Source organism: Ciconia boyciana, chromosome 10 (assembly GCF_034638445.1).
Source record: "Ciconia boyciana chromosome 10, ASM3463844v1, whole genome shotgun sequence".
NCBI lineage: Eukaryota > Metazoa > Chordata > Aves > Ciconiiformes > Ciconiidae > Ciconia > Ciconia boyciana.
In genome coordinates this window covers 35,373,101-35,660,027 of record NC_132943.1, presented here as the reverse complement: position 1 = coordinate 35,660,027, position 286,927 = coordinate 35,373,101, and the positions used below count along the sequence as shown (strand labels likewise).

The 286,927-nt window shown below is 43.0% G+C and overlaps 5 protein-coding genes and 1 long non-coding RNA gene across 21 annotated transcripts in view; 4 read left to right on the top strand and 2 right to left on the bottom strand.

Moving 5' to 3' along the window:
• Nucleotides 1-8,619: 8,619 nt before the first annotated feature.
• On the top strand, nt 8,620-36,552 carry NAB1 (NGFI-A binding protein 1). Of its 5 annotated transcripts, XM_072874308.1 has the most exons (9): nt 9,431-9,726; nt 14,871-15,039; nt 15,272-16,105; nt 21,943-22,076; nt 23,103-23,154; nt 28,769-28,879; nt 31,199-31,340; nt 32,582-32,731; nt 33,868-36,552. In XM_072874308.1, the coding sequence occupies exons 3-9, from the start codon at nt 15,287-15,289 to the stop codon at nt 33,957-33,959; spliced, it is 1,500 nt and encodes a 499-aa protein (XP_072730409.1). In that variant the 5' UTR covers nt 9,431-9,726; nt 14,871-15,039; nt 15,272-15,286; the 3' UTR covers nt 33,960-36,552. The 5 variants fall into 5 exon arrangements, with proteins under 5 accessions (XP_072730410.1, XP_072730409.1, XP_072730408.1 ...); XM_072874309.1 differs by lacking the exons at nt 9,431-9,726; nt 14,871-15,039 and adding an exon at nt 8,620-8,733; XM_072874307.1 differs by lacking the exon at nt 14,871-15,039.
• Nucleotides 36,553-88,162: 51,610 nt separating this feature from the next.
• Nucleotides 88,163-159,381, top strand: GLS (glutaminase). 2 transcript variants are annotated; one of them, XM_072873889.1, is made up of 18 exons: nt 88,163-88,534; nt 96,569-96,665; nt 97,175-97,296; nt 103,492-103,621; nt 104,349-104,428; nt 106,410-106,573; nt 112,863-112,921; nt 120,592-120,624; nt 120,894-120,952; nt 122,091-122,157; nt 122,731-122,781; nt 125,228-125,404; nt 126,550-126,681; nt 128,423-128,515; nt 154,347-154,408; nt 155,358-155,434; nt 155,607-155,670; nt 156,029-159,381. In XM_072873889.1, exons 1-18 carry the CDS (start codon nt 88,203-88,205, stop codon nt 156,183-156,185), a joined length of 1,956 nt encoding a protein of 651 aa, XP_072729990.1. In that variant the 5' UTR covers nt 88,163-88,202; the 3' UTR covers nt 156,186-159,381. The 2 variants fall into 2 exon arrangements, with proteins under 2 accessions (XP_072729990.1, XP_072729991.1); XM_072873890.1 differs by lacking the exons at nt 154,347-154,408; nt 155,358-155,434; nt 155,607-155,670; nt 156,029-159,381 and adding an exon at nt 129,353-132,587 and having other exon boundaries at nt 88,170-88,534.
• On the bottom strand, nt 155,677-188,783 carry STAT1 (signal transducer and activator of transcription 1). 4 transcript variants are annotated; one of them, XM_072873886.1, is made up of 24 exons: nt 188,635-188,783; nt 185,659-185,787; nt 184,874-185,018; nt 183,505-183,603; nt 180,900-180,995; nt 180,082-180,160; nt 178,281-178,372; nt 177,488-177,639; nt 177,072-177,230; nt 175,602-175,694; nt 175,038-175,097; nt 174,157-174,186; nt 173,981-174,074; nt 173,028-173,069; nt 172,446-172,529; nt 171,807-171,905; nt 171,175-171,310; nt 169,212-169,267; nt 168,003-168,097; nt 165,535-165,674; nt 164,049-164,234; nt 163,377-163,452; nt 162,807-162,909; nt 155,677-155,817 (listed from the first exon to the last, which is right to left on the bottom strand). In XM_072873886.1, the coding sequence occupies exons 2-24, from the start codon at nt 185,784-185,786 to the stop codon at nt 155,743-155,745; spliced, it is 2,319 nt and encodes a 772-aa protein (XP_072729987.1). In that variant the 5' UTR covers nt 185,787; nt 188,635-188,783; the 3' UTR covers nt 155,677-155,742. The 4 variants fall into 4 exon arrangements, with proteins under 4 accessions (XP_072729987.1, XP_072729986.1, XP_072729984.1 ...); XM_072873885.1 differs by having other exon boundaries at nt 188,625-188,771; XM_072873883.1 differs by lacking the exon at nt 188,635-188,783 and adding an exon at nt 187,697-187,820.
• Nucleotides 187,891-192,157, top strand: LOC140657213 (uncharacterized). 4 transcript variants are annotated; one of them, XR_012044243.1, is made up of 4 exons: nt 187,891-188,111; nt 189,524-189,730; nt 191,727-191,890; nt 192,026-192,150. It is a non-coding gene; the product is annotated as an uncharacterized lncRNA (long non-coding RNA). The 4 variants fall into 4 exon arrangements; XR_012044241.1 differs by lacking the exon at nt 191,727-191,890 and having other exon boundaries at nt 192,026-192,157; XR_012044242.1 differs by lacking the exon at nt 191,727-191,890 and having other exon boundaries at nt 187,891-188,497; nt 192,026-192,157.
• Nucleotides 192,158-192,227: 70 nt separating this feature from the next.
• On the bottom strand, nt 192,228-233,817 carry STAT4 (signal transducer and activator of transcription 4). 2 transcript variants are annotated; one of them, XM_072873888.1, is made up of 24 exons: nt 233,775-233,817; nt 231,021-231,149; nt 229,327-229,471; nt 215,699-215,797; nt 214,814-214,906; nt 212,773-212,851; nt 211,064-211,149; nt 210,009-210,160; nt 208,645-208,803; nt 207,643-207,735; nt 206,719-206,778; nt 205,893-205,910; nt 205,720-205,813; nt 204,832-204,876; nt 201,411-201,494; nt 201,043-201,141; nt 199,669-199,804; nt 198,490-198,542; nt 197,577-197,671; nt 196,995-197,131; nt 196,393-196,584; nt 195,147-195,213; nt 194,524-194,632; nt 192,228-192,367 (listed from the first exon to the last, which is right to left on the bottom strand). In XM_072873888.1, the coding sequence occupies exons 2-24, from the start codon at nt 231,146-231,148 to the stop codon at nt 192,341-192,343; spliced, it is 2,250 nt and encodes a 749-aa protein (XP_072729989.1). In that variant the 5' UTR covers nt 231,149; nt 233,775-233,817; the 3' UTR covers nt 192,228-192,340. The 2 variants fall into 2 exon arrangements, with proteins under 2 accessions (XP_072729989.1, XP_072729988.1); XM_072873887.1 differs by lacking the exon at nt 233,775-233,817 and adding an exon at nt 232,033-232,066.
• A 37,171-nt stretch (nt 233,818-270,988) lies between these two features.
• MYO1B (myosin IB) overlaps nt 270,989-286,927 on the top strand; it is a 117,326-nt gene continuing 101,387 nt past the window's right edge. For 3 of the 4 annotated variants that reach the window (XM_072875296.1, XM_072875294.1, XM_072875295.1), the window contains exon 1: nt 271,013-271,146. The gene's annotated coding sequence lies outside the window, so the exon portion shown is untranslated. Of the gene's footprint in view, nt 271,147-286,927 lie in introns of all 4 variants that reach the window. The other variant, XM_072875297.1, reaches the window with a different exon arrangement.

Here is a 286,927-nt window from a genome sequence, read left to right as displayed (position 1 = left end):
TCCAGATTAACTGGAAATGCAGGCATTTAGTAAATCTGAAAATCAGTGCCTCTCGGCCCTGCATGCTCCACAGGAGCCAACCTAAGTTTTGTGAGTAGACCAGAGCAGGAACACAGTATATGCCACACAAGCGACACATATCTGGACAAATTAAGACACCCAGGATGAATGCCAGCTCATAAGGTGATGGCCTCTGTTCTTTTTGTCCAGACTATCTCACCCACGGAAGCCAGGGCAGCCCTGCTGTTGGTTACGCCGATGGGAACAGCAAGACTTCCCTCTCTGGTATTAGTTTTGGCTGACCAGAGGTGTAATTCTTACAAATTTCTCTAAGTTAAAATCACCTCAGGTTTCTAGTTCCTGAAGTAACAGAGTTCCGTTCAAGGTCTGGAGTAGATTAAAGCAGTGACCGCTAACGCAGAACTGGTTCTTGAGATGCTCCACGAGCGGGGAGATGGCTTCAGCCGCGACGACGTGAAAGGCCAGGGCGGACCTGGCAGTCAAAAACCAGCGCAGGGGACAAAGGGATAACACCAGTGAGGTGCGTGTATGTACATCCTCCCGTACACACATCTGTGTCTCAATTGTACTGAAACGTTCCCGGCCTTGCCAGCAGTTACTAACTCGCTGTTTTCCTTCCAGAAAGAAAATCCTTGACAGACTTGAAGTGGTGAGTAACAACTCCGCTTTCTTCCATTCCAGCTGCCACACAGGCACGTACGTTGGTCCCTCGTTGGCCCAGCAAACTTGAACGTCTTAACCTTTTCCTGTCGTCCCACATCTGCCCTATCACTTATCTGGTGCGGTATGGCGGGGTCGTCTTCTCTCAGCAGACACTGCAGTTGTTTTTACGAGAAGAAAGAAAACGCTGAAACTGTGGTACACGTCTAGGGAAAATGTCAGCGCTTAAACCCGAGTCTTGCTTTTCCCTCTGAGTTGTCAGTGCTGGATCCTCTGCCCTTCCTTACAAGTGGGTTTGAGGAGGTGGTTGTTTTGGCTGGAATTGGAGAGGCACAGGTGGTACCACCAGCTGTAAATTGGAGGAGGCACTTCCTGATTATGACCACTGCCTACACGCAGATCATTGCCAAGAGAGGAGCTGGAAGGCGCAGAAGCCTTCTCCTTACTTGGAAAAAGGGCCCGCAGGATAATCATCGCTCCCCTCTCCCGCAGGCTTTCACCTGTAGGCTTCGGGCTTCTTCGCAAGCGCTCGGCTTCCCAAAATGCCGTGCTGTGAATAACCCTCAGCCGTCATTGAGAGAGGGATAAAGTGAAGCACTGAGTCTTCAAATTCACGCGTCTCGCATTGAGGCACCCGGGCCCGTATAAAGGCTCTGGGAGCTCAGGAGATGCAAGCGCACGGCGCATTTGAAAGCCAGCTTACTTTTTTAAGGGACTTCAGCGTGGATTCAGATGTCTGAAAATAAGTGGCGAATAACTCCTTGATCTCTGCAAGGTCGAGATTTTGCCCTCCAGCTTTAAATGTCAGTGGGCGAGAGGCTTGTACCAAGCTGCAGAGCAAGCATGCACCGGGCTCTCCTGTGAGGAGTGTGGGATGTTGCTCCGGGGGGGGGTGGTTTTGGCGGGCACTGCTGGCTACCTGTGTAGGCAGGACCATCCTGGTCTCAACTGCAAGCACCCACCACCATTTGCAGTTACATATTTTTATTGCCAGGTTACCATTTTTTAATTATTGTCTGGTGCTCGTGTCTCCACCTTCTCATAATGGAGACCTCTGCTGCTGGGCCTGACTTGCCTTGTCTTCAGGAAATTTAGGGTGCCTTGTCTCCTTGTTTGCTGAAAGCTTTCCCTGGGATGATCCCTTGGCCTGGTGCCACCTCATGGTCTTGGTTTTCATCTTGTGTCCTAAACGTGGGTCCACTGCACGGCACGCAGCAAGCGAGGACGAGGCGTCGGAGGATTAACCCACCACCGCGTGCTCCTCGCCCACGCACACGAGGAGAGTGCCAGATTAAAAGATTAAAGTTACAAACTGAAAACCCCCTCGGGCTACTGATGAGATCTGAGCGCCTGGCTGCGAAGCCAAACTCCCACTCCGGAGGTGCAGTGCCGCGCGCGCTGTCGCTCATGCCGGAGCTGCTGGCTCCCGGCATCCCCTCCTGCTGCCGGCTCCAGCTATTTTTACAGACGGAGAATTAAATAATAAAGCAGTTTTGCCCTGAAGGAGGGCCCTGAGCAATGCCTCGGCAATACCCGGGGACTGAGGGGGATGCTTTTGCGCTCCCCCTCGTTGCACTCCTGAGCTTTTGGGGTGTTTGCAGCCTCCACTGGTGCCTCGTTTGCTCGTGTTGTGGCCGCCGGATTGCTTCGGCTGGGATGAGGGCCAGGGTTGGCACAGGAGAGGTGGCAATCGGTAGCCACTGATGGTGGTAACCACACAGGGGGGGTTGTGAGTCCTTTGATGCTTTCCTGTCCCTTCATAGAGGTCTCATACAAGCCTCGCCCTAGCAAACCTGCTGCTAGGTATGCTTGCAGTTGGTGTATTTTCTCGCCTTTTTTCCCCCCCATGTGTCTTCATGAGGACTGGGCAAAGAATGGCCTTTTTGGTTTTATGTCTGAAAGGCAGGCAAGTAAAACTGTGTCCCAAACCACAAGCACTATTGCCGTGCCTGTGTCTGTATTTTTTTATTTGACCAAAGTAGTGAGTTTGAGCCAAGATGATTATTCCATCATCATCACAATACTTGGCATACTGAGCTCTCAAAAGGAATTTTTCCCTGATTTTTTTTTTATTTATTTTTTGTTGTTGTTGCTGCTGTTTTTACGGTTTGGGGTGCTTTTTATCAGAAACAGGCCGTTTCAAAGCAAAAAGTTCATCCCTGCTATTTTGAAAACATTGAAATGGTGTATTTTGACATCTCAGCAGTTGCTCCTCTTCCTCCTCCCTGTGCTTTTCAGCTGCAGGCTGAACCTGGAAGATGTTCACTTCCTCCAGGGCTCCACGTCTCATCACATTTCCCAGCTATCGGATGTTTTGCCCAGCTCTTCCCAAGCACTTAGGTGACACCGGCGTGGAGCGAGCACCAGTACCTCCTCGCCCTGGCAAGGAACGGTGTGGTGGTGCGTGAGGTGGCCAGGCAAGCCGTCGCTGGTTTGGCTATCAGCTGCCCGTCGTGCAGCCCTTCCCCGCCTTCGGCTGTAGACGTGTGCATCGCTTGGGCCTGTGCCTCAAGGGAGGACAGCAGCAGGACCTGTGTTTCCCAAGGGACAGCTAAATACGGGGCACGGCTAAAATACCGTGCAGGCACAACTCTAAAATGGAGTAATTTCCAGGTTCGTGCCTGTTTTGATGAAGACTAAATTAGAAGTTTTAGCAAAGTCTTGTTTTATGACCCGTATGCTTGCACCTGTCTTTGGGATGAATCTGTATCCTCTAACTGATTATAATTAGCACACTATTTTATTTACATAGGATTAATCTAATTCAAATGACTAGATGAAATTCTTTGATCTTCAGGGTACAAGAGGTGAGATTATGGTGATTTTAAACAGTTGCTCCTGGCCATAAAATCTATTCATTTGAAAATCAATAGAAAGATATCACTTGCAGCGTTGATGAGATAATTTCCTCCGCTACTCAGCCCTGACCCTGTTCTCCTGGTTGTCACCCTCCTGTCAAGTTTAAATGCCTTTTTTTCTGGAAGCTCCGCTCCACTCGATCCTGCACAGCCTCCGGGGGGGGGATACTGTCCTTTTCATTTGAAGCCGCTTTCTGATTTACGTGCACTCTTCTTCAAAACTCTTTTCCCAACCATGTATTCAGTCAGGTGGTGTAGCTGCCAAAAATACATCCCACTCCATATTTGTTCTTTGTTGCATTGGATGAATCTGTATGTATAGTGTTTTGCAGACTGTAAACTTTCTGGGGCATGGTCTCTAACAAGTGTTGTCATCTGTTCAGCAAGTCCTGCCCCTTGCACAACTGTATGAATATTTATGACGCTGAATAATAATCCTTGCTTCTGACCCAGCACTTTTCATCAGCAGATCTAGAATTGCTTCACTGAGGAAGCAGACAAATCATTATCCTCATTTCCCGATGGGGAAACTGAGGTGCTGCAAGGTGAAATAACTTGTCCGACATCAGCAGAGGAGAGCTAGAAAGGGAGTGCAGCCGTCTCTGGCCCCGGCTGCACGGTCCAGCCACTAGACCCTGCAGCCTCCTCAATGACAGCTAATAAAATTTGTGTTTATGCAATGCATTTTCCTCTTCTCCATTAACAGTGAACAATTCGAGAGTTTTCTTCACGGGCATTAATAGCCTCCCTGAAAAATGTGTTTCAACATGCATCTTCAGCAGTACTTCTGCGTGTGGTGCGCCCCAGCTAGCAGCTGTGACCTCCTAGAAGGAGGCAGGCTGGGGCAAGGGGGAGAGGTGGCACCTACACCCCTGCGCTCCGCTCCTCCTCCTCCTCCGCTCCTCCATGGCAGTCGGGGAGGCTGGGGACCGACCACGGAGCCGTTCTGCGTGGAGCTCCTCGGGGAGCTGTACCAGCTGCTGTGTTGGCAGCCTTGGAGTTGCCTCTGGGTCTGACTTGCCGTCTTGTCTCCGTGAATATAATTGCTCGCTGCTGATGTATTTTTTTTCTTTCCCTTTGATTCTGTGGCACTCGTATCCTACTCAGATTCCTCATCAATCTTGCAATCTGGGGAGTCTGAGGAAATAGAGAACTGATCATCTGCAGATTTCTTCTGTATATTATGAAAGTGTCCCTATGCCATGTGTGATTCCAGTCTTTTTTTGTTTAATCAGACAGAACATCAGAGAGCCAGACTGTACCGGCGAGGTCTGTGCGCTGAGCGGGGAAGGAAGGAGCCGCTCCTGCAGGGACGCTCCCGGCTCTGTAGAGGTGACAGCACATCTATCGCTTCCCCCTTTCTAACCCCGTGCTTTACCTCCCCACGCCCCGCGCTGCTCAGCCGTGCTAGTTTTCTGTGGCAGAGCACGTTCTCTCTCTCGCAGAGCCTGCTGGGGCAGGGCTGCTTGAATAGCGATGGCTACGGGGAGTCCTTGAGGAGCGGCAGAACATGTCTGCCTGGAAGTCTGCACGTGCTGCGGACGAGCCCGTTTCTCGTTCTTTGGAGGTCTTGAGGAACCAAATCACTTCATGGAATTGGCCAGACTTTTAATGATAGCCACCCAGGTACCTTAGCACGGTGGTAGAGAAAGCATGTGAAGAAGGTTGGGTGGGTTTATTTGGGAGCAAGGGTGTGTTTGCTCTTTGTGCATTACATTGAATGTTCACCACAAGCTTTTCAGGACTCTGTAGGGCCTGTGTCATGAAGAAGATCAGACCAGATAGCCCTCGCACTAGGTAAGGGTCTTAAAATTGGGCATTTATTCCCTCGCTTGCAAGCATTTCAGGAAAGAAAGGAGGTCTGAAATAGAGGTGGTTTTCTGAGTTGAAGTTCTGCTACCTCCGCCACTGGATCCACCTGATTTATTTACTTCCTTACCATTACAATTTCTTGCTTTCACCTACCCACTCGCAGTACACTACAACCATTTCAAAATCAAAATATAAAAGCATGAAAACAGCTATAAAATTACCAGAACTCTTTCCATCCCTCCCTTCCCATTTGTGCAGGGCAGACATCTTCTGAAGGAGACTCTTACCTCCGGATGTCAGGACGTTTGGGAGAAGGATCAGACTCGGCGCTGGTTTGTCTTCTGTCGGATGTAAGCGAAAGCAGTACCTGGGCATTTGAATTTTAATGATAGGACAATGCTAAAAAACACTATAAAAACACTTCCTTGCTTTTTGCTGGGGAAGTCTCAATTTGTCTCATCAGCTGCCTCTGGCTTTTTGCCCGGCGTTCTCAGACCTACTGGTGAAGGGAGACAGCAGAGCACGTTTGTCCTATTCCTATTTCCCAGCGCGAGATGCCAGACTGGAGCAGATACGCTACCGTTCCTGGTCTAAGCATGCCACAGAGGGGGCTACAAGGGCTTCTCGGCCCTCTCCTGCATCTGCCCTGATACATTCAGTAGCCCAGGACAGGGCTGAGTTACACCTCATTCGCTGGCAGCCGTCAGAAGCACAGGTAAGCGCTGTGAGCGTCTCTGCAAATCCGTTGGAACGCTCCCGAAGCAGTGATGTGAGTCTCTCGAGGGTAGGCACGCACAGTTCCAGGTGTGCAGGATCTCTGCCCCAGTCCCAGCACAGGATTGCACTGGGTGGACTTCAGAGGTGTCCTGGGAACATCTTGCAGAAGGGGTTTGCATCGAGCATCCCTGGTGAAAATTTGACGCCCCACCTCAACGTGCACCGTTCCTGCTCCTTTTCCCCGTACAAGTGGCTGCATTTCTGTTGCACTGTATGCATGGCATACAAAGCATTTAGGATGAAAAGTCTATAGAAGTGTGATACTAATAATATTTTACAGCTTTAATTACCATGATTGTAGTGCCTAAAGGCGTATGCAAAACCATTTTGAGTGGGAGGAGAGAAGGCAGCGCTGTGAACATTTTTGTGGTTTTGCTGGGCAATGCGCAATTGAGTTTTCTCATGGGAACCACAGCGTGCCAGGGAGAAAAGCTGCCTCTGCCTCCTCATCTGCTCCGTCGGGATACTGGATCGCACCCCGAAGTCAAGGAGACAACCACAGTCACTCTGGTTTCAGGCAAAAGCTGGCCTGACCGTGCCTCTGCTTTGCAGAGGGGGGCTCCAGGTGCAGGTGCTGCCCGTTTCTGCAGGCAACAGGTATTTTTCCTCCGGCAACATCCCTTCTGTACAATCAGCGGCAGTTTCGCCTGCGGGATGATTTTAGGATTGGGTAATTGCTGATTTGTGGCATGGATTTGCCAGCAGCCTCAAGAGCAGCGTGCCCGTTTCTCGGTCAGGGTATGCAATGCAGACAGAGTCCTCGCTCCTGCCGGCCGCCCACCCGTCCGTGCCATGCGTACGTGGGCAGGGGGAGAGGCGAGGGGACGGACAGAGGGGCCTTGTGTGACTGGGCGAGCCCTCCAGCGCCCGCCTCACAGCACCCTTCCCCACGGGAGGCTGCACGGCACTGCCAGCAGGCCTAGCGCAAAGCGACTAGCTCGATGGTCACGACTAATTGAGACATAGGAAAATAGCCCATGCAGGAATGCAGGTTTTTAGAGTTTAGGTGTTGCAAAATCAAAACGATGTGAAAGAAAGAAGCTTGCATTTGCCTAGATTCAGAACGCAGTCCTGCATCTTTAGAAGACTTTTTTTAAACTCTGCTCCTAGATCATCTATTAATCTCTAGAGGGATTTATGTAGTTTCTGTGACAGTGATTTGCCACGGGTTCATTATTAAGAAGGCCGGTAGCCTTCTATTTGAAAAACTGCCCGAGAAATTCAATTTTTATCTGGACGTGGTTACCAAAGAGTCAGTCCGTGACTCAGCTTCCCGGCTGGCCGGTCCCTGCTCAGACGAACAGCCACGAGTTATAACGAAGCCTTCCGATAGCCAAGGTATTGATGGGAAGGCAACGAAAGCTGAAAGGAAACCCTGTGTGAAGGGTATTCCCGGCTATGGGAAGAGTCACACACTGCCTACGCAACAAGCATATTTTATTAAGGCTTTTTTTTCCCTTGCTCTCTAATTCCCCCCATCCCCCCCCCCATTTAATCCGTTTTCTATAGTTATCTGCACTAAATATGATTTACCTTATTAAAAGCTCATATTTTAATAAACTCTCCATCAGTTAAATAAATACATGGTGTCATTTCTCCTCACTTGATTTGACACTTGGTAGTTGGTACCGATTTTTGTACGTCTGTATTTTGCACAGACTTAAAAACCTAAAATAAGAAAGTCCCAGCCTAAGTCTAAAATCCCAGTCTCTTAAAACAGGGACCAAGTTTTGACCCTCGCCTCACCAGGACTCCCGCGAGGAGCACGAATGCGATCTCCCATCGTTGTATTACGTGTTGTACATCAAGTTTTTGCAAAGAAGAAAAATCCCCCGCTGGGTAATTGAACGGCAGTGGAGACTGGCTCATGAGGCTGTAGCCGGAGAGCCTCGCCACCGCCGCCCGAAGCACCCCGAGCTGTCGCCGTGGGCTGGTATCGCTGCTACACCCCAGCAGAATGGAAGGCAGCTTACTGAGTACGGGTTCGGGCGGGCAAAAAGGAAGATCGACACCGTTTCTGCCCGGTATTTTGAGTTCTGCCTCAAAATACCGAGCAGAAAGGCGCCCCGCAGGCTGCGGTGCGCTGTCGTCTCACCTACCGCCCTTCCTCGCCAGCTGTGAGGATGTCCTTCCTTCTGGGGGCGCTCCCCGGAGCGCCGGAGCGGGGCCGCGCTCGGAGGGGCGGCGGGGGCAGGGGTGGGCAGCTCCCCGCGCGGGCCGGCTCCGAGTGTCAGGGGGGGACACCGGGCTGCGGCCGCGGAGCCCCCTTCCCCGTGCACCGCCCGCTGCATCAGCGGCTGGACCGATTCCCAGGGCCGGGGCGTTTGGGGCGTGCGGGGCAGGGGGGAGGGGGAGGAGGGGGAGGAGGAGGAGGAGGTGATGTGCGCTGCCCCGCAACCTGGGTGACGGGCGACTCGGGCCGGCCAGTCTTCCTCGGGGCACGCAGGCCGGGCGGTAGCCGGCCGGAAGGTGCCACCCTCCCGGCGGAGCCCGGCCCGGGGCAGCGGTGTCGCTGGGGCCGCCCCGCGCCCCGCGGGGAGGGCGAGATCCCGCTGCCTCTGCCTGCGGCGTTATCCGCTCCTTTACCGGATCGTTGTTCGACGGAGTACGTGTTTTGCCGGGACTGCCTTAACTACGCGCGGGGCTCACCGCGCTGCTCGCTTTCCCGTGCTGCCGCCGCCGCGTCCCCGCTTGCCACCTCCCTCACCGCTCCGTCCCCGGGCTTGTGCCCGGCGCCGGCAGGGGCCCAGCCGTTGGATTGTCCCGGGCCGGCCGGCCCCGCAGGGCTGTGGCGCACCGGCGGGAGCACCGGCGGGAGCACGGGCCGCGCTCGGCCGTGCGCCTGCCCCCGCCCGGCACGCACCTCCGCACGCCCCCCGGAGCGGCCGCGGCCCCGGCCCCGGCCCCGGCCCCGGGAGAGGCGGCAGCTCCCGCCGCTGCGAGCGGAAAGTTTGGAACGGCGTTTTCCCGCGGGGCCGCCCGGGCGGGGGCGGGGGCGGGGGCGGCGGGGGCTCCCGGAGCCCGGCGGGGCGCGGGGCGGTGGCGCGCGAGCGGTGCGGGGCGGCGCGGGGCGGCGGGGCCGGCCGCGGCGGGGCGCGCTGCCGGGCGGCGGGTGCCGGTGCTGGTCCCGCCCCCGCGCGGCGGCGGCCCCCGCCAGGCGCTGCGTCACGCGGCGGCCGCGCGTGGGCGGGCGGCGGAGCGCGCGCGGGATCTCCCCATGTGACCGCGCGGGAGGGGGCGGCGTGTGTGGGGCGGGGGCCGGCGGCGGCGGCGGCGGGGCCGGGGCCCGGGGGGCGGGGGCGGCGCAGGCCGCTCCCTCCCGCCGCCCGCTCGGCCTCCGCGCACGGCAGGCGCGGCCGCGACGAGGCGAGCTGCGCGGGGCGGCGGCGGGGCGGCCGCGCGGCCCCCCGGCGGCAGCGAGGCGGTGGCGGGGACCGGCTCGCCCACCCGCCCCGTCGATGGGAAAGGAGGAGCCTGGGCCGGCGGCGCGCAGGCGGGGGGGGCGCTGGCAGGAACTTCGGCGGGGCTGAGTCTGCGGCGCCGGGACGGCATCGAGGGAAGCCCCGGGCAGCCGGCGGCGGCGGCAGCCTACTGCAGAGTACGTGCGGGACGGCCGGGGGGCGCGGGGCCGGGGAGCTGGGGGCCGCCCGGGCAGCCCGGTCCCGGTCCCGGTCCCGCGGGGGACGGCCGGAAGGAGCGGGCGGGTCGTGCGTGGGTGATTCCCGGAGAAATCCGGCGCGGGGAGGGGGGGGAGGACGCGGCAGTGGGCGGAAAGTACAGGAACGTCCCTGCCGTCTCCGCTGCCGCGGGCGGGGGCGCCGGGCGGCGGCGGCGGGGCGGGACGGACGAGACGGGACGGGACGGGACGGGCGGGGGCGGCGCCCCGGCAGCGGGCTGCCGGCCCCGCGCGGGGGTACCGGCGGGGGGGGGCGGCGCTGTGGTACCGGCCGTCCCCCTTCCCCCGGCATTGTAGCGCCGTGCCCCTCCGCGGCCTCTCTCCCCCGCCGTCCCCCGCGCAGTGGTTCACCCCCTCCTCCCGCCCGCGGCCGTTGGTGGGACGTGACGGGTGTCCGGGCCCGCCGGCTCCAGGCGCCGGGCCGGGCCGGGGGGAGACCGCCCCGCCTGTCCGCCGCCCGGGCACCCGCGCCCCTCGGTGTAGTCTTTACGGAGAAGCGGCCGCGGGGAGGCTTCCCGCGGGCGGCCGCCGCCTCCCGAGGGGTGCCGGGCCGCGGCCCGGGGGTGTTCCTGTCAGCGGGCTCGGCGGCTGCGAGCTTGGTGTCGGCGGCGTGTCGGGACCGCAGCCCGCCCGTGCCCGCTGTGTCGGTGTCCTTCGCGTCGGCTCCCTCCCGCGGCCTGCCCGGGGCCGGCGCGGCGGGTCGTGGCTGGCATGCCGGGGCGGTAGGTAGCCCTCCCCGGGCCGGGCTCGGGTGGGACGCTCGCACCGAGCGGGTGGGAATCGTGAAGCATTTGGACTCTTTTTTTTTTTTTTTTTTTAATCCTTACGCGATTTTTTTTGCATGTTTCAAGTTTCTGGTTAGTTGCGGCGAGATACGCATCTGTATTTGAACGTGAAACTCACTTAATAGGTTGTATTTTGGCACATCTCAGAGCTAGACAAGACTATTTAATTTGCTAAGTCTCGCTTCTGCAGCTACATGTAATTTTCTTCTCCTGCTAAAAGTCCTTTGGAAACGCTGCAAAAATGCAATGAATATGCAAAGCAGCCAGCTCTCACATCCAAATCCGGTTTGTCTTCAGAGACTTTTCAAAACGCCTAAAGTGATCAAGATATATTATGAAATAATCACTTTTGCCTAAAATACGGGAATGCGATGTTTCGCACTTTCTCCTTGTGCGTATTCCTAATTTAATTGGTGACAGCTCAAATATAATTCACCTGAAATGAAAATCTCTGAAAATCAATTAGGGTTGCTCAGTTGCTCTTACTTCTAGTGCAGCCTTAAAAAGCAGGAAAACTGCTAGCGAAGTGCTTGCCCCGTGCTTACATCCCACAACTCCCGAGTTTTCCTTCTCCCAGTACTTCACCCACATCCACCACCTGCTTACTGCAGCCGCGTATCTTCCTGCCACCTCCGGGAAATGTGCGGCTTTGAACTCGGACCAGGCAGAACGGGAAGAAACGGGTGTTTTCCCGTAGTTAAAGATGTTGAGCTGGGCTGCTGCCACCGCTGGTTCTCTTGATAGAGGGAGCCGGTTGCAGGAATAGGTTGTGATTCCTGCACTGATTGTTTACAAATATTTAGTGGTGCTGTGTGGTGTCTCTGTGGTTTTTGTTTTCCTTTTTCCTAGGAGTTATGTTTGTGGTCAGAGTTAAGGTGACATCCAGCATTTGGAGAGGAGGGCATGGCGTATGGTGTGATAGGCTGTGGATGTGAATGAGGTAATGTGGAAAATGAGAATGCATGGTTGTGGGTTGCAAAGGCCGAGTGAAAATCTAACTTGTGATTTCCTGGTTCTTCTGTGGCTATACCAGTATGCAACCTTGCATGTATTTTAACCAGCTTTTTCTGTTACGGGGAATTTCCTAGCTTCTTTGTTTGTTCTATATGTGCAAAATGTAGAAGACAGCTGCTCTTCCCTCTGTGTTCCCACACTCCTTACTGGCACGGACGATGAGCAAAGAAGGGGGAGAAGTAGGAGCTCAACTGCCATCGCTGCGTTCGTTTGTTCCTGCAGACCTTCCCGTGCCAGCTTCGTGTTCCCGCCTTTTGCCGTAAAAGGGTTTGCACTTGGCCATACCTTAGAAGATCTACTTGCTTGCTGCTTGCTGAGGCAGCAGATCATTCTGGTTACCTTCTTAGGGTTTGCCAGAGGACATTACCAGGCTGTTATCCTGAACGAGGTTTGTTTGGGATCACAGATTAGAAAGCCTAAGACTTACTGAGCAGGCTGTGGCAGAGGTGGAATGCGCACCGTGCCCCAGGTCTTACCCGAGGTGCTCTCCCTGGTGAGGAGCGTACACGGGTGTCCCGGCCGTGAGCTTGCCCGTGTCTTCTCGTTGCGTAACGTCTTCTCATGCTTGTCCTTTGCCCCAAAAGCGTGGTCCCTGCTGCACTAAGAAATGAGAACAACAGTGGTGGAAAGCAGTACTTTACATCTCTTAGGTGCAATTTAAAGGTCACCTGAAAGATGTGCGGCACTGAGACTTGAGTGGGTGTGCCAAGGCTTTGCCGTAGCCGGATAGGTAAGCAGAGCCGGGCAGCAACAGCAAGCCGTGTGTCCTTTGGGTTAACGGTCTCTTCTGATTTTAGCAGTGCCGTGCTGCTTTCTCAGCAAACCTTGTTTGTTGCTTCTCCTCCTCCTAAGCCTCGTCTTGGTCCTCCAGGTCGACTAGCTTACCTGCTTTCCTGGCTTTGTAGGCTGTGAGCTGAGCTGAACCAGTGGAGTGGACCGGTAATGTCTGGAAAAGCAGCGTAGCTGGCGGTGTGGTGAGGCTGTCTCGGAAAGGGGAGGGAGCCTTCCCCTTGTAAAAGTTTAGAAGTACTTGGGATGTCGTTGAGGTGAGTGCAGAAGGAACTCAGTTTAACGAGAGGAGAAAAGAGGTCAAAAGGAGGAGTGTTTGAAAATGTCTTCTCTGCAGAAATTGGTAGCAATCTTCAATGGAAAATTTGGAAAATGAAAAAAACTCCTCTCAGGAGTTACTGTACTAAATTTGGAAAACAGAATTGGTCTTCAAAGTACAAAACAAGGATTTCAGTCTTGCTTTAAATGCAAATCTCAACGCAGTCTGAACTGCGGACTCACTACTGACGCCTCCATAGTACATATTAATCCAGTTTTACCTGTCATGAGGAGATTTGTTGATTAGAAGCCTCTAGGTGAAGGCTGCTCGTGGACTGTTGCTGCTCTTCCAGCCTGTGGGCTGGAAAAATGAGCTCCATGCCTTGCCTGGAGCTCTTGGGCTGTGTGCAATTTCACTGCCACCGTCCTCCCAGGATTCAATTTAGCTCTCTGCACAAAGTCCGTTTATGTAGATTTATGTAGATTTTGTGCTAAGATAGATGACTTTCAGAGCAAACGGGTATTCTTGTAACAGTTATATAAGTTAATTTGTGGTACTGATGGTAGAAAGTCAACATCATGTGAAATGAGAGGGTAGGAACAGTTTACTGAAATGCCACTAAACCATAAGCTGTTAGTTTTGTTTGTCTTGTCAAAGTTTGTATGGAATGGGAGGATTTTTCTAAGAACTTCTGTGAAGTAATGACAATTTTAAAAATACTGAATTATGTACCATTCAAAGGATTACCTGAAGTGATTTTCCTCATTTTCCTTGTTGCTGCTCACATCTTGGGGTGTAGACAGTGCTTGTTTTTCTGCAATTAACTATTATTTTTGAAAGCCAAACTCTGTTTCTAAAATATGTAGCTCTTAAATGTTTCCAGTTTCACCCTGAGTTCCAAAGTGTGCAGTTTATTAGCTCTTGAGCTCACCCGCAGTTCCTTGAGGTGGCTGCTCAGATCTAAATGGCTATTGCTGTCCATTCTGTTTTACAAGTACCAGTGTGCAAAGAATGATATGTGCAGCTGGTGGTTTTGGTTTTTTGTATTTTTTGTTTTTTTTCCAGGGCTTTTTCTTGCTGAAGAGATTGTTTGTAGGTATTCTGTTGCTGCTACGTGCACGTTTGTAGAGTTTCTGTTGGCCTCCTAGTTTTATTTTTCTCTAGCGGAGTTTAATCAAAGTTTTGTAGCAAAAGCCTGATCTTTCAGATGCCTCCTGCATAGAAGTTGAGTTCCATTTGTTACATCTGTAAATTTATTTTGAGTTTCTGAAGAACAAGTGCATATTGTAAAAAAACAATATGCAAAAGTGCATATTGTAACAATAATTTCTGCCTTAGTTTTACTTTTGATTCCTAGTCTTCCAGTGCCCCAAAGCATACGTATATTCTTGCATCGGAGTTTTGTGGGGAGGGGGGTTGCACGTTATGAAAATAGTTTCCCCCCAGTGTGTGCAAATAGTGCTGATTTTTAGGTTACTACTGTGTGTTTTTTAAAGTCCAATGTGATAGTAGAGCCAGAGTAATGTTAGCAGACCAGCTCCATGTTTTAGTTCTGTTACTTTCCCAACCAACTATAAATTACATGCTTTAGACCTTATTGATTGGTGGTTTAGCTTAATACAGTAATATGGGAAATTATCCGCTTGTAGTTGTGAAAGCCATTGTAGAGTGCAGAGGTGTGTGTGTGAGATCTTAGAATTCTCTGAAGAGTTTATTATTTGTGGGTTAACTGTGGCTAACGGGTTTTATGAAGTTGAAACTCGTGCAAATGGTTTTTCTGCAGCCGTAAGGGTAGAATACTGCTGCATTTTGTCTGTTGGGAGCCCTTGGAGCGCAATTGCTGTATTGCCGAATGGTATTTCATGTCGTAAGTATCAATGACATGCAGGCCTGTTAGCAAATGGAACGGGCAGGTGAATTCAAAATAACATCTTTAAACTATATGTGTTGGAATCCATCGGTATTTTTGCTTTGTCTGCAGATGTTGCTGCCATAATTAAGATCAGCAGAGGCATTAGATCCTTTTTATGTGAAATGGGGAAAACTGTAGAAGTACTTGGTTCTGAAACAGCTGTTTACTGATCCAGCTTCATTAATCCTCTGGGGTTCTGTGAAGCACTTTTTTTCTTTGCTTTCCCTTTACAGTCCTCCACACTGCTATGGGGGGAAATGATTTGAGAATTAAGGAGAATCAAAACTGATGAGCTTTTTTTCTTCAGGGGATCAAGTATGCAGTAATTCTTTGGAGTGTTTTGTGATCATTTTGATCTGAAGATATAAAAGAGAGTCAAGTAGAAGCAGTGAGCAATATTGAATGACATTCTTGGGAACAAACATGAAGTGGGAATGCTGAAAACAAGCTGGCTTCGTGTTTGAATCATCTTTTTTGTAGGTGCATTGCAACTATCTGCTGATTTGTTTTTTCACAAATGTTTCCATTAAGTTAGCTAGTCAAAAAATAGAGCTACCCCTTTTTTTGTTTCCATACGTGTTCTTATAATGAGAGAAAGAAATCCTGTCTTCTGAGTTGACAGCCTTACAGAAGGATGGGCGGTGGGGGGACTGTGTCTGGACATTGGTGTTCTGGTGCTCATCATCTCTCTGTTTTTGCTGTTTGCAGGTTCTGTCATCCGTGATGGCATCAGCTCTACCCAGAACCCTTGGGGAATTGCAGCTGTATCGAATACTACAGAAAGCGAACCTCTTATTCTACTTCGATGCCTTCATTCAACAGGGTGGCGATGATGTCCAGCAGCTCTGTGAAGCAGGTGAAGAGGAGTTTTTGGAGATAATGGCTCTCGTAGGCATGGCTAGCAAGCCGCTTCATGTCCGAAGACTGCAGAAGGCTTTGAGGGACTGGGTCACAAACCCTGGTCTTTTTAACCAGCCTCTCACCTCCTTACCGGTCAGCAGCATTCCAATATATAAGCTGCCGGAAGGGTCTCCTGCGTGGCTGGGGATATCCTGCAGCAGTTACGAAAGGAACAGCAGCACCAGAGAGCCTCACCTGAAGATTCCAAAATGTGCTGCCACGACCTGCGTGCAAAGTGTGGGCGCAAGCAAGTCCGATGTGGTGGGGAACTTATCGCTGCAGAGCGGCAGTGAACCAAGACTCTGGCAAGGACACCACACCACAGAGAGCGAACATAGTCTTTCCCCAGCTGACCTTGGCTCTCCAGCTTCACCAAAGGAAAACAGTGAGACCCTGGATGCCGCCGCTGCTCTGTCAGTTGCTGAATGCGTAGAACGTATGGTTCCCTCCCTGCCCAAAAGTGACTCAAATGAAGTCAAGGAGTTACTGAAAACAAATAAGAAACTGGCAAAGATGATTGGTCATATCTTTGAGATGAGTGATGAGGACCCTCACAAAGAGGAGGAGATCAGGAAGTACAGTGCAATATATGGCAGATTTGACTCGAAAAGAAAGGATGGCAAGCATCTCACCCTCCACGAGGTAAAATAAATGGCGCGATAGTGGGCTTCCTCCCCTGTTCCTACGCCTTTTATGAGATGCTGTTCACAGGGTATGCTTTTTGAACGGGCACTTCTCACCGGATGACGAGAGTTGTGTGTCTTACAGGAGCCGTAGGCAGTCCTGCCCTGGGATAGAAATCTCCGGTGCAGTAGAAGTACCCTTTCTTGGGTGGGTGTGTGCATGTGTGCACTGGTGACTTCAACTTGGTGTCATCAGTCTGCTTGGGCACTGGTGCGGCCTGTCAGACAGAGGGTTTAAACAGTTTGTCACTGAAATAGCAAACCAGTATTGCACTGAATGTGGCCCTTGGGATTCTAGGCATTTGGCACATTTTTAAAGCAGTCCTGTCTTGATATTCCTTTGCAGCTTTGAGAGTAGACTTGTGTGGAAGACTAGTAACTAAAATTGCTTGTGTCTGGTAACAGGATCACCTGGCTTGGTTACTACCCTCTGGCTGTCTTCCCTCACCTCGAGACCCTACTATGTAGCTTGTGCCCTTGAGGTAAAAGGGATTCTACTGGTGAGGTCTCTAAAGCCGGTGGGGTGGGATTTTTTGTGTTTGAATTGGGGTGAAGCTTAGTTATACAGCCTGTGGGGTTTTTTGAGCACAGTGGTCTTGAGCCGGTCAAGTGAAGTGTAGACTTTGTGAGGAGGAAGGGAAAGGACCGTATCCAGTATTGATGGGTGGCTGTAATTTGAAGGTTTGTCCTTTAATACCTGCATAGCATCTGTTCCCTCTTGTCCTTGGAAGTCCATGCCGGCCTCCTTCGCTTCTCTTCTGGCACTCTTGAGGCTCACACTGCATATGTTGTAATGCAATAGGTGTGTCTGTGTGGGGAATAGTTCCCTAGTGCCAAAGTACAGTACAGGAGGAGAACAAACATTAATTCAAAGCAGTGCCAAAACGCTGTTGATATGAATGCTGCATCAGCATTTTCACAGTTAACAGTGATTGCAAAATTTCAGTTGGATTTAAAATTTGGCATGTAAGGCTTAGCTCCCAAAAGGCAATATTTATGTTACAGGAGTGCCAAAAAAACTGTACTGGCTTTAGCCTTTTTTCACTTCAAGAAGAAGTTTTGTAGGTGTGTGATCTGCAGTGTAAGACTAGGTTCTCTTTATGCTTCTGAGTAGAAGGGCAGAAGGAAACAAGGCGTATTTCTTTACATTTTTGTTTATGTATTTACATTTATAAGGCAACTGCACATCACCAGCAGTGACTTCACTAGGGCTTTTGCTACAGACTGGGGAGACGCTTCCAAGGGAACTTGTCAGTAGTCAGCCGCGTTTCTACCACACAGTTTTAGTTGTGCATCTTTCACTTACATGCTTTGTGGCTTTATGTTGAAAACTTATAATCTATGAATTCATTCAGTGTGCAAGAACAGATCTCGTCTTACTCCCCTGACCTTGTGGCAGTCTCTCCAGAACAAGTCGTGTATGAGATGGAGGCAGGATTTGAAAGGATTAATTGTGTAGATGCTCTGTGTATGTTGCTGCAGTCAGGATTCGGAGAAAGGGAGTTCTCCCCACCTGAGGATGGAGGCAGTCAAGGTGTACAACGTGTGAAGCTCTGTGCTTTCGCACTCTCTCTCTGGGGTAGCGGCTGCAGAAAATACTCTGAAGTCTGGGCAGGCTTCTCGTAGGGTCATTTCCTGGCATCCAGCAATGTAATGGGAGGTGGGCGCTGGGGGCAGCTTTTGTGCCAGGCGTGTGGTAGGCTCAGGAGTGGCTCTGCAAAGCTGGAGGAGTGAATAGTGGGGTGGTAGTTTGAAGGAGCAGGGTAGCAAAGAACTGGAAGAAAGGACGACTGCTCTGCCTTGTTAATTTTTTTTTAGTACGGCAGTACAGATCTTTACTACATCATTGTCAAACCATGTTTAAAAATGGAATGAGAGCATGGTTTGGCTTTAGGAAATATTTCTATCGCTATTATGATTAAGGGCACAAGATCAAAGGAGTATGTGGTTGACTTATGCCTCACTTACGCATGTGGGGCCTCGCTGAACTTGATGGGAACTGCACACATGCAAGCAAGAAGAATTTGCTCATAATTGGTTTACTGTTTGCTTAAAGAGGCCGGATTTCACAAAGTTTTGCCTTGAACAGTTTTCTCTCTATTTCAGTTTTAAAGCAGAAAATATACAAATAGTAGCAATGAGACCATTTTTTTGTTTAAAATCTGCAAAACCAGAGTTTGCCTTTCGTAAACTCAACTTCGGTGGATTTTTGGTTTTGGCTTAAACAATTTGCTGCTCAGAAGGAAGGACCTTAAACAACCAGGGAGGTAAGTTTCTGCTTGTCCAGAGACTGTGTTTCTGCACGTGTTGATACATTCCAAGGCTGTCATTCTGCCTTGCAGTTCAAGGTTTCTCCTTGCAGCTGGCAATGAACAGCTGAATAAACTTCACTATGAATTTAAAAAGCTTAAGTAGTGATTAGCTTCTTAATGTAAAGATCAGGGTATCTCTGGCTCCTCAAGCAGAGTGGAGTTGCGTGCAAATTAAACTCAAACTTGATGGAATTATCAGTGGTGAATTAGAATATTCTCTGTTTCAGTATGAACACTGGAGTGTCTCAGAGGGCTTGGGCAGCCATTAGAGGCCAGTGAGAGCTGCAGATACTGAGCTGGTTTGGAAGTGTGTGCTATTTTCATCAGTGTTGTATTAATCTTTTATTTTTGTATCTTTTTTTTCCCCTGTGTTTCTTCTGAAAAGATAGACATTGTAGAATGACTGTTCCTGTCTAAGGGGTAATAGTTTGTTATTTTAGTAGGTTGTATTGTAGGAACATAGTAACCTAGAGATGTTTCACAGATTAAACCTAAACTTCCCTAAACTTCCTAAATTGGTAGGATTATCTGCATAAGGCACTGATCTAGCATAAAATCTGATGCAGAATCTTTCAAAGACATTTCAAAACTAATAAACATACTGTCCTTAATCCATCCCATTGTCTCGGTATTACACAGCTTTTCAAGCACAGAGAGCACTTTATGTTTAAAGTTGGACTGGAGGAGGGATGAGTCGGAGGCATGCCCTTGAACTTGGTGACCTGTGCAGTGTTTGAGTCAGATTGGTAATTTGCGTGTTAATATTTCAGTGCTTGTCTAGGTACCTATAAAACCGAAAAAAATCCTATTTAATAGTGTGAGAAACAGAAATAAGAGATGCAAGTAACAAATTTTGTCTAGCTCGGTCTCTTCCTTTTGCTGACTCACCAAAACAGTAGGGCTTGGTATTTAATTATGTGTTTTTTAGTGGGGGAATCTATGAACCCCATCAGATGGGAATATACCCATCCCTCTCCATAGAGGGTTATGTGTTGCTCCGTATCATTAAGGCTTCCAGCAAATGAATCTTTATTTTTAGGCATGCAACACTTTCTATCTGCAGTATTATGCCTCCTGAAAAGGCAGGGAGCCATGATGCACTTCAATTCAGTACGTCTGCATGTGACCTGAAAGAAGAAACCAGGAAAAACAAACAAACAAACATTTGGCTTTTCTCATATATTAGGAGAAACATCATTTGCCTACAACTACCCAAAGCGTTTTCAGTCATTTCAGCTCTTTGCAACCTTTCAACACTTCACTGAGGGATAAAAAACATCTCGAATTATTTTGTAAGCATTAGCCATGTTATTCATCCTCGGCAAAGTAATAGCTATCACTGTTACAGAAATCAATGCCTGCTTTGGATGGTAATTATTTTCATCAGTGTTGTATTAATCTTTTATTTTTGTATCTTTTTTTTCCCCTGTGTTTCTTCTGAAAAGATAGACATTGTAGAACGACTGTTCCTGTCTAAGGGGTAATAGTTTGTTATTTTAGTAGGTTGTATTGTAGGAACATAGTAACCTAGAGATGTTTCACAGGTTAAACCTAAACTTCCCACCCTTGTACATCTGATCTGTGAGATTTTTTTTTTTGTCTGTACAGAGACTAAAGGATCAGGCAGTGTGTCTAATTCACCTGTTAAAGACATGTTTGCACTCTGATTAGCATTCAGGTACCGCAGGAAATGCCCTACTCAGATCAGAGGCTTTTATGCTAAACCCCGGAAAAAATGCTTATGAAATACTAGGAAGAGCAGTTCTGTGTAAGGTTTTACTAGAAATACTGCATGGGCACAGGCCGCTGAGAGAATCTTGGCTCTTCTGGTACACGTTTTTGTTTTTTCAGCCTCACTGGAGAACAAGTGTCGCATTAGGCAAAATATATTTTTTCTAATTTGGATGACACCAAGCACTGCAGTGAAGGACAGCATGGTTGTGTGTTGTTCGTGTCTTATGACAGCTTCCATCCTTCAGGGATGGAGCGTGCGGTGTTTCAGGTGAGTTGCTGGTTCCTGTGATTTAATTCACTAGTAATGTTCTGCAGTGTGGTAGAACAAGTGGGGTAAAGGAGCGAGTTTCTTAGCCTTCTCCCAGGATACACCATTTAACTGCAGACCTGCTGGTCTGTCCTCAGCTTCACCTTCTGTCCGCTTCCATGAAGAGCGCTTCTTGTATGAGCAGTGTTTTTGGTGTCTGAGGTCACACGTGTGCGGTCCTGCCTGCCCTCAGCCACATAGCCCTGTGCGCTGGACTGCAGCTGTTCTTTGCACTGCCAGATCAAGGGTCGGGGATGGCACATCTCAGTCCGTCATGAATATGCTGACTGTGCTGTGGAAAACCTAGCTGCTTTGTAATATTCACTAGCCTGAGACAGAGACAGAACATACTGTTGACAGTAGCAGCAAAGCAGCTGTGCTCATTTGTGAGAAGCGAAGCCCGTTCAAAGCAGCTTAATTTCTAGAAATAAAGAGCAGAAGAGTTGTGGGCACTTTGGAAAAAACACCTGCAGTATTCTGTTGGCCTCTCGCTGTTACACCTCATTACAAGTGCTGGCTGTTCTTCAGCTGAGGAAGAAGTGAAAATGTCTCTTCAGCCCCTGCTTACTGTGGAAGGAGCAGGGAGTCTCCTCTCCAGCATCTCAGTTTCAGTGTCTCTTGTATTAATAATTTTGTTGTTTGTCTATACTGTTGGCCATAGGCTTTTCAGACAGCAGTGTTGTTAAGCTGGTATAATTCATGACAGCATCACCACTTCCTAAAGGCTTCTAAAGAGCATTGCGAAACCATTTTGAGCCTTAACTTAAGGCGCTTTTTTTTTCCCCCTTTTTTATGGAACTATTGCCAGCAGCAGAGGCACTAGAAATGTGTCCCGGCAGGCTCAGGAAAACATCCTTGAAACAAGTTACATTTGATTCATGTCTGAAGATAGTCTTCACAAACACGAGGGTGAGAAACATAGCTAAAAAAAGTTTAATCGTTTCTTAAACCATCACCTTCTACAGAATTTATGCTGTATTCACCAGGGAAAGCCATCTGTACCCACACTGTCAGGGCTTTTTTTTTTTTTTTCCTTCCCCCAAGTCCTGGGCATATTGCGTTTATAAAAATAGTATTCCCTGTAAACCAGGCTTTGGGAGCCAAACACTGTGAACGTTCAGAGCTACTGTTTTATACTGAGATTTAATTAATGCTGGGATGAGGCACAAGCAGCGCACATTGAGAGAGTCTTACAATAACGTTTTACTTAAAGGACATTAAATATACCAACTACATTTATATCTTTTCTCTTCCCAGAAGCTTACCTGGCTTAGTCAGGGTATAAATAAACTGAAGAAACCCTCCAAGGTTTAGTATACAATTATAGGTAATTTTACTTGCAATTGAAATTTTTTATTATTTCAGAAGAACAGATACTTTTACGAGCACAATGAGTGAAAGTATGCAAAATCATGAATCCCTGTTTTTGTGTTTAATTTTCAGCTAACAGTTAATGAAGCAGCCGCTCAGCTGTGTGTAAAAGATAACGCGTTGTTGACCAGGAGAGATGAACTCTTCGCACTAGCTCGGCAAATCTCTCGAGAAGTTACATACAAGTACACTTACAGGACCACCAAGTAAGGTTTTAATTAACTGAAAAGGACCTTTACTTTCAGGGAACTAATCAGTCTGATAGCATTTCTTTTGAAGCACTAGAGACACTTTCTTCTTGCTCTTTAGCTAGCAAAGTGCTCTTCTGAGGAGGGTAGGAAAATGCTATTTAAGTCATGAAGCTTTCAAACTGCTAAGATTTAGCAGTCTTGAATTACCTTTTTATTTGCTCTCCAGTTTTCCAGATTTTGCGATGATAGTGCATGTTGAGAGGCATCTGAGAGGCTGGCATTTCAAGTGTTTGAGGCATTTGTGTATTTCAAGGTTAATGTAAATAGGCAGACTAGCCAAAGCTGTTTAATGTATCAATTATTTTTTTTCCATACAGATTTGGCTTGTTAGTTTCCAGGAAATGAAAAAGATAAGGTCATAGGGAGTGGCTTACAAACTTGCTTTAAAGGAACCGAAGCCGAGTCCTAATTTCAGTTGTTACTGTTCTGTTAAATGAACTGCTGTTATTAAACAGTAACAAAGGCTTAACAGCTTTTAAATACAACTAAAACTGTAGAATTAATAAATGTGATTGAAAGTCTTGACACTTTCTATATATTGTTTTTAAATGTTAACTCCCTCATGTGTACTCCCTCAATATCCTTTCAAGATACATTTTCCTACACTTCTAGGAGCTTTTTATGGTTTTCCTTTGCTCCCCTTTCTGCCATAGTGATTAATGTAAATATACATCCATTCTGGGTAAGCAATGCCAAAGGCATTTCTGTAATTCTCTGTGCTCAGGTCGCTTTTCTTTCTGTTTGGAAGAAGAGTGCATGAGTCTCTTGACACTTTTGAAAACAACACAAGGCGCTTGTATTCCTCTATACTTGAGTGACATTTACTGCCACGTCCAAGTGAATTGGAGGCTTTTTCTGTACATCTCACTTGTTCTTGCCTGATTTTTTTTTTCTTTTTCCTTGACTCTGTTCTTCATTATTATTTCTGATGGTCAGGGTTAATGTGCTGTTTACTGATAGCGTATGTGTCTTCTTTTCTAGATCTAAATGTGGAGAAAGGGATGAGCTGTCACCAAAGAGAATCAAGATAGAGGTACAGTATTGTGACTCCTGTATTTTGACCTATGCATGCTAAAATTCATTTTTGTTTTGAAGGGATCTGTCTTGAGGAAATTTGTCAGAAAAACATTTGACAGACAGTTGATGGGTGTGAGAGAGAGAGGGGGAGAACTTAACCACTGTCTCTGCAAATGTAAATGCTTGATGGAGAAACCTGTAGGAGCAGGGGTAAAGAGTAGGATTTGCTTAATGGTAAAGTTACTCTCAGTGTTTTGCACTCTGAATGAGTAGGAGGGGGAGGAATGGGACTGACTGGCTTCCTGTGGTGGAATAAGCTCAAGTGCTGTAGGAAATATCTTCCCATAAGGCCTCCTGCTTTTAAGTCAGTGTGAGGTGGGGTTTGCTTAATTCACTTGAGTCAACTTTGGATCATGCCCAGAATCTAGAGTTCTGGATAAGGATTGATGGTGGAATACTAGCCATCTCTGACTATGCTATAAATTATAAAACTGATCATATTGAAAAGTCAAAAGCTAACTAAAAGCTATATATGTCAACACAAATGGTTGTGCCTGTAGATATTAATTTACAGGGGTTTTTGTAATTAGTTTTGTGTAACAAAGCACATGTATACATGGCTAATGTATACACCTGCACAAGATGTTGCTTAGGGAGATGCTGGGACTTTCTTGTTAGAAGTGCAGGAGCAACGTATGTGTAGTTTACCTTTTTCTTCAGTTGTCACTGCTGGAAAGTAAATTTGAGGCCTTTTTAAAAGTCACTTTTAATAGAAAAATAAAAAAAGAATTGTACGTATGTATACCTATGTACCTCATAAGAATAGCAGATCTTCCTTTTTAATTTATTTTTTAAACGAATTACAGTTTCACTGTTAGGTGGGTAACTAATTCATCCTTAGTGGTGTCGGGTTTTTTTAATTGTATAGTCTACTCCAAAAGGTGTAGGTTAAACGTGCATTAGAACGTAAGCTAGCCCTGAGCTAGATTTCTCTGTGACGCAGATATGCGATATATTCTTTAACTGTAAAGGAAAGTTGTAGCATATTCTGGAATGTGTTTCTCATATGTAACTCATTCTGTGATACATGATGCACCAAATGTAAGGCTTTAATTTTTTTCTGTAGTGTGATGCTTTGTTACCTGTGCAAAGGCTTTTCCTGTGACGAAAACCCTGGTGAGGGCAGTTAGTTTTGAAAAGGCAGTTATGAATAGGTATAGAGGAGTTAATCTGATTTATTTATTTATTAAGTTCCATCAGTCTGTGTACAGTTGTAGTTTGAGTTTATATAATACAAAATATACATGTGCATTGAGGATTTACTGGTAGCTTTGATAAATCAGTAATGTCATTTACATGTGTTAGGATTTGCTTTGACCTCTACATGCTCTTTGATCAACAAAAAAGAGCAGGGAAAAGCTTCGTTAAATGATTTTATTCACCTTCACCATTATCTGGCTTGACCAACACGTTACAGGATGGTTGCTTGAGTCTCCACTCTTTTGTCCAGTCTAGTCCTAATTTATAAGAGCTGGGGGGGGACCTGCCACTCCTCTGCTTGAAATAGTATTTTACTAACTATTAGATTTCAGCATTAGGAGGCTTTTCCTTCATTCAGTAATAATTGATTATGAGCAAGTATCTAAAATGACACACTGCAAGGGAGGTGCTTTTTTCTACAGGATCTTCATTGAAAGAAAAAGTAAAATTAAACTTCTGAAAAATACAGGCTGAAACTTTAGGTTTTTTGGAGAGCAGGAAATTTGGACAGCCTTAGGGGATGTGCCTTCTCTATTTTCTGCGTGGTAAGATCTTAAGAGTCTGGAAGGCCTCTAGACACTTTTTAGTTCAGTAATTCTGAGAAAGGATGTTTACTTGGTTTTCTTTTTATCTAAAATGACCACTCATATTTTAAAATGCTTGTGAAAATTTCATGTCCTAACTGTACAAACGACTATTTCAGAAATGAGACTTTTTTCCAAAATAAGAAATTGAAAATTAAACTAAGTGAAATAATCTTTCATTTGATAGCATAGCACTATTAATTATGAAATTACCAGTGTTGTTATCATCATAAATGTCTCTTTCCTTACAAGTTTGGGAGTCTTCGAAGGAGTAAACCATTACTTCAGTGCATTATAATTCTGAGGTACACTGCAAATCATGGACTTTTCTTCAGAGAAAGTAAAAAAAGATGCAGTATTACACAGATCACTTTTACATGTTGTGTTTTGGGTTCTTGGGGCTTGCATTTTGCAAAAAAAAAAAAGGTCCTTTTTTTAGTAGTCTGTTTGGGGATTTTGTGGGGTTTGTTTGTTTGTTTCCTTCTGTTCTGGATAAGAACGCCTTATCCTGTTTTTAAAGTTGTCATGCTTCATTGTGGCTCTGTTAGCTCACTATCATGCTAAAATCATGCAGAGGAACTGAACATGGGTGACTGTCCTGGTTTCGGCTGGGATAGAGTTAATTTTCTTCCCAGTAGCTAGGAAGCTTTTGTTGTTGTTGTTGTAACTAGCTCTGTCTTTTTTTTTTTTTTTTGGTTTGTTTTGGGTAAAGGTCATTTTGCCTTTCTGTTTTAAGGCTGAACTCTGTATTTTGATTCACCATTCCTTTACCCATTAGTCATTAATGTCTCTGCAAAGCGTGGTCTAAAATACTATTGCTTGAATTTGGAAAGACTTCACACCCTGTTTGCATAGTGTAAAAGATTACTTGAAAAAAAGATGAGTTAATTTCCTGAAATATAATAACACTTAAAAAAACCTCCAGAGACTCTGAAGGTCATCCTTGAGCAGAGCTAGCAGAGCTGTGTATGCAAGCTGCAGCATTTTGCCGGGTTACAGCCACCATTGTAAATTTATCCTCTTCGTGAATATGAAACTCACACAAGCATTACAAAGAAACAATATGCCATGAATTACATCAAATTACCTGTAAAAGCCTTTCTCTTCCCCTGCGAGCTCTCCCCCTCTTATTCGTAGAGTGGGTGGGCGAGCTGTGGGAGTGAAGTGTAGAGAGGAGAAGGGAAAAAATTCCAGGCAAATGATAGACTAAAGGTGTGGAGGGAGTGAAAAAGGGAATGGAGTGAATTGGGATTTGGAAGCAGATTATAAAAAAGGGGTTGTGGTTCCTAAATCTGCTCTGGACAAAGAGCAGGACAGGCGAGTAGGGATGGAAACAGTGCATCCTCCTGGAGAGCAAGGATCTTTCCTGCATAGGTGTTGCGGGGCGGGGGCACCCCTTATTTTTGTCATCTTCCGTGACTCAGTACCAGCACCGCTCAAAGCGATGAGCTGTTGTGGCACCAGTTTAGAAAGCAAAACAAGTCACAGGTATATCACGCTGAAGTCATGGAGGGGGAGACTACTCGTCGCTGCTGCTGCTTTGCGTTGGGGTTGACGAGGTTCCCCTTCAGAGTCAGTGCGAACAGCCAAGAGGGCAAAGAGAGTTTTAAAAATATTCTTGCTGTCTGTGGTATAAAGGAATTGTTCTGTGTGTCGGTGTCTCCATTCAGCTGAATGAGAGAGGTGGGGAGGGCTTGCAAAAGCTGATTTCCCAAAGCTCAGTGGGAGTCAGGGGGCACAGGCAGGAAGACCTGAGCGGAGGCTGTGAGGAAGCGTCTTCCCTTGGTGCTGGTAGGGGTGGAGGGAGAGGAGAGAAAAGGCCCACCTCCACCGTTGCTGAGAAGGTTGAAAAGAAAACCAGTCGAAGTGTGGGATTTGTGTTTTTCACAAAAACAGCAAAAGCAGTAGAAGCTACTGTTTGCATAGGAAAAATGTCATTAGAGGGAGCGAAAAAGCACATGTGGGACTGAGAACATCTGCTGCACGAAGCCGCTTGAAAAACAACTGAGCAGCAGCATGGCAAAACAGAAATGCTGTACTGCATGCAGCAGGCCCTCCTGACCGCAGAGGGGAAGGAACCACCAGGCAAAGGTGGTGCGGAGCAGGTCGTCGTCTGGGCCAGCCCTTACCGATGGGGCCACGAGGAGCACAGCCAGCAGTGGGGAAGGGCTCCGGGAAGGCGATCCAGAACTGCATCGTCATCCGAGAGTTATCTGTGTGACTGATGGGTGACAGTCATGGCAACAGGCAGCAATGGGCAGCTGGCCCAGCTTTTAGGAAGTAGCCTTTGGTTTTGTATTGGCAAGTGATCATGGATACGTTATAAAGAGCCGCGTTACCTGTTTTGTTGCTAAAATAGGATCCTGAGTGATAGGTTTTTGTGTATTCAGTTTCTCATCTTCCTACACATAATCATTCTCCTCTCCCAAACAAATTCAGGTCTAACTATGAAAATGGTCAGTGCTCATGAAAATGCGCTCCAAAGCCTTTGTTTCTAGAGGATGAGGTTTTGTGGCAATTTACCTGGTTATGAAACTTTGCATACCTATCATGTTTATTTTTTCCCTGAGGGAGTATGTTGGGTGGATAAAAGCAATATGCAGTGTTCAGACAGATTTTATTTTTTTTCCTGAGTATAAAGAATAGCTTTATTGGCATTATGTTGCCCTGAGGGTCTGGCCGCCTGGCGTGGGTCTGACCACCGCTCTGCAGGTCAGTGGGCAGCCTGCCAATGGCATGGGTCTTGTAGTCCTTCTCCCGTGTTTTCTCTGAAAGATCACTTTTCTTGTTCTTGGGCTGTAACCCATTTATCCTGCTATTGTCAAAAATGTTAGTATTGACATGCATGTGCCTCTAGAATCCACAAGGAAAATACACCTAATTTGGCGTACTTTTGATACCTGGGTCTACGGATCCTCAGTGACAGATGTCACTGTCTTCAGGCTTGGGTCTGTCTTAAGATCTTTAGCTTCCTCTCACATTTTAACAGAGCCACCTCTACTGTGCTTTTGTAAACATTTCTCTATTTCCCCTATTGTACATGAGCTTTCCTTTTATAATGCTGAGCAGGATAAATTTCTCATCTTGAACTTTTGCTTCGATGATTAATTTATTTTAATGGAGTCTGGCAGGCTTTCACAGGAACTTTATTTGCTTTATTGGTACATATGCAAGCTGCAAAAGAGATTTGCATGTCATAAGCATTTGAGACTGAAAGAATTATTGAATCATGATTTTCTATAGTATATATAGTCTTTTAAAATGGTGATGCTTCATTTTGTGATACTAGTATAGGTTCTGTGTGAAATATATTGAATTTCAGGAGGCTTTGCTCAGTTTTTCAAGGTTAGTATATCCAGCTTCTGTGCCTTATTCTTGACTGCATATACACTTGATTTCTTAAGAATCTCCAAAGCTGCTGTATGTAACGAGTGACAGAAACCATAGGCCTAAATCTGCCTGGCAAGGCTGAATGTAAACTAGTTTAATGTCAGTGACAACAGTAGTCTGGATTCACCTGAAACTGTGAGAGATGAGATATGATTGTCTGTGTATGCCATTTTAGATATATAGCAGTTGTTGTAGAGGGGCTGTGTGTGTTTTATGCACAAACTTCAATGAAGTGGATAGCACGAACATGTGCATTGCAGTCCAGAATTTTCACAGAAATTCAGGAATGTGGGTTGTTTTTCTTCTTTTTTTTTTTTCTTTTGAGTGTACAGAGAGGATGAAGAAAAATCAATAATGTGTCCCTCTTGATGTTTGGTTTCTTTTTCTGCTCAATAGGATGGTTATCCTGATTTCCAGGACACAGTCCAGACACTCTACCAGCAAGACAAAATGCCACTTGCTTTGGCTAAAGGAAAGAGTGAAGACTCAACAGCTCTTAATTCCCAGGTAAACCAACTACACTACACTGTGAGTAATACAGGCCATGTCTTTGTACATCGGTTTTGATGACTAAAGTAATTACTGTCAATTTTCAAAGACTACCTAGCTTAGCCGTGATTGCATCACTCTTAATTTGGGTTTACCTTCTGAAAGTGTTCTGACACAGTGCTACAGCTTTACCCTTGTTAGTTCCAAGGAGGTAAGATCTAGTGTAGTAGGCTTGAAAATACGTGATTGCCTGTTGGGAGCAAGTCGAGTACTATTGGTACAGTATGTGCTGTGTTACTTGCGTTATTAGCTATAAATGGAAAGTTCAAGTTACTGTCTAGAGGAATAGAGTAGGCGATCTTGGAGTCCTCAGTTCTGACACTTCTTGTAAGAAGAAAGGCCAATATATTTAGAAATAGTGAACCTCTGGATCTGAGAGGATAAATTGCCTTTCTAAAGAACATCTAGCCTGGTGGAAGTGCAGTGTTTTAGAGTATCCAGAAAGCTTTTTATAAATGAAGACAGGTTTCCGATTCTTTCTTTGTCTTTTCTGTAGTGTATCCCAGCCTTGAGGCAAAATACGCATCTCCTACTGCCAGTTGTTGCCAAGGAGGGATTTCATGCTAAGTTGCAACAAATTTATTTTGTATAGCTGATTTGGGCAAATGTAATCACCGAATTTTCACGTAAGATTACATTTAGGAGTTACACTCCTGTTTTCTGAGACTAGGTGTGTTACCCTGTCTTTTACCTTCTTCTATTGCAAAGTAGTGTACAGTCATACAAATCTGTTCATTCTGATACATCAAAAAGCAATTATGCTACATGTTCTGATGTCACATAATGATTAAATGAACTTGATTTTTGCAAGCTTATTTTCATCTTGTATATGCTTTAACATTTTCATTGGTCTCTGCTACATAACAATAGACTAGAGATTTATTTTAAGCTTAAATGTATCTTCAACTCTACAGGTTTTTCTGTGGTGATCAGAAGCATCATTGCAGTTTAAAATTCTGGGTTTATCCCAATTAAACAACAAAGATGGCATGAGTGAGAAATGTTTTACTATTTAAAAAAATTTTTTTACAGTTCAAAAGTTGTAACAGTGAGTGACAGAATAGCAAAGTTAAAGCCCACTTGAAACTAAACTATTTGAAAATAGTTTCTTTTTTTACCTACCTCCGAAGACCAAGCTTGAGCTATCAGTGTTCTTCTGCAGAACCTGATGAGCTCTAAGCCAGAGTCAGTAAATATCGGTCATGTCGTTACCTTGCTGTCAGGGTCATCGCTGTGCTGGAGAAGCTCAGGTTTTGCTGATCTGTTATGCTGTCATTGTATTTGTAAATTGTGGAACTATGCTGAGTAAGCAGACTTTTGTGGGAAGTCAGGGCTTTCGTCATCTCCCAAGAGAAGTTAAGCGCTCTGCAATTAATAGGCCTCTGTACTAGTTGAAACAATTACGGCATTACCTGAAAGAGAAATGAATTTTTTCCTATCAATTGTAGATGTTAAGTTTGTACACTTTCTGTTCTTATGTTCATTGTGGCTCTTCTAAATCAACTTTCTTGACTTGTGATTTTCCTTTTATTTTTGCAAGATGCTTATTTACATTCTCAAGAACAAGATTATATTGAAAGTTAGAATTCTCTTGGCATTAAAGTCAATGACAAACATTCAGACACCATTTCCTCCCACGTTGCACTGCATTGTTTAGTTTCACTCTCTAGAGGTGTATAGGTCTTGTTCTTCTTCTAGACAGACATTTCACACCTTTATCCCCCACAAACATACTGTCATCCTACACTTTCAGAATGGCAGATTTTTAAGCTTGTGTAGTGCTGTTTCCTAAAATAAAGATTCCAAGATGTCTGGTGAAATCTTGGCATAAGTTTTTAGCAGATGTTGCCATTGCTCTTGGAATACTTTGTGAAGACATATATTTGAACAGAGCGAACTGGATAATTAAGACATTATTTTTTGCTTTTCTAGAGATTCTCTTCACATAACCTGCAGTCCTAAAGTGCAGAAAGTGATTTTTGTGTGTTTTCGAAGAACAGAATTTAATGTTGCATTTCTGTGTGGATGAACTACAGCAGCTTGCATTTGAAGTATTCTTGAGTGACTCAGATGTACAGTATGAAAGTCTTTATGGGTGCAAAAATATTTTGTTTGCTTGATAGTTTTGAAGAAACTGTAAAGCACACATCTGTACATATGAGTCAACAAAAACCTTTATCTAGGCTGTTAGTCTTATCTGATATTGTTTTTTTCCCCTGTGTTTTGACTCGCTATATGTATGTATATAGAGAGAAATTTTTTTTGCTTTATTTGCAGTCGGAAAAGGTGATGGCAAAACAGATGGAGTTTCTTTGCAACCAGGCTGCATTAGAGAGACGTCTTTCCACAGGGTGTTACAGACAAAACTCAGAAGAGCACAGCCCCAATGGCATGTCATTAGATAATGCTGATGGACAAGGTATGGTAGCTTTCAGGCATGGCGTTGCTGCCAGCAAATACATTTGATATTATACAACCTTTGTCAGTGGTGTTGTTTATCTGGTATAGAACACTGAGCACTGAATGGACAAGACAAGATCTCTGCCCTGAAGTGCTTACAGTCTAAATAATGCAATCGGATGTACAGTCAGATTCTGCTCTGTTACTCTAATGTATCTGGGCAAACTGCTTTCCCTATGGATAACGTGGGGAGGGAACAAGGTAGGGTGCACTACTATTATTGAGGGAAGAACTTGGCTCTAGCTTTATCCTAAGTTTTGAAAATAGAGCAGAATGTTGCATTTCATTTGTGTTCTTGCTTTGTGGAAGTTGAAAGTAAAGCAGATAATGTAGTTGGTACCCCTTTTTGTTTACCTGTTTGTGCAGTCTAGGAACAAAACCTGAGGAGCTGGATATGTAAATTACTTAGAACAAAGCAGATTCTAATGATGTTCTTAGTAGCTTGTTATTTTTCAAAAAGCTTACAGTTTTGTGGTTATCTCTTTGATTTACCAACTGGCTATTCCTTAGCTTGAATTAATTTTAGGAGTGTTTGTTTTGTTCAAGTGCTTTCTGTTTGGATTTCTTTTTTTACTGTTGTGAAATGAGACAAAATGTTACAAACACAAGAAATACAACCAGAAGTTCTTGTATCTGTTTTTTGAAAGCTAGTTTGTTTAAGGGGGGTGGGGGGGGGAGAAGCAATAGAGGGAGAAACTAAAGGGAATCGATACAAGTAAGCGTTAAAACATAGGTTTTCATTTGTGTATATTGGTCAAGCAATGTGGTACACAAGTATACAGGAAGAATTAGGTGTGTGGATCCAGCTCTTCTTGATAGTGCAAGCTTCTTTATACCATTTATCCACTGTGCAGTGGGAGCGGGAATTTTTAGGATCTCAAAGGGATTGTGCAGTGGGAGTGGGAATTTTTAGGATCTCAAAAGGATTTTGAGCAGAACGAGAGGTGGTGGTGTGTTGGTTTTGTTTGGTGGGTTTTTTTTTTTTTGGTATGCCTGAGCATCCCTTTCTAGCAGTGCCTGTGGAATAGTCTGCAAAGCAGCATATTTACATAGGCCTTGTTTTGCTAGAAATCTTCCCTGAGCAGCTGGACTTTAGCATGCACTTTTGCTGATAGAATTAGCATGTCTTTCAGTCTCTACCTGTTTTTTAATATTGCTTTGCTTTTAATGCATCAATGTTTCACTGTGAACAACTTCCAGGTGAAAGACCACTGAATCTCCGAATGTCAAGTCTGCCAAGTAGACAGTTGCAGCACATTTCACTTGATGGAGAGCAGCATGTTGGAAAACCTCTGTGCAGTGATTTGATCCGGCTTTACCCCAGTGGTGAGGCAAAGTCCCAGTCCTCGGGTTAGTGCTGCCCCTTGTAAATTACCCACCATTACTTACAAAGCCTGTGGTGAACTTACTAATATATGTTGTCTCTGAGTGAAGAAGCTAGTAGCTCAGCCTGGCATGCTTTGTGTGTAACCTTTGAATCAAGGCTTTGGACAAAACTTCAAGAGGAGCGTTCCTTGCTCATCTAGAATCAGATTGAATATTATTTGGGAAAAGCTTAGAGGATGCAGTAACTAGGTTCAGATAAGCAAGTTCTGGCATGTGTCTGTCCTCAGAGAGCAGTGTTGACCCAAACTACTGCTGTTAAATACTTACGTTGCTGTCATTGTAATGCAGTTTGATTATAACATGGTTTCACTCTGTATAAAGGAATCAGACTTTTTATAAAAAGACTTTTTATTCTGGTTTATAAGAACCTAGCACTGTTTCTGTACTGTGAACCAAATCATGCAGTAAGTCTTTTGAACTGGGTTTCCCATTCGCTGACTTCTGCTGACTGGCAATCTTGCCATTTACCTCTGGCATTGGGAGAAACTCATTCTAAGTTTGATAGAAGACAGCAAGAATCCTTTGTGAAATCTGTATGGGTGGTTTCAGTTTAATACTCGGTGCACCAAGATAAAGCCAGGAATTCTTGAGACTCTTGCAACTTTAGGAATAATAACAAAATCCCACCTGAGTTTGGAAGATGCAATGGAAAAGAGGTTATTTGAAGGACAAGATGCAAAAGTAGTTGTTTTGAAAACTGGGAAGAATCTTGCATCTTCTACTTCGGTATACTCCAATCCTAGCTCACCTCTTTTGCAGTTTGTCCCAATCCCAGTGATAATTCACTTAGTGAAATTTCTAGTTGGGGATTTTTACCAGTTCCCGTTCAAAATGCAAGTGAAGAGTGCATCTCCACTACGCCCTGCTCCCGGAGAGAATTTAAGTAAATTTGTGGTGCTTCCTGTCATCACTGCAATGTGACTGAGGGGGTTCTAACCCAGCTATGTTAAAGCCCAGTAGGAGGAGGCAGAATTTGTTGCTTAAACTGTTAGTATCCATACGGTTCATGGACCTTTTTCTTGAATTAAGAACAGAATATATTTGTTTCCAAGCAGTGTTTTTAACATATCTTTTTTTTTCCCTTTCTTTTCTTAATGCAGAAGGCCTTGGTATTTTAAAGGATTTTCCTCATTCGGCTTTTAACAACATAGAAAGGAAGGTCATAAAAACAGAACCTGAAGACACAAGATAGTCATTCTGCTCTGGAAAACGGTGTCAGTAAAGAATGAAACTTCACAAGAGAAAAAAAACCAGCCTTAATAACCAGTGTTGCCTCATTCAAATAAGAGATTTCAATAGCCAAAGCCTAAGAACTGGTACAGTAATCTGTGGAAACAGGAAAGCAAGAGACACTGCAAACTAAAACAGTAATACAGGTGGATAAACATTCCTGTAAAAGTGGTTTTATAACGTGGGAAGATTCACAAATTAATATTGTGGGTCTTCATTATTTAAGAATGTATTATGTATTTGTATAACTTATCAAAGTAAATCTAGATGTCGGGACGTGTATTGAGTCCAGTAGATGTGGCTACAGTTCATTTTACTTGAAATTTCAATGTCTACTTTAAGTGTACCTAGCGTAGATGGTTGTTAAACATTTGAATTTAAAATCCTTGGAGAATTAGGAATGCGAACCTTGTGACACAATTAACAGCAAGTTTGCAACAATATTTGTAGAAAAAAAGGAAAATGCATAAAATATTTCTTGGTTTAAAATGTTATGTGGATATAGCATTTGATAGACCTAGACCCTGATTCTGTATTATAGCGGACGTACTTGACACTTAACTATCGTTACATCACTTTCAATGGTTTCAGCAGCCTTTGTGTAACACACTTACAGCATAATACCTACCTACAGTTCAGGCGTGTAGAAGATGCCAGTTAGAGTATGGAAGAGTCCATATGATTGGCTCCCATTTCCTTGGGAAAAACTATGGTTTGATACACTGTACAATTACAAAAATCTCATTTGGTAGGAAACCCAAGAGACCAAGTAGCATGGACAGGGCTGCAAAAATTGTGATTCAGACCATTATAACTTTTTGGACTTCTCTGTGGATCTTTTTTTAAATAAAAAAAAAAAAAGAAGCATCCGCATCCTAGGTGTGGCAAAGCTGAAATATGGTGCAGGATTTATGCATTGGTGTAAAAGGTTGCACTTGATATCCAGAAACCATAACATCTTTTGGAGGAGAGAGACAAGGAGTTATGTCTTTAGCATGTGACTCCTTATTAAGTGCTGTCCAGCCCATGTGATTCTATGAATATACCGTATACTGCATACAGTATGCCAATACGTTTCTTTATATATGTGATTAATTAACATCTGTATTCTTTATTTATTTGACAGTTTTTATTTTTTGTACATTTTCACTTTTGCAGATGTCATTTTATCTAAGGAGAAATAGTCAGCATATAACTTTGGAATTTACCATGGTGTGTTTGTGTGCAGCCATTTTTCCTCTGCGCAACTCCCTCAATAAGAGTTGCTTTCCTGCAGTCAAAATAGTTATATGCTCAGTTTCTGAATACAGTTTTTGCCTACAACGTGTTCTGGAGGGGAAAGGGAGGGCTGAAGAAAGTAAGTTACCGTGCCAGTGGGTAAACTTCCATATTCAGGTGTGCGCTTCATGTCTGCAGTTCGCTCTGTGTCATAGATGTGTATTAACGATTCAGTCACAGTCTATGTTGTACTGAAACGGTCAGCAAAATGTGAGCTGAAATGTCTACACTGCAGTCTCTTATCACTGTAAACATATCTAATTATTTTATCACTTTGATTTGTGGAACAAAGCTTTATAGTAGAAACACCAGTAAACAACTTTTTATACTATTAAAATGTTTGTTTTTTAAAAAAATGTTTCTTGAACTGTATGGTACTGTTTCACTTACTGAAGTATCTTACTTTAAGCAATGGAGTTCGCAGCTTTGCTGTTAGAAATAAGAGATTGAATGTGTAGTTGTATTTCCTCTTTCCTGTTGTGTGAGCTAGTAATACGGATAAGATATTTCTTCAGTTTGTAGCGTTAGCCAGTGCCCTGGTTAGTATCTGAGTAGCTTTCATGAGACGTGTATGGAACTTGTTAAAGGACAGCTTAAGGTTTGAACTGTGCAGCTTGAGTGGTAGAAGGTACCAAGCAACAAGACTTTAGAGATGCAGGAAACGTTCTGTTTTTTCGTCATCTGGCATGATCAAAAGTTGTGCGTGATCACAGAAGAAGCTCTTAAGCTTGCTGGTCTCTTCAACTAAAGTGAGGGGAAGGAAAAAGAACTTGCTAAGCAGCACGCTGTTTCAGTTGAGTCCAGAATTTATTTTGTAAACACTAATGTATTAAATTTGCTATAAATTAAAGTATATAACAGTTATATTTTTGAGTTGTAAATACAGTACTTTGTGTCACGACCAGTTGGTTATCTCTAGAATGATATTTCAGTTTATAGTCCAACAGGCCATTTCAGTCTCAATAAGCTGGAAGCAATTTTTTTTACTGGTTTGCAGCTGTATGATTTTTTTAACCGGGGGGGAGGTGGGAGGTACATTCCGAGATTGCACATACATTTGGTAATAGCAAATACTCAAGCATTGGTCTGTCCATGACAAAGGTCTTGGTGGACTGCAACTTGGCTAGCCTCTGGAGTCGCAGGTGAAGGCTTGCCCTCATCTGCTCTTGAAGGGTTGCTCGATTCAGGGTACTCTGGATCAAAGGCCAGCCCTGCAAATGATGCCTGTTCTTATTCACATGTTTATATTGTTGCTTACAAAATAAAATTCACCGTGAGAACTCTGTAGTTTCCCCAGGGTTTTTCCTTCCTTTTTTTTTTAATTGTGTTTTCTAAAAGAAGATGATAATTTTCTGGGGCTAGGGGAGGAGGGAGTAGCTTGAACTGCAGCTCTCACTGGAGGAAGCCTTTTCCTGCTCTTGTGGTTGAATCCTCATTTATGGGTGGCCTTGTTATGTGCACAGCCTGCGGGGCTTTAGCGGGCCAAGGCAGAGAGGGAGGAACTGAAACCCAGGGAGGGGCTGCAGCATGGCAGTCTTGTTTAATGCCCTCTCCCTCTCCCGCACTCCTGCTTCTGTGTGTGCTTGTATCTGCAGCAGAAAACAGACAAAGCAGATCTGCTGGGAGGTGACACTGGGCAGTTGTAAGTGGTCTTTGGGAATGCGGGAGACAAGGCATGGCTGCCCGGCCCTGTGGCTGCCCTCACAGTTGTCTTGGTGATCCACGGTGCTTCAGCCCGCTTTCGAAACGGCGGCCCACGTCTCCATAGCCGAGTGCTACAGTATCGTTGGAGAACAGAAAGGGTATAAAAGGGGAAGAGAAACGGACCAGGGAGCGAAAATATCAAAGGGAAGCAGGGGGGACCCCACCACAAACCTCCAAAAACCTCCAGGTTGCTGAGATGGCATTTGTGATTCAAAGCAGAGGGGAGAATCCCCTCGGCCCGATGGGGTCAGAGAAGGGTGCAATCCCCCCGCCTTCTCCCAGCCCAGGGGAGATTAAATGGGGGAATCGGAACCAATGGCTTAATGTTTGCTGCTTTTTGTCTGCGCTTCCACAGTGATCCTGCCCTATTCTGGGAGAGGAAATAGGGGGAAGGAAGGAGCTAGGCACTGTTGTCTTGAAGGTGCCAGGATGGGACAGAGTATGCCACAAGCTATTTACTGATCTTCCAGACTGCACACAAGGTAATTGGAAAACCTTTAGATTTTTTTTTTTTAACTTGATCTGGGCTGAGCAGCGGCTGACTGAAGGTCCATAAAAACACGGTGATGCTGGACAGGCATGGTCCTGCTAGGGCCCCCGGCTTCTGTCAGGCCCACCACATTCGGGGTCTCATCAAGGTGCTGTGCAGCTTAACCCTGTGCCGTCCTCGGTTGGAAAGCACTGATGGATTAAATGACTATTACAGAAGGCTCATTAATGTTACTTTGAAATTTCAGGAGGTGCCTGTTTCTCATGCAGCCAAAAAAACTCATCGTCGTTTAAATTTTTATTGCTGGCTACCTGCCTAAAGCTCCTGTGTCTTTTTCCAAATAAGCAGTTTATATGAGGGTCAGCAGGGAAAGCACCCGCTCAGGGCCGTGCCTTTACTCATGGCGATGGCTTTGCCCATTGCAACAGCTGCAGAACTCGTTTCCTCCACATTTTCTTTTTGAAATACAGAAAGCTCGAACACCAGGTTCAGACGTGGTGATGAAGCATCTTCCAGTTAAAGCACAAACGCTCGTTACTGCAGTAATTGGGATTTGGCAACACTTCGGCTTGGATCTGGGCTCCCGAGGCGGTGGGGAGAGCAGACTGTGCTCGGTGCACCCCGCTCTGCCCCTTCCCTTGAGCACGGAGCGATTTTCCAGCTGAAAAAGCAGCAGCATCCCTAGCAGCTTCGTGCTGGCGGCAGGCGGGCTGGGCTGCGGGGTCGGGGTGCCAGCTGGCAGGAGGGGGTGTCTGCTCCCCCGGCATGGCTCTGCTGGGGCTGGGACGGGCGTGCTGCTTCCCAGCCCGGAGCCGGGGTGCAGCCGGGTCGCGCTGGGGAGCTCGCTGGCTGTCTCCTTAAGCAGGAAAAAGAAGAGAAACGCCATGAGGCTCTCTTCTGCTGTACAGAAGGGTTGAAAAGATGTTGTGCTGCAGTGATTCAGTGGGGAAAGGATAAATCCCTCACATACACCTACGCACCACCATGAGAAAGAACTCCGTGGGCAGAGAAGGAGCAGAACATGAAATATGAATTTCCTCGAGCTGCTGGGGAGGGATGGCTTTCCAGAGCCCTTCCTCCGGCGGCTCTGCGCTCCCCCTGCCCGGCCGCCCAGCTGTGCCGGGATGGGGGTCTGTCCCGGCCCGGGGAAAGCCCCCAGGCAGGGCTGCTCGCCCTGCCCCGTCGCTTGCACCTGCAGCCTTCGTGAAGGGCGAGTCCCCTTCTCGCATGGTTTTGGGCTGCAGTTCCCGCCCAGGGCGATGGGCCGAGGCTGGCTGCCCGTCCCTGTGTAAGCTGGCAGCTCCAGCGGGCAGCAGCCCCAGGGCTGAGGCAGGCGGTGGAGGTGGCTCCCACTATGGAAGAGCTTGGGAAGCCCTAATGTAGGCTCCTGCCAAGTCCTTGGGTCATCACATGGTGCCCCAGACAACTGCTCACCCCAAAACCAGCCCCCAGCCAAATCTGTGATGCCCCTGACTCCCCGTTCTTTGCAAAGAATGGTTTGGCAAGTCTGCAAAGAACACCGCTCTCGGGGAGGGGGGCTGCCGAAAGGGTTGATAAATGATTTTGCCCATTTAACAAAACATTCGGAGGTCTTTAAAGCGTGTTCGTCTGAGATGTGCCCCATCTGCGAGGGTCCCTGCTGGAGCAGGGGCCGTGCGGAGCCTGGTGCACATGCGGAATCCCCCGGCGGAGCCGTTGCTGCGAAGGTAGCTGCTGCGGGTTCGGGTAGATTTCATTTACATTGCAAGGGGTTTTATTCGATTTTGTTTGCTTTCTTAAATATTTCATATTACTTCTCAGTAAATTTGAATTCCTCCTATATCTTTAGAGCAGTGTGTGTATGCAGTTAATTTCCTATTACCTTGGGGATTTTAGGCAGCTTCCTTCTCAGAGCTATTTAGAAAATTATTTAATCACCTTGGAAAATCCTATGGAGCCAAAAAATCTTGTGTTTACTTATTACTCAGTTGTAAATTGGTGGTGCAAAACATAGCAGTACTGGGTTGTAAAACTGCACATAAGCCTCCATTGAAATCCAATGCCAAAATAAAAAAAAAAATAGAATAATTAACTCTTTGCATGCAGTGACACGAATGCAAATGAACTTTTTCATCACAAGGTTGGGCAGGAATTTCCGAGGTTTCTGCGGAGCCGAGTAACCCCACAGATTCAGGGCAGCTCATTGGTGGCACACCGAATTAGGCTGCGATCGTGTTTACGCATTTTGAAACCCCGTAATGACTCATCCGTATGCCATTAAAAGTTTGTGCTTTATAAATGTGCGTTTGACTGCTGAAAAGGGGCCGTGTCGAACACCCACGGGATCTCGGGGAGACAGCCTTTCCTCCCGCCGCCGCCTCCGACGGGCAGGGCGGGAGGTGCAGGCAGCGGGGGGATTTGCACGGACACGGAGTCGCTACCCGAGGGGCCCTTGCGTTCAGCATCTCCGTGCCCTAAAAAGAAGCGCGAGCTGGTCCCCCCCTTAATACAGAAATATTGGGGGACCCGTTCTTACGTTTCTCAAGGACCTGTTGAAGTCACTCGGCTCTGCGCTCGGCAGCGCGGTTTACTGGACCCAGCGCGCGTATGAGAACCGCCTTACGTTTAAGGGGCAAAATCCCCGTGCACAGAATGAACCTCCCCGGGTGGCTGGCGAGCCCCTGGCTGAGCCCGGGAGGGGGCCCGGTCCCGGCCTGGTTTGGGGGTTTCGGTGGAGCGGTGCCAGCCCCACGCCCGCACGGCGGCCTCGGCATCCGCCTCGCGCTCATTCAGGAGCTTCAGCTTCGCCGCCACGCGTAGACTGATCTCGGCAGCATCCCTCTCGTATCTCCCCTCCCTGGCTCGCTTCCAGCCTCCCCTGCGTGTGCCCGGTTATTACTGTAGCATCCAGCATGTTTTACTTCATATTCATCTCTTTTGCACATACCGGCCCACTCACATATTAGAACTCAATCTTTTTTTTTTTTCTTTTTTTTTTTTTTTTTTTTTTTGCTTGTTGCTCGACGAAGCGGTGAGGCACGACACGACGCGTGTTGTGACACATCCTGACAGGTCTCGGCGGCACGGCGCGGTACGGCACGGAGCAGCCGTCTCCGCTGCGCCCCGGCTGCCTCGCCAGCCGGACCCACCGGCTCTCCTTCGGGGAAGCGGAGGAGAGCGTTGGATGCTGTGCATGGCGGATGGCACCGGAAGTGTCTTGGCTTTTAATATATTCCTCTTGCCAAAGCAAGGAGGAAGGCATGGAAGACTGCAGCCGTTTGGTACGCCCAAAGCCTTGCTGTGGTCTTCTTAGATAGTATTTTGGCTTTTCTTTCTCACGCGCGGCGGTGGCCACGTTAGCTGCAGATAACTCCATAGGACTGGTTGGGGCTGCGTAGGATTCCCTGCTGTATCGCTGGCATTGAAAGGTGAAATGCCAGAAATAGCGCGAATCCAGAGTTTTCAAATGATTTTGGTGTGTTAAGCGTGTGGCCAGTTTTAAAGGGCTATCGCTGTACTTCTCAGACAGGTAATAAAAGCTTTTAAAGCTTGATAGGAACAATGAATCTCAAGTGGGAGGGAGAGCGGAGCGTCTCTTCTTGCCGAGGGGTTGTCATGAGTGGCTGGGGACGGCAGTACCGGCACATGGCTTCAGGGGTGGTGGCATCTCTCCGGCTGGGCTTTTCTCTTTTTTGTGTCTCCTGAAAACTTGTTTCTCTGGTTGTTGACGTTCCTTTTCTGGAGTGACCTACTCAAAAGGCTAAACAGTTCTTCTGCTGGCTGGTGGAGTCTGGGTTTTATTTAAATTTGCAGAGGAAAGAAGTTGAAGTGATATTCAAAGTGGCCATTTTAAAGCGTGTATCCATTGCCGGAGATCTCTGATGTAACTGCAGATGTTTTAATTATGAGATAGAGAAGAATTCATGCCAGTGCTTGAAACCAAGTTTAAATCTCATCCTCATGGAAACCACTTTCTCTTGCTGTCCGAAACAATCCCCTGGGTGCCCACGGAGCGGGGTCGCATCTCATTTCCCAAAGGCTGTTCATTTCTTCCCTCAAATAGAGATTAGCAGGCTTGAAGAGCAGCGAACGCCATACGAATTGCCTCGCTGGCTCCCCACTTGCCTGGAGCCATTTAATTTCACCCTTTACTGTACCGAGCACCGGCTGGATGGTGCTGGGTGTCCAGGTGGATGCTTGTTGGAGCGGCTTTGGTTTTTTTGTAGCCATTTCCATGCATTTGGGGGAAATCAGAGAGGTTTGATGTGAACTCCGTGGCCGAGATGGAGCCGGCAAAGCAGGTGGCAAGCCTGCGTTCGGTGCAGGGAGGAAAAAAAACCTGCAAACCAAACTGAAAGGCTTTTAATTAAAACAGAAGATTAGATCAATGAAGTATTACAACAGGTAGTTAAATCCTGTGGCTAAACAGCCTGTGCTTTGTTCTCCGACTCTGATGCATGAAGAGAAACTTTCTACAGGGCAAACAAGGGATCCTGCATACGTAGCATTAAAAGTTTATTACTGGTAACACAGCAAAATTGGCACCCGCGTTTCACAGGGAGAAAGCACAGACATGTAAATGCACGGCTTACATCTACGGGGCCTCTTGAACGATGTCAAAAGTTTGCATTCCCATGGGATGGAAAGAGACCGACTTGTTTTGCTGCTCGCTGCGGCTGTGCGAGGAGCTGCTGGCACCCCTGTGCGCCCAGGAGGGCTGCGCTGCCGGCCGGGGACACCGGGGGAAGGCGGGTCCCAGGCCGCCGGCTTTCCCTGGGGTCCGTCCCCGGCCGGCAGCGAGGCTGGGCGCAGCCACCCACCCCCGCTGCTATACACCCTGTTTATTAAATTAGCGTGAAGTATTTCGCTCCTCACGGGCCGCGATATTTGCGACGCACTTTGAAACGTGCGTCGTTGGCGAGGGCTTCTGGGCAGCTCTGCAGCCGTGCCGAGGAAGGGGTAGGATGCTCCACCTGCTGCTGCTTACCCTGCTCCCCACCCCACAAGTGCTGCTAAGCCACCCACCAGAGATGCCTTGTTCTTTGCGGATGAGCTACACCTTGATTTTCAGAACTATTGAGCAATTTCTTGGTCTCCCAGTCTTGGATGCTTAACCTCCTATACCGAGAGGGAGCCTGAGGATGAGCAGCTGGGTGCACCTGACGGCGCGTGCATCCACTCCTCTAGCATCCACGTAGGCATCCCCTATGTGGGGGTGCTTTTTAATGATCAAGATGAGAAGTCTCCTGGACCATGCTGGGCAGCACGGTCTCCATGACAGGAGACACCTGGGCCACCAGCGTGCTTCCCCTCGACCATGCCGGTAGGTTGGCACCCTCCCGAAGGGCCTGTCCGGCCCGTGTCCCCCCCTGCTCCGGGGCTGCTGCGGGTCACCCCCGTGGCTCGGGGCACCGGTGCCTGCCGCGGCCAGCGCAGGCGGGGCAAGGGCAGGTGATCTGCGGGGCGCTGGCAGCTCCAGAGGATGAAGTCAGTGCGCTGGGGACCTGGACGTGCCCTCGCCGCAGCTGAGCGGCACAGACAAGCCCGAGGGCATTCCCAACGCTGCTTGTCAGCCCTCCTCCAGCGGTGCCTGGGCGGCAGGACTCGGGGAGACGGGTGAACGTGGTGCCTGCTCTCACAACCACAAATGACACCATGAGAAAGAATTACTGTTCAGAACTGTTAAAATTTTCCTTCGAATTAAGGCCGGAGGGGGAAAAGATAAGAAAAAAGAGCCCCACCACCAAACCGTTTTGTTTGGTTGCTTTGCTCTACAGTCTGTGTTCAACAGAACTTGGGGGAACGTGTCTTCCTGAAAGACAGCCTTTCATCAGACAAAAGCCCAACCCAAACCCCCCTTTAAAATGTTCTGGAGGGAGGAATTGAATTAGCTATGGCTGCGCACCGGGGGAAAAAAATCAGAGCTATCATCTGATGCTTTTAAAGCATCCGCTGAGCCACCATTTCAGGAGGCAGGGAGGCACGGCAGTCCCGGAGGAGGGCTGCCGCTCTCCCGCAGAGCGGGCACCAGCAGCGCAGCCCTGGCTCGGAGCAGAGCTGCCGGAGCAGGCACCCCAAGACGCGGTGCTGTGCCCGGCTCGGCACCGCCTGCTATTTTCCGCGGGGCGAGGAAAGCGCTCTCGCCTGACCTGCGGGCTGCTTCCCCCGGAGAGGACAGATGGTCTCCCGGTGAGGGTGTGGGACTGGGAATCGGGAGCTCTGGATGCCTTTCCCGGCTACATCAGAAACTTGCTATGTGGCACCACCTACTTCTGTGCCCACGTTTCCTCCTCCTCCTTCCCTCTCGCTCGCTGCTTTTTCCAGACCTTTCACCTCGCTGCTCGAATGTGTTTTTTTTTCTTTCGCAGAGTGCTTTTCACAGGCTCGAAAGCCTCCCAGCACGCTGTCACCAGTACCTGGACCGGACGCCCACTCCTGCCCAGGCTTCTCCCCCCTCCTCCCTCTTCCCATCAATCTCTCCCTTCCCCTCGCAGAGCTGCTGCCGCTCGACGTCTCCTCCAGATACCGCTTGTGGCCAAAACTTCTCCTTGCTCTACTTTTGGAGCATCGCTATGGGTTTTGCCGCAGGCGGTGCGCTCGGAGGCACGGGCGATTCGGATGCCGAGGTCAGAGCCGGCACCGGGTGCGGAGGGTGGTCGGCAGCGGGCAGGCTTTAGCCCCCGCTCAGGCAAGCCTGCTGGCAGGAGTATCGTGATATCGGTGGCTGTGACTCACAGCAGAGCAGCCTGACTCAGCTCATGGGTTTCCTGCTCTGGACTGAATAAAACCTTCAGAGCTGGGTACCAGTCGTCCTCTTGGGTGCATTTGTCCCAAGGCTCTGGGTTTTGCTGTAATTTGCTGCTTCAGGGCGATGCTCTTCATTTTTTGATAGAAGCGTGTGCTTCATGGAGCAGGCGCTGCCTAGCTAATAAGCTTAGGGCACAGATTTTCACTCCCCAAAGATTATCTGCGTGCCATGACACTGTGCCTCCCCTTCCCGAGGGCTCCTTGCGAAGGCTTCGCTTGCCGTGCTCCGTCCAGGCCGCGGCTGTCAATGTCAATTGATTTTAAGTGACTAATCGCCACATTCAGGTTATTTATTGCTGCCTCAAAAGGACGAGACGCCCACTCCAAAGCAAAAACATCCGCAAGATTTCTCAAGCTGGGTCCAGTCCGGGCTGCCCAGCACGTGTTGCTGCCCCCCGGTCTCGTGGGGGGACAGATCAAGGGGGTGAGCCATGGGCAGCACTGCCAAAACATCGGTGGTGTCAAACCCTTCAGCAGCATCCCTCGCAGTTGCTGTTACTGCTCACCGCCCCGAGCGAGCACCGGGGACCGTCTGAGGCTCCTGCTCCAAGCCCTGTTCACGCGGCTCGTGCCCCTCGGGGAGCTCTGCCCCGGCAGCCCCGTCCCTCGGGCTCGGTTTCTACCTCGGGCACACGCGGCAGTGACTCCACGTCTTCAAACCCCGGCGAAGCCTCCCCTCGCTAGGCTGAGCGTAGCTCTGCTGGGGCACAGCAACCACCCAGTGAGTCCCGTTTTTTCCGTGGCGCAGTGTGGGGATGCAATAGACGCCGTAGTCCTTCTCTTCAGCAAGGCTTTTGGTGGGGTCCTGCTTGGCAGTCTCATGAACGAGCTGGGAGGATGGCGTCTGGATGCAAGTGCCCAGCGGGGCTGAAAATGCCAGAGGTCCACATCCAGGTAGGAGTGTGCTTGAAGAGGAGACCGGAGGCATTTCCTAGGACCACCGATCCTTCCTCCAAAACACAAGGGTGAGGAAAACTGGCTCGTCTAGCCTGCAGAGAAAAGCTGGGCATGAGGGAGAGGCGTGAGGCCAGCAGAATAAGAAGTTGCCAGCATATAAACCTTGAAGCTACAGCTCGAAGTTTTGGATTTTCAGGAGCGACCCGAAGGTGGGGCGAGCCCGGCGGTGCTAAGCAGGGGGGCTGCCGCTGCTGACGTCCCCGCGTGCTGCGCAAGAGCACGGGGAGCGGAGCAGCTCGTGAGCACGCGGCAGAGCAAAAGGTGAACCGCAGGACTGGTTGAAAATATCTCTACTTTTCATAACCCAATAACATGTCTTGCATGTAAATTAGGTGTCTGATGTGTTCCCACCACCATCAGCAGGATTTTTATCTGCTTGCGAGAAAGGGAGCTGGGTAAGAACCTTGTGTTACTGAATAATCCTGCAAGAGTGGAGAATATAAGAACTAATTAAATTAAATCTTATTTAATACTTGGCTCAGGGTTAGGATGGTAATAAAAGAAGAGAAACTGTTTCCTTGCTGTAATATGGTAAAGCGTTAATTAAAAAAAACAACAAACCAACCAAAATTGTTGGCTGCCAAGTTGCATTAATATCCAGCTGTTGTGCTTTGCATCTGCTGAAGTGCTGAAACAGTCCTTTAAAACCCACGGCTTGAAGTTTGCACAAATAAAAGCATCGGCCAAGGCTGAGGGCGGCGAGCAGAAGGGAAAGCAGGGCTGCAGGGCGGCAGAGGGGCAGGCGCCCGGCTCCTCAGGCAGCTCTGCTCTGCGGAGGCAAACACAAGCCCGCGTCCCTGCTACCGCTCCTGCTGCCGCTGCAGCCTCCGGCGAGGAATCGGTGCTGCGCGGCGAGGTGGTGGGGCTTTCCCTTCCCCTGCCCAGCAAAGGAGATGGCCAGAAAAGCTGATGAGAAAACCAAGGGAATATTACTTCATCCCTACACCTCTCATCTTGTAAGCTAAACGTTAAGGATTCTGAAACGTCTTTTGACCTTCCGAAAACTTTATTTTATGCAATTCATAGAAAAATACTTTATTTTGGTATTTTAATCAAAATATTTTTATTCTATTTTGCTATTTTAATCTAGAAATTTGAGGAAAAATCTTAGGTTATTTACCTGGGGACCTTCTTGATGCGACTGAAACGTGCCTTTGAAATATTCCGGACTCACTAAATCTGCTTTTTTTTTTTTTTCCCCCCTTCCATGGAGATCTGCTGGTTCAGAAAGAATTCAGCAAATTTGTGTGATAACACATTGCTAACCAAATTAGGCTTTAGCAGAAGTCATCTGAAGATGACGTTTTGGAAAACCAGTAAGTAATAGAGGTATAAAGCTCCTCAGATTTCAGGATTCTTATGAAATGTCACAAAGGAAAATAATCCATAGCTGCTGAATTAGAACAAACCCAAATATTTTCACTTTTCCATAAATTGGAATTTTGGAAAAATCTAATTTTTTCAGAATTTTGAGGAAAATCTGTTGGGGTATCTCAAAAGTTGGTTAGTGCACGGGGATGTTTTGCCGTTCCAGCTTTTCATGTCATACCTGTGAAGGCAGCGCATTACGTGCCTTACAATTACTGACACATCATAATATGACATAAGAGCTTCAACAATTCTTATTTTTTATTTTTTAATTAAGAGCGGTCGGGGCTTGATACTGATTAAACTACCTTGCCTTTGTTTCTAGATCAAAGTGGCTCTGGTTCGTGTTGTTACAAAACGGTTTGACGGCTTCGCTAGGGCACAAACAGGAGCCACTTTGATCTAGAAGAAAGAAAAGGTGTCTCAAATAGTCCCAGATAGCAGCTGCTCTTTGTGATTGTAATGGAAAATAAAATGAGAATATTTCAACTGTTATTCTTGTCATAATATGACATGATACAAGAACTACTTCTGACATGACAAGAACTACTTCTTCCACTTTAATAGGTAAAAATAATATTATTAGAAGGAAACTCCATAAAATAAGAATGATTTTTTTTTTTAGTGGAGAATCCTTCATTTATAAAGTGGCAATTTTCATCAATGCTCACGTTTCATCAATACGCTTGTTTCATCAACAACCGAAGTCTGTTGCAAGTGCCGTTGTGATGGGAAATACTTAGTTTGACCGAAAATGAAGAAACGGCTCTCGTTAGCTTGGAGTCCTTGGTGCGCAGCCGCCTGGGATGCAGAGATGCTCTTGCAGACGCGCCCTGTGCTGGGGGACAACATAAGAGCTTCGCTCTGCTGGGACTCGGAGGGGGCTGCTGACGACCATTAAAAAGTGGGGAAGCTGCAGGATTTCTTCCCAAGAGAGACTTACTTGCTCAGGCTTTTTCCGAAACTGGATGCAAACAGCCTTTGTGGTCTTAATTCATGACTTTGTGGTCTTAGTTCATGACTTTGTGGTCTTACTTTATGGCTTTGACTAACGTCTCTCCGTGCTGACGACAGCTGGTATAGGAGGGGAGGTTTCTGGAGCCCGCCGGAGCTGGGGTCTTGCTTTCCTCACTCCAAACTCAGAGACTCCGGGTTGCCAACAGCCATGGCGTGGCGTGGCCACGACCCGTTGAACGCCCCCCCTCGTCCCCTCGCAGGCTGCCAGGGCAGGCAGGGACCCGACGTGGCCCTTCCCCGTGCCCCACGGCATCCCGCTCCCGCAGCCTAGCCGCTGGCACGCTCGCAGGCATCGCCAGGACCGGAGAAGCTTCCCGGGATTTGGGGAAGGAGCCAAAAGTCCCAGCCTGCTCCCAGCCAGCCGGTGAAGTTAGCTGGAACTTCAGGAGCTGTCAGCGGGGTTTCTGGCCAGCCTTAGCCTCAGGTGCTCCGGTGAGGAGCAGCAAATAAAACCTTAATTATTTTGTGTATGTAAATCGTCTCCTGAAACAGGCGTTTGGCAACCCTAATGGTTTTCTGCATGCCGGGGTGTAGCCAGGCACTAAAATAAGTCAGTCTGTAGGAGGGATGGGAGGTGGGAGATAGGGAAAACTCTTTTTATATTACTCCCCTTGCTATATTAAGAGGTACCGTTCCCTTTTCTGGCTCGAGAAAAAGCTCTCCCTCGCCTCGCAGACGGTCTCTCGTCCTGGTTTAACTGCTCAGAAACCAGGAGTTAGCAGTCCCTGCTCTTGGCATGCCACCCGCATCCCTGTGGGCTGTAGGGACGTGAGGAGGTCTTAGCTAAGTCCGGCTGCAGGGCAGGGCCGTGGCAGTGCCGTTAGCCGAGGCCGGGCTTTGGGGTCCGCCTCGGGTCCCGACTCGGTGGCTGGTTGCAGATGGAGAGGCTCTGAGGAGCTGGGCGTTACAGGGAGGTCCCGCTCCTCCCAGAGAGGGGTGTGATGGCTGAGGGACCTTGGGCGCCGGGACTGCGTCTTGCTTTTCTCCCTTTGTATTTTTTCTTTTCTCCCCCCCGCCCCTCGAAGCTCGCAGCTGGGTGTTGCTGGGGGTGAGGCTGCCGGGCGGTGGATAACTTTGGATGTACGTGTTTTAAATAATGGCGCCGAGCCCAGAGCTTTTTGGATGGGTGCCGCCTCAGTATTGTGGAAATCCGGGGAAATAAATAGCAAATAAGTGAGTCTGACACGCAGTCTCTGCTCGCGGCTAGTTACTCCTTATAGGTGAACTTCATCCCGTACCGATGACAATCTGCGACCCCTTCAAGCCCCCGATGAAGCCCGTCCTTGGAGAAGACCCAATAAGCTGTTCAATGTGTGAGCCCCTCGGGTCCATAGAGGCGTGCCCGCCTGGCCGACACGACTTGCCTGCCTCGCTGGAAGCCTGGCGCGCTGCTGGCAGCCGACACGCGCGAGGAGGCACGGAGAGCAGGCTGTTTGCTTCCCGAAGCGAGTGGGAGCAGGCAGCGGGCAATGCGGCACCCCCGCCTCTCACGGCTGTTGTTTTCCGCCGGAGCGAGGGGGGAGAGATGCAGACGTCGCAAAAGCTGGATCGCACCAAACTGCTGTTTCTCCCCCCCCCCCCCAAAGCCTAAACCCATCCCAATCCATCACGCCGCTCAGAGTAGTAATTAATGAGTGTGCAGCGTTCCCAAAGAGAAAAGCTCGGGTGAAAAGCGGCGTAGGAACAGCGACAGCCGCGGGTGCCCGCGCGGAGCCCGGCGTGTTTGGCATGGCCGGCTGGGGACCCCTGGGACCTCGGAGCAGAGGCTGTGCCCGGGGATGCTGGATAACACCCCGGCAAGCCATTCCGCTGAAGGTAAAACTTTGCTGTTGCTTTTCCACAAAGCCTAAATGGTGAGTTGCAGTGGAGGTGACAGTACCTTTTATTTCACCAGGGTTTAGGATAAAAAGCAAGTCGGGGAGTGATCCCACAGAGACATACGCATATTTATTCACCCAGGAGTGTAGATGTTTGTGGGCTACAGCCTTAACATGGCATCTGAAATTACTCTGCTTGTCCAGGTATTGCTATTAACATCTACCCGTAACAACAGCATCATCATTTCTACACTAATATCCTTCAACAGAGAAAAATGCAGAGGAGACCCTGCGGTACAGACTGCCTGGCCTGTGAGCCAGCCGCTCCGCCGGAGCCAAGCTCTGCACCCCAGAAACACCCTGCTTTCCTTCGGTCGTGCCAAGGGAGCAACTTGTGAGGGCCAGGGGGCTCTGCGGTTTGGCCTCATACTGGGACGCAGGGGGGATCCTCGCCTCCGTACTTTCGGCAGGGTAGGGCTGTCATGCCGACGAGCGGGCTGTGAGGAGGAGGAGGGAGCGGGATGCTCCGACTCGTCCCCGCAGGAGCGACGGCTCTTTGCTGGGGCTGGCCGCTACGTACGTTGCACCTGGGGCCAGTAGACACCCGGTCCTGTAACAGGATGGTAACTTCCAGGAGTGCAGGAAACACATCAAAGAGCTTCTGCCAAGACTAGCTTGATAATGACAAATTAACTCTGTAAGACGGGGCTTTTCCAATGAGCTCACTCCTCAGCGGTGCTTAGCGAAATTTCCCCCTTTGCTCGTATCGTGTAAACGCTGATTTACTCAGGAAACCCAATGCGTATTTTATAGCCCCATATGGCATTATATTGACTTTGAGTATTAATCCCAGAAACGATCCATTTCCGTTGCTGGAACAAACCCCCCCCAATTTTCCGCCATAGGGACCGTGTTTACCTCGTGCTCCTACAAGAGCAAGGCAGCCAGTACAGCCTCCAGTATTGCGGGACAACTGATCCGGTGGTCTTTGTTTCTGTAGTGTTTCTACAGGTAGCAAGCAAGCCATTTGTTAGCCATTACATCTATGTAAGTGTCATCCTGTATTTTATCCCCTTTTTTGTCCTTCTTTCCCCAATCACTGCCTTTTTCGTGAGCTCTTCAGAAAGAGCTCCTGCTGCTATCTGGAGCCCCAGTCTGACGACGTGAATATTGAGTACATCCAAGATTTCTTCCTACAATGTCAGGTGTGCTTTGCGGATTAGACAGCAGAGCCATCACCAGACGACTTTGCTATAAAGCCTCACAAAACCTGCTCTGACAGGGGCAGGCGATCCCCGCACAGAGCCTGCTTACAGTGTTGCCTGCCTTGTGATGCTCGGGTTTATTTTTGGAGCACTTGGAGTCTTGAATGTGTTAGGCTCTGAGATGCCATTTTGCTTTCTCCCAAAATAAATTTACAGTCTTTGTGGTTGAGGGCAAAAACGCAGAGTTTATAGTTTTCTTTCCATTGTTAAATAGAAAACAGAAGAACCATCCTTTAAAGCTATTCTTTATATGTATTTCAAAGAAGAAAGACAAAGCATGAGGCCCTTTTTGCTCTGCAGATCACCTGGGATTCCCATTTGCCATACCCACACCAGCCTTTTGTTGCTTGGTGAATGGAACCAAATACATTCATTTTTTACCTTTTTTCTTTTTTCTTTTTCTTTTTTTTTTTTTTTACATTTAGCTCCCCAGCTGAAATCAAAGCGGTGGTGCTGGCACAGCTGGGAGAGGGACAGCAGCTGGCCCCTTCCCCAGGGGCTTTGCTGATTACATTTCCTCTGGGCAGGGTGGGATGCAGTCTGTCCCTCCTTGGGCTCCCACCTCAGGGTCTTTGCTAAAATTTCTCTTCCGAAAAGAAGGCAAAAAGCATATTTAAGCAGTCGCTATGTTTCAGCTGGTTTTCTTCTTTGCTACATTGAGGACTTTCCCCGGGAAGGATGGAGAAGGGAGGATGCAGGAGGATGGATGCTATCACACTGCCTAAGGCTTTGGCGAGATTAAAGCCTTCCTTGCTGTTACTGGCAGTCGTTCCAGAAGGTAAAGGTGGGTGAGACTGGCTTTTGCTTTGCTGCTTGTGTGAGCTTTGCCTGCTGTCAGCTTGTCCTGTGCGAGGCTGATCTTCACGTCAGCAGGACTTCAGCAGTCCTGTAATAGCAATTCCAGCTCTGCTCGTGGCAGAGGGTACCCAGCCAGGGGAGGCGTGCTGCTGGCCAAGCTAAAAAGCCACCTAAGTCGTTGTGGGCACGGCTGGGTCATGTATCACATCCATAGGAGATGTTATGGGTTTCCTCGCTGTTGTAACTACATGGGAAGTAAGAAGATACGTGGCACCTGGGGACATGGTTTAGCGGCGGACTTGGCAGTGTTAGCTTTAGGGTTGGACTCTATGACCGTAAGGGTCTTTTCCAACCTAAAAGATTCTATGATTCTAAGATAAAGTAGCATTCAGATATTACAGAGGTGGGCTATAATACCCCATAAGGTGTACGCTGCCACTGGGGTTTAATCTAAAGGACTGACTCTCAGGTGTGGCTATGCACAGATTAACTGAGGTGTTTAACTTAGGAGTGTTTAATCAGGCTTACTGTAATCAGGTTTACTAGTCTTGGTGCAAAAGCCTTTCTGGCTGCCTTCGTTTGTTTAGAAACGGGATTAATCAATGCTAATTAAATAGACTAGGACCACATTCAAAGTGAAATTAGCTGTTCTCAAGCTAAATAAATGTTCGAGAAAGGGTTTGGGCTGGTTTAAGAGTCAGTGGCTGGGGGAACACAGAGAGCTGGCGGCGGAGGGAAAACCATAATCCCCGTCCCTGCATCAGGTGTCCAAGGGCTGCCTCCCCGCTGCGGAGCGATGCCGTGGCTCTTACGGCGTGGTGCTTCCCAACAAGCATATTTGCACTCCTCCAAATTGATTTAATTCCTGCCACACGCGGTGCCAGCTGTGCCTGCGCTTACGCGCCCGCGTTGCTAAAGGCTACATTGATTGGATTTTGCATGCTGTACCGACGTCGTTTCTTGACGTACAGCTTTCTCCCTGTGCCGTAGCGAGTGGGAACAAATGTTCCCCAGTTCAGCCGTGGCCAAGGCGCTTTCAGTGGCTCTGAATGGAGAGGGAGGGCTCGCGGTGGGAGCAGTCGAGTGCCAAGATGCTACAGCCGCAGCGCAGAGGCAAGCCTGAAAATAGGTGTTCAAAGACCACAGAGGTGTGAGCCTCTACCGAAGAGAAACCAATATCTTGTCTTATCCCGAGAGGTTCAGCCTAAAACCCCAACAATATGCATCTTGATCGCAAATAAAATTTGCAAAGAACAGATATTTTAAAAAAAATTTATATAAGTAAATAGGGAATGTTGTGCAAGACCCTGGGAAGGCTCTGAATTTTAACATTCACGCTGGCTAGCTCCAAACCTCTGCTCCAACAGGCAAACACCCACCTCCGTGCCCGCCCACGCGCGCGGCTGTCATGTTCCTTCCACCTCCCGCAGCCCCCGGCAGCCCGGGATGCAGGAGATGATTAATGCCGGCAGAGCAGGCATGCGAGTAGTATTTGTCTCGATCTTAAATAAATAAGATGCGTACAGAAATAATTGAATAAACAACCATGTTTTAACTGCAGCTCCTCCAGGCTATCTCGTTTAGAGCTGATGTGTTAGGAGTCAGAGGGGAAAACGAGCAGTTTCCATGCGTTTTTATGATTCTTTTCGATTCTACTAATATATTGCACATCATTTATAGACCTGGAAGAGAAAAAGTGTTCCTCTTGAGCCGTGATTGCTTTACTGCTTCCCACTCGGATGCACTGCAAGGGACTGGCAAGGGCTGCGTGCCGCTTTCTGAGCATGATGCTCAGCAGCGCTGATGGCCATCAACACGCTAAAAACATTTGAGACTGTTGAGATGTAAGCTGCCATATAATATCTTTTTCTTAAAACCCCTGGTTTTAAGAAACCAGATTGCAGAATCACAGATTGCAGCTCTGGCTATTCAAAAGACTTGATTCAACTTCCAGTGAAGCCGGTGAAAATTTGGGTTAGGCCCAAGGCGCTATTTTTCAGGCTGGTGAAATGTGCTGTTCTCTCCGACTTGCATGTGTCACTCCCATCGAGCATAAAAAAGTGCAATGCAATTGAAATCAAATCACGCAATGTTTTTTCTACCCCTTTCTCTTCCTCGGCCCCCGTTCTCCTGAAAACAAACAAAAACAAAATGAAAGAAAATGAACAAAAACAAGGAGGGGAAAAAGGGCGAAGCGGTTGTTCAGTACCAAAGTGATACGTAATTATAGGTTTCCTGGAAAAAACACCCGGTGTGGTGTTACCCCCAGCTGCTGAGCCCTTCCACGCTCCCCGGGCCACTCAGCCTATTTTTGGCATTTTTTGGGGTGTCCAGGATTGGGGCACAGCTGTATTTTGAAGTAAGGGCTGGTCACCCCCCTTGATGTGGATGTTATTCCCGCAACAAATTATCCGATCGAAACTCGTGCTTCGCTAGTCCGAGATGTTTAAAATAATACTCATCCCACTCCACCCCGGCGGAGCGCTCCCCGGGACGCACCACGCAGCGCTCGCCGTGGTGCATGGCTGGGAGGTATGGTGCTATCTCTCTCGCCGGCTGCCGGGGAGAGCTGAGATCGGCCGTGCCGGCTGCAGCGAGCGCCCGGCTCTGCTGACTTTGTTTAAATAAACCTCCGGCTCCCGGAGCTCCTTTGCAACTGGGCTGTGCTCTGCAGGGGGAGGTGGATGTGCCTGGGTACCCCCGCCCCGCTGTGCCAGGCGTGATGGCGATGCTGAGACCTGTTAGGAGGATGGATGGGGAAAATAAAAGGGTGAGCCCAAGGCTCAGCCACTGGGAAGCTTTGAATCTAGCAGCGAGATTCAGCTTTCAGTTACTAATCTGCTGTGCAGAAGGGAGTTAATCTGGATTTATACCCAGGGAGCAAAAGGAAGCAATTTGGCCCTGGGTTTCCCGTCTCTAATTGCACGCCTGCAGCCCTCTTCTCACAGGGAGATGATGGGAGCTTTGTCACCGACTTTAGGAAGCTCAGGTGTAGGCTCCAAGTTTCACATCTTTTTTTTTTCCTTAATATTTAGCATTTTAGGCATGTCTTGGAATGATCCTTGTGACAACTTCATGAAACCCATCTGGCTTCTCTCTTTTTTTTTTTTTAAATTATTTTTCAAATGCATCTGTGCAAATCCCAATAAGCTATCGATAGCGATATAACATCCACTCTGTAAAAGCATGAACTCTGTGTGCTCGGTGCTTATTACCACCGAGTGCAAATCCACTAAGAAAGGCATTTCTAACTGGCCCTCCTGTCCTCGATAATTCAGGTGGTATTTGTGCAGATAAATCAGGGCACCAAAGCATTTATTTGCTTTTAGTGACAGGCACCATCTGCTACATGCCTGCGAAGCGTTCGGGAAGGGATCCTGCCTGCCTGCGGCGCACGGAGAGGCTGTGGCAATGAGAATAATTGTTTAGCAGCGATATTTGCAGGCAGATGAGGGCAGAGGGTCATGTCAAGCACGTCTGCATGTCAAGCGCAGGCATGGCCAGCAGCCCTGCCTGCTGGGAGCGGAGGGGCGGGGGGGTTAGCTCAGGCACAGGCTGGCCTGACCCGGCCAACAGCATCCAGGTGGGAACCAGCATCCCCCGAGTGCCCACGCTTACCCACGTCCGCATCCCCCCGAACCGCGTCACGGCTTGAAGAGATCGCAGGCTTAGAAACGTTCCCCGATGGCTTTCGTGGATTCACCCGCAAGTGCTACGTGTGGACGGATCGCCGGGCGAAAATACCCACTGGGGAGGAATTTGGGTACCCCTGGGGCACAGCTCTCAGGACCTGGGATAATGAGGGACCACAAATCTGCCAGATAGTAGGTATGAAGTCTTTGACGAGCGCAGCATCTGGGTGGTAGCCTGGGTGTCATTGCTGCCGTCCTCTGCGACAGCAGCCGCGTCGCACGGCCCCCGAGGTGCCCGGGACTGATCATGCCCACCACCTTAATTATGCCGTGCTGCCAGGGCAGGCTGGCTCCCACTCCTGCTGAAATGGGCACCTGAAGGTTCGGCACCATCTGCAAAGCGAGGGAGAGGGTATTGAGCTGGTAGGGGTGGGGAAAGGCTGCGTGGTAAGGCATTGCAAGGGGATTTGATGGAAAGGGGTTCTGAGCATCGCTGTGACCTTCTATCTCAGAATAATGCTACCCCTGCTATATATATTTTTTATTTTTTTGAGCACAATAGGGCTTTTTAAAAGGAAATAATTGCTCTTCTTTTTGGATAAGTAAGCAATTCATTCCTAAAAGAAGTTCCCAGGAATTTCTCGCACGCCGGTGCATTACAGCAGGGTCAGCTCTCCGTGCAAGTTAAATTCATGCAAAACAACATACATGTAGGCTCTAGTCTACTGGGTTTAGATCAGAGACGGATCAGATGACTCACAGGAATCTATGGAAATAGATCAAAGTAGCAGCACACGTTTGAAGAGAGCGTTTGCGTTCGGCGGGGAGCGGGGTTTTTTTGACAACGGCTCGGAGCATGAGTCAGAGCGTGGGCCGGCGTGGGCGGCTGCGTGGGCGGCTGCATCTGTGGGTGTCGGACCGAGACAGACGCAGATAGATGGCTGCAATTAAGTAGTTAGTGAAATGACTGTAATAGTAAAATGAATTTAAAGGCGCAGGTTGCAAACGTGGCGTTCCCAAACGGCTCCTTCCCGGCAGCTCGGGGGCCAGAGGCCGTTTCCCCTCGGGTGCTCTGCTCCGGGAGCCATTTACCCCTGCTGATGTAGGAGGCAAGTCAGGCGGCTGCTTGCTGGAAACCGGCTGGTTTCCAGCTGCCACGCACACCCGAGGAGGGCATGGGATGGGCGGGGGAGCCCTGCCCGGGGCCGTGGGCACTGATCCTGGCAAACTCCGGCTGGGGAAGGAAAGCCGGGAGGAGGAAGGGATGCCAAGCAGAGCTGGTAAGGGAACAAGGAGAGGAGAACAGATCTACATTTACTGGGAATGGTTGCAAAACGCCCACGCACTTCTGTGGGACTAGGATCGTGCCCAGAGCTCACAGAAAAGCTAAAGTTGGTGGGGGCTTTTTTTATGGTGCCCATTGCTATCGCTTCTAAATACTGGCGCTGGATCCCACTCGTGACGTGACCCCGGTAATCCAGCCCAGAAAGCCCGGTCTTGGGCTGTACCTCCGCCTTTGCAGCGAATGCAAACCGCTTGCAATTAACTGCCCCCAGAGGATTCGGATTCGGCTCCTTTGCTATTGGTCTTGGTGCCGCCACGACAGCAATAGAGCCCGTATTACACTGACTTGCTGGCTCCATCCCGCGGGACCCCACCTCTCGGCAGCCCCGTATGCGAGCTTTTGGGGGGGAAGCAGAGTCAGACTGTCTTCCTCGCTGCTATTTTTAGGTATTGCTATTTCATGCCCTGCCACCCAGATTTGATAAGTCTGTGTGGCATGAGAGAAATCTGATTAAAATAAAATCAATAAAGGCCTCATTGAACAAGTGACGAAGGAAACACAAAGGTTGCGGCCACAAACCTCCCTACCCAGCCAAATCCCTGCACACGACCTGGGCGAGAGATCGGCATCTGTGGAGTGACATCCGTGCTTTTGATGTTTAAGCTTCACTTCTATGTAACAGTGCTGCTGACTTAATTGATAGTATCAACTCACTCGAGTCTGTTAGTAATTTTTGAGTGGTTTGGGGGGAAAAAAATGAAAAAAAAGTCATCCTCCAAGCCTAGCTTTGCCATCCTGTGAAAATGAGATGAGAGGGAAATATTTCCCTATGTATTGTGCTGCCGCACTGAATGATGAATTGTAATTAGATTTGCTGCCAACAGGGCCAAAGGGCTCGGGCATCTCACAGAATCACAGAATCGTATAGGTTGGAAAAGACCTTTAAGATCATCGAGTCCAACCATAAACCTAACACTACCAAGACCACCACTACACCATGTCCCTAAGCACCTCATCCAAATGTCTTTTAAATACCTCCAGGGATGGGGACTCAACCACTTCCCTGGGCAGCCTGTTCCAATGCTTGATAACCCTTTCAGTGAAGTAAAATTTCTCATGAGCCGTGAGGATCTTGTGTGCCGAAACACAGCTCCCAGAAGAAACGTCCTCCTGGGTCCGACCAGGGGGATCCTGCGTGTTCCCAGACTGCGCAGATCTGCCAGTTTGGGATTACCCGTGTGCTCCAGAAAAACCTCTTAACTTCTGGTGGGAACCGCCCATCTATATCAGTGGTATTTTAATACAGAACTTCCATGGGTCCTTTTTAAGCTCTTGCTTGGTAAATGCCTATTACTGCCCTGCACCCCCCTGAGCTGGCCCTGCAAGGAGTACATGGATAGTGGGGATTTCCTTCTCCGAGCAGATGGCTGTTCTGTGGAAGGGAGGATTTATAACTTATTGATATTTTTTTTGAGATGTTCTGCACAAACATGGGACCAAAGGATTGCTCTTCACTCTGATTGCTACACAGAGCACATTTCAGCAGGGAGAAAGGGTGGTGTTTTGAATAATTAAGAAAACCCCAAACTCTTGAAGTAGTGGATGTGTAAAAATTAGTGTATTTTTAAAAGTGTCATTATAAGTGCTTCTAAATGTGTCCACTGTAGCATACACTGCCCACGCAGCTGCAGCATTTCCCAGCACGTGTGAGCAATGCTGTTCTCTGCCGAGTGTCGTCAGAGCCGGGCACGGCCACCGCCGGCACGGCCACCACCAGCTCCAGCGCCCGAATCGCACTTTGTTTCTAGAGAAGTCCCGGGTGCAACACCTTGCTTTTTCTAGCTGAGCAAGGTCTCACTGAAACGATTGCCCAGCCCGATGGCACCTTTACAGCTGGTTATCCCTGCCAGCAGGGAGGACAGACACCCAGTGATGAGCTGGGACGCTGTCGGGCTGGCTGATGGACGCCCTGTACGGAGGTGAGGAACTGTGTGGAGCTGAGCTGAAACTCCGGCAGTTTCAGCTGCCCTGGTGCTCACCTTACTTGCTGCAACTCCTGGGACATTGCCGGCAAGCAATTTCATGGAATATAAATTCCTGGAGATAGCCCAGGTTTACTTATTACATAGCTTTTTATTTTCTCTTTTCATTTTCAACAGTCTCTGGTCTACAGAGGCATCACCCATCGCAATTTAAAATACTTATATTTCAAACTATGGATTAGAAAGGGAGAGAAATTAAATTGCAACGTGATTTTTTTGGAGGCAAGTTTCTATTCCCATCTGTTCTCGGATTGGGGAGCAATTACAGTGTATCAGAGCTCAGAGTTTTCATTTACCATCCTGGATTGTCAGGCAGTCAGATGTGTGCCTTTCCCCACCTCTCAGACCTGTAATTTAGCTGCTGTTCCGCCACGACAACTTGACTCCGTTTTAATTACAATGATCGCTCAATCTGGAAAGCTATTTCAAGGGGGCTGAGGGCTGGGCGTTTTGAGCCCTCTCCTGCTTGGAGGCTCTCCCGGAGCCGGGGCTGCTCCCCCAAAGCTTTGCCCCAGGGGCCAGGCTGTGGTGGCCGTGCACCCGGCCGGCAGGGTTTTGCATCTCATGGGAGAAGACGTGTAGGTTTAAAACCAGGTTGAGATGACCGCAAAACTGACCGCGGTCCAGGACGCAGGATAGAGCCCAGAGCCATTCACCGGTGGAGTTTTCTGCTTTTTAGTTTTGTGTAAAATCAAGTTTTATTATTATTATTATTGTTCCCCGTCGCAATCGGAGCAGACGTGTTTTGCAAGGACCCCGAGCGAGAGCTTGCCGGGGTGTGCCGCCCGCCCAGCCAGGCCGGCAGGCAGCTCCCTGACCCACGGGGCTGGGGCCGTGCTCTGCCGTGCCGTGCCGTGCCCGCCCGCGTCCCCGCTGCCCCAGTCCCACGCACGGCCCTCGCCCCAGCCTGCTCACACTGACTCATCCTCCTACCACCGTGCCTTTGCACGTGGCTGTTTGCTGCTTCTCCGCTCCCTGCGTCTGTCTGTCTGTCTGTTTTTTTTCTTTTTTTTTTTTTCAGGCTCTTGAAGCAGTTAAAAATCAAAAACGATTTTTCTCGCCATTCCCCTTTAGCCACCTGGGATGACAGCGAACGGCAGCTTCTCGCCGTGCTGGCTTTTCACCTCGTGCTGCATGCGGTTCAGTCAAGATGTCAACTGGCTTGTGGATCTGTCCAGAAGCTTCAGGGGATGGTGCCAAGATCCCCGCGATCTTTAAAAATTCGGACCCCCTTTAAAAATTGGGATCCCACAGCCCAGCAGGGCCAGCACCTCCCTTGACTTTCACTTTCCTGAAGAAGGCGGTGGGACACCAGGTAGAAGCCTGATGGGCTCTCCAGGGCGGCAAAGCTCGATGGCAAGGAGCTTCGTGTCTGTTTTTAAGCCACAAAAAAGGGCAGTGGGGAGTATGGCCTCATGCCCGTGGTTCCCTGTAACGGGGTGCGGTGTGGGGGCACAGACCCCCCGTGCAGACAAACGGGGGAGACGTCTCCCCAGGGAGCAGGGGACGGGGCTGCTCCTGCTGTCCCCCCACCGGCACCCGGCAGGCGACCAGTCAGCAACTGGGGAGGAAAAGAGTACTTGTCCTCTTGTCCTCTGTGAACTCACACAAATCATTTTCCATTTAAAAAATACACTCATTTGCGTTTTTTTTCTTCTGTTTCAGAAAATGTAAACAAGTATTATTTTTGTGCTGCTTCTGCTAAATGTCATAATTGCATAATTGTTGAAGCATTCAACTTTTAATGTTTTGGAAATCGTTGATACCAAACCATCCTTCTCACCTGGTTTCCTAGAACGAAGGGTCTCCTGTTGGGGCTTCCTGGTGCTACCCTGCCAAGCAGCTGCAGAAGGACCTGGTGATCACCCCTCACTACCTGCGCCGTGCAGGCACAGGGGGCTTTGGCTTAGGGAAAAAATAAATAATCCAGATTTAAACTCCTATAATGGAAGGGAGCATTGAGATGAAGAAGGCAAGAAGCAGGATGGGTGACACGCCATGGATGCGGGAGGCTAATTCGTTCCCACCAGACACCGTTCTTGCCCCAGCAGAGCTCCGAGACAGCCAAGCAATTTGGCTGCGGCCACGCCGGGCTCGCAGCAAACACCGAGCGTGTGAAGAGGTCAGTGCAGCTAACGGGCTGTAAATGTGAGTGTTTGATGCACGGGGGCTTTGCTGTGCTGGGACCCAAGTGACCGTGGGAGCAAACCGGCCACAGGAGGATTAGCTTGGCCAAGACAAGAGCAGCTCTGACACATACAGCTAAAACCATAAGAATAACAAGGTTTTTTTATAGAAGTATACAAAAAAATGCTTTTTAATGATAACGGTTCCCCTCCTGTAAGGGGGAAAGGGGATGAGCCATTTTATGTGTAGCAGCCGGGGCCACATTTCTGGCAGTTTGAGCTTTGGTCAGGAAAGACTCGTATGGAGAAAATCATGATCTGTCTGCCTGTAGTCTGGTCCTTCTGCAAGAGAAGAGAAATTTGAGGAGCAAAACTCAACCGTGCTCCTCCTGGTGCCTTTCCAGCCGCAGTTTGTGAGGATGAGTTTGCCTGGGGCAACACCGCAGCAGGGTCCGCCGGCTCTGCCGCCTGCCCCGCTGCTCCGGCGTCGGAGCAAGGGGGACCTGAGCTGCCCGGGCCCCTTCTCGCCTCCCCTCCCGCCCCCTCGCCCTCCGAGCAAGTGGAGAGTGGTCCTCCGGGGCCCGGGCAGGGGTAAACGCTGATCCCTTCACTGATGGTGCTGCACTTGGTGAAAAAAGCACGGGGAAATATTCAGTCATTGCAAAAATATGTCAGAGTACAGCAGAAGTGACAGCTTCAAGGCAAAACCTAGTTTGCTTTTCAGTGTAACATTAACCTCCGCTCAATGCTCATTAATACACGGTTGAAAAAGATGACGTTCAATTTCCTTCTGATTTTTCCTTTTTCCTCCTTCTCTTTTTTTTCAGTTCCAACCACTTTTATCTCTGCCCTGTCACAAGACTTGGCTTTCGCTCCCCAGGGCTGTTATCTCTGAGCAAATATCCTTTACTGATATCCTTTGTACCAGCTAAAGAGCAGCTCCATGTGCCTTGTGAGATCCGGTTTGGCCACACATAGCATTTACAGAGAGAATTTGTTTATTTAAAAAGTTGCTTATTTTCTCCCTACTCGAGCATTGGTAGTTGTTGGGGTGTCAAAGTCAGTTATCCTCTGGAGAGGAAGACGGGAACAGTTGGGTTTTTGCTTGCTGCCTGTAGCCACTGCAGCGGACTTGCACGAGGACGCGTTCCCTGCCATGGGGCTCCTGGAGCTGGTGGTCCCAGGATGAATGAGGGCTGGAAAGGGAGAGCTGGAAACAGTTGGCAGGGAAGTAGATGGATGGTGAGATGATGTGAAGGATGCGGCCATGCAGCACTCGAGCAAAGCTACCGGGGTCATGCAAACGCTTCTGCGTGCATGTTGTCTGTCTGCTCCTCTCCCCTGTGTGTCTGTGTTGCGTGTGTGCACGGGAAATCCCACCCTGCATCCCTGATAGAGCGTCTCCATCCCAGGATGATGACTTCAGTTGTGAGCTTGCTTCTTTTCCAGCAAAAATGAGCGTGGGTCATTTCAGTCCCGGTGCTGGGGCCACGTGCATTTCTGTGCTGCTTGTGCTACTTGAGCTGGGCTGTTCACTTGCTTAAAGCCAGCAAAGCACGAATCTCTTGTGTTTTGCTTTCCTGAGGTCTGTACCGGTAACCTGCTCGCCAGATGGAGAAGGGGAGGGAGGGAGCAAAAGCCCTGCTGTAGTGGCAGTGCGGGGCGAAGGACGGGCTCCTGTCAGGCTGGCCTCATGCAGAGCAGAGGAGGTGCTGGCCACAGGAGGGCTGGCAACCCAAACCTCAGTTGGAGCAAGCGCTGGGGCATGCCTGAACTGGCACCGCTGCTCCTGCGCTGCAGAACGGCTCAGCCGCGAGGAAGAGGTGCTATGAACCAGCAAGGACAATGCTTGGAAAGTCCCGGTGAAGTGTTGGCCATGGCTAGTGGAGACTGTGAAAGGAAAACAAATCCTGTGACTCACGAATAGAGCACTGGCCAGAAATTTAGATCTCCTTTTTATCATCTTTTCCTTCCCCCCAGCTGTAGTGAGTCTGTTGGTCACCCTATTATTTTATTCTTAAGTTTTGAAGCTTAATTGCTGGAGCATTTCATTTCTGTAAAACCCGTGCTTCTCGAGTTTTAAAGCCTTGCTGGAGCATTTCATCTCAGTAAAACTCAGCTTTTCTCGGTCTTTTTTTATTTTATTGAAAGTCTCTTCTCTTGCTCAAAGAAGGTTGATGGAAGAAACACTAGCCACCAGTTCTTACAAATGAATCATTTCTATTTCAAGGTATTTCAGGTTAGCATAGGCTGATGGAGCCTGTAAGCAGTAGACGGCCCTGAGGATGCTTGAAACTGTCAGGGGGATGTCAGACATTCGTACTCCCACACTTTCACAGGGCTGTTGAAAATTGATTTCTATGAAGCATCCATCCTCCCCTTTGTATTTGTTCCAGGAGGGGAACAAAATACAAGGCTGTATGGATTCTGGAAAGAATGCCCACTTTTCTGGCAGCAAAGTTAGAAGCAAAACCTATCTCCAAAGCTAAACCTATCTCCAAAGCAAGACAACACGGCATAATTCAAGAAGACTCCTGACTTCATGAACTGAACGAATCAATGTTTATATTTAATAGCGTTATAATTGTCTTGATTTGCTTCACTCCTAGTCACTCAGCAGATGAGACTTTGTGGTCCAGCGGCTGCTGATGTGGAGAGTTCCCGCAGTTGATGCCTGCTTTCTGGGTATTAATGAACTAAAGCTCAGGTCTCTCCTTCCGGGCAAAGCAATGGTTGTCACTCCCTCTTACCAGTGGTCCAGCAGAGCTGAAGGCACTTACCCGGGGCCAGATTCCCTTCATCCTGGTGCTGCTGTCCAACAGAAGGTCTTCCCTGCAGAGCTGAGGTCCCACGGCGTGGCTGTCGCCAAGGTGCCCCAGCCCGTGGTGCACCCAGGGACACCTTTCACAGGCCCCCTCTGCAAAGCCCTTGGGAGCAGGGGAGTCTGCAGCGCACGTGGTGGTAGAGGGTTGGGTGAGCTCCTGGCACGCACCCGTGAAGGTTTCCTTCCAGGAGATGATGCTCTGACAGTGGTGGGGATTAGTGTAGCTGCTGTGCAACCACGCTGAGGCCCACAGTGTTTCTGGCAGGCTGACTGAGAAGAGATTTGGGCTCCATAGGATCCCACTGAGTGAGAGCAGCTGTTGAAGTGTTTTAAGAAATGACCTAGATAGTGTTCACTTGAAGCTTAGAAATCGCCATGAGGTAAGAAATCATTATTTGCTTGTATTTTTTTGCTCACAATTCACAACTCGTATCTTGGAAAGGGAGGCTTTGGGAATCTCGGGGCTTCCAAAAAGAAACACCACTCAAATCCTTGCTCTCGCATGTCCTGCTAGAATCCCCCATCCGTGTATTTACGCTGGGCAGCCTGGCACCCGGCAGGCTGTAGGACCTGGCTGTGACCCTGTGCAAACAGCAACGCAGGCTGAAGTGGCACAAAATAGCAATATTTCCTGGAAAGAATGTACACGGCATCTGTAAGGTAATGTTACTACCCCTAACAAAGCAGCTAAGTGTCAGTTGTCAGGCACCTTCGCCCTGTATCAGTAATTATTCGTATGAGAAAGAAGGGTGGTGTGTCCCATTAAAGAAGCGCTTAGTGAGAGGCAGCTTCTGAAACGCTACCCAGGTCCCCTACGTGGGATGTAATACATCCCGGAGTGGTCACGGTCCTGGTCCAGCTGGACCATAACTCCATTTATCTCCTCCTCAGGACCATAACTCCGTTAATCTCCTCCTCAGGACCAGGTACTCCAGACACCTTGAACCGGGGACAGGCTTGTTGTCCCCGGGCAGGGGATGCAGTGCCAGCTGAGACCACGTCTTATTTCCATATGACACCTGCTGGTGAAAAAAAGGCATGGCTGCCCTCTAGAAACAAGATCTGCTCTGTGGCTTTTCATTTTCCCAAAAAGCATGCATCTCCTACTGCTTGCCCGTGCGGGGTTTCTCGGTGGGGAGCTGGTATTGCCAGTACTCTGACTCGTTTTGGCAGGGTGGAAAGTACTTGGCCAAGGCACTTATGTGGACAGGACTTATCTCTCTAGATGTTAGATTTCTTTGATTCTGCAGAAGATGAGCTTTCAAAAAAAAACCAACCAACAAACAAACAAACAAACAAAAAACCAAAACAACCCCCCCAGCTCTAAACTAATTAAACTTCAAGTTATGTCAGTGGCAACAGAAACTGCTCTGAACGTGAACCAATGCAACGTAGCTTAATGACATTACTATAAAGAAAGGTGACCATGCTTTCACATCGAAACGGAGCTCTTGAGCATCACCAAATTTTATTTTATGCTTTATCATTTTGCTGTAAAGATGTTACCAGCTTTGTGCAGCCTCTGCCCTCTGTGTCACCTTGCCTGCCCGCTGCGCTGGCGGGAGGCAGGCAGTAGTGATGGGGAGTAGGAGCGCGGAGACCCCCGTGACTGCAAGCTTGCTAACCTCCAGGGCTCCTGGCAAAAAACTGGTGGATTGCTCTGGTGCAGGAGGGACCCGCTCAGTCAAAGTGTGCTTGAACGGCATTTTGCAGAGCCTGGAAGGGCCGCGGAGCTGCAAGGCCTATTTACACGCCAGTTTTCTGCTCCATCTGGAGAAGCGAGGCTGGAGCTGAGGAGGAATTACAGGCTGCCAGACCTGACCTGAAAGCGGTGAGCACCTGGCCCACGGAGGCTGGCTTTGTGTCAGTCCACGTTCCATGGAAAAAAAATAAATAAGCTGGCTGGAAAAGAAATATTCTGTGTACAATCCTTGATAATGTTTGTGGTGTGGACTGCTCTCTGGCTACGTAGCAAATATCGACTTGCTGAAGGCAGCTCTCTGCTTATGCAAATCCCCCTAAGCTTATTCTTAAATCCAGTATCGCCCTGAGTGCACCGACAGGTTTCAAACGTGGTCCTGAGTGTTGCAAAGGTTGCAAACCCTTGATTTACAGCGTCGCTATATTCTTTGGCTGGCTGTTTAAGAAGAATATCGTTCAACAAACAGTAGTTGAATGCATTCATGTCAAGTGAAATCATTCCTTTAAAAGGTTTAGTTGTCAGGTATTCATTAAAGCGGGTTTCACATCAAAATGATCGTCACTAATACAGTGAAAACATCTTTTATAGCTTTCAGGATTTTTATGTTGCATTGTATAAATGCTGGATCTCCACTGGTACAGAAATGTCCTCCTGGACCTACATGGTAGGTATGAGACTGCATTTCTCTGGTCCCCTTCAGAAGAAAATGAATACGGAATATTGGTGTGGTAGGAACAAGAAGATTCCTGAAAGTCCTTTATGTAAACAGGGCGCAATGGACCGTAGCTGCAAATTTAGCATAGCATTCCCATCGCTTCTGCAAACCGTTTTCCACCTTGTACACACTAAAACTGGAGTTTGTCTTCTATTATCTCCGTAAGGTGATAATCACCATTCTAACTTCATTTTATGTAAAGTAACTGAGCTTAAAGGTAGTTCTGGCTTAAGAAATGGTAAGTCAGTAGCAATCTGGTCACTTCAAACGTTGGTTGTCTGGATGCTTTGGAGAATTTCACTCACCTGGGAGAGTGCTAAATCAGCATTTTGTACAAACCAGTCCTTTTTCGCTAGTCCCCAGGCTGGAGAAACCCAGAGGACACCAAGGCTGCAAAGGCAGGGGCACTGAATCCAGGCTCAGGTTAATGGGAGCTGCAGCACGCTCAGCTCTCCCTCAAAGTCAGGCAGGTGCCTAAATATGGATCGAGGCGTCTCACTTTAGCTATTTTTGAAACTCCTGGCCCCAGTTTGTGAATTGATGGCATTTCAGTTGCAAAGAGCAGATGGTACTCGCTAGTGATCCAGGACAGCTTTTTTGCATTAGTGTCAAAAATAGATCAAATGCCAGCTGTAGCTCTTTTGGGTCAGCGGAGGTGAATTCACAGTGATGTGCACAATATTGCAACGTGCAGAGGCAGGGAAAAATCAGGCGTTCCTTTTAGCAGTGCAAAGTGCTTTTAAAAGGCTTAAAATGCTATTCCTTGTGTCTTTTTGCACAGCTCAATTCCTTGTGCATCTCACTCGGCAGGCAAATTGCCTGATACCATAAAAGTATTATTCTGTGTAGATTTAGCATTCAATTTGCTGCAATTCAGCGGTTGCATCCAGTTGTGGGAGGCAGCTTTGGCTGGGCTGCTGATGGGGCACTTCGCAGAGGCACGGTCGCTTCTCAACCCCCTGCGCCGGAGAACTCACTAAATTTAGTGGTGCTAAGCAGGGTCTGGAGGGACATGGGCGGAAGAAGGAGCTGCGGTGCCCTCATTTGCCCTCCCAGGAAATCTAGTTTTAGAGGTCCTGGTGGGAAGGCTGCCAAGCTGATCCACCTAAGAGCAGGCAGCGTAAAGAGGAGTTGGAGAGTATTTTCTGTTTATTAGAAAACCAGAGGTGACTTCTGTTTCTGGGCTTACTGCTCATTTTACGTATTGCTGAAGTTTAGTTGTACTCTTAGTGAGAAACTACAGAAAGGTGGTGTAGTGTCAGCAAGAATGATCCTTTTTTGGTGGTTTAATTCGGTGCATAGCCTTTTTTTTTTTTACTGAAGAAAGCTATGATGCATAAAGAAGAGAGTTTGCATCATTTAAGGCAAAAAATGAGTTGTGTATGTGTAAGAAAGCTGGTCCGCAGGCACACCCTGCTGGTTTGTAGGGAGAGTGCAAAGGAAACATATATATACAGACACACGCTTTATAAAAAGGTAGCTTTCCTGTCTTTTTATAATCTACATCAACTTTTTTTCCATGGTATCTCTCTCTTGGTTTTCTTTTCTGAAAACAGGAGCAGTGATGCATGAGCTGCTAAGGAGGGATCTGCATGAGGTTGCCTGACTCCCGCAGCAGATCCCAATGCTCTTGGAAATCTCTCTACCAGATCTGTATGCCTACCAGAACGCCTTTATAATGTGTGTAGCTGAAATGGCTAAGATCTAAAGTAGGTGGTATGTGACACCTCTCCATGCCCTAAGAGAGATAAGCAACAGTGCAAGCTTGACCGTTGTCAGGGTTTTTCCACATGAAGGAAATTACCCAAATAGCGACAGAGAAAAAAACTGTTCTTTGATTTTGCTCTGGTATCTCTCCCAGATGCCCGTGTGATGATTGCCTCCATATGACTTTCCACCCAAAAAAAAAGAATAAAGAAAAAAAACAATCAAGGGAATAATGCTCCCTTTATCCCCAAATAAAACGTCTGCAGTGATTCGGAAATAGCTATTCCAGTTGATTTCCGCACGCAGGCCCACTGCTGTTAACAGCGTGACTGAAATTACCTGGGAGCAGTGTCTTCACATTGTATCTGGCCTTCACAGGGCAAATATTAAGGCTGATATTTTGAAGAGTCATAGACGATTGTTGGCCATCCCATTTGAAAACTCTCAAGTGGAGCTTATTTTGAAAAATTGCTATGCAGCTGAAAATCAGGCTTTTTTAGAGATGTCAGACCAGAGACACCCTTGTTCATTAGTTCTGGAGTGGCTGAATGCCTGCATTTTTTGAGACACATATTGCAATTTTCATACATTTGGGAGTCATAAGACTGATGGAGAGAGAGCTGCCCGGGGAGGGGGGAATTGAAAGGATCCCTCGTTTCTGGTGTATGACCCCCAGGGAGCACAGCTGGGAGCACAAGCTGTCTGAGCATTAGCAGCCACCGGGGTCTCTCCTCTTCTTCCCCCACCCGTGATTTGGGTAACCACTGCAACCTGGTACCAGCACAGCCCTGCCCGTGATAGGTGGGTGCCCCGCAGCCCCCCGCTCCCCTGGCTGGAGCAACTTGCTGGGGTTTGCCCGAGCTGGCTGGCCCTGGGTATGCTGGTAGGACTGGAGGATGCCATTGGGGTGTTCTTGGTGTTGCCTGGTAATAAAAGTGATGTTCTGGGGACGCGGGAATATGGAGTTGGGACTTCTCCCTGTGAAAGCACTGTGGGAAAGGGGATGGAGACGGAGCGGGTGGCCGGCAGGGTGAGCAGGCTGTCTGCAGAGCTACTCAGGAAGCTCCCTGAAGACCGGGAGCCTTACCTGGAGGTAAGCCATGCTTCCTTTTGCCATTCATCCTCTCTGTATCCAGTGTAAACTATGCTTGCATGGACTCCAAGTCTTCCTGACTTGTTGGAGAAGGAGGTGACGTTACAAATTGCGGTGCCTAATTCACTTCAAGGAAAGAAGACCTTCAAGGAGAAATCATCATTAATAAATATGATGATTCAACCTTCATTCACCCTTTTTCCCAGTACGCCATGCTCGCGTCCCCGCTGGTTTGGAAATCCTCTTTCAGCCCCTTTCCCAGAAAGGGTAAGTGGCAGGCCTTCGCGCTTACGAGGGTGCGTTTGGATGCTACACCCTGGGACCTGCGAAGCTGGTATCCCTTTCACATCCGTAACCCATTTTTATCCTGTTAGGAGGGCTTTACCTTCATGAACAAAGTGGTTTTCCACAAGCATGAGCTCAGTTTGAGCCCTGCAGCCTGAAGTGCAGTATCAGCTTACACCTGCAGGTTGTGCTTCTGGACAGCTTTTCTCATCAGCTCTAATTGCTCTCCTAGACCCGTCCTGTACAATGACACACTTTCTGTCTTCTCGCAGATTATATTTGTCGGGGAAATTATTAATCGCTTGCATTTGCTAGATTACCTTTGCATTTGTATAAACCTATAATGAGCTTATAATAAATCAGAGTGAGATAGCTGCTGCACGGTAAAATAACCAGCCAATATAGCAACAGCCTTAATAATAATAATCTATGCAGATATATGCTTGTGTATATTTTACGATACTTTCATATGATGCCAACGGTGTGCTAAGCACTTCAAAGCCTTGGAAGACAGATCTTTGCCCTGCAGCACTTGCAAAGTAAACAGCCATGCAGGGGAAGGGCAGCAAGGAAGTGCCTAACGTAGTTTGAGCAGTAATGTTATTACTTGCCTAATTAACGTCCGCGGCATGAGGAAAATGCTGGGGCTCAGACATTTTCTACGGTTGAGGGGTTTTTTTGGTTGGTGTGTTTGTCTTTCGTGGTGAAACATCCCTGTCAGTGGCCACGCCTCATAACGTGCCAGTTCTCAAACTTTGTGAAATGCGGTGAAAAGCCTGGGCAGATTTTGCTGTTACAGTAGGGAAGGGCTATGCCTTGTGCTGCTAAATGGAGAAGTCACTTGGACATGGCAGGCACAGGAAGAAATAGGGAGGTTGGCTCGGAACAAGTTGAATTTAATTACAACAGGTTTTATTTTGTTTTGCTTAATGACTTTGTAGAAGAAACAAAAATATCCCTCATTTCTGCATATCCAGTTTGCATTGTTTTTACAGCATGTTCCTTTCTCAGTTCTCCTCCTCCTTTTCTCACACACACAAAAAATGTTATTTTGGATTAAGCCGTCACTGTGGTATGCGTGGTGGTACTACTCAAGGAAGTAAACAACAAAAATGCACTACAAACCTACCAGTCAAAAATATTTTTATTGTCCTCCAGTAGCTTTTATGACCTCCCGGTCTTCATTCCGGTTGCTGCGATAGCATTTGTAAGATAACCCACGAAAGCAATGGGAGATGCTACGTGCCCTGCCTGACAGACGAGCCTCCCGTAACACAGTAGCCCCGGTTGTTATCTACAGTGAAGCACGCGCTCGTGTACAAATACCTTTGATTATTATGAGATTAATTTGGGGTGGAGCGGTAAATCCCCCATTGACTCAGCACATGCCTAGGTACTCATTCAGCAGGGCTCACGTGCTGCTGGGGCCAGGGCGCGCGGAGGCAGCCCCTCTCTTCCAACCGAGCCCGGGCGGTTGGAACTCCTTGCCGCGCAGCTGTTTTGCTGCGGAGGAAAAAGGATCGCGGGACTGTGGAGGGAGAGCCTGTTAGGCACTGGTTTTGCAAAGCGCTCATCGGCGTCCCTTCAAAAAGGAAACGACACTTAGTGAGGCCATCTTCCACCAGGCAGGTAACAAATAAAGTGGGCAGCAGCTGCAAGGTGACGAATTTCAGCTTGTCCTTTCAGCTAACGTGACTTTTTTTCCCATGACATTATTCCAACTGAATGCTCTTGAGGTTTGAGAAACCACCACATAACTAGTGGCATTTCAGCTCTGGAAGTGAGTCATCTCCAAGCTAAGGAGCACACAATGACTCCTTTCAGTTGCCTTGCAGAGCAGGGTGACTTGCATTTGTAGCTCCAGTTGTCAACCTTTAAGCAGACCAACGGCAGGCCTGTAGAAAAATCAATGGGGATGTTGCTAATCATTTACAAATAAATGATAAATTCTATTAGTTTGCTATCCCAAAGCAATTGCTGTTGCTTAGGCGGAGAAGGCTGAAGGCTAAAGATATTCTTGGCCACTGGGTCGTTATCCTCAGCTGCCCCGTCTGCCGCAGATTATAATCTTCTCTGTCACCTTGCTTCAATAGTTCATTGAATCTATGCCCGAAACTGGATCTGGGCAACAGGTTTTCTTTAAGAAAAGCGTGGTTTTTAGGCAAATGTTTAATCCACTTTACACAGCAGTCAGGTGTTGATTGTTAAGACTTTATGGGTTAGGACGGTTGACGCAGAATAACTTTACCCAGTGCATCACAATCATGTGCAGAATTAAGTACAAACTTACCTCTCTGCAGCTCCTTGGAAAACTTAGGAATCAAGAGATCTGGGCTGAGCCTTATCAGTTCAAGCACAAACACGGTCGGGCTTAAACCCGGCTTCCAACCCGAGTGTAATATAAATATATATGTACCCACTGTCCGATTATTCTTCTGTCCCTTCCTTTCTCTTCTCAGTATTGCTACTGCAGTAACTGAAGTGCTTGTCATTTTCAATGGCTTTGCAGAGCCTGGATTTGGGACAATAGTTGTTTTTGGCTAAAGGCTCGAAAGAGTGAGTCGGGCTGGCGCGTGCGTTATTAGCCACTCTCTGGTACCCTTTGTGAGAGGGCTCCTGGGAGGGACGAGTGAGGGCCCACCCAGTCCCCTGGTAACTCAGGTCCTGGTAACTCAGGGCATTGTTAGACGGGGCTTTCCCTGTTTTCTGTAAGGCTTAACGTGACTGTAACGCCCCGGGACGAGGGGCAGAGCTCTGTCGAGTTAAGCACTATATGAACGTGTGGTAAAGAGACAAGTGCTGAAGAGTTTGCAAGCTATCGTCGGTGTGCAAAGCTAATTGTACAAGCATTACCATTTCTCTGCCCTGTTTGTTTTTGGGGGGTGGGGTGTTTTTTTTTTTAAATGGTGAACTCAGCTGGCATTTAGCAAAGGAAAAGAGAGGGATTCTGTTTTCCTTCTTTCCAGTTTGATACTGGTACAATGGATACCGGAGCGCAGGTCTATTTTTGCAATGAAGACTAAAGACTAAGGGAATAGCTAAGCCCAGCTGAGCCTGGAGCTTCGCCTTATAAGGGAACTGCCAGAAAGCGCAGTTCTCCGGCGAGCCTCTCCTCGGCAGAGAAATCCATAAAGCAACATGGTGATGTGTCAGAAAGGAGGTTGCAGGGATGGCCGGAAAAACAACGCTCCTTTAAATAACTTTGCAAAACTGCAGTGTGGAGGAGGCCGCTGGCTTCCTTCTGAAGAGCAGTGTGTGCAGTCACGCCAAAGAAACATCTACAAGTTTGCCTGAACAGGAGCCTCCTTTGTAGCGGCCAGTCTCTGTGGCAGCCTAGTACTTCAGCTGACTTCTCAGCTGGAAGCTATAAACACCTTCTGGACTAGCAGGCACTTTCAGCTGGATGGAGAGAGCTCCTTCCCCTGGCTTAGCAAACGTTCCTGCCTCTAGCTCCTGGCTGTCCCCCTGTCCCCCCGTCCGAGCTGTCCTCTCCGGCTCCCGGGGCAGACCATTCATGCTGCGGTCCGTAAGAGCCTCATCCATCTGCATGCGTGCCTGAGCAGCTCACGGGTTTCGAGAGGGGAAATCGGGCCGATAGGTCCTCTTCTTGTGCCACAAGTCCCTTCCCGAGTTAACGTGGTGCTCGAGAGACAGCAGAGATGCTTTGCAAGGGCTGCTGGCTCAGCAACGAAGGTAATAAATTTTTTAATTAAAAGGGTAAGTGGTTATGAAATGTTCCTGAAACCTTAATGTAAATAGACATCGACAGCACCAGTTTTGTTTGAAGCATAATCAATCTAAATAGATCTGCTAATGTCTGCCACGCAGCCGCGTGACTCCCCTGGGTTTCGGTGTCTCGGCTGCGAGGCAGTGGTTGCAGAGGGCTCGCTGGGATGGGGCGGGATGAAATGCAGCCTTGGTGGGAGAGTATAAGGTTATCTTTGTATGGAAAGCAGTCTCCCAAAGGAAAGCATCGTGGCAATACTCCAGCCCCTGGCTCTGCTCGTGCTTCCTCCAGTGCTGCGACTGCAGGCGAGTAAAATGTACTGTCAGACAGAAACTGAATTTGCAAACGAGCAGATGTGGGGAAGTTCCCTTGCTCATTTTAGAAAAGAAGGGCCAAAACTGAGAAACCACCGCTAGCTTGCCGTGCACGGACTGTCACCCGACAGAAGAGCCCTACCTGATCTTACCTGGTGTTGAGCCCAACTTTGAAGACCACAGCGCATGGCAGAGACCTCCCAGCGCTCTGGGAATTCAGCAGTTACCCTGAACGCTTCAAACACTCCATCACCCTCTGCTTTGGAGTTAAATGGATCCTCCCTGAAGGGGAGAGGCACCTCTGAGGAAGGTGTTCAGTGCAGCTCGTCGGAGACGCTCCGAGCCTGGTTATGACTCTCGCGGGAGCAGGTTCAGCTCCGGGACACACCTTGAGGGCAAGCGGTCGTGCGGCGTGTGAAACCTGCTTGTGAGAGCACTCGCGTACCACCCGCTGCCGCTGCTGTCACTAAGTATGGGTGACGCTGCTGTGGCACATAGCCGTAAAGCTGGGATAATTGTTCAGGTGGTAATGGTAAAAAGCTGGCGTTATTAAATGAGAGCTACAGCTCCCCTCACCAAAGGATTGACAGTCTAAAACGGTAAATATGTATATATACATGGAAAAACTTTATTTGCGCAGAAACACCTGATATCCGAGAGCTCAGTTAGGTCTGATGAATGAGCTTAAAGTTACACTTCAAGAGCAGTCTTCAGAAGCGCAAGGATGTTTCCCCACGTTAAATACATACATAGGTAAGTGGGTCTGTAGAGGTCTGAAACTTCACCCGCTGAGCACAGATGCAGGAACATTACACCTTGCCGAAAACTCTTAATGAGGTTTTAGCAAAAACCTAAGCCCTAGGAATAGTTAGGAATAATAAATCATTTTTCACAACAGCATTTCTAGTGTTAATAGTGTAAAAATCTAGTGTAAAAATTTGAATTTAGATTAAATCAATCCCTATCAGTACTTTGTGTGGTGTCCTTTCTCCCAGTGGGACCGCTTCACTGCATGCTGGTATTTAACCTCCTGGGTGGGAGCAAGCCATACCAGAACCTGTCAGATCTAGAAACACGATGAGGTACCTGTCCCTCAGGAAAGTTAAACCTGCACACTTTCATCTCAGGCTGGAGTTAATAATTGACCTTCCTCAGTTGTAAGCTACATGCTTCTGAGAAAATAAAAACAAACATACATTCCTGCCCCGAACAAACATCCCTGTGTCTGAACGTGAACTTCTAATGAGTAACTTTAGCACATAGTTCAGGAAACGGGGTATAAGCTCTTTTGTACGAGCCTTGGCTAAAACCCTCAGCTTTGCCTCTTGAAAGTATTGCAGCATCTAGAACAGTATTCTTGAGCATCTTTTTTTCTAACCTGTGATTTTGTGTGTGTGCTTTTCCTAACCACTCTTCTTCACCTGGCGTCTATCCTTAAATGCATAATGTAGCTTTTTGGAGTGGACATAGTCATACAGATGTCTTGTTCCAGGTGTACAGTATGACTTGCCTGTGACTCACAGGCTCGTCTGGGCTGATTTTCCACTCAACTCGTGCTCTTTCAAACAGCAGCGTCTGCTGCGATGACGGTGGCGGCCGCTTGTGCTGTCCTTCGAGTGTGGTGGCTGTGCGGGCTGGGATCTGCTACCTGCGCTGCTGGTGGAAAGCAAGAGCCAATGTGCCTCTGGCATCCACCAGAGATGCTAAATGGCCCAGGCTGTGAGCTCCTCGGCGTGGTGGTCTCCAAACGCTTGGAAAGCACTTAGCAGGTCGCACTGCTGCTGCTTGCAGCAGGCCAGGGCAGCCGCCGTACAGGCTGCAGCACCAGCCTAATAGCAAGGACGGTCAAAAGCAGCCGCTGAGGTCCTGCTGGTAGCACCGCTCCTGCAACAGGCCTCAAAACCGACCAGAGTTGGTGTGGCACGTACCGGGCGCTATGGCCAGTAGCCTCACGGCTTAGCATCTCTCTTGGCTTAGCACAGCCTTCATAGGCGTGCGTAACCTCTGCAACAGTGTGAAACAGCCTTGGCATTTTACAGCACTTTCTCCAGCGTTATGGGATGACAGCTTTTAGCTAAAAGTTGAAATATATGATATATTTCCTTTCACTGCAGAAGAAGAATCCCAGCTGTTCTTGAGCTGATGGTCATCAGAACATAATGCTGTGGAAAACACCTTACCCTGACAGCAAAAACGTTAAGACTATTGCTTGTTCTGTTCTTCATGAAAAAAAATTGATTTTGAGCACCCATCTTAAACATCTGTCTGTATGGTCAACAGACTGCTCAACCACAGCGGCAATTCCTTTTTCAATCTGGAAGGATGTACTGTGCGTGACCTGTGTCACTGTATTCTCGTTATAGCTACCTGCCCATTAGCATAACCCTTTCGTTGCCATTACGTTGACAAATTACATGCTGGGTGCTGCTGCAAACTCCAGCGAGGCAGTTTTCCTTTCAGATATGGCGTTTGTTCCTCCAGGTTAACTGGCAATGCCCGTCTGGAAGGGACAGAGGCACGCCTGGCAAGCCGGGGGGACTCCTGTCTCACCTTGCTTCTGCTTCTTTCATCTGTTGGTTCCGTGTCCTTGTTCCTGAAACAGCACGTCTTCCCTTTGGTGTACATGGGTTTCCTCATGTTTAAGTTTAGCCAAAATTCAGGGGGCTCAGGCCCGACTTCAGTCTGAGGACTATAATTTTCACATGTACTGGCATGGTTTCTTCTTTGTTTTCTTCTTCCCTTGCTCACGAACCCCTCTGCTCCATCTCCTGCCAGAAGATCTACTGCATCCAAGCTTTCTGCCTGCCTTTCTCTCCAATTAATGTACCCCGTCACTTTTACGAGAACGGTGGCTTTGACTGAGCACCTATTTGATGGAGTGATGCTCGGCAATATCCTAGTGCTGTCAGGGTGCCAATCACGTCTCCAGTGCTTTGACCGTCTGGTTAGGGAGTAGATTCAGAGGGTGTAATGGTACAGACCGTGACTGAAATCTGTATTACCTGATGGGCCTGACTCCACAGTGCTGTGCTGATCAGGCATCTATCTTAGTGTTTCACGAATATGTCTGTTGTTTAAGTCTGGCTAAGATCTGCACACATGCCGGCATTTAAGCAGGGACTTCAGAGAGTGTAGGTCAGTTAGTTGACCTGGGTTGTAGGTCTTTATTTTTGGTGTAGGTAGGTGTATTTTGGCTGTGTTGATATAGACTTCTCCACCTGGACAGCTTTGCAAGTGATATTTGTGATATGGATCTTGTCCGGTGCTGCCACTCTAGGAGGTAATGACGAGCAGCAAGGTGGCCAGGTTGCTGTAGATGTTTTCTGGTGGCTTTATCATCTTGTACGTTCTGTAGGGCAACATTGACTCTGGGCAGCAAGAAAGGAGAAGGAACCTCCCTCGATGCTGCCAAACCACATGAGTTATGCTGGACACACGCAGTATCGGGGATGACTCATGGGATGTTATGTCAGCTACGTGACCTTCTGAGCTGGGGCTCGGAGCCAGTTGGAGAGCACAGACTAGCTTGCTCAAGATAAATCGTGCTTTCTTTGTTATTATCGTGCCGTCGCTTCAATGCCGTGGCTGATGTCGCCTGCACGTCCCGAAGCAGCTGATGAAGCACTTGACTGCTGGTAGTCCTCTCAGCAGCGCTCGCGTAGAGAAATAAACACATAGGGGTGGTTGGTTTGGTTTTTTTTTTTCACCTCCAGATGAACAAAAAAGGATCTCTTCCACTTGCCCTTTGTCAGAGCTCTTGGGATGATTTAGCATATCCAAAAATGCAAGTGGTTAATAACACCATCCATATTATTGCAGACACTTTCCGGACACAAGACGTTGCATTTGTGTTGCTATGGCTATAGTATTATAGCCTCTTTTATCATGCACCTTTATTGGGGCAGGGAAAGCTTGCTTTGCGCAGTTGCGGCACTATGGGATTGATGCTTGGAAGCGCTGACGGCCATCGGCCAGGCTGCAAAAGATGGCTGCGAGGTGAGGGCGATCGCGGTGCTCTTTTCCAGCAGCAGCTAGGGAGGATGTTTTTGTGGTGAGGAGGAGCCAGGCCCAGGTATATGGACTCTGGCTGCGCACACCTGAGAAAGCGGCGGGGAAGCCTCGCATGGGTCTGTTCTAATCCTCAGGATTTAGAGCCAAATAGCTGCGTGGGTTCGCAATGAGCGTGTCTGTCCTGTACGCAGGAAGGCTGCACAGAAGCATGGAAACGTGCCAATAACTCTTCTTTCAAGCGCTGTGATAGGTCACGTCCGTGGTGTAACTGACTGAGCCGCGCTCCCGCGCGCTTGCGTATCCTCCCCGTGTCCGACCGAACTCCGCCGTGGGCATCCAGGAAATCCTTTCCACTGAGTCAGAGTAGGGACCCTGTTGTGTAATATGGGGTTTGCACTCTGTCATGGCTTCCACACGGGATTAGGACAGCATCTGCGCTTTGCTTAAACTAATCTTCAAGTATGCTAGCAGCCAGCCTTCGTGGGGGTGTCCCTGGAAGTGTAAAATGAATTAAAGGGGCACCGAAGCCCTGCTTCGCAGGGACAAGCAAAGCCGCAGAACTTGCCAGGGAGAGCCAGCGGGCTCCGGCTTACAGCTGCTTCCAATCATTTCCATTTCCTGGATAATGGGGTTCATTTCCTTCCAGATTTTACTTGCCTGGGAACACAGTAACATCTGCTCCTCCAGGTTTCATGAAAGATTAACTCCCTCACAGCAGAAAAAGCTTTTTTTTTTTTTTTCCCCCCCTTTTCTCAGAACAGTTGCTTTAAGTGAGGTTTAGCTCTGAAAGACAAATTATAAAAATGATAAGCTTGCCCCTGTGTTTGGCTATTTGCTAAACAATTTCCGCTCCTACTTGCTCACGACACCAGCCCCAGCTCTGAAAGCCCATCTTCCCCGATGCAGCAGAGCACCGATGGCTGCGTCTGTGCCAGGAGCAGGGCTCCTGTGCGCTGCCTCGTGTCGCACAAAAGCTGAACAGATTGGTGGTGCAATGAAAATGTACCTGCGTTGCAGCCAATTCTACTGACGAAGCGTAAAATGCTATGGAAAGAAACCTTTCCCATGCAAAGGTACGTTCACTCTGCTGCACTAATATGAGTAAAAACTGAAGATTCACAACAATGAGAGTAAACGGATTATTTGCTTAATAAGAAAATACCTCTTTAAATGGTCGTTCTTCTGTGTAAGCTTGCACTTAGAGTTCTGGATATTTTTTTTTTTTAGTAGAATATGGCATAGTTCATCTCTATAGAGTCATTTATGGAACATAGATCATAGGTTTTTTGCATAAAACCAAAACTAATTAGCTTGATTAAAAATGCTACATACCTCGTGATTACCAGTAACATCATTCCTCATCGCTTTTCTCCTCTTGTCACTCTATTATTATATGGTTATTATATGGTTAACCATATTATTATATGGTTAAAAATATGGTTATTATTATATGGTTATCTCTTTAGGGAGGAAGAGAGAAGTGGTTAAGAATAATTTCATTCTCATGCAGCCCGATTCTAAAGAATTTCAACCCCCTAGCTCTCTTACTGTCTTCAGTGGAAGCCTGCATCTCCTACAGCTCCTTGACACCTTTGAGGAAGGCATTTATACAAATGACCCCTCTCTTTGGCCATGGCACGGCCTTTTAAGAAACGTGCCCAGACCTTTGCGCGCAGGCAAGCTGTGACCCAGCGGGCTGCCTGTTTCCTGGGACATCCCTTTTGCTCGAGACAGAGCGCCCTGCCGTCCCTCTGCCCCCTCCGCTGTGAGATAAGGTGTAACAGGCTGCCAGACCGTTTGGAAATAATCTCCTCCGTCCGTTTGCAGCTCCGATCTGAAAGCGCCCGAGAGTTGAAGCTTAAGCAGTTCAAGTTCCAGCTGGAATAAGCAGTCTGACTTTATACATGAACTCTCAAATACGCAAAGGTTACACCCGTAACTTTCGTGACACAGCCTATTAACCGTGCCCTTGGACCAGCAGGTAACAGAGGTACAGAGAAAACAGCTTTGTCCTGCTACGGGCAGGCTGAAGCCAGTCTGCTCTGCTGCTGCTCCTTCTGGAGCACAAGATTCCCAACGCTGATTTTCAACAGTACTCAACAGGCTCACGACTGTCTGTCTGGGTGACAGCCGTCCGGCAACTACGCTGCTTCTACCCTTCGTCTCATGTATGCAGTGCTCTTCTGATTTTTAAGATGTAAGTCCCAACATGCCAATAAATGTTGCCTAAACATTAGAAGTGTACAGGGGACAAAGATAAGCAGGCGAGAAAGCACAGCTGTGGCACTATTGAAGGTGCTCATTCTTTTTCTCCTCCCTGTAATGTTTCAAAGACGGTGTTGGAGCCAATGGTGTGCAATCTATTCAGGGATGCAAAAAAACCGCTAGCAATCTTTTTAGAACTACTATGCGGGAAGAGCACCGCTCCTCGTGGTTTTTCCAAACACTCACTTAAGCTGATGGTAGTCCTGAGCAGGGCTGAACACCATTCAGCTGGGGTGCATTGGGCATCCAGAACTGGGCCAAATCCTTGGGAAACGATGAGCAGCGCTCCACCGCACACATCCCTCAGCTTTTCCCCTAAGCACAGAGTCATTAGACTGAGCTGGTGGATGTATCAGTTCATTAACATCATAAGTTAATGGTTCTCCTTATGAGAATTAGTATTGAGATGTAAATTAACCTTTTCCCTGTTAGCTGTGAAAAGAAAGGGTATAATCTCTATATTCAGGATGTCTGTAGAAGACTATTACTCACTAGCATGTGGATTTTGATTGATTATTTCTAGTTCTAGTAATCATTAACAACTACTGGTAGTTTAAGAATTACTTTTTATTTCAAAGGGTAGAATTTATCTGGCTCTACACCAAGGTAGATTAAGTGAGCCACACTGAGCAGTTATTACCTTTTCCGTCAATCGTACTGCTGTGTGAAGAGGTAATACATTCTACTGCTTGTGCTTTTTCAACTCTGAATTTCACCTGTAATATTAATAAAATGTGTTGACGTATCAAAAAATGTAACTAACAGGTAAAGCAGAACAAAATGAGTCGCTATTTAAACTATTATTTTAGATCTTGCTTTCTTTAATAAAGTATATCCATCAAAAGACAGAGGTACAACTTAGAAGACAGATAATCAGAGGAAAAACTTGCAGAAATGTAGAAGGTGAGATAAACTGAAGCTGACTAAAAGAACTGCATCAGAATACACATAGTGAAAGTCCAAGGATTAAACCAAATTAACTTCTTGATTAAACATGACTAATAGGAAGACACGTGCCCTGTCTTGAGAGTTTGTAATTCTGCTGCAGACATGAGGCAGTAAGTCAAAGCTGGGGAGGAAACAGGCGTCTGGGTGATATTTCCCTAAGCATAGATACATGAATAATTACAGGTGTCTGTTCTGCATGCCTTCTGGCCCAAAATACTCGACATAGTTCATTTTTCATTTGTTCTCTTACAGTCCTTTTAGCCCAAAATATCCTCCCTAACACAGCTTAGTTCTGGTCTTATTGCTCAGACTTTGTTTTAGCAGAGCTGATCCTCAAGTGTCTAATGGGAGTTTAGTCTAACGCAGCGTATACAGCAAAGAGCCTGAAGACAAAAAAAAAATTGTATCAAATGGGCTACTGGTAAGCTCTATTAGGTTTGTTCTCAAATTAGGCCCATGATGTCTTGTGTGATTACTGTAGGGCATTACAAAGTTATTTTGTGTGCAAGTATGTGACAGAATAAGGGATGATCTAGTAATTCCAGAACTGCTTATATTTCCTCCCAAAATCAATATAACCATATTATCCAGACAGACAACTGGTTTGGCTTCGTGCTTTATTCTAAGGTTATCTAATTGCCTGAAGCTCTGCTCAATGATCGAGCTACCAAATGAAACTTTATCTAAATATTCAAAATATCCAAGCACTCGGTCATCGTTTAAAAATTGCTGGTGACAGGAAGGCTGTGAAGTCTGTGGTACATCCCTTTCCTGTGGTACAAGGCCAAGTACACAGAGAGAAACAAAATTATCACAATTTCTTGGCTACGGCTCTTCCTTTGAGCCATCCTATGGCACATCTAATTCAAAGCTCCTCAAGACATGTTTCACAGATTTATTATGTGAAACTCCTCTTGCTCAAAGAGGAGAATTATCACTCATCAATTTTTAACCCAGGTTGTTTCGCTCACCCAGTTTACAGCGTGACCCAGTTCAATAGTTTTCTCGGAACAACTGTGAGGGGGTGACAAGCCATGGCATGTGCGTGGGAATGAGTGACTTTGCCACCAGAGATCATGTAATGTTAGAAACGCTCTGAATTTCAACAGCACAACCCAGTCAGTCAAGGCAAAAGCCCACATAATTGGGTCTAATACTGCTATGGAAACTATGCTGAGGGCTAAAAATACTATTTAAAAAGTAGAGTTTCTTTTCTTGTGTGTTTTTCCATCAACTTCTGACTTCAGTGAGAGTTGTTTCAAGCTCTGTCTGAAAAGATGGAGCATTATGGAGCATTTAAAGATGACATGAAGATGTTCTGTGACAGCAGTTAACTCTAAAGAAGCACAAATGTTGTGCTTGCACAAATGTTTCGAATGCGCCAAAAATACCTTACAAGAATTTTGAATGTTTGTTGTCTTGGAAGTTAGGATGAACATACACACATTTAAGAACTAAACTAGTTATTAGCAAGAACACACGCTTAATCCAGGCTATTTTACGACCTTGATCGCTCTATTTTTTTAATCTTCGAATCCAGTTTTGCAAAGCTTCAGTCCCCCCTGGCCTACTGTTGTGGAACTGTTCAAAAGTCCTTGTCTAAATATTAAATACCCTTGGAGTGTGGTGGTACATTGTGTGCTAGTGGAAGCGCTGCTGGTAGCGTGCCCGCAGTCGCCAGCAGCACATAGGCTCGCCCACTGGTACCAGGGGTATCTGCTTTGTTATGCTCCCTTATCTCCTTCCTTTACCTCCTTAAGAAAGTTAGGTGTTTATAAAGAGAGAATTAGATGGGGGGGGAATCTTTCAAGGTTACATCCTTCAAGAATTAAAAACCATCGTACATTTTCCCATTAGTCTTTATGGGACCGTTTGTTTCTGAGGCAACAGGAGACTTAAACAGCCTTGCAACTTGCAAGGAGACTCGCAACTCATGGCGGTTGCAAAGGAAGGCTGAGCCCTAAATCACCTGAAGTGTCCATTCCTCTTTCCTCAGGGCAGCAACAGAAATGAGAAGGTGCCAAAAATATCCAGGCAGAAAGAAACATGTGGTTTTGCTGATTAGTTTGCCACTTCACAGGTAGTGGGGTTTTGCTGGTGCTAGCATTATTCCCTGCACTCGATCAGAGTGGTTTCTACGTACTCCAGAGGAGCCTTCTGGAGGCCGGAGACTTTTAAACCATTTGGACTACCTCTTGTGATGAGATAGTTTCCATTACAGTTCGACTGTTTTGCTTGCTTGATTTTACCTTGTTTTGTTTTGTTTTCCTCCAGGATGGGTAGCCCTGCTCCTAAGCCTGGGAGTCCTCGTAAGCTTAAGCTTCTACATGGCCGCAAGTAATTTCAACCTCAATTTGTGAAAGGGCAAAACCAGATGTGTGAGAGAGGGTTTTTCCTACATGGGACCATTAAATGGGATTCACTTGTGTGTCTTTGCCTGAAAGACTGCATCTCTCCAAGTGCCTTTTCGCAAGGTGCTGGAATTCAGAGCTGAAAGCAACCAGCTTGGGACGAGGTGTGGCTGCAGCGCACTGTCATCTCCATCACTTCAGGGCTGGGGTGGCACACGCAGATGTCACCGGTCAGGCAGCGATCGCCCAGCGCTGCGTAGCTTTGTACGTGACGAGCCAGCTTGCGGTCAGCCTAAGTGCTCTGACCTTCGCAGCAATTTTACGTGCCCGTTCTGCAAGCAGCTACACATGAGTTCACGGACTCGCCTCAGCTCCCAGGCTCTCTCATGCATGCTCGGCGCAGACACCTGGGATACAATGGAGCAGCCAGATGATGTTGTCGCTTGTTTCTATTTGCTAGCACAAGGTTACCAAGGCTAATGTTTGAGGATCGGGAACACAAACAGAAGACCCAAGTTTGGTCCTGCTCCCTGGCCTGCTGCTGGACTGCAGTTTGGCAGATGTCATCGGAATTAAGCATTAAATGTGATTGTGGGTGGAATGCATGGGGTTTGTCATGCTATGATTTAGGTATATTATAGCACAAATCATATGCAGTGTGCTGGATGCAGCAGAGAATACTTCTCTGGTAGGTAAGCTGTTGGCTTCTGAAGGTGAATGTTCTGATACGTAAAGAATTTTGCATCTGAAAAGTACTATAACTGATAATCTGCATGAGGAATGATGGTTCTGTCTCACTGGCAAAAATGAAGGGAAACAGGTTAACTAATAGAGTAATAGGAAAAAATTGCACCAGTCTTTGCAGATCATCCTCAATAAACCTACTTCTGTTATTTGCTTGCTCTGTCATTTACACTAGAAAACATCGTATATTGTCTGTTAATCGTGCTAGGAATGTCCCAGGCCCTTGTAGTCTCTCTTCATGTCAGTCTCAGCAAATTCTCCAAATACTTTTGTTGCTTTCCATTGAATTAATTCCTCACTGCTCATATGTGCCTGGAATGAGAGTGATGAGAAATGAGCTATGGTCTCATCCATGCACTACACGGGGAAGATGATTTTGATTTTTTTTTCTGTTGCTTGTCACTTGAGGTCACTCCCTCCCTCAACTATTACCTTCCAGGTAAATTATTCCTCTATTTTCCTCCTCATTGGATTTCTGAGCTATTATGCCTAAGCATTTAAACCTTCATTTTCTTAGATTAAATAGTAACTTTATTTACTGCTTATGCGTCTATGCTCAGAGGAAGCTGTTCCATATGCTCCATACAATCCAATGCGGAATGTTTCTTGTGACCGAGCACCTTTCATTTGAATCGATATCCAAATGTTACCCAAATGTGCAGCAAGTTAGCCTCACAAAAGAAAAAAATATTTTTAGGAACTGCTGCTAGAATCAGTAGGAATACTCGAATAGAGTCAAAATTGCAGTGTCTGGTCCTCAGTTCTCTTTTGGAAAGCATTACCCAGCAACACATGAAATGGAGCCAACATAACCATTTAAAATAGCAAAGTAAACAGTTCATGTCGTAGTCAAGATAATCCTTAATTTCTGCTGCTTATCTGAGATCTGCCCTGCCGATCTGATGGGAGGATTTAACCTTCCTGAAAGCTGTTATCCGAGTATGTGCTTGAACTGGGAAGACCTCTTTCCACCTGCTTTTCAGAGCCCTTTCTCCTAGAAGATTAACGCTGCTATGCCCCTTTTAGAAAGAACAACCTCTGAAATATGGATTATTTTTAGAGGGTTACACCAGGAATACTTTGCTACAATACAGCTTAAGGGAAATATTTTTAAAATAATGCCTATTTAAAAGATCAGCTTTTTTTTTTCTTTACTGAAGAACCACGTTGTCTTAAATTCTCTCTCTTAATTTTTGTCTTACAAAAACACATGTATAGTTGTGGAAATTGAAAAGAAAATCATTGGCTTATGGTTACTGCCGGTTGTGTAACCAATTCAAAATAAAAGCTATAGGGAATTTTAATTTCAAATTTCTTTGCGCTATGTTGGAAGCCATTTTTGTAATTTTCTGTTTCTCTTGGGATACTGTGTGAAACACAGAATGGCAGAGCAGATGGTCTGTCTTCTCGTTCCAGAGACGAGTAATATCACTCTGTTCAAGAGGGAAGTCTAAAGGGGGTTTCACTGAGGCATGGGAAAGCCCAGTCTAACACCTGGATCAAAACAAAAATCAGAGGCAGTTTAACAGGTTGAATGTATAATATTTTTCCCAAGCAAACAGATGTATTTCTGATGTTATCTTTACTACATTTCTTATGGCTTATTTTAAAAGTAAAAAAAAAAAATTTCATCTTTAAATTAAGACTCTCTAGTATCCCTGCACCTTTGGGAAGAGGGGAGAGAGTCACTGGGTGAAACTTCTCAGGCTTAGTCATAGTAGGAGCAAGGAGTGATGGCCTGAAATATGCAGCAAAAGTTCTCAGAATAGGCAATGAGTCACTACTGCCCTTGAACTTTGTGAATCTGAAACTATATTTATCATTTTGCATTGTTCCTGAGCTGTGTATTTGTAGTTCCACACACAGAGCAACTTGCCTTTTCTGCCCTCAAGAGCTAAAACACACACAAGGGAATTGCCAGGGAGAGAAGTTGAGGATTAATTTATTGAAGTGAGTTTTAAGAAAAGCTTTATTCAAGAATACTTGTGTTAGGAGATTACCGATGTGAAGGTGATACTAAAACGTTAAATAAAGGAATAAGGCAATAGCATGCAAAGTAAAAAAAGAAAAAAAAAAAGGAAATGAGTAAAGTTGGAGTTTATGTAGGGTCAAGAGCGTGTAACAATGTAACATGGGGTACCCTCATGAGAGGCACATATTTTTGTTAATGTATTACTTTTTTCTTCTCCTTCCCACAACTTTATTTGCAATGTTTTGAACAGAAACCAGAACACTAAAAGGGAAGATCCAGATCAGTACATTTTGCATTCTTCCTCTTCTTCCCCCCATACAGTATAAGAGATGAATTAGACAAGTTTTGGAACCAGGTCAGTTGCTAAACAGCTGGCTTGTGAAAGAGCACAGCTGTCACACCGCAAATATCACCTTGGCATGAAAAATCAGCAGGGAACCTTGTAACTGTCTGCAGAACTGCGTGTGCAATTAGTGACCAAACACACATGCTGGAAACGCACTTGCTCTCTCTGGTCTTACAGAGAGAAAGGAAAAGGCGCTTGAGAGACTTCTCTCTTTAGAGTATTTTACATAACGGAACTTAAAAAATGAGAAATATTATTATTGGGTGGCAGGATAAAAGAGGCAGTTATCGGCTTGCCAAAAAGACTTAGCAAATGGAAATCCAGAATCAGTTCCAGGAAATATAATAGGTAACGTAATAAGTATGTGAGAACTGTAGGTACTTTGCATTTTTGTATGTGAAGTAACTGTAGCCCAGGATTACACATCCCACACTGATATTTCAAGTTTCCTTGTTCAGTGGGAAGGAAAACCACTGGTGCGCTGAGGCTCATTTTATAGGCATAGATTATCAGCTATCTTTAAATCTGCTTCCAAAAACTCTCGCGGCTGTTGTGACAATTTATTAGCAGAGGGAACTCCTGCGGGCATTTGTGCTGTGGAGTAAGCACAAGCAAAGGCTATGCTCAATGCCTATTTGTAGTGATTATCCCAAACTCAGGGCGCATGGAAAACAGGTAACAAAACCCCCTCTGTGTTTTACGTGGTTCTTTAAGAGCAATTTACGATGCCTAGACAGCTGAAACTTTCAGTCTGGGGGGCGGTGGAAAATAAAATATCAGTATGTTCAGAGTAAAACGTTTCCAATAAAGTGTGCAGCATAGACTGTTTTAAGTCAGAACTACAACTTCTCCACCCCCACCTCCCCCAAACATAATAAACATACCAGCAGAAATAAACCTCAGTGCATGGGGAAATTGTTCACAGGGAAATTTAGCAATGATAGAAGTCCAGAAGTATTTACATTTTTGCTCAGAAAATTACGATTCCTGAAGTGAGAAAGCTAGTGGCAATTCAAATACTGGTTTCCATGTTGGTATTACTGATGAAGTAGGATGACAACAGATCTCCTCTTCTACTGTTACCCATAATGGATACAATTTACTAATATAGATTTGTACTCATCTAGGACAAATTTAGCGATTGGTTATGTGAGCGAAGAGTTTCACCAAGTAACTGCAGAATCCGTGACTTCCAAGATGCTGTATACTGGCAAGCAGCATGTCAGGATGCTGTGACAGAAGCTGAAGTATACGCAAGGAGTGACATTTATACCTTGCGCCAAAGTCCTACAGTTATTCTCTGCTACTCTTCCCACTTTGGCCTCTAGCGTCGCATTACTATGGGTCAGTGGTTCCCAAACTGAGACCTGTAAATGAGCATAGCAAAATTGTCACACTCTGATTAAATGCTTGATGATGTGAAAATGAAGAACGGCCGCACCCAACTCATCTAGGCATCCAGGTGTTTTACTTCTTGTCTGTTTGGGTTTTTTCAAGTTTTACGCTTCGGCCTCCACAGCAAGTTTTGGCAACGAGCTATGCGATTACATTTTTATGGCAAGTGCACGGAAACCCATGAGCAGATTAACAGAAGCATTAACAGGAGCATTTGGCCCAAAGCGTTTGGGAACCCCTCTTCCCGCCACGGGTATTTCGCAGACGCTTTTGTCTCCCGAGCCCCTTCCCGCTCTGCCTGACGGGCAGGACGGGGTGGCTAACGCAGGCCTGCGGCCGGCCGCGCCGCCCGGGCGGCTCCGAGGCGGGAGCATCCTGCCCGCACCGCTCCAGCCCGCACCGGTGACCGGCTGCGCTCGCCGCCCGCTCCTCTGTCCCAGGAGAGGCGGCCCGCTCGAGAGTTAAAACCATAAAACTTAAAAAAAATCGCCCGTATCCATGGCAACCTAAACCCGACACCGCCGAAGCCCAGCCCGTTTCTAACCCCTTTACACGTCGCAGAGGGAGGGAAGCGCCGCCGGCAGCGTTTCACGCCGCCCCGGGGCCCGCGGGGACCCCCGGGCGCGCCCGGCGCCGCCCGCCGCCCCGCAGGTGCCGGCCTCGCCCCGCGCCCCTTCCCCGCCGCCGCTGGGCCACGGCCCGGGCCCTCCCGCGCTGCCGGCGCGGGGGCGGCGGTTGCTCAAACTTTCCCCCCTCAGGCGCCGGGGCCGACAGAAAATGGAGGCGGCGGGGAGGGCGGGGTGACCTCGGTGCGGACGGCGGCCCCGGCCCCGGCCCCGGCCCCGGCCCGCTACGCTCCCCTCAGCGCGCCACCGCCCGGCCCTGCGGCGGATCCGCCTGCGGGGGGCGCTGCTCCGCTCCGCTCCGCTCGGGCCCCGCCGGCGGCGGGAGGTACCGGTACCGGTACCGGCCCCGCGTCCTCGGCCGCCCCCGCCCGCGCGCCCGCCCCCCCCGCTGCGCCGCCGGCCTCGCGCGCCGAGACCCCAGCGGCCCGCGGGCGGCTCGTCCCGCGCCGGGGGCGTGGCCCGGCCGGAGCGGCGTCCCCGCTGGCCAATGAGCACGCCGCGTGCCTGACAGTTACGCGGCCGCCGCCAATCGGGTGAGCGGGGGCGGGCGCGGCGGGGCGCGAGCGGCGCCGCAGGCCGCCGGCTGGGGCACTCGGCGGAGGGAAGTGGCGCAGCATGATGCGGCTGTGGCGCTCGGCGCTGCTGCGGGAGCTGCTGCTGCTCGGCCCGCCCGGGGCGGCCGGCGGCCCGGGCCCCGGCGCCGGCCCCAGGCGCCTCCCGCCGCCGCTGGCCGCCTTCGGCGCGAGCCCGCCCGCCTCCCGCCGCGGCCCGGGGCCGCCGCCTTCGGCGCGGGGTTTGTGCACTCGCTCGGAGGGAGCCTTGGAGGAGCCGGGGAAGGGGGCGCAGGCGCCGCCGCCCACCCCCGGCGAGCCCCCCGCCGACAGCGGCCACAACAATAACCACGGCGGCGGCAAGGAGCTGGCCGGAGGCGGCGGCGGGGGGGAGAAGTGAGTGCGAGGGGGGCGGCGGGGGCGTGCCGGGGCGCGGGCCGCGGCGGGGCCGGGCCGGGCGGCGGGGGATGCGGAGGCGCCATGTGAGCGCCGCCTTCCCCCTCGCACGCGTGGTGCCTGCGGAAGGGGGCCGGGCCGGGCGGCCCCGGGCGGGGCGCGGGGGCCGCCGGGCCGCTTCCCCGGCAGGTGCGAGGGCCGGGCGGCGGGGAGGGCGTCGCTCCGCCCAGGCATGGCTTCTCCCGGGGGCGAGGGGGGTCCGGCGGCGGCGGGCCGGGGTCCGTCACGGCCGCGCCCCGGGCGCGGGGCGGGGCGCGCTGCGCCTGTGCGCTGCGTGCGCGGGGCGGGGCGGGCCCGGCTGCCGCGAACCTGCGGGGGGTGTCGGGGCGCCCGCCCAGCGCCGCGGTGCGGGGCTGCGCAGCCCGGGGGCGTCCCGCGGGTCACGGAGCGGGGAAGGAAGCGCAGGCTCGCGGGGTGGGGAGCGTGTGTGCCTCTGGGGGCTGCCCTCACCGCTGCGTGGGGTCCCGTCCACGCCTCGAGCTTCCCCTGGACTTGGGGTCCCTCCCTCATAAGGCGGTGGGCATGTGCGGGGGGGGCTGGTTTGGCTCCGAGGAGACAGCGTGCGTTAGCGTGTTTTTTCTAGCGCTGCTACTTGCATAAAATATGTTCCAGGAGAAGTGACAGCTGTGTCATCTTACATTAATTATTAAAGGCAATGTACGTGGTGTACAGTTCTGCCTTGGAAGTTTTGCAGCACTGTCTTCTCCACCTCTACGTCTAGCGCAGCTAGGGATAGACGTTACCACCAGCTAGTGGTGTGTTCAGATGTTCATAGGTGCTGCAGGATGTGTCCCTGTGCCAAGAGGTCCTGATTTGTCCCTAAGTGACAAAGGTACATGCAGGTAATAGAATGATAAGACTGTGTATGCGTATGAAGTTAATACTCCTTCACTTAGAACCTGAACTATTATTAAAAGAATTGGTCAGGGACAGGTGTATCAGCTCCAGTGTGTGTCCCTGGTAATGACCAGTAATGGATACCGGGAATGGAGTATAATGACAAGGTAAATGCACTGATGGTTCTCCTCAGCACTCTGCTCTGTTAGTCCTCAGCATTATGCAGGTCTTGAAAAAGTCTCGTTCATTTCCCACCTCGCCATCTGACAGTTTGCCCATTGCTTGTTTGAACCTGGGTATGCTTAGTATCTCTGATGGGCTTTTACGAGAAGTTTGACAGCTTAACTGCAAGCCCCATGAAGATCCATCTCCTTTGTGTGTGTTTGGAACATGCCCTTTGGCTTTCCTGTAGGCAGCCCATGTGTTTTATTTGCGACGCTTGTGGGGCAGCATAATTAAAATCTAAAACCAAGCCGCTTTCCCAGGCTTTGCTATGCTTATTACCTAGATGAAAAAAGCAAAAGACAGAGGAAATTAGGCCAAGAAAGGAGTACCTTGCTTTAACACTGAGCAAAGTCTTTGTTAGCCTAATGCTAAGAGGAAGTCTGGAAAAGGTTCCACAGGGCCAGTCAGGAAGACTTCAGCCCTTAGCTCATTAGTAGTTCTGCTTTTGAGTTGCAGTTTTTAGGGTTTTTTTAGCATGAACTTGTACTTCTTTGACCTGGCAGGTAGGGGAAGAAGCTGTCGTCTTGTTCTTTTCCCCTTTCTCCCACCAAATGTCTTAGCTGCTCAGCTTGGCTCAAGCCTGTTGTTCCAATAAGGTATAGTCTTCTTTAAAGGCATCACTTACAATTTCTGCTGTCAAACATCTCAAAAAATGCATGCATGTCAGGTTATATAACCATATACAATCTAATACACAATCACATGTGTATTATTATTATATTTATACTATTGTTCATCGTATATGAAGTCTCCTCTTTGAATTAGCTCTATACATAATGTTTTGGAACAAAACATTATTCAGCTATGGCTCAAGTAAGTATGGTTTATAAAGGTTGTACTTATATTTTCAATGAGAAATTACGGACAGTACCATTAAAAACTTAGGAAAAACCAGTATGCCAACTGTGAGGGGGTTTTGAGGATGTTGAAAAGGTGATTTATTAAAGAGGTAACATTTTCTTAAACTGAGCTTTTATAAGAGCTTCCTACAGCTAGCATCAATTAGGGAAATCGTATAATTTCTAATACGGCTGGTAAGGCTATGTAGTTGCAAACCAGTTACATGCTTTTAATCATTTTTGGCTTTTGACGAAAGGATGCATTTGAAAGTCAGATGCTTGCTCTTTGAGCCTTAGTGCAAAATGAACAAGGAAGAATTGTATAAAACTTAGAGCATATAGTTATGAACAAGGAAAAAACTGCAAACAGTTTCTTTTCAGTTCAGGCTGTGCAGGAATTCCTGGTGGCACATTAGCTGGGCTGCTGGATACTTTCATTCTTATTTTTCTTAATGCAGAATTATGAAAATTTAGCATTTGTAAGCTTAAGCATTTGTAAATGGTACATTATATGTGGAAATCACTGCTATATTAAGACAGAGTACAGGATTCAGAAGAAAAGTCAAGTTCTTCAAAAGGCAGGTTTCTGGACTAAATTGACAACTGGGCTAAGTCAGTGTAGTCTGTGTGTTCTGCCGATTCCAGCGCTTTGCCATCCAGCAGTATATAACATTTGAGTTGTGTTTGGCAGACAGTTTGTGGACCCAGCTGGGAAGACAATAGCCTTTTTTACACTTTCTTTTTTTGTTTGTTTTGGGGGATTATTTTTTTCTATTTGGTTGTAAGGTCATGGTTCTAGGATACTGGAATAACCTACAGTGTCAAAGACAGCACTAAGATTTTCTTGCTTGTTTGCTTGCTTAACAGTCCTTGTGTACAGAGAGTAGGATTTGCAAGTGAAACCCTAAAATGTTTTGTGCAAAGACTGTGCAGACTTTAGAACAGTTTAATTCCTCATAGAGGGAGTAAATTATGAGGTCTTGTGGCTGATGAAATAACTAGTATCCCATTGCATAATCAGATCCCCTTGTGCATTTTTTCCTAAACATCTTCTACCGCCTCCTTATCCCTGCTATCCAGCCTTCACTCTGTGTATCCACCTGAAATGTAATATATTTTGGAAAGGAAAAATATTTGAGCTTAAACTGAGAGTGGTCATAGACTGGTAATTTTGATTAATGAAGTCTATGGATTAAAATGCAATCATATCTATGTCCATGCTTAAATACTTAAAACACAATAACCCAGTACAGTCCTAAGTTATAACCTTGTAGAACACTTAATAGTGTTTATTTCTACTTTCAGTATAACTGTGCATCGTTCACTTACTTTCAGTATGTGTGCATTGTTCTTCCATCTTATGCTGGACAGTAGTAGGATCAAACGTAGTTTATCTTAGTATAAGCTATTTCTAAATTACAAAGACCTTGATTAAGGTGAGAGGGAGGAGCAAAACGTGAGCAACCTTGATTTTTAAAGTATAGCTAAATTGCGATAGTGATGGATACTCTTATACAGAATATAGCAAAATGGTTAATGGAAGTGTTTTATTAATTTTTTTTTTCTTAAAGTGACAAGGGAGTGGTAGCGCTCCTTTGTAAGAGCAGGGGTGAATTCTGGAGATACCTTTTAAAATTAATTTTGCTTTTGCACCCAGGCCAGATTCCAGAGGAATAACTGTATAGTAACCAGGCAGCGGTTCATCTCACTGTTACTCCTGTCGCAGATGCAAGAAACTGTTAGAAGTGCGCTTTCATTAGACCTTTCATAACTTCCTTCGAGGCTAAGGTTTTGAAGCAACAGTTCTTGTTTTTTACCATAAACACTTTGACATCTACAAAAACATGTTCATCTTTGGTCTAAGTTCATAAATATGTAGTTTTGTCTGAATCTTGGTAAGTTCTCAGGTAAATGGTTACCCACCGCTGTTAATGGGATCAGTGTCTAACTATGCAAGTGGACAGAAAGTAGTTATTTAGTGACTTGAAAGGTGTTTATGTCTTTTAGTTGGAGATCAGTTATCTGTAGTATGGTGACAACTTCTTCAAGATGCGTTTTAGGTAAGAGTGGCTACCAACTGCAGGTTGCAGCCCTTGCAGCTTTCATAGAATCATAGAATAGTTTGGATTTAAAGATCATCTAGTCCAAGCCCCCTGCAGTGAGCAGGGACATCTTCAACTGGATCAGGTTGCTCAGAGCCCCGTCCAGCCTGACCTTGAATGGTTCCAGGCACGGGGCATCTACCACCTCTCTGGGCAACCTGTTCCAGTGTTTCACCACCCTCATTGTAACAAATTTCTTCCTTAAATCCAGTCTAAATCTACCCTCTTTTCGTTTAAAACCCCTTGTCCTATCGCAACAGGCCCTGCTAAAAAGTTTGTCCCTGTCAGATTGGGCTGCTCTCAATCACATCATCCCCCAGCCTGTATTGATACTGGGGGTTGCCCGGATGCAGGTGCAGGACCCTGCACTTGGCCTTGTTGAGCCTCATGAGGTTCACACAGGCCCACTTCTCCAGCTTGTCCAGGTCCCTCTGGATGGCATCCTGTCCCTCTGGATGGCATCCTGTCCCTCAGGCGTGTCAACCGCACCACTCAGCGTGGTGTTGTCTGCGAACTTGCTGAGGGTGCATTGGATCCCACTGTCTATGTCATGGATGAAGATATTAAACAGTACTGGTCCCAGTACGGACCACTGAGAGACCGTTGTTTGTGACCTCATATTTTTATGACTGGTGTCTTATGGTTAATAATGATTCTGAAACTTATTAGCAGTATCATATCTTTATATCTTTTGTTGTTCTAGAAATCCTGTTCTGCATTTTGCCAGTTACATCTTGGAAGTTCAAAGCAGGAATGTTTCACTGTATTTGAAATTTAATCTCTTTTATATTGTAGAAATTATAATTCAGCTTTTGTTAAAATGAAATCCTCCATGGAATCTGGTATAAGTGTCATACTGATGCAAAAGGAAGAGCTGAAGGAAGGAATGATATGGACCGCAAAGTCCTTGTGCTTGGAATTCCTGCATTCTGTTTTTCTTTATATTTGAAAAGCAGTGTGGAGCATCCACCAGTATTCTAGTCCACACAGTACCACTGAAGGAGTCCAGTTGTGTAATGGTCTGGTGCTTAATTTTTTTTTTTTTTAAAGAAGAGAAATAAGTATCAAAAATTCATGAAATTGAATAAACTGGAATTTCCAGTTTAATTCGTCTGTGGAAATTGCAAGTTCCCTGACTTGAAAAACAGCTCTTTACAGCGTGTGCTGAACAGCACTAACTTGCTAAGTGTGCTCACGGTGCCAAAACATAGCTTTTAGGTTAAGCAAACATTAGTTACTGACATCATGACCTGATAAACTGCAGAGCAAGCCTTTCCACCTCTATTTAGCTGATAAACTTTATCAAAAGACGGGCTATTTGACAAAGAGCAATTTTCTGTAAATGTATTGAATGCCATCCTCTTTGCTTTGGCAGTCAGCGCGGATCCATTGTTAAATTAGGCTGACTGACCCAATATTGAACAGCAGCAGATGTGAAAGATATGGAAACTATGTCAGGAGAGAATTTATGCTGTGAAAGGTGCACATCTCTTTAATAGATTAAAATCTTGTGAAGAGGCAGATGAAAATCTTGGTCAAATATCTGAAGTTTTTTCTCTGCACCCTTCCAGATAGAAGTTCCACATTTGGAACAGCTGTAAAATTCTGAGTAATAGCTCAGAAACTTGTAATTAAATAGGGTATCAGTTAAATTTCTGAGTTTGTTTGCCGGCTTGTTTTGTCAAAGTGAAATATGGAAGTTTCCTCTGTCAGACCTTCAGCAGTCCAGTAATGGCTCTTGTAGCAGAGACATTCCTTAAAACATGAAATCTCGATGCTTTGGGGAGCTTAGTTACATGCTCTGTGTAAATGGGGAAAATGTAGGGGTGTAGACTATGTAACTCAGCATAGCTTTAAAAAACAAAGTACGTAGCTGCAGAGTCAGGGTGCAGATACAGGATGAAGCTTTAATTGGTACGTTAGTAGTTTTGGTTCTGTTGGCTTGACTGGACATACTGTTCTCAAAAGATTGAAAGCGCAATGTGCTGCGTGGAAGACTTGAATTTTCTTTAGGAAAAAGGGTGTTCAGTAATTTGCTTGAGGTAGTTGCAAGCGTTTGTCTTGGTTGAATTGCCAGCCTGTCTGTGCATTAGTCAGCCAGCATCATTTAAAAAAAAAAATAAAAAAATCCAGACTGGAAGACAAGGAAAGTTCTGTTGGCTTACAAAGCTGTCTTCTGTTCTTAGTATGTAAGTACAGTGTTTTAAATAAATTGGAAAATGAGAAGTGAGATTTTTACTACTGGTTTTCACTGCTAGTTATGAGGAGAGGAGGGAGGCGAGTGCAATCTAAAGGTTGTCTTAAATTTAAAAGGGTATTTGGATATAATCAGATTTTTATTAAAAATAATCATAAATCTGACCTGTTGTTGAGCTAGAGTAAGCTAGTATTGGGAGAGGAGGGAGGATTAAACGTCAGTCTGTAAGATTGCATTGGCCTACCTAGGGTCTGTGCTTAGTTGTACTATTTTATTTTCGTAGTTATAACCCTGAGTACTGATATTCAAAGAATTACTGATCTTGTGAAAACTTTCACGACTAGAATTTAGACCTGCTTTTTGTACACATATGTGTACATGTATAAAAATAGATAAATTGCCACTGAGCATTCTAGTTTTGGGCAATAACTCTTATATATTACAGTATAGTAACAAAGTATTGCCAGTATTACTAGATTATAAGATTGACCTTTAAAATTGATGGCTGAAATAATGTAAGACTGCATACTCTACATTTTGGTTAGTTTGTCTACATTTACTGGAGAACTGTTTTGTTTTGGTTTTATTTATTTTTGCTTGTCAAACATCAGAACATTGGCTTTCTCTAAACTGGCTTTGTCTAGAAACAAACCTAAGCACTTCAGGGGACTAAAAGAATTGATCCGAAGCCCTTTGCTATCACTGCCTGTAGCAGTTTGGAAGGGTACGTTCCAGCTGTATGCTACAATGCCGTACTTGCAGGGCAAGCGTAAAGAGCCGAGTACAGACTTGTGCTCCTGCCTGCTGCAGGGTGTTTTGGAATATCAAGGGAAGGCGAAACTCTGAGGTTAAACCTTTAGAGAACTTCCAAAGGCTTTGAGGGAAAGCTGTCAGTATTATGGCTTTCTCTCTTGGAAGGACTCTTGATGCTTAACCTGGTAGGTTTCCTTCACGTTTTCTTTAAAATGGAGATATAAGTTACAAAAACATGGAGGCATACAGGAAGCATATCTCAGAGTAAAGTAGTTAACACATGGAATACTTGGAGATCCAGTGTGGTTACGTTGATAAATGTAGTGACCGTTAAAGATGTATCTACACTGCACATTAACTTACTCTGCTAAGTACGCACGATGAGAGTTACTGCGTCTGGTGCCTGAGCTGGTTCAGGTTACTGTACTATGCTGCAGATGGCTTTCCTTGCTCTCACTGTAACTGTTGTGGCTTATATAAGCTGCTAGAAGGACAAGGGCTTTAGGACTCCTTCTAGGAGTTCCTAAAACCAGGACTATTTTGAAGAAAATAATACACATTCATCATCTCTTTATTTTCTCTCACCTGTGGAACGATTGGGTCAATCTGCTCTTACAGCTTTATGATGAGGCACGTAGGGCTTTGAGTCTTAGAAATACTTTATCCTCTGTGCAAGTAACATGCCTATCCTCTGTAACATCAAGAAGAGGGAAACGTAATGAATCTGCTCTAAAAAATTTCTAAGTATCATCTTAGCAATAAATACATGTCAGTAAAAACATGACTATGTTGCAGCTAAGAATGTTTGCTATTGTGAAGTATATGTATGCTGCTTGTAATATTACCATTTTTTCCTACACAAGCTGAATTAAGCTTTGTGTTCACTGGTAAAAGTGTTCTTTGAAATTAATGGTAACAGTTATATTGGTAGTGAACATGTGTTTCCTTGTGAATAATGCCAAAATGTGTATAAATAAAAATATGCACTAAACTAATCTATGCATGGGTTTTTTTTTTCCAGTAAAATGAAGCAAGGCCTCCTTCCTAGCTTAGAAGATCTACTTTTCTATACTATTGCAGAAGGACAAGAAAAAATACCAGTTCATAAATTCATAACTGTAAGTTTACTGTTCCAGAATGCTGTATGAAAGCTAACTACTACAAGGTTGTTTTAACATTCTAAATGCAAGAATACAACGCAAGGAATTTTGGTTATACATGGTTAGCTGCAGCAAGGAATGTAACTATATTCTACCCTCCCACCCCCCCGCATTGTTTCTATAATTAAGTAAGGGAATGAGTGTACTAGTATTGTTACTCACTTCTTTGCTGTGTAAAATAGTATGCTTGAAAGCATCTGTGTCTATGGCAGGGCTGGGTAGTATTTGCACTTGTGTAAAATGTAGTTGGACCACTGTGGATTTCAAATGACATTAAGCCTTTGACATCAGACGCAGCCAAAATGGTAGAAGGAAATGTCAAAAGGATCAATAAGGTGTCGGAATGTCTTTGTGTTGATAATGCAGTGGCAGATGTCTCTTATCTTGATAAATGAGATGGAGCAGTAGAGAACTTGATTGTAATAGCATATTTCTTAATTTTTGTAATTATTGTTTTATTGTAATAGGCACTCAAATCTACAGGATTACGTACATCTGATCCCCGATTGAAAGAGTGCATGGATATGTTAAGACTGACCCTTCAAACAACTTCAGATGGTGTTATGCTGGACAAAGACCTTTTTAAAAAGTAAACTTTCTGTTAATAATGTAACTGTATAATTCTGAATGAACGTTGTCTGTGTGTTACTGACTGCTGTCTTAGGAGAGACATAAGGTATATAAATCAACGTGTAATTAGAAAGGGAGTCAAACATACACCCCTGCTGATGCTATTTTCATATGAGTTTGTTCTCTGGTTTCATGCAGCAGACAGATTGTGTGATCTCCATAAGAGTTTAATGTATCAGGGTTGTTTGCATGTGTATCTGACCCCATACTACAACTCTCGGTCAGATGCCAAATAAATTAATTGATGCAGCATGGAGTATTTAGTATGAGTACATAAAAATTCTCTCTCGCTGCATCACCAGTTTTTAATCTGAAGTTCAGGATGCTGCTTCTGTGTAGTGAGATGTTCAGAGTATGTACGTAGTTAATTCTAAAACTGAGTATATGAAAAATAAAGTGAAGTTAAATATCAGGGTATGTAGAGATGAGAGCAGTTAGGACTGTAGACACTGCTTTGGTCTGTTTTGGAAAAGATTTATGTGCCATATTTTAGTGATACCTTTTTTTTTTTTTTTAAGAAAAGTCTGTGGTCAGTTAGCTGAACAATATAAGCACTGTTCAGGTTGTCTTCAGTTCATTCCAAGCACACTCCTTTGCTCCCCTACTTACAGTTTTTGTGTGCCAAAAGATTGGAAGTTTAGAGGCTCTTAAATCTTGACATGAAATTTGTAGACTATTTTTGAGTCTATATTTTTATTCCATTTACAGGGTAAATGATGTAATACCTAAAACTTGATTCTTTCATGAAGAGTATACTTTTGTCAAAATTAATACATTTTTGTTGTTCTGTAGCATTTTTTGAATTTGTGAGCTAGTGCTGTTTAGTGCTATTTCCTCTGAGTTACAATTTAAAATATATGTGTATCTGCATATAAAAAAGGTGTGTTTACATATATAATTGCATCTATATTATATACATATAAGTATAAAATATATAATATACAGTCTGTGCTTGTACTATATTATATATTTACATAGTTTTTATAAATATAAACATAAACTATATATATTATATATTTTTAATATATGTACACATTTTTGGAAGTACATTGAGGAAAAAAATGAATGTCTGTGTGTGACAAAATAACAAACCAGTCAACTCCTTAATCGAATGTGAGATACTTCTTCAAGGTACAACATGGACTGACTTTATTCCTGTATTTATGTTCAAGACCAGGTCTTGACTGGTTATTTGTCAGCACAGTAAAAACTGTAAATTGTTAGTCAGAAACCTTCCTGGGTGTATGGTTGGATTGGAAAGGAAATGCTTTTGCTTTTATGCGTTACATTCATACTAGAAGGCTTGTTTGTAATAGTAGACTATGAATTCTGTTTTAAGCAAAGGCTCTATTTTAAAAAAAGGACAAGTGACTGCTAATTAGAGGGCTGAAGATTAGCCTGTGTTCTATGTTGTATCTCTAGGATTTGATCCTCTGTGTTAGGGGAGTGGTTGTTACTATGATAATTTGTGGAAAGCTTACATGGTTGCTTCTCGTGTAGGAAGAGTTTTGAACATAAAGCCTATACAGAGGATGGAGAGGTGAATCTCTTTTCACATAGCAGATTTTCCTTCGCAGCAGCAGATGCTAACCTTTTTTATAAATTTAAAAACCCCAAACTTCAGTTATCTGTTCCTCCTAGGCACACTGCATTTGCTGTGTAGAGACTTGTACAAGGTTCCTGTATTTTTTATTCTTCTCCAGGTGCTTAAGGTGTGAAATACAATAATGTATCTACTCAGCTGTACTTACCTCAGGACTTTGAAGCTTCAGTTCCCTAAACGTAAAAGTCAGTGGTGTAATTCTGCTGTTGAATTTTAATTCAAAGCTGCTAGATCAAATAAAGCATCAAGGATAAGTGACGTGGAGTAGTGATAGCATAAGCTTGACTAAATCAATCAAGTCCAGTAGAAATTACCTGTAAAATATTTTAGCTCATGCATCTGCACTGTCCATCTTTGTAACAGAAGTTTCAACACGTTTTTAGTGGTTCTAAACATTAGACTCCAATTTGACTAAAATTGCTTTATTTTGAAGATTTTTGGCTTTACAGTGCTCTCCACTTAAATAAAAAATTGGAAAAAGTCTCCACGTTACAGGCAGAACAACTTGGGCTTTTAATCTTTCATCTCCAGAGTTTCTTGAATTGAAGGCTTCACTGGTGCACATTTCAGAGAGAGCACTTGACAAATTTCTTGAATTAGCTGTTCATGTTGCATCTATATAACATAACACATCGTCTTTGTAGCATGAATGATACCTTGCCGAGAACAGCCTGCTTACTGAAAGCAGCAGAGCATGCCAGTTAGCTTGCTATGTGAATTTCTTTCTTTTCTTTTTTTTGGTTCCCTAGCTATGGTACTACTTAATAAAGTAGTAGTAGTACTATATAACTATTGTTAGATGAACTTAGGCAACTTATCAAGTATGGAAGATTGTACATGCTAACATTCCTCATGAAGTGTGCACATTTTGAGTGTGCCTATTTTTTAGATCTGTTTCTATGAATCTGTAGCTAATTTGTAGAAAAATTTCTAATAATCTCTGTAAGAAATCCTCCTACTCCTCTTAGCTTTTCCCTTAACTCACAGCTCGTTGGTAACAGAAAAAGAGAAGACTTGCAAAAAGCCCTATTTTTTAACTAGCAATATTTTGGTCAATGATGGGGCAGGGAAGGAAGGGCATGAGGCAATCAGAATTGAGTTATTTTGAAAATGGTGTAAACTTGAATGAGATGATAGCTACTGAGTAGCAGTTATAACTCTGAGGTTTAAAGTCGATTCTTTTTCAGAATAACTTACTTGGCTTTGTGGACTTAGCCTTTGTCACAAGGTGCTGTCTGTCCCTCTTTATTAACCTAGAACTGTGGTCTTGGTAGCCAGATCTCCTCTGATCTGTGGGTAGGAAGCAGCAATCTGGGTATGTTATGTTCTAAGCATAAACCTGACAATCTGTTGCTGGATCTCAAACAGGGTTATCTCTTTGCTTCCGAGTGGCTGCGCTGCTCTCTCAATCTAGGTAGCAAATCCTGAGGAAAACTTTCATTTTAGATATACTTAACTCGGGTATTAATAAATGTTTTCATCCTATTTGAGCAATTAGAAAGCTTTTGGCAGAAGGTGTAGAGGACTTCTGCTATGTTATAATATTAATAACTCATTTATCAAAATAATGTCACTTTTTTTTCCTAAAATGTCTAAATATATCGAACACTTCTACAGACCTAGTCTTGCTAGTTGGAAATGGAGTTTCACATTCCTTTCCGTAATGCTTATACTGTAGCTTTTTAAACAGGGAAAAAAAGGTGTCCATTCAGCTACATAGACAGCCTAACAGTTCTTCAGAATTGGTGGGAGTTCAGACTTTATTTTTAGCAGATGTCTACTTTGTGTAGGGAAGCAATAATCAGCAAGTGGGGCCAGAACTTGAAAAAGAATGGATAAATGTAACAAGTTGTATGGTAAAGGCAACAAAGTGATCCTAACTTTATGCTAGAGACCAAAGATTCAGTTTCCAAAAAAAACCCCCCAAACTGTTACTTTCACTGAAAGTTATTGTAGATCATAAGACTTGCATCCCAACCTTCCTGACCCAAATGTATCGGGGAAGTTTTATAGTTTGAAAAGACATGTTTTCAAATGGGGAGGAAGTGCTTGGATTGGGATTTGAGAAGACAGAATTTTTTAGGGTGAGATTATAAAGTTTGGAGAAATGGAAGAATTTGAGGTGGGAAATTTGTAGTGTACCTATCTTGAACACTGTTAAAGTACGTAGAGTAAGGCCTACATTGTTTGTAAAAATGTGACTGTAGAAAGATTTTTATTTATGAATATATTAATTTGCTTAAATTCCTCCCTGTGATCTTTTCCTACTGCTCCACTTCTCCTGAGCGTCAGACCATTCATCTCTGAAGGGTTACCTGGAACATAAACCAGTTAGCAACGCCAATGGGGAGGAGATGCCAGTTCCAGAATATTAGAGGCTGTCAAGGCTAGTGTCCTCTGTTGACTGAAAATATTACTGCCCCATTAATTGGAGCTTACTAAGACCCCTGTCATTTTGTCCATGCAGTAATTGTTCCAAATATCTATCTACATTAATTGAACCCCCATATTTAATGTCTGTGAATTCGTATGGTTTGCCTGGGTTAAGGAGTACCGGGATAAATACACTGACCTTGGCAGAAGTCTGGGAGCAATAACTTCTTGCAGAAATAGGTAATGTCCTTAACCAGCATAGCTATTTCTGCAGTGAATTTCAATATTGAGCTTAAAATGATTGAATTATTGAAGTGAGCATCCTAGACTTAGTGTGAATTGGTAAGTGCATAAACGCCCTTCCTGTTTCAGAAACAATGCGGTACCACAGGAGTGTATTTCAGTGCATACTGCCTCCTTGTTGTTTTCCACACTTTGTATTCTTGAGATGTTCTAATAGGTTTAGGTGAACTTCAACATTTTGTTTTTCCTTAGAAGGGTTCTTAATGCTGGTCAGGTGATTCAGACAACACAGAAGTGCATCTGAAGGTTAAACCCAGTGCATATGTGTGGTGTTAGTCCTTCCGCACATGTAGCTGCCATAACTGTTGTTAATTACTTTTGAAAAGGGGTTGTTGCACCTGGAGTAGGTAACTGTAATTGGAGGCTGCTGGGAGTAAAAATGAACAGGATTTTTTAAAAAAGGAAAAAAAATTTTTAAAAAGTAAAAAAAGGAGCGGATAAGCATGACAAATTACAACAAAACCAACTCGATTGCTATTTTAACATAGACTATCAAAGCAGCTTATTACAGACAGAGCAATTCTTAAGATGCCAGTGTGTACAACGGAAGCTTCTCTACTGTTTCTCTTTCACTCTTGGAGAGTAGTGCCTTCCAGCATTTGCAATGGTTGTCAGCTGAATTTGGGATAAAGTCTCCAAAGTACAAAGGAGTTCAAACTGAAGCTTTTAAAAGAGAGGGGGATTCAAAGGGAAGATAATTCTGTTCACTGGTCTTCATGCGACTTCATTTTGAGCTGATAATGACTTTTAATAATAGGATTATTGGAAGTATCTATTCCAAGTGAAAGTATTTCCCTAAAAATTAATTTTTTTATTTTTCTGAATGAGTCTTCATCAGAAGGATATGTGCTCATTTGTAGTATGGGCCTAGGTGTTCTTAACTTCCCATTTGTCCGAATTAACAGTTTGCTTCTACATAGTAAAAACGTGTTAACGAAATTGTTTGTTTGGTGTTAAACCTCCCTTTCTCTTCCTTGCACTGGGATAGGGCTGTTACTACTCTTTATCAGGTCGTATTTCAACTGACATGATAATGGCTCCCAGTTCCCACCCCTGCTCCTGCTCACCCCCCCCAGGCACTCCACTTTAAGCAGCGTGTCTCAGCTTGTGTTTTGATCCTTCCCTTCGTCTGTTTCACCGAGATAAGCCCTTTCCTTTTTACCTCATCAGTTTTTAAATGTACCAGGTGGGCTGATGTTCAGCGGGTGTGGGCGATAATGTATTGTGGGTTAAAAGGCAGCAAAGATTCCTTAACTGCTGGTAGTCTGAAGCAAGAGACTTGCAGTACTGCTCACTATTAACTTCTGTTTAGTTCAGAAGATGTTATATCGAGTACTTCCACAGGGTTTTGCTGTTATTAGAGTGGAAACTCATTCTGGTTTGGTCTGTTGGCAATGTTCTTGTTCAGTTCATGGTGAAACCAGTTGGAAGTGAGAGAAACCAACCCTGAACCTCAGAAGTCTGATCTAACTCTGAAATTAGCGCTTCTTTGGATAAGGGCTGGGTTAGATGGCTGCCACATGTCTTGATCCTAAAAATGGGTGGCTTGGATTCCTTTTGCAAGCTTAGATGCTACTTGAAGGCAAATTGGTAGTACCTTGCAGTACAACCTTACAGTTGAAACTTCAAATAAGGGCTTTAAAAAAGCATAAAAGCAAATGCAATGAAACAATTTTAAATATTTTTTTAAAAATTATTTATAACTTATGGAGTGGAAGATTGAAAAGTATTTCTAATAAAGACCTGTTCTTGTAGGCATATAAATTCAAGGGACTGATGGTCCATCCTTATTTAAATAGCATGTAATTACTGCTTAAGTAGGCTTTTTGACAGTACTTTGTCAAAATACTAATAAACTTTTTAAACTCTTTACAGGTGTGTACAAAGTAATATTGTGTTGCTTACTCAAGCTTTCAGGAGGAAGTTTGTCATTCCAGATTTTATGTCGTTTACTTCACATATTGATGAGTTATATGAAAGTGCTAAAAAACAATCTGGAGGAAAGGTAACCTGTTTGTAAATTCAACTTCAAAGTTCTATAGATTTCTTGATATTAACCAAATATGTTTGTTAAGAAGACAGATTTTTCTTAAACATATTTAGCAAAATGTTAAACTGATAACTTGATAAGATAGTTTTGGAAGTTCAATTATGTCTGCACCTTGTAAACTGTGTTAGAAGTAAAGCTCCTTACCTCTAACGATCTTTTACAATTTTGAGGTTAGAAATAGAAAATAGTGTTGTCCTTTCTTTATTTTACATAAACTATAATTTGTCAGACTAAACTTAGTCTATAAAAGAATTAATGCTACTCTACACAACTGGCTGGGTTGTGTGACAGAAATAGTTGTCAACACCATACCTATGTTAGTAATTAAAGTGTATTCTAGTGCTTATTTTCAATACATTAATTGAAAAACCCCAAACTTTGTTACAAGCTAAAATTTTATATGATTTGAAAATGCTAAACATGCCGTAACATAGAACAGATTCCTCTTAGACTGTGCTGAAGTATGTACTTTCATTGAAAAAAATATTTTATTTGATAATGATCTAGTGAATATAATAATTTGTAATGAAGTTTTAGATATACCAGGTGATTATTAGTGGAATAATTCAGTTGTAACTTGTGTATCCTTTCCATTGGCATTTATTTTAATTAACATATGTTAACATATAGTTAAATATTTTGGATGCTGTAATGTCTCTGTTTTTATTTCACATTGTGATAGGTTGCTGACTATATTCCACAACTGGCCAAGTTCAGCCCTGATTTGTGGGGTGTGTCACTTTGCACAGTGGATGGACAGAGGTATATTCTAACTTCTAGATTTTACTGTTTCAGTTATTTAAGCTATCTGACATATTGCAAAGAGCGGGGAGTTGGATTCAGTGATCCTTATGGGTCCCTTCCAGCTTGAGATATTCTGTGACATACAGCACTTCATGATATCTCATGGTTTAATAAAGAAAAAGCTTTATAGGAGTGGTTTAAGAAGTGCAATCCTCTTGGTCATCTCTCTTAACATTTTTTCAACTTCTCTGCTGAAGCTGAATTATTTTGCTATTATTATAAAATGTTGTTTAAATAGTATTTGTAAATACTATATTTAAAGCTAGATTATATTGTGCTTATGATCCAAACACAGTCATGAAGCTGTAGGTAATTTCAGTGATCACCAAAGGAAAAGATGGAGACAATGCTTACGTAGTATTAATCTGTGGAAGTTGAAGAGCTTTGTCTAATAGTACCCACGCCTCGACCTATGTTATTTTTTTCTGTAAGTCACAATGGGCTTAAAAGTTAGTTCCTTTTCTACATTTTAATGTTCTTACTGTAGCATTATTATATGATCACTGTACATCACTGAAAATATTCAGATCTGTATTCTTTAAAAAGAAAATGAAGATGTGGAAACTGGACAGAACTTAACATGATTTTGCTTTTCAGGTTTATTAAACTTTCTCCTGTACGGGTGTATATATAGGTCGTAGATATAGCTAGAGTGATTTTGGTTTTATTGAATAGTGACTCAGAGTAGCAGAGACATGAGCCCAAATGCAAAGGAGTATCTCTCACCATCTAGCTGAGAAGTAAGGTGAATGATTCTGTGTCCACCTTTGCGACTAGACAATGCGAGATACTCGTCAGCTTGCATGTCTCTGCTGTCCTGCAGTTTGATACAGTCATACTGCGTATTCTGAGCATCATAATCGTTAGCTATTTAGTGTGTCCTAAGTGAATGGGGCATTCTTGAGAGAGCATCAGACTTCCTTATGGTGATTGTGGATTGGGGATCATTTTAATGTGGTCTGTTACGGTCTGTATGTTTGTTTCTTATTAGCTATATGCTCTATAATCTCTAGAGGAAGAGCTGTACCAGTGAGTTGAAGTATTTTTCAGCTCCCTGCTTAAGTGTCTGAATTATAATTTATTGATAGTAAAACAGTTTTAAAAGCAAAAATGTTCTTCTTTTTGAATATTTTAAATTAGCATTTTGCTTTGTTTTGGATATTATAACATGTACTAATGCAAGCTTTTATAATGCTGATTTTTGTAATGTTTAATGTTGTGTAATGTTAGTTTTTATAATGCCAAAATGGTTTTGTGAGTTTCTCTGAAACCTTCTCACATTTTCTGCAACGAAAAGAAGCAAATACGCTTCTGATTTTGCCATCAGACAAGTGATTGCTTGGAGCCTTTTGCTCTAGATGGGGCATATGCTGCTTGTATGAGTCATTCTTTGATGCAGTCTGACTTAGATGTTGAAAGTAAACTTTCCAAAAGATAGCATTTAGTAATTGTAATAAAATACCTATGCCATTATCAAAGGGAATGTAAATACAGCTATTTAATTATTGCCCTCAAATTTCAAAACTGAATTGGATCTCATCTTTGTTCATATAGGCATAAATATGTATAGTGGCTATATTTGGGTTGTACCCTGTTGAGTATGTGGTTTGCAGTGGAGTAGGGTAAATGTGACAATAGAGCTCTGAGGTGATTTTTTGCTCTGGTACAAACCCGTTGCTTTTATTTTGTTACATCTGCAGTGATTACCAGCAAGTGACTTTGTTATGCTTAGCTTATGGAGGCAACTGTTGAAACCTTTAAACGCTTTTGTTCTGTTCTTCAAAATGAGAATGTTCTTAATAATAATAAGCTTTTGGGTTTTTTTGGTGTTTTTGTTAATAATCCTAGTAGGTTGAAGAATAAATGAAGCATTTAACACTCTACTTGCCACAGCTGGCAAACAGGAAATTTCAAACCTCTTCATTTGTGTTTTTCCCAGGCATTCTGTTGGCGATACCAAAGTTCCATTTTGTCTTCAGTCCTGTGTAAAGCCTTTGAAATATGCTATTGCTGTTAATGATCTTGGCACAGAGTATGTGCACAGATATGTTGGTAAAGAGCCTAGTGGATTAAGATTCAACAAATTGTTCCTGAATGAAGATGGTAAGAGATATATAATACTTAATAATGCAAATACTCAATTTTAGAAAATTATAAAACAAGCTACACAGTTTTTTCAGTCTTCTCATTTTACTGTATCCTCTTAAATCTTATTATCAGACAGTGTCCCAAAATATTTTGCCATCAGCAAGGTAGGCTTATCCTTTATCACTCACTTTTGCCTAATTCAGAGTGCTAGTAAAGGATGCTTTACTACTTCTATTTGCTAGTATCCAGCTGCAGGAAAAAACCAAAGAATCTTGATAATGCAGGTATTTGAAATGTGTATTTATTTATTTGAGTTGGTAGCAAGTGCCTTCTATAAAATGATGGTGAAAGAATCAAAGATGTTAAATTGATTTTAAGAAACATGTATATCACTTCCCTTCTCAGCCCTCTGAGAAGCAGGTGCTAGTTTTTCCAAGTACAATGTTGTACAGCGTGAAGAAGACTGCCTTTCAAGTCCTAAGAAAGCTTTCATATAAAAAAAGTTTTGATGGTGCTGAAAATTGCCCATTTTTTCCTTTGGATCAGTATAGGTTATCTGTTTTTTTTATTTTTAATGAAATGACAGAAAGTATAGTAGTTATTTTCTTCTTTTTATTGCTACTTTTAATATTGAACTATGAAAGAAGATGAAATGTTAGGCTGTGGTCTTTTACATTACTGTTAGACTTTAAGAGTGTTTATTAGATGGTAATGCAATAAGAGAATTGGGATTACTGAAAGTTTGACCGATGTGCATGAAACTAATAGGGAGGATTAATTCACACGATAGAAATTTTAAGTATGTGCTTGTGTGGCTGATGTAACTGACATGAGAAAAATGTGTTAGAACTAACCCAAAGAGCTTTTTATCTGTACAGTCCTTAAAGAAAAGACTAAAGCAGAAGGTCGAAGTCTAATAAATAGGAACATTTCAGTTATAGGGAGAGAAAGGGAAGTTGAGTTCCTGCGAGTGAAGGAAGAGGAGGAGGGAAGAAGGGATTACACTTTACTTGTAGATTTAAATTGATATATGAAGCTTGGATATGCAGAGTATTTGGCAGTCTGAACATACATACCTACTTTGAAGATCAGATTTGAAAATAAATATATGTAAAATGCAGATATTTAGTCTATTTGCTTTCTAATTATTCTGATATAGTTGAATTTCATGTTTGTAATCAGGATTTTATGAAGTGATATGCTGGTATTTGAAAACTGGTTAGACATGCATCTGAAGCTACTTTTTATACTTACTACATTAAAGATTCCTAAAACAGGGTGTTCTTTCATTTCTTTGTTTACTAGTATTGAGATTCAAACTGGAAAGAATTGAAAATATCACAGGACAATTTAAAATCATAGCTAAAAATGCCAACTTATAACAAAAATCTGTTACTAAGAATCATGTACATTTTGAGTAAGATCTGTGCCGTGCAGTTGAAGTTTGGAAACTTCTGCAGCCTTGTCAATATTCAATTGTAAAACTTCTTTTATGAAAGGGAACGTATGGCCTAGCGAACAATTCGGATTTCTGGAGGACTAAAGCAATTCCCATGTTAATTAAAACCAGATTATTCTAGCTGGTTGAAGTAGATCAGGATTTTTACATAGTAAAATGTGTCTGAAATAGGCATCATCGGGAAGAATTTTTATGGCCATTGAGCAGTTTGCAGGTTTTTTCATGCCTATTGGGTTCATGATGCAACATGTCTGACAATATCTGTCTATATGTACAGTTAGTATGTCTCATCCATACATGGGACCTTCTCTTGATGATAATTATTTGTAGAATTAGTCCAGTAATGTAATTGTTTGTAGAACTTAGTCCAATAATAAATGTTGCATTGTAATTGAATGAAGGATTGCCAGGAAATTGTTTATTCTGCTGAAGGATTTTGTTAACTACAGATGGAATTCTTTAAGTTTTTGTATTGGACAAACACATTTTGATGTCATTTCAGAAAGAACTTGGCATGATTAACTGTTCTATGTATTAAAATGTCTGTATTGTGTCTGTGTGGCAAGCTCTGCTTTCTGTGCTCAGAGACTGCAAGCCAGTCATGCGAGAAAGGCCTAAGGCCAATGATGGACCAAAAAGGTCGGAAGAACTGGCAGAGGAAAAGCACTGCCGTTTGAGCTTATTAGGGGAAAGGTCTAGTTTGCATATGGCATAATTGCGTGGCAGGTTGCTGGAGCAATCGTGCTAATTGTCAAGCAGTTTTGAGGTATTTAAAAAAATACATATTTTCTCACCATTCAATAGTGAATTTTTAGGTTTTTAGGTAACTAAATAAATTATAAAAATTCAATAGTGAATTTAAAGTCACTATTTGTCTAAAAATTCAATAGTGAATTTTTAGGTAAATAAATGAATTATATTTTCTTTTATTTTGAATTTAGATATACCTGTTAAATATGTTGCAGTTCTCTATGTAAAAGGCTGTTCTAGACAAGTATCTCCTTCCCACAGGAAAAAGAGTGCTGTATCAGAGAAGAATAGATTTACTATTTAGAGGCTGTTAGGTGGGTTGTTTATGCAAGAGGCAAATTGTTGAATCGGTGCTAGACTTAATCAGGGCACCTCAGTGAAAGTCAAATGGTTATTATAACTTGTACTTTTCAGCAGGCATAAAAACATGAATTTACTCTAAAGTATAATGAGATGATACAGCAATATGAGACTTGCAGAGAAGCTGCGTAAAAGATTTTTTTTTTTCAGTCTGAGCAGATAATTGCCTTTATTATTTGATTATATATAGAGAGTGTATGTGTGTGTTTTTGTTTTTAGTGATGTGTGTCAGTTAGCTTTGCAGAGTTTGATAACTCTTTCTAAAGATTAATATACGAGTTTGTTCACCTCTTTGGCAAACTGTTGCAATTACAGTATCAATCTTCGTTCCCTGTCATTGTACAATGTGGAATCCCCTTGCTGATGGCACCCACTGTGAGGTAAATCCGTAGTTGCTGCTGCTTTAGCAGGAGACCTATGTATGACTTTCCTTAAAAATTAATGTAGCGTCAGAACCTATGCATCCCCAAGAGGTGGAAAAATCCTGGGAATGGAAGTATTATTGACGGGAATGGAAGACATCTCTCTTCTTTGAAATGAGCAGGAATCTTTCAGAATGTAAGATTTTATTTAGGCGTCCTGGCCCTTAAAAAAGGCCAGTATATCTTAAGTCTGTGGAGAGGTTCTTCATTGTAGAATAGAATAGTTCAGTTGGAAGGGATCTACAACAATCATCTAGTCCAACTGCCTGACTACTTCGGGGCTGACTAAGAGTTAAAGCATATTATTAAGGACATTGTCCAAATCCCTCTTAAACGCTGACAGGCTTGGGGCATCAACTACCTCTCAAGAAGCCTGTAGCTATTGTGGCAAGATAGAAACATTATCTGTCAATTACAGATATCTGTGTATGGGGAGTGTTTGGATAACATTATCTGGTGCTATCTAGATAAAAGTGAAAATTGCTTTCCTGGGACCTGGATAGCCTGACAAGGTTTATTCTGCTTAGAAGAGGCAGTGGTGGATTAATGGAAGGTGTCCTACTCAGCTCTGTGATGTGTTGGTGTTAGGCAGCAGTAGGAGACCCCCTCAAAGAACTTTTGTTAATGTGTAGTAAGCCGGCCTGCCATACCTCCCCTTAGCTGTTAAGGCTCCAACAATGATTGTTCCTTGTTGACTCATCAAGGGGGAGCAAAACACAACTTCATTTCAGAAGCACATTCGGGAAAGTCCATGTTTCCTTTCCTCAGAAGGTTTTTGCCATTCTTCATGTGAGGTCAGCACATGGTGGTGTGTTGGTTGTGAAGTGGCCAAAACTGGTACATTTAGTTTGAGATGCTAAGCAGTGAGAGACAGGAATCTTCAGAGTAGAGGAAAAGGTAACCAAGAATGCCTTGTAACATTGAAGGTAAGTTGTGACATCTTCAAGGAAATGAGATGCAACAGAATTTCTGAGGGTATGTCCTGTTGTGTGGACTTACCACATTGATAAGCTTTTGAGTTGCTGAATGCTAAACAAATATGACACATCCTTTTTATTCAAATACACATGTGATGTGGGGTTTGGGAAACTTTTTTTTTCTTTATGCCATGTGGCAGATTGAAACCATAGAGATGTGCAGAAGAATCAAGAGCAAAACATTTCTAAAAATACTTTTAGAGTGGGTTGTATATGATTAAGTCATTAATGTGTTTATGGACTAGACTGATACCTGATGTTGATGAGAGGAAGCTGGAAAAAAAGAGAAGTGGAGCTAGGGCAAGAAATGAGGGTGACAGTGTATTCTTATGATGCATGAGGCCAATGTTGTGTTAGACTATGTGTCTGAAGTTGGGATCCCCAGTTCAAGGAGAATATCGAAAAACTGGAAAGGGCTCCAGTGGAGGGCTGCCAAGGTTCTGTGGGGTCCAGGGCACATAACTCCCAAAGAGCAGTTGAAAGGGGAGGTTAGGGGCTCCCCTGGGAACCACTTAAAACTCTTGAAAAACGATTTCAAAGGTGAAGATTTGTGTAACTCTTCTTGGTAGTGGCAGATCTAACAAGGGCCACTGGCCCCACGGCGTGGCTTGGGAGGTGCAGGTTGGACGTTCGGGTAAACTTGTCATCTAGGAGAAACAGGATGCCTAGAGAGGTAGAGGATTTGCCGTGTTTGGAGGTTTTCAAGACTCGGCTAGATAAAGGCATGACTGACTTGATGTAGCCTTGGCAATAGCCTTCCTTTGAGTGGGAGGGTGGAGGAGATGACCTCCAGATGTCCCTTCTGACCGGCAGTCTGTGATGCTGTGAATAGCCATTTAACTTATAACATCTTTGACTGGTGTTCAGATTTTTGGTCCCTAAGGAGAGAGAGAGTTAGGAAGCTATGGAAATGCTACATTTTTGCTACTCAGAATCTGGTTTTAATCAAAAGTCACATATATTTGACCCAGGTTACTTGTGTTACTGACAGGAGATGTTCAGTATAGGTGGATCTTAAGTACAATCAGATGAAATGAGAATGATTCATGAGTCTGTTGCAGACAGATAAGGAATGGCACTAACAACTTTAAAAATAGTATATAGACATTAAGTTAGTATTTTAGGGGAGCTTCACTTTTTTGGACAGAAAGTATTGGTCTTACCTTTTCAGTAATAGGATAACTTGATTTTTTTAAAGATCCTTTTAAGATTGACTTTCTGAAAAATACTAAAAAGAACCTGAGATGATTAGTTTTTGGAGATTATCTGATAGTCATAGATGGCTAAGTGCCATTGACTGTGACCAGTGTAATTTTCATGGGAAAACATGTGTGTGTATGTACTGTGAATATCGGACTGATCTCCAAAAAGCAATCATCTCAAGTTCCTTTTAGTGTGCATGTGTGTGTATTATATATAAAAATAGTGAACACTTTGTGTGTTTTTTTAAAAATGAATATTTTTTCAAACTTGGAGATAAACAAAGTAACAGCAAATAAAAAGAATTCAAACTTGTCACAATATTAATGCATTGAGAACTGGTTGAGGTTTTCAGACACCAGAACCCTCAAAAATCAACATCCTAGTTAGAAGACACAGCAAAAATGTTAGTTAAAAATAATAACTGTAGGAGGTAGATGTTGATGAATGAAAACTTGTATTTGGGAAGTGATTCATTCACGTGAGCAGCCAAGAATTAATGGGAATGCAAAAATACTCTTAATAGGGAGAAGAGTGATAAAAAGAAGAACTTAAGTGTAGCAGGTATATGCAAGTCAATTATAAGTTAAATTCTAGTGTGGATGAGTAAATTGTTACTTGTATTTCAGGAGCTGCAAATAGAAACCTCTGGTTCTTAAAAAGAATCAGGGTTTTGTATTTATGTATAGCAATGAGGAAATTCAAACACTGGAATTCTCTTTTATTTTAAAGGACTTGTTTGGACACTTTTAAAATCACTGAGACTTGGTAACTTGGAGAAAAATTGGAAAGTCCCTTAAGGGTTGTTCCACTTGCAAATGTTGCAGTGATCAAATCTTGGAACACTGGACAGGACTGAAAATTTTCACGAGAAGAAATGATGTCAAACGGATTAATTTACTGGACTGTTAAGTAGCATTAGGCTGAGTTGTTCTAAGCTGTAAAATGCTTTGCCCAGAATTACAAAAAATTGTGTATCATGTTGGATTACAGTATTTTTAATTTAGGATTATATTCCTTAATCATAGCTTTAAGTCATACATCAATATTTGTCATTTTTCACTTAAACACTTGACTGGTTTTGTTTGACAAATGTGTCTTGGGATAGATTTGTAATTGAACACTTTATTTCACAGACAGGCCTCATAACCCTATGGTGAATGCTGGAGCAATTGTGATCACGTCTTTAATCAAGGTAAAAAGTTCATTTTTAGTTTCTCTCAGAGTATTTTAATAGAATGTAGAAAAAGTATTTTGTACAGATTATGAACTGTTTTCATTTTATATGTGCAATATCTGATGGCAGTTTACTCATTAGTGGATAGACAATAGTAACACTTCCAAACAAATGCAATATGAGACTAGCAATTTTTAAAAAGTAACAGTGCAGCTGAAAGACTCTGTTTTTCCTTAGTGTTTTTACTTTTATTTTGTTTCCTTCTTTAGCTGCACAACACTTGATATTATCTTGAGAGAATTGCCTCATACTTGTTAAATGCGAAGAGTATGTCCTCAGGAATATACTTCATAGCACTCAGAAATATGTTTCTGAATGTCTAATACTTTTATATAGCATAAAGTTACAAGAGTGTTTCTTGCTGTGCAGAAGAAATGAAGATACTATAATTTGTACAGGAGCAATGCACCTATATTTGCACGTCAGTCTTAATACTGAATTTGTCCACTATTAACATACTGTACAACTAAATTATGTTTAACTTCTATGTTACGTAGTTTATGTTGGAGTGTTAAATGCGCTTTCTTAAATAAGTGTATTTGGAAACAGTTACCCATATTTTGCTTAGTAAACCATAGCTGAATAATGACTTACCATCTTTAGTCCATGATCTTGCGACTTTTGGGAAGCTCTATTTTATTTTTCCTTAGAATAGCTGTATGTTTCTCTTGAAGTTGTAAATGGCGTAAAACCCATGTAATGCTAATGTTTGCCAGATACTTCACTTGTATTTTCTGCCTTTTTTTGGTAGCCACTGGTACAAAAAACCTATTTTATTTTATTAAGGGTACCCGCTTAGAATTGCGGGGAACGTGTCAGTCCCCTGGAGTTTTGAAGTAGAAAACTTAATACTGTTACTTCAGAGGTCTAAAAATCTTGTTTACAGCCTTTGTCTTGGTTATGTTTCAAAGTCCATTAGCTACAGTGTGTTTCCTACCTCCTATTTCCAAATTGTTGATTTTAAAATTACGTAGATCATGATTTTCTGTTATTTTATATTTAAAGAAGCTGTAAGAACTCCTGCTTAAAGACATTTATCTTTAATAGCTGTAGGTGAAAGAAAATGGCCTTAAGTATGACAGGTAAATTTATTCACATTTAATATTTTTTAAAGGTTGACTGAGCATTGAAATTCACTTGGATAATAGTGAATTTTAAAATCTGACTTAACACATTTGTCTGAACTGTCAAAATGTTAGTCTTACTACAACATGCCCTACTGGTCATAAGGCAAAACACAAGCATGTGCCTCTTGCAGAAGGCACATAGTTCTTGATAAATTGTGTACTTCTAAATAGATAACATGGATTTGTTTACTGCATGCAACTGTGATATTTGTTAGAAGGTTGGGGGATTGTTTTTGCTGGGTGGGTTTTGTTTTTTTTTTTGCTGTAATGTTCTTATGAAGAGTATTGCATTGCACTGACATTTTTGCATGTGGTAACTGCACGTCTAATGGACGCATATCATACTTATCACACTCCATTATTTGTTTTCAGTGTGAGTAAAATGTAGATTATTTTATGTACTGCTTCCACTAAGATACCATTTATCATCTGAATAACTAACTAAACTAAACATATTCTGAAGAAAATTACATAGAGGGTCACAGGCACAAAGTTACTTAATAGTTGTATTTTTTGTGAAATAACTTCTTTACAATCTGCAACTTAACAATATTCCTGCTAACTATTCAGTGATTTTCAGTAATTCACATTTATATTTGATCTAATCTAAGACTTACTTTTTTCTGGAAAAGGTGGCTTCATTAACCCATGTTTTGTCCTCAGTTCCTCTGCATTCATTCTGTTTATTTAAGGTGTTACTTGCATATCTTGAAGACTGTGTATGGCTCCTAGAGTCCAAGAAAATGAGGGGATTATTAAACATGGTGGAATTTACCATGTATGAGAGATTTATCTAATGATAGCATGTTGATAGCTATGGAGAGATTGTTGCTGTATTTCAGTGTTAAGAATGCTTTTACTTCCTTTGATATTCATTATTTTATCTCTTTCTGAGAAATTGATATGAGTCGTCTTTCAAAATTTACATATATTTTACTGAATTTAGTAGCTGTGCTACTGCACAACATGCATGATCTTGCACACAACTGCCCTTAGAATCTGACATAAATTGTCATTACTTGTGGATAAGAGATGACGCTTGGAGTAAGCTTTTTGTCAGAATATGTAATATGCTAACATTTTAGGGGAAAAAAGGGTTCTTAGCATCACATGCCCAGTTCTGACTGCCTTAAGATTTTGGTATACGCACCTTGGAACAGAGCATAGACCTAAACTGTAATGATATGTTTAGTCCTTGCTATTCATAATAATAAATAAGAAAGCATATGTGCATGTTAAGTTGTACGTTTGTTTGGCTTACTTAGGCTTGACTATATCATATTTTTACCAGCTTAAATGATTCTCCTACTGTCATGTGCTTGGAACTATGATGTATTTATGTTTTGGTGCTTTAACTCACGGCTCTGTTCTAACTGTACTTGCATTACACTTCACAGACTGTTCCAGCAATTTAAAGCATGTATCTACCATAAAAATACTTTAGCAAAAGGACATCCTGTGGGCCAGTTTTAATGAGATAAAATTTTTGAAAACTCCTAAGGACCTTTTCCCTTGTTTGTAATTGTACAGCCATTTGCCTTTAGTAGTAGTTACATAACTTACATAGTTATAACAATTTTCAAATACTTGTTATCAAAATAAAATTGTAGTGGCAATTACAGGAGTTTGTGGAAAAAGTGATACTAGACAAAATGGTAAATTCTTTCATGTCTCCGAGGAAATACAGGTGCTTGAAAGCAGAAGGTTCAGCTCCTGTACAGATTTAGTGCCGATTCAGTGCTCTGTAGCCACGCAGCTTTCTGTACATCACATTGCCTGGGAAAAGTCTTCATTGCCTGTAGTATGGATAGATTTTAAAGCTTTGATCTGTTGGTTTTTCTTAAACCTTAAACTCAATCCTCAAAGTGTGTCAACTCCCGAAACGTCAGTGGTTGTGTCAGCAATTGCCCACTTCCATGTATCTTTACTGACTGGGGAAGGTAGTGCATTAGAGGTGCAAGTGAGATGAAGAGGAAGGGTCCAGAGTGAAATAATGTAGAAGGCGGCAGATGGCTGTGGAAGGAATCACCAGAGGACAAGGGATTAATCTTAAGTCATTTTTATTGTATGCTTCAAGATTCCATCTGTAGATGAAAGCTTTCCTAGTATAACAGCAAGGGTTTGGGCAAATACAATGTATATAAATCCTGTAAGTGCTGACAACCACAGGCAGAATCTTACACAAGCAGTGATGACAGACTTGAATGCTTGGTGAAGGGAGGTATTCTATGGTACGAATTAATGTGGGAAGCATTTAGACATGTTGGGGGGGCATAGCAATATTCATAGTCCTTGCAAAAAATTTGGTGTACAAGAAAATGAAAACGCTGATGTTACTGGCCCTGAAAAAACTCATTCAATAAAGGCTTTTATTTTTTGTTCAAAACATAGAGGTGTATCTGATATACTTAAGAGCTTTCTAAATATGCTGATAAGTCATAAAATGCATGAGGCAAAGAGTGGTGGAAAAACCTGTCCAGCTGTGCCAAGGGTCTGTTTGCTGTCAGGATACAGTTATTAGGAAACCTATACAGTTAAGGTTTCCCACCCCTCAAGTATTAGAGGGGTGGGAAAATGCATGGCTTATTGGGTTTATTTGACAATATAGTTACAATAAATAGTACAGATTTAGCTTAATTGCTCTATGCTAGCCACTCCAGTTATCCTTCCTGATAGACTGATGTGTAAATGTACATGCATACCACTTCAAAACATGTGTTGGTGTTGTGATCTTCTCTGCCAGATACTTGTCTTTATTTTGGTGAAGTTTCCTCTCTTCCTGGGTTATTCATTTTCTTGTAGTAACTAATTTTGGATAGACTGTATGTTCACGTTATTCTGCACTTGCTTTGTATTATAACTCAAATGTATTGGATGTTATTTGACATGGAATATGTAGTAGTGATATTTGAAATGACATGTATTCAGTGGTCCCATATGCAAGTATTTAATACCTGAAGGACACAAAAATAATTCTTACATGTGTTTGAAATAGTAATAGTATTGGTCTTAGTGGGTCAAATACTGTCTGTGACAGTGTGCTCTTAAGTATTTCAGAGCTGAAAATGGCACGCTAAGCAGTCAAGACACCAGTTCTCACAGAACAGGCCCAGATTAACAAATAAAATTAAAAACAAGTGTAAGTACAGAAAACTAAAATAAAGACATTAATAGTTAAGTTAATGTAAAATGCACAAATGTAAAAAAAATGTTTTCTTGCACTCTGACATAGTGTTATGATTTTTTTTTTTCTGGATGTTTTCATCACAGTATAGTGTTAGGTTATAAATTTGGCTTTAAAAAATTCCAGAAACTAATTTTTAAATAATCTTCTATTATTAGAAGATTATAAACTTCTTATGATCCAGATGTTTTTATTAGCTTGGCTTAGAATCAAAATTGAAAAATTATTTTAACAAGAGACACATGGTAAGAGCTTATGTGGTCTAATCATATAAACACTGAATGTTGATCAATAAAAAGTGTCTAATGTTAACTACTTTTCTAATAAATATTGCCTAATTTTATTGTTGCAAGCTCTGGTAAGTATCCATGGGTCTCTTCTTTCCTATGTACATGTAGGCATGGAACCTATGCAACTGCTTATATTTTTCTAGTAGAAATACAAATAATAAAAGTACCTTGTTAAAAAAAGGGAAGATCACTAAAACCTGACACAGTCAAAAAATTCAAATTTATGATCGACAGCCATAGTTTCCATTGTGCTTTTAAGTGTTTACAAAATTGTATTGAGCTGTCTTCTGCAAGTTTGAATTTTCTGCCTATCAAACTGCTTCAATCTTAACATTTTCAATTTCATTTTGTATTAATTTAGAAGTGTGTTTTTCATATGTATATACACACAAGCATGTACACAGTAAGTGTGTATATGAACATATGTTCCAGTAAGTGTACTAAGTGTTTGTGGAGTTAGTGCATGGAACGTTTCCTTTGATGTTCTAGACAGATGAATTGCATCTGTACTTAAATAAAAATGCTTTTTAAGAAATATTGTTGCAGTACCCTGAACCTCATACGCTTATACAATCAAGCTAAAAATAAGAAGCACTTGTACAAGAACAGAAATTTTCTTGTCTCTTATATTTGTTTAAATTATTATGGAAAAGTTGCTCAGTATTCTGAATGTTAGGATTTTGTATTTGCAATTGAATTTTAATCATAGAATGTGTGTTGCCTCTGTGTCTCTTCAGCTTTTTAGGAGGAGCAGCATACTTCTATCAGCTGCTGAAAGAGGGAAACTAATAGGTTGGGTTTTTTAGTCATCACGTGTACGGAAGCAAAGTTTTCTGTTTTAGTTACGTGTTATGTTAAATCCCTACTGAGGTCTTGGTCATATGATTGCTTAGGCAAATATTTTAGGTATACGAGCAGTCTGATTTCAGTAACAATGCTTTTGTGTTTGATATAAAGTACCTATACAAGTGTGTGGAACATCAAGGGCTAAAACCGCATCATCTGAGTTAGCATACAGAAGGTTTTCTTCCCAAAATACGAGATTAGATGTAAATTTTAAAAAGAAACCTTTTTTATAACAAGTTGATGTGGAAAAAGTTTGCATTGAGTCTTTTGCCCACCAATTTTATATGCTGCTAGCAAAGCCAGGTTTTTCTTGAAGGGCTAGGAATTTTTTTTCAACTGGGCAAAAAAAATATGAAGTATTATGTATTTATATTTTTGCAGAAAGCATGATCCCTTTCTCCCTCTTTCTTTTTTAACAAAAGGACTTGTTTCAATTTATTATACATGTCTAACCATACGATTATCAATGCAGCATCCCATAACTAATGCTGACCCACTTTCCCAGAAAAAGATGTTCATTGTGCATTTGAAAGGTTGAAAAGGTTTTTGTGGTTTAAATGTTGTTACATATTTTACAGCATTAGGATCTATGGAATATTTTGACAACTGCAACAGTTCAATGAAGTTGGTAATTTCTTCTTTTAATTATTTTTCATTGAACAGATTTGGAGTTAAATTTTTAAGGCTTGTGTTCTGGTATATTATACAGGAACATTTTGATGAAATGTATCATGATTTTTTTTATCTTATTGCAAATTAGCTAGAGATTATTGCCTTTAAGAGTAAGGTTATTAGCCTTTAAGCATAAGGTAACCACTGGCGCATAATTTTGACAAAACAGCGTGGTGTTCCTTTCAGCTAGTGATCGTACGTGTATGACTGCGCATCCTCCTTTAGATGAGCTGATGCATGGGCTTCAAAGATTATCTGCAACACCCTAATCCACATACAGAGACTGGCTTTACGCATTTCATTAAGTAAAATACTGGTTGATATAAAGCTTCAGTTTTTTCTGCTTCCTTCCCCATTCCCATACTAAACACAGTGCAAGTAGTGTATTGAATTGTTTGAGATATGTCAAACAGAGTTTTGTTATCTAAATAGAGTATCTTTAATCCTAAAATTATTCCTAAAAACATAATGTCCAGATACATTGTTTCCACTTGTGTATGTGATGCCATGGTTTTTTAAACTTCCTCAAAAAATTCTACTTGGCTACTTGAAAAAATTAAAAACTCCCCCCAGTGGACCATGCACTATTTTTTTGCCTCCCACCCCTCTTTCAATGTCTTGCTATAGGAATTTGTGAAAGGTCGCCTGTCAGAGGCCTGTAAAGAATTAATACATCTTAACTGGCAGCTACTAAATTTGAGAATGTTCTTAAATGGGGAGAAAGAAAAAAGCCCCAAAATAACATCCCTCATCCTCCCCGAAAAAAAACCAAACCAACCAACCAACCCTAAGTAAGAATTAAGTTTCACTAGCATCCTTATTAAGTTGGATTTAGATTTTTCCTTACATTGTTAGCACAATGATGTACTCTAATCTATGATGTGAAATTCTATTTTTCTAACTGTTTAATTTTTAATAGGTAGGCCATTAATCAGATATTAATCAAATCAGATATTTTTTAAATGCAATTATTTTCATAGTAAGGGGTAACACTTTATTTTAAGTCTTCAATCTAATTTCTTAGAATGGGCACTAGCCATGGAAATATTTTAACTTCCGTAGCCTGAACTTTCCTATGCTCAGCTCTGTTGGTAATGTAAGAATACCTTTGGGTTACTAAGCCATAAAAAGTTAGTGTTTTCATTATAATTATCCTGATTGTAGTTACTTTCGTATTTTTTTCCTTTAACCACTACATTTACTTATGCTAAACACATAAAGTTGAATAGAGAGCACTTAAAATAAAGCATACCTTTTTCAGTTTAAATTCATTTCCAACATACAGGTGTTTGATAAGACTCTTGTAGGATTATTTAATTTAAAAGAGAATTAAAGATTTACTTATCTAACACTTTAATTTTGTCATTAATATATGAAATGATTGTAGTACCTTATTCTTAATTAGCCTCATACCTTAGTTACATGCATTAAAAATCCTAATACTGTTAAGTGAACTAACTTGTTTCTTATGTTAACAATTTTTGTAAATTATCTTTTCTTTTCTTGCAGCAAGGAGCAAATAATGCAGAAAAATTTGACTACGTAAGTTAATGTTATAACATTCCTTTTTTAACCAAATTCAGCGGTAGAAGTCAAGATGGCAAGGGAATTGCAAGTGAAATTTTAGTAATTTCAAATGTTTGTCTTTTTATCTGTACTTGGTTGTTCAAACATTTAGTGATTTGGATAGCATTTGTAAAATTGTGTTACAATATTTAGAATAAGGCTGGATTGAAAGTTCATCAGTTGTAGCTTTTTAATGTCTGAAAATGTTAGCATGCTTTCCCCCCCCTCCTTTCTGTCTCTAACAGGTGATGCAATTCATGAATAAAATGGCTGGTAATGAGTATGTTGGATTCAGTAATGCTACGTAAGTATTTTTTATTTACTTAATGAAGGTAGATGGAAAATGCCTCAACTGATAGTTGGCATATTGAGCTTATGGCAAAGTTTAGTTATTTACATTGAAACCATAATTTCATCCCTAATATTAGAGGGTGTCTTTGGCTTAAAATTTCCTTAAAGAACTGAAGTTGTGCATGTCTCTGACATCAGTGTGGCTAAATCTCACATAAAAGTGTTGGCTACGTGTCTGAAATTTCATTATTCTGTCTTAGTACTCTGGTGCTATGGCAGTGAGAGCTGCGAGTGCAACTGTTCTCTTCCTGGCATTCATATTAAAAATTAAACTCTGCATGTTGATGGCTGCATATCAAATGTTTAGAAAGCATACTTTATACAACTGGGACTCTTTATGCTGTTTTATTTTGCATATTCAAATTCTTTTCTGAAACAATTCCCCATTAACTCAATGCTTAGCACTTGAAAAATTTTGAGAGCTTTTTGAGGCAGCACTGGGAAAATCATAAAGATTCCGTATAGCAGAGTTGCTTCCAGGTTGCTGGTTGGCATGCATGTGCAGAGAAGCAGAATGAGGTAACTAGTGTTTTTCCTGAGCTTTGTTAATGTAAAAGTGTTTACCATGGAAGGAACCAGACAAGAGAGAATTACCTACCCTTGTATCCATACAGATCCCTCCTTCAGGCTTCGTCCTGAACTTAATCATCACGGTAAACAGCGCAGCCATCAGTCTGGTCTCTATTTGACCTGCAGCTTCATCCTCAGGTTCCTCTCTAGTTTGGTCAGTGTTGTCAGTGAATGACCCCTTCACTACAGCTCGTTGTGGGGTGTTTCATTCCACTATGGGCTTGTTAGGAATGCTTCTGAGAGCGGGGTCTTACACTTCATTGCCTTATCTCCAAGTCAGCTTCTGTATGTGTAGGTAACCAGTGCTGTGTGTATTCGGATGTCAAAGCTAATTCACTCCAACTGGGGGTACTGGGGTGAGCTTCTACGGCAGTTTCTGTCCCGTTGGCAGAATGCTTGTATTCAGAAGTAATGTATCCTTTACATGCAGTTTTATTGAATTACATTATGCGTCTCTGAAGTTCAGTGGTTTTTGAAAGTTTGACATGTTGTCCTGTGGTGTGTTGGTTTTTTTTTTTAAGGTTCCAGTCCGAAAGAGAGAGTGGAGATAGAAACTTTGCGATCGGCTATTACTTGAAAGAAAAAAAGGTTGATCTTTTTTGTTTATTGTGTTTTGAAGGCTCTGTGTTGGGGTTTTTTTCATAGTCTGTGAAGATTTTTAATTTATTTAATGTACAGTATGGTATAAATTACTCGTGTACTGTATATGTATAATGCTGTATATGTTTTCATACTGTTACTCAAAATGCTGTCATTTAGAAAGCGTGATACTTATGTCATTCTAATAGAATACCTGTAATCTTTTTCCTGTCATAGCCATGATAATTTCTTTTATTTGTTGTAAAATGCATAATCTGTGCTATACAGATGACTTTATAAAACTCCTAGATGCATTTTGCAGTTTGCTGATTTAAAGATATTGAAAGCTGTACTGAAAAATACCTTAATACTTAGCTTATTGACCTCACTGCACTGTGCTATTTTTAAATCTGATGTGATTTAATATTTCTACTTGTTACATTTAAATACATGTTTAACTTTAAATCTGCCTAATGCTTAATATGCTGACAAGAATGTAGCTTAATCTATGTCTCTCCAAAAGCAGTATTTAAAAAAAATAATCATAATGTTTCCTAAAGAGACTCTATTTTTCTTCCTCAGTGTTTTCCTGAAGGCACGGATATGGTTGCTATACTAGACTTCTATTTTCAGGTAACTGACTTTAAAATTGAGTTATGACATTATAGACTTAGAATTACTATTATAAGCAGTAGAAGCTGATTTGTTCATAGATAAGAAGGCTTTAATGGCTTATAGTTAAACTTGTCAGCTTCTGTTAAACTCTGTTTGGAAATGAATTATGTACATTTGATGTATCCAGATTTGCCTTTGTTTAGGTGATGTACTTAGGTGTCTTTATTGCTAATGCAAACTAGCAATAGTCTTTAAAACACTAGTAGTTAGAAGTGTAAAATGTCTTGTATTACTTCAGTGAGTTTGACAAAATATTTCTGCTTCTTTGGGTTGCTGTTCTTTATTGTACTGTGAAGTATTTTAAACTCCATGTATAAGTACAATAGTATATGCATGCTCTATTGTAAGCTCAAGGGTAGCATTATAAATGCAATAATATGAATATCTCCTCCTTTTTGTTTAATTCAATGCTTATGAGTCAAACAAAGAATCTAGCCACATATTCTCCCCTCCCCCATTTTTTTTCTTTCTCACTTTCAGCAAGTTATTTGCAACTGTCACAAAATGAGAACTTGGCAAGTGTGAGGTATTTCCTCCGTAAGGGTTTCCTAATGTTAAAACATTCACAACTCGGGCAGCTCTGCTGCATGTAGTTCACAAGTGGCAGTTCAAGTTGTGTTACTGACTCAGTCCATCTGGGATAGTTTAAAAAAAAAAAAAAAAAATCCAGAGTTTAGTTCTCAAAATGAATCTGGTTTTGATTCATGAGACTTGCTTTTACTTATGCAAATTATAAACAATATTTTTAAATGCAAATTTTATCTGTGTTTTGTATTGGGATGCACCTGCTCTAATTTTAAATGGAATGACTGTTTATGAAGTAAGGTATATGTGATTAGCCTTAGCTGACTTCTTGTTGAGTTGGAAACTAGGTACAAGCTAATAGTCTACTCTGGACTTCTGTTATTACAGAACAAAACTGATAATTTATGTGAATTTACTGTTTAAACATGCTTTTTAAATGCTTCGTATCCTACTGCCTCAAGTCCTAATGTGCTTCTGAGTGCAAAGCTATTCATAGGTTAAGAAATGCCCAAACTAACTTTTCTGATGTATTTTGATTTGGCCTCATTTTCGTGCATTATGATCGCTAATTTCATGACTACGTGTCATTCTTTTTTTTTTTTTCCCCTTGCAAAATGCCCTTTTCACTCCTTACTCAGAAAAAGGGCAGCTCATACACGAGTGACAATTCTGTTTTCTTTTCTTCTTGCTGTACAACAATTACTTTCCAACAGTCTACTCAGGTTCTACTTAAAAGGCTAGTGATTTCTTTTCTTTGGGTTTTCTGTAATGCTCCTTCCTCCCTTGTGTAATTGGGAACTTTCTGAACAGGAATAAACTTATTTTCCTATTGTCTCTGTAAAGTGAGGATGGATTCTTCTCATTTTAGAGAACCGAGATACAAAATGCAGGTGCTTAAACTGAGAACCTAGAAACACTTTTTTCAAAGTAGGTGAGACTATGTAATACTTCATATGTTTAAAACACAGTTGCCATTTTAGATGCATCTCTGACAATCTCTTGATTTGCAACTCCAGTTGATTGGACTAGGATGTACTGAGTTTGGCACCCGAAAATAAGAATTCGAGGTAGTAACTACTCATGCAAACTTGGCTTAGGTAACTTCATGAAGTATCATGTAATGACTGTTTCGCAAAAGCAAGAATACAAGCAGTAGTTTGTTTACTTTTCAGAGTAGCATTTCAGCTTCAGGTTGAAACCAGTTTATCTTTTGGTTTCTGCAGAAATGAGGCAGCATCAGGTGATGGCATCATATCACATTTCCTGATGTGTCACCAAAGTATGTATAGTCTGTACTGAAGCAGGGATCCTGGGAGAAACTATCGTGTGGTTGTATCATTAATATATCAAAAAGCATATATGAGAGAAAGGTGAAATAAGGCTGCATCAGTAGGAAGTGCTGGCATTAAGACTTGCATGTGCTAGAGTTTGCAGCTTTAAAATGTACTTTTAATAGATGTGTGTGGTCTTCTAAGGCTTAAAAAAAGCCACACAAAACAAACTCAAATTGAAAAAACCAGTCATTCTGTGGCTTTGTCATTTAAGCAGATGCAAAATACTATATAGTTTTCCAGACCTCTTCCTCTCAAAGGAACATAAGGGGAGGGCAGGGGGAGGAATCAGGCAGACACTAACCCATGTAAAATACTATCGCAAGCTATGTAAGAGGGCTTACAAACACTGTTGCTGGGATCTTTATAGTAGGAAAATTCCGACCATGTTAATCGATGCTACTAGCGTCACCTGTAACAAATGTTATGCTACAGGTTATTTTATGAAATGTTATTTCTGTAGAGACATGTTGTTGATGATCCTGCTATAGTTGGCCTTATTGTGCTAGAAGTATCAGTTCTTATAATCTCAATTTCTTTTTCATAAGCTTTGCTCGATAGAAGTAACGTGTGAATCGGCAAGTGTGATGGCAGCAACTCTGGCTAATGGTGGCTTTTGCCCAATCACTGGTGAAAGAGTACTGAGTCCTGAAGCAGTCCGAAATACCTTGAGTTTAATGCATTCCTGCGGCATGTATGACTTTTCAGGGCAGTTTGCCTTCCATGTAAGTAGTTTTCAGATATTAATTATAGCTGACCAGGAAGATTAATCTGTGCTATTGTTTTCCATGTTCCAGGGCTTACCTGCTTGTTTCTGGGGGAGGGGAGGGGGTATTACATGAATTGTCTAGAAATTGAACACACCATATGGGAAAATCTCATCTAGAATTCACGGCACTACTAGTACACCGTACCTTATAGTACTTACTGTTCTCTGACACTTCACATTTGGGAATCCTTTTCATGTTGAAACATAAATACTGTCCCTTAAGAAAGGCTGCTCATGAGAGAAACTGGTGATTGATGCAGATGTAACTGGAAACAGCTCAACTGAAGAAATCCTGCTATATGGTAGGAAAGGACAGCAGAAAGACAATTGCTTTTTCTTCATTGACTCAGGCTGTTTAATGAATTGCCCTTGTGTTGTAAAAGTGACTGTCATACACAGCATATGTACCATGCTTCTATTTTCCAGCAGTGTGTTTCTTATATGTAAGCATATCAAGATGTGCTGCATCTGAGTTGTGTTTTCAGCATCTTGTTTTGAGCGTTTTTAGTTTTTCCGCATTGCATACATGTAAAATTGATTTAGGATGTTTTGTGTGACCTAAAAGTTATTGCTTACAAAGCTATGGGGATATGTGACATGTTAGTTCCTGTTGGAAAAAAGCAATACCTTTATCCAGATTGTAAATAAGTAGGTTATTGGATTACTTTATGGACAGATTCTTCTGTTTTCTTGGTTTGTTTTTTTTTTTTACCTTTTCCAGTCAAGGTTTTTTTTAGGTATGTAGCTTTGTACTACTGCCTTATTGCAAACTGTTCATGACAGATACACTTGTGTACTACTGCGTAGTCATAATTGCTTTTTTATAATACATTTGAATTATCTTTTTCATGGTATTGCTCACTCTCTGTTTTACTGAGAGCAAATAACTCTATGATTGCATACCTCTGATTACCAGGAATTGTGCTTCAGGTTATTGGCTATCTAGAAAGAGATAAGTAATAATGCTTCCCCAGCTTAAAATGCTTTCCAGATCTACACTTTATAAATGTTGCATAATAATCTTCAGTAAAATGCTAATGCATTGTGTTACAATAGTGAAGAATATTTGCAGAGGACAGTAATTCTCTAATTATTCCATAGGTTGGTCTTCCTGCAAAATCTGGAGTTGCTGGTGGGATTCTTCTGGTTGTTCCTAATGTCATGGGCTTGATGTGCTGGTCCCCTCCTTTGGACAAGATGGGCAACAGTGTTAAAGGCATTCACTTCTGTCATGTAAGCAGCATTGCCTTTAGTGGGGTTTTGTGGGAGTTTTTTTGGGTTTTGTGGTTTTTTTTTTCCTTTTGTAGCTGATGTTTACTGAGCTTCAGTTAGTATAGCTGAGATCTAAGTGAATTAAATAGTGATTCATTACTCTTCCATACATAGCAAGTTTCATCTGATCCAAGGGTGAAAGTCCAAGAAGAGACATTAGCATTTTAGTAATAAATAACACTTTAATTCAGTGAGTATTGAGAAAATATGATGCCAGAAACACTGGAGAAATTTATTGTGGAAAAGCTTTGAAAAGGAACAGTTCATGAAGTAATGAAAGAGCTGGTCTCTTGTATACTGCATTAGAAGCTGTAGAGCTCTATTTATAGACTTATTTTCTTCTCCAGTCATAAAGTAAACAATTTCCAAAACATTGGAAATGCAACTCTTATTTCATTACAATAAGAGAAAAAGATTATAATGAAATATTGCTGTTCTGATGTATTTTTTAAACCTATTTTTGTAAACAATCTGACATAAAACATGTTTTCATAGATCAGACTCAGTTGCTGGGCGAGCTCTTCCTAGCTTCGTCCCTTGCTTTTGAAAGGGCTGTGGACAGTCTGGTGGCAGCATTAGAAGCAGGAGAGATTTCGTAGGGTAGTTTGTAATGATTCATAAAGATGTTTTGCGGAAGAGGAGAATGTAAAAAATGTTGTCTTCCTTTTTTATTTTCTCCCTAAAACCACCCTGTGATACCGATTAAGTAATTACAAGGGGGGGGGGGGGGAAGGGTGTCTCAAAAAAGAGAACAGTAGGCTATCTAAAGCCCCATAGGAAATGTAAGATTATTGGTAATGATTTGGAGGTTGAAGGCATAACTAGGCTCTAACCGCCCCCCCCCCCCTTTTTTTTTTTAAGTAGTAATGACAGTTAAGCTGTAGTGATACTAGTTTGGATGGACTTCAGTTCCTAGGGTGAACACTTGTATGACTAGTCTTCACTTAGCTTATCGACAAACAGCATGGGATTTACAACATGCGAGGGTTTAGCTCATGTGGATGAGCAGCAGTTAAAACTTTTCATGCTTCTATTTATCTAACATCTGTACAGCTGCAAATTAAGAGTACTAAGAAGTTACTAATTCTAGTTTAAGTACTTTAAAGTTTCATGTGACATAGTCTTGTACTTGATAATTTAAATATAAAATCATAGAACAATAGGTAGGTGAAGGATTTACTGCATTTATTCTGTGTTATAATGAGATCTAAAAACTGATAGGTGATCATGGCATACAAGTAACATGAATGTAACATTCACTTTTAAAAATACAACATAGCAAAGTTCTGTAATTATAATCTTTCATGTTGTAATTCAAACTGAATTAAAATCCATTACGTCACACATTTTCTTGTTTCATCCTTTTGATTGAAGTTTTATGTACTAGAGTAGCCCAGAGTATTCTTCCTGTTCCTGAATTGTTTCATACAGCTGGAATAGAAATATATTAAGATAGATATCTTGCAAATTGCTAGTTGTTTTGTACTTCTTTAAAAAGGAGTTTAAAGGTGTTACTAGAACTTAATCTCATCATTGTATTATGTTCAAAGGGCCTTGCAGACAATGGTATTGATTTAATAAATAAGCTTCTCATTTAAGTTACTAGGATATGATGTAAAACTTAAGTGGTATATTATTATAATCTCACATGCATTTGACTATCATATGCAAATAATAATGTATGTTCACTAAATATTTGCAGGATCTGGTTTCTTTGTGCAATTTCCATAACTACGATAATTTGAGACACTTTGCAAAAAAGCTTGATCCTCGCAGAGAAGGTGGTGATCAGCGGGTAAGTTAATATGTGTGTTTAGTGAGCATTGCTTGTAGACATCAGAAGAAATACGGAAAGTTCTTCTCTAAATGCAAAACTGCTCAATGACATGTATTGCATCAAAGCTTTCAGATAAACTAGTTAGTTCACATTATTAGTGGACACTTGCCTGGGTGGACCACGCTATCACAGGGTTTTGTATAGCAGCATTTCATATTAGATTTGTAACTCCATTTCATGCAGTTCATCTCCCTTGCTAGAGTAAGTATATGGCGTCTGATAAAAGTTGCAAGGAGTTTTACTGTACTGGTTGCCTTTAATAAAGATTGGACCAGCTGGTGGGCTTAGCCTTTCTGTTCTGTGCTGCAGTGCATGAGATGTTATGTTTAGCATTTTTTCACAGCGATATGTCTGAGGCCACATGACTTGCTGAGAGTTGCACAGGCAGTGAATTCAGGTGTTAGTGCTGTAGACAAGTGCCTGTTACTAAGGAAGTGGTATAAGCATCTCTGGGAATGAACTGAATCCGCTCCAGCTACATGTACAAAAGATAAAAGTGTGAGGGTGCTTGAGATAAGGAAAACCTCTTTGCTTTTATTACCATTGATGTTTAACTAAGGCATGAAGATTTCAGTAGGAGGAGACACAGTAGAATGATTTTTAAAGTGCTTCTATTTGCATGTATACATCTAAAAAAATACCCAGTCTGGAATTTGAATTTTTTGTAACTAGAAAAGAGAAAATAACAGTTTATGTGAAGAGGTGAAAAACATGAGTCTGTTAGCATTGACTGCAAGTATGGATTTTTTTCCTTCAAATACACTAATAAATAATGTATGTTGCTTGAACAACTAGCATTCCTTTGGACCAATGGACTATGAGAATCTCCAGCAAGAACTTGCTTTAAAAGAAACAGTATGGAAAAAAGTGTCACCTGAATCAAACGAGGACATCTCCAGAACCGTAGTGTATAGAATGGAAGGTCGGGGAGAGCAAAACTAAACAAATGGGCTCTAGCTTCATTAAATTCTTCATTTTAAAAACCCTCAAGCATCTCTAGATTTCACTTTGATTTGAATATTGTTTGCCTGGTGTTTCATTTATATATACTTTTTGTGTAAATTCTGTATGCTATACCAAAAAGACTGTCGAAGTTCAAGGGGCGGGGGGGAAAGCACACAACAAAAACCAAAACTGTTAACTGACTTTGGTAGTTACTTAAAAAAAAAAAAGAAGAAGAAAAGGTAAATCTGAATGTTTTCAAGGATATACCACTTTTGTGTATATCTGTTTATTTTTGTTTATATCTGAGAATTTTAAGTAAATTAACTTTAGAGCTAAGCAAGAACTTAAGATGTGTCCTCTGGTCAGGGTCAGCGTGTACAGATAAAAGAATTATAATTAAAATATAAAGTAAAATAGTGTCATCAAAATACAGCAAATTCATGAATCCCTAAATAATTGTATATTAAGTGGAGATAGGTTCTGAGTCATGTTATTACTGTATCCTCTTTTTTTTTTTAATATGAGCTTTCAAATTTCTTTGAACAGAAATGGATCCTTTGGATATACCATGCTAGTGAAGATTTTTGTTTTTGGTGTTTTGTGTTGGGTTTGTTTGTTTGTTTGTTTTAATCAGACCTTTAATAATTAGTAATGCTAACATTTAAATAAAAAGAGCAAAAACGGCTGGGGAGGACTGGGAGAAAGGGGGAAAAAACCTGCCTGTTTGCAAGTTAACTAATGCAGCAGAAAGATTTCTTACCAAACTGTTTTGAGCGTCTTGCTAGCAGCTTGTACTGCCAGCTGGTAGTTGTGACTCAGAAGTCTGCCTTACTAATAATGCTGTGCTCCACCCTAGAAAGGAATGTCAGCTATCTTGGTTTGAGCGTGGTAGCCAACCAAGTAGTGAGCAGGAAATACATTCAGAGCAAAGCAGATAGGTAGATATTACTAAAGCTGTTTACAATTAACTTATTTTTCAACTGCTAATGTGTGTGCATGTTCATATATAAGATCAGAGGTTTCATTTACTTACACATGAGCAAATTTTTCAAAAGTTATCATTAATTACTACTTTTAAAAATGATAGTGGGTTAGCACCTCTGTCAGCTTGCTAAGAAACAGGACTTGCATTCTTCTACGGGCAACTGCATCTGTTCATCTGCATAATGTGATAATGTTGAGTATCTTGAGTAGAGTGTATCTTGAAATGGTGTATGTAAGCTTTGAAGAGGCTCAGTAGGCAATGCTGGACAGAGGGCACAGACTTGCTAAATTCTTGACACTTGTAGCTATTAGATTCTTAATGATGCTAAAAATCTTATTAAATTATTCTCTATTTTTATAAAGCTTTCCCCTTTAAAAGCTTGTGGATAATTTGATATATCCCACCCCCTGTACACATTATGCAGAATCCTGTTTATAAAACTGTTGAAAACTTGTCCAAGTAGTGATAAATGGTGTTAGCTCGTTGAATATTTTAAGAGACAATGCCAGATAATCCCTTAGTAACACCTCTACCCCTTTTCCCTGCCCCCTCCCCCAGTCCCTGTCCCTTTTTAGTTTATCTAAAACTCCAAAGTGCATTCATCTGAGTTTTGCATAAGGGAGAGTTAGCTTTTTCCTGCCCCTTTTTTGACCCATCTGGATGTTTGTGAATTCAGGAAGATGCATAAAGCAAAGCTGATGTTCTCTGAGAAAGCAAGCTGTTCTTAGTTACTCTGTTTAGGTATTGTTAGTTTTGCATAAACATTTTAAATAAGCTCTGACTAAACCCTGAATAATCTTCATCTAGCAGTGTATTGTAAAAGGATGGGCTTCCTGTCTTTGAAGCCTAGGATTAAAACGTTTAAGCAAAACAATGCAGAACATAAATTTTCAGTGAATTTGAAGTCCTACTGGGATGAAGAGGTAAATATGTGGTGCACATGTCAGTAATAAATTGCTGAATAGTAGCTGTTTTATAATCTTATCACTGAGGATAAGGTTAGGTTTGTCAGTGCTTATCTTGAAAATAAAGTAAAATAAGTAAAGGCAAAGCCTTGAATTATAAAAATGTCTCACCTGTTTGAGGGTTTTACAGTAAATTAGTAGTTAGAGACATAACAAGTATTTAGACCCTGCAAAACTGCCTGTCTTTACCTGAAATACCCCCAGTTGCAAGAGGGAACATAATGTGTCTGTGCTGCTAATGAAAAGTATTTACAGTGATGACATGTTGCTGGTTAAAGTACTGATTTAATTTAAAAAGGAAAATGTATGATGCAGGATTTGCTTGATCTAATTCTACACACGTTATTTCCTGATTTTTAGTACTATTTGAAGCTAATTCTAAAAATGTGGTTGAAGATGGAAAATTGTTCCATCTGGGTTTCAACTTGGAAATAAAAATCTTACCGTATTTATGTTTGTCAGTTACATACAAAACTTGTGGTAGAGGCAAGTCCTGCATGGAAAATATAAAATTAAGGAAACTACTAGATCTTTAATACGCATAATAAGAATATTTAGGGTACAGCTTACACAGTCTCTCCTTTAGATATATATTACAGTTCTGTAATATATGCTTTTGAAGCCTGCCTCAGAATTTAGGCCAGCCTCTAGTTAGGAGGGGTCAGCAGGAGACTCCTTTGGACCGAGTATTTTGTAACTCACCCACAGTTTCTTGTTCTGGCCTGCCGTGTCTGCAGATGGCTCTTGTTCATGGCAGGGTACACAGATAGCTGGGACCATAGTTGGGTCTGCCATGACGACTTACCCATGCCTGCATTGTGTTTGGTGAGCGGGTCTGAAAGAGTGCGGGGACAGAGGCTAGTCATTGAATGTTTGAAGTCTGCAACGGTTTTAGTGTTCACCTGTGCTACAGTAATGGCAATTCTTGATATTCAAGCATTTTAGCTGTTTGTTTTTCTTTGTCAGCATCATTAACATTTCATTAGAAATGTAAATGCTTTTTAAAATTTTATTTTGGCATTTGTGTTGTACTTTTTGGCTCAGTTGTTAAGTTACCTGTCTCGTTTTCCATTTTTCATTTGCATTGTATGTTATTTATGTATCTCGATTTCCAGCATGCTTATTTTTGTATTGTTTAATAAATTTATTTTAAGCTGATTTTTATTGTATTTTTTTCTCTCAATGGAGAACAGATTTGTTCAAACACGTTTTTGAGGCTGAAGTGAGATAGTGAGCACGCCATTCTAAAAAAGATAAAGTTCTGGAAAAATAGGTGGAATAAGCAGATTTAGTTAAACCAGTCATTGAAAACCTTTCTAAGATTTCTTAAACATTTTGTACAATAATTAATTATTTTTCTCTTTGAACTGTTATCTTAGAAAGTTGAAACCAAAAATCAAAGTAGCAAAACTTTCTCACCGTGACTTTTCTAATAAAAATGTCATGGCGCAGTAGGATATTAACATCACTGTGTATTTGTGTGGTTTTGAAGATACTAATTCAGCCGCTTGGAAAATATGTGGTTAATGGTACCAGTGCCAGGGTAGTAGCTGTTGATCCTGAGCATTATGAAGTGAAAAATATAGCTTGTAGTAAATCACGCATAGCAAGGAAGGTGGTCCAAAACCTGCATCCTTGTCGTAGCAGCAGTAGGGTCTGAAGAATGCTTAGCTGAATCTGGGTTCCTGGCAAAGCACTTGCCCTTTGTCACAGGCTTACTTTTTTTTCCTTGAAAATTTGAGATACTAAATAGTAGATGTATTTATAATGTGATGATTCCAAGGCAAGATTTTGTCACTAGAGACATATCCGTACTGAGGATGGCCATAATTATTAATTTAGCTTTTCTGTAGATTGGTTTATAAACTGCAGTTACTTGTATTATGTTTTTAAAATTAGCTGTATGTTCATTGTACATAAAGTATCACATATCAAAAGAGTTTATTCTCTAGAAGTCACAGAGACAAGGAAAGGTAGGAGAGTCGTAGATACAAAGAGAGAACCACAGGTGATTTTACTGTAGAATTATTTTGGCTTTTATATTTTCGTTTTCATTGTGCATTTGTGTCAAAAGACCAGCAGGTGGGTAGATGAATAAAAAGGCAACGGAGTCAGAAGAGGGTGGGCGGGAGGGGGGATAGAGCATGTTGTTTTTTCATTGTTCTTATTTCTCTTGGTCTTGATACATACATGTCATTGATGCACAGTAGTTAGCTGTGAGCAAAGTAGTTCATTATGAACTTCATAATTTATATATAATGTTTTAGTATCCTAAACATTGTTTGTAGGCTTTTAGTATTTTTTTTTTTAATTTTGTTTAAATACTTCTGCAGTTTTCTGGTGGGACTTCAGAAGCAGTTATTCCAGTGAAAGAAGAGTAGACTTTTCAGTGGAGTTCTTATTGCGATGACTAAATACGCCTAATAATTTGCCTTTAGTGCAGAGTCTCTTTGAGGAATTTGAATGTCACAAATGCCTGGAGTAGTTGCAGGGATGGCAAGAGGCTTTAAATCAGGTAGCAATCTAACTAAAACATAATTATTTTTTTCATCATGCTAGTATCTTGTCTGTTCCACACTTCTTGTCATCTCTAGAAAACACCTGACTAAGTCGTGCGTAATGACATGCTTTTAAAGGATGGGTCATGCACAGCCCCATTTTCTTTCAGGAATTTATGTCCTGGTATGTTGAATGGTTTGTTGCAGTCTAAATTATTAAAATACCTACTTTGAATCGTGTGGCTTCCAATTCACCATTTTCTCCTTCTAGAGAATATTGTGTGCAAAATAGAAATGTCCTGTTTCCTTTCGCTTTTCATGCAAGTAGAAGTTAATTTTATTATTGGCTTCTAATACTGCTTTATGCAGGCTTTTGAATATCACTTGAGCACTTAGCATTTAAAAGTTTTTGCAAGGCTTCAGTGGCACCGGCCTGCACATAGTTCAGTTACTTCTGAACGTGCACGTGCATTTCTTCTGTGCGTAGCAGGCCTTGCGTAATGGTTACATCTGAAGCTGCAGTTTAACTAAATAAAGCCCTACGATAGAGTTCAGGCTGGCAGGAGTGTGGTGGTGGCAAGCTGGGTTTTTGGGTGGCTTTTTTGTTGGTTTTTTTTTTTTTTGCATTGGTTTAAGTAGTTTAAATGGAATCTAATTTAGGTAATGAAGCTGACATGGATGCATGATCTATATAGTAAGGGTGTTAGAGTTAACTGGACCATGCAGATTTTTTAAAAAGTGAAAGACAAGTGTATTTACACGTTGGGAGAATAATAGACACTGGCACCTCAGCACTAAGGCTGATGAGGAAACAGGGTTGAAGGAAGGACAAGGGGAAAAGGAAAGAATTTTAGAATGCTTTTCTACCCTCAAAAATGTTCCAGCCAGCTGTACTTTCATATATTTCATTTATGCAGCGGGCATGCGGGGGAGCATATCTGTTCTAAGGTAACGCTTCCTGTTCTAGCTGCTGCTCTGCTCTGATTTTGACCGAGCTGGCACATAGCTGGGGCCTTCTGTAGCGTCGTCCGCATACTTTCCTGATAGCAGTTATGCTTGCAGAAGGCAAAAGCTGTCTGCTGCATATCATCTTCCAGACTTCCTCTGATGCCTTTATCTGATCAGTTACAGCTGATCTTCTCAGTGCTCGCAAAAGCACTATTATTTTGTGAATTATGGGCAGTTGCTTCTCCTATTAGAGATCAGTGTACACTAATTTCATTATTATTTGGGCAGAGTTGGAATGAAGTGTGCCCCCCCCCCCCGTATTTGCACTTCCATTAATATGTTTGGCATCATGATTTTTCAGTGGAGTTGCTTGAATTGTACATTGACGAATATTCTGGAAATTTGAAGTAATTGTTTTGATAATACAGTCAACAAATAGCTGTTATTTTATTTGGAAGGGTCTTTAATAACTAAGTCCTATTGTTAAGTAGGCTTTTCACTTGGGTTGCCAAACAGCTGATATACAGAATTTGAAGTATTCTTGTGCACACCATAAATTGGGAATTTATCTTCATGCTGTATCTTTTCTTAACTCAGGTCAGTTTTTACTTACTGGGTGCAACCGTCATAACCCATTTGTATGAAGTGCAGGAGATTCTAGTGACTGTAAGCAACCTAAGAATGAAATCATAAGGTCTTAGAGCTTGGAAGGGATCTCTGAAGATCATCTCGTCCAGCCTCTGCTCAAAGCAGGATCTAACATCAGTTAGATCATGTTGCTCAGGGACTTTGCCAGTCAAGTGTTGAAAAACTCCAAGGATGGGGTTTCTGTAACCTCACAGGGTAACCCATCCTGGTGCTTTACCACTTCCATTGTGAAGAATTTTTTCCTAACCTCCAGTTGAAATTTTCCCTTTCTGCAGCTTGTGATGATGACTCCTGTCTTTTCACTGTGCATGATGAGCTTACCGTCACGTGAGAATCTGGCCTTTAGGGAGTCCTAGAAGCGGACGTAGTTAAAAATGGCTTTTGGTCAGCAATTAACATTTTCCCCTCCTGCTCTGTTTTCCTACTGGATCCTAAATATTTTCCTTTCATTATATCATTGAAAATAAAGTGATTTAAGGATTTGAAAATGCTATATTCCCTTTATTTTTCTACTAAAGAGTAACAGGCTAAATGCAAACATGGAAGTATATTATTTGCTGAGGGACAGGAGGTTACTATTAGGACCCCTTGTGATCAGAGCGCTTATTATCGAAACAATGAACTGAGAACACAAGAGGAGTGATAGGAAGAGATAATGTTGCTTGCTTCCTGTTGATGTCATTCACTAGTCCAGCTTTTTTCTTGAGGCAGGCACTTTTATTGTTTGCTCAGGAAATACTCATTCAAAATCAGGTTTTTTTGGACTGGTAGACCTGGTTTTGGTTATATGTGTAGTTTTGGCTTTCTGTATGGTAAGTGCATTTCACACTTCTTTTAAAGGACTAGTCTTTTAAACTTCTCCAACCTGTAATTGTTTCAGGATAACTAACTAAAATGTAATCTCAGTCTGAGAATAAACTGTTCTTATCAAATGTAATTTAAAAAAAAAAAACAAAACCAAAACAACAACAACAACAACAAAAAAAACCCACGAAAAAACCAAAACCACCACCAACCCATGCCATTGCAGAAAAGGATTAAGAATTATGATTGAGAACATGGAGAAGCAGGCTAAAACAGCTGAGTATGTTTTGCCCCATATACCAAAGGCTGTTGGGGAATAATATGACTGTCCCAGGGTTTGGAGATAAAACCATGGAGGTGGAAGATCTGTTAAAGCTAATAAATATTGCCCATGCAAGAAAAGCAGGTACTGAATAAATAGTCTAAAAATTAGAAGAAGGTTTCTAGAAACTTGTTCCGAATAGTTTAGAAACAATCCTCCCAACAAGAGTAGAGTGCAAATTTCTGGTAAGATTTCCTCTATTCTGCTTTCAGCCTGTAGGGTGTAGTCAGCCTCCTGCTTGTAAAGTTTCAGTAAATACCTTTTGAGAACATCCTCCTTTATTTTGTGAATAACTCCAGCTCAGAGTCCTGTAGTTAAGAGTAAACTGTCATCCATAAATGGTGAAGTACCTACAGTCCGGAAAGCGGGAGCATTACTCTACTCGGAAAGCAGGAGCATTACTCGATTGTGTGGATATCAGTTGTAGTCAATAGGTCCTTGAAAAGGCAGACGTTCTTTTGTCCTGTCTGCTTAACACAGCTAGCGTCACTAAAGCACCCATCAGCATTCTGCTTTATTCGGGTGGCTGTCATTGATCCCAGTCCTTTGGTCCCAAATCTTGCAGTGTTAGTAATGTCTGTATCCACTACTTCAAAGGCTCTTGTGTTTTTTCCTGCATCCAGAGTCAACTGGTCAGTGTTCATTCCCCTTGTTAAGACTTCTGTATATATTCTGTATTCGCTTTGTTGCAGAACTGTTTGCAGGGGTTAGGCTATGAAAGGACTGAACAGCAACTACTAAAGTCCGTATCATGAGATGATGACGGCCCTAAGATTCCTGTAATAGTTTTCTGCAAGAATTAGTATTTTACCATTTCGGAACTTCCAGTCATCATAACTTACTTACAAAACATTATTTCATTGCTGATAAGAAATGCTGAAAAACTTTGACAGCAGAGTAGGTTAAAGCCTTTGAGAGGGTCATTAATTTTTTTCCACATAACTTTTATACTTTGGACATGGCAGCAAGATTCAAGTATTTCCATCCAGAATACTGATGGCAAATGCATACCACCTAAAACTGAAAATTTGCCAGGTCTTCATCTTCTGACTTGAAGGGTGAAAGTCTTTATGCCTCTTTATGCCTTAAATGTTTCACTTGATCTAGCAAACTTTTTGTTGACATAATTTGACTACCTGCTATTCCTTTGTCATACTGTTCATGCAAACACACAGCAGTAACATCTTCCGTCATCAGAACAGGAGTGAGGCCGGATTTTTCTGTTACTCGCTCTTGTGAAGTGAAGGTTCTCTGGAACAAACTGCCTGATTCACTATAGTAATTCTAACTTGCTTTTCCTTATTAAGTCTTCAAAAATTTTGCTTGCTGGCACAATTTATGAGTTTATGAATGTCCATGAAAGTTGTTTGTTTTTTTTCTTTTAAAAAGTATGTGGAATCGGCCAACTTTAGGTCTTAAGTCTAGTGAAAGATGATTAAATTTTTACTTGGTATCTTAGGAGTTTTGTCAGTGATACGCTTAATTCTGTTGTCTCCAAAAGTAAAAAGTGTCTTAATTCATTGATATCAGAAGAAGTCAGAAACAGCAGGTGGAACCAAGCCATGACCATGCTTATTGTAATCTAGTCAAGGCAGTTTTGGTACTCAAGTTTCTCTCCTCTTCCCAGTATTCTTACCTTTTCAAATCAACATAAGCATCCCCAAAACAAAGGTCATGGGTATGAAGCAAAGATAAGCTACCTGTAAGTAATTGTGAGTAGCGCTTGATCAGCTACTCTTCTTCCAGACTTGTCTATTGTCCAAGCATGCCTGTGCACGGGGAGGGGAGCTCTCTGGTCACTACATCATCATCTAAGCCCTGGTGAAGCTTCAGCATTAGTTACTAAAGGCCTTCTGTGTTGAAAAACTTAGGATCATCTGTGAGTTGTTCAGGGGTGTCTATGACAGAGCAATATTGGCTGCGTCCATCCTAGTACCTGTTCTTAATATTGCATACCATAGTTGTGTGTAGGGGAATCTTGAGGCCTTATTGCAGGAATGGTCTTCCAGCTAGAGAAGTCTCTTTTCCTGGGATCTTGTAATCTAATACTGATGGAGTCAATGGCTCTGAATCTTGAGCTCTGATTTGTGCGTTCTTTTTTCGGTGTACCCCTTGAACCAGTTCATCTTTATGGTGGTTTTCTCTGCTAGAAGGGGAAAGACACAACCAATCATGCAGTGCTCCTCCCCAAGCTTTTCCCACCGTTGTGTTGAGTCCCTCCTGCCCCTCCTGATGGTACAGGAAAGGAGAAGCTGCCCCAGCCATGCACCCTGTACATTACTATGATGCTGTGTACTCCTTTCTAGATAAAAATGAGTTTGAACGCCCTGGTTTGGGGGGAGGGGCTTGTATGCAGGGATTCAACTAAACTTTGGTTTGTGTGACCTACTCTGTACCTCTGGAGCTCAAGTTCTGGAGTCAGTATTGGTGAAGGATTGATTCCTCTGCCTCCACTGGGGGAGGCGGTGGTGGGAGCGTGGGAGTTGAGAAACATGGCTGGCCAAAACAGCCTCGGCTCACCCCGTGGGGTTTACGCATCTTGGGAGTGCAATAGATGGGCATGGTCTTCCTGAAGGAATCTCAGTTACTGAAGGTAAGTAGATGTTTCACTTAATCTAGTAAACATTTTGTTTAATTATTTGACTCTCAATTAATTTTAATTAAATAGTCTTATCTGTAATTTAAAGTGAATCAGTTTACTAATACTTTGGAATCAATCAATAACCAGAAGAACTGTTAAGAAGTTGTCCACAATGTTTGTTGTCATGAAACAAGGTCTCCGTTTCCATAGCTTGCCATCTTCAAGGACAGTTTGGTCAGTGCCATTGTTACTGTCTTTCAGGCACTTGAGCAAAACAAAACGTAGGCTGGAGTAGACTATTACTCATGGATTCACAAACTGTATTGGAAATATGTAGTATTTTAAACTTCATTTACAAGATACTAAATCTCACTTATCATTTAAAAATTAGGAGAATTAAATATAATAATCTCTGAGCATGTGGTGGCTGAATTAGTTGTAGAACTGAATTCAGTCCTATCTATGACTCTTGCTTTTTCTCCATGTGGGCTAAAGGATATTTTTTTGGCTCCTTGAAGAGCTTGCACCCCCTGCCTGTTAGTATTTAAGATAAATTAGCCTTTTCACGGGTAGAGAGGTGTTGTTTTGAGGAATACCAGTGAGACAGACTCTTTCCAGAACTGTGTGTCCACTTGATGGTCAACCTATGAGCAAGAGGTTGGTATTGGAAGAGGTGAATTCTGGTTTAGTCTGTCTTTCGTAGCTCCAAATATGATGGGAAGAAAAGGTGACCTTCTGCTCCCAATTACTGCTTCCTGTGTCCTTGTTAGGCTTTTAAAATTTTATGCAAAATAGTATGGTAACAGAGCAGAAAAGATGGACAGGTATGGTATTGCGCTAGCTTGTAGCAAGTATCATTTTTGGATGCTTTTAAATACCTAGATTATTTTAAAGTATTCTGATGAAAAAAGGACTTTGGGCAGAGATGGGCAAAGAAAAGCAGCTTCCTGTAAAATGCAATATCGATATTCTAATTATTTGCAATTTCAGGTAGGCATACTGTAGTACTTTAGACTTTTTGACCTATCTCCAAAAGGTTTGAATCTGAAGGAAATGCAAATGGTAAATATCCATTCGAAACCAGTAGATGAGGGGGGGGGTGGGGAGAGAAACCATCTCTGCTCAGCCTTCCCCTCCAGGAAGGATGCCCTTTTGCCTTTGCGACTTTAGCCTATACATTATCCAGTAAAGGAGATTGACAGTTGTTCTTAGGGTGAAGGAAGGGGGTTTATGATATTTTTTCTTTTTCCTGGTGTCAAGAGAAATAGTCAATGTATATATTGGGTTTAATTAAATGTTTCTTATATTCGGCTACAGGCACAGCTTCCGTGACAGGTACTAAGATTGAGCTACCAGTACAAGCTTGTTTGTATCTTAGCACTCCTACGTCTGAATTGAACCTAGTCAGAACTCTTTGCTCTGTTTTCAGACTTTTGAAGGGACACTTTTAGGACCATAGAATTGTGGTGTCAGTATCTACCTGCCAATTTAAAAGTGTACGAAGTCAGAAGAAGAAATGACCAGCTTTATTCTGAAAGATCGGGTTTGGATTTAAAACGATTTTAAAAGTTGAATTGCAATAAGAAGACGTTTAAAATCATACTGGGATTTTGACCTGCTTGATATACAATTAAAAACAATAATCTCAGGACTGCCTAATTTCTTCTGCTGAATCGATGTATTTGTTAGCAAGCAGTAAGAGCTGCCTCATAGCTTTTCCACCTTCCTCCTCGCCCTGTGCGAAGTGCAGTCCGATGCCGAGGGGAGCGGCGGTAGCCGCAGTGCTAGCCCTTCGAGGGCTGCCCTTGAAATTCTCTCTCACGCTCACTTGCTGACTGCTCCCTGAGCAGCCGTTCCTTTCCCATAGCCTACCTAGCTGCTCTTAGCACCTGCTGGCCGCGGCCATCCTGCTCTGTAGTTGGATCCGTATTTAAAGGTCAGGACGACCTTTTAACTCACAAAATTATCCAGCACGTTTGTATCCTTTTTAATAAAGTATAAATTCACGACAAAGCAGTAATAATGCCTCACATAACGCGTTCCTTGTGTTCCTGTGTCATCAGCTCCGCTATCCAGATGCAGTAAGGGTCTGCACGGAGGTTGCAGAGCGCTGGAACAGCTCGTAAATGCCGCTAACTCACCTCGGCGGTTCCAGGCTGAAAGCTGTCGGCGCTGTGTTGCCGTCTGGTATGGCTGAGGGCAGGCTGAGGAGCTCCTCTGTGAACCTGGGTAAAGAGCTGACTGGCTTGCCTGAGGTTTTTGCAGCTCTAGGAGTGCAGCTGGTTTAAAGCTGCTTTGGCTATGTGTATGTGCAAATACAGCCTCTTGTGTGGCTGCAGTCTAGGCATCACTCGTGGGAGAAGCGGCTCTCGGTATATCCATGAATTGTTTGAACGTGCCTGCTAAAAACTGTAAGGCAGTCACTGAGGAATAAATAAGTGTTTTATAAGTCTGTTCGTTTTCGACCAACAGCACAAGCTATGTGAATAATTGCTGCGCAAGCGGCATTTCGAGCTAATTCCACCAGGGAGACTCCAAAAATAGACTCCGTGGTAGCAGCTTTGACAGTTACTGTTGCAGCTTTGACTCCAAAAATAAATGCTGCACCCGCAGCTCGTAACACCAGTGGGGCTGGGTATCTTCCTCCCTCCCGGGCTGCGACGAGGAGCTTGCCCCATCTAGGGGAAGAGCAACGGTAGCAGGGGCATGAGAAAAGGGAGAAAAATCGACAGTCTTGTTTCCTGTGTTCGTTTCAAAACACAGCAGAGTAAATATTTGCAGATTCTAGAGTTATTTTTGCACGTTCTTCAGATTACATGAGGAAACAGGGATCAGTAGTGCAGCAAATAGGCTAAAGAGGTGGGGGCGAAAGTCCTGAAGAAGGAATGAAAGTTTTATGGACCAGCTCGCCTTGTTTGTGCATTCAAATATTTCTGTATGTCATTCATGTGTGTAAGCCTATGCATTCATTTATTCACCTACCCTCTAATTACTTATAGTATAATGGGAACAAAGACTTTCCCAAGGAATTCTAACTTTATAGACTTTTTCCGAGCCTTGTGCTCATTTAATGTTGGGCAAAAGAGGCTCTGTTAGAGGCACTTGGCGTTAGGGTGCTGTAGAGGTAGGTGGGGTCTGTTGATCACTCTTACTCAAGCCGAAAGGCTTATTTTTGCATGCTTCAGAGGGTTAGTTAGAGAAATTACCTTTTCTTACGTGACTGTTGGTTTTCTGTAGAATAAGGTAACGTTGTGGCTTAATCCAAAGGCTGCTTAGAGTGCCTTCATGGACCGTCCAACCCTAGAAATACTCGGGGGCAGAACCTCACAGCTCGGGCAAGCTCCGAGACTGCTTCAGAGCCAGCCCTCACCTGGCTGGCACCTCAGCTAGTCTGGGCTTTGGTGAATAAACCGCAGCGCCCAAGCCTGGGTGCTGTGTCCCGGCCGGCTGCTCGCGCTGGCGCGGGGCACGCGGGCGAGCGCGGGCGTTCACGTCTCGGCTGTGGAATGCAGGTAGTGCTTCGCTGAGCTCGGAGATCCCTGTCTGAGAGGCGTTACACGTGCGCTTCTCCAGCACTGGCACTGTGGGCATCTAAATACCGGTTTCAGTCCTTCAAATACGCTGGATGTGACAGAGATCTGTTTGTGCCAGACGAAACACCGGTTTTAAAAGCTGTAAGAAACGCCAGTGGGAGGACAGAGTGAGTTCAGTGCTTTTGACAAACCCGTATTGTTTGGGTGGGATGTTTGTTTGTGCTGCAGTCTTAGTTTTTACTTTTAAAAGTAAATGTTTTACCCTTAAGTTATAACCAACTTTCACTTTATTTCAGGGGAAACAAAGCAGAAACTCAGTTGCAAGGATACTGACTTTCAGTGGAGATTTCTTTCCTTACAAAATACAGCTTAATTTCATATTGAATAATGGTATTTTTAAGGAAACCTGTGGCTCTCTTTTAGACTTGAACAGTGATTTTTTCCACACCAGTCTTGTCAGCAGGGCCCAGAGAGCAGATTCTGGCTTATTGCAAATTAATTGTAAATATAAAAATGTCCAATTTTTCAAATAAGCAGTCCTGTCTAGTGTCTGAATGTACAGGCACGTGTGTTCCTCCCTGAGATTAGTCTCTGGTTTATTGTCCTTTCAGGGACTACTTGCATTCTAGCTTTAATTTTGGAGTTGAAGCTTCAAAATTAATTTTGAGCAGTTTTTTTCTAAATTTTATTTTGAAACCTTACATGCAGGGAGAAAGTCATCTGTAGGCTATGCTTCAGGGTAGTTAAACTACCAGTTCAGTGTGTTAAAACTGGGTGACCGAATCGTTTAATTTGTGCTCTAGATTCACTTTTTCTGGGTTTTTTTGTTGTTGTTGGGGTTTTGGGTGGGGTTTTGTTTTTTTTTTTTTTAATAGGTCACCACTGCTGTTTCAGAATTTATATCGGCATCTTTTAGATTCAGGATTTTTTTTCTACTAATAAAATGATCGTCTAAAAATCTGTAATTTTTCTGGGGAGCGGGAAGAATGATTTGCTTTTGCTACATCCTCAGATGGCCCTCAGCGTGGGATCAGCTTTAGGAAAAGTAGCAGAACAGCGGTACTGTGAAGTCAAACTCATGTTGATTTTGGAGCTTTTATTACCTTGTGCAGCCCCTCGTGGCTTATGTAAACTCTTTGCTCCTGCATTACCATCAGTACGTGGTCATTTGCAAAGGTCAGGAGAATAGGAAGACTTTAGAGTAGTCGGTCTCTTCCCAGTATGAAACGTTAATCCTCGTTCACTAGACAAACACTCACCTTAGACAGCTTAAAAATCTATTTTTTGAATTTCAGAGTTAATCCGGCGCTGAGCCGCATTAGCGAAGCCGTGTGCTGCTGACAATGGGTGCGGGAGCTCGGCACGTACGGCAGCGGCTGCAGCGTGCCTTTCGGCGCGGGGCGGAGAGGCGCGCGGGGCGGAGAGGCGCGCGCGGCGTCTCTTGGCAAGCGGGGCCTGTGCTCGTGTGTCCCCGATGTCGGTGCCGCCCAGCTGCCAAACCGCGGTGGCTTCCGCGGGGCGAGGAGAGACTGCATGAGACAAATTACCGAGCACTTTGCGCTCTCATCTTTCTCCTGGTCGTAACAATGCGTTGCCAGGATCCGCGGTTTTGAAATGACACCCGTCAGACTTTTCGTATAAATAGGGAGATTGAGCTGCATCACCCTCGGTCGTTGGTGCGGGTGCCAAAGGAAGATCGCCAAGGTATCATAAATGCAGGTTAAGGAGGTTTTAGCGGCGTGGAGGGCTGTGCCTCAGAGACGCTTCAGACAAGTCGGTCTACTTTCTCTACTCTTTCTCTCCTGTTCTGCACTGGCGAAGAGCTGCAGAGCTGGAGTCCGGTTTCAGCGCAGCTCTCCCGCAGCTGGGAGCGTTTCTCAGGCGTCTGGGTGGTCCCGGGGACCCTAAAGCACCAGGGTCTTGCTTTACCTGGGACCCGCTCAGAGCTCCCGGTGCGGCAGGGACCTGGGCTCAGCACGACGGCTGCTTGGCATTAGGGCAGGCCGGAGCTGCAAGAGCTGAAGCTCATGTCCTGATTTATCTCCGCCCCTCCGTGCTGTGCAGGGGAGCATTTAAAACTTCGTTCTTCAAGCCAGGAGGGCAGGGTTCTCAAAAGGAAACATTGCGTCCCATTTTAAGCACAAAAAATGAGACCCGAGAGAGGAGAGTGGTGGCCTTTTTCTTGTCTCAACTAGCTCTACTATCTCTTTTTTCCCCCCCCTTGTTGTATTTGAAAGACTCCTGTCACCACACCAGGTCTGGTGCACAGTAAAGTTCAGATACGGCAAAGTTCTTGAGAAACAGTGTGCATTCAAGCAACCTTTTTTTTCCCAATATTTTGAACGTCTTTTCTGAAGGCTAACTTGTGGCGTTGTCCCTAAATATCATGTAAAGAGCATTGGAAAGATTAGGGGGCTTTGTTTGTTTGTCCTTGTTTGTATTGCCTTTAGCAGCACCATTTTAAACTATTGGGCTTGACTATTCCTCAGCCACCTGGAGAAACAGTAAAGTTGGAAGTCATATTTTTTTAGACTGTACATTCTGTAGTGTTTTCAAAGAAATCGGGGGACGGGGTGCTCTCAGGAAGCAGGACACAGTAGGAAATTAAAATCCAGATTCAGTGACCTTTTTAGCTAAGAGCTTCTCATGGAATTAATCCAGGTCTGAGCTAAATTAATATTTTCCAAAGGATTTGTTTTCTTGGCATGCACAGCTGTTTGGCTTTCTTCTCCCGACACAAGCGGAGCACGGAGCAGAGGCTCGCCCTGCTGTGCTGGAGTCATCGCAGCGATAGCAGAGCAGGACAAACAGCCCCGAAGCGACAGGGACGCGCGGGCAGGTACGGAGCACGGGGCTGGTGCGGCCAGCTGCTTGGGTTTGGCTCCTGCCTGAGGTTTGGTTGTTTTATGGTAACGCTGAAGCGTGTGAGCCGGTGGGCAGAAGGCGCCGAGTCGCTCTGTGCTCGCAACGAGACCGTAGCCATTCATTTCCATCTCTGGGCCTCAGTTTCCCCTCTTTGTGCCGATAACGATAGCAGCTTGCTCTCTGTGAAGTGTTTGGAGAGGGCTTCTGTTGATCAGCATTAGAGCTAGGCAGGGACACACATGCTGTTCTTCCAGAGGATTTTTTTTTGTTTAAATGTAAACTGGTCTGTGTTGAGAGAAGTGATTCTCAGCTCAGTCTTGTATGGGGATTTGCTAGTAGCCATCATGAGACTAAGACCATTTAAATAAGTTTTCTCACGTGGGCTGGATTTGGGTGTGCAGCTCAACTAGGAGAGACTATTTTGTTACAAACACTCCACCAAGGCTGTTCCCACATACCAGTCAAGCCTTTCAGATCAGTGAGATGCGTTGAAATTTCACTTGTGATAAGTAACTTCAGCATATTAGTACTGAAGTTAAATTTAACTTTTTCATTAGGTTTTTCAGGTTGGTACCCTGAGAAATTGAAAAACAAACTATCACGTCTTACCAAAGTACTTGGCCCGTGTGCGTTACGGAGAACGGGGGGACAGCAGTGTACTTGCTGTGCGCTGGGCACGCGCTCCCCGAAACGCTGGGGCAGCCGGTGTGTTTTGCTGCGCTTCCTCCATTCACGTGCAGTTGGCTTCACATCCGAGTCCTGCTGCTTGAAGGAGACTTCTTGGAAGCTTTTAGCACAATGGGGCTTAGGAGATAGTTAAAAGAACTGCAATACGAAAGCTTTGGACTAGGAGTCGCTTTAACGCTCGGTTTTCCTTTGTAACTTTCAATGCCGTATCTGACTCGGTTTGTGCGTTTAGGGGTTTGGGTTGGTGTGTTTTCTCCCCCCCCCCCCCTTTAGGCCCCTCGTGTTTATCTGAAATGTCTGCCGCAGCGGTGTGACTTCCTGCCGCTCTCTCTGAACTCCGAGTGTTTCCTCCCTTTAGCTTGACCTCGCTGTAGTTCTTCAGCAACAACAGTCTTGAGTTTTCTTTCTCGTGCTGCTCACGTTCTTACTCACAGAACGGTTAGATGGAAAGGACCTCTGGAGGTCGTGGTCACTTGGCCACCTCTGATGTGCAGCAGGACCGTTGCCAGCATTGGGCTGAGTCGGTCATAGCTTCATCCAGCTGAGGCCAAGCCCTCTAACACCTACTAGCCTGAAGGTGAAAATACAAGGTGTGTGGTCTGGGACTTCTGGTCTTTAATGTTGGGTGACACAAATATTCCTGAGGAACCTTTCGTTGCTGGTTTAACCACCTGGATAACGGCTTATATCCAGCACTGAGGAAAAAGTGTTTGTGTACAAAGACGGTTTCCTCATAGCGAAGTGAGTAGTGCTCTGTATTTCTGGCACGGTAATGAGAGCTGTTAAGTTAATCCAGTGCAGTGCATGCAGTTTTATCTCCTGTTTGACATTAGGTGGGACAGTTTTTGCTCTGGGTTTGATCCTGCTATAGAGCTGTACGGTAATGTTTGATCCAACTCATACAGCGAAGGGACTCCATCCCTTCTCCTTCTATTCGATTTTCATAGTTAAGGAATTCTGCACAGTAGAAGAGGGTAATTCATGGCTGTCGGGTTGAAGGTAAACTTTCTGTTTCTGAAGGTGAGGGAAAAATTGTGTTCATCAGTGCAGTTAACAGAAACGCCAGTACTCAATATGGCATGTAGAAGATCATGAACCACTCGGTGAGAAACTCATTGACAGAGTCTCTAAACGCTTAAATTAGTTGCCTTGTCCCTTGTGCCCTACTTAGTTTGAAAGGATACAGCTCATCTGTTGTCTCTTTCTTTTTTCTTAAAAAAAAAAATAAAATAAAATACATTTTTTTTACACTATCTTTTTTTTTTCCTCCCCTACAGTTAAAAACCCCACAATCATATGTTTGCTGCTCCCACTTTAGAGTTTCTCTGGCTCTTGATTTTTGCAACGGACATGTTATTTCAGGCTACTAGGTTGTGAGTTTGGAGGTAGAGTATTTTTACTTGCATTTTTGAAGTCTTGATTGTGCTTGATTTTTATGGCAGCCTAAGTGAGATTTTGTGCAGATACAAAGCTTCTGGTAGCAAGTTACTTTCACGTAATAACTTTTTCTCAAGGTAAATGATAACCTCTTACATGGTGGTTTAATATATATGCTACTTAGATGAATATTCTCTTGAAATCTAAGGGATGTTCCAGAAGATGCTCATGGAAACTGTATAGTCTTACTTTGAATTCAAAATGTATTTTGTATTTGTAGATTTTAAAATTTTATTCTTGAATTCACTTTTTATGTCCATTTTTGTTGTTTATGGCTGCCTTTTGAGCAATTTCATTTCATCCCTTATAAAATTTGTTAATGTTTTGGCCCGGACTATGCTGCTGATAGAATGGGGTGCAGTTACAGAGTCAAGGTGTGTTTTGTTGCTAGCAAATCCAACCTAATTCTTCCATAAAGTCTCACTGGAAATGGGTAGCCCTAGGGGAGGGTTGTTTCAGCTATGATGGCTACACTCTCTCTGCTTCTTCTCCAGCTTGAACTCTTCCAGTTCATTCCTGACCAGTTTGGGGTAATTATTCTCCTAAAAATTGTCCTGATAATTTGTTTGTCTCCTGCCTTTTGTATCGCATTACCTTTACTGTTGTACAGAGAGCAGTCATATTTCCTCGCAGATTTCCTACTTCTGAACTAAACAAGCAGAGATTTTTTTTCCTTTTTTTCTGGACTTGTATCTCTTTTTGTTTTGGTCTGTCAAGAAGTTCAGTTTTACAACAGTGACACCTTGGATTTTACATTATTTATCTTAAGAAAGGAGCGGCTTTAACCTCTCCCAGATTGCTGAGATGTGGCTTACGATTATTGTGTTAGAAAGCCTCAGGAGTCTCCACATTACATTTTGTCATATCATTATAGAAAATGAAAATGGCTTCTTAGCAAAATGTTCAGCTGAATCCAGAGGGATTCTTGGCCCCAGCTGCACTTGGAAAGTTATTTTTTGTAAGGAAGGAATGCATGTTATTTTTATTCTATTATTTTAATACACATTTGCATTTCCCAGAAACATAAAGAAGCCCAGTGTCCTGGTTTTGGCTGGGATAGAGTTAATTTTCTTCCTAGTAGCTGGTACAGTGCTGTGGTTTGGATTTAGGATGAGAATACTGTTGATAACAGACTGATGGTTTAGTTGTTGCTAAGCAGTGCTTACACCAGTCAAGGGCTTTTCAGCTTCCCAGGCTCTGCCGGGTGCACAAGAAGCTGGGAGGGGGCACAGCCCAACTGCCCAAAGGGCTATTCCATACCATATGGCGTCATGCGCAGTATAGAAACTGGGGGAGTTGGCCGGGGGGCGGCGATCGCTGCTCGGGGACGGGCTGGGCATCGGTTGGCGGGTGGTGAGCAGTTGCATCACTTGAGGTTTTTTTTTCTTGGGTTTTGTTCCTCTCTCTCCCCCTCTTATTATTTTTCTTTTCATTACAATTTATTATTATTAATAATAATTTTATTTCATTTCATTTATTAAACTGTTCTTATCTCAACCCATGACTTTTCTTACTTTTGCCCTTCCGATTCTCTCCCCCATCCCCCCGGGAGGGTGAGTGAGCGGCTGGGTGGGGCTTGGTTGCCAGCTGGGGCTGAACCAGGACAGGCCTTTTGGCACCCAACATGGGGGTTGAGATGACGACAGATCTGACCAGAGCGTGATAAAACAAATTTGTTACAAACATTCATTATATTAGTTTAATAGTCACTGGTCACAATGTTGTTTTATTTGTTCGCGTGGTTGTGTTATGTAAATCCTTACTTGCAGTATGTATGCCCTGTGTGCTGTTTATCGCTTCTGGGAGATGGGTCAGGATTATAATTTTGCTGTAGTGTGTAACCGGCTTATGACACGGTAATATTACTGGTAAAAAGACTAATTTGGTGTTGGTGGTTGGTGTTGCCGTCATCTCCACGCCTCGAGCGCCATCTCTCAGGAATTATTAATAGAGACATCCTTCACCTTAGCTCCTCGGAGAGCCACTCTGGGGGGATGACAGAAGGGGACGCTTTCCCCTGTGCTTTCACCTTCCCTTTCTCCTTCAGGCTGGTTACAACAGCTCTCAAGAATTTTGAATATCCTTGGGATGTTCAAGCCAGCATGCTCCTATTGCTATGTCTCCTGAATGTGTTTCAGGTCTCGTTTAGGGTAAAACAACTATTTAAAAAAATTGCCCAGAGATCTGCCCTGAGGCTGGATAGTTATGAGTGGCAGGGTGTGTGGGATAGCATGAGCACCTCTGGTGTTTTGGAACTTCACCCCTGAACAAGTGCAGAATCCTGAAAAATTTGTAGAATATTTGGAAAAAGTATGCTGTCGCCATGGCAATTCCAGAGACAGAAATCACTGCGACGTGCTGGGGCCTGGCCCATGCCTACCGAGCCCTGTTCAACACTATTGAGAACCCTCAAGGGGAAGAGAAGGTCTCTGGATCTGGTGACAAAACGACAGGGACTGCGGCTACTCCAGCCCCAGTGACAGGCTCTGCAGCTGAACCAGGGAACCAACCCGTGCCGGTATCAGTCACCCTTACACATAAGAAGAAATCTTGGAAGCAAAAGTCAGCTCGCTTAGAAAGGGAGGATGAAAAAGCAGGGCCATCAGGCCATCACGAGGAGAGGAGGAGGAGGAGGAAGAACTTGTAAACGAGACAGAAACCACCCGATCCCTATCCCTGAGTGAGCTGCGAGATACCCGAAAAGATTTCAGCCGTCGTCCAGGCGAGCACGTTGTCAGCTGGCTGCTCCGATGCTGGGATAACGGGGCCAGTAGCCTGGAATTAGAGGGTAAGGAAGCCAAAGAGCTGGGATCCCTTTCTAGGGAAGGGGGCATTGACAAAGCGATTGGAAAAGGGGCACCAGCCTCAGCCTCTGGAGGCGGCTCCTGTCAGCTATGAAGGAAGGATATCCCTTCAAGGAAGATGTTGTGTATCGCCCGGGCAAATGGTCCACCATGGAGAGAGTATCCAGTACCTGAGGGAATTAGCCGTGCTGGAGGTGATTTATGGTGACCTGGACAACGAGCAGTTATCCAAAGATCCAGACGAAGGCTGGTGCACACGACAGCAGTTGGTACGGCGCGCACCAGCGTCGTATGCCAACTCATTGGCAATACTGACCTGGAAGGACGAAGAGGCACCAACGGTGGATGAAGCGGCAGCCGACTCCGGGAATACAAAGAAAGTGTCTCTTCCCCCCTCGTCTCGGCTGTGGAGGAACTGTCCCGGGAGGTCCAGCAACTCAAAGAGGTTAGGTCCTACTCTCCGCCTGTGTGGACCAGTATCTCAGCTATTAGGAGTCAGTGTCCGTCTGCTCGAGAGAGAGGATATAGAGGGCACACACCTCGGGGCACCCTATGGTTTTAGCTGCATGACCACGGAGAGGACATGAGGAAGTGGGATGGAAAACCTGCCTCGACCCTAGAGACGCGGGTACGTGAGTTGCAAGGAAAAAACAATCGCCAAAGGGGGTTCTTCCAGGGAAATTGCTGCTCCGGTTTCCAGTGGGCAGTCCCCCAGATGGAGTAGAAGGGCTGATCTTACTCCCGATTTTAATGAAGGAGCTCCTGACTCGTACGTAACGAATACTATGACCAGGATTAGGGGGGCCCTGCCTCCAGCCAGGTGGAGGAAAGGGACAACCGGGTTTACTGGACTGGGTGGATTCGATGGCCTGGCACATCAGACCCACAGGGATATAAGGCTCTAGTGTGCACAGTGTACCCTAATGCCATCAAGCGATACAGGGGCAGGACCCATCTGTATTTCTGGAGTGACAGGGGGATCCTTGCTTTTGCTCAAGGACCCAGGTGCACTTGGTGGGTAATGCAAAAGGATGGGGAAGTCCGATATGTACCTCAAGGGGATTTGATTTTGGGTGAAAATAGCCAATGAACTGAATGGTATGATGTTAATTGCTATATAATACTGTATGTCATCACTTTTATGGTTGCTATATGCCGTATCAGCAGTATTACAGTAAGAATCGCCCAGATTGATGAAGAATGAACTTTGATGAAACCAAGCAAAGTGCAGCGGTGATGGAACCAGAACGGGCTTCAGCACGCAGCAGTCCAACACCACACACCATCCCTCCTGCCCTGAAGGACTGTGATGGCAGATGGAGCCCAAAGTCATGGACTAAATGAACTCAGCTCATTTGAGAGGGATGGCCCATAGACCAAGGGAATGGTATCTGTGTGTATATATCAAAAGACAGGGAAAGTGGTGGTGATTCACTGGAATGTATTGGAAAGGGTAGGACCTGGGCATGACGTAGATGATCAGTTACCTCTGAAATGGTTTGTATTAAGGACAGAATGTCCTTTGCTCATCCTAGATCCTGAGAAAGGGAGAGTAGTCACCTGCAGGACCTGAGATGCCTGAGTGCCACCAGCCTGGTCTGCTGGCGGGCCCCAGCAGTAGGGCAGTGCTCAGCTGCTCTCCCAGCAAGGAAAACTCCTGAATCATCCTGATGAAACTTAGAGATCATCGAACTAAATTCCCCTTTTGTGCCTGCATTTAAATACAGTCTGCAGCCCAGTATCTAACGGATGTACATTCTTTTAGCAGGTTTTAATATTTCGGTGTGGCTGTGGTGTTTTCTACTGAAAGCCTAACGCGAGCGCTCTTGGGTGTTTGCTGCCCGTCGCTGGCGGTGGTGATGGAGGTGGCGCAGGCTCCACGGCAGCTGCAGGTCTGCCACAGAAAGAATGAGACGCACGTCCCTGCGGGCTGCTCGTACCGGCTTGTTCCCGTGTCCTGGACCTGCCGGGCTGAGCCGGGGGCTGGAGGGAAGGCGAGCCCCGCTGCGGGGCAGGGAACAGGCTCTAGGGGTGGCTGGGCTCAGCAGCGATGGCTGGCTCTGCGCCCCGAGCAAAGCCCCTGCTCAAGTGCTGCAGGATTCTTGGTTGCTGGTTTGCCTTTTTTTTTTTTTTTTTTCAGAAGGTTTAAACAAAAATCTTCACGGGAGGAACAGAATCGCCTCAGGCCTGTCTGTAATGCTTGTGTGGAGGGTCTGGGAACCGATGTCAGGTTTGGCACGGTTAAAGGTGAGCCAGGTGCTTCGGGGAGAGGGCCCAGGGCCCGGTCTCTGGAGCCAGTAAGGGGTAGCAGCAGCCTGGGGATACTGGGCCTGCCGAGAAGGGATGGAGACCTGCGGATCGTGCCGAGCCGGTCCCGCCTTGCTGTGCGAGGCTCCGAAGCCTGGTGAGCCTCGTAGTGCAAACTGAAAAGGAGCCGCAGGCATTTGTGGATCCTGGAGTAAGGAGCGTGGCTCTGGTTCCATCCTGGCTCTGTCTCCTTTTGCTTCAGTCTCTCTTTGCGTCAGTACCTATTTGAGGTGTAAAAAATAACAAGCGATTCCACTGCTTTGGTTTATAAGAGGCGCAGCTGTTGGCTCATCTGTGGCCCTGTGAAAACAGGCCAGTGCTTTGGCAGAAATCTGTGGGAGACTCGCTTGTGGGCGGTGATTTTCTTCTCTGTTTGTTTCTCCTCCTTGTCGTGGAAGGTCAATGCAGCATCAGTTTTCTCCTTTATCTCTGTTACTTGGCTGGTAGCAGCGACAGAACTTTGTAGACTCAACTTGAAAAGCAACACAGCATTTAGAAAGTTTATTGGGAAAAAAAAATGCTGTGAAATGGTGCCGAGAAGTGGCCGTATCAGTTTATGAAAGAAGCTGAGGTGGGATGCTTAAAACCATCCATCGTGTCAGGTTTGGCTCTTGTTAAAACTTTTAGAGTTGTATAGCCAGGATGTGTTAAAAATGGGCATGGGACAAAGTTGGTATCCTAACAGTATGGTTTCTTAGTCATTAATAGAGCTGAGAAAAGCACGACTTGCCTGAGGCTTTGCCTATGTTATTCGATCTAAAAAGATGCTACTTTTGTCTGCCTTGAAGCCTTGCTTTTCTCGTAGTGGTTCATGATGTGATAGAATTGCTTAAAATTGTTTATTTGAAGAAAGCCTCTATATTAGATGTATGCAAGGAAAATCTGTGATACAAAGCAAAACTGGTACCATTTCTTCTCTTCTGCGAACGTAGATTTCTCTTAGTATTAGGAGTCTCCTCCCAAGAAACCAAACAGGCAAAGAACCCCCCCCAAACAACAACAAAACCAAAAAGCAAAACCAAACAAAAAACCCCCCCCAAACCTTACTTTTCCAGAATGAGTTCGTCTTGAGGTGTTTATGGTTTGTGAGTTGTGCAAAGTGATGCCGTCTTTGTAATTCAATACTTGGTATTGTTGGGCAATCAAAGAGAGAAATGTGGTTTGTCCATACGGCAGGGCTCATTTTTAGCACAGTAGAGATGCACGTTTTATGGTTCTTTTACTGTCCTTACGACTTCAACCTTGGACAGACAGACATACAAGTACTGGTAGCAAGGCAAGCTGGAACGAATTCTTCCAGTGTTTTGCACTATACTGCAAAATGTGGCCAGGGAAGGGGATAAAATTAACAGGTTCATAAGCACTGGACTGACTGGCCACGCTGGGCTTTTCTGGGTTTTCCGTTTGTTTTCTTTTTGAGGAAAGGAGCTAAATAAAACGGCCTTCATCTCTCTCTGTAGGTGAAGTCTGTGATAAATCTGCTGTTCGCTGCCTACACGGGGGATGTGTCTGCACTCCGGAGGTAAAAATGGGTGCGGGGTTGGGAATAGGAGAGCGGCTTGTTTGGTACCTGCTGCTGCTGTTTACTTATGAATATGCACTGTGTACATGTTGGGGACATCCGAGCTGCACTGGAGATTGCACATGCTCACCCAAAAACCAACCAACCCCAAACCTAACCATCAAAAGGTACCCTCACGCTATCCTGAAATCCCATTGTTTCCTTTTCTTTGGATTGTACTGAAACACATTTCCTTAACCAGTCGTTTTATAGTGATGGCAGAAAATCCTAGCTGTACTCCAGCCTGCTTTATAATTCAATTCTGAAACCGCCACAAAAATTCAGGCTGGAAAATGCACACTGTTGTTGGAGAGGTTGGAAATCTAGCTTTGCTTTCTAAATCTGGAGTAGAAGCTGGCAATGTTTAAAGTAATAATAGTAAGAGACTAAATTAACGTATTAATACGGCTAGAATATACCTGAATCTAGTTAGTGGCTGGAAAAATGTGTATAGTTTACCTCTGCTGTCCCGGGGCACTGTAGCATGATGAAAGCTCTCTCCCAATACCGTAACGCTGGTCAGGATTTTCAGGCTTGGGAGTCCTTCCCGGGTTTCCTCAGCTGGCATAAATTTACTTTGCCTTATATGACTTAGCTTGTCCCTGTTAAGATTTTTACATGGGATATATTGACTGTTACGAACCCTGCAAAGGCATTGTTATTTTATTTTCTCTTATAACAACTAGAGGTCAGAAAGAAAATTAAGCCCCTACCTTATTTTTAGAGCCAAAGCAGTAAGGGCCCCTTTTGTTATAGCTGAAGGTACGATGTGCTCTTGATCCCATTTATATCCTCTTGCAGCAGATGTTTCACCATTTTGGCATAGGGGTATTGTTCCATGCTAGTTTTGTAACTTGTTTTAATTATGTAAGACTTCTCTGTAATCGTGGGGTTTTTGGGGTTTTTTTAGATTTGCTCTGTCAGGAATGGATATGGAACAGAGAGACTATGACTCACGAACAGCCCTGCATGTAGCAGCTGCAGAGGGTAATGTCTCCTCATATGTGATTTGCTCTCTGTTAATGGAGTGTGGTCAGTTTTCTTTACAGTATCTTCCCTCTCTATATGTGCATACCTGCTTTGTAAAATTTTGTATGTATATACGTATGTACGTAGCTATATATCAATACGGACACTCACAATCCTGTGTTTCTTATAGGGCATGTGGACGTTGTTAAATTTCTACTGGAAGCATGCAAAGTGAATCCTTTCCCCAAAGACAGGTGAGTGGTTTTATTGCCAGTTTGGAGGAGAGATGCTCTCATAGCATCTCTCTAGCCCCAGGAGGAGAGGTATCAAGTAAGAATGGAATGCATTGAGCCAGTACACTGAAGCAGAAGGAACAGGATCCTACTGGTTCTCTGTAGGTTCTGCAGAGCAAACAGGGATACAAAAAATGGTGAACCGTTAAAACCATTATTTAAAAGGTTATGCCCAGCTTACGAAGTATTTTCACAGTTACCAAACTTAGTGTGGTCTGCGTGCTTCGTTATTATTACAGAATGTAAAGAACTAGATTTTTGGTGCTCTTGGCTCTGTACTTACGTGCTGATCTTGGAAATACTGTGCTCCTTCCTGCAGGTGGAATAACACTCCTATGGATGAAGCTTTACATTTTGGACACCATGATGTTTTTAAAATTCTTCAAGAATATCAGGTCCAATACACACCATCAGAGGATTCCAACAATGGAAAGGAGAACCGAACGGTTCACAAAAATCTAGATGGCTTACTATAATCATCTTCAGCTAGATCCTAAGAATCAAATCACTTACCTATTTAATTGTGGTATACATAAGTAATGAAGAGCGTGTGTGTTTCTATCTGATAGTGGTATATATTTTACAGAAGTCTCTGTTACTTCAGTGTTATGTTACAGGAGTTTCTATACGCACAGGACAAATCCAATCTCTCTCAAAAGAAACAAAACCAACTAAGAATCTCCCTCCATAATGTGAGCAATATTACCTCATGCTGCATATAATTGATGTATAAAAATATTTAGCTGTTGTTGGCTTTACTGTGCACTACTTAATTTATTTTTGTGTTCTGTGTGAACTCTAGTCTGTGGTCAGGAATTCTTCTGCTGATTTTTTGTTTCTGTAGCCCTCTGTTTCCAGTATGGCCAAGATGAGCCAGAGTACTGTCAGGTATGAGCGTCAGTGAGGTTTTTCAAAAGCTGAGGATGCTGGTGTAGATTTAGGCTGGGTGTGTTAGGTAAGGATCTGCACTTATCTTTGGGAAAAAATAAAAAAAAATTTCCACACAACCTTGTTTACATAATATAAATATCAACAGAGTATATAGGTGACAGTTGTCAATGGTCTAGGCTTGTTCTTAGAGGTAGTCTTGTCAGGGAATCTGTTTTAAGGTTTGTTTGACCAAATGGCATGGGGGAATGTGACTTGTAACATCAAACAGCGTTTAGTGGGTGTTTTGGTTTTGTTTTGGGAGCGTTTCTTTTGGTTCCCTTTGTCTCGCCTCCCTCCTCTCTCTCTCCACGTTCAGCTGCTAAAGTACTTCCCCGTCACTGGGGAAAGCGGGTGCTTCCACTCTATGCAGTCGTGTTCTTGCAGGTATATTTGCACTACAGCAAGCCTTGGCAAGCTGCAAAACCCCCCTTTTGGGCTGACGTGTGGTGTTCTTGCAGTTGCACCAGGAACCAGCGAGGGGACTGGAAGTGTGTGAATGGCAAAGTACTAAACCAAATATTACATGTAAATCTGACTTAGTTTAGGCTTGTAATAAGGAACACGGATGGAGTGAAACAGCTTTAAGGAGCATAGAGCCAATCAAAGCATGAGCAGAGCAGGAGATAAGCCAAATTTTGGGGTATGTTCTCTTCTTGCACTACCATCAACCAGGGAGCAGGATATTGCATCAGTGGGGTTCCGCTGGTGTAGAACAGGAGTTCAGCAACAGGAGCACAAGTAGGTGTTGCCTTTTGTGGTGTACGGTGGCATTTATTGTCTTGCCACTGAAGCCAGCTTGGCACGTGCCCCGTCGTGGGAAATGTGGATGCAGATATTTGTTGTTTGCAGAAGTACAATGTTACGACAGTTCCCCATCCCGTGTGCAATGGCTTCTGCGGCAATGGCTTCTGTGCCAATACTGTGGCACAAAACCTCAGAAGTGAGCAGTCACTTAGAGTTAAGAGTTCGATATTCACAAAACACCACAGTTGTTGGGCATAGGCAAGAACCGTAGCACAAGAATTTTAGGCAAGAATCGTTTAGCACACGGAAAAGGAGATTGTGCTTGAGAATTGCGTATATGGCTATTTTTGTCCTAGCACATAGTGTACAAGTCATTAGTAGATCTCAAAGTTCAAATTTTCTGTTGAGGCACGAAAATCCTCGTGAAATAATGCCCAAATTCTTTCTAGAATGGCCCAAGCACTTTATAAGGATGATCTGAACCACGTTACCCTCCTTTTGCAAATGGGTACACTAAGGCATAGAGAGAAGTAACTTCTCCAGAGTGACCCAGCGGGTCAGTATAGTTGAGAGTAAATCCTCTCGAGTTCCTGTACAGTCTCTCGTCGATATGCCATACTGCCTCCCTGCAGGGAGGACACCTCACATGGAAAAGTGCTTGATACTCATCACAAGCAGTGACTGTCTTCATGATGATGAAATCTTGGAAGAGTCTGAAAGTCTAAAGCCCTGAAATCACATTTCAAAGCTGGCTGGCATGGTTATCAAACACTTTTTCCTCAAGAATCTTACTGTTCTTAAGCTGCCGTTTTTTTCCTTCTTTTTTTTTTTTTTCCCCTGAAGATCAGCTGTTTTTCTGAAGGCTTTTAACCCGTTCTTTTCATGTCCCGTGTCCCAGCCACCTTAGTTCTAATCAAGAACTAATCCAAATGGCCTCTGGCTGAGCCACGGTGGTCACTGAGTAGCACAAGGCCTCTTCTCTGCTGCACCCTGAACTAAATTCCAACGTGTTTTCTCTGGCACCAGATCTGTCAACTTTAGTGTAGAGGAATGTTTTCAGATGGACTCTAGTTCAGTATTCTGTATCTCAGTGCTAATCTGACTTCTCCATATTTTTTTCCCCTATTAAAACATATCCTTTGGCTTCTCACAAAAGTACCTGATTTAGCTTTATTTAATTGAAATTTGCATTGTTCATACTGGCATTTTAAAAAGATAGGTATATTATATAATACACGTGTATACGAAAAAACCAAAAGAAAGCATTTTAACTGAGTTAACATTAAAGATCATGGCTGTCCCTAAATTTAACGCTTTCCTGAATCATACTGAGTGCTTTTAGCCGGTCTTAGCTTCAGTGCATTTTTGCTGGTTAGTTTTAGTATGTTCTCATTGTGAGAAGATGTATTATTTTGTAATGTCCAATTCAGCAATGCAGCTATTTAGACATGGCGTTATTTATAAATATAAATATATGCAGTACATTGGTTTGGCTGTTTATCATTCATGACACTGACACGTAGATTTTACCGTAAATAGCTTTTGGTTATCTTATCAAATGCTGACTTCCTTATGCTCCAAAGAGGATTCCCCCACTCCTTTGTTTTTGTCATATATGTTTCTTCTGTATCACAACCTAAAATCATTAAGCTAACTTAATGCTTTGTACTCAGAAATATTGTGATAGTCTTAGCATTAATTAGCCTACCTTTGTGAACAAAATGTATTGTACCAGATTTTTTTGCTTCGGAGCTGGACTATCAGTGACTATACTTATTGGCAGTGTACTTCTGGTCATTGTAACTGACTGGGCTGATCTTGACTTTTAGATTCTGTATTGTGGGGAATAGACAGTGATGAATGTATTTCTAGCAGTTTCCCATGAATGAATCTAAACTTGAGCTGTACTGGTTCTGAGAATGAAAGTTATTTATTTTAAGAAATAAAATCCAGATAGTGTTGCTTTTTACAGCATAATAAATGGAAATACCAAGATGATGATGATAGTGGTCTTTTTCATTGGGTATCTGTGTGACTGCTGTTGAAATAAGCCTTCAGCCATGGGGAAGGCTGTCCAGGAAAACCTGCTCTGGTCATTTCCGTTGTGCAAAGCTTACAGGAAATGAGAATGAGTTTATCTGATCTAGCTGCCTCCTTTTTTTTTTTTAACCCTACACTCCTAGAGCTGCATCCCTTCACTGGTTGCTTTTTGTTAATGCTGGGATTCTTAAGTGGATTGTCCCTGTGCCCTCAACAGCTCTAGCTTTCTCTTGCCTACGCTTCACTCCTGCTATCGTTCATCTCACCAACAGTTTCTTTCCTTTTTATTATTCTTCTGGCTGTGTAGTTAATGTAACAGCCTGACAAGTGTGAGACAAGGGATTGTGTCACTTAATAGCTCCAGAGAAAAATGATGCACTAGTGGGCCATCTTCATAGCTCACAAAATTTAGCTATAGATCAGTTATCCTACTCATCAACTCAAATTAGAAATTCAACTTGAGTTTATTGAAGTTTGATTGGGGAAGAAAAAAAAAATCAGTGATGTGATACAGGCGATAAGAACAAAAATATTCTAACAGCCACCTTCTAAGAACACTGTAATGCAGACTGACCTGCAACAATGCAGTGAAATAAAAGCATCTATCTTGCCTTAGGCTTCAGAGCTGTAACTGTTCAGTTGCACAAACAAGTTTAAAATGAGATGTACAGTAAAATAGTTTACTGTACATACTAAACTGTACTTACTAAACATCTTTATAATAGAAGAAGCCAGAAAACAAGAGAAGGGACAAAAGTGTCAACTGACAGTTCCATTTATTTAAAATGGCAAAAGAATATTCCATCAGGGGAAAAAACCCTTCCTTTTAGGACTATTGGCCGTGTGAAGACAAAGCCATGAATAAGGCCATTGCTTTAAATCTCAGAAGAAAATTTCAAGTATAAATGTAATGAAAACAAACTGCTGCACATAGACCATCACTACAAGGTGTACCTCAAGAAACAAATATTTGAGTTTTGTATTACAGTAAAGATACACATTCAGCTAGTTGCAGTAAGACAAAAGCATTGAGTGACCAGTTGTGATATTCTGTAGCACTGTTAACCTCAGTAACCCAGGGCACCAAAGATAAGTCAGTGTAGCAATGCTTTCCATTTAAGTACATATGTTATGTGCTCTAGGTCCTTTAAATTTTCTTTCTCTCAAGCTTTTGCAGGGGCCACATCAGTCTTCCTGGGCACAACACACTAAACCGAACCAGTCGTTTATTTTCTAAGCAGCGGCTGATCGATCTGGTAGAGAAATAGCTCTGCACTCCCTGTGAGTCCCACTGGCCGCTGCTGCCCTCCCAGGCGCTGGGAATAGATAGCAGTGGGTTGAGAAGCTGCAGAAGCAACTGTGTCAGTCAGAGACAGGTGGAGGTTGGAGGGACCTCCAGAAGTCATCTTGTCCAACCCCCTTGCTCAAGCAGGGCCACTGAGAGCTGGCTGCCCAGGTCCTGAACATGTGGGATCCAGCATCAGTGTTCTGCAGTCCCTCTGCTCGGCTGCATGCTAATTACCAGTCTGGACTAATGCACACCCTTAGTCCAAGAAACCAGCTGCTTAAGACAACCTTCCTTCTTAACTGTGAGTTGTTAATTATCTTCAAACATGCTGAGAAACAAACCTGTTCCTCCTCTGGTGGAAGGACAACTTCATCCTTTCAGTACTAAAGATTGCATATTCTGCAGCCATTACTCAGTAGAAATTTAACTTCTTCACTTTCCTGTGCCTTACCCCTAATTGCAAAAACACTTCATTATCAAAGCCTGTAGGGTCTTCTAGCTATTCAAATCAACAGTTAAATAAAGGCCCTGGTTCATAGTGCATGTGAAAATTAAGTTCCATTCCACCTCTTACAACCTAAATGGGGCATGTGTTATTGTAAAAGATAGGAGTGACCAGATCCTCACCTTGGTAGATTAAGCACAGTGAGTAAGAACATACTCCAACCCCTTTTGCACTCTGGGAGAGTAGGTTCTTGTTCTATCCGATACTGCTGCTGACGGCATGACTGCAGCCTGTAGAGGCTTTAGTCTTGATTGTACATGTTGAGTTGCAAGCGCAGCATGTGCCAATGCAGCTTTAAGGTGGTGTCCTAAGAAGTGCTCTTTATGAGAAAGATTGTGCTACATGTCCTACACAAGAAGACCTTGCCTTAAGAAACAAGCAAAAATGAAACGCAGGTAACATTTTTGGCTTATGTTCTCTCAGTATGCCATGCCCTTAGAAAAGATAAAACCAGGACAAACTCCAGCAGCACATGGATTCCATGTGGCATACACCTGCAGAGTGTTTCTCTTCTCCTTTCTGCGATGCAGATGAGAATTCAAAGCTGTGAAAGTTCTTCAGAAGTAGTTATGCAGAAGGTGCAAGCTTTCTGAACAGAACCTCTGCAAAAGAACTAGCTTTCCTTTGAAGCCTATGTACAGCCAACTGTTTTAAACATTAAATTGAACTAATTCTCTTAAACAAAAAATGCATGTTTCTCCCACCACTGTTCCTGAAGACCTCTCATTTCTATTCTCCTCTTTTCCTCCACTCTAGCACAGTATCTGTCTCGCTAACTGGAAATTCTTTAACAAAGAACTTCTAAACAAAAAAAATGCATGTAAGGAGGCTACTCAGACTGCTGTTTATATTCCTGTTACTTAAAAACTGCTACTGGACCTTTGAGTTGAGAAACCAAAGAATCGAAGTGAAGCATGTCACCAAGTCATTGACTGTAGAGCAGGATGCATAAGCTAATCAGCTGTGTTAAGGAAGCAGTAAAAAGCTCAACCTTTAAGCTGAATACGATGTTGAACACATCTGCAACAAGAAAAGTAAATGTCAATTAAGCCAAGTAAAGCCTTAATACTCTAGTCTTTGCTAACCACAGAGCACAACCAGGTCTTCCCCAAATAGCACCAGATTCACATCTTAGGATCAAACTACCATGGGGGGGGAAGCCATGCTTTAATTTGGCATTTTTTTCTGAAGTACACCCCAAAAGGACAACGCTGCTCTGCTAACAGGCTGTACCTTGCCAGCACTGGCAGGGCAACGCTTCCAACCTCCATACCTGTTCTAGCTTCCCTCCCCACCTCAGACCCCACAGGAAGGACTACAGCGTTACTCCTTCCTCCCTTCCCCTGCAAGATACACACTGGAAGCTTCACTCTCCTGTTCTTCACTCCCATCCCCACAAACAAGTGGAAAGAACAACCGATAGCAATCCCAGTCAAACTCTGGATTCCCAGCTTTTCCTACGCATTTGAAGAGACACGTTCTGAAGTGTTAGCTTGTGTTAAGTGTCTGATGTATCTTTGAAGGGAAAAAAAAGGAAAAAAGAAAGTTCCGGCTCAACCCTCCCGCAAAAGGCTGGTTTGTGATACATACCACAGTATCAATCTCTGCTGGGTCCACCATCTCGGACACCGCATCAAAGTCTTCAGGAGACATGGGGAGCAGATTTTCTGGAGACTGGAGCCTGGAAGGGTGGCTAATAGAAGGAGAAGACCAGGGACAAACCTTCACTAAAGATGTGAGGCACAGCTGGGCTACCATGTCTGGCCCTGAGTCCAGCAGGGCCACTAATGAGGGCTCTTGTTGAGAAGACCTAGCCTGTAAGAAATACACCATGCTTTGCAAAGCTAGCATGGCTTTAAATGAAAACTGGGACTACTCAGTGATCTACATTCTAATCAAACAACTCCAACAAGTCTTTAAGAACTTGCTTTTCAAGAAATTATTTGTCAGGACAACTACCTGCAAGATTCTAGGGTTTTTATCTTAAAATGGTGTTTCAAACACAGCACTGCATGAATGTGGTGTGATCAGATCCTCAAAGAGAAAGCGAGAAAAGATTTGACAGGGGCACCTACACCTTGAATGTTGTGAAGAGACACGAATTACAGCTAAAAAGTTATGACCAGTTCCTAGAAATCCAGCATTTCTGTGGAAACTTACACTTCAGATACAGAGATTAACTCAGTCTTGATGTAGCCATTTCCCTTGGGACCATCCAAATCCATAGGCTCTGGTGCTTCAAGGAGGAAAAAAAACCAAAAAAAAACCGAACAGCTTTTTTAGCACATTTACTTCACATTGCCATCTTTATTGTACCAAAAATAAAGCCTGTGACCCAGATAATGTGCAAGTCTCTCTCTCATGCATTTTACAGCACTATGGTTAAGTTATTCCATTTTTCAGTCAGATTTTCCTTTTTGCTTTTCCCCTATAGAAAATGAGGAATAAAACCTCCCCTAAAGTTTGACGTAGCTGTATCAACACATCCTGCCAGGCCCACACAGCCAGGATCAGTCCTGTGTAATAGTCAAATATGAGTCAAATACCTCACATGAAAGCTGAATTAGAGGGCCAGCAACAATTATGTTTTCAGGTGTTGATCTGACTAGATCTCATGTTGTGCCTCTTTAAAAACAGACCTTTTATTAACGTACTAAAGCTTAAGTGCCTGTTCTTACCTTTCAGCTGAGCAGCACTCAAGCATGGGTTAGGCTGCCAAGACTCAGTCCAACTGCTACCCTTTCTTTCCATGCCACAGAAATGATACAGTGCCTGAGTACCTCAAGAACAAACATCACACTTACGCTGTATGAGCCATTTATAACCACTCACCCTCCTTAGGCCTGGAGTAGTATTTGCCAAAGGCGTTGTCTTTGGGTATATCTGGGTACAGAAATCTCAGTGGATTTTCAGGAATGTTTTCAGCTGCCATCACTTTGTAGTTGCGAATGATATCAGGGAAAGTAACAGCAGAAAGCTCCTTCTTGGTGTACGGCTCTACCGAATGGAACTGGGGCTCTGCAGATGAGAGAAGCAGCGACTCTTAAAGGTGGTTTCAAAGCTTTTTCTAAAACTACCCAGAAAAGCTGCAGCCACTTCCACAAATTCAGAGGTCACTTGAACAAAAGGCTTACCTGGATGACACCTACTGTGCTGCAGATAAATATTTAATGACTGTCAAAGGGAGCACAATTGTTTTGTGGGGTACGAAGGCATATAGGGGGAAAGTGTATAGTGATGGCTCTTGGTGTATTTTGTATTCAGAATGACTGGAGTGACCTGTCTGTGGAAATTAACTGCAATATTTCACTAACTAATTAAAGTTGTGCCACCTTTTCAACCTTCTTCCAAATCATGTCATTCAAACTCTATTGCCTATTAGGAAGTTTAAGCCTAATGCACCACTTGGGGCTTTCACGAATCATAAAGAGAGACAGATAAAGCCTCACTGAACACTGCGAATACTATCACCCTTCTTTGCTCAGTTTTTGGATGCCTCAGGTATGAAGGCAGCAAAGGGAAAGAAATCATTCAAGTACATTCAGCAGTTTCTCTTCCAGCTGTTGTAGGTCTTGGGCTCCACCAAGTGAAGTGACAACAGCTGCAGCATCCTGGCAGGTGGGGTTGATTTTAATAGCATGAGAAGGGAAGAACCCTGATTGGATTGGATACAAGGGAGATTATATCTTTTTGCAGCTTTTAAGTCTCTAGGCTTCCTTGAAGGAGGGTGAGAGAGTAGCCCAGCTAACTGAAGAACCAAGCTCTTCATCTGTTCTTCTGGAAACAGGTAGGAGTACTGCTAGGAAAATGAAGTAAGTGAATATGTGGTTTACCTGAGGAGAATGTGGGAAGAAACAGATATGTTGGACCATGAAAGCTTAAAGAAAGGTGTTTGAGAAAGGAGTGTTGCATGCAAGGTGAAGTTGTGGGAGAAAAATTTCTGATGAGGAAGGTGATATAGGTTTGGAGGTCGATGCAGATATGTATGTGCTAAAGGTGTCTTGCTAAGAGAGACCCTAAGGAGGCAGGGGAGGCAGCCTAGGCAGTTTGTTCTCAACAAACTTCCAGGCCAGAAGAAGTACCTGGGAAGTGTTATTAATCCCAGCTGAAACCCTGAACAATCCACTGTGTGGCTTACAAACTACACCAAGGCAGGCATGTGTCTGCTACGGCTTGTGGCCTGTTGCTTGTAAGGGTGAGGACTGCTAGGGTGGTGTATTGTATCGGTTCTCAGTGGGAAAGAGAAGAGTGTAAAGACTTCTTGTTCTGATGTAAGCTTGTATTTTGAAGACAAAGATATTCTCTGTTACTCACTTACCATTTTGAGATCCTTCTACCCAAGTAAATGTGATTGCTCCCTCTCTGCTGCTTTCACTAAATCTTAGTAAAAATGTTCCTGGACTCTGGTCCTTCAATAAAGCACGTTCCTTCTCTTTACTGATGAAACCCATGATGCAGCTGTAATGTTGAAAAGAAAAATCTGAGTTTACTCCTCAACATAAAATCTAAGCTGTGCTGGGCTAGCTAGGAAAACTAAAAAGCTAAAGTACTTGTAAAAGCCTCACAGAAGGCTTTGTCCTGTGAACAGCTAGGAAGTTAGCAGTAGGACTGACAGGCTGGAGCTGCCCTGTGGAAGCCATGAATTGCCACAGCTTCCCCTGCACTCTTCCTTTTGCCTGGTGGCTTCTACAATCATTTTTCTGAGCTCGGAATAAAAGGGATTGTCTTTTGCTGTGGAAGCAGAAGTAAAGTTATGTGTGTGCAATATGGTCAGATCCCAGCTAGCAGTTTTAACCTCAAAAGTATATTAAGGAAAGGCTGTTTCTCCTCTTTGACTGATGAAACAAAGTTTGCCAGCTACTAGATTGCATCATACAGATGTGGGGTTTGTTTTATTCCTTGTGCTCATTTTCTAGGTGAGCTGTTAAGCTTGTGTGACTTTAACCCCCCCCAGCCCCCCCAATACGCTATGCTCAGCAAGTGTTGTTGTGTAGGCAAGGAGGCCAGTACAGTAATCTTAAGAAATGGATTAGTCGGAATAGGTACAGTGGAGGGAGTTGTACAAGCCAGCACTAGGGCATAGCCCTGGTCAAACCCCAATTGCTTTTTTTTAAAAGGTCAGAATTTCTTTGCATTGCTGCTTACTCCTCAAAATACTCCATCAATAATGAAGTTTTGAGTACTACTTGGACAGTACTACTACTGTCTTTCTGTGCACTAAGTTAGGGAAAGTGCTTTTTGCACAAAAACTACTAAATAATCGTGATTTTTTGCTTAGAAATTTCAGGTGCTGTAAGCTGTCCTGTCTTGTGGGTTTTTTGGGTGTGGGTGGTGTTTTTTTTGAAATGGCATGCTTTGAGTAACAAATCTGTTTGGTAGCAAATGAACTGTGTATAATGATAGTCTTTAGCCTTCCTGTCCCCCAAGTATTAAGAAAGGCAAGTATTCCTGAAGCTGTAATACCTCTTCTTTTGTATACAAGGGGAATCTCTATCCTAATGAATACTATAGATTTGTCTCTTTCCCACTCAAGTATCTTTGCAGTCTGCAATAGTTTTCCCTTCAGTTTCCCTTTTTGCCTTTCTAGAAAACAAAGATCTGTGACTATCCAACAAAGCCAGCTAAGACGGGAAAAACTAATAGTACTAAATCTCTGGTTTTGATTACATTCACGATTTAACTTGCACCTCTTCTTTCTGTGAAACCCTACACAGGGGATTGCTCTCAGTTGTGAGAGCAATGAGTAATGCTATTCAAGACTGTATACTACCACATGCAAAAACAATCTTGTAGGCATGTAGCCATACTGAGGCAGAACACCAAATGGGAGAGAACTGCAACTCTGCTTCAGTAATGGTGGCAAAAGATTCTGCTGCACTGGAGTCCATTTAGCTAAGAAATATCTAGGTTTTAGGCATTGAAACAAGGCTTGTATTATAAAGGGCTTCAACAGAACTCATCTGGAGCTAGGGGGTAATAATTTGAAGCCTGCTGCTGAATACAGCAAGACAGAGCAATCCTGCTGTTGTAGATCCTGCAAACTTGTGGGATACTAGGATGCTCCACTGTGAGCGTGCTACTGACAGGGTGTCTTAATATGGCTGAACCTAAAATGCAGGATTGTGACCTTGGCTGAACCTGTTTCTGGCAGCAATTACTTCTGAAATCAGCAATACTACAATCAAAAGTTTACTAACCTGTATTAAAAGGGCAAATGGAACTGGCTTTCCATCTGGCAGAGTCTTACTAATTAATAATACTCTGTTAAAATCAATAAAGACTACTGCCTGGACTCATGTTGCAGACAGAAATTCAGAGTCTGGCTGCTGTCACCTAGAGGAGGCTCACAATAATGTTTGCTTGTGGGATGGTTTTTTGTTTGTTGTTGTTGGTGTGGGTTTTGTTGTTTTTTTTTTTAAGATGGATGATCGCTTTATGACATACTTTGTCGTAGTTTTCTCTTCCCTGTCAAACACAAAAAAGGCTCTGTTCTAGGGTGTGGAAAGAACCTACTTATAGTGGGAGCAGAGGCAAAAAAAAATCTAAATGTTCAAAGCCCTGCTCTGTGACTTAAATGGGACAGCTTGGTTATCTGATGCTTTTGCTTTAAGCAATTGCCTCATTAGAGACTTCCGTGCTATTGGAATTCATTTGCCTCAGATTTTTCTGGTTGCAAGTTCCAAGGTATCTGCACAAACAACTTCACAACCTGAGGATGCAACTGCTAGCCTAAATGGAAGGTCTGAGGCAATGACCACATCTTTGTTAACTTCACTCAGGTCTTACCCATCATTCCAGAGACACAGGAGGTGTTTCTTAATAAGCTCCAGGATTCCCTCAATCCACAGCCAAAAGGGGAAATTTTTATCATTTATATTTTCCTGAAATTCAGAATATGGAAAGGCAGGGGTGGGAGAGGGGAGAACAGGAATAATGAAACATGAGTTTTGTTAAGCGGAGAGGAAGCAAGCTCTCAATCCTGCCAGCATCTACTTCTTGCACTTTTCTTCCCTTTTTCTTCTTTCCCACCTTCCCTGTATTCTCTTATGATTTATTCTCCCCTTCTGTTTCTCTACTCCAGGAGGACAGAAACTATTGGGAATGAAGCATGTACTGAATCTTAAGGCAAGAGGCAGCATGAGAGAAATGCCTGCCTGAGCCTACAGTACCCGCAAACATGTGATCCATCACCTCTCATGCAACAACACTGCTCTAAGAGCAGAGAAAAGGCTCTGGTTCCTGCTTGGGTACTGTCCTTATTGGAGGTCTTGGACACCCAAACCATCCCATGGGGCTTTCGACCAGGATGGCTAGCAGAACAGCTTAGAGACACTTTCTGCTCAGACTCAGATTTCAATTCCTCATGAGACACTCATATTAATGAACTTGAGTGCTTGTAGGTCACCAGAGCTTTGCTCTTCCCCTGGAGTCTGCTCCTCTCTGCTGTCATCTCCTGCTTATCTATACCAGTTTAGAGTGTAAAGCCAAAGAAAGTGTGAAGAGTCCTCCTGTCTTGCTGCAGCAGGGGTTATGAAATCTCATGATGTGGCTTTCTGCTGTCATGCTGACCCTCTTGGCTGCCCTGTGCTAATCGTCACCCTAATCCAGTTGCCCCTGGTCTGGGAAATGTCCTTCACTATGACAGAGAAGAATTGCTCATCTCACTGGGGGTTTTTTTGACGCTTTCTGTAATAGTTAAAATGGAGAACTATTCTATTAATAGCAATTGCATTAATAATAATGAAGATGCTGTGTTTGAAAGATGCATTTTTCTATATAGTTTACAAGGCTCAACCATCTGCTCCTTGCTATTACAAGCCTTTTTTCCTCCTGCTTCTGCTACTTTAACCTCACCACCAAAATCTCCCACAATTATGTAAGCTCTAGAATAATTAGAGAACACTATTGGAAAAAAGAGCACCCTGAAAAACAAACCCACCCAAAAGACAAGACAAAGCTCCCTCTTCCATCTCAATTTTTAAACAGAGTTCATACCTTGCAGAATCTTGTCCAAGGAATAAGGCCATCGTGAGATCCTCCACTTGCTGGCCCTGAACAGAGTAAATTGACTTCAGTCATGTTCCGTAAGTTACTTAGTAAGACTGAAAGGGAAGTACTTGTAGCACCAAGTTCTGAGTGTTTATTTACAGCTTTGAGCTGTTGGACTAGGAAAAGAAATGCAAGGGTACAGTATTTTCATGGCTACTGCAGGGAGAGCTTGCAGAATTCCCCTCTGGAGAAGTTCACTGCATGCGAATGACCAAATGTATTTAAACAGACCTTGTGTAACGGGAACGAATTCATTCTGATGCTTTCTATGCTGTGCTACACCTAATGCTTGCCAGGTTCAAAACGCTTCCAGGAAGGAGACTGAAGTCTTGCACATGTCTTCCCCAGTAAAACAAGAAAACTGCAACCCATAAGCTTTTCTGTAGGAGCTCAGCAGACCCTACGACATCTTTCTGAGATTAAGCGATTTCTTGTCTCAATTCTGGTGACTTGTAGGCTTTTGCCCCAGAAACTCTTGACTCCTAGGTCTGCCCCAACTACAGACTCATCTCATTCCTGTTGCAATCGTTTCCCCCCCACCTTGTTTTTATGTCAACAGTTTTTTGTAACCACATCAAAACCACAAAAAATCTTACACTGTGACTACAGTAGCTAGAGCTTTGTAGACCTTGACTGTATTCAGAGCCAAATTCTTTTCATACATATCATGCTATGGATTTCAGTAAAGTCAGAAATATGCTGCTTTTCCCTCATCTCTCTCAAATTAAATTGGGTTAGGGAGCTTGTTTCTGATGCTGCTAGTGTTAGACACCAAGATTCTGTCAACATTCACATCACAAAAACAGCAGGTGAGTTGTATTCTGGCATGCTGTTAGATTCTGTATCCCCTTGCACTAAGGGATCCTGAATATATAGTGTTTTAGCTACCTGGATTTTTTCAGTAGTGAAATACTTCTAGCTGTAGAGATAAGACTTAAATAGCATCCCTACTGTTACCAGAGCTTGACAAAGAATCTCTGAAGTCCTGAAATGCAACTTGACCATAGAAATATGTCAGTGGTCACTTTGTATTCATGATGGTTAACTAGACTGATAAAAATTACTCTCCTTGCAGAATTCTGAAAAGTAATCTATTAAATCACTAAGCTTTTTGTCAGATCTTATGTCTTGGCGAAACTAGAGGAAGGGAATTAGACTGGAATGCCGTACTTACCACCTAGACCCACTAGTGTCAAAACCCTTCAAATATAAACACTTCCTGAAACTTAAGGATTAGTGGAATATATGGAATCAACAGTATTTATATCTAGAGTCTGCCATGCAAACTCAGTAGCTATGTCAAGTGCCCTGTCTATCGGGCAAACTGACAAGGAGGTTGGAAAACAAAAGTCATGGCTGATTAGGCTTTCAGTAAGGACTCTCATGTGGGAGATGTTCAATTTGATATCCTTTAACAGTTTCATCATGTTTGCACTTTGATATTGCAACTGAGTTTATGCAGATAGAGTAAACCCCCACTGTTGGTGGCATGCACTAAGTTAAAAGTAATGGAGATGGATTTAAAAAACCCAAACAAACCCAAAAACAAAACCAAAAAAATGCCAAGAAATAGCCACATCAGAGATTGACTAAACACGTGTGTTACTTCAGTAGCTCTTCAAAAGGCAGAAGTAGCCCCAATCTGCACTGCCCTAATGCACAGAACTCCTAAGTTAGAACCGCAGGTTTTTTTCATGACCTGACCTTCATTTGCAAACTGTACCATATTGAAAACTGGGCAACACTTCATTGCTATAAAGTGATATTGTATGAGCGGGGGAAAAGATGTGAGAGGAAACAAAAACTTAAAATAGTTTGCAGAAAAGATGTAGAACTAGCTTCAATTCAAACAGGCCACCTGCTTGTTCAGTAGAACCAAAAGGTTTAAAGTAATGGAAGCAGACCATACCAAGTAGCTTCTCTCCCAGCATGCTCAGTTGATCTGCATTAAGTCCTCTCTTTGTTACAGAAGAAAACTGCCAACTCAGAACTTCAGAAAGTTGAGACCACTTTGCATAAGGTGGATTCAGAAAGAAGGACAAGTTCTAAAATGGAAGGGAAAAATACAATCTACAGTTAATAAATGTTAATTTTGGAATGCCACTTGAATTTACAAAAGTGTATTGCCAAAACAGAGTGCAGATTTAAGAATCAATGTCAGCTTGAGACAACTCTGATAGCAGGCTACTGTTCTGACAGGCACTCTTTACCAGGAAAAGCAATCTCTGGAACTTTGCTTTGGACTTGTCTTCTTCCAGTGGTAGAATTCCTAGATTACTCCAGTGCACTGTATTTGAATTCTTGAATGTTCATTTGGCTTCTCACTGTGTACTGTATATACCAAATACAATGTATAATATCCTTATGTGGGTTTCAAACATAGCTCTGTTTAGGATAGGGAAGTAAGTCACTGTGCCTCTCTGTCTCTCTACACCTGAAAGCCACTAAGTCATTTGCACAGAAAAAATGCAGCAGCCACTTGTATACAGACAATGCTTGAAAATGACACATAGTATTTCTGATACTTTTTTTTCCAAATACCTTGGGATCAGTGGACAGCATGTTGAACCATAAGATAGAAGCCCATCCACTTGGAAGCTGGCTTACGTTTGAGATCACAACAATGGGAAGGGATGTGGTCTGAAAGGGACACAAAAGGAAACATGTCAGACTATCCCGTACCCCTGCTGCAGTCCTCCTCTAGATTACCCACAAACGTGTTTCCATTGCAATTCCTTGCTTGCATGTTCTTAACTCTTTCACTTGAAGTTTGTATGTAGGGGAGAAAGCGTCAGTATGAAGAATTACTAGGAAGACTCAGGTGACTTTTCTCTGATAAAGACTTCCATTTAGTGTCAGTTATGATAGCAGTGATAGTAACAGAGTTCATAGCATATTGCTTTTGAAATAAATGGAAACTGATACCTAGAGAGCTTAAACCACAGAGTTGGTTACCAGATACTTTGCAAAGCACATCTACTCTTATTTACCCATTCTCCATTAACAGCATTCTCATTGTATGTGTATATACAGAGATGTTATGAAGTGTCATTCATGTATTTTGAAATAACTGAAAGTGTTTGATATTCAAGTACTTTTAAAAAAAAAGATAAAGTCTAGATTGTCAGCATGAGTGACATACAGGAATTTAAGTCCATCTGTCTTTCATCTAAGACATACCTCTAGGTCTATTACCAAGCCAGGCTGGCACAGCTGCGTCTCAAAACTCAGAGAGTGAAGTTCTTCTGTTACAATGAGAGGACCCTGTAAAGAAAAAAAAAAAGTAATAAAATCTTTCAGGGACTGAAAATTGTTTTGGGGGAAAGGTAGGGGGATTTATCATGGGGAGAAACCTTTTCTGCCCAAGGTTACTTGCTCTGGACCTCAGAAACAGTTTGCAGGTCAAAGTCAAGTGACAGTGCTAACTTCCTAAAACTGCATGCTAGAATAGGTACTCTCTAGGCACTTTTTTTTTTGGCTCCTACCCTGAAGCCACAGAAAATTCTGTCAAAAATCTGTCCTTGCCAGAAAGTCCTGTTAAAGCTCAATGAGGGGAGAGTCCAGAGGGATACCATTCTGGCACTAGTTCTCATTTGTAGACACCTCCTACGTAGATTGTTTCCTAGAAACATGGAACCCATCTCCTATTGATCTGTCATTCTGTGTGTTTCTTCATGGCACTGAGCAGAGCATTGTCTTAAATGGTTGAATGCCTTTTTAGTATTATGCAAAGGCTTTATAAACAAGGTTAGTGCTGCTTACCTCATTTGTTCTGCTTCCTGCATTTTTCTGTTCTTTCAGTTGCTGCAAACAAAAAAAAACCCCCGTCACTCATTTACCTCAGCCACAAATGAAAGTGTTAGAGGATGCAAATATTTGCATCCTCTAGTTGCTCAAATGAATGCAAACTTCCTGCACTAGTGTCTGATCCTATTTGGTTCTAAGCTGTGGAAGCCAAAAGGTTAAACTACAGGTAACTACTACTCTTTTATAAACCATTCATCTGTGAAAATAGATGTTGTAGCCTTATGATGTGATGCTTTTATGTAAGAGGCCTTATAAGAACAGAAGCAGTGTGAAATCAGGAAGGATCAGAGGAAATACTGGCTTATCAAAGTACCCCTCTGAATTGCACAATAAACTCCAGACAGTGTCTGTTCAGGACAATGAAGGGAGGAAGGGAGAATTCCATGTTCACTGGTTCAGGGCTTGCATCTTTCCTTTCCTGTAGTAATGATGAAACGAATCTGATTTATCTCACAATCTGTAGATCGAAAGTGTTGTATAGTCTGTTGAAGGCACTGAATTTGTTGTAGCTGCTCCCTCCTAGACAATTTTCCCCTTCTGGTTTCAAAGCTCTTTAGACTGTTCCAAGCTTTCCTACCTACCAGCCTTCCTCTGAAAGGCCCAAAAGAGCACTTCTAGGCTTCTTTTTCTTTCTCCTCCAAAGAACTCATTGCAACATAAGCTGTGTGGCAGAAAATACTCGTTTGCCTTTCTGGCCCTATTTCAGTGACAAAAGCAATAGCATTTCAATTGAAACAGGCCAAAGATTTCAAAAAGGGAAGAACAAAGAAAAAGGAGAGATGTTCACAGTTCCTCTTTTACAAAAGTAAACAAAGACTTCAATAACAGAAGCAATTTGTCTCCTTCCTACCACACCCTCTACCCACACAATTAAATGGCTGTGTCAATAAAAGAAGAAAATCTCCTACCAAGTGCCTGAACTCTGCTGCTAGACTTCCATTAGTTGATTCTTCCATGTTCATTACTTTCGTGTTTGTTCCCAAAATGTTAAATTTCCTGAACCTTCAGAAAGAGAGAAAAGAATTGACTCTCAAACTCATTGAAAGAACCCAATATTAATATACCAAACTTTAATGCCACGTACCCTTTGACCGAGTTCTTCTCACTTACATCTCTGTCAAAAAAAAAAAAAGACAAAATAAAAATCTCTTAAAGATTCTGCCAGACACAGAAAATGTGGGTGTTTGTTTTAGTAGCTGACTGAGAGCTGGTAAAATGCTTCTGTGAAATCTTTTGTGCAAAAGAGGAGGCAATTGGTTCAAGCAGTCAAAATATTGTGCTACACAGGCTATCTTTTACTGATGTGTAAATTTTGCTATGGGGGCTATATAATCCAAGCAAGTCCTTTCTTTCGCTACATAAGCTTTAACTCTTGCTCTGAGAAAAAAGTTATATAGTACTGTCATTCAAAATCTGCTTTCAAACCATACAACTTCTTGAATAAATTGCCACATCACTTGAATTGGTTTTCCCACCACTCTGGATTTTACTGAGTTGCATTATATCTGGTGCACTTCTCAAAGCCTCAGCTCCCACATCCATGAAGGAATTTCTTTTCCTTTCCCCCATTCCATGCAAGTTTCTGGACCCCAGAGCTGTGTCAAATGAACAGAATGCCCCCTAAAGACTCGAATGGGAAGACAAAAACTCACTTGCTTTCTTAAAAGCACAGCCCCCTTTCATGACCTTACAGCCACTGTTGTTATTTTGGAGAGCCTGTTCCATTTCTTTCCCTGTTCTTAAAGCAAATGCTGAGGCCTTCTGTACTTTGTGATGTGTCTTTAATGGCAGAGAGATATTTAGAGCAAGGGCATGGGTAAGAAAAAGGGAGGATGTACCTGCTGCCATAGAGAACCAGCCTGCTCCTGGCCAACTCAACACTTAAAATATGACTGCCTTTTGGATTTCTGAATGCAGGGACTGCTTGCCATTAACGTACACAGGGATGAGAAAAATGCAACATACTTATCAAATAAAACTTTCACTTTCAAGTTGTAGTTCAATTCCTGCAATTTCACCAGCAACCTGGAAAGAGAAGTTTTGTTTTTTTTTAAAAGGACTCCAATTGCAAAAGACAGGTTCTCTTCTACTGCACTGCTTATCACAGGTATATTTAAGCTGCACAACTCAGGGCCACATACAGACTCCAAGCTTGCTCCATACAAGAGAGCATAGATGCAGTGACAGGATAAATTAGCAAGGTCTGTAGACACTGATCCCACGTCCTGATTTAGAGAGGAAACTAGATGGGCAAATGAGTTCTTTTGCATGACAAAGTGGTCTGCATGTGTCTGTTCTGCTGTTTGGTTGTGTTTCTTATACATTCAATACCCCTCACATTTGGTAAAGGGTAAAAGCTAAATGCAAGTTAAAACTTTGCTAGAAGACGTCCCCCTGCCACATAGCACTTTCCTCCTCCTGACCTCAGCACTTAGGCTATACTGTAAGATGTGCAATCCTCTCAGCTGTAGGAAGCCAATGACATGAAAAGCTTACCACAAAACAAGAAGGGGGAAGGGGAAAACATACCTTAGCTTTACAGTAAACTGTACCCCTGTCTTCAGGACTAATGGCCTCTGAGGATGTGTTGGCATGCAAGGCTGCCTCTCTACCACAAAGGAGCTATGGAAAGAACAGATTAAAGGCACTTTGATAAATCAAAGTTGTATTTAAGGAATAAGAAATTACATTTAAAAAGTGAACTTTAGAAGAATGGTGATTTACCAGTAGTATTAGACACTTTATTAATTCAGTTTCACTCTATACAGAGGTCTGTGTGTTGGTTTCTTTCACTTGTATCAATGGGGCTAGAAATATTGCAAGTGTGAAGTGATTTCATAAGGTCTGGCTTTTCCTAAATACATTGATGGCTTGGGGAGGGAGAGTGCTACCTGAAACTTCCCTGAAATCAAACAGCATGTAAACACTGTCATGTAACCAGTATAATCCAAGTGAGGAGTGTTCCTTCACTTGCTGTTCCCAGTGCTTGCTAAATTATTACGGTTACAGTGCTGTGAGACAGTGCTATGTAACAACACATGCCCAAGAGCTAGATAAGCTAGCTGGGGATTTAGTGAGGGCTAGCTAACCCCATGAAGCAAACTCCTGAGGCTAACCTTCTGATGAACCCCAAACTGTTGCCATCTTGGGCACCTTTCGTGTAGCACTGTGCTGTGTAGACATAAATCCTGAAGTATTTCTATTGTTACAAAGTCCTAGGCAGCACGGAGACTTTTCCTTCCACTACACTCACAGGCAAGATAACTAAACAGCAGTTGGGCTTCTACAGCACTTCCTCATTGCCTTCACTTCATTGAAAAGCAGTACCTGTGTGTTCCAATTGAAGATTAGTGGTCAAAGCATCTGAATGGGACTCTGGAAACCTTGGGTTCTAGCCCCCTGTACAGGATGTTACCTACTGTATCTAAGCCCCTGCTCTTATCTGCTATTCTCAAGCCTTGTGCAGCATGAACTTTTGTCTACTGTATGTTTACAGAATGGGATTCTGATCTTATGTGGGGGCAACAACCAGCTACAGTAACTTGCCTCAGAGATGGTACAGAAATAGGGCTGGCCTCCCTATGCTGGAGACAAAAAGGATGCATCCAGAGACAAAGGCTTGGAGAATCTAGTGTGTATTTGTTTTGGGCATAGCTTGGTGCAGATGGTTTCACGTCTCCACCTACTTGACCTTTGCAGGGCTAAAGCAAGAAATGGACTAACAGACTGGGCGTTTGATTCTGTAATCAATGCGTATTGTAGCATAGCTCCTGCTAACTTAAATGATGGCTGATCACAAACCCTTGCCATGGGCCTAAACCACTGTAAACCTTAGATAGGGTAAATCTCAAAAATGGTCATTTAGTTTAATGTTTGTGACAAACTTAGGAAAACCTCAGAAAATGCAAAATTAGCGTGCAGGAAATATTGAGGGAACAGAAGGTGAGGTGCTCTCCATCCATTTACTCAGGCAAACACAAAAAGACCCTTGTCTGTTACCTCTGGATGAGTTGTTTGAAAAGGCTGTGTGTTCGGTCTTGCAGAACTTGTTTATTTTTTGTGATGGGATCAGGGTCATAGGTAAACTTCTGTTCCAGTTCCTCAAGCTTTTTGAGCTGCTGACGAACTTGCTGTAGACTTTCAGCAACAATGGTGAACCTACAATTACACAATCTTATTACTTTTAGCATGTTTTTGTATAGTAATAATGCTGAGACACCAGCCAGGTGACTGTCCCTAAGGACTAGGCAGTGCACATTGGAAATGTGGTGAGGTAATAAAATCAATGAAATATAGCTATGCTGTGACAGAATGAAAATGCGTAATATAAATAATCAGTATATTTCACAGATCTGGTGTTCCTTCATAACACACTTCAAATTCCTGTCCAATGCAGTCCTTGACTAGAGACTTACCAGTTCTGTAGCTGGTCAAGACAGGCGTTGGGTGGGCCACCAATGCATGCAGTCTGTTGCCTGTGTTTCCACTCCACCAGCTCCTCATTAATAAGAGCACTCTGTGTGTGCTCTGTGGTGTTCAGCAGCTGTATTATCTTGTTCACCACTTCCTATAGAGAATATTAAATTACCCTGTTTATTAAAAATACTTCATACAGGAAAACTAAGTACTGTCTTAGCTAACACTATCTGTCTTGCAAAACTTGGCAAGGACCTCAAAGTAATAGTTTCTGTCAACAGAGGATGTTTTCTAAAAAAACCTGCTTCTTTTCAGCTGGAGTATTTGCTAGATTAAGTGGAGAAACAATGGAGAAACATAGCACATTCAGTATCGCTGAATTCTGAAGAGCCAGTGTCTCACATCCATGTACGTCCCAAGTGTATATCTGGGATCACCCAGTGCTTGCTGTAGATTTGAGCACTGCAACAAGAGTGAGCACATTTAATTCTAATATAGCTGCAAAGTTTTTAATCTTTTTTTTCCTCAAGAACATGACTATTGATATGACACCTTTTCCCTCTCATTGTTCTTTTAGCTTTACCTGACAGAGTTTGATAAAGGTTGCTAGAAGAGAAATAAAACTGCTTACAGAGATTCTAGATTCTCAGTCAGGATGGAAAGAATGAAATCTTAGTTCAACTGATAGTAGCAGAAAAGTTTTCTTTTATATAACTTATGTCAACCCAATGAAAACGAACATGTGTTCAAAATGAAGTGCTGTTGCCTTCTGAAAGAAAACTTGAGCACTACCTTTCTCTTCAGGTCAAGTGATAAAAACATCTTCTGGAGATTCATCTGTTCTTTCTTATATTCCTCCTGCGACACACTGTTGGATTCATGCTCTGTAAAATAAGTCCGAATTGTGAAGGTGAGGCTGAAGGAGTGCTGAAGTATGGGTGGGGGAAACATTATGGGGAGAGGACACCTGCCTGGGTAATGTCAAGTGAAGTATATCTTTAAAGCTTAAGTGTCATGGTTTAGCCCCAGCTGGCAACTAAGCACCACGCAGCTGCTGGCTCACTCCCCCCCCAGCAGGATGGGGGAGAGAATCAGAAGAGCAAAAGTAAGAAAACTGGTGGGTTGAGATAAAGACAGTTTAATAGGGAAAGCAGAAGCCGTGCACGCAAGCAAAGCAAAGCAAGGAATTCATTCACTCCTTCCCATGGGCAGGCAGGTGTTCAGCCATCTCCAGGAAAGCAGGGCTCCATCACGCATAATGGTTACTTGGGAAGACAAATGCCATCGCTCCTAATGTCCCCCCTTCCTTCTTCTTCCACAGCTTTATATGCTGAGCATGACGCCATATGGTATGGAATAGCCCTTTGGTCAGTTTGGACCAACTGTCCTGGCTGTGTCCCCTCCCAGCTTCTTCTGCACCTGGCAGAGCATGGGAAGCTGAAAAGTCCTTGACCAGTGCAGCAACAACTAAAACATCCCTGTGTTATCAACACTGTTTTCAGCACAAATCCAAAACATAGCCCCATACCAGCCACTATAAAGAAAATTAACTCTGTCTCAGCTGAAACCAGGACATTAAGGGAGGAAATATTTACTGCCTCCTAGATTTTTGTTTCCTCCTTTTCCCCCTTCTGAAAGGACAGAGTCTACACTTAAAACACTAATGCAAGGAAAAGCCACTATCCCAGTGAAGTAACTGAGATGTGAGTTCACTTGCTTTTTAGAGCAAGAGTCTGATTTAAAATAATGATTCTATTGTGTAAAGATACACACTGAGCAATTTTTTCTCCTGCTGACTTCAGACATGAATCATTCAACTTACCTAACCTGGCAACAGAAGTTAACTGTTATTTCAAGGGAGGATGTTTACAGCCTCCTGAGTGTAGCCCAGGCTGACAGATACTACATAGTTGCCCTAGCTACTACCTCTGCTGCCTACTGACCTTAAGTTAGAGATTCCCGTCTGCCTCATGGAAAGCGCTACCTGCTCCTAGGTACAAAGAGCAAGATTGTGGCTCAATGTTCCCCTTAGTACCTTCTGAACACGTCCCTCTTCTGAGGGACAGTCGACTGCCAATTTGAATTGGAAACTGAAGCCTTTTCTAGAACAAAGTAGTCAAAAAACCAGACAGATCTATATAAGGAAACCAGTGTGGACTACAGCTGCATGTGCTTCCCTCAGTACACAAAAGCCTACAAAACTTGAAGCAGGAAGGCATTTGTGAAATACAAGATGGCAAAGAGAAGCCTAAACTTAACTATTTAGGTGTATGGTTGAACGGTCACAGAGTCTATAGGGTTTGCTATTTCTAGTTAGCAAAGGGATGTAAAGGACAAAGGAATGCTGCATTAACAAAGAGGCTTTCTTACTTGTAAGAACAGACAGATGCAGAGAATGCATTTTCAGGAATTTAGGTTTCAGTGTGAAGCAGAATTAATGAAGGAGGGACATTACCAAAGCAGGATTAATAAAGGAGGGACATTACCAGTAACTCTGGCCACATATCGTTAGGTTTAGTTTCCTGACATAAGACAGCAGAGTTTACTCTCACAAACTGTATGCAATAGGGTATGTCCTTGATAAATTACTCACCTCTGTTCTGCAAGGTTTTACACTTAAAGTCATATTCATCTTGCATATCCTCTAATGTCTTGATGTCTTGCTCCACATCCTATAAAGCACAAATGAAGGTGGCCACAATTATTCAATACTTTCATATAATGCAAGACTACTTCTGATTAGGAACTGCCTGGTACCAGCCCTTTACAGAGATGAAGTCCAGTTTTGTAGCAATACCTCTTCCTGAACTCCCTAACAGGAAATATCCCTAAACTTAATCACCTTCTATTCCCTCTCCCTCCCTCTTCTCAGCTAACTAAAATCTGTGAATTATAAAATATGGAAAAGCTTTCATTGTCTAGCCATCTAAGTTCACAGAGTTTAGGAGAACCTAGGCTACAGTAGAAAAACTTGGAACAGCACACAGCATTTTAAACAAACTTTCAAATTCTTAGGTATTGCTTGGAGAAAAGCTTTCTGCCATGACAGTATTTGTTAAGACAATAAACATCTAAATGCTAAATGAAAAGCTGTCTTCCAGTTAACAACAAATTGGTCAGTATATGATTTCTTAAGAGTTTTTCCTCGGTTGCTAGTATTTCAGATGGGTAAAATGTTTTTGTTGCTAAAATTTAGGCACAGGAAACTGGATCTTGCTGACCCAGTCAAATACCATTCTGTATTATGGTGCTACTGACAAATAATTACTTTCTATTTTCAGACAATCATTGGTTATAGCCTTGAAAACCAAACCATTACCTTTACTTTTGTCATTTTAGAAAGTCTTATGTACTGAAAGCTTTTCAACATCTGTGAATCAGCAAACACTACTTTAAATATACTATACTTACTATAACACTGTTCTTTACAGCCTTAACTTTTGCATCAAGCTCCTTCTGTTTGTCCAGCATCCCAATCACAGTGTTCTGTATGTTCCCCACTTCCATCTGCGGGAAGCAAGCAGAACAACAACAGAAGTCAAACCAGAGTGACCCATGACAGCAAATACTTTTTTTGTTAATATGTTAGTGGCTTTTCTTGACAAACAACCTGATGAAGCATGATTTGTTCTGATAAATCATACTAAGGTTTTGTAACATAAGATTGAGTTCAGGTGAATTTGCAAGAAACAAGGGAGGATTAAAAATGCCTGTTGTGTGGTGATGCTGCATTTTTTTATCATAGCAATATAAAGCTATAAACATATTCTGTTTTCTCTCTGCACAAATCCATTATTTTTTTTGCTTATCTTCATGTATCTTCTAAATGTATTTCAAGAAAACAACAACCCTGAAGGCTGGATGACATCCACAACAAGTATTAGATTCATCCATACAGCATATGGGGAGAAACGGGCTAAGAGAAAGAACAAGACAGGTCTGTGTACAGGTCAATGGGGTAACTTGGTATGCAATTTCTTTCCTACAGGGCATTCAGGCACGTTTTAGATGTCTGTATAGTTCCTTTGAAAGCTGACCTCAATATCATTCAGGAAGTTTACTGCATGACATCACTCAGGGAGACCTGCAGTAATTTGAAAGAGGATTTTTTTTGTTCCACGCATTAACAGTACTATTGGTGTTAGAAACTTGCTGTTCCTCCAGAGTGGGACAGTCAGGTACGCATTGTTGCTCTGAGCTTAAGTTGAAGCGTTAATAAGGTCATCTAAAGTGTTTATTTTGGTAAACTGCCAAAGGTCCCCCATCCTAGACTTAAGTCAGACTATTTAGGCAATCTGAGCACACTCTAACATTCAGGATTCTCCTTCAGTTTTTATGATGCTCGTACTTGTGCTTGCTCTGCATTTTATCTTCTCAGCTTTGGGAAGTGAGAACATTTACCAGAAAGCAGAGGTAGGGCATGGTGTTGTACCTAGTGCCAACAGTAAGTACAGGAGGACTTATTTCCCTTTTTGATGACCCAAATGTATTGTGTGCTGGAAAGGCAGTTGTGAGTACTTTGTCACGTACCAGAACAGAAACTGAACAGCTGTGCTGCAGCTACAAGGGCTCTGTCAGAGTCACATTTTTAAAGGAGCTGTTTTGGACACAGTTCCATTAGGCCCCTTGTTGAAAGCCTATGCCTGAGTGCTCTTCCCACTCTACCAACACACAGTCAAAAAGTTGCCCTAGAGGGAAGCATTTCAGTATCGGAACTTAACATGCTTAGTCAGTCATTGCTTTATTATTACATAAATGGATTACATCTAGCGTTTAGTTTGCATGCCTTTCCCAACTGCAGAATTTTTTTTAATTGCAAAACAGTTCTTGCAAAGGAAAAACAAAAAAGATGGAAAGTCAGAGAACAGATGAGGAAGGAGAAGAATACAGCTTTACCTATGGTTCAAGGAAAGAAATGGGCTTAATTTAAAAAAAAAAAACACAACAAAAATAGAAAGAAATACTTGGAGATAACTGGGAAGGAGAATGATGCATCATTTTCCCAGAGAGACAGTCCAGAGAAGCAAGGCTCAGCTGCTTAATACAGAGTAAATTCAGGAGTAAAATGCTGTTTTGGTTTAGACCCAGTGGGCAATTAAGTACCACCCAGCTGCTCGCTCACCCTCCCCCCGGTGGGATGGGGGAGAGAATTGGAAAAGCAAAAGTAAGAAAACTCGTGGGCTGAGATAAGAACAGTTTAGTAATTGGAGCAAAAATAATAATAATAAATTGTAATGAGAAGGAAAACAACGAGAGAGAGAGGAACAAAACCCAAAGGGCGGGGGGGGAAAACAAACCAGTGATACAACCACTCACCATCCACTGACTGACACTCAGCCAGTCCCCAGGCAGTGATCGCTACCCCCTGGCCCACTCCCCCCCAGTTTCTATACTGAGCACGACGCCATATGGTATGGAATATCCCTTTGGGCAGTTTGGATCAACTATCCTGGCTGAGTCCCCTCACAGTTTCTTGTGTGCCTGGCAGAGCAGGGGAAGCTGAAAAGTCCTTGGTTAGTATAAACACCATTTAGCAACACCCAAAACATCAGCGTGTTATCAATATTATTCTCATACTAAAATCCAAAACACAGCACTATACTAGCTACTAGGAAGAAAATTAACTCTATCCCAGCTGAAACCAGGACAAATGCAGAAGAAAAAAGCTAAAATCTTGCTGGAGAAATTAGGCAAGCACTAATTATTAAATTGTAATAAAATCTGATGAGCACATCAGGCTATACTACAGAAGCATTAGAAAAACAGGGTAGCTTTTAATCACTTAAGGAATAAAAATTACTTCCTGGCCATTTCCCCTCCAAATGCTTCATACAGCACAAACAAGCCACGCTGTCTAGCTGGGTACATATCGGCGCTCACTCTTCTGTCTTTACGAAACATATTGTTGGGCAGAGAGAAGGCAGCCTGTTTCTTCTTTCAGTCTTCTTCCAATCCCTCTGTCCCAAATAATAGGAAAGAGTAGATACAACTGCAGTAGACGTTCCAGGAGCGTTACCTGATTTAACAACTGGGCACTGTTCAGTATTTTCCTCTCTTCTTTCAGACAGCTGTAGATGATCATTGCCATGTGTATTGGGTCTTCTTGGAAGTTATCCTGGCGTTAGAGACAGTCTATCATTAAAGTTCATACTCGTAATTTCTTGTCCTTCAGTAAACCGATGAGCAAAAAGATTAGTGGGTGACTGTGTGTGAGCCTCAAGGCACACATTGGTCATAGCATGCTCCAAGACTACAGGGAGTGTGACGGCTGCAACCATCTCCAAGAATAAGTTTCTATTTTAGTTCATTAGTGTACAAAGAGATGGGGCTTGGCACAAAACAACAGGAAAGGATCAGACACATTACTGGGAGAAGTGAGATACTACCCTACAGTCCTAGAGAGAGCTTGTCCTCTCTTGAGAGCCACCCTCCCACACCTTTGAAGTATAGCTGCTGGTTTTGAAGGGTGGTTGTTCTAGTTTGACATGTACAGCTCTTGCTCAGTGATGTAAAGGAGGCATCCTAGCTGCATTTTATGAACATGCAGTCAAGGCTAGATAAAAATACAACCTTATTGTTTTACATGCATACAAAGTTGAAACATGCTCTGAGTATTACCCCGCTCTGCCCAGGATAGTGCTGCCCCGGGGGTCGCTGAGTTGTACTAGCCTTCTTGACTGAGCTTTCATTGCTGATCTATAGTTACTATCAGGTAAGTACAGCCTGGCCATGCTCTCCTCTCCTCAGAAAACAGTCCCCTAGTCACCGACTTGTGGTGAGGAGAAGCTAGGTGTGTGGGAAATAGCCTGTGGAGAAGGTGACTCTGTGGAAGATCCTCTGGCATAGAGCCCTACAGGGAGGAGGGGAGGACTAGCTAACATAAGTAATTAAGTCCACTAAGGATACGTTCTGTGCCGCTGCTCACTACCAATTGCTTTGGCCCTTTTCTTTGTCAGTACAATACGATGTGCAGAAGTGCTGTCTAATGACAAGTCCTTTTGCTATTAACTGTAGTTCTGCAGTTGCATGGGAAGGACTTCTTCCCCTGTGTTTCTTCTGCATCAGAAGCTCATTAGTACACTGAGGAAACTGGCTGGCGAAGGGGTGGGGTAAGCAAAACTACATCCGAGTAAGCACTCCAAATACATATAGTCAACACCTTACAAACTACAATTTCCTTTTTCCTAGAATTCTCAGAAACTGTAATGAAACTGTAACTTTCCAATTAAAACACAAGTGGAACAACATTTGAATTCTGGCTTTTAAATTAGGATTCTCACACTTTCTTTGTGAAAGTCTCTCACGGCAGTGTAGTTTGCTTAAAGGCATCCAATTGCCTACTGAAGCAATTCAAGCAAGTGCATAGGCATATGCCCCAGGCGTACCTGAAGATTACGTTTGCTTTTCCTTATGTTGTGTTGCAGCAAAAAGTTGTTTTCTATCAAGAATCTACTGAATTGATCATCAAGTTGGGACAGCAGGTCATGGAATAACACCGTAGCAAAAGATACATTGTTGGCTGCGTGTTCCCTAGAATAATTTAAGGCATGCTTGTGTTAAATACACTTTCAATACAGCGTTCAAGAAATGCATACAGGAGTACTTTATTTTTAATCCCCAACTCCAGTTGTAGTATATGCAAGCAGTAAGAATTACCTTCAAACATAAGCTAGTTTCATTCTCTCAACTTTACCTTCCTTGATACAGAAACGTTGGTTTTCTCTGTATTATTCTTGCCACATTCTGTGCAACTTCATTTACTCCTTCCATGCACACCAAGAAGCTAAAAGTGAAACTGATGTATGTGCATGTTGTACCACTCTTCTAAAAGAAGACACTCCACAGAAATCTTGGTAAAAGTTCAAAGTCTGCAAACAGTGAGACTGAGCTGCCAAGGCAGTAACTGATCGGTCTTAAACCGGACGCTTTTGTTACAGACCAACTGAGGGAAATATGAGATAGTATACTTGTTAGGCTAGGCGTCAGGCCCCTCTACAAAGCCCTGGAGAGGGGCAGGAACGCAGGCTGTAGCACCCACACAGCTACTGAAGCGTCCTACCAGCAAAGGTTCACCTAGCAGCTTGCTTCCCCAATATTCTTCTGCTGCCTGTAACTGCATGTATGAGAACGCTAGTTATCACACAACCTGAAGGGCGATTTCTATGCTTACCAATCCTGGTTTTCCAGCCACTGTGCCAGGTACTGCCTGATCTCCATAGGAAAGCTGTCATCATATAGCTGGTGAACTTGCTCCAAAAACTTGGAATCAAGTTGCTGTAGCTGATACCACTGAGTCATCCTGAGGAGGGGGAGTAGGGAAAAAAATCAGTGTAAATGTTTAGCATTTGGACTGAACTGGTGAAAAGTAACTAATTTAAAGTTTTCATGAACATTGGCAAAATTGGAGGAGTAGGAAGGAAAAGCATTTCCAGCAAACAAAACCATTTTCTTTTCAGCTGCAACAGTTTTAGAAAGCTAATCATTAGAACTGAATACAACTTCTGCACTTAATTTAAAAAAAAAAATTGCAAATGAAGACAGTGCACTACGTGAAAAATAACTCAAAGCAAAATCACCCTGCCCTATGAAAACTTGCATCTTTTTCCTTTGAACCCCTTTTCACAGCATTTAGGGTACTCGTAGTGTTACCGCTCTCTTGCTTAGTAGGGATACGGGAATGAGGACCTGTGTGTTTGACCTGTACTCTGCAGGATCGAGATCCTGTATGTGGCGTTCCACCTTTTTTGGTGCAGATGTACTCACATCACCAAGAGCGTGAGTGGGAAACCAAAGAAACCTCTAAGGGCCCATCTTCAGGTGCTATTTGTGTCCCCACTTGCCTGCTCTGAAAATGGACTAGATCTCAAGTCACTTTAAATGGAAAAGTATTGGAAAGATGTTTTTTCTGCTATATGCCTTAGTTCCCATGATCAAATTTTCATGCTAAATTCAAGTAATCTGTGCAGCAGACACAGGGTACTCAAAATGAACTAACATGACTGAGAGAAGCTGTGCTGTACAATAACACTTCTATGGCAGAGTGGCTGATATATGGTCTCTGCAGGCCTGTTACCGTCTCCTCACTGGGCTGCAGGTTAGCGTCTTGTAGTGGAAATTGCATGTAAAGATATGTCCAAGGAACAGTCCAGGCTGATAATATGGGTGGTGAGATGCAAGTCCACTTGCATCTGCAACTTTTAAAAAAGGGTGGTAGGACCTATCTAATGAACAGGGTGGCACTGGGGTGAAGGACTATCTTATACATGGCTTCCTGCCAGACCCCATTAGTGTTTGTATGCCAGTCCCCTCTGCTGCCAAGTGGCACGAGAGTTAGAAATGCTATTATGTTTAAAGTGAGGGCTTTGAGGATTTTGATGCACGTGGGATTCAGATTACGGGTAACGCAGCATTTGAATACGCTGTAGTGGCACCAAGGCAAAGAGTTAAACATGACATTAGTGAGGAAAGCTGGAAGAATTTGTCTAAATGAATGAAGTTAGTCCATTTTTTTCCCCCTACTGCTTAAACAAAGACATATTCCAATCTTCCTGTGTCTTAAAGCAACCAGACTGGGAAGTGACTTAGGAGCGGTGGCAGAGAACCATCCAAAGAGCCTGTTACAGAGCACTATGATAATGCAGCAAATGCAATCCTTGGGGATGCAAGCAGAGAAACGCTGGAAAAAGTGGGAAGTCAGCCCCTCTTGTGGAAAAGGCATTAGAGAGACCAATACTGGGATATAGGGCTCAGCCTGCCATTGACAAACTGACAAATGAAGCGGTGTGGGATGGAAAACGCATTTTGCCCGTACGCATCTCTGGAGAAAAGGGGCCTTAGGTGCAGCTGGCGGGGGTCTGTGTGCCCCGCGAACGCCCTGCTCGAGGGTGTCTGCCCGGCTGAGCTCGGACGCCCTCCTGGCTGCGCTCTAACCGCATTTAACCCGCCGCCTCCTAACAATTCCATTCCTCATGTCATTCCCGACTTTCCCGGGTGGCGACCGCCGCCAAATCCCGCGACGGCAGCTCAGGAGCGAAGGGCGGGGGACAGCCGTCCCTGCCGCCTGCGACCTCGCACGCCTCCCCCGCCACCGCGGCTCGGCGGGGCGGACAGCGCGCCCCCGCGTCGTGTTCCCCCACCCCGCCAGCCCCAGCCCGCCCTCGCCGCGGCCGTTGGCGACCGTTAGCCCCCACCCGCGCCACCGCACTTACTCGTGGGACGAGGCTGCGCTCCAGCTCCGCGCCGCGACCCCCGCCTGCGCCCAGAAATACCCGCACAGCCGCGGAGCGGGGGGCTGGCCGCAGGGCCAATCAGAGCCCAGCCCCCGCCGCCTCGGCCAATGGACGCGCGGCGGCGCCGGGCTGCCCCGCCCACAGCCCTTTCCCTTCCGCGTAGGGGAGGCGGGGTGTTCCCGGCGCGGCGCTCCCCCCCCCGCGCCCCTCCGCCGGGGCCGCCGGCCGCCCCGAGGGGCTGCTCGGGGTCCCTGCCCGGCCGGCCGGCCCCGGAGAACTGCGCAGGGGCTGCAGGAGCACCACGCGTATAATGTAGAGAGAGGGTGCGCCTGTTCAGAAAAGGCTGCCCAGCCGGCGCGGCGACGGCGGCAATAGCAGGCGAAGCAGAAATAGGGTGAGCACCGTCCCCGGGGACAGGCCGCCGCTTCTGTCGGCTTCTGGCGCTCCCACGTGCGTTGGAGCAGGGCAGTGTTAGAAGTCTGGAAACGTGTGAGAGAACGCGCAGCTGCCGAGAAGGAGCGAAAAGACGTTTAGGAAGTGGGATTTGTGAGCAGATGTAACAGGTGAAAGAGGAGCAGGGGCTGCTGCCCGGGCGGCAGCCGGTGCTGTTGCGGTGTCCCCACAGGAAGGGGGGTGACCCTGTCAGGGATGAAGGCCGTTAGGAGGTGACTCCCGTTGCCCCAGGAGGAAAGACACCGAAGTGCAAAGCTCAGTAGGCGATCTCCGGACAGCAGCCAAGGATGGCGAGCTGGCCAGCGAGGGGGCTAGTCTGAGGAAGCGGTAGGTTTAGTTACGCTGGGCGTTCGCCCCGCTGCCTTATCCCTGCCGTGTAGCGACTGCACCGCCGTGCAGCTCCCCGCGCTGTGGGCGCCGTTCCCCCCCTCTCCTTCGAAGCCAGCTGCCGTACCTCCCCTCACCTCTCGGGTAAGGCTCCGGGAGCCTTTTCCGGCGACCAGCCCAAGACCGCCTGCGGGTGCCGGCTCCCCGCCGCCTCAGGGAGCGGGCGGCCCGGGCCTGGCGCGGCGGGAGGGGGAGCGCCGAGCCGGGAACAGCCGCACCACGTGACTTCGGGGAAAGGGCCGACTGAGGGGAAGGCGAAAGCGAAAGCTGCAGCGGCGGCTGCTCGCCCGCCCGCTCGCCCGCCTTGCCCCGGGCTGGCCGCACGCCTGGCCGCCGCCGCCGCAACGTCCGCGCTCTGTGAGCGGAGCAGTCGGCCTCACGGCGAGAGGGGCCGCTGCGGGCCCCGGGCGGTGGCTGGCACCTGGCCGCGGGCGCCCGGCCTGGCCCGGCTCTCCCTAGCGAGGCAGCAGCGGCTTCTTTTCCTTATCGTCACGATTGGTGGGGGCTTAAAGCAATGGAGGTTAAAAGTAGTTCTGAACTGTAAGCCATAGCAAGCGACCTGCTTTTCGCCGTTGCAGTGAGAAAATCTCCCGGATTCAACTCCTGTTGGTGGGATACTCAGCCGGCGTAGTGACAGGCGGGCTCTGGAAAGCGATAGCGGGGGCATAGGAGTCTGTGAAGGCCGCCCTTCTCACAAGCGTCCGCATTGCATGGGTGGAGGAAAGGCATGCAAATGCATTAAAGGATTGTACGAACACAGTTGCAATTGTTAGTTTAAGGACTGTAACTCAGATTTCCATCCAAGTTATGGAAACTTTAAGAATCCTGATAAACTGCAGGCGGCTGAGTGGTTTAATCCTTCCCGGTGTTTTGTCAGTTGAGAGTTTTCTTCCCGCTGAATATCTTTTGATAAACAGGTTTCCTTTTCCTTCATGTCATCTTTCTTTCAACGGCCTTATTTGCTAGGACGCTGTTACTGCTACTTGGACGTGTGTGGTCTCGTTTGTTCTTGTCTCGTGTATGAAGTGTCAACAAAGGCTGGAAGAACTGAAGTCCAGGCTTCCGTGCAGGTCTCCAGGATCCTTGCATCCTTTTCGGTATCCTTTGTATCCCCCTCTCTCCCCAGATGGAGGAGACAATTCTTAGTCCGTGGAAGAACCAAGTATATAGAAGGTCTGTTTGGTAAACTTTGTGGCGTGAAATGCTACCAAGTAGTGGATATAAATGTGGCTATAAATAAAAGCTATAGTAGAAGGTAACTGACAGTTTTTACATTTGTTTAATTAAAATCATTATGGTGATGCATCAAGACACAAAGCACGGAACAATGACATGATTTTCTTTTTCCTGTTATTTTTGACTTTGCTGCTGCAAAACACAGTGAAAGCACAAGCAGAGTTAGTAAAAGTATTAAAAGCAGACGTGCAGACGTTTCGTTTGTTCTGGCAGTATCTGAGGCATCCCTTTCAGGATGTTTTTCTCCCCCCATCCCCTCCATCATTTTACTAGAGAACGCTATTCTTACTCATAGTGGCATAAGGACAAAATTCTCACTTTTTAATGGAAGGAGGCTTGGGCTGTATAAATTTATCTTATAGAAAATTACTCCAATGTTCCTTTTTATCTTATAGAAAATTACTCCAATGTTCCTTTAAAGCAGCAAACTGATTTGAAGTCATATGCCTTTCAATTACATGTTAAACCTACCCCTTGCAAAATCTGTTTTAAAACAATAGTAGAAACTGTAATGCCAAAACCCAATCCACAATGCTATTCAGTAACGTGAAATATATTGTGTTCAAGTCAAGACTTGAGAGTCTTGAAGAGTTGCATTGCACAGGCAGCAGGGAGGAAGGAGAGAGAAGATTGATTCATGTGCCATGTCTGGACCTTTTTTACAGTACTTCTCATGAAGGTTAGATGGTCAAAACTATAGGGTACCCCCCATTTTGTTTGTATTGAGATCGTGAGAACAGGTTAGAATGAAAAGGCGTGCAATAGCTGATGCGAGGTGAAGTTACGTTTGCTGCTTTAGAAGTCTTGTTACTGCTTGTAGTTCAGGCTTGAGATCAACAAAAAGACAGCAAGACTTAATTTTTGTTGTATCTTGAAAAAATTGCACAAAAGTCCAAGTATCCAGCTTTAAGCCAAAATCTGGTTTTATTCATACTGATAATATAAATTACAGATGTTACCAAATTATATACACAATTGCTCTTGTTGTTCTGGAAAATTATTTATACATGATGCTTTCTGAGAGAAAATGGCTTACTATCTGCAGCTGGCTTTGAATCACTCAGATTAATGAACAGAGACATATTCATTTGTTTAAAATCTACTCCCATGTGTCACAGAAGTATGTCATTACTCTCTTTCCATTCACTTGCTTTCAATTAACGTCAATAGTATGGGTGAGAGGAGTGAGTAAAAAAGGAGAAATGAAAGTAAAATCCAGGTCTTACTGATTCAAGGAGGTTGTGTTTTCATCCCAGATGTCTAATTTGTACCTACTCAAGAAGAGTATAAGGTGCACATGCTCAAGTGTTTATATGTATTTTAAGAACTTAGCGTGCTTTAACCATATATTCTGCAGACAAGAATTGAATCTTGAATGAGCCTGCTTACATGAAGTGCAGTGGCCTTGTAATTGCCTGTTTATTATTCTGTTAACAGAGTTTTTAGGGATAATATTGGGGGAAAAAAAACCAACAAAACCAAACAAACCAAACCCAGCACTAAACAGTGCCTGAAAGAAAAAAAAGAGTATTTTAAAAAGGCAATTTACCACTTATATAAAAACTAGTTATTCTGCTTATTAAATGAGTCTCTGACAGGCATGTAATATTCTGTCATATAGCACAAATTGCCCAGTAGTCAGCAAATGCTGCAGCTCTTCAGTAAGTATTTTTAAAAACTGTGCTTCCTAGTCTGCGTTTACTAGATAGTACCCGAACTCTTGTCAGATCAGGATTTTTTTCTTTGTAGACATTCTGATAGTACTTGCTGTAGTATCCGAGTGCTTCATGCACAAATAGATTTACTTCTGCAACTGTTTTGTGAGAGGGGTAAGTTTTACTAACCCTCTCTTCCAGTGGCAACACGGAGACAGCCTTTTTGACAGCACAAATTTTGTGTCTATTTCCTTTCTGGAACTCCCTTCTCTTCCTAGCCTTGCCTGCCCGCCTTCCTTCCACAACTTCTGCTGTGGTGGCAGATAAAAATCTACGCTGAAGGTAGTTAATCTTTGGAAAACAAGCAAACCCGGGACACCTATGGCACATTTGAACTCAGAGGGATGAGAATCTTTGCTTTAAAATACAAGCTAAACCAATGGTATACAAGATTATGATTAAACAGAAACTTTTTAACATAATAAATCCTAATTTCCACAAACACATTAATGTCTTTAGTTATCCTTATATGCTGTTCTCAGAAGCAAAACATTTTGTTATACTCTTGTATTTACAGCAATTCTATGGACGTTAATTCTGCAAGTAAAATTTATCCCTGCTGGACCCCACTGAAGTCAAACGACCTCCAAGCCAGAAAGGATTTGGCCTTTTATCAGTGAGGACAGCAATTCTGACTTGCAGGAGGCTATCTGTAATCCCTAGGGAGAAGATTCCTAGTTTAGACAGTATTGATAACAGAAAGAGGCCCAAGAATAACATCATAATGGTTTCCAGGAAATGCTGATTTACAAAGATGGCGAAAAAAAAAATGTACTGCATCTTTAACCCATCCAGTGTTCACACGATTACTAATTTTTCCAGTGCGTGAACTTCAGTCAGTTGAGTAAGGAGAACTCAGCTAGAAGAAAAGAAGAAAATGATTAGTCTCACGGCAGTTACTGCTGTTCATTCAGAAGTAACTGCAGATGAAACTTTCTCTGGCTCAAGGTAACTGCAGTGTCATTTTGACAATGTAATACAAACTAGTAGGGATCTGAGGAGCCTGTTTCTAGTTCTTTAGAAAATATAGGAATGCTCATTAGAAAACACTCTGTGCGAAATAGTTGCAATAAAAATTATATATATTTTTATATGAACTTTTGTGGTTCTTGCAGCCTATGGATATGTATAGTGGGGTTTTACTGGAGTCTTTGTTTTCCCGATGGGTAGGGGAATCTGGAGAGGGGGAAATAAAAGGGAATTCAGCAGGACTGCGGAAAATATTTCTTGCTAAGACTGAGTGACTGAGTTGTAGGATATTTTGTCCTGCTGCAGATTTCACTCGTTCTCTGCATCTCAGACGGTGCTTTTTATTGCCATCTCATGGAGGAAAACTGTTGCTTTAATAATGCAGATTGTCTGCTTACTGTACTTAGCCAGCTCTTCCCCAGGGTAGATTATAGTGTGTGAATTTGGGATGATAAAGAAAAAAATTCCGTATTTTCCTCATTCCCATTTAGCAAGATAAATAGAACGGAAAAAGGAAAGAATTCTTTAAAAACTTCCAAAACTATTTTCTCCCCTAATTTCTAGCAGAACTTGAAAACATTTCTAGCAAGAGCCTCCAGAAATCCACCTACCGTCTTGCAGCACTGAACCCCTTCTCTAGTACCCTTAAAAACTGCAGCATGATTGTATTTGATCCTGCCAATTAATCACCGAACACATTCTTTTTGCGTGGGTGTGACCCCAAAAGATGGTAATGGTCGCAGCTGGTTTGGAAGCTCTGGACAGAGCTGGTTTGAGAATTACTATGCATGCTAAAAGAAACCAAAAACGTTTGGAGTCTGATGATAAACAAAAGTGAAGCCAACTATTCTTTTCACTGCTGAAACTTTGGGAAATGCAAATGCATACATAGTTCACAAGTGCAGTTTAGAAGGTCAGAGCTGTTTTCACATGTATAAACCAAACAACAAATGAGTGGGAACGTGTCTCAGATTGGGTGTGGTAGGTTTTAACCTACCTAGAGGTTTTAACCTAGAATTTTCATTCAGGCTAGTATTTCAGTGTTAGCTGAAGAACTAGTTTATCATGAGCGCTATCAGAGAAAAACGTGAAGAAGCAAAAAAACATATTTTGCTCTTGAACAGATCTTCAGCTTGGTGTATGTTAAAGAACTCCTCTATTTGTATATAAAGTTTAACTGTGCTTCCAATCATCGACAGTCAGGATTCTGGTTTAGTTTTGTTCCATTTGTGGGTGAGGAGGAGTGTTTACAGAGAGGCATGTGAAGGAGAGTTGACAGGCTTTTAAATACATAACCATTTTAAGATCATAGATCATTGAACATACAGAGAACTAAGAGCTAGTATTAAAAAGGAGGTTTTGTTTTAAAGCTGTTAAAGCCAAACCACTGCTGTGTTTCCTCATAGAAGTCTGCTGGACAAATCCCCAGTGGGTATACATCAGTGCTCTAAGTACTCTAAGCCATGACAATTCACAACACAATTTCTAGTCAGTAAGTAAAAGAGGAAAATATTTTTAACAGGACATTGGTACAGTAATTTCCCAAATTTTCTAGATACTTAGTGAATATTAGTTTTATTTGCTAAAAACGTTTTAGCTGACTCTTAATTTCTCGCTTTGGTATCCCATGTAGAAACTTGCAGCACTGAAAAGTTGTGCATGTTTGCCAAATTGGAAATTTTAACATTTCTTGTGCAGCTTCCCTGAGCAAGTCAAGTCCTTTGTGCTAGCTACAGAACTAGTGTAATCATTATGTATTTGTCAGTGTAAAGGCTTCGTTTGTGCAAGAACTCTGAGATCTTTCAGTTATGACATTCACGGTTCACTGGCCAGCGTGTCAGACAATTCCCTGTTAACACAGTGCTTCCAAGTATGCTTGCAGCATCCTGTCCCATTTCGAATAGGAAATGTCTGCACCATTGTTTCAGAATGCAATACAGCAAGTGATGAGAAAGCTCTAATTTTTTCCTGATTGTACAAGCAGCCTTTTCATAACCAGCCCATTTTCTTAGTATTAACTTATGAATGGAAAAGTTTAAAACATACGGCATTTTCGATCACTGTGGGACTCAGGTGTTCTCTCAGCACAGCATAAACACTTGGAGACATTGGAAGAAGATCTGATGGAGAATGTGGATCTGTAGAATCATTTAAGCTTAAAAAAAAAAAAACAAAAACCACAAAAATAATCTTAAAAGCAACCTAAATCCCTCTAACTTGATGCATAGCAGTGGAGCATGGTGAATGCTTATTAAGGTAGTTAAGCCTGAAGTCGGGCTTGCTGATGGCCCTGTTAAGGACATGCCAACAAGCTGGTATAAGTTTAAAAATGTAGTAGATAGGACCAAGGGAAGAGAGGATAAACCCGACTCTAATATCAGCTGCTGGAGAGAAAAAGGAGACAGTGAAAGATAAGTAGATCAGAGTACTGTAAAGTCTGCATTCAATTTTTACAAATATTTCGCCACATGGATGGGAAAAGCACTGTAGAACTGAAGTTCTTTACTTCCCTTTCTTGTCTTTAGCAGTCCTTGGCCAAATAACAACATGCCACGTGTTGCCATCCCAAACTATTTGAGTGGGGAAGGGAGGCAGGGAAAACTTTGAAACAGTATGTAAATTTAATAAAAATAATATTTGAGGTGTAATACATTTGTAAGGATACTTACATTTTGGAGACTGGTATAAATACAGAAGGAACATAACCTTTGCCTCCTCCATCTGAGGGCTTTGAGACTAAAAATAAATAATAGAGAAATTAAATATTGCCTAGGAATTTTATCATTTATTTGAAATTGATTATCTGCTTTACATGCTGCAGGCCATAACATATTAAAAAATATATGTCCCTATTCATGCTTAAATAAGCAGCCATAAAAATTAGGGGAATTCCTGAGATTAGTCTTTGACTTCAGGTCTTAGTCACGTAATTGATATGAATAGTCATCTCAGAATATAAAACAGTAACTGATTAAAGAGATCTCGTTAGGGCTTCAAAAACAAATATACTGTAACTTTACAAGCTTGGTACTTCTGAGCCTCTAGATTTCCGTTCTGCAAATGCTTGCGTGGAGCTCTATCTCTACAGATACAGCTTCAGCAATGTCTTTTGCATGAAATTAAGCATATACATACATTTTTAGAGGATTGGAGCATTAGGCAAAGTCCACTGAATTAAAATGAAGAGAAAAAACATTTGTAGCCTCCAAATATTTTTGAGTAGGAATTTGAATTCAAATGGAATTGTAACCTTTTATACTGAAAGTCCAGAAGAATATGTATTATCTCTTAAAAATAATCAAGGCTTCGAGGGCTTTTTTTGAGAGAGAGAGAGCTGACCTAAAAATGGCCTGATTTGTAACTTGACAAGAAAGAGCATGGGCCTGAGCATATTTGGAGCCATTCTTGTCTAGACTTTTTGTATTTTCCAGTGCAGTTGCCAGGGGTTATACTGCTGGAATAAAGCAGGTCTTCCAAGCTGTTTGGAAAATACAGAATTTCCCTGAAATTACAGAGACAGCATGCTACAGTGTAACACAATTATGAAGCTGATAAGCAGGATGACTTTTCAGTTTTGTCTCCTTTGAACACCCAAGCACTGAATTTTGTAATGCATTGGTCAGGAAAAAAATATTTATTTTTTTTTTTACTCTTTCTACCCTAAGATCTATTTCTTAGCTTCTTTTAAACATTGTTGTCATTGCCTCTAATGTAACCTCTGAGACCAGGGATACATTTACAAAATGAAGCCGTCTAAATGAATAGACACATGCTAAAACCGTTCTCTGCCTTTAATCATGCCGATGAAAGGAGGCATCTTAATCTGTTCCCTTCCTCCTCCCCCCCATTCCTCAAATTGCCTCTTGACTTTGCAGCTGCTGTGCAGAAAGGCTAAATACAGAAATGGAGCCCAACCTTCATTTGGCTGACAGCTGTAGTGTTTGCCAAAGGCCTTATCTTTGGGAATGTCTGGATACAGATACTTCAGAGGGTTTTCAGGAACGTTGTCTGCCATAATAACTTTGTAATCGCGCAGTATGTCAGCAAAAGGCAGTGCAGATAAGCGACCTTTGTTATAGGGTTCCACTGAATGAAATGTTACGTCTCCTGTAAAAATACAAAGGTACCGTAACCGCCAATAACCGGTAGATCAGCATCTGCAGTTAGAATGTATTTTTGCCTTTCTTTTGCGGTTTACACAGGCGTGGGTTTTACCTGTTCGTACCAATGTTAGTATCTTTCAAGTTATACTTTCTGCACAGGTGGAAACAAATTTAAAGCCTGCAGTAAGCAGGCACACCTCCTAATGAACTTATATAGTTAATATAAAGAACTGAGAGGGAGACTTTCAGAGTTTTGGTTTGTGTTTCAGTAAAATGATACTTGTATCTTGCCCAAAACCATTCTAAGGCATGATACACGTGAATTTTACTTTAAACCAAAGAAACCGTGGCTCCTGCATTACAGGTGTATTGCAGTGTTTGAGGTTTATGTTATTTTTTTAAAATTATACTTACCATTTTCTAACTGATCCACCCAAGTAAAGGTAATTCCACCCAGATTGCTTTCACTAAACCTTAATAAAAATGTTCCTGGTGTCTTGTCTTTGAGCAAAATTCGTTCCTTCTCTTTGCTTACAAATCCCATTACGTACCTGAAGTGTAACAGGAAATCATGGGTTTGCTTTTGGAAAAAAAAATACAGACTTCAATTTGTGCAATGCATCTGGGCAAACTTTATACAGGTGTTCAAAGCCTGATTACAAAAGCTTTAACACGTCTTGAAACTATGACAAAAGCTTCACGTGAGTTACATGTGGAGTATGGCATTGAGCTCAAAGTACTATGAAACATGATGAAATTTATCACAGTACTTGACTGTACACTGACAGAACTGATAAACAGATCTAAACCTGCATTTCTAAGAGATTCAATGGTGTTCCCTTTTGGCAAAAATTTCCAAAAGTTATAAATGGGAAGAGGGAGACAGAAGTATTAAACTCTTTGCAAATTCTCTTCTGCATAGCTAAAGTGGAGATTAGTAAAGAAAAAAGACAAAGCAGAGAGAGATCAATATACAGCAGCTTCCTTGTTGCTCACCCATCAATCCACAGAGGAAGAATGTGTTTTTTAATTAAGTCCAGGATGGCTTCAAGCCAAACCCAAAAGGTAAAAGACTTTCCAGGCAAATGTTCCTAATGGTTAAAAAAAAAACCAACACAACAACAACAAAAAACCAAAACACAAAACAAACAAAAACAACACACACAAGAAGAGAATTGTGAGAGTGTTGTTACCCAACATCCACATGACATGGCTATCTCAGTTTCTTAAGAATAATCTAGTTTGTTCAAGTGAGAATGACAAATCTGAACTGCTGTTTTGAGTAATGTCTCTCTCTCAGCCTGACATAAAAACAATCGATTTTTAAGATATGCATTGGAAGTACCTCATTTTTCAAGAAAAAAAAAAAATCACATTTTTTGTTTCTTCGTGGTTATGAAATTACATTTTGAGAAAAATGATGAGGAGGAAGTTCAACTTCCTTCCAACGCTCTATATGTGTTTAAATAATGTAGTTAATATGAATAAAAAGGGTTTACCCTTCTTTCTCAGTAACTTTTCCGTTCCTCATCAAAGTTACTGAATATATTGACTAACTTGAAATAATTTGTCATAACTGAGCATATGAAAAAAATTACTGTATGCTTTATGAAAAATGTATGCTTTGGTAGCACAGTCTATTGATAATTTACAGAAATAGAGGGGGCACACTATAATGACAGATTCTGATCTCTGTAGCAATGTAACTAAGCAGATCTCTTAGCCCAAGCTTTAAACTCCTGGAAATATTATTTTCCTATTTATTTTTTGCAATGAATGTGATTGTGCTGGGCTACAAGTCCCACATATGGCAAGTGGGAATCTCGTCAGTAGCATCAGAGAGACAGAGTTAGGCATGTATGTGGGTGTTAAGAGAAAGAAGAGTCTAGTTTTACTTTCAGAACCGTACCTTGCAGAACTTTGCCCAGGATAGCTGATAATCATTGTAACTGACTTGTTGTCCTGAGAGCAAAATAAAAACCAAACAGTGAGTCTATTTTTCTGAAGTTTTGAAATAGATATAGGTTGATATCTGTATAGTTGGGGGGCAGGAGCGGGGAATACAGTACATCCAGACTTAGAGAGGGCTTGAGAGGGGCATGCTCAGGGGTTGTAGATCAGTTTTTCTGTATCCTTTTGAAGCAGCTGATAATGGTAGTTTTGGGAATATTTGCCTAAAGTAGTCTGGGACTTTGTTTCTGCAACACTGTGTGCTCAGTTTCAGTTTTTAGCCCAAGTGTTACTTCTCTTGGCCTTCACTCTATCTTGAGCTTCCATATTTTAAGACAATTTATTTTTTCTTTCTTATGATTCTTGCTGATTTACAATGGCACCTCTCAACTCCACTACCTCCACTAAGCAAGAAATCTCCAAGAAACCATCAGGAAAAGTGACGGTTACCCAGGGAAACCAGTCTTCGCTTCCCACCTTTGAAAGCAATAAAAGTAAAGAATCCCCCCAGTCTTTGACAAATGCTTCTGTTCTTGCCCGACAGTACAGGTATCGTTACACCCTCAGCTTGGAGTTTCTTACAGCTCACAATATATTTTATAATTGTTTCTTCTCCAGAAAAAGATAAAGCTTTCTTTTCTCCTGCCAGCTTTCCCTAAGGCCTCTCCCTTCTGGGGGACAGTCAGATCAAAGTGTTCAATAGTTCATCTCGCTGAAGTTACAGGGCCTCTTTGCTATGCTGTCACCAGTGAAGGATGGGTCCCAGAACTAAACAGACCCACAAGGAGAAGTACTTAAAATGAAACAAAACCCAAACCAAACCCCATAAGCAAGCAAAAAGACTTCCTTTTGATTTCAGATGCATGAGATAATTACTTGCTAAGGAAACAAAATAACATCACAGTTCAGTGTGACTCTGATGCCCTCTTTCTTCCATTTAGCAGCCTGGAAGTTCAGAAGTTGAATCACTTTGTGGTAAGAATAAGCTGACGCGTGCTTTTCTTTAAAGAAAAAAATGTCATTGTAGCATTTTTGAAGTCAGCTCTGGAAGTGGAGGTCATGCTTAAAGTCATTACCTGTAACTATCAAATATAACAGTCCAAAAGCAAATAAAATCTCTATGTTTCTACACACGTACCCATAAGTTTCTCTGCCAGCATGTTGAGCTGCTCAGAATTGAGTCCACGACCGACATAGGATGAAAACTGCCAGCTCAGTACTTCTAAGAGCTGACTTAAAGTGGCAGCAGGGGGATTGCTGAAGAAAGACAAATTCTGCAACAGAATTAGTACTTTGTTTAGACAGTTAGCAACCATGAAATACACTGCAGGTGTAAAAGAAGGCTGCAAGTACTTGAACAGAATCTGGAAGTCTTAAAAATGAGGTGTGCGGGGTGGGGGGGAATATACTGGGGCAAATATATGCTGGCCTTCCCACCTGCAGCCACCCAGCAAGGTCCACTCGGGCGCCTGAGCAGAGTTGTAGGGGGAGACTCCTAGAGAGAGCGAGAGTCCGTGTGCGCGTCTTGGGTGATAAAATACCTTGCGATGCTTCTGATAGTATCGTATGTTAAGACAGTGAAAATACGCTTAAATCCTGCCCAATAAATGCAGATATTCTCACTATAATATGTTTGGTGCGTGGAAATCTTAAACTGTTACATACTCATATAGTGATATGTTGTTGAATCGTTTGGCCCATCTTAGTTTTTCATTTGGTTTCCAGACTGTACATGTAATGAACATGCTGAAGACTGTGCAGAAACTCTTTGGAGTATCACTGAGTGGTAATGAAGTCCAGGCTGCTGGTCAGCCATCATTCTTAAGCGTCCTCCATGGTAAACTGTCTTACCCTTTCTCTCCTCCAAACACCTATGTGACCGCCACTAATCCCCGACTGAAAGCCTGAGAGCTATTGACAGCACTATTCTACAATCTGTAAATAACAGGAACAGTCACTGAATCTAAAATATGTGCTGAGCCAGCTGGAGCCTGAGAAAGAATGCTTCTGCTTTTGCTCACGGTTAGAGCCACTAGAAGGTGCTACTTGACACTTATAATCTTCTCCATAGAAAGCACTAGCTCCTATAAAATGCATGAGGGAAAGCAGCACTTAAGTACACTACAGATCCACCTATACACCTACTTTGACAGTTTTGAATTGTACTAGTTGAATTATTTTGTACCATGTACAGTTATGGTCAACCGCATCCAAAAAAAGACCAATTCAAACTAGAAAAGTTGTGGAGAACAGCTATCACCTCTCCTTAGTTTATGAACTACTACTTTAGGCTACAAAAAGGAAGGCTAAGCGTGCATATGCTTTTATATCTGGGCAGGGAACAAAAGACAAAGCGAACAACATTAAAGTATGATGTTGATAACAGTGTACGCGAAGAAAATAAGGCCGCTTTAAGAGGGAAACACAGCCTTTTTATAATGAATATATTTGGTAACCAAATAATAGAAATGTGAAAATGCAGAAAGTTAGTACTTGCATACTGAAGACCTACCTGAGGATCATTGGTTGACAGGTTGTACCAAATAATAGAAGCCCACGCGTTGGGTAGTTGGCTGACATTGGAAATCATCACCACAGGCAAAGAGCTGGTCTGGTGGAAAGAATGAATGCGGTATGTAAATACTGCCGAGGAAAAGTGTTAATGCTGTGTTATGCTTTGGTTTTTTAGCCCCCTCTTCCTTTCCAAAGCGTACACTTCTGTCCAGAAGTTCTGGAAATCTTGTGCCTGCTTATGGTTATTGCTGAAGACAGCATGTAAGATAGATGGACCTGTGGTCTGGCCCGACACGGTTGTTCTTCTATAAGCTGCTGGAAAATGCCTTTTATTCTTGCCCCAGAAAATCTGGCTAGAATACTCACTTCCAAGTTTATAGTCAATCCATACAGGCAGACCTGTGTTTCAAAGCTGATGGAGTGCAGTTCCTCGGTCACCATGTGAGGGCCCTGAGGGAGTAAGTAGGTTATAAAACTGTGAATGCACGGTTGGCATTTAACACTGTTTTAGTGATCCAACTGTTGAGATTACACAACTTTGAAAGAAAACACGTATCAAATATATAAATAGAACAGGAAAAGAAGGAAGTGAAGGAAATAATTCATTTGTTAAACTCTGACATTAAATTAGTCCAGAAGTCTGGGGTTTTTTTCTGATGAATCTAAAAAGCCCCCTTGACATTGTTAAAGCAATACTTTTAACTTTTGCTTTTAACTTTTTCTGAAACGGTGCTTTTAGAAGTCTGTGCTTTTAGAAATCTGTGCAAACACAGGTTTGCACACAAAAAGTTAACATTATTTTTTGTGTCTGATAAAGATTGTCTCCAACTTTTCTTTTCATGAAGTTTCTTTACTGATTGATAATTCCAACTTAAACAGAGATGTTCAACTTCAAGGAGAAACAAACTAGAAAGAAAACAAAAAGCCACAGCTTTACTGACAAGTAGGCCCTCACCCAGGAACACAGGTTTGTTGTAAGTATAGTTAGATGCTACTAGTTGAAGGAGCAGAGGCCTAAATCATTAATCCAAAGGAAATCTGTTTTTTAAAAAAACAAGCTTTTCTTGGATGGGGAAAAAAAAAGAAAATCTGTTAATTAAAGCTTGTAGTACGAGCGTTCTGTTTTGATTACAAACCAGCATAGCTCTGTAAAGATCCAAATCTCTGCCCCTTGAGAAACAGATATTTTGAAATACATTTCCATCCTCAGAAGTGAAAGTATAAAAATCTGTTTGTCCTTTTCCTGTTTTTTCTTGGTGGTGGTGGTGGTTTTCCCCTCCCTGTCACATACTTGTTTTGTCAGACTTTTAAAAAAAAGAAACAAAATCAAAAATCCCAAATCAAAATGCTTCCATTTACTAAAATACTCCGCTTTCAGTCAATGTAAAACAAAACTATTCCTTGGGAAAGTGCCTCGTGGCCTTATCTTTCCCATGGAGCACCTCCTCCAGGACATGTACAGGCCACTGCAACAACAGATTCTGTATAAACGAGGGATTGAGACCACAGGAGAGCCTCAGGCATCTGAGTAATAAATCTGCCTTGCAAAGGGAAAACCCAGCTTAGAGCTGCAGGATTTTACGTGAAATACTCGTCCATCGAATGAGCCCAAATGTTTTAATACAGGTAGAATCAATCCAGCTCAACCCGTATTGCTGACACGAAGTTGAAAGGGTTGGCGAAGCCCCCCTTCTCCCTTCTCCCCCATTATGATTTTGCAAAAACTTAAATTTTTCTCATGGAAAAATCATCTAGGGGAAAAGGCACATCTGCATGGAAGGACAAATCTCAGATACAGGGAGCTTCCGCTTTTTTTTACAAGGCAAGTCATACTTAACAACTCCACTCTCAGCTTACTAAACATCCTGTAATAAACCAAGTTTTTAAATTATTATAGTTGCTGTTAATAAAAAAAACACTTGTTCATGCTAATAATGACTTCACAGACTGTGATTTGACCAAGGAGAAGCTCTGTTTGAGGAAATCAGCTAGCAGTGAGCCATGTCACAGCTCAGCTGTCCTAATTCACCACAGCCCTATGTTTTATATAGTTATAAAGGCACGAGGGGTGAAAGTGGGAGTAAAATGCTACCAAAAGTAGAGCACCAACATTTTTACACCTACATTTTTGCATTTGCTTGTCTTGATGCAAATGACTTTGTAAGTTGCAAAGTAATTGGGAGACAAACCTTGAGTTTCAGTCTTGCTAATCAGGTTGCGAGTTATTCTGTTCAGAAACACCATGTGAAGCGTGCACAAGTATCTTCTGCTTTAGGTTTTTGGTTAAAATTCTCCATGCTGATCCCACTTTTGCTTTGTCCTTGAAGACTACTTGTAATAACTTTTGTGCTTGTATAACTACATCTATTTGGGCTGTGATGTGAGTGATTTTATTATTTAAAAAAATTTTTTTTTTTGAAACTTGACAGTACAACTTTACCCTCAGCGCTTCTACTGTGCAAAAAAGTTACGCTGGTGTGGAGATACCTTAAACCAGTATAGGCTATCTCACTTCCTAGGTAAGTAGGTGGCATTCATAGAAGCATCTTACCACTTCAGTTACCTTGGGAGACACAAACTGTTCTGGTAGCGTTGGCAGAGACTGTATCGCTGGCTGTGAGCTTCTGACTCTTGCTTACGGTCAGAGATTTATCTGCAGATTTTTGCTGTTAAATAGCAATGCTAAATTTATGGTGAAGGTCCATGGCCACCCTAGTTTGTGTGTACTCGTGCCTTTCCCCTCCCTGCCTGTTGCCTCCGGTTGCTGGATGAGGACATCCTGCCGGGGCGGCTCTCCTTTCCCCTCCTGCCAGTGGTGCAGAAGGTGAATGAACGAAGGCAGTAACTTTCTTGCCTGCGATTCTGATGTTGTCTGTGACAGCCGGGGTGCTCAGGGGAATCACGGTTTGTAGGAAGCCAGAGCTGAGAAGAAGGACGGAGGGTAGAGCTGTGCGGATGGCGAGGAGCTGGGCAGGGGAAGAAGCACTGGTGGTCTGGATGTGAGGGGTGCTGGAGGGTAACGCAGGAATGGAAGGAGCGCTCTACGTTACAGGGGCACGGTGCTCTGGGCGTGGATTAGCGCCGACGTTCATACTTCTGATTTCTGTTCTCCGCAAAGCAAGGATGTACAGATTTTAAGCTCCTCTGCTAGGAAGCAAGCCCTTGCACTACTTTTTCACCTTACATGCCAGGAGGCATGTGCAGGTCTCTGAAGTGCGGGTACTGCAAAGTACCTGCTGGTTTGTTAGGGCTGACATGTCACAGGACAGTGTCACCACAAGAGGGGAACCTACGACCAGATTCGGATGAGTATTGGTAAGCTAAGCACGCTTTTGGTCCTGGTTGAGGCAAGCAGACTTCTTTGATGCAGATACAATTATACCCTTACTTCAGCTGTAAGCTTGGCCAACAGAATATATATTTAAAGAACCATTCCTATAGGAAAAATTGTTTCAGCTAAAAAAATCAAAAAGCTTATTTTTTTCAAAAGGTAAATGACCAAAAAGGCGGCCTCAAAGAGGAACGCGCACATTCAGATTACTACTTCCTACTTTCTATTGTAACTTTTTTATACGCAAATTTGAGGTATGTAATTAAAATTTCCAAGTACTTACTTCTGAAAAGTTCTCATACTTCTACTATCATGTGATAATTGGTCCTATACTTAATATAAAGATAATATATTTCAAAATCTAACAGCATATGGTTGCTCTTTGATTTAAATAAAATCTAATCCGAAATACTTGTGAGAGTAATTAAAAATAACATGTGAAATAAATGCACAAACCTCATTTCCTTTGCTTCCAGCACTTGATTTCATTTCTTTGGGTTGCTGTATAAAGCAAAACAGTATTTATGTGGCAAAGAAACTACAGATAGAAGTGCATATAAAGACCATCACTTGTAACCAATGTTCTTAGCATAATAAGGTTGTTTACAATATACAAATGCACTGTAATGAAGGTTCTGACACTATGCCTTGAAAAGTCTATTCAGTGAATAGTCTTTTGATAACTTTAAAGAATTTTTAAAGAAACTAAGTTAATGTAACAAAGCATTAATTAGGGTGCTTGCGAAGCATATCGTACAAAAAAGCACTAAAGATCGTCAATCTCCATCTCCTGTTGCAAAGCTACACTGATACACTTGTGGTTAAACAACAAAAAAAATACCATAGGTGAGGGAGTCTAGTCAGAAAGCATGATTCCCTGGGATATTAGAGAAGTTACAGAAGCAGTACTATAGTCTCTCAAAAGACAGTTATCCCAGGCATTAATTTCAACCAGATCAAAAGCATTCAATTATATATTTCCCCGAGACAATGGTGTGGGGGTTTTTTTGTTGTTGGGGTTTTTTTGTGTGTGTTGGTTGGTTGGTTTTTTAACAAAGCTCAGTTTCTGAGAAGCTGTGTAATTCAGCATGATTAGTCTTTTCCTTTTCTGGCATTACTAGGATTTGCTTTGTCATTTCTATGAAAAAATATAGTCTTATTTTATGGAATGGATAAAGTATGGAATGGGATGGGATAAAGAGGTTCTAGGTGTAAACTTTCTGTATAAGGAAAAAGAAAATGAGTGTAGGCTTGACAGTAATACAGTTCTCCCTGCACAGTTTTTAAAGAATCTCTTATTTCTTTACCAGAGGTGCACGACAGGAAAAAAGCAGTCAAACTTACCAAATGTCGAAATTCTACTGACAGGCTTCCATTTGCAGATTCATCCATGTTCATTGCTTTCACGTGTGTTCCACACAGAACGAATCTACGATTACTATGGAGGACATTACACTTACGTACTCAAATAATATTGTATTGGATAAATTAAGAAATCGGATATTTTATTTTCTTACCTTACAGTTGAAACATTCCTAAAATAGAAGAGGGGCAGGGGGAGGAAACAGATTGTGAATCAGTAAATGTGTAAGCTATACACACTGAGAAACATGTCTTGAGACAGTAGATTTTGCCTTGCTAAAGTTAATTCGTGTTACCAATACAACTGCAATTTTTAAAATAAAGAACTGAAGTTTGCACTGTCCAGTTAGACTTTTGCGTCTGGCCAGATGCAAGTAGTGTATTTTGTCTAGCTTTTTTTCTGCCATTGGAATGATACGTGGGTATCAAAGTACCAAACCCCTTAGAAAGAAGGAGTTTATGTAGCAGTCTTAATTTCAGGCAGGGGTAAAACTCTCTAAGCTCCATAGTTACTAATTACAGCAGCAGCTTTTCAAGCGCAAGCTTCATGTACTACTTGGAGCAGCTTCATTGAAGGTACCGGGCCTATTAACACAAGCAGAGATAAGTGCTATTTCAAAGCTAACTATCCCATAAATGCAATACATTTTGATTTAAGTTTTTGTGTGATGCTACTATTTCAGACTGATGAATTTTATCTAAGTCTTGAAACAAATCTTAAATGGACTTCTTACCTCCAATCTGAAAATATCAATTAGAAATAGCAGCTTTTTTTTTAAAAAAGACAAAGAAGTCTTCCACATTAAAAAAAGAAAAGCATTACCCTGATGTTTTAGCTGGGGTTTTTTTGTTTTATTTTGGGTTTGGGTTTTTTTTTTTTCCTTTTTAGAGCAACTTCTAAATCAGATAGGGTAGCAACTGAAAAAACCTGTGTTGTCTCTGTAGGGAGAGAGAGAATATCTTAACTTTGAAGTTTCTTACTTGTCAATAGTTGCTTTCACTCTGATCTGGTAGTTTAGCTCTGGCAACTTAATTAGCAACCTTCAAAACAGAAAATGTACAAGTGAATATTAACAGAATAAATTTCTCACCAGAAAATATTAGAGACCAGTAGCTCCACACCAAAGTATCTGAAATGATTATGATCTGAAAACAGATTAGGCATCTAGGATTGTATCACGATTTACAGGGTTGTATACTCAGAAAGAGGGGCTGAGCTGTTCCAGTGGCAGGTGTTCTACCCTCCCTGCAAGTATGGGGAAAAGTTAGCATGTGTTTGAGGGAATGGCTAGGGAGGCAACAAAGAGGTAATCATTAAGAGATGGATATATATAATCTGTGACTGCACCGTAGATGTATGTGTACTTTCCTTCACGTACCCTTTCCATCCCCCAACCCTCCATGCATTCTTTTTGCTGCAAGGTGGAAATGAGATGCGAGTTCCTCTCCCATCTTCACTCTTTTCACAAAGTCAGGTAAGGCACTAGTGGGAGAAGAGATAGCTTGTCATTGATTCACCAGAGTCCCCCAACGTGCAGAAGGTTCTCTTTCCTACATGCAAAAGTGGCTCTGAGTATTCTGATCTTGGCTTGTATGATGTGGATCATTATTTACTCAGTTTGCAAAGTCATTAAAACAAGAATTCAATGCATACAGAATCCTGAAAGTGCTGATTTTGGCCTCAATCTGCCACAATCTGCCTCACACTGATTTACTTTTTATTGCCACTTATTACAAGTGACAGATTCTGTGGCCTTTATCTCCCCATTCCAGAAAACTCTCCCTGGAGTCAAAAGGATCTCTAACGCAAGTTGGTCTGCTTTGCTTTCTAGACACTGAAACAGTCTTCTAAGATAAAATGCAGTACACACATGAAGGAATTTATATCAGGTTTCCTTTCTTTACCTTAACTTAACAGTGAACTGTATTAACGTTTTCAGAACCATTGGCCTCTGGGGATGTGTTGGCATGCAGGGCTGCCTTTCAACCACGAATGAACTGTGTGAAAAGAAGTGAAATAGGTTGTTAGGAATATGCATAAACAAACAGCTGTATTAGGGAAAAAAATTGCTGTTACCTCTTAGAGATTTATTTCTCTACAGATGCTGAAGTGGGAGGTATGTATTTGAACACTCAGTTCTCAAAATGATCCAATGGTCTAACTTACAGTTGAATTGTTCCCATAAGAAACAGATATTTGGAATACATAAAAAATCAAAACAAAACAAATTCCATAGTCCTAAAATACCAGGCTGATAAAAGTCTGGAAGACCAAGACTTTTATCAGAACCATAAAACAGAATACGAAAATACGCTGAGCCTGGCTCCAACGAAGTTAAACAAACATTTTATCTTTTTTCGTCTTTTATAAAAAAAACAATTGACCACGTTTTGCTTTCAGATAGTCACTTGTGGTATATCTCTCATATAGCCAGTACAGGCAAGAGGAATGATGATAATATTTTATATATTAATAGAATGTCTTGGTGGGGAAGAGGAAAGACAAGGAACAAATTAGCACCTGCCACTTTACTTTAAAAAAAAACAAGCAACAAAGCACCAAACAAAGAAACAAACAAAGAAACCTCAAAACCCCCAGCCTTTTCTCAGCAGTATGTACATGACTCCTACTGAAATAAGTGGATTTTGTGTGTTCACCTAGAGTCAGAACTTGACCACAAACCCTTAACTACTACACACGAGAAGCTGCCTGGCACCTCCAGCTCCTAGGAATTTTGGTGACAGCTGTACATACTTTTTATATTGGAAACTTGGTCTTTAAGAACCCCAGAGACTCAACCTTTTTAAATTTTTTTTTTCTTTCCTCTTAACAATATGGTCGTATTGTTGCCAATAAATTTGTGTCCGTTCAGGTAAAGTTATGTACATTAACGATGGCTTACGCACTTCCGGAAAAGATTGTAGAGCAGAAAGTTGACTTTTTCCAGCAGCTGAGGTCTTTGCAGTGGGATGGGGTCCCCATCGTAAGTCAGTCTGGTCAACAGTTCATCCAGTTTTTCTAGTTGCCTTCGAACTTGAAAAAGACTTTCTGCCAACAGTGTAAAACTACAGCAAGACAAAAGGTTAGTTTGCAATCTTTTGTGTAAACGGCTGCTTAGAACATAATGGCTACTGAAGTTCTTGCTGAGGGAAATCAGAGTCAGTACGAATTGCTGCTTTCTAGCTTTATCCAAACTCCTGTCCATTCATCTTTTGTTTACAGGAGAATATAAGTACATCAGGCAAAATTTCCTACTTTATTTTCAAAGATAAATATTTTCGCAACAGGCCTCATCAACAGCAATGCAATGCTGTCTGTGATAACTTAGAAGAAATATATACACAGTTCTGATGTTCTACGTGCAGGGCACTTGTGCCAATTTTATTTCTTTCCTACAGCTTAGTGGTTTTGCAAAATGTACTCTTTAAAAGGATAATATTTATATAAAATGAAAAAGTTACAAAGACCGAAGAAGTGCATTTCTCAGAAATGCAAAAACAATAAGGAAAATCAAATCCAAACACACTTGCTAACAGTTTAATAGGGTACATGTGTATAAAATCACATCTTTAGCTATTTTTAACATCTTCATTGGAAAAAATACTTCAGTGGGAAAAAAAACCTACACAAAAAAGGCAAAAAATACTTTTTTTCAAACCTAAAAAGGTCCTTGGTTGTTTTCCTTCCTTTTTTCTTCTTACTCTTTACTTCACCTTCTCCAGAAGAGAAGTTTGATGGGAGAGAAATGACCAGGACATTGACATTCTCTGGCTGCATTATCTTTTTAAATATAATGAATTTTTTTTTAATTTGCAATCACCTTTAGAGTTACCATCACAGAGAGTCCTGCCATTCAATTCCTGTGTAGTTTGAAGTCTGGAGGAGTGATGTACCTAGTGAGTCAAAGCATAAAGTGTCTACCCAGCTCCTGCCTAGACACAACTCCCACTGTCCTCAGTGACAAACTCAGTCAGCACGGTTCTTACTCAAGCAAAACTCCCGAGAGGGTATGTATCATGTATCTGGAACAACTGTTAAACCAAAAAATGACTGACTGCCATGGCTCAGGCTCAGCAGTTCACTGTAATGAATAGCAATTCTGAATAGCAAATGTTGTCCACCAAAACAAATAGTATTTTTGTTATTTACTTGCTTAGCTGCTAATGAATTTGCTGCTGTTGCAAGGTAACAGATGTAAAGGAAAGATCACTTCATGTGCAGCAGACTTCCTGTGGTTTTCAGTGGAAACACAAGCTCAAGGCAAGTTTACCAGTTCTGGAGCTGATCAAGCCCACCATGGAGAGGACCCCCAATGCAGGCAATCTGCTGCCGTCTCTTCCAGTCTAGCAGCTCTTCAGTCAGCATGTTGCTCATAAGCATATCGATTTCATGAATCACACGCCCTATTTTACTGAGTACTTCCTGTAATATAGGAAAGGTGTCACAAACTGACCACAGGGAACAGCCACAAAATTCAGCAATTATCATAAAAGTGCTGATTACATTTCTTTCAATTACTTTGAAAGTAACCGTATTTAGCCCCTACAGCTTTAGTCTCTTTAATTCAGAGGTGACTGGATTCATCACCCATTCTACTTGAAATTAATCTGGAATCTCTACGAACTCTTCCTCAGTAAAACTTCTATTTTGGGGGGTGGGAAGGAGGATTGTTGCATTCTTTGTGGGCATAACACCTCCAAGGAGTTGACATTTACAAGTACTGTCAGGTCAAAAAGTCCGCCTTTTGGTTTGTATCATATCCAGTGCACTGTTTTTTTGCTTGCTTGTTTTATCCGTAAGAGGCACATGGACTCAAAGAAATTGCCTAAATGTACTGTTTTCTGTACCAGCAAAGAAGTGGTCAGGGGAATATTTGTCATATTTGCAAGTCGCGGTCACTGAACAGAGCAAGGTACCATTGGTGAGTTGGGGTTTCTTTGTTGTTTTTGTTTTGTTTTGTTTTTTGCAATTATTAGATCACATTTACTTTGAATACTTTCTGCTTACTTTAAAAGGCATATATTGCCAACTAACTTATCCATTTAGCACAGTACATAAGAGGTCCTGTGAAGTGATGCGCTCACCTCCCTTCTAAGGTGTGCAGAACCATATCCTTGATTGAGCCGTTACTTAATTGCCAATTTCTTAACTGCTAGTCAAAATCACCCACACCCACCCAAAACCTTTTGTGTATTTGTAACTCCTGTTATTTGTCTGTTCTTCTGTTAGGAGAATTTAAAAAGGCACATATACGCATTTGAGTATTCAATGTGGGAATAAGGGGAGAAAGCAAACGAACCACAAATGACAAAACATGTCACTAACCTTTCTCTTGTAGTCTAAAGTATTGAGCATTGCCTGCAACGCCAACATTTCCTGTTTAATGAGGGTGCTGTTTTTGTCACTCTGCTCTGCAGGGGGATGAAAAAAATCAGTATAAATGCATGTGTGGGTGCGTGCGCGTGTTTATAAGGGGAGAGGAAAAAACCGTGACCAGACTGCAGCATGAACTATTGAAAAAATAAACTGCAGATATCAGTAGATTATGTAATAGTGTATTTCATTTGAATGCACTAACTTTAGTACAAGTTTAAGATAAGGTCTTATGACTCCACTCTTTAGATGTGCATGTGGAACAAGAAAAGATAAAAAACATACCAGTGATACCTAGAAATCTATAAATTTCTTATTCGTGTGCATACTCGTGTGTATTATGTACATCTAGCTTGGATCAATGATCTGTGCGCTACTGAAAGATGCTCGTGGTGTCAGCAGTTAGACTAAAGCTCTTTGGACTTGATGTGAATTACATGTCTGAATGAGAGAATGGAGGTTAGGCATTTGAAACTGAGATAAAGTGTTCATTGCCGTGGGGATTTCAGCAGCCAAGAGTACTGATCACTGGGTATTTCCCCCTCTCCGTAACATTTTTCCTTCTCTGGATCATGCATTAGTTTCAAGCTTCCCCAAGCTTGCCCCATGCTCTTTCATATGCAGCTCTTCCCCCGCCATCACCCTCCCCCACCTTTCGCTCTTCTTGCATCTTTCATGCTACCTTCAAAAAAGAAATTGGTGCCAACTGTGTCTCTGCTAAGCTCTGGATTGACATCTTCCCATTACATTAGGGTAGATGTTTCAACAGAGGAAGACAAGTAACTGCTTATCAGCTCAGCCACAGCAATTGCTCACGCACATTCTAAGGTACTGCAAGCTGGCTGTGCTGGTGTAGAGCATTTGTTGACACAGTGACATTTTAAGCCCTGAAAGTCATTTATGTAAGCATGTTTTATTTTGCAAGTGGGGCAGGCTTCAATCATCTGCATGGTCAATAATTATGATTGGCCTGATGACTAGCAACTCATTAAACCATGGCAACTTGATCTCTTCCAATTGCCTGGCCATATCCAGCCTTAAACATATAGGATTGACACGTTTAAGAACTCGGACATTTCAAGCCCAATATCTTTGCATGTTCAAAGGGAGATAATATGAAGATATCCGAGCAGACACAAGTGGACCTCAGTTTCTTTTCTGAAAGAGATCATGCAAGGACTGTTGTCACGTGCAGATCTCAACCAACACAGGCTGGTCAAACATGCATTCAGAGTGCTTACCAGCTGGCTATCACCACTGTGGTCAAAAGAGAACACAAAGCCAAGTTAGAGGCTAAAAAATCAGTTTTGCACAACTCTACTCTGGGAAATAAGAAGCTTTTCCACATCCTGCCAAGGAAGGGCCTTGTCAAAGGTGAGGAAATTGAAAAATAGGTTATTTAAATTAAGAAAACTACTACTTTTCATGCCATTATGCAGCTTATCTATAGAAAATAGCTATGCTTGTTCGACAAGATCCTCTTGACCTTCTTAACCCTAAAAGAGTCATTATGTTCCAAGACTACAACTTTATATAAACTAAAAATCCGTTTTATGTTTACATATATTATCTGGGTAACGCACAAAAAACCTGATGCTGGGGTCTAGCTGCGGAATCAGTCATTTTCTAGAGAGTCTAAAAATTATTATAAAAACTCTTACCTAAGCTTTGTATTGTTTTATACCTGAAGTCAAATTCCTCTTGCAAGTCTTCCAAGTATTTGACATCTTGGTCAGTCATCTTTCCCGGGGAAAAGAAAGTAAAATTATTTGGGTGTTCACAGTGGCACAGAAAGGAATTTGTTTTGTAATGGACAAATGCATAATGTAGTATTTTCCTTTCCTACCATTTGAAAATCCCTAAGGAGTTCTGGGAACTCTGGTTTACTATCTTGTAAACTTTAAAAAAGACGATTGAATTATGAATGCACATGTATAACTACAGATTTATTTACCTGTTCAGACAGACAGCTACTATCCTCTCTCCCACAGTCAAACAGTAGTTGATATAGCTTAACCACTTCTTGTTTACTAGTTCAATGACATAGTGGAAAGTAGGAATGATTACACTTAGCCTGCACTAAATTGAAATTATTATGCCAATAACGTACTCGCTTCTTGGAACTTTAAAGCAGGGCAAATGGATAATTTTGCATTGACTTCAATGGAAATTGGAATGGGGTGTGCAAAACCAAGAAAGGTGGAGCCAGAGACAGGAGCAGAGCTCAGAGATTTTATTTAGAGAATTACTTAAGAATTTGGGTAAAGAAATGAAACATTTTTGCTCCTCTGGCTTTTTGCAAGGGTTTGTTTCCATGTGTGCTGCAAAAAGTTTAGAAGGTGTTTTCTAGTAACCAAACAATGATAATCCAAAAAAGACACATCAAAAGAAGGAAAATAAAACTGTAGGAAATAATCTGTTTTACTTCGAAGGTCTGTTTCTGTGCTGTTTATAGGAAGTCTTGATTCTGCCAACAACTCATAAACAATCCTTTTTAGTTCCCTGAGATGTGCGCGTTAAGTGTTTGTGAAAATACAAAACCTCATTTGCTAAATTAGGACACACAGAATTAGCTATTTTGGTTTCCTCTTTATTTTGGAGACTAAACTTTTAAATTAGATCCGTAAGGTATGAAATTACATACACAAGGGGCTGGCTGATTTCTGTGTTCAACTTAATTACCTACTTAAAAAAAACTTGTATCTAGAAATCGTTCTCATTTTCACTGGTCTTTCAGGGATGGCTGTGCTTCCCCACAGAGGCAGAAGGAGCAGCATGGTAGGCTGCTGGGTTGCAGCTTTGTCTGCTTTTGCTCTGCAACTCTTATCTTATAACTTTACACATAGATAGAGATCTAGTATCACATTCTTCTAAAGCTAGCTTTATCCTTTTAAGGGTTTCATCTCTCTAACCCTTCTTCCCCACGTAGGGAGACACTGACGAGAGAATGCTACTAGGACCTCTTTCTAGTCTACCAGAAGTGTTGCTTTTGAACGGCATATGGACAAGTATTTCAAATATAACTCCTACACTGAGACTGCTGCAAAGCTGAATGTGGGGCTGGGATAGCAAAAAGGCTGTAGGTAATCTGAATCCTTATCCTGCCTTGAACTGAACGGGCAGGTATTCTCTGACTGAGCTTTCAAGGTCTCTATGGGACATAGCTACAGGTTTGGCTCAGCCCAGTTCTGCCCTGCAATGGTATGGGAAACTCCTGGAGAATTGTGACCATCAGCTCCCAGCGTTCTTCTCCACTCGCGTCTCCAACACATGTAATTACATCACATAGCCTTCAACTTTACAAAGATCTTGGTACGTGACTCAGAGGTCACGAAGGCTAGCTACTGCTGACCCAACTAAAAGAGGTGAAGTTGCAGAAATACATTTACTGAACCTTGCACCTTTTTAGAGACAGGAGGTATGTTCTCACTGCACTCAGTGGTCTGCCTGTAACTTGCATAGAGATGAGTGTGATAGCTTTAAAATAGGTAGCTCTCACACTGAACCCAGAGCAGCTGTAAAAATCTGAGGATCCAGGTATGTCCCGAGTAGTTAGTCTGGGCTGAGCTCCTCAGCATAATGGAAGATGGCTGGTGCAGCTTGTTATCAAAAGTATTTGTGCTACCCAGCTTAAAGATAGTTCAGGTATGTCTGTATGAAAATCATGGCTGCGTAAACGGCAAACAGGACAAAAAAAAATACCTGAGCGCTGTTCTTGATGGCTGACACTTTGTGTTCTACATTTCTTTGTCGTTCTGAAACCACGGAGTTCTGCAGAGACTTTTCTAGCGGCCCCTGGAACACATTGAAGAGATAACGGGTGGATGAGTAATAATAACGAGTGATAGTAACTGTACTGCAAGTTCTAGCATAGAGAGGGATTTCAGAAGCTGGTCTTCAACCAGCTGGAGACTGGTGTAAACAGAGAAATCTGTTTAGTTCCACAGATTTGAAGAACATGCTGCTTTACCTTAGAAATCCAAAAGGTGAAAGGGTGTGGGTATGCTGCAAACATTAAACATCGAGTAAGTTAAAGAAACTGAAACATAGATTATTAGATTACTGAAAAAGACCCATGCCACAATACTCATATAAGAATATGTATTACATCCACAGGTGATTAAAAAGAACACATTTGACTTAAAAATTCTATCTGGGCTTTAACCATGTAACAATCTCCCCAAAATATGTTTTATATGTAATTTTAAAGTTTCTTTCTTCAAACAACATAAAAACTATCAATGCCTTTGCAACATATCAGATGGAATGTCTTTTGCATTGCATAATTAATATGAATTAATGCATTGCATAATTTAAAATATACACATCTGTTTTGCAAAGAATAATCTCTTTAAAGCCTTTCCCACAGATTAAAGTCTTTGAAGATTAGCTGTGACATAGAAGTCACTTACAGCGATGTTTGCAGCAGTAGAGCCACTAATGAAGCACAAACATGAGTTTAAATGGCAACATTTGGCAATCCCTAGTGCACACAAATCACTCTAGCAGAATGAGAGGACAGGATTTGGTCCTAAAAGCATGTGAGCAGATTAACATGGAGCAGATTAATGAAATGTAATTCATTACCTGTACAGGCATGCTAGCTGCAGCCAATATTCTTCTTTCTTCTCTTAGACAGTTAGAGATGATCACTGCTATATGCATGGGATTACCATGATATTTACCCTGCAAGCACAAGTAAATACAACTTTTAAAACTTCAGAATTCAGCGTGTCCCTTTGGAAATCACAAACAATGTGCTTCAGTGTCTATGAGCTCCAGCTTGGTGTGGATGGAAAAGACTTCCCTACTGTTCTCGTCCTTTGTTAGTGCTGGTTCAGCCTTGCAGTGCAGCATCAGTTAGTGCCATTGTCATAAAATATTCTTAACAATGTTCTACAGAGATTATAAAGATACAACTCTGAGATGTACATCATTTGAAGATCAAATTGCTCCACTGCTAACACAGCTGTTTTGAAAGGGCTTTCCTGTCAGCCTATTCTGTGCATGATTTTATCATGTCTTCCATTTTCAGTAGGATGTTGCTGTTAGCATGTAGCACTTCTGCCAACAAAAAATTGTAAGCATATCAATATGGTAATGATGCAAGCAGAAAAGCAGAAGATTTAGATTTTAATGTCTATGGACAATTTTTCTCCTTCACCAAATAATGTGCTGAAGATGAAGGAAGAAGCAACTCTTGTCCCAAGCCAAAGAACCAAATAAAGTCTATATTTTTACACCACCAGAAATAAGGTGCAGAATAGCTGATGCATGACTAAGGACTGGGCACAATTTGAACTAATATTGGTTTGTGCTGTATTTATCAAATTGGAATGATTGAGGACTCTCAAGCAGCTTCTTTCATGGTGATGTATTCGTTCAGTGTTTCTCATATCCTTCATGCCTTTTAATCAGTATTCACGTATCATTCATTCAGATGCTCTTTATTCAGTGCTCATACAGTTTTCAGCCGTTCATTATAATTAATCCAGTTCCTTTCTTTTCCTATACGGTTTCCAGTTCTGGACTTGTTCTATGTTCCCCTCTTTCTGATTAGTTTTTATTCTCATCGTATTTTGCTGCTACTCAGAACTTCATTTATTCTTGCTTTCTCTGAATGTGGCACAATAAGTTTATACATATGTAAACTGATGCTGTATTTTCCTTTGATATCTCATACCAATTGTTATGTTAGAAACAAGGGTGTGAACACATCTGATAGAAATGTGAACACACTGCTTCTATATGCCAACTACTACTATGACAGCGAACATATATTCCTAACACTTTTTACTAGACAGACAAAACCGAATCATTTCCTGGGTGCTTTTGCATGAAAAAATAAGTCAAAACATGAAGTCAAAACATATTATGAAGTCAAATGAATGAAATGTATTATGAAGTCAAACATGAAGTCAAAACATACTATGAAGAAGTCTTTCAGATTACTTAGATTTCAACCTAAGTAATCTGAGTATGTTTTGACGTCAATTACAAGGCAAAGAAATATTATATTAAAAATGGTAATTTTAATCATGGAGACTTGTTTCGAGCTGCTTGGTATTAAATACCATGCTGTTGGTGCTGTTGGTTATACTGTGGTTCCAGGTAGAGACTAAGGTGAAAGACATAGGACTCTTAAAACTAAATAACTGATGTACAAACTGTTCCCCTCTAGGAAGCTTTGACTGTCATGGCATTGCTAGCAATGAAACTAAGCTTTCTACTGTTTCTAGGGTTTCTGAAGTCTTCTCAGGACAAATAAAGTACATGCCCCACAGTGCAACCAGTGCACACCCAAAGTAGTCCCAGTGCTGTGCCTCCTTTGATCTCTTAAAAGCAGTTCAGGGCGGTGCTTTACTCCAGCAATCGTCTGCATCCATTACCCTGAGGAACGGGAGTTACGGACTAGGCTGTGATTTTTAGGAGTTTCTCTGGAAAAAAGAAGTGGTGAGTAATACTTCCCCAGGACACACTATGTCTCAGATGAAACACTAAGCACTCCCTCCCTGCCTGCTCCTTGCTGGGCAGTGAGGGGGGATTTAACGTTAAGGATACACTGCTAAGGATACATCTGTGTCAAACGACAATGCCAAAGATCTGCTGTTACTCGTTTCTCCCTGCCAGCTTCTGGGCTATAAGGATAGTAACTACATTCTCGCTGCACGCTTCCTTCAGCACAACTGAACGTCAGGTCCAGGAATATATCTGGACTGAGCATATTCCCAAGCTGTCTCTGTGTAGCATCAGGATGTAACTTTGGGAAGGGACTACAGGAACGTGGGAAATGGCTATGATCTTCCTGCAGAAGATGAAGAGTGGAGTGGAGCTTCACGTGGAAGTCAGGTAAAGGCAGGGTCCAACAGCAAGAGCCGGAGCAAATTAATTGCTGCAAAGAATGGTTGTGCTCCGGGCTGCGCGGTGCCAGCCCTTGTCTCGTGCCAGTCCAGTGCCTGTCTGACTCCTTACCGAGCCAATCCGGACTGCTAACTGGGATGGAAACCACTCGCGCTTTTTTGCTGAATGGGTTTTCTGCTCCTCAGTGGACTGAAACTGCTCAGCAAAGGACGAGTTTATTATTAAGGACTAGCGCACGTGAAGTCAGGAGAGGTTGGCTGGGAGAGGGGAGAACAGGCCTGCCTTGTTTCAGCTGCAGTCACTTGTGTTACTAAGCCTGTCTCATCTACCTGCACCTTGATTAGAGGAAAAAAAGTCCTGTTTTGACTAAGTCTTGGGATGAAAGCTATGGACAGAAAACTGACTGGTGTAAATCCACTGATGTGCATATTAACTCCTCAGTTAATGTCTGTTGGCTCCTGCTTGTTGCTGTTATTTTTTTGCTGGTAAAGCAGGGTCCCACCTTCCACAGAGATGGCTAGTATATGGGGACCATACCGCGCGTTGGTATCTGCAGGCTATCTGGAGCTACAAAGCTTGAGGAGTGTTTAGTCCCGGCTTACCACTGCCCAACAGAATTCGAGCGCTCTAAGGGTTGATGGTTGCCTTCTGTCTTTGCCCTGTGACAAGAAGGAGTCAAACAAAAGCTATTTAACAAAGTCAAGAAGAAATAAAAATCCTTTCTTGGAGCTGGAAAATGCATTTATGTAGAAGAGGCGCTTCAAAAAAATTTTCTGACAGTGGGATGTTTTAAAATCCCCCACAAAAAATGCCAGTTATTAGGGACTTTCCTAGCATTTCTAGATACCATTCATATGCAAAACTTTAAAAAGACTCTCTCTCCTTTTCTTTGTTTCATTAAGAGAAAACCATCTGAATCAAGAGGCAAAGTGGAAATTCACTTTTGTTTTTCTTTCTTCTCTACCTGTTCGAGCTCTAGTAATGAGCTGCGCCCGTAGTGATTCCCGTACTTGTGCCTGTCTGGTGCTCGATTCAGTCTGAGCGGAGGCCAAGCCGGTCGGCAGAGAACTGCCACCGGCCCTCCCGGAGCAGCAGCCCCTCAGGCAAAAGCTGGAAGGGTGGTGGATCTGCGGTACCAACGCTTGCGATCGAAGGCTGGGAACCGGCCTTGCCTTTGTGATAGACAGATGCTCCGAAGGCTGGACAGCTGGCACGGAGCTCAGCCGTGTGCCACAGCCTGAGCGGGCATCGCCTGCTGTCGGTCTTGAGCTCTCTCTCCTAGAACGCCTGTATTTGTACAACACATGCTATATGGATAGCCTCTTTCGCAGTAATCTAGCAGATGGATTGCAACTCCACAATAGTAAGTTGATAAATAATAAATAAGTTGTAACATTAAATATCTTAATAATTGTAACTTATTAAATACCAATAATTACTAAAAGTCGCAATAACCAATGTGTTTGACTCTGTCAAAATAATAACACCAAATTTTTTCTCCCCTTGTTTTATACTTCTCCGAAGTAGTTACACTTCAGAACGCGCCACTCGGTATTCCCTTATTACCCGTCTACTGCCAACTCTTGCTGTTCTGCACTTTCATTTTGTCTTTGGTTGAAGGCAGAATTTGCTCAAGGTGACCTCGGCTTCTGAATGACTAATTGAAAATTATTTTCTATCATTGGAAGAGTAGTACAAGTTGGAAAGTAAAGGAAATTTAACCAAAAAAAGGCTTGAGATGGAGGAATCCTAACTTAGCATGACATGAGCATTGGCAGCCAGGAAAGGAGGAATGGTGTGGATTCTGTAGTTATGCAAAATTATATTACTAAGTTTAGATATGTATAGAGAAAACTTATAATTGTCTTTTGATTAATACTAACAGAGAAAATGAGGATTCACTTTTCCTCTGAAGTTTCAAATGGAAACATTAGTCTTATCTGCCAATATTACTGTAATTCTGTTGTTCCTAGAAATTTTCTTTCTCCTCTCTTCCGTTTTGATGAGGTCTTCCATATCATGATTTACAACAAACAACAAATGATCTTATTTGGACTGGCTTCTTCTCAATAACTACCAGCATGATGCTAAATTTAAGCAAATGGAGGAAATTAAACTTTCGTTCTGAACAGGTGAAAATTTTCTCTGAATGCTGATGACATTTCCTCAGGAGAAAACCCTCCTACCACCGCAGAGCATGCACTATCTCTACTCAAGAGACATCTGTTGTGATAGTATCTTACTAGATCATGAAGAAAAACAAAGAGGCATTTCTGCAAAAACAATTTATACATTATAGTCTGCAGAGTTTAGACCCTTTAGCCAAATTTGAAAACAGCTTGAACTATTTGGGATATGTTCAGATGTACGAAACAGTGGCTGGGGAAATGCAAGATTTGATTCTGTAAGTTGTAAGATCATGGAGAAACTTTAAAATACATATTATGACACTTTAAAATACATGTGCTTTTAAAGAGAACACCAAACAATATCAATGTTAGTATCTGAAATGTAGTGCTTTTCCTGAGATGAATGAAGAAGTCTAGACCAGAGATTTATTCTCTTACTCTTCTTTTCTTCCCTTTTTTTTAATTTTTCCAAAATTTAGCTTATTTTCCTGTGGGCAGCTCCATCACAAAGTGGATCACTCCCAACCACAGTAATATTGGCCAACTTTCTTTTCATGTGTCAAAGGTCTCTATATACTGCATGCATCTATAAATGAATACTGTATATGCACTACTTGAGTATCCTGAGTCTGTTTTCAGTGATTGAAGTAGAGGATTAGGTATTAATGACTGTTGGTCTCTACTTGTAATGTAGAAGGATGTGCTGTGCAACCTTTAGAAAGTCAGTCAGGGGTTCACTGGTTATCTCCTGGTTTTCAAGGTGACCTAAAAAGGACTTAAGTAGGTTTTAGTGCTTTTTAATTCTGAAAAAGCGCTTCAAAATTTGGTTGTTTTTTCCCTGCTTTTCTCTTTTTTTTTTTTTAAACGATCAAAAAGATCAGCTGTATTTTTTTCTTAGTTCAGCTAGAAAAACCCTGCTTGAGCCTTTTAATTGTATGCAATAAGAATAAGAGCTTTACTGGAGGTGTGGAACCATTAACTGCTATGACTGTTGATGTATTTGTTGAAGTTGAATGAATATTTAAAGAAGCTGATGGAAGGGAGGTGGGATATAGAGAGATAGGAAGCAGGATTACAAAGTCAAGCAAAAATACATTTCCTTCTCTGTTGCTCACTCGTGATATGCTTATTTGACTGTCTGATACTCAGAATCTTTCTAGATAAGCAGATATCTCATCTTTCATGTAATTAAAAAATGGAGAAAAAGCCTTTTATCTATCATTCTATTTTCGAAAGAAAAACTTTGGTATAGTTGTGTATCTCAAAGAAATGTGTGGGCGGGAAGGCATAACCATACACACTTGTTTCCCGTTTTCATCTTTAAATATGACAAACAACATTTTGCCTTGATTTGTTTTCTACCTTTGTTTATGCATCCAGGCAGAAAGTCTAATGAAGACAGTACTAGCATACAAAGAAAGAGTCGGTCCTTGTGGTACCCTGATATAGCTAAAGTGCTTGGGAGTTTTTCGAAAGGCTGTATTTAAACAGGCAGTATTCTTACCAAAAAATCTTTTTCTGATAGAAAGATGGCTCTGTTTTATCTAGGTCTTTAAGAGGAAGTACCTGTGACGCTATCTATTTAAACTGCTCTTGTTAGACTTTTATTTTTAGATTTCCCCTTCCCCTCTCAAAATACATGAGAGAACTTAGAGGCAACCTCATTGTTTTAGACAACTCCTATGATGTGTGGGAAGTCCTAGTACATAGGACTAACAGTCTGCAATGCTGTAGTTCTGCTTTTCTCGTATTGTATAACGCATAACTTCCAAAAGATCGTACTTTTTTTTTAGGGCATGTGCAACCAAATTGCAATAGGCAAAGCTATAAAAGCACAGTGAATAAGCTGTGACGAGAGATCTTTTTTTCCATCCCCCAGATCCCACTGCTGAGTCCCTCCCAACAGACGCTAAAACTAGTCAAGGAACGGTCTATAGGAAGAGCAGATTTCTAAGCAGGTAGGGTGAGATACAGCTACAGAAAATACATGGCTGTAGATCTCATCATCAGCCAGCAGAGCTGTGCTGCTACGGGAGATGAATAATGTAGCCATGCTTCTTATTTAAATGAGATTTATTTCAGAATAAATAAAAGCACAGTGTTCCCTCTGAAAAGGGTAAAACAGTGGAGGAGAGAGAGAACTGATTTTTTTTTTCTTTTTTTTTTTCCCCCCCTGCATCTTCTGTACACAAAGACCTGAGTATTGTTAACTAATCTCTCAGGCAGATGTTTGGCTGCAACTGGGCCCTTAATACTCCAGAATGAACAAAGCTCACAAGAGGTTGTTTAGTTTGTTTGCTTGGTTTTTTTACTTCTTTTTGTAGGCTCTTTTATTCCTTCTACAAAACAAAACTGAAATGTTTATAAATTGTTAGTTACATTCTCCAAATAATAAATAGGAACTCAAAAATATTTTACTTCTAATAAGTAACTTTTTTTTTGGTCTTGTGTCAAGCATTTTTAAAAGTCTTTATTTAGCTGATGTGCAGTCACCAGCCAGTGATCACTAACAGCAGACAGCTAGCTGCTTTAGCATACAGACTTCTATGCAGGGTTCCCCATTTGTAAGCAAAATTTTTTTGTAAACAACTTTAATGGTTGAACTGGAAAACTCACTCGGGGGCAAGATGCTAATATGAAAAACCAATCTGAATTGTATTACACAGCAGGACATGTTGGTTTGAAACACATTTGCTACTATAATTTGTTGCTTTGTTGATCTGGCAGGTTACATGAGCACAAAATACATGTAAATAACATTTTAAAGTGGATCTTCTGTGGTATATTAGAAACTTTCTCTATTTTGTTCCATTCTCACCCTGTTGTAAGTTTTAACAGGAAATTGCACTTAAAGATCAATGGCTATGTTTCCATTCCTTGCAACTGTTTCTCAGCACAGTGCTTATTAGAAATATTTGTTAAGCACCAACTGGAATGTCCTATTTCAGATCTAGTGCTATTTTCTCCATTTTCTTTGATGCACTGAAATAAATAATCTTAGGATCACTCATGCGTGTACCTCTCTGGTGCAGTGACTCGCATAAACAGTCACCTGAACTAAAATAAAAACCTTTATATGTTCACTTTAGTTCTATCTGGAGAAGCACAAAGTTGTTCAGTTCCCGTTACAGATGGAAACAGGCTGTGCAGTATAACCAAAAACCTGAAACAGAATCAGGGACGCACTACTGTGTTACTGTTGTAAGTAGCACCATGTGAAGTATGATGCTATTTGTTTGCACTACGTAGAAATGGTGAATTTTAAATAGAACGAAGCGCCGTGATGTTAATATATGTCGATTAGGCTGACAGAAGATACTTTCAGATGCTATTCCAGGTCTTTCCATAAAAAAAAGTAGGGCTGTGTAGGAGGAAGAAATATAACTAAAGTATTCTTTCCCAACTTCATAGTATAACCATACTGCTTCCAAAAGCTCGTTTCGATATAATTGGTTGGTGTGAATTGGCAAATCCGGCGATTCTGCCTGTTCTCTCCCTTTGTAAGCACACCCCAAGATGTTCGTGGTGTGCACAGAGACCTGCTTGTTCAGGCAGAATCCCCACTGCCTGCTCTCCCTTCACTTTAGGCTCTAGCAGGGCTGGTGAGTGGGTAAAGTTCACCGATACCTGAGAATCTGCCATGAGTATTAAATGAATATCATGAATATACATCATTTACAGCAAAATGTTCCCCAGAGCACACAGTATACTTATTAACTCAGGCTTCAATGGTAAATGAGCAGAGTAGCCCTTCTTCCTATTCCTGAAATCTGTTATTTCACTTTTATAAAGGAAGATTTATGTAATCAGATTTTCCCCTGAGTACCATAAACAGTGATGTGACACAGATGCATGTTGCCATTAATGGGAAAAGATTGCTTTCAAAAGTTGTCTTAAGACTAGAGCATAAATGAGAGCTTCAATTACGAGTAGGACGATTCTGGGAATTTCTGCTTTTTCCTGATGTAGCTGTTGCACACCCATCACTGTGCGCAGCACAGCCAGCGGCTCTTCGGTTCCTGGGAGCTCACCCGAGCCCATGCACGGGCCGGGCTGTGTCCCATGGAACTACACCTCGTCTAGCAGGTACCTGCCGAGAGCTCCAAATTTCCAGCTTGGAGTTGGGGGGGAGGAACATCCCCAAGGTGAACATCACGGCACTACTCACAGACCCGCAGGCAATCGCCCGCCAGTACCGTTCCTGAACGGAGCGGTGGGACGCTGGGGCGTGGGTGGCCACCTCCGATTCCCAGGCTGCTCGCAGCTTCCCCTGCCTCGGCTCCCCGGTGCGCTGCAGCCCGGCTGCTCTCCCCTAACCAAAGATTTTGGCACGTGAGCCAGGAACACGGAGAGCGCCTGTCTGACTCGAGTGTCTCTGCATTTCACCGGTCATCTTTGTGTACTAAATCTGCTCACGTGCTGCGCAGGAGCTTACATCAGGGACAGGCACGCTGTCGTTTAAAAACATTCCTTCTGAAAAGTAAGATGTAATTGTTCATGGGCTAAGGTCGTGTAGCCTGTTGCATCTGCAATTTGGTTCCTAGAAGTGCGAGGCAGCTCTTCGGAGCTTACCGTCTGCCCTTTCTGGTCTGTCGTCATGGCAACAGCACAAACCATCTCCTTGTGACTAATCTGCTTTGCTTTTCTCCATCTAGGTTTCAAGCAGGAGAAAGAACCACAGACATAGTTTCTCCCCCCTTTCCCCCTCTGCCTCCAAACATTTTCTCTCCTCATCCCTTTCCAGAACCGCTGCAGGGGGGAGCAGAAGTTCTGCAGGGAGGTGGACAGAGAATTTAAGCTTAGCAAGTGACTGTGCTGTACCGTCTCCCATCGAAGAGCACAGCAACAAAAGGCTGCTCTGCTATAAAAACAAATCTAATGTACTGACTAGAGAAGTAATAATAATGTAAGAAGTAAACATGAAGGATTTTAAGCTAAAACGCTGACCCTGATTTTAATATAATATGTGCACTTATACCAGATTAATGTTAAGAAGCGATGTTTCAATGAAAGCAAGAAATAGCGAAGCAAATTACTGACAGCTAGCAGTAACCTCACCTGCTTAGCTGTTTCTCAGCACTTTTTCAAGTGCTTATAACTTTGTCAAATTGCACGTTTCCTGGTCAATGTTTCTTTTTGCCTCAAGATAACTTTGGAAATGTCAGCAGTCTGAGCAGAAATGCCACATTCCATAGTTATTTCTCTAGTGGTGAGAGAACAGGGATGGTCCCTGTGGCCTAAAAGCAAGGGTGCCAGGCAGACCCATCTTCCTGCTACGACATCTACTCCTTGCCCTTCACAACGCCTGAGATTGCCCAAAGCTTTGTATTGCAAGTATAAGGCAGGCAAGTTCTCACTTCTTCCACTACTTCCATCGTTATTTTCATGGGGCAACTAAGATGTTTACGTAAAGACATTTCAGGTGAAGCTCAGAATAGAACATTTTCTCCGTTTTATAACAAAAATGAATCCCAGAGAGATCTTTCAGGTGGGGTGTGCTTGGCTGTGGTGCTGGCAACTCATAGCCATAATTCTCTCTAGATTCAGTAACAGCACCAGGAATCTTGATCCTAATGCATCCTTTGCTGTCCAGCAAACAGCTGCACAAGTCATTTGTAAAGTGTGCGTTGCTTCCTCTTCTAAGGCTGCTCTTTATTAACGATCTAGTTGTATTTCTAATTGAACATTAGTTCCTCATTTTACCTTTTGTCAAGAACTACAGATTGCTTTTGAATGGCTTTTGTGTGTTCTCTAGTTATTTTACTATTGCTATTGTCATAGTATTTAGGAACCTGTACCATAGCTCAACATACTACCCTGTGCACTCAGTGATAAATGCTGGTTTCCAGCATAATCTAGTTTGACAAGTAGTACTTAATATTTAACACAATTTGGCTCAAAAATACTGAACAAATATTGCACTCAGATCATGTATTGAGGTTGAACAGCTTTGTGTGTGTGTGTGTGCGCACGCTGTACGTTTGTCTGTACGTCCGTGTGTGTGGTATAGAGGGGAAGGAAGAGGAGTGAGCTGTGAAATTTCAAAGAAGTGCTTGCGCTAGAGAGCAAAGCAGAGATAAAGGTGGGCTCACGGTAACTAACCTTCAGAGAAAAGTCAAACCAACACTGTTCACAGAGTCACCAGAAATGAAAAGATGTTTACAAATGCAGCTTCCTCTCCTATTTAGGAACCCAGTCTTTCCTCCATCAAAGTTGGTGAAAAACCTCACTCATTTTATAGCATACCCTCCCAGTCTCCCTTTCTCAGGGTGGTATGTTGGGACAAAAGGGACCATGGCACTGTACTGTGTACATCCGTCACCTTTTTCTGGTGTTGTCTTGTGAAACTCAAACTAGCTCAAATTGCAAGAGTTAGCTATCTGCAAGTGCATCCAGCTGTGGGTGGGGAGCCAAATGCCCAGTTCCAAGCTTCTCATACATTCAGCAATAAAATACAATCAGTGATGCATTAAAAAAAATTAGACCCATAATTACATAATTTGCATACTCAAATTTAAGGACATTACAGCAGTATGGATCCTGTCCATCCTATGTGTTGTGTACAGTTCATAGTCCATTAATAATACTTGACAGTTAATAAAAAGGAGAGGATGTCAGCTGATTACAACTACTATAGCATTTTTTTCCCTAACGTACTTACCTAACCAATAAAGAAATAATTTTAACAGCTGAAACTCAGGAGACTGCCTGTGCAGCTCTATAGAACATGCAGCCCATGCTTTGGCTGAAAATGCATTTATCACCGATATTCTAAAAATTAGAAGTTGTAACATAGTATTTTACGCAAAAATCCAAAATACCTGTGTCACAGATTTCTTAAGACATAGTTTAAGTTATTTGCCTTATCCAAAATAATAATAATATAAAAAAACCCTTGCAAGAGTCTGGTCCTACTCCAGCCTATAGATATTATTTTGGAAATCAAAGTAGACTGTGGGTGATAGTGCTAAAGGTGATAAGAAATCAGGGAAAGCTCTAATAGTGAAAGTGGCGTTCAGTATGTGGTGGTTCGCATGTGTATTTTGAAACTGAACGAGTAGCTTTTTCTAAATACAGGTTATCTGCTGTCTTGATATAATGGAGAAAGGCCAACATTATTAGTGATGGAGAGAGCTGTTGTTTTTTTTGCTCAGATGGAAACATTTTACTGCAAAGGTCAAGACTGAGATCCTTTTTAATAAGCGGTATAATTCCAGTGTCACACACGTCATCAAGAAGTTCATAATGCTTTAGACTGCAAACCTACAGACCTTTGCAACCCAAGGGAGCAGAGAGACCTTGCTGCTTGAGAAAGCTGGCTAAGTCAGGGCCTTATAGTGCTAGAGGGTGATAGAGAAAACAAGTTGGTGCACGTCACAACTTGTGTGGCATTTCTTTTCAGAGCCAGCAATTAAGTGAGACGATGGGTTAGGCTACTCCCCATGGACCTTTACTGTTGCTTTATCTAGAGAAGGAAAAGACGAGCTCTGGTGCTGGCTCTGCTGCTGTAACTAGTATATGGTGACTGTAACCTAGCTGTGCGGTTGTGATGGGGATGCCTGAGTATTTTGGCTTGTTCTGGAATCATGACTCATATCCTTGCCACCTGAGAAACCACTTAATGAGAAGTCACTTAAAACCCCCCTTCTCTTGCTTTTCTGGAATAAGTCTCCCTTGCTTTGTGCTCTTTGGGAAGCACATCATAATATAATTTCCAAACACACCAGGACTTGAAGGAAATGGTTTTCATTCTGGCCATTTTCACACTGGCTGTTATGTAAACTCGTGTGTGTGTGTGTCCAAGGCCCGATTACTTGTCTCTGTATGCCAATTTCCCAGAGCATGCAGAGCTGCCACTTAAAGTTTTGGTAAAAATTTTAGAATGAAATAAATGGTGTGAAGAGAAGAAAGAACAGTGAGAGACTTTAATTTTGTAGAGCCTGTATGTAAATATATACCGGTCCTTCTGCATGTGCACATTTGTGATGGTAGAATCATAAATGCACAATCTTTTAAGCCAGGAATACACCAACGCAAGTGCTTGTTTCAGTGCCCTGAAATGCTCTTTCCATGTGTATGCTACTGTGGCAGAATATCTCTACTAAGGCGATACAGCTCTGTCTTGGCCCTGCTGTGGTCAAGTGTGCCAAGACCATGATAGAAATAACAGGATTAACCTTTCTGCAGTTAACTCCAAAAGCAGTTAAGTAAATTTGTTGTTTGAGCAGTACTGAAATTATGGATAGTGCTGCTACACAAACTAGAAAAGAAACAAAAAGCAACTTTAGTTAAGTTACATGAAACTGCTTGCATAACACTGGAAGAAAAAGTGGTAGCAATGGAAATATTGTCACATTTTTAAGAGGCCACCATTAGGGACAAAGAATAGGAAGACATGCAGCCATAAAGAGAACAAAATAATTGGCAAGGTCACCCTAAGATTTTCCAGACCAGTGTGCGTATATATATATTAAGAATAAAGAAAATGTTTTGCGAGCAATAGAATTGTCATTTAAGTACTTATGGAAAACACCATCAAAGAAGAGAAAAACCCCCAAACTTTCATTAAACTCAGATGCATATCTGTTTTATGCAGAAGACATATAGATGTCAGGAAGTAGGTGACTAATGAAGTGGAACTCTGAGAAACCTTGCCTTAGATAAACAATTATTAGAGAAACATTCAGCCAATCAAAATAAATATAATTTTGCAGAAGCCTAATGGAAAATCCTTTAAGCCATTCATAACAAATAATCCCAGCTAAGCATAAAATAGCAAACATGCTAATGATTTACAGGGGTTCCTTTTTCAGGGTGCTGCTTTAAGCCCCAAATATGCATTTTTAGTCCATGGTTAAATATTTGTATGTGTCTGAAAGTTGGTAATTGCATTTGTAATAAACATGAACATCCATAAGCACTATACAGTCTTATTTTTAAGAGCTCAGTGAAACACAGATACACACAGAGCTAAGAAGGCACAGCACTTGTATCTGAGCAGCAGGTGTTAAAATGTGACTTATTGTTCCACAAAGTAACAGACAGTGGAATTATTATTTTGAATTATCTTGCTGAAGGCTTGGTCTTCCCATAGCTGCCTGGAGTCTATAGTGATCAGGACAGCTCTGAGCTGTGCACAGGAACAAACTGCGTTCGACAGAGGTTGGGCACTACCTTTAGAAACCAGCAAGAGTATGCAACTTGTCATCTGAAGTAACGACCTACCTGCAGCAGCTTCCTGATTCTTTTCAGGTTGTGTATCAAGAGAAGATTCTTCTCCTGTGAAACCCGGTCCAGCTGTTCATCCACTTGTATTAGCAAATTCTGTAAAAGGATCGTTGCCATTGCTTCATTGTTGGACGCAGCCTCCCTAAAGAATCAATGAATGAGAACCACACGTTTAAAATGTTGTAAGAAGTGTCAATCTATCTGTACAGAAAATTATAATCCATTCAGAAATTTAGGCAGCAAGAAAAGGCTTTAAATATATGATGACTTGCATATAGTTAGAGGTTTGTGAATAATTGATTTTATGAACCTTTTATTTATATTCATGGAGATATGCAGCTATAAAGACAGGGTGAGCATGTTCTTAGCACAGGGTATGGCGTCAGCCAGAGAGGAGACAACCAAGGTTTTCTAGTCTCTGGTCCAGTGAATATTTAAATATTTTTAGCCCACTTCCCAGAGGGAATGAGGCTTATGCATACTGTCCCTCTCACTCTGTCAGTCACACAGATATAATTTCTGAATTTGCTGCCCAGTTTCAGACAAAGTTGACAGTGGGCTCAAAGTCCAAAAGATAGTACGTTCTTACAAATTTCACAGAAAACTGGCAGGTTGGTAGAAGAGAGGAATCCAAATTAGTGCCTCCACTGAGGAAAATGGCAGTAATAACTTGCTCCAGGAGGCAACAGCCAGATGGTCAGTCAGCAGATATATATCTTCACACCAGGCACCAGATGAGCCTTCGCCTGGCCAAACTATTTGGGGATACAGGAAGACTCTGAAGCTACTGGTGAAGGGTATGTAGGGGACAAAGGACACAAACACACACAAAAACAGGCTTTATCGGTTCTGCTGTTTATGGAACAGCTTGGTACATGAAGGGCAACAACATTAGCGAGCAAAATAGAGGAAGATAGACTTTGGACTGCATGGTATCCTTGTCCTTGGGATATTCTCTCTCCTTGCCCCCCAAATGGCAGATGCCTGTTTGAGATACGCCTGCTAAATCTGGCAAAAAGGAGATTTTAATGTTTCCCACGCTCATACAGCCCCATAAACACTGAGCTATAAACTGTAAGGAAAGATTATATTCCTTAGTGGAATTTTTTTTTTTTTTTTTGCAATAGTCCTCTAACAGTCTTGTGGCTTTAGCTTGAAAAATTGAAATGTCTCTTTCTGGTACGACTAATATAAACTTTTTTTTGGCATTTAGTTCTGAATTTTCTTAAGATAACTATCCAGTGAATTAGATCCAAATTTGTGCATAAATTCACCTTCTAGAGAACAGTTCCTGCAAATAGCTGGCTTGTTCCCCAAAATTATATATCCAGCTTTAAGTGCAGTTTTGGAGAAGTGAATAACTTTATGGTGCAAGAGGTAAATGTATAACATTTCCATTGAAAACTAATTTGCATTATTTGTTTTTATGAAAAAATCTACAATACCGTTAATTTGCTAGACCATTTTTATTGGATTTTGTTTAGGAATAAGTTGAAATGAAACCTCACCTCCAGACATTCCTTTAAATTTAAACTTTGACCGTTCAACAGGCTAAATCCATAACTAGTGGAATATTATTCCTGGAGTACAGATGCCTGCACAGTTCACAAATGAGCACCCTAAAATCTGCCAGATAACAAAAGAATTGTTCATGACTGAAATAATACAAGAGGGAATAAATTTAATCCTACCAATCTTGGCTTTCTATCCATTGTGCTAGTAGGTGCCGGATTTCCATGGGGAAGTTATCATCATAGAACTGGTCTACCTGCTCCAAAAACTTTATTTCCAGTTGTTGAACTTGACTCCATTGGGACATACTGCAAAAGAAAAATTTAAACATGTTTACCATTGAAAGGTGAATATGAATTAATAATCCAAAGTGCATGAATCACTTATTTTCATTGTAGTTCTTATTATATACTTTAATCTTCCTGTTTATTCTTTCTTTCAAAACAGATGGTACTTGACTAAAGTTAGCCAGTTAAAGGGAAGAGGGAGAAAAGTGAACAAGACCATTAAAAGAAGTTCTGGCTCTTACACCTGAATGGGCATCTCTGCCAATTTCCTTCCTTAATGCAAATGTTTTGGGGTACTGTATGATGCTTATAAAGCAGGGAGATTGACACAGCATCTCTCATCAAGAGAAGTAGCTTAGGATTATACTCTTCAAATCCAGGTAAAACTATTCTTATGAAAGAGCAGTAGAAAGCAATGAATTTGCTCTCTTTTTAGTGAATTCATACCACTCAAATTTTTCCTAAAGCCGTAATGGTTGTATATTATTGTGCTGTTCTTAGAGCCCCACATCTTCTGTTTGGAGAGTAGTGTTTGCTTTACAACCTAAACTGTTTATCTAGTACATCTTTTCCATTTTTAATTGCCACAGAATTCTGAGACCTGATGTTACAGAAAGAAAAAAAAAAACCCTGGGAAGCGTAAAGTCATACGAAAACCGTAAGACAAGCAAGAGTGCCATCACCCAATGACAGGCTCTGGAATCCTTACTGAAAAAACTATCCCAAGTAAGTTTTGGCTGTTTACTGAGATGCTGAAGTTAGAAGCTTGGTTGTTCCAGATTTTAGGTGGGCTGACTTAATACCTGCTCCTCTCCATGGACTAAAGAGATTGTTTTGGGTGAGCAGGCTCTCCACATAGACACCTCAGCCTGAGCAACTCTCTCTCCACTTCGGAGAACATTACCTTTCTGATACCTGCATGCTAGGGTGGCACCACATCTTCATTAATCCCACTGGTGAAAACACCATTTTCCTTGTGATTTTTTTCAGTGCAGGAAAGGCTAAAGATAAAGCATTGCCTCAGGGCAGGCTATGCCAGGCTGTAATTCTAGGTGCTGCATGCAGATAAAAAGTCAGCGGTAGGGCTGAGAACAGGCCATCGTGGATGAGCAGAGAAGAGTGATGCCCTAGGGCCGGTGCCCTGGGATCTGGGTCCTCGAGCGGGCTCTGCTCACGCCCTGATCCCATGCTAGAGGTCGTCTTCCCTTTTGTTAGGATGTTTGTTCGTGTTAACAAACTACACAAAATCCACTCATGGACTAAAGATTGTGCTGCAGTAGGCCAACATATTACATCTGTTTGAACATTTTTGAGAGAAATTTTTCCTGAAAAAAAGATGAGATTTCATCAAAATTGACATTTTTACAGAAAGTTGACCTTTTTATATACAGCTTTTCTATTTTCAATTCTGAATCATACTTTCAGAATGTCAACCTTTTGAAGTAGAGAATACATCATATTTTCAATGTTGTGGTCTTTCATTTTGCATTTTCTTAAGCCAGAGGGAAGAAAAATATGAAGTATCAAGGTGTAACAGAGTCCTCAGTACTTACTCATGCAAAAGTAAAAGTGACAGGTTTTAGTTTCTCCTTAGCAAAGGCTGGATGGGATGATTCTGTGTGTGGTACGAGGGACACGGTAGAACGTCAGTGGAAATGTGCCCAGTGACATTTCCCTCCTCTTTAGTACTTCCATTCAGCAGAGGAAAAAATAGTGCCCGAAAGTTTACTTTGTTTCTTTAAATTGCCCAGAAGGAGTAATGTATAGCATGTTTCCCTGGTTTTGTTGCTATACTGGTAGTTATACTGTACTTACTGAAGTATTGTATAGCTATACTGATAGTATAGTTATAACTGATAAGTAAATATAGCATAACCATCGGTTACGCTATACTTGCTGAAGAATCACAGACCTTATTTCTTGAGATACTGATAATGATAATCATACAAATAATGATATATTAATAATTCACGTTCAGAAAAAGAATGAAGATTTGTAAGCCTGCTCACTTTCAGTGGGAATTTTTATAGCAATTTCTGGTGAATTCTGGTGATTATGATATCCTAAGATGACTAGTACAAAAGCTTAATATTATTATCTAAAGGAAAAAAAAAAAAGGCAAGATTTTGTGCAGGTGATAACCCCCGTAGGCCTTCTACGTAGCGCGCAGGGATGCCCACATGCCCGAAGGCTTGCAAGGCACACGGGTAGGGTTTGTAAGCGGGATTTTTGTAGCGTGCTCGGCGCAAGGCACCCTGGCATCCGCCGTCCCTTGGCGCGGAAGGGGTCGCACCCCAGCTACAAAGCCCAGGCGGCTGCGGGCTGTTCTGGCTCGCCCCTAAGGCGGCTGGCAGAAGCGGGTGACATGCCACCGCCAGCGTTAAGATGCAGGCAATCGCGATACCGAGAGCGCGGCTGCTTGGCGGCCCGGCGCTGGCTTAAACGCCGCTGGTTTTGCCGCTGAGCCTCCACCTAGCCGTACTCAACGCTACGGGAGTTTTCTCCCGTCCCTCAGGCAGAGGACCGCTCGCCTTTCCCAGCGCCTGTCCTCTGCAAGAGCCGCAGGACGGCCCGGCCGCCCCCGCTCCAGCCCGCCGGCGGGGTACCCCGGCCCGGTCCCCCCTTCCCCCGGGGCGCCCCACTTGCCTGCGCCAGCGGGTCCCGGCCGAGCCCTGCTGCCGGCAGCTGCCTGCCCGCCCGCCCGCCTGCCTGCTGCCGCCCGCCGCCGCCGCGCCTTTTATGCCGCGCCCGCCCCCGGCCCCGGCCCCGCCGGCAGCGGCCTTCCTGTGCGTCAGGCGGGCCCTCGGCCTCTGCGCCCGGCTGCCCGCCCGGAGCGGGGCTGCGGCTCTGTACCCAGGGCTTGAAAACCCACAGCGGATACCGGCCCCCCCGGTGTCTCCACACAGTTGTGTTTCAGGTGGTGCGAAACGCGCGGGGCAGGTATCGGAGAGACGGAAGCCAGGGCAATGATCTAGCAAAAGTTCAGAGGAGGGAGGAGGTTGTTGGTCTTTAGGAGACTAAAAAAACGTTAAAAAACATCGTTCCGATTCGTGCTGTGGGGCCCGAGCCTGGGCAGAGGGCTGGGGCCCGCCATGGTGGCAGCCATGGCGGCCCTGGGGAGCCAGGCTCCTGCTGCCCGGCTGAGGGGTGTGGAGCCAGCAGCTTCCCCGGGCACCCGCTCACCGTCCCGCTTCTGCTGTAGTGAACAGCAGTTAGAAGGCAAAAGGGCAGGCCTTCGAGGAGTTTGGCCGTAGAACGTGGAAACGACACGTGCAGTGGCTTCCTACAGCATTCCTCGTTTCAGGTAGTACCTGGGATGCAGGAGCTTCTCTCCAAGATTTGGTCCCTGTCCTAAGGACTTAACGATCCAACATCATATCTGTAAATAACATTCTTACAGCAAGGGCTATGGCAACAAGAGGATTTCTATAATAGTGGGTGCAACGCTGCTAAAACCAAAGGGAGTGGAAAATGCTAAATTCTGACCGTTTCAAATCCATCTTACCTCGGCACAGAGCTTGAGTGGTAGGATCGTGGCTCTGATGTGATGCAAAGCAGCTGCAATCTGCCCTAAAGAGGATCCTTCTGAGTGACTATTGTTTTATTTGTTATATTTTTCTCTTACCAGAAACCCCAGTCATGAGCAAGGCTTTTCTGCGCCAGGCCGTGCAAACCTGGAATAAGAGGCACGCTCACAGAACCTGCCAGGGAGCCGACCAAGTGGTATTGCACTCTCTGTGTGCTGAGAGGAACATGAAACCTTGTTCACGTGAAAAAGCCAGGTGCTGGAGATGCAGTTAAGAGGAAGGTGCACATCGCTATTGATGTATAATTATATTTTCCAGATAGAGCAGAGGGAGAATTGAAAGTGCGGTGAGAAGCTTTGATACCTAGGCAACTTCTAGAAGATCGTATACAGGTGTCAGCAGCTGACCTGCGTCTGAATATCGGCTGGGTAGATATCATATTTACCGTACATATGCTTGAAATGAGATTTGGTGTTATCTTTAATAGTATTTAGCAATTGTTCAGGTGTATTTGTATATAGAGAGGATCATAACAGAAATCTGCAAAATCCTGATTTATAGGATTGTGTGGTCCAGTGCCTATTTCAGTAGACCTTCTCTTTATTTCTGTTATTCTTTTATGTTGCATCATTGCATATTTGTTCATTACCTTTTTCAAGTGAGATGAGGGTATAATGTACTAGAGGATTTTCTTCAGCCTCTTATTTTTTTGCTAAATGACCAGAGTGCAAAATCATGTTAGCTTTACAACCCAGAAATGAAAGCTAGGCGTATAAGGCTGGAGGAATGCTTCTGTTGCTGTTCATGACCAGACGCACATCTAGTCCCAAATTGCATTTTGACTTCTGTAAGCGGCTGTTCTTGGTTCTGATTTAACTCAGCTGCCACTGGCTCAAAAGAGCTGACACTAGAGCAGAATGACAATATTTTCACTGCCTTTTGTTGGGAACTGGGGACCAGACTGAATGTCAGACTTGCTCTTTGTCCAAAGAGGTCAGTCCCCAAATACAGCCAAGAGTTTGGCAAGTCTCTGTTCCAACCTGCCATCTGTCCGTTAGATTTCAGCAAGCATAGGAAGCTATACAGCTGCACTTTACTTATGTTTCTGTTTTTGCTGATGGGTATCCTGGCATTTCGTTCAGAATACATATTCACACACATTTTATAATCTTTCCATAGGACTGCATACTGTCATTTTGTATACGTGATAAATAATCTTACGGATCAACCGGAGTTTTGTCAAATTTTGTTCTCTACCATTTAGCAAGTCTTAATCGTTTGCTAAGGTAGCTGGTTTTCACATCATTGACTGTGTACCGGTAACCTTGTGTAGGTACCACGTCGGGACACTGAATTAGTAATTTGAGGACCACCTAGGAAATAGCATTGATTAGTAATTTGATTTCGTGCTGTCAGTAGGGGGAACTATTGCACTGTACTTTTTTCTTTAGACTTTAAATAAATATTGGTAACTATTTATTTTTCTTTTTAGATTAAGTACTCATTTGCTGAGCATCCTTACGTAACTGCTATCCATAATGACAAGAAGACAGGTAGTTCATACCATCCCAATAAAATAAGACAGTAACAGGTTTCCAATCCCCTTTTTGCTTGTTGTTTCTCCACTTAACCTAGAAAAGAAGCTATATGGTGGAGTGGTTTCTATTAAGACGATACTATGCTTCCTATTATCTGATGCAAATATCTATTCAAGCTTGCTTCAAGTGGCTATGAGAAAAAAGTTCAGTTAGGTGTCATTCCCAAAACCTAGGGTAATCAGAGGTCATTCTTCATGTGAGGTTGAGATCAGTTTCTGGGAAGATGGTTCCTATTCCCCTCTTCCCTCCTTCCTCCCCCCTCTTTCTGGCAGGTACGGCAGTGAAGACAGGTCAATTGCTGGGATGGAGAGCAGCTGTGGAACCAGCTGTTGGGGGTGCAGGGTGCTGGATATAACCCATGGCTGTTGAGGCAGGAGAACAGGGGTGTGATCCTCACAACAAGGGGTGCAGGAAAATGAGTGGAGTTGCTTGTGATGTTACAGTGAGTCTGGGGGAACCCTGGAGCTCTACAGAACCTCGCTGGAGATGCTGGAAGGGAAGTGCACTTTATTTGAAGGAGGGGAATAAAGAGGCTTGTGGTCCTAGGGTGTTAGAGTTGGATGGTCAAAGGGGTATGGCTGAGTGTGAAAAGGCCTGAGGTGTGCATGGGAAGATAAGGCAGCCTGAGTGGGGGGCTGTTTGAGGAGCACAGGTGGGAGAGGAGGCTGTGGAGCAGCAGAGCATGCTGTCAGGGTGGTGAGGGCTAAGAGGTTTCCTTCTGAGGCTGAGGGATGGCTCAGCTCTATGCTCTTGGAAGAAAGGTCAGTGGGGTGTGTTAGCACACCATGAAGGATGTGATGATGCTTGGAGATGTGAGGGAAACTGCTGTGGAGCAGGACTGAGATGAGAAGAAAGAGATGGTCTAGGTCAGTTCAAGGAAGCTCTGGAGGAGAGCTGCGTGGATAGGATCCTGGAGGAGATGGCTCGAGGCATGCAGTGATCACTGCTGAGCTAACACATGTGGAGGGTGTGAAGGAGGCAGCTGCATGGGCTGAAAGGAGAAGCTCAAGGGCAAGGAGTTGTGGCTCACGCTCGGTGAAGGAGTTCTGTGAGGCACACTGGCAAGGCAGGGCAAGCTGGAACGATGCTTGCGAAGTGGGGGGCAAGGAAGTAAAGAGCCTAGGGCAGCCCATGGAGGGGAAGGAGTTTCTTCAGCTGCCCTGAGTCACAGTAGTATGATGAGGGTGCAGGTTGCAGCCCTGGAGAGTACAGATAGGCACAGGCCAGGAAAGGTTCAAGCTACTGTTGAGTTTGGCAGGTCAAGGTTAATCTTCACCATATAACATTTCATTCCACTTCACCAGTGTTTCAGCACTGGTCAAAGCAGGAGGATAAGAAGCAAGTGTCTAAATCGTGTGGGATATCTAAAGAGAAGAAAAAGTCTCAAGTGATGGAGAAGGAATTCAGGACACAGTAATCTTCTCATCAAAAGTTCACAGAGTTGTTTCTAGGAATCCTGAGCCAATGTATTACTTTGATCTGTCTGACCAACCTGTAATCAAGATTATAATCTCTTATGTTTGGCCTCTAGTCATTATACTGCTTGACTAACCTTTAATTAGAGATGTGTCATCTGCCTCTTACATGAAGGAGACATTTAGCTTGTACATGCTATACATGCATTATGTCTTGTATCTGAACTGTTCATAGCCTTCCTTCTTACATTCAGAACATGGACTCCTGGTCTCGGTGAGACTGGTAAACACTGTAATCATGAGAAATTGTCTTGCTGACAGTGTAGTTCCTCCTAGTCAGCACAGCATAAATCAGCAGTTGTGCGTGCAGGTCACATCCCTTACTGTCCTCTGTTTGGAGAAAAAGACAGAAGAGGCAACATTGTCCTGAAGTTACATGTTGTAGCAAGCTGTTTATGAATACTGGAAAGAACTCTTAGCTCTGTGTTTGTGTGTAGCTAAAAGTATGATTGTTATGCTTAGAAAAGACGGGGTTTTTGGTTGTTCTCAATTGTTGAAAAATTTACTGTTTTCCCCCTTCCAGTAATGAATGAACCATATGTGCAGATGTATAAATCCATATGAAGTAAAGAGACATATCTCACCCAAATTCAAGATGATATTGGCTAGAAAAGGAATTAACTTACCATGTAGAGAATAACAAGAAATCATGAATCATAGAAAATGAAATTTTATCCCACTGAGTTGGGCTCAGGTCTCTGCTTTCGTGGCAGTATGGCCTTTTGATACTGCAGTCTCTAGCATTGCTTTTTTGGCAGGTGTAGGTAGAGCGACCACTCAGCAATGCAGGAGCAGGTCAGAATGAGTGCCCTGTAGGTAGAGGACTTCCCTCCTGAGGCTTTTTGCTGCGGCTTGTGTCTGTGACCAGATCTCTTCAGCCCTTCTGAAGGGTCCATGCCCATCCCTACTGCTGGGGAGAGGATCTTCTGCACCGGTTCATAACAAGATCAAAGTGAGAAGTTCTTCTGTCAAGCTGGGATATCAGGACTTCTTTTATTTCATTGTTATCTTTGAACAACAGGTATATTGCTTTGATGCATGCCTTAGTTATTGTTTTACCTCTTGATGGCATATTTGCAATTTTGCACTGCATGGTTTAATGTGTATCCTGGGAAAACTTGGAGGTATTGGCTCTCAAGAGGAAAGATTTGGATATTTTGGTCAGTTTTTTCTGGGAAGGAGGTACTCCTCTAAGGAGAAAGTGGCTTGTGCATCTCTCTTGTAAAATTTAAGGCCAATGCCACTTGGGGTCCTACAGTCACCGTGCAAACTTACACACTGACAAAATTCAGGTAGGAAGAAATTATCTGAAAGGCCTTAATTCCACCTGAATGCCAATCTGTCATTTTTTATGGAAGGGGCACGTGTGGGGAAATGGAGGAAGCATGGAAAGAAGTGAGGGCAAAGGAAGTAGTTTAGAAGAGCAAAGAGAAGGAAAGGAACTCTGGGGGTCTTGTGTTAATTACCTCGTAGTGTAAATGAAACTTCCTTTTGATAATGAAAAATTGCATATGTGGAATATCATTGTAAATCTTCTTTGCCTTGTATCCTTCCTCCAATAACTATTTTTTCAGCAATTTTCATCACTTGATATATATGATTGCTTTAACCCTTCCACTTCCTAAATGATAGCATGCAAATTTAAGTTTCACTTTTCCTGAATTACTTTAGAGTCAGGTTTCCTTTTTTGTTTGTAGTTATGTAGATTGTTAAGAATGCTAGTAGTGCTATTTTAATAGGCTTTTCCACTCAGTGTAGTCTGTGGGTGCTCAGGAAGCTTTTTTCTTATTTTATACAACAGCTTCCCTGTCAATTGATAATGATCGCTTTTTGTTTGCACAGAAGCTGAAGACTTTGTGATTAGTGGTTTCCAAAGTAGAGTGTGAGAAAGGAATACAAAGTCAGTGTGATTTGGGGAATGCTGTGGTTTTGTATATATGTTCCTGTGAGGTACAGCTTGGAGGGCAAAATGGAGACCCTTGGTGACGCAACGTGATTAGTATGTAAGTCAATGTCGGCTGGACAAGAGAAAAGAGATTTTTTTCATAGTAAGCTCACTTGGGATTTGTGCTGTCAATAGTTACTTAAGTTCTTACTGCCTTCCTTGCCTGTGATCAAGATGACTATGCATAATGGTAATTTCTGAGCATACTTAGGAATATTTTCATTTTGCAGTCTCTTAGGTCCTTAGAGGAGTCCTTGAGTTTTATTAAGCTTGCTAGTATAGGCTAATTGCAAAAACCAGTTTGATGCTGAACAATGACTTCCAAATGAAAAGATCAATAATTTTAGAATTAGTAATGGATCATGCTCTGAGAAGATAACTTGGTTAATTAATTTAATAAAGTCTTTTCACAAAGGGAGCAATTAAACCAAAGTCTGATTATCTCTGCTTGATAATACTTGAAATATTCTATATTAAAGTTACAGGTTTTAACTCTGATGGTACCAAAAGAACATCTTGATTTATGTTACTCTCTGAAACTCCTTATCTTTTTATATTATTAGTATAACAAAGCACACATCTTCAGAAATAATGTCAGCTTTTTCCTTGGCTAGGCAATAGGATATCAATAAATCTTGAAGCAGGTGAACAGTTGACCGTAATTGTATTGTTGGATGTCACAAGGAGGATGGCAATCCCATGCCCGTTATGAATTCGTTGTCTTCCTTCTAGGATGTATGAAAGTGGTATTTGCTTGGATCCTTTTATTCCTCTTCAGCCTTCTATAACGAATCCCAGTCAGATAGGGTTTTATCTTTCCTCTGTAAACCTGTTTTTTCCTGGATCTCAGCCCCTTAGCATGCAGTAGGTAAGGGCCCTTGTGATGGGAAGGTTAGCTGCAAACTGGCATGTCCCTCACTCAGTGCAGTTCCCATGGCAGCAGGGAAGGAGGAGCAGTATGGATGAGTATAATGATCCTGTATTTATTTTGAAAATCATTATTGTTTCTGAATTTTCCAAGTGTTTTTTATAGTACATTTCAACATTTTATAGTTTATATAGTACATTCTATAGTACATACTGAAAATTTTCAGTATGAATCAATTTTTAGTATGATCGGTTCATACCAGAAACGAAAACGAGCTTGTTTTCACTAGGAGACAATTGGAGTGTCTGTGGGTGTAGGATGACATGAAGAACTAAGACTGTATGTGAAAATTTAGCATTGAAAGTTGTTCTAATGGTGTGAAAAAACTCGTTTTGTTCTCTTGTCTTCACAAGGAGAAAAAACTGATTTCTAGAGCTGGCTAACATGAGGTGAAATGCCAGTAGGGAAGAAAGCGGCTCTGTGGCCACAAAAGGACATAGGTAAAACCAAAGCTCAATTCTTTTGCCAGTTTGTAGTCATTCAAGCTCACATCTTGCACTGTCCCTGAAGCTGCTCTGGTCATGAGGCTCCTGTAGGGTGGGAATGGGTGTTCCCCTATTTCATGGAATCATAGAATGGTTTGGGTTGGAAGGGACCTTAAAGATCATCTAGTTCCAACCCCCCTGCCATGGGCAGGGACACCTTCCACTAGACCAGGTTGCTCAAAGCCCCATCCAACCTGGCCTTGAACGCTTCCAGGGATGGGGCATCCACAGCTTCTCTGGACAACCTGTTCCAGTGCCTCACCACCCTTACAGTAAAGAATTTCTTCCTTATATCTAATCTAAATCTACCTTCTTTCAGTGTAAAGCCATTAGCCCTTGTCCTATCCCTACATGCCCTTGTAAAAAGTCCCTCTCCAGCTTCCTTGTAGGCACCTTCAGGTACTGGAAGGCTGCTATAAGGTCACCCCAGAGCCTTCTCTTCTCCAGGCTGAACAACCCTAACTCTGTTAGCCTGTCTTCATAGGAGAGGTGCTCCAGCCCTCTGATCATCTTCGTGGCCCTCCTCTGGACTCAGTCCAACAGGTTCATGTCCTCCTTATGTTGGGACCCCCAGAGCTGGATACAGTACTCCAGGTGGGGTCTCACGAGAGTGGAGTAGAGGGGGAGAATCACCTCCCTCGACCTGCTGGTCATGCTGCTTTTGATGCAGCCCGGTTTCTCCTGGAGAAACAGATTTGAGATTCAAGGACAGAGCTTGCTGATTCACTGTAGCCTGGTCATTCAGGCAGTCCAGCATCAGAGTTCAAGGACTTTGCACTTCATATGAAGAAGTTATGATGTCTGGCATACATGCAGAGGGAATCAAAGCTCGGCCTTCTTCCCTGTAAGAGCTGAGGGCCTTTGTGGTTAGGCATAATGATGCTTTCATTCCTGGTCTGGATGAAGTGGCACAGTTTCAGCTGTGGGAGAAAGTACTCCTCATCCACCCTCTGTAATACTCCGAAGCAGCCTGCAGTTTCAGGATTGCAGGATTCTGCTGGGAGAGGAAAGGAAAGAGTTATGTCTAGGTTCCCTCAGTCTGGTAAGGAAATTACACCAGGTCTCTGAGTCCTCGTGAATACTTTAAATACTGACTTACTGATTTATTTGCAAAAGAGTGCATGGATTTGAGGGGCAGGGTGATGTTTGCAGCAGGAATTCCTCCCTGAGACTGGTGCGTGTCGTGTGTTGTTTGAGCTTGTGCTCTGGGTTAGAGTGCGCTGAGGCTCTTGCCAAATTGGAGAGCCCTGAATCAGAACTGGGTTAGGGCTGAAGTGGGCAGCAAGCTGTTGAACAAACCTGGTTATGGGCGGCACAACTTCAATGGCATCACTCAGACACCCACAAATTCTAAGTGTGTAAAAGACTGGGCAGCAATTCTGAGGATTCCATTCCTCAGCTTGGCTCCTACATGCCACCCAGATTTCATTTTAAGTGCATTTAGGATCTTTTCTTTAATTAAAAATGAGGCTAAGGTTTGCTTTGATATGCTGCCTTGTGTTAGACAACAAACTGCTGCGTTGGTGCTGTTCTGGGCATGTGGCCAAGTTGGGTGGACAGGTCACAGTAAAGAACTACTTGGGTATTTCTGCATCTGTCCTTGTCAGGCCTTTGTGTGCTGGGGGAGCATCCCAGCAAGCAGTCGTGTGTAACACTCACACTGGTTAACAGGAATTAAACAAGGGCTTTTTCTCTTCCATCCTAAGTGTCTAGTAATGTAAATGTTGCCAAAATATGAAAATGGTAGGTACTATGAAGGTACTCTTTTAAAATACAAGCCATAAATCACTTTTTTAGTGTCCTTTGACTCATTTCTAATATTTAATGATATGTATTTCTCACATTTCTCAATACTTTGAACACAGAATAAAGAGTTCCTCTTTGTACAGTTTGTATCATTGATCCTAAAACCAACATGAGTGGAAATCTGTGATCTCAATTTTCCTCTTCTCTCCTCTAGTTCAGGATCCCCAGCATCTGCCTGGTGAGAATCCGTGACTCTTAGATTTTCAGACAGAGAACCCTGACGGTGAGGCCATGTAGACAAGTGTTTTTCACGGTTTTTTTATTCATATGGCCTCCTAAACTTATTGGAAAAAAATCTGAGAATTGCCTAACTTCTTTGGGGAAAAAATGAATCACAAATGCGCTGTGGAGTGCTGCCACAGTAGTTATCATTTGCAATCAAAAAAATGAGGCAAAGCTTTTGAATTATTATAACTTTTTCAGTGCTGATTTTGTTTAGTTCTTTCCATACCTAGGAATGTACTCATATCTTTAAAAAAAAAAAATCTTACTTTGTGTATAGTTGTTTTGCAAACTGCTGCATGAAGGTTTGTGACCTACTTGTGACCCAGAGACTGAGAAGTGCTGCTCCAATAGCTACGGCGGTGCAGATAACCTACACCACTAACATTATCTCTTGTTAAAAAAGAAACCGCTGAGTTCTCTGAACTCCTGAGAACTGAGCAAGAGGTTCTCAGTTAAACTGATGCTAATATCTCTTGTGGTTTGGGTTCTTTTACCTTTGTTTTACAAGCCATATGTTGTTGTTTTTTAAAGTGCTTTTACTGGGAAGGAAATAACATAATGCTGTATCTGAACGCACAGAGCGGCCACAGCGCTGGGAGGTGCAGGGCACTGAGCGATGCCAAAAGGTGTGATCGTGGTGTGATTGTGTGTAACACACACGAAAGGTGTGTGTTATTGAAGGTTGTAGTATTTTGTAGTATGCGGCCCAGTTTGTAACTTCTTTGCTTGAAGCCCTAGAAGGAAAATGGATGCCTGAGGAGTTTTGCCCAACCTGCGTGTCATGCCTCCCTTTGCTGGGAGAGGTGGCTGTGCAATGGCACAGCTGTGGGGGGCTGAGCCCTGGGGGCACCTCGGAAGGGACCTGCACAAACACTTGAGGGAGGGAGGTACAGCCAGAGTCTGTATGCTGTATAGTTGGAAGCCTACATCTTGTAAAGTGCCATTCCCTTGTACACAAACTTCTTTTTTTTTTTTTTTATTGAGATTGTTGGAGCCAGGAGCGTAAGTACACATCTGGAAGGAGAGGACTGCCCTGTCTGAGGAAGCAAGTGATCTCCACCCCTTGGCAGCTCCTGTGTCATCAGCTATGATTACAAGCCATACATATGAAAATATAAAAATAAATTTCTTAGTATTAAAAGAATATTTAGCAATAGGAATTAGCTATATATGCAAAATTAAATGGCGATAGTCAGCTGATGAGAAGAACGATCTTGATGCGTGGTGTTAAATTTTGCATACTTCTGCAGCTAGATTTGAATCTTCTGTCTTGAGCTCACTACCAATGATGTGTAAATCATACCATATGTTAGGCATCTTCAAAAGAAAGCTGAGCAAACCGCACAGTACTTAAAGTGGGTTTTTTTAAAAATCAGACTTTTTTTGCTTATTTGAAGATTTATTGTTTTGCAGTTCTGCTGAGAACAAGTATCTTTACATTGCTTTGTGAACTGCATATTTTTTTCTCAAACAGAGGATCCTAATTCTGAATAAATGTGGGAATCTACGGCCTTTGTACCATGTCCATTAGCATTAAGAGGGGAAACAACTATGCAGGGAATTCCCAAATTCAGCTGATTATAGCTAGGGGACAGCAAAGCCTACCGCTGTCTCGAAACTTTTTCTGTTTCATCTGTCTGAAGAGATACAAGTGTTGATAGGTTTAATGAGGTTCTCAAATGACAGGAGGTTGTGTGCTGATGTGGGAGTTGTGTGGTGACTCAGAGGCAGCCACATTTGAGTTACATGAATGCATTTGTTTTCAAGCAATGTGGTTATATTGCCTGAGTTCACCAAGACAAAAGACTCTGTTTTCTATGTGCCTTTCTTTACCAAGAGCTAATGTTGTGCTAGGTAGCGAGTAATTAGCAAGAAGAAGGCTATAATGAGAAATCCTGATGAAATTACCAAAAATTAAGAGTAAAAGGACTGTGTTGCCATTCAAAAAGATCCTGTTGAGAAAGACAGTATGTAAAATTAGGCTCTACCTCTACCAGTATTGTCTACAGAAAGACAATACTGGTAGGATATAGAATCATAGAGTGCTTTGGGTTGGAAGGGACCTTAAAGATCATCTAGTCCAAGCCCCCTGCCATAGGCAGGGACACCTTCCACTAGACCAGGTTGCTCAAAGCCCTATCCAGCCTGGCCTTGAACACTTCCAGGGAGGGGGCATCCACAACTTCTCTGAACAACCTGTTCCAGTGCCTCACCACCCTCACAGTAAAGAATTTCTTCCTTATATCTAATCTAAATCTACCTTCTTTCAGTGTAAAGCCATTAGCCCTTGTCCTATCCCTACATGCCCTTGTAAAAAGTCCTTCTCCAGCTTCCTTGTAGGCACCTTCAGGTACTGGAAGGCTGCTATAAGGTCACCCCAGAGCCTTCTCTTCTCCAGGCTAAACAACCCTAACTGTCTCAGCCTGTCCTCATATGGGAGATGCTCCAGCCCTCTGATCATCTTCATGGTCCTCCTCTGGACCTGCTCGATATAGCTTGTTGTTTCCAGATCAGATCTTGCTCCCATAGCTACCTTTACTGGCCTAAACATTGGCTTGGCTTCATAGTCTGCCAGCTGGGTGGGACGTGGAGAACCTCTTGAAACTAAGCCAAAGTAATGGGTGTTATGAGGTGTGTTTAATTCCAGTATATTGGAAAGCAAGTCATGTCTCACACTGAGATTTAGACTATCCAAGGAGCTGTTATCCTTTAAAACATGAGATCAGTATTTTCTTCCATGAGTTGTAAATATTATTTTGAATATGGAAAATAGGCTAAAGAGACTGCTGGTTGGAAAAGGCACTTCAAGCAGACCAGGAGCAAAGTTCAGATTCAAATTGTAGGGGCCCATTTGGTCTTCCATCTATGTTCAGGTTTGTATGTGTTGCGGTATCTGCCAGATCACAGCAGTAAGCTTTTCTTCACTGTAATAAAATGTTTGATTTGTACTAGTATCTGCTTTACTGTTTTGGTATTGTCTTCAAAGAGATTTTTCTAATTATGGTTCCTTTTTTGTTCCTTCTTTTTTAGTGTTTATATCTTAATCTCTAATAGATATGCTTGTTTGACCTGGAGGAAAAAAGGCATGATGATGACCACACAAATGCTTCAGAGTCATGAGGTTGTGCACAGTTTATGCAAAATAGAAGTATTGGGTTAATATGTAATGATTACATATTACTTTATTACAATAAAAATTCCCTCTTGCAAACATTCCTTCCCATCCAGCCGATCGCCAGGCTTAGGACTGTTACCACTCTGATTGTGTGTGTAGCGATGGTGCTTAGAGGCCCTGACTCAATTTTGCTGAACATTGTATGCATCTCTCACCTAAAGTGCTTATTATTTAAAGGTAAACGGGTGTGCAGTTCAATGAGCACTAGAAACGTAGAAGAGAGAATAGAAGGTGACAGTGGAGTAATGATCAGCATTCGAAGCAGTAGTCACATTGCTCAGCTGCCTCTCTGACTCAAACTTTGAGGCAAAGCCCCTGAGGGTAATGTGTTTGGCTTTCAGGGCCTCTGTTTCCCCATCTGCAAAATGCAAATAGCTATATCCATCTGGCAGGTGTGTTGTCCTGCTTGTAAAGTTCTTGTTGTTTTTGCATGAGAACGCTATTGTGATGGCACAGGCATTATTATTTTTGTTAGTAGGGGCTTGTGGTATAATAAGAACTGCCTTATCTAACTTTTTTCCAAGTAGATGGTGTTATTAAAATCATCATGATATAGATAAATAAGGATATTCAAGTACAGTATAGGTCACTTTAAAGATAACCTCAGTCATTATCTGTCAACTTTTGTTCTTTCCTTCTTCATTTTATCATTTGTTTGTTTCCCTGTTACTCTTTTTTTTTTTTTTTTTTTTGGGGGGGGGGCTGTGCAACTAGGTGTGAGGGTCCCCTGACACGTGGATCCCAAACAGCCAGTGTTTCTGTTTAAATTCACATGTAGGGATGTGATATGTAACAAACCAAGGAAATACTGGTGAAATCACGCCAACAAGTGACTATTAGGTGTAATTTGGCAGGTTTAGTACTAGAAAAGTTTACAGGCATCTTGTTAACTTAACTAGGGGAAAACTTTCCAGATTATTTATTATAGTTTTAGTGTTCACACTGTAGTTTCTACTCTGTGATTCTGCCTCTCATGGATTCCAAGATTTCAAGCCTTAAACTAAAACATACAAAAAATATGGGTTTGAATCCTGCTAAGATTATCATTGAAACAAACTCTTTTCTTGTACATAACTTTCTTAATCCTTCTGTGAAATTTTAACAATTCGTTTTTTCCTGCTTGCTCCCCATTGACCTTGACTATATGGAAAGTATCTTTGGAACATATATTTAAAACAGGAGTTCAGTCATGAGCAGACACCCACATACGCTCATTGCCTGGAATTAAGTACTTTCATGACAAAACAGGGTGTAGCATAAATCTGTTTGGATATATCACTTTAATTGAGCAAGAGTTGCTTGTAGAAACACTGGTCAAGTTGTGTTGTTTTTTTTTAATAAGGGAAAAGATGATGCAAGTGCAAATTGTTGTAATGCTGAAATACTGTAGGTGTAGTTTCAGTGGAAGAATAATAGAGTCGGGACTAATGTCTCTGATATCTCATCCTGCTGAGATACCTTGTTTGAAGGTAGCAAAATACCACTGCAGTGCACATGCTAAAACTTGCCACTATATTGTTTAAGTGTAACTACTGTCATATGAATATTTAATTTAAAGGAAATATTAGAAAAGCCAAAGGCTTGTTTTTCAGAGCTTCATCAAATTATGCTCACCTACAAATGGTGCCTGAGTTCTCTTTACATTCTGAAGTTAAATAAGAGAAAGCTTGTCAGGATTTTGAGGCTTGCTATGTATTTAGACAGTTCAGCTCCTAACTCTCTGGCTTTGAGACATCCTGAAGTCCATTACCTATATTTGTGCTGTTCCTCAGCAAGAATTGATCTAGCCTGATACACTGGCAAAGCAAAACTTAATTGTCTTTCAGTACTGCACTTGAATGTACATGCCTTTTTATGAGAAGGTAGTCTTATTTGCTGTAAAATCACTTCTTCTTACAAAGCTGTGCAGTGAAATAATGATGATGTCGCAAATCTGCAGGTATGTCTAAATGAGAGTAGTAGCTAGCCCTCTACTATAGGCATGTTTCCTATATAATATTGGACTTATCAGTAGGGACTTCCAAATTGGGAAAACCAACAGGTACAGTACTGTATTTATAAATCTAGGTGATGTCAAACTTTCTGTTGCAGAAGGGGAAGGGCCAGATTTACTAAACCATGTTATTTCTGTGAAGCCTGCTAATCTCTTTTTCTAGTCTCTTTTCTTTCATCAGAACACTAAATGCCCTGAGCTATCTGTATAAGGATTTCAGGCAGAAATCCAAATTGTAAGTTTATTTCCCCTGGCTATATTTGGCGTATTTTTGAAAGTCAATTTAAAAATTGCATGGATCCGTTTGAAAGGAATACAGCAGTTTCCATTCAATTTTGCCTTACAAATGCCTCTAGCAGGCTGGATTACCACAGGCACACCACTTCTTGAAAACCTAGAGTGGAATGGTAGAGCACAGCTCAACAGGAAAGGTGGTGTTAACACATCATGGCTCTGGTATTTGATGCTCTCGGTGAAGGCTTGCAAGACTGGGAAAAGAAAACCATGTATAAGTAATATCTGCACTTAGTCACCAAGTCTGTATAGGCAGATACCACTGCTTCCACTTAATGCATTTGCAGGCAATTGAGCAAGGCAATGAACACAGCTAGCTTTAGTCACCGATTTTCAGTTGCACCTTGACCTTTGAAGAGCTGAACTCACTGAAACCTTAGTTGAGACTGAATCTCTGATTTTTCTTGCCATTAAATAAAACCACCTGGAGATTAGCAAGCTGGGTGAAAGCAAATTTACTAATTTTGTATTTTCCAAACCAGAGCTGATTAAAATGTTCAGCTCAAATCTGCAAGGATCAAGGCAGCTGAAGACGCTGAGCTCAGCAAAGGGCAACTAAATGGCAGTGGCAACTGGTGAGCACCCTCCCAGACCTAGCTCTCCCTCTGCAGCGTGACCGCTCTTTCTGCCGAGCAGTCAGCATGACTTATAGCCAGAAAGAAGATCTTGTACGTTGTGTCTGAACTGGTACGCCGTACCCAGTGGCTCTTGTCATGGCAGCGCAGCTCTTTGGTCACATCTCACCCAAAGGCTTGGAGAGCAATTTGCTAAACCTTGTGAGCACTTGTGTTCAGCCTTGCTGACTCTTACGGCTACTGAGCTCAGTGACACCTGAGCTGCTTCCCTCCCACCCACCCTTCTTCCTTCCCCAGCAGCTGCGAGCTTTGGATCCAAAAACGTGGCAGCGCTAGAGACGGTCCTGCCAGAGTTACTGTCCCTTGAAGCTGTGCCATCTGTAAGGACAAGTCCTGTGCCGCTCAGGATTCAGAGGGAGGTCCTTGGAAAAGCTGGCCTGAGCAAACTCATCCCCAAACATTTCTCCCAGCATTAACTGCTTACCCAAAAGCCTCCCCCCACCCCAGATGCTGTTGTATGTGTTTCCATTTCAAATTGCTGTTCCCCGGTGCTTGGAGCTCATGTCTCGTGTCACACCTTGCTAGGGAACGTGTGCTGGTTTCTTTCTTGCCTCTCAATTCCACAGGTGCTTGTGCCTAAAGGCCACCACAGTGGTACCGTGCAGGTGCCCTCTTCTGCCTTAAATGTTACTACAGCTTGTGGGTGATCTGCATTTCCATATCTGGATTTCTAAAAGATTTTGCATATCTGTTTTGCCATGGCCTTAGTGTTTAGTTTGGGTCTTACTCCATGCTAAAACCAGAAGGACTTTTTGTCACCTTCTACCAGGGAAAAGTGATTGAATATCAGGCTTTCCATTTGTTAATAACTCTCCTTGTGATAGCTGAGGAAACGCTGTTATAACTGAGCAGAAAAAGTAGATAAATAGGTTTGCAGTCCAGAGATGTGTGCTCTGCTGTTCTGCTGTTATTTTTAGAAGACTTGTTCTTATTTTAATTAAGCTCCTTGTTCAATTTTGGAATAAAATGTTTTACTGTGTTCTGCAATATAATTGTTAAAATAAGAAATTGCCTCATTCAATAAGCTAGAGGAAGAATTCAGGTGCTCAGCCCACCATGCGTGTTGCAATATGCTAACTGCAAGAAATTGTCCTCTTTACTGGGTTTACATTTCCTGCAGAGACTTGAAGTACAAACCAGCTCACCAGTTTATGGAATCAAGGGTAAAGCTGAAGTATCACTTGCCTTGCCTAAGGAAAGAGATAATAATTATGAGACTGTACTTTAAAAAAAGGTGGTGATCAGTTCATCTTATAAAAGAATATAAACAAGCCTCCTGCTGGCCAAGTGTGAAGAACCCTATAGAAATGTGGGATTTGTTCCTCTGTGTGTGTGTGTAGAAGGTGTTTCTGCTAAAATTGACCTCCAGCTTTCTGCTAAGTTCCTGCACAGCTCTGGAAAAAGCTGCACATACAGAGTCAAAGCTAATGGATTTTACAATTAAAGGACTTACAGGGCTCTAACTCTTGATCAAGACGCATGACATCTCAGTGCCATACGGCTTGCTGATTGACAGTTGGATAAACACATTTTCTTGTTTCTTGCGTGTTTGACAGGCATGCATTCTATGGACCTTAGGATGCTTTTGAAATTTGCCTCTTTAGTGACCTGGGTTGATTTTGCGCTTCACAGAAACAAGGTTTCCTTTGTGTTCAGGTGGTGTAAAGATTTCACTGTTTGGTCCACTTGCAGGCTCATATGTTTAGTGAAAAATGTCAGTTCTTCAATTTTACAGGGATATAAATTTTTAAGCCATTTCACAGAATCAAGAAAAATTTTGTGGGAAATTCAGTTTAATTGCAGTGGCCATGTTGAGGATGGACTGACTCATGAGTGACAAAATTTTGGATGTGTTTGATGACGCGTAATTCAGGTAGAGTTGTAATGCTTTTGGGACAGAGGTGATGTGATTTCTCCTCGTAAATGAGACATCTAAATGGAGCCCCTTTTTAAGGAGTACATAGCACCAGAGGATACTGCAGGTGTGAAGCACGCACTCTTGCAGCTCATGCCAAGTAATGCTTCGTAAATGATACACTGGGGCACTATTTTATGTAACTTGCCATCAGATGACATAAATTCTCTGACAACTCTTAACTACAGTGAAGCAAGCATTCTTGGAATAGGTTGTAGTACTGGAGCCAAGCAGTTAATCAGGTGTAACATGAAGCTTTGACATGATTTACTGCCTGCTGGTAGCTTGTACTGGGACTGTATTGTCCTTCTGTATGTACTGTGTAATAGTTTTAAGCTGTCCTTGGACAGGGCCCTATTGTAAACAAGCTGTCTGGCTTAACTGGGATATCCTGTAAAAATACGTTAATAAAAACTGAACCCATTGTAAAGGATCCTACTCCTATTTCTGCCTACAATTCCCACCAGTGAAGTACAGCACGTGCTCTTAACTCTTGCTGCGCTGATGCTTTGCTGATGCCTGCTAGTGTTGTGGTACTTGTTTCAAAACTGATCAATCATCGCGTGCTGTCTCAGCTGGCTGCTGGTGTGCGTGAATTCTCTCCCGCCTCGGCTTACACAATGCAGAAATTACCACCAAAATAAAGCTTATTCTCAAGGGGTCACATAATTTATTAGCACTTATTTTATTTCATGTCACTTCATGTCTCAGCTTAGTCAGGTCTATGGAGTGAGTTCTGAGGTGGTACTTTATGTAAGTTAAAGGAGTTTTTTAAATGAGGTAACTTGTGTTTGGTATTAGAATATTATGTCAGGTCCTTGTAGCCTGGAGCTAGTAGGTCAAGATACAACAGTGAAGCCTTACATGGGGTGTAATTTTCAGAAGGAAATTCTGAAAGGCATCATCAGACATCATTCACTGAGGGCAACCTCGACTAGAATTTCTGGCTAGGGACAGATGCTGAAAATGTGGGTTCTTGCAAAATGACGTGTTGTTCCTTTAAACTGAGAGGTGTGCTCCAGTGGGTTTAGACATGCAGAATTTCTTGAGGAAACAGATGCTGAAAAGTGCATGCTGAGAGTCCTCTCACAGAAATCACTGAATTTTATAGGCAGGGTGAGACGTTTAGGGAGACCCTCAGAGAAGACGGTGACCTGCATGAAGGGCCCTTGTTTTACTAACCTGCCTGTGGTTCCTGGAGGCACGATGCTTCTGTCAGAGGGGCTGGCCTCAGTCTGCAAAGAGTAGCACTAAGCGGTAAGCAGAGAGTGATGCTTTGGAGAGGTTTCTGGTTCCTCCCTCTATTCTGCCGAGTACTCTGCAGAGTACAAATCCCCTGGAGTATGGGCACCAGGATTTTAGCAGGACCTCAAAGGCACCCACTGGTGGCTCTAGAGAAATGCATCAATCCCAGCGTGAAACAGCCCCCTCCCACCCCACTCATTTTTTTTTTTTGTTAAAGACAAACTTGTGATATGCTTCCTTTTGTAAATTAATACGTAATTTTGAATGTAAAGCAGTTTTAGTAAGGATTTGGGTCATCCCCATAGATGGAAACAATAGTTGTGAGTTGCGTGGTGGTTTGAGGGGGGAAGGTTGTGTGTGTGCAGCTGTTAAAGGCCATTAAAAAGTGACCTGAGCCCCCGTGAGAGCAAGCCTGGGGTTAACTGTAAATTGATATCGCAGATCTCCACAGTTTTCATCTCAAACACTAATTTCAGATTTCTACATGGCAGTGTTTCGCTAAATTTTCTTATTCCAGGCATTCTGGTTACACTAATCCTTCATGTACTTTTAAAAACAGACTGCACAGCAAGTCATTGGCTGTGGATACAATTTAATAATCGAAGAGTTAGTCTTTCAAATCTGAACAAGAAGGATTAATCCCCCTCGATGTATTTCCAGCATAGCAGTCAATTTTAAATTTATCCTAAAAAATAAGAAAGAAAAAAAGAAAAATGTGACCATTTTGATTTTAGATTACAAAAGGAGACCTGAAAAATTATTTTTCTTGCTTGTTTTTTAAATTTATAGATGTATGTTGTCTTTGTTCTGGAAAACATTTGTCACTGAATGCCACAGGACTTTGCTGTCTTGTTTGTGCTGCTTTAAAGGTTCAGTAGAGCTTGGAAGACTTTTGGCAGTGTTGGAGAGAACAAGATGGCGGGTGCTAATTTAGGTTTGGAAGAAGCTTGCAAGCAAACCTCCCATGGTGCAAACACTGCTTCCTTCCTTAGGTACGATGTCTTTTTTTTCTTTTTTCTTTTTCTTTCCCTTTATCTGATTAATTTAAAGTTACTGTGGTGAACTTTAAAAGATGGACATGCTGGTTGTTTCCTAGGCATCAGTAACAAAAGTGAAATTACTTGATGAAGACGGTGGGGTTGGGCATCTGAGGCAATGTGTTCGCCAGAGAAGCAAGGAGTGCTTTCTGGTGGAGCAGTTACCTGCAGGGAGATACGTCCCCGTAAAGCCCCGCAGCTAACCGAATCCAGATATTGTACTTCAGCATCGCAGTGGAGACAAAGCAGAGGTACTTACCTCAGCTAACACCTTGAGACAGAAATGGTGCTTGTGTGGGGCCGAGGGGCCAGTGGCACAGACCTAGCACGGATGCTGGCCCCGAGTGTTTCTGCCGAGGCGAAAGCCTCGCATGACCCCTCTCTGCATGAGTTGTCTGGCTGCGGAAGGGTTTGATGAAGGTGGTGAAGGCAGAGTTGCAGAAAAGATGGGGTGTCTAGCCAGGCTGGTTAACTCTTTGTAGGTGGCAGCGTGGCCAGCCCCGGTGAGCCCAGAGCAGCCGCTCCAGCTACGTTGGTCGGTTCAGCAGATTTCCTACACGCTCGTGTTGATGGACAGCCGTTCCCCCAATAGTTCCTGGGTATTTTGGAGACCTTTGGGTAAGCCCATGAAGCACTTCATCAGGTAAGAGTGAATAATTTTGAGGTGGCAGAGAGCTAGAAGCAGCTAAACATTTCAAACAGCCTGAAAATGGTGGCAGTTGGCTACCAGTTGGGGCCAGCTCTATAGCTTACCTGTATTTGCAGTCGCCTGATTGCTGCCACTTGAAAGGAGGCAGCCAAAAGGATGTAGGAGGTTGAAAACCATATCCTTAAGTTCACAGAAGTGTTTCATTTTTAAAAGGCTGCATTCTATTATTTCTCTTGATTCCTGTGAGTAGAACCAGTTCCAATAGCTCTGGAAGCAGCTATGCAGGACAGCGATCTCTGCTTTTCAGTGGGAATATAGAGCTGGTGAGTTAGTGTGCACCTTCGTTGTCTGCTTGTGTGATTCCCCTCCCCCCCCCCTTTTTGTTAACTGCTAGCTTAATGAAAACACAAAGAATGGAACCTAATTTTTACAATATGACTGTCTTCAGAGCAACAACAACAAAAGCAATCATGTAACATTGCATGTAAATGAGCATCAATGACTGTTGGGGGGGAAATACAGACAAATTGCTTGTTTTTAATAAAAGAAACTGTTGCCCTCCCCTAACATACTTCTTATTTTTGTTCCTCAGCTCCTGGCTGCACCAGTTTGTACAGGGTTGCAGGACCTATTTTCAGCAAGGTAAAGCTGAATGCTTTCCCATTCATATAAAAAGGTGATGAACCGTGGCCTTCAGAATATAATTTATTCACTCAGATGTGATAGTCATGATAGTCATGTCTTGCAAAACATTTTGCCGTAACTTGTCTCTGAATTTTGCATTGACGTAGTTCAAATTCATAATTTGTTTCCCTCCCTAAGCCAAAGAGACTCAGGAGGGAGTCACGGCGGAAGGTTAAAGCCTATGTATAATTCGGTATTTAAGCTGCATGCCTTTTGCATACAGTAAAAGCATCAGGGATTAATGAAAGCATTTTAATGGATTTCTATATTCATGAATCATAGCAGAAGCATGAGATCACTAGAGATAGCCTGACTACCAGATTTTCAGACTGGGTAGTGGTAGTCTATATTATCAAGTATAGTTTTTCTATGTATGTGAAAAATTACCTGGTGAATTAATGGTGTTTCTATTTTCCCCATTGTATTTTTATACTGTATAAGATGCATGATAAGGCTAACCAAAATGATTTTGACAAATAGAGAACTGATATCTTCAAATTTGATCACAAGACCAATCCTTTGCCTTCCAGACTAATGTGTCTTCTACCCTTTTTCTGAAAAACTGAAGCTACTCTAGAATGTCATTTTACAACCCATAGAAGATACTTGCTGGATTCACATTAATTCCCAATTAGTGATAAAATAAGTGATATTTTCCTATAAATACATTCCACTAAAAGCATCACAGTAAAATAATTATCTGTTTATTCAAGTTAAGGTAAGAAGGCAAGTTAGATCTGCCTGTGCCATGTATGATATCCCTTAGCATGTGGAACAATTTCTCTGTGTAATGCCTAGAAACCAGACCGCTCAGTGCACTGAAACAGTGGTGTAAAAAATGGCTGGAAGTGTACAGCAGAGGACGGTCTTGCCCGTGAGCAGTTTTTGATGCCTCTGGGTTCTGCGGCTAGCGGAGCAGAGTTCAGTCTGCAGCCACTGGAAGTGTTTCAGTAAAGCAATTTAGAATATCCTGGATCTGAAATAAGTCAATACTTCTATTCATTCTTTTAACAACATATTGACCTGATTTATGATCCCCTTCAGATTTCTCTAAGGAGAGGCTGTAGGAAGCTTCTTCTACCATTGATCTTGAGGAGTGCAGGAACCATATTGTAGGCTGGATAAAGGGCGTTTCTTTTATCCTGTATCTTGTATGCCGTACCTGCATCTTATCCGCATGGACTTACATAGCATGACTGTGGTCTGGATTACCCTCACTGTGCCACCAAATTACCAATGCTTAAGCCTTGGAAGTCAGGGATTCTTGTAACTTCCCTACCACAAGTCCACTACAGCATTCCACTATAGCATTTTGAGGACAACAGTATGTGCCAATTTGGAACACATGACTAGAAAGCTATTACTTAATATTGTTAACAAATACAGACTTCATAGATGAAATGTCACCATATGGATCATTCCCATCTGTGAAAAAAATAGCATCGGTGCACAAGGCTTGTAGCTCTTTTTTTTTTTTTTTTTTTTCTTTAAATACTAGGGAGCCTAACTTCTCCCTTTCTAATGAGACCCCTTTACTTCATTCTGACATTGTCAATGGGCCTTAGTCAGGCTGAGTTTCATACTATTCCTTGAAGGTCCTCTATACTGCTGGAGGGAGTCATAAGGAGTATTAAATACAGATGGAAATCAGACATAATGCTCTATCCAGGAGACAATAGCCCTGTTCATAGCTCTGTTTATAAAGTCATTAAAAAATGAGGAGAGTGACTTCAAAATAGCAGAATGAACAGACACGTCCAAACTCCATTAGAAACTGAACAAGCTGGACAGACACTCACGTTTTCTATAAAGTGATAATTGTTTCCTATAGAGACCATATGGAGCTTGACAAGAATAGCTGAGGTGACTGTAATGGTTTTAGACATGAGCTTTCCTTAACCAATCATTAAATTGGTTAATGGCTTTTTTACCTGCCACAATCAAGATAAAGCAGCTACAGTGAAGCACATATAGTGGATAACGCAATGAACACTTTCCATGTAGATATAAGTTTGCCCATGTGAGCAATGACATCAAAATGTCTAACAGTGTTCTAGAAAAAATGGCAATACATGCATTTAGGCAGACCTTGGTCGACGGCTTACAATTCTTTGTAAAATCTTTGCATGTTTGCAAAAGATGCATGGCTTGCAAAAATTAAGACCTATGGAATACAAGATTTAATACATAACCCTAGTCCAAATTGACTGTTTTAGGGCATGGGGGAGAATTCTTATCTAATTACTACTATGCATATTTTTTTTCAATTTTCCTGATTTAGTTCCAAAGCATAGAAATACCATTTTCCTCCTCTCCTGATTGCTCAAGACATTTTGATTATTAAAATACATTTTGTATAATTTCTTCTCTTAGCCTTGCAGTGCCCCCTTTGAGCATCTGTTTTAATTATACTGAAGCAAGCTATGATTTCGCTGGCTTAAAATTTCCAAGACTGAATGCCAGTAGCAATGTGTTTGGCTACTGCCTTACTCTAGTCCTGCCAAAGCAGAAACTCTCCAGGCTATTCACGTCTGATTTTATTTATTTATTTATTTTCTTTTACGGGGGGATGTTTCAAACCTTAAAACAAGAGACACGTGATCCAGTGTTAGTTTTGATTGGCTTTCAGACTCATTTATCAACACGTGTCCCTTCTTCTCTGCAAAAATAGTACATAGGAGTTCCATAATAATGGAAAAAAGTTCTGCTTCCTTTAGCAATGAGAAGAGAAGGGATCGGAATAGGCCCAGCATGAAAATGTTATTGTGGTGAATATTAAGCCGTGCAGCTAGTGTTTACAGCTGTAGAGGATGTTTTCTTGTAATCTTATTCTTGTCTTTATAGTTATTATACTGAGTAACTTATTCTGTTTGCTCAGGAGATGTCTATGTTTGGCATCCTGTGGAGCTGGAATATGTAATACTTTCTTCTTTTTTAGGAAGACTACACTGAAGAAAGAGAATAAGACAATATTTAACACATCCCTTGTGCAAATAAAATTAGTTACCATAGATTACTGTTATGTTTGAAATCAGCTATAGCTAACTGGTTCACAAAGAAAGGGGGGAAAAAAAAAAGGATATGCTGCTCAAGATTTCCTAACACAGATAATGGAAGGACGCGAGCAGATGGGCAGGATTTCTTTAAAAAAAAAAAAAAAGAAAAACTTTTGGGTTTTGTTTACTTTTTAACTGCCAGCTGAAAAAATGTGACATCTAAGATCAGTGATTAGCCTTACTTTTTTTTTTTTTTAAAGACAAGACTATAGGTGTGCATGGTCTCCCTAGTTAAAACTACAAACTGCTTAATATTAAATTAAATGAGTGATTATGTCTCAAAAGGCTAACTCTAAGTGAATGCCTGCAGTGAAGACTAAAGCATGACTTCAGCCCATGCAAGCAGTCCTTGTGATGCTCCATTCTGCCATGGCTACACCCTTGGCCATATTGAAGGTGGTTCAGAGGCAGTCTGCGGGCTCCCATCCATGGGTTCCAGGTGCTGTAGCTGGTAGGTATTCTCCTAAGTTTAAAAGGTCAGCTGGCATCTGGGGCAGACTGTTTCTCTTTTCCTTTCTCTTATTCAGCTTACGTTTCTGTGGTTGCTTTAGGAAAATGTAAGTTGAGGGGAGCAGTTTCCTCAGCTGTGTCATAGTCTTCTGCTAATGAGGACAAGCAAGCCATGTGTCCTAAAGGAAAAATTTGCTATTTAAGTGATAATTGGGTGTTCTTGTGTTAGATATCAGTGTGGTGGTGAATTTAACCCTGTGTGAAGCAGTGGCACAATCCTACTCTCTGCTTGGGCTTCAGGAAGTTTGTCTTGCCATATGCTTTTTCTTAAGTACAGAGACAAAATTATTCTAAAACAAAAGTCCCCGGAATGGGTGTCTGTTTTGAAATATCCATGTAATGTGGACAAAGGACGATTATGTTGACAATGACATTTCCATCACATCTTTATGTAAATATCTTTGAATCTGCGCTTCATGATGCGTTGTATTTGGGGTGGTGGCAGGTAAGAGCTTTGGAACAAAAACAGGCTTTCCTGAGGAAGTGTTAATGCAGCTGCAGGATCAAGCTAAAAGGTGAAGTCCTTTACCACCTGATACCTGCAAAGCTCCAGTCTTCGAGCATGACTTTCAGAAAACTGTTTATTTGCTGAATATGCATTTCACTAAATTTCCTAAAAGTTTGGTTCCATTGAGAACTGAAAAAGCAAGAAGGATAAGAGGCTGCAGACGTAGCTGCAACCCTTCCTCCACTCCAGTTGGAAAGGATGTAGAGGACTAAATGAGTATCACTGGCAAGTGTAAGAGTGCACTTGCCCCTTAATTAGTTGAATCTTGCTTGCAAAGGATAGGGCTTTGTTTCTGCAGGTGGCTGAACATATTAATTGGTATTTCATACCCCTTTCTACGCACATTCTGTTTCTGTTGCAACTTTTTTCTTCAAAAGCTTCAAAGATAAAACTGCAGTATTACTGAAAAAGTCAGTAATACAGATGCTGAGTAAGCCAGAGCAATAAGAAAGGAGTCTACCCTGAGGGAAGGAGTGGGAAGCCCCAGTGTAACATATTGAATGTTTCAACAGTGATATGTCCGTGATTAATAAATTCATGAGAAGCTGTTGTGCAACAGTACACAGAACAGAGCAGTGAGTAAGCATTTGAAAAGCCTTGTTTTAGTAGACTAATAATTGTGCAGGGCTATTCTAATTTCACAGGAGATATTTTAGTGTATGATCTGAACCACTATATATGAAAAGTATAAGTTCAAAAGGCTTCATAAAAATCTAATATTAGTAGAAACAGTTTCATGATTAAAAAAATTGCACAAAGGCCTTTTTATTTTAAATTAAACACCTGTATGGTTTTTGCAACAATATTGCAGACTACTGGCATAATAAAAAACCAATAAAAAACTAATCAAAGGATAGAACGCACCTATATAAATTCACCTCATAAATGAGGTGAAGAGACTAGTTTTCTGAAGGGTTTGTTTTTAAAACTGATGTGATATTTAGTTTCGGTCTTTCAGTGTGGCTTTTAATTTGGAATCCTCTGCTCCTAACATGTGCAAGGAATAGCAAAACCATAGCTAACATTAGTACATCCAGTTGTGTTTGTACTGTTACCTTTGGCACAAAGATTCAGCATCTCTTTTTAGCTTTTAGATACAGAAGCACAAAGTAAAACCCTTTGAGTGAGAATGTGCCTTTCTGTTTTCCAGTAAGGTTCCAGGACAGTTTCCTTCAGTCTCTGGGTTTACAAGGACAGCCCAAAACTCGGCATAGCTGTCTGAGGCAAAATTGCATCAAATCCTGAATGTTTTGCTTTCTGAAGTCCAGACTTCAAGTCCAGCCACCACCACTCAGGATAAGCTCATTCATTTTGGCCTGACCAATGCTTAGCAAATAAAATTGGGCTGTTCAAAAGATTGAGGACATGATAAACTCAGATACTTGCCCATATCGCAGTCTGGATGTTTAAACAAGACCGAGTTGTTCATTAACATTGATAGTCTTCAAAATAAATCCTTCCTTACATCTGAGCTTGATTAGGGCCTCATGCCTCTCAAACTGCACTGTTAGGAGGTGAGCAACTGCAGACTAATCAGGGTTGATATCCTAGTTTCTGCTGTGAGGAGGGAAAACAACCCCCACAAACAATGCATTTTCCTCACAAGCTTTGAAATCTCAAAGTGGCAACAGTTGGTGAGTGTTTGTATGAAATGTGCAGTGGTCTCTGCAGTGCTCGTTCATTCTTCTGAGCCCGTGTCTGCTGGAATTTCTCACACCGAGAAAGTTATCTATTCTTTAAACAAGAAAATGTAAATCAATGCCTTTTGTAGGAAACATGCTGAATAAGGATCTCCTACAGACCTAGTGCTGTATGTAGGCAGAGACAGTTTCTGGACTCAAGCCATTAATTTTTCTCCCTACGGTCAAAAACATTCATTATAGCCTACATAGTTTTACTTGAAGTCTAGCAGCTTTGTTTGCAATAAAGAATCCAGCCTTTTGGAGACTTTTCTATCTTTTCTGGTATGCTATCTTGATAAAGTTAACAGCCCTAATTCTTGCACCATGGCAAATGTGTTTTATCCGTCCTTTCATCGGATCACAGAAACTCCCTCGCCATGAGTGTTCTTTTCAAGGGCTTGAATAGCATATGTATCCTCAGTTATCTGCTTTTCTGTTGCCTTTTTACATTGCTTGTTGTCCTGTGTTTCAACAGCCTGCTCAGTTCTGTGGCCTTGCCGACACATCGTTGACTTTGACAGCACGCTAAACCATTAGTATGATGCTAAACCATGACACAGAATGGTTCCCTGTAAAGTACGGTGCGGTAACCCTCACCGTGCATCCTATAATGAAAGTTTTTCTGGCATTGTCCCTGCTGAGGTATCTGCTAGATATAAGAGGCAGTACAGCAAGTAACTTTGACCAATCTGGACTCTTCTCATTCTTTTTGTATAGGCGTAAGAAGCAAATGAGATAGAGAAGAGGTGCAGACACCCTTTTCCCTCATCTGTTTCCCATTATTTCCAAGATGTATGGAAGGAACAATCCTTGTGCTCTACTAAGTACAATGCATCTAAGTCTCACTGGCTCCTGGGATGGGTGATGTGCTGGAGGAAAGGTTCCTTTTTTATCTCTTTCTGTCAGGACCCACTCTCTCATTAATTTTTTTTAAGGCAAAAAGAGTAATTTGTCCCTTAAGCAGGTGCTTCAGAGCTCACAGACAAGTTATATAGGTGAAACAGCAGCTTTCTCGCTATTTTCTCTCTCTCAGTTGTGCTTTCCTAAAGAGAATAATAATAGAAACCACAGGGTCATGTGTGAGCCCTTTCTAGTTGCGTGTTACATTAAAACAGTAAATCACTTTCTTTCATGAATGTGCTTTCTCTGTGTGAAAGCTGTTGGGTAATTTAGTCCAAAGTCAACTGAACGTCTTTAGTTACTTCAGAGATAACGTGTCCTACAGATGGTTTCAATTAATATTTGTTCAGGGCTGTCTAAAGCAAGTAGCCAGTCTGCTTGTTTCGTAAGTGTCAGTTAGAAATCTCTCTCTTTATGCATGTGAAATGTGACCTTCAGACTTCTTGTGGTCTGCTGGGTAATACCCCCAAAATGGCTTGGCACAGGGTTTTAATTTCTGTCCTTCTCTCTTCACTTTTTTTAACCTGACGTTGGAAGTGGGCAAAATACCCAGGGCTTGTGGGACGGCCAGCCCCAAGCCTTTGCATCTGTTTGAGGAACAAAAATAGTGATCTTTGTTAAGCAGTTATTATGGATTTTAGAGTGTATTTTCAGTGTTTTTAGAGTGTATTCAGTAGAGTGTATTCAGTATTCAGTATTTTTAGAGAGTATTTTCAAAGCCTGGTTCAGCCCAGCTCTTCTGCTTCCAGTAAGCACGTATTTAGGAATAGTACTTAAACATGAACATGGTTGATGCACTTCACTGGCTGCAGTCCTTCAAAAAGCAGCAGGGCCTTTTTAGTTAAACCAGTACTGGAGATAAGGGTGGTTTATTACTCACACAATAAGAGTGTTTCTTAATTAGTGAATATGAAATAACAAAGTGGATGTTTTGAAGAAAAGACAGACTGTGACCATCTATTGAGATCTATGAAAGCAAATGGTTTGTAATACCTATTATGGGACAACACATGCATAGGACCAAACACCATAAATATAGAGAATTTGATTAAATGTGTACATTTTGTTTGTGTAAAAATGAGACTCTATATATTACACAGAATAATAATCACAGAGAATAGCTAAATCATACACAATCAGTGAATGCTGGAAGTGTTTGTGTAAGTTACGTTTTGACAGACTAGTGATTAATCTGGTGACATTTAATAAAGTATATTCTTGGGTTCAAACAGGTTGCGGAATAGCTTGAGTATTCCTTCATTAATGAGGAATTAATAGGGCAATGTAGAAGGAAGTTGCATTGATGTGTTTGCTCTGTTTCTATATGGACAGAGTTAAAAGTTTGGCTGAGGCATCAATTACATTGCTGTTGCCTTGCTTCTTCCAGTAGAACTGCAGTTGGTTCACTCTGGTGTAGTTGGGGCTGGATTCAAGATCCTTGCTTCAAGAGGGTTGCAAATAGCATCTCTTACAAGCACTGCATTCACCTATGATGGAAGCAGAAACACACTATATACATGTGTTATTAATCGGCTTCTTGTTGGCAAAAATTTGCACTCCTGAAGAGTTCACTATGTTGAAATAAAGCTGGAGAACAAAGAAATTGCTATTTCCCTCCATATAAGACGTGCATAATCTCCAGTGAGTAGTTAATATTTGGGGAACATAGGAAGAACTCTGGTGCTGGCAACATCTGTCTGGCGTGTACAGTCACATCCATCCCAGTTGGGTTACCTTCCACAGGCTTTTCTTGCCATTAAGTTGGAAGAAAAAATTGTCCTCATGTGCCCTAGATAAGTTGATTTCTTTTCTTTAGCTAGCAGGGGAAGTGGAAGGCTCTCAGGCTTACAAAATTATGAAGATGGAACTTCCAGTAATATCTTATTTCTGAGTTCTTTAGCCATTGATTTTTCCATGCTGCACTTCTCTTTATTATTTATACTGCTTTCATTGTTGCTACCATTCATAGACTGGTGGATAGCCAGCAAAGAGTTTGGCTGAATTGCCCATCTGTCTGCACTTTTGCTTGGAGTCAAAAAGGTTTTGAGTCCACAGACTAAAACTTGCATAGTCAGTTCCCATTTAAACTCTTAAGGAAATCACAAAGGTGAGAGAATCATACATAATTAAAGGAAATATACACAAAATAACTTCTTCATATGTAACTCTGTGTACACTGTTCAGTATTAGTATTTGTGATGAGACTTCTTATAAGGTCTTCGTTAAGATTACACAGTCTCCTGTTAAAGACCCAGGTCGTTCTCTTTTAAACTTCTGTTGGCTTAAATGGTGCAACTCCTTTTCTAACATCGTCTTCTATCAGTTACTTTTGTAAGAAGTGGGCTGTCATTTTTCAAATTCTAGTGTAAATTGCAGACCAGTTTTAAATAGTGGGAAAATTAATAATAAAGCATAACTCCTCATTAGAAGTCTTGATAAATATATTGTAGAAATTCCACAGCTTTTCATACTACCACAGAGGAATGGTCATTCCAGTCTGCAGCAACTTGTTAAGTCTCAATATGTGACATGTGGGATTTATTATTATAATATACTTGCTTTTATTCTGAAAATAAGTTTGCATATACCTACAGTTCAATTCCAACACTTTTGTGCTGGGTAATTTTGTTTGCAAGAATATTCATAGTCCAGTATCCTTAATCCAAGTACAAGTTTTCCTTTTGAGCGGGGTCCTCGATAACAGAGAACCATACAAAGCACAAGAACATGTCACCGCTATATTCATATGCCTGTGGGAAGGAGGATCCCCAAAGGGGTGTTACATGTGGTTAGAAATCTCAGTCTAAGTGCAACTCTATCTTTAACACATCACATATTGTGCTTGGGAATCCACAAAAACACATACATTACAAAATCAAAGAGTTCTGTGAGAAGTATATAAAATGGGAAAAGAATATCCATAATTACCCTGCTGCAAAGAGTTTCAGGCTGTATCTCCCTGTATGCACGGAGATCGCAGCACAAGTACTTTACTGGTCATGTTTGTCTTTTGGTACACAAAGAGACTCTCTCCTAGTGCTCTCTAGGTTTCAAGCTGAAGATTTTTCCCTTGCCACTTAATGTGAAGGCTGATCTGACATGAACTTTTGAATCTCACAGGACACTGGGCCTTTCCCTCCCTTAAATACGCTTTTTATGATTTGCTTGAGGGGGTGTTTGTGAAGGGATGCATGCAGCCGTGTCTCCAAAAAGTTTCTTTTTCAGAGGGAGGAAAGATTGATTTGTTATGCTAGGAAAAATGGGACCTTCTCCTGTTCTGTAACATCAACAGTACGATCCTTTGGGTGTGTGGGGGAATATTATTTAGGAAGTCTGAAATTGCAAGTGTTACCTCTGAGCAAACACTTCCTTAAGCTCTTGAAATACATTCCATGTTTGCAGAATTACAGGGTGACAGTTTAGAAGGTTCACATAGCTTTCTTACATTTTTCATTTTCTTTTTTTCCGCATTTTTTCTTAATTTTAATGGATGTACTTGCTCTTGAACTGAAAAGCAGAGACGTTTGGATAGTTGGACTGAGGAATCCATACTGGGAAGAGTTACTGAGGCAGGTTAGCAGGGAAAGTTGTATATGGTTTGTTTAAAAAGTAGGAAGAGAAGAAAACCTGTTTGGGGACTGCTGGTTTCATGACTCAGTGTGCTGATCCAGCAGCTAGTGAGTCCATCAGACAGTGTCGTACCCGCTTCCCTGGGGAGTAGTCCGCTTTTCAGTGCACTGCATCCCAGGTACTTAGGAAGAAAAACCAGAAAATAATCACCCAAGTACACAACAGGGCATGAGCCCTTCAGAGCAGATGAGCTGCACGGAGGTTCGTTCTGCCTGGTGGCGATTGGGTCTGGCTGCTGGGACCACTGGATTAGACTGGGGATGTGCCCTTGTACAACGGGCTCAAAGAGCTGCGGAGTCTGCTGGTGTTGAATTCTCTGGCAGTTATTCCATCCTTCCTCCCTGCTGTCTGCTGAGGAGGACACCCAAACCCATTTCCAGGGAAATTCTGTTGAACTGAATCAGCTGCCCCCAGATTTATACCCACTCAGTTTTTAAATGTGTTTTCAAAGGAAAGAACTGTGGAAATGAAACTTGTAACACATCCCCATTGTAACTCGGTCGTGCTAACGTAAAGATCTCGCCAGTGCTAGCATTGGCGGGGGGACTTTTCCAGATGTGCCTTTTGAAAGGCCCGAGTATGCTGATGTCTCCAGGGAGCACTCAGCTGCTAGCTGGAGCCTGGTGTGTGACGGCAGGAGGTGGGGGCTGAGCCACCTCCGTACCGGGGGTTTCTCGGCTATCACAAGACCGTTAGCATGAAACGTACAAGTTAGGTTTGGGGACTTTGGTAGCTTGTGTCATGTACCAAACTGATTTCAAGCCTGAACTAGCCAGAAAAAAGTGAATGTTGCCTCTCAGATCCTGTCCTGTGCTTAATGCCAGCACACAGTGTGAAATCTCCCCTGAGGTGACCTTTTCTCTTGACTTCTATGTCTGGACCCTTGGGCTGTCTTACGCAGGTCTTCGCTGCAAAGACAAAAATACTGTGCTAATTGAAGGCATATTGCTGCCTCTCGACAAAAAGGGAAAGTCCCTATTTGTCAAAATCAGGAGCCATTACGGCAAAATGGAAAGTTGACAGTGTTTTGACAGGTGGGAATACAAATCCTGTGTAAGATCCACAGTTGGAGAAGGCAGATGATCTATCTCAGTACTGAATTAACCGAGGCTTTCCAAAGCACCTGAGGAGCATTCCAGCATGTGGCTGTACAGAGCCACTGCTTGTTTGTTCTGACTTGCATGCAATTTAATTTGCCACAGGTGGGTGAAGGATGAGCTGTGTTCATGTACAGTTTTTGCTTTCTGGTTTTCCAGTCACAAACCTGGAATTCTCTGGACCACTAACAGCTTGTTTGTTGAATCATTCACTTCTGTGCAGGCAGAGCTCAAACCTGTGGCCATTTTCCATGACAAAGAAGCCAGAGACTATTCTTGTTAAATCCCTGTGCTCAGTCTTAGAGCAAGACTTCCTGTCATTGTCTTATGAATACTGTTTTTTCTTGCTCGAAGTGGAAAAGTATTATAACTACTGCAGGGTATATTTCCACAACTTCTGGTATGCACTCAGGCTCACCGATATAGAACAGAGGTATAGCTGCAACATTTTATGAGTGCGCTGAATGTTCTCACTGAGTGACACGTGCTACATCTAGAATGGATGTAGAAAAATGGCTTAAGTTTGGTCTTGTGGCTAAGCATGAGATTAGAAACATGGACATCTGAATTGTGTTTTCAGCTCTGTCAAGGAATTGCTGTATTTTTTGGTTGAGTTTTATTTCTTGGCAAGGTTGGCTAGGAAATACTTCTAGCCATTAACTAGCACTCTTCTAATTGTCAGGGATTGTCACAGGCAGATCTAAGGACTGTTGTGTGTTTGATTTGTGGTTTGTCAGTCAAAATGGGTCCCTGAATCTCCACAGTTTTGCCCTTGCAATCTTAGCAACAGCTAGTTTTATAATTGGTTCACTTGCTTGGCTTGTGAAGCTGTAGGCCTTAAGGTTGTAATCAAGAGATGATATTCCACCCTGTGGAAACGTCCAAAAAAAGAAAAGGAAAAAAAAAAAAAGAGTAATCTGTAAATAAGCAGCTCCTAAACTGCTCTGATGTGCACGGATGTCTGCCACAGCTTCTGGTGAGTCCGTGATTCGGGAGCTGCAAAACAGGGATGCAGCCACATTCCCGTTTTCTCTCTGAAATTGCTGTAGGCTGTTGCCAAAGGAAGCCTCTGCCTATGCCCTTTCAGAATGACGTGTGCACGCTAAAGAAAGCATGTTTAATGATTCAGTAGTTGGAAATTCCCCTTAAATATCCTCTAGGTTATATCTAACGTTCAAAAGAGACCTGAATATATGGTGAATACTGATATACTGATTAGCCCTCATCTCTTATATGGTCCAGGATACACCATTAGGCTTTAAGAAGTGAGCCATTTCTTAAAGAAAATAATTTTGGGTATCTGCCTGATCATCTGTGACCAGGCATGTCTTTTAGTTTATTTTAGTGGTTTTTGTTTTTTTTTTTAATTTACTGCAGATTGTGTCTGTGGTAATTATGATCGTCCAGCAGATGTAGTAAAAAGAAAAAAAAATATTCTAGATTGAGTTGTGATACCCTTTGTATTGTATTAACTTGCTTTAGGGAAAGAACACAGGTTTCAGGACCAATGTTTCTTATTAAGCCAGGACAAAGAGAAGAGGCGGCTAATTCACGTTTTATAAAGAGTGAGAATAGAAAATTGCCCTGGAATAAGGATGGTTAATGAGATATCTTCTTTTGCACAGATCTGAAAGAAGAGGGGGAATGGAGTGCTGGAAGGCTAGGGGAAAACTGGGTATTTTTGGTTCATTTGCTGGAGGACGAGGCAGCCTCACGAGGATGCTTAATATTATCTGTGTTATAAATGCTACCAAATAGCACCAGCTGTTCCAGATGGACATTCTTATTCGCAGGAATCTAAGCATCAAATGGGTATGAAGAGTGCACCTGAGAAGTAGCCACTGTTAACCCTTTTGAAGCACAGTAGTAGGACCATGGAAGGAAAGCCACACAGTTTTTTTCCTGTGTTGAAGCTTGGATGAAATAGAGAATTTGAACCTCTGAGGTAGAAAAGTTTGTATTTTCATGCCAGTGCAATGACTTATGATAATTTTAATGTGTAAAGTTGAAATAGATGCTTTCTCTGTGAAATGTTTGCAGTCACTGTCTTATGATGCTACTTACTGTTCTGGGTATGTTGTTGACAAATAGTGCTGGCTGGACAGTAACTGCTTTCCTTACAAAAACTTGAATTTCATTTTCATTTAGATTTGGAGTAAAAGGAAATTACTTTTTTTTTTTTTGGTCATTCATTGGGGAAGAATGCAATAACTATGTCCCAGAACAGCAAGCTGAGTCACGAGCAAAGCACTGACCGGAAAGGAGAATGGGGCGAAAGGACGGGGTCATGGTGCTGCTCAGGAATGGTTCTTGCCTGTGTCTCTTTCAGACCACCCCAAGCCTACATTATCTTCCTGAGAATACCCGCATCAGGACTGTCACTGTTTCCATAGAACCAAGTTTTGACCAAGCCTTCAGTTTTTCAGTGGGAAAAATATTTTGGTGAAACAGTTTGGACCACTCTGATGCAAGCAGTCATTATTTGTACAGATATAAAAACTTAAGGGCAAAACAAACCTTAGGAGCTAAGAATCCACTCAGAAAATCTACAGATAATAAAATAGTGATGAGTCTATGAATTAGTAGGGTGTGGGGCTCTAGTTCCTAGAATTCATCCGAAAGCTGCCTCTAACATTTATATAGTTACAGATTTGAAAAATTGTGTGAGAATACAATATCTTTCTATACACAGAAGGAAGAGCATATGTAGCTGAAAATACAGTATTGACTTTGAAATAACTGAAGTGTTTTAATGAAAAAGGCTTTTCAAATACATTTTGCATTTTTACTGTATGGTTCTGATCAGATCATATCAAATCTGGTGGTGTAAGCTGGATTTCTGCCACATACGGAGAGTTTTGGTTGTGTGTCTGCAGTTCAGGTCCTCTTCACTGTTACCTATCAAACATAGGGTTAGCTTGCAGCTGAACTGAAGCTTATTGCTGTTTAAAAACAACCCGGCTCAGAAACCGTGCGACGGTTCAGCCCTTTTCAACTCTCTCAGAAGGAAGTGCAGTATGTAGGTATAAAGAGCAGAGAAAAAGCCAACTTTACCTTTCATTCCTCCTTTTACATCAGTGTGTTACTGCAGCCTTACTAACTGCTGGACTACATAGAGAATTCAATTCAGTTTTTTCTGTGGGTTTTTTTTTAATATAAGAGTTCTTTTTATATGTAATTTGGTTAGCTTAAGAAGCCTACTTGCAGTCATGAAAAAATAACAAAAAGGTAATGTGGTAATTGGTTTCTTAGGAAGAAGTACATGTGGTGAAACTTTTCAGGTGGGGTATTTTGCCAGGAAGTGTGTGAGTGTGATACATAGACCCAAATACTCCCCTCCCTCACCTGGGCGTTGGGGAGTTTTGTGAGGGTGGGGAGCAAAGCCTGCTGATTTCCCTCCAGAGCCAGTTCCAGGCCAGCGCGAGGCCGAGCCGCAGCATGAAGACGGCCCTTAGGCTTTTCTCTTGTCACACAATGGAGTACTCGCCCTACATTGTCGATGGCTTACGTGCTTATCAGGGGCAGGGCTGGGCAGATAAGGTACGTTATGTCAAAGCTTGCTGTAAATACTTTCAGGTGCTTACACTTAAAACGCTGGTGTGTTTTGAGGAGGCGCTGAAAACATTATTGCAGAAATCTAGTCGGGGGTGTTGGGTTTCACAGAATCACAGAATCATTTAGGTTGGAAAAGACCTTTAAGATCATCAAGTCCAACCGTAAACCTAACACTACCAAGACCACCACTACACCATATCCCTAAGCACCTCATCCAAACGTCTTTTAAATACTTCCAGGGACGGTGACTCCACCACTTCCCTGGGCAGCCTGTTCCAATGCTTGACAACCCTTTCAGTGAAGAAAAATTTCCTAATATCCAATCTAAACCTCCCCCGGCGCAACTTGAGGCCATTTCCTCTTGTCCTATCACTTGTTACCTGGGAGAAGAGACCAACCCCCACCTCTCTACACCCTCCTTTCAGGCAGTTGTAGAGAGCAAGAAGGTCTCCCCTCAGCCTCCTTTTCTCCAGGCTGAACAACCCCAGTTCCCTCAGCCGCTCCTCACAAGTCTTGAGACCTCTAGACCCTTCACCAGCTTCGTTGCCCTTCTCTGGACGCGCTCCAGCCCCTCAATGTCTCTCTTGTAGTGAGGGGCCCAAAACTGAACACAGCATTTGAGGTGTGGCCTCACCAGTGCCGAGTACAGGGGCACGATCACTGCCCTAGTCCTGCTGGCCACACTGTTTCTGATACAAGCCAGGATGCCATTGGCTTTCTTGGCCACCTGGGCACACTGCTGGCTCATATTTAGGCGGCTGTCAACCAACACCCCCAGGTCCTTCTCTGCTGGGCAGCTTTCCAGCCACTCTTCCCCAAGCCTGTAGCGTTGCATGGGGTTGCTGTGGCCCAAGTGCAGGACCTTGCACTGAGCCTTGCTGAACCGCATACAATGGGCCCTATTTCATGCTAAAATAGGTCAGTTTCTCTTTTTGTTTGGTTTTCGAAGGTGAAAGGTGAACTCTACAGGAAAAAAAAAAGAATTAATACCGGGGCAGAACTGGCGAACCGCAGATGCTCACAGGTTTGCGTCGTTCGAGGAACAGGACGGGTGGAGCACCCCCCTTGCCGCAGAGGGGCGATCAGGCGAGGAGGGCCCCGGCTCGGGGCACCTGCCGTTGCTCGGGGTCCCCCGGGGGACCTGCCGGTGCAGCGGGCGAGGCGGGGGGCGGCTGCACGCAGCGGCAGGCGGGCTGCGGCGGAGCCCCGGGCCGGGCCGACCCCCCCCGCGCGGGGAGCGGCGCCCGCCGGGCGGCGCTGCGAGGCCGGGGCGGGCGGGCGCTGCCGGGGGCCGGCGGGCGGCGGCGCCTCCGCCCCTCGCAGGCGCGGGCGGGGAGGGGCCGGGGCTGCGCCCCGCTCCGCTCCGCTCCGCAGCGGCGTCGGCGGGGCAGCGTCCGCCGCCGGCTCGGGGCGGGAGGCGTCGGGCTGCCGCGGGACGGCGGGCAGCGCCCTTCGGCGGCAGAGGTACGGCTCCCCCGGGATCCCGCACGGCCGGCCCCGGCCCCCTTTGTTGTGCGGGACCGGCGGGCGGCGGGGCGCGGAGCTCTGCGCCTCGGCGGGGCTGCGGCACCGGCAGCCCGGCGGGACGGGACGGGACGCGCCGTGCCCCCCGCGGGGATGGGACCGGGGCCGGGGCCGGGGCCGGTGCTGGTGCTGCAGAGGCTTGGGGGGTAGGGGGGGCTTCGGCGCCGGGTCCTGTGGGAGGCGGGGGCGGCGGTGCCGGGGTCCGGGCGCCGAGCACGCGGAGCCCGGCGCCTCCTGGGCGCCCCTTCCCGGGGCAGAACTGCGGCTCTGGGACCATTTACGGGCGGTGTGGCTTTCGATAGCATCTGGTGCATGGTTGTGGGCTTTAGGCGGCTTAATTTAAGCGTGAACGCTGGTCTGCACACAGGCAGAGGTGGTCCGGATCTTACCCTTTAAAATAAGAATGTGTGCGTGTGCTTTTTCTGGAAAGAGACCGTGGCATCTGTTTCTTCTTGTCTGCAATAATTGCCGTGTGTGCGCGGCTTCGCTTAATTCAAGAGAGCGGGTTCGGGTGCGGGCAGAGGGGAGGACCGTGGGAAGAGTGTCGGTAACTTGGAGCGGGATGATAAATTCAGCCGGCGGGCAACTTTGGGAGAAGAGACGTGGGGAAGGGCTTGCCAGGGCAGGGTCGCCGTCCCGAAGAGCTGGCCTGAGGGGGCGGCTGGGGGTGGCCTCCCGTCGAAGGCCGTCTGTCTGCGCCTAGGGAGGCCGAGGCTGTCGGCGTTGGGTGTAGGACGTCTGCGGCCGCTGCGTTTCGGGCAGGGCATCCCTTTGTTCCTCGGAGTGGCCAGGCTCCCCCCTGCAAACCAGTGGCCATCCTGGCAGGGCCTGCGGCGAGCGGGGCTGGCGGTGCGGTCAGGCAGCGCGTAGGGGCAGCGCTGGCTTCTCTTGCCCCCGGTACCGACGTGCAGGCCCGTCGGCGTGCATGCGTGCCGTTTGCTTTTTGGGGGAATTGAAAGCTTTGCGATTTCAGACGATGTGATTAAGTCAATTGCTATGTATTGAGGCAGGACCGCTGCCCTAAAGGACAAACGTAACGCTAACGAAATAAAAGCTAACTACTCTTAAAATGTATGTTGGAGAAACCGCTTAAAATACATCCAGATTAGAAATTACCACTGGAAAATGTAAAGGTCAGGTAAAATGTCTGACTCTGCAGTTTTTGTGTTGAATCATGAGTTTCCCATATCCGGCTGTCCTATTGTTAATTGTGAATTAAGGCTGGCAACAAGCTGCCCATCCTTCCCTGGATGAATCATCACTTTGTCAAGCCCTGTGTCAAAAACAAGGCTTTCCCCAAAAGCGCGCAGTGGAAAGGGGACAAAAATAGTCCGACCCATCTGTTAAAGTCGAGTTCAGTGCTTGGCCGCTTTTAAACATATTAAAGGTAACGACGTTCTTCTCTTAATGTGTTTTTATTTCCAGTTGTCCCAGGCCAGAGTTTAAGAATGTCTTTAATTTAGTGCTTAATGCAACGTGCTGCCTCTGGCTTTATTCTGTGTGAAGGTGTAATAGTTGTAGCATTCCCGTTACTCCCAGAGTAGCATACAGTGGTCACCGCTCATATTGGTGTTTACCATCACGTAGCAATTACTGACGCGTTGGGTTACCACAAGTTCCCCCCTGTCCTTAGGAAAGAAGATTTTTCTGAAAACACCTATGTGGTGTTAGGTGGTGTATTTGATGGACATCTTAAAAGCTTCTGGCTCCATTTGGGTACCACAAACAGATTGAGTGCTGCACGAGGCAAAGGTGAAAGAACTCATGAAAGCATCTTAGATCACAGAAACTTTGCTTTTTTTCTTTCCTTTTTTTTGTGAGAGACCTTGTTAAATCAGATCTGTGGGGAGGAACTCCGTGAGGAAACGATGCCAGGGGACAGTAGTTTAATTCAGCTACGTGTGGTAGCCCTTTCAAACATTGTGCGAGACTTGATGTAATTCCCTTTAGAAGGGCAAATGTACATTGCAAGCCTACCAGTGCTTCTGGGGGAAGGGAAAATACAAGTCTGGCAAATGAGAGGAGGAAGTGGGAGAGAGAAATTGGAAACATAAGCAAAGCCATTAATTTTTCCCACTGTGCACTCTTAAGAAACTGCTGGCAATGTGCTGGAGATACTCTGCCTCATGGAAGTGTCATGGGCTTGCTTCACATGATCCTCTGAGATCATCCAGTTTCTCTGAGCTCTGTGGGAACAGAAATTCCTCGTGTTGGAGTGTGATCTCATCTTCCTTCGGCAGCAGTAATAGCAGTGGCTTGGGAATCGGAGAGGAAGGTGAAGAAAGCGCGAGTGGGACGGTTTGGAGAACAGCTTAGTGCTCGCACAGGCCAATCTGGACGCTCTGCGTTTCCTCCTTTTGCTTGCCCTGTGTGGTCAGAGCTGGGACAAACGCTAACGTACTGGCCAAAGCTAATCACTGTGTCGGTGGGCTAAGCTTATTTAGTGCAGCTCACGTGTCAGACCATCCTATAAATCTTACCTTATATTTCATTCATCCTTTTTATTGTGCTAAAGAAGAACAAACTGAAATGGAAAATGGTGACTTGAGTGATTGTATGCGTCAAGCTTAGGGAATTTCCTGAGTTTGATGAAAGGCAAAAATAAAGGCTTTTTTTCCCCCTCATAGCTATACTTAGTCTTTTGAATTCTCAGAGCCTTCTTTCTTTGAAATAAAAGGTATCTAAGTAGCTTCTCCTGTTTGTTGGGGGACTACTGGCAAAAAGTTTAGGAAGGCTGCAGTGGTGATGACCAGCCCTTGAGTCTGTAACCTGATCCACAGCTTTTTCTCTTCAACTGGGAAAGGAAGTAACAGCTCTTATTACACCCTTATGTAACCTCTCCATTCATATCCTCCAAAAAGAAGGAAACCAGAGCTTGATTTCTGATGTATAAACTAACATCAAGGCATGCTTTGTCATAAAGAAGCAGTAAAGAATAACATTAATTTTCTTTTGTTTTGCAGTTCCTAGAATGGAAAAAAAAGCAAAGATTTTTCTTTTGCGCTGATGTGATAGTGGAAAGGGTTGCAACTCTTGGTCATATGCGGTGAAGTAGCTGTTAAAGAGAATACTGGAACTGCAACAAGGGTCTCTTTGTGAATCTTTCCTGGTGGGTTTGAGCATTAGTCTCAAAACATTCACCCTTTACAGTTGTGCCCCACTTTGCTTGTGGATTGTGAAAGCTTTGTTTTTTTTCGGTTTTCATGACTCTGGATTTTGGTGTCTGAACCGAGTGTGGAGACCAGAATCTCCTCTTTTTTGCTGTTGGACTTAAGCCCCATCTTGGGGAGGGTGACAGGGGAAAAGAAAAGTGAGGTTCTCAAAACCTTTCCATGTGCTTTCACATATATAAAAACATATGAAAGAACTATAGTAGGTGTTTCTCCCTTTGAATAGAAGTACCTCCGCTCACTGGGCAAATAAAGGAAGTCTTTCTGTAACTCTCTTTGGGGTTCCCAGCTTCCATACCTCAGTAGGGACATTAACTCTTTTCCACACTTCCTCATCATTTCTGCCTTTGGTCTCCTGCTAAGCTGTTTTTTTGTCTAACCAAGTGGCCTCTACTTCTTCACTTACCTCCGGTGCCTGTCCCCTGTGCTCCCGAAGCCACTGGCGTATCATGCTTGTTGCAGTGGTATCCTGTACCTGGGAGGTGGGTAACTGTGAAATGTGTGACTTGATCCTCAGGGACCCGCCTGGCCTGTGACAGGCCCTGTGACAGGTCTTTCGGTAAAGCTGGAGTGTGCTTTTGTGGTATGCGTGACCATTTTCAGTGACTCCTGCCATTTTTGATCCTTTGCTCTGCATTTGAAGAAGCTTGTAAAACCAAGCAGTTTATCCCACCTTTTGCTTACCTTTGTTTAAGTAACTGTAGAGTCTTTGGAGTTGCCTGCAGCCTCAAGGTTTAATGTCTCATCCAGCCGCAGGGCTAGAACCATCCAAATTGTCTTTTTGCATGTGAAGAGCTAGTGGCATAGCTTTTGGGGAAAAAACACACAGACACTTAATCTTTTCGTCTCTCCCCACTCCTGGTTACTGGGAAATTTCCCATATGGTATCAGCAAGTAAACTGGTGTCCATTTCTTGATGTGTTTTAATTCTGCTAGCAAAGTCACTGTGGCGATGAAAGTGTTTCCATGAGAGAGACTTGAAGTTTCAAAATAGGGTTTCAGAGATGAAGTAGACTTAGGAAGTCCCCTTCTCAGATGCAAAGAGGTTGGGGAATCATTCTGTGCAGACAGTATAGCAGGAGTAATGGACCCAGAGGCAAGAGCAGCATCCTTTCTCTCCAGTGGAAAACACATGCACGCGCATGTACGCGCACACTAATGCTCGAGCCTTTGGGATGAAAACAATCAAGAGATGGCCTCTAGCCTAAGCAGCCCGACTTAACATTTCAGCAAAGAAGCTGAAGGCCCAAGATAAGGAATCCAAATATCCAGAGTCCCAAGGCACGAGGGTGAGAAGCATTTACGGTCACAAAGATTTTTCTCCTTTGCAGGGGTGGGGAGTGGGTGTATCTTGGGCTTTAGGTAATTGCTTTGTCCCTGACTTTGTGCAGTGCTGCCTCTGAACTGCTTTGGTGTGGGTGTACTAATTGTGTTCATAAACTTTGCCTTGTTTCTCCCTCTCTTGTAGAGGCAGCAGTCCTTACGAGGGTCTTATATTAGCAGAAATCCTTACGCTGTTGGGCAAGAAGACCATGAAAAGCAAAGACAGCAGGAAGAAGGAAAAAGCTTATAGGAAAGAGAAAAAGAGGAGATAATTATGAGGAATAGGTGCTGAGTAACAGAAGGGTTGGTGGGTACTGTACTATCAGAATGGCTTGCTGTAGATTTCTTTATTTTCTAAATACAAGCAACAAGGAGAGACTCATTTTTCCCTACTGTCAGCAGAAAGCAGTTTTTAAAAGTTTGCGACCACAGCCTGGTCAGCATTGCTACGAGTTTCCTGGGCTCACAAATATGCTCTGTATGCGAGCTCTCTTGCTTTTCTCTCTCTGCTCCTTCTTCTGTAATTTTCCATAATTTTCATACTTTGTATGCTCTAAAGTGCTACTGGGGGTACTTTGAATTAGAAGTAAGAATAATTTAAACTGCAGGACTTCTACAATGGAAATAAAAACAGATACAGAGCAATCACATCCTGAAATGTTTCTGCTCTTTTATATGCATTTTTTTCTGGAGTCTGTTCTTCCTTGTGTCTGCAAGAGCACACTGGTGTTTGAATATCTTTGTAAAGGCTTGACCTTAAGGTAACCAGTTCTTGTGCACAAGAGAGCATATGTCATGTCCTGGTACTGTGCTTTAACTTTTCCACTGACCTTTGAAAAACCTGCACCTCAGAAATGAAACAAGGAAACTACTGCATGTTGAATTCTGTAACTTGGGAAAGCATGAGCAAAAGAAGTTGCAGCTACTGTCTGTATTTTAATGCCTTTGTGTTAAAACAATTTGTAGGACAGTTTATGGTGTCTTTTTAGATCAAAGGGGTATCCTTAAAGTCCTTATTGCATAAGGACTCTTTGGATGGCACTGTAATGAGAAGTTAGTTCTGCTTTTAGGAGTGCTGTTGAAGGGAGTGAAGTTGGTATTAATCCTCTCCATTGTTCCTCTGCAGAAGCAAATAAGCAGCTTAACAGAGAGGCGCTGGCGACGCTGACTGAGAGAAGAAGAGGTGCCATTTTTTCTGGGACTCCAGGGACCAGTTAACCATCCGCCAAGTAGCTATGCTAGAGCTTCTTGTTCGAGGGCACAGAAAAAAGCTTTTTCTAGTGGGGCTCATGCTCAGATGTGAAAGAAGGAATACCTGGGGTGTCTAACTTGCATCAGGAATACCAGCTGCTCTCCCTTCTCATCCAGAGAGGCTTGGAGAAGGGTCAGAAGGAAGACGGTAGGGGTTGAGAGGCAGATCATTTTTGGGAGTAGTTAAACCTACAAGCTAAACAAGGTAAACCTTACAGCTAAACCAGTAGCCACTTGATTACTGAGTGTCTGGAGACCCTTCCTAGTTTTTACCTGTGAGAGTAGGTCTGTGGCTGACGGAGCGGTCGAGCTTAGTCACACAGGGTAAGGTAGGGAAGTGCTCATTCCAGATGAAGCTTTGGAGGAGGAAAAAGAGTAGTGAAGGGGCTGAAAATGAATCCCCCTCTTTTGGAAGGGATATTCCTGGTCGTGGTGGGGAAGTATCGCTGCCACAATGTACCAGGAATCCTCTGTACAGCCTTGGTTAACTCTGCTCAGCAGAGATGGGCTCAAATAGGAGTGGGAGCAGAAAAGGGCTACTGGGATGGTCGGGGGACAGAGAAGCTGCTGAGAGGAAAATGAACAATCCTGGCTATGCTTTATTCAGAATGAGGACCGTGAGAAGATCCTCTCTAAATATTTTCCTGGGAGGAAGAAGAAAACACATTTAAAACCAAAACAAAAACACCCAACCCCTATAGCATTAACCCAAGCAAGAAGAAGTGGATATTGTCTGACCATGAATAAATTTAGGCTAGAAATTAGGCCCACTGTAGGAACTCTCTCTCATTAAACAGTAGAAGGCTGAGAAATCATGCTGTCTGGAGTAGTGCAGTGTAGCAGTCATGGTTGTACGATACAGTGGTTTTGGCACCAGCCTCAAACATGCAGAACAGATATAGCTACTATTGCCATTGTTCAGTTCACAGACTGTCAGGCTGCGGGAGTTAAAAGGGCTCTGGAGATTACCTTCAGTGATCAAAGAGTGCAAGGCCGTGTAAAAACAAAGTTCACTCCAGGAGAAACCCTGGAAAATCTTTTGGCAAGCAAGGGTAGAGCCGGAGCTCCTCGTACCTCGTAACAGATTTCTGCCACAGGGGAAGCTTGCGTGTATCCTACGTGAATAGATCTTTTTGCTTCCTAAAACTGCCAGATGATAGTTCGTGCTGAAACAAAGCAAGGGAAAACTCAGTACCTGTGGGTGTATGTTGAGTTTCTCTGCCGTGAGACCAGCCGTTTTCCTTCTGTGGGACGGAGGTGTTTTCTATTGATGTTTTAGGAAGGTGTCCCTCTCTAAATCTGCGAAGCGTTACGTTTCATTTGGAAATGCCTTTGGTTATCATGCTAGATGTTAATAAAAACACCGTGTGCTGACTTCTAACTTCACAGCTGTCTGGACAAGAGTGATTACTGTGGGTTGAAATGCAGCTCTTCGACTGCCCCATTGTCCGAGAGACCTCTTATCAAGAGATACACAGGAATAGCTGGAGATACCTTGATTTAAAAATTGATGACTTTTATCCTGTGATTTCAGGTGTCTTACTGAAAATGACTGTTGAGAATGAAAATGACAAAACTGTGGATATTGTTTAACACTTGAGACAAGCAAACACGTCTAATGGTACATGTAATGTGTCTAAGCTTCCTCTGCCCTTAAATAGATGCTTTTTTAGCTTCAGTTTAGGCAAATATTACTTCCTCTTCCTGCACCGCTTGCATCCAGGTTTTTTTAATCCCCCCCCCCCCTTTCATTAAAAATAGCAGTGTTTTGCTGAAGAGAAATTGATGTGCAGAATAGACAGTGACGGCAAGTTGTAGGGTGAAGCCCTGCACTGTTCTGTTACCTTGGCAGCTAGTCCTGGGAGAAATGGGACTAATCGAGTCTGACTTCCTGCAGGTTTTTCTCTTGTGACGGATTGACTTGCAAAGAAGCAGTAATTTCCATTTGAAGCTTTTCTGCAGCTAGGGAATCTTGGGAAACGCTTCTGCAATGGCTCAGTGGTACTTAACAAGGTGTTTGTTCTCCTTGCAGCCCACGTCTCTGATGGGATGCTTATGCTCAAATCTCCCCTCCTGCCTGCTTTTACAAACGTGTAGAAAATGGGCTATTCTCTTGTCCTCTACTCCTCTCTCTTTTGAATGAAATTCAACATTAGGCATGTATGACCGAGTAGACGCATAGACCAAGACGTGTACAGCTAGCATGATTTGTCTTATTTTTATAAAATACTAGGTTAAGACCATTCCAAATATTGTTTACAAATATTACAAGGAGCCTGTCAGGTGAGGTTTCCAGGAGGGAGAAATTGCAACGGGCAAGAATAAGATCTCTGGGGTGGTGTTCGGGTGACTTCTTTTCCTTCTGTTTTAAATTGAATAAGAAAGTGAACGGTGTGGAAATACACAGTGCTTTCAGCCACGTAAATTTTAGCTTTAGTCAGACTTTTAGTGCTTGGAAGAGAATATGGGTGCATGGGAACTTGGGCCTTGCCCTGTGGGTCACTGTGTGAGCGTGACAGTGTCTGCCAGCTGCTCTAGGAGTTACGGCTACGCTTGGTTATCGTGGGTGGGGTGGTGGTGGGTGGGTAGGGGCACCACTGCCTCTTTGGCGATCTGGATTTCCTGGAGCTCCTCGTTAGCTTAGTGCTTGTCCGTGCCCGGTTTTAAGTCTGGTTCAATGACTGCCGTGATGACTTTCTGTGGTTGCTTTTCCTTCTGATCTTGGCAGCTGAGTGAAGCTGTGGTGTTACCTGTTCTGTTATTTCATATTCTGCATATCTTTGAGGCTTATCACGGACTGCTTAACAGGGAATGCACACAAGCATTTGAGGAGAAGATTAGCATGTATTTTAACCCTGTAGTATTAAGACATCGCTTAATATTCAGCTTACTGACATGACATAATTTGTGTTCACTCCAGTTGCCCCACCATGAGTAGATTTCTTTTGCCTGTATCGGGGATGTGTGATTCATGTGCCGACTGGAGGAAAGCAAGGCTTGCTCTCTGCCCGTATGCTTGTGTGGAAGGGAAAGTAAAAACCCTATTATAATAAAAGTATAAATGAAAGATACAGATTACAGTTGATTGCCGGATCGCTCCCAAAGGAGTGAAACCTCAGTTGGAAGAAATGTTTTGACTTTGTGAGGGCTGGTTGTTTTTAAGTAGTATTTTGTGAGGATCTGCTGCTGGAGGATCTTTTGAACACAAGCTGTGGTGTGATAGCAAGCTACTGGCGTGTCACGTACAACAAACAAAGAAGATCCCCCAAAATAAATAAGTGCTACCTTGGTTTTCATGCCCCTGTTCTGCAACAGCTATGCAAACATAATCTTTGGATTGGGCAGGATCCCAAAAAATTGGCAGAAAACTTTAAGCGGCAGCTTGGAAGATGAAGATAAGCAGTTTAAAAGGGCACCCCCTACTTAGTGGAGTTCAGACATCCAGTAGTAAAAGCTAATTTTTGTGGATTTTTTTTGAAAGAATGAGGACGTTTTCTTTGTGTTCATGTTCTGTACTGACAACTGTTAAAAAATCACGTTGTCCGAAGAACACTGTTAATCTGAAATCTAGTTTTGGTTTAGGGGAAGAAGGCAGGACCTTTGACAACTTTTGGTTTTGCAGTCACATTTTGCTCCTTATTTTGAAAAAGATTCAAGAGAATCTTAGCAAGGTATGTGCCAAAAGGTATGTCCCTCTCTTCCTGAATATTTTATCCCTTTCTGTAGATGTGGACCTGGAATGATTATAAAACTCTGTGGTTAGACAATGACTAAGAAAAGCCTAAGTGTAAGAAACCACCGTGGATCCTGTTTCTGCTGAAGTCAGTGGGAATTTAACCAGAATTTTGGACTGCAAACAGCCTTGTTAGTGAAGACGTCTTTCCAGATGCATTATGTATTGAAAATGCCCAAGGAGTTCTCCCTGTCAAACAGAAGTAATTAAAAAAAAAAAAAAAATCAGGCTCCGGAATAACCGTTTATGAAAAAGGCTACTCCACACCTATAATCTTTGAAACCTGTCAATATAATCCAAAATGTAAAGGAACTTTTGCAGGGTAAAAATGGAGCATCAAACATCTTTTGATTATTTTAAGACTGTATTTTAGCAGGTGCTAAAGAAGGGTGCCTTAGCAATGTTGAAGGACCAAATGTTTTTCCCCAAACCTGGTGTGACTGTATGGTGGACGCAGATGAGTTAAAGTGAAGTTGAAAGTTGACTTGGGAAATAGATCAACCCCTACGTGCAGTGACTGGTGGCAGTTCCTGTGTTGCGGTTGCAAAAAAATTATTAGAAGTAATTTGAAAACCTGTACTGCTGGGAGTGTAATGTAGAAATAGTGGAATAGCTATACCCCAGGGTCTCTTACAGCAGGTAATATCCATGCTAGTGTTATTCAAACTAGTATGCAAAAGTAATAGCAAGTCGCCTTAAATGCAAACACAGCCTCTCTTTCCTCCAGGCTCATGAATTAGTCTCTTATTAGGGAAGAGAAGGAGGGCAAAGCTGTATCTTCTGCGTACGTGGCTCAGGTTGTTTTTGGTTTTGTGGTGAGGTACTGTGCACCTTTTATGCGATACGGGTGTGGTGTGTAGGCTTGTGATGAAGGATATGAACAGAGGCACGAAAGAGGTATCTCTCTCACTTTTGGGGGATCGATAACAATTAATTACTGCTTAATGTAGATTGTAACTAAGCTGATGTAAAAATAAAAAAACCAGCCAAAACCCCTAACAAAACAACGCCCCCCCAACAAACACCAAAGAACTCCAGCAACAGCAACCAAACCTCTCCCCTCTGCGTTTATGAAGGATCCGAGTCCTGTTAGTGAAGACAGTTTCAGGCGCTGTTTATGTCAGTAGGAGGTAATGTCCCAGCCAGCACTTTGCACACTTCCTAGTGAACTCTAATTATTACACTGTCAGTTTTTCTAAAGTGCAGTTAAGCCTCCGTTGTTAAAAGATGATATTGCTTCACGTGGTTGCAGCTGTTTGGTCAGCAGTATTTGAAGTGGCCTGTTTCTTTCTTGAAAATTGCCCAATCTTTAGCTAAATGCGTGGCATTTGGGAGCAGGAGCCAGCAGAGCATTTGTTGCTCCTATGGAATTCTGCTAGGCAAATCTTCTGTCATCGAAATTGCAGTCACTGGTGCGCAACTCTGTCCTAATCTGATGTTGCTAAAGAGCCGTTCCCATTTAGCTGATGCTGAATGCAAACATTTCTGCAGTCCTAATACAAATATGCCCTGTAATGCCGCATTTACTTTTGCAATTTACCAGAGCTGTTTGTTAACTACTCAAGGAACCTGGCACACGTGTCATGTTCAATGCCTACAGAAAATAAGCAGAAGTTGCACAGGGCTTTCAAATAATAGCTCTTGCTTGGTAGGTAAGATGTGAGAAACATTAGCTGATTCAAAAGCCCCAAATTATAAACTTTTTCAGTTTGGAAAACACTGATTTGTTCAGTAGGACTGTGGGAGGAAAAGGAATTCAGAAGATATTCAGACGTTGGCCAAACCAAAAGGAAAGATGGAGAATCAGAGGAAGCATTTCAGTTCTTTAAGAGTGCTTTTACTGCTGTTGCGATATCTATTAACATTCCTGCCTGTAATCTGCCTGTCAGGTTTCTCCAGTCCATTTTCTTGCAGGAAGAAATCGTGGGCTGCAATGTCGCGCTGTTTTCTGCTTGCTCTTTCCTTCAGCACATTGCTGGTGACAGAGCAACATCTGTGAGCAGTCACAGCTGGGCAGGAGGGTGCAGGTCTTCCTAGCAGGCAGCGGCCAGGCAGCAGATGCTGCGTGCACCGATCCCCTGCAGCATCCAGAGGCTAAAAAGATAGGGGATCTGGAAGCAAAGCAAATATTTTCTTTGGATGGTATCAATGTTTTCCTACATGCTGGTGTTGGGAAATCCAGCTTTGAGTGAAGAGGACACTGTAATAGCTCATCTGCAGAGCCTGCCTCAGTTTACCTGGTGAACCAGCACAAGGTGTTTCCGACGAACTTGCACCTTCTGGGCATCAGTCAGAGGTCAGAGATACGTGGGGTTTGTGGGGCAGCAGAACAGGTTGAATTTAAATCCTGCCTCTTGCTAAATCGGTACTAACGCTTGTCGTGAGTAGTAGAAGATGGCTGTAGTCCCTTTTGGTTTGGTTTTGTTTGGGTAATAACGCTGTGTCCCTAGCCGTTTTTTGCAGCAGTGGCCTGTCAGCATCCCTGCTCTGTGTGGGCCGATGGCTCCCTGACAGAGAAAAAAGGGCAAGCATAATTGCAGCCTGACGGGAGCTCCGGATCAGACCTGGAACATGAAAGCAGTTTGAACTCCACTATTGAATTACTGATGCAGGTTGTTCCCGTTAACTCTTATAAAAGACAAAGGTGGTTAATTTCTACAGTGATTTGGTGGTAGTGAAACCAAAGGCTTTTTTATTTTTTAATAGTCAGAGCTTGAAGCATATGTGAGTACATCTATTGTGACAATTTTGATGGTAGGGAAATTGTTCTTTTGCTACAATGCCACGAAAGAAGAAAAACAAGCCACCTCTGTAGCCAGCGATAATTCCAGTGCAGCAAATGCAAATGTGTGCTAAGGACTGCACATCTGTAGGAAGCTGCTGACCGTTGTTGGTGTTTTACTGTGTGAGGGTGATATGGAAAACCGTGGACAATTCCGTAACATGCTGTATGCTAATAACGGGGTATTGCTTCATTTCCCCCTTGGAGGATGCGTGAACTTAATTGTACAAGGCTTTGGGGATTTTGCCTGTTCTCTGTATCATCTTCTATTTATACTTTTCATTAGCTCTCATTTCAGATTGGCTGATGATAGGACTGCTGTGGCTGCGGGATAGCGTAATTTTTAATTTGCCATCCTTGCGGCCAAGAGGGACAAGGATGTTTTAGATTCAACTGGCCTAGCTGGATGGCAGTCCCAGGCATTGCAAGTAGCAGATACAACAGTCTGTGTTTTAAAAGGCTACGTGTAACGTGGCAGCGTGCGGATAAAAGCATTTGACAGACATGGCATGCCCAGCACTTTTCCTCCCAAGCACGTTGTCCAACATAAAACAGATCAAGCTGTGAAGGATTACTGAATAATCTTTTTTATTTTTCTGAGAACGGAAACGTGTTGAAGTGGTCTCACTCTGTTGAATTAAGGCCTAGATATGAGCCCAAAGTGAGGAAGAACAGCTTTGACAAATGACTAGAGAAAAGGGAGATGTTCTGAAATGCTGCTGATGTTTGCTTTAGGGATAAGAAAGGTAAATTTGGGAGAAGACTCCAGTGGTAAGTGGGTGTGGGAGAGCTCAGGGAATGTTTGAGGAAGAATCTGATTTGCAGACTGCAAGCATTAGAAGAATTCTGGGTTTTTTGCTGAGCTAATTTGTTGCTATATTAATCATTTGCAGCTGTAATCTTTATACAACACTTGTTTTTCTCGATGTCAACAGAATGAGATGTTGCAGTCACAAAAGCAATGCATTAGGTAAATCGAGGGAGTTCCACTTATATTTTTAGGTTATTTTTTACTGGATTTCCAGAATTCAATTACAGCACAGTTCAAATAGAGCCTCACAGCAGTACCTCCCTCCACCTTCCCCCGTTCAGCAATCTTCATTTGAAAACAGCTAAAGGTGGCCTTGTTTTAAAGGACACAGCCGGTCTGGTTCTTCCCTCTAGCCTAATTTCCTGTTTGCCAGCTCTCTCACCAGCACAGCGGTGGTTTCAGTCATTACTGATCTCTCAGACGCTGGGAGCATGTTTTGGTCCTGTCCCTCTCATAGTTCCGGTTCTTGGAAGTGGTCCTTGAGAAACGTTCATCTTTTTGAAGGTGCACGAATAAATATGTATGTAGGAGCCGCTTACTTTTTACGTACTGTTCTCCAAATTGTGGTGAGCGCGCTGTCACCAGCACTGATGGGGAAAGATTTCCAGCTGCAAGGCGTCTTTGAATGTATGGCACATACAAACACTTGGACATGGATTTGGATTGAGTTTCTGAACTTAGTGACGTATCGCTGAAAATCTTGACTGAAGTTTAGTCTTGCAATGTAGCAAGGGTTTGATTATTTTTTTATTTTTTTTTTCTGTGTAGTGTGGTGATTTTTGAGTTTTTTTTAAAAGCTATTTTTCAAATTAGTAGTTGGTATTTTGAAAGTGCTGTGTATATATTGATCTTCTGTTAAATTCTTCCAGTGGGTTAAATTCAATTATAGATTAAATCAAATCTAATTATTTAATGTATGTTTAAACAATGTTGGCTTTTCTTAACAGTGCTTTTTTTTCCACTTGTTACCTCAGACAGGCAACCAAATTATCCCACAAGCTTGCCAGATTTTCCTTTGTTGTTAGCTAAACCAGAGCAGGGGTTATGCTTGGATTCCGCCGAAGTGGGGGCTGACAACATTGGTATGGCAGAATACTCTTGAATCATACATCAGCCTATGAGGCAGTCTTTAACAAGTATTTTGCAAAGGCCTAACTATTGCAAATGATTTTGAGAATTCAGTGTTAACAAGGTGTCTAGGCATATTGTCCAACTTTTTAATCACCTATGTTTCTAATATTTTCTAGCTCTCAAGTTAATGGAAATATTTTAACCTTAGTATGATGTTAAATTATTGTGGAAAAAAACAAGTTGAAAATTAACCTTTGACCATAAAATTGAACTTTTCAAACATATTGACAAATTGGTATTTGTATACAACTTTCTGATCCAGCTTTTAGTAGTACATCTGGTGTCTTTGTGCACCTCTTCTGCAAAACGTGCCTCTGAGCTTGGGAATACATGAATGTTCTTGATGGGTTTGGCTGCTCTTGGTCTTGAAATTCCCGAGCAGTGATGCATGAAGTGTGTGGTAGGTGGTATGTAATTTCACAATGGTAGATGAGGTATACTATTTAGAACTGAAATTTTAGGTTGAAATTGCCCATATTAGGATTTTTATGTTGGCTCTTTTTTTTTTTTTTTTTTTTTTTTGGCTACAAACCCAATATTTAATAAGTTACATACTTGAGAAGGACTTTTTTTTTTTTTAGACTTCAAAAATTATTTGAGCATTAGTTGATGTATGGGAAGTAATTAGGTCATTGAAACAAGACTGGTAGTTTAAAGAATTTGTCTTAATGGGATGCAGAAGTAGAAGTGAATCTGAAAAGGTTTTGTGAATATTTAAAATTTTTTTGGTGATTCAACGAGGTGAACTTTTAAGAATAAAAGTATCTTTCTCTACAAAAATATTTGTCCAGTGTTTTTGTTTAAAATAAATGCTCTTTTGTTTGTTTAGCAGAGTTGACTCAGCTTTGGTTGGTTACCATAGTTCAGCACTGTTTTTGCATTTCCATGTGAATTTCTAGTAATTCCCAGGCTTGGTTCAGGTTTTGGGGATCTTGTTGTATCACTTCCGTTAGCTGCCTGTGGAGCTGCGCTTCTCTTCGTTGAATTTGGAGAAACATCAAACACGACTTAAGTCTTGATCTAGTATCCCTCAAATGTCACTCTGCTCAAAAATCAAATAGCATGTAGGAACGCACTCGCTGTGGGCAGAAGCAAGAGATAAAAGGCTTCTCTTGTTTTACATTAGTCATCTGATGGATAGCTACCGTGGCAAGTTAACGCTGATTGTATAAGCTACTAGCTGTTCAAAGAGGTTTTGAAAAATGAGAAAAAACATTTAGAATTAAAGTATGCTGCAGCGATAGGGGGAGCAAGGCCGGCCTGATGGCATTTCATAGCTGAGGGGTTACAGCTGGCTGGTGAAGTTCAACTGCTGTTTTGTGTAGCTGTAGCTGTGCAGTAGTTGGTTCTTGGTTTGTGTTGTCAGCAAAGTTGTTCTCTCAGCTCTGGTTCCCCGTTTGCGGGCCGCCACTGCTCATACATTCGGTTTCCAGTCTTGTCGTGAAAGCTGAAAGCAGTCACTGTGTGCCTGGAGTTCCCGAGGAGCTCGGTTGATCTTCTCTAGCATTTGGATTGGGAGG

What these genes read in the sequence shown, in the direction of transcription:
- NAB1 (XM_072874309.1), top strand. Translation starts at nt 15,287, where the DNA reads ATGGCATCAGCTCTACCCAGAACCCTTGGGGAATTGCAGCTGTATCGA. An exon ending in TACACTTACAGGACCACCAA is followed by an intron (nt 22,077 to 23,102) that starts GTAAGGTTTTAA and finishes CTTCTTTTCTAG; the next exon opens with ATCTAAATGTGGAGAAAGGG. An exon ending in CAACAGCTCTTAATTCCCAG is followed by an intron (nt 28,880 to 31,198) that starts GTAAACCAACTA and finishes CTTTATTTGCAG; the next exon opens with TCGGAAAAGGTGATGGCAAA.
- GLS (XM_072873889.1), top strand. Translation starts at nt 88,203, where the DNA reads ATGATGCGGCTGTGGCGCTCGGCGCTGCTGCGGGAGCTGCTGCTGCTC. An exon ending in AAGGCATTCACTTCTGTCAT is followed by an intron (nt 126,682 to 128,422) that starts GTAAGCAGCATT and finishes AAATATTTGCAG; the next exon opens with GATCTGGTTTCTTTGTGCAA. An exon ending in GAGAAGGTGGTGATCAGCGG is followed by an intron (nt 128,516 to 154,346) that starts GTAAGTTAATAT and finishes CTCTCTCTGTAG; the next exon opens with GTGAAGTCTGTGATAAATCT.
- STAT1 (XM_072873886.1), bottom strand. Translation starts at nt 185,786, where the DNA reads ATGACTCAGTGGTATCAGCTACAGCAACTTGATTCCAAGTTTTTGGAG. An exon ending in TAAAACCTTGCAGAACAGAG is followed by an intron (nt 178,373 to 180,081) that starts GTGAGTAATTTA and finishes CTTATTTTACAG; the next exon opens with AGCATGAATCCAACAGTGTG. An exon ending in CAGCAGAGTTCAGGCACTTG is followed by an intron (nt 173,070 to 173,980) that starts GTAGGAGATTTT and finishes TTTTGTTTGCAG; the next exon opens with CAACTGAAAGAACAGAAAAA.
- STAT4 (XM_072873887.1), bottom strand. An exon ending in CAGCTAGCATGCCTGTACAG is followed by an intron (nt 214,907 to 215,698) that starts GTAATGAATTAC and finishes AATGTGTTCCAG; the next exon opens with GGGCCGCTAGAAAAGTCTCT. An exon ending in CTTCCTCTGTGGATTGATGG is followed by an intron (nt 197,132 to 197,576) that starts GTGAGCAACAAG and finishes GTTACACTTCAG; the next exon opens with GTACGTAATGGGATTTGTAA.